Source organism: Anomaloglossus baeobatrachus, chromosome 1, assembly GCF_048569485.1.
Source record: "Anomaloglossus baeobatrachus isolate aAnoBae1 chromosome 1, aAnoBae1.hap1, whole genome shotgun sequence".
Classification (NCBI taxonomy): domain Eukaryota; kingdom Metazoa; phylum Chordata; class Amphibia; order Anura; family Aromobatidae; genus Anomaloglossus; species Anomaloglossus baeobatrachus.
In genome coordinates this window covers 35,028,449-35,316,806 of record NC_134353.1, presented here as the reverse complement: position 1 = coordinate 35,316,806, position 288,358 = coordinate 35,028,449, and the positions used below count along the sequence as shown (strand labels likewise).

The 288,358-nt window shown below is 48.8% G+C and overlaps 2 protein-coding genes across 8 annotated transcripts; one reads left to right on the top strand and one right to left on the bottom strand.

The window, feature by feature from the left end:
- The first annotated feature begins 100,177 nt into the window (after positions 1 to 100,177).
- On the top strand, positions 100,178 to 240,078 carry SLC4A11 (solute carrier family 4 member 11). Of its 7 annotated transcripts, none has more exons than XM_075346326.1 (21): positions 100,178 to 100,271; positions 153,282 to 153,350; positions 170,161 to 170,319; positions 180,429 to 180,475; positions 185,487 to 185,718; positions 191,566 to 191,647; positions 197,960 to 198,083; positions 198,179 to 198,382; positions 199,305 to 199,373; positions 203,868 to 203,952; positions 210,224 to 210,349; positions 212,805 to 212,918; positions 213,244 to 213,376; positions 215,001 to 215,074; positions 219,926 to 220,166; positions 220,396 to 220,502; positions 230,740 to 230,908; positions 234,723 to 234,896; positions 235,050 to 235,245; positions 235,623 to 235,792; positions 238,021 to 240,078. In XM_075346326.1, the coding sequence occupies exons 1-21, from the start codon at positions 100,232 to 100,234 to the stop codon at positions 238,082 to 238,084; spliced, it is 2,679 nt and encodes an 892-aa protein (XP_075202441.1). In that variant the 5' UTR covers positions 100,178 to 100,231; the 3' UTR covers positions 238,085 to 240,078. The 7 variants fall into 7 exon arrangements, with proteins under 7 accessions (XP_075202441.1, XP_075202460.1, XP_075202451.1 ...); XM_075346345.1 differs by having other exon boundaries at positions 170,158 to 170,319; positions 185,487 to 185,676; XM_075346336.1 differs by having other exon boundaries at positions 170,158 to 170,319; positions 199,305 to 199,343.
- Positions 240,079 to 263,680: 23,602 nt separating this feature from the next.
- LOC142274626 (uncharacterized) lies at positions 263,681 to 265,075 on the bottom strand. Its single transcript, XM_075332567.1, has 2 exons — positions 263,915 to 265,075; positions 263,681 to 263,814 (listed from the first exon to the last, which is right to left on the bottom strand). Exons 1-2 carry the CDS (start codon positions 264,746 to 264,748, stop codon positions 263,809 to 263,811), a joined length of 840 nt encoding a protein of 279 aa, XP_075188682.1. The 5' UTR covers positions 264,749 to 265,075; the 3' UTR covers positions 263,681 to 263,808.
- Positions 265,076 to 288,358: the final 23,283 nt, after the last annotated feature.

Here is a 288,358-nt window from a genome sequence, read left to right as displayed (position 1 = left end):
CAGATCAGCGTTCTGTGCGCAATATATGTCAGACCTGTGTTATTAATACACTGAGAATGTGATGAATGACTGGAGCCAGCAGAGTTACAAGTCATATGGCACTACCACAAGATCTGTACCGTCCAACTCTCCGGCTACCAGGAGATCTGCGCCGTCCAACTGTCCGACTACCAGGAGGTCTGCGCCCAACAACTGTCCGACTACCAGGAGATCTGCGCCATCCAATTCTCCGACTACCAGGAGATCTGCGCTGTCCAACTCTCCGACTACCAGGAGATCTGCGGCATCCATCTCTCCGACTACCAGGAGATTTGCGACGTCCAAGTCTCCGCCTACTATGAGATCTGTGAGGTCCAACTCTCCGACTGCCAGGAGATCTGTGCCGTCCAACTCTCCGACTACCAGGAGATTTGCGACGTCCATCTCTCCGACTATCAGGAGATCTGCGCCGTTCAAACTCTCCGACAACCAGGAGATCTGTGACGTCCAAGTCTCCGACTACCAGGAGATCTGCGCCGTCCAACTCTCCGACTATCAGGAAATCTGTGCCGTTCAACTCTCCGACTACCATGAAATCTACGCCGTCCAACTCTCCGACTACCAGGATATCTGTGCCGTCCAACTCTCCGACTACCAGGAGATCTGTGCCGTCCAAGTCTCTGACTACCTGGAGATCTGCGATGTCCAACTCTTCGACTACCAGGAGATCTGTGCCGTCCAAGTCTCCGACTACCAGGAGATCTGTGCCATCCAACTCTCCGATTACCATGAGATCTGTGCCGTCCAAGTCTCTGACTACCTGGAGATCTGCGATGTCCAACTCTTCGACTACCAGGAGATCTGTGCCGTCTAAGTCTCTGACTACCAGGAGATCTGTGCCATCCAACTCTCCGACTACCATGAGATCTGCGACGTCCAAGTCTTCGGCGGGCTTTGCACGCTGCGACATCGCAGGCCGATGCTGTGATGCCGAGCGCGATAGTCCGGCGGTATCCTTGTGATTACTGCCGTAGCGAACATTATCGCTACGGCAGCTTCACATGGACTCACCTGTCCTGCGACCGTCGCTCTGGCCGGCAACCCGCCTCTTTATTAAGGGGGCGGGTCGTATGGCGTCACTGCGATGTCACACGGCAGGCAGCCAATAGGAGCGGAGGGGCGGAGATGAGCGGGATGTAAACATCCCGCCCACCTCCTTCCTTCCGCATATCCTACGTAAGCCGCAGTGACGCCGGTAGGAGATGTTCCTCGCTCCTGCGGCTTCACACAAAGGGATGTGTGCTGCCGCAGGAACGAGGAACAACATCGGACCGTCGCGTCAGCGTAATCATGGATTACACCGACGCTGCACCGATGATACGATTACGACGCTTTTGCGCTCGTTAATCGTATCATCGAGCCTTTACACACTACGATGTCACATGCGATGCCGGAAGTACGTCATTTTCAATTTGACCCCACCGACATTGCACCTGCGATGTCGTAGTGTGCAAAGCCCGCCTTCGACTACCATGAGATCTAAGCCATCCAACTCTTCGACTACCAGGAGATCTGTGCCGTCCAACTCTCCGACTACCAGGAGATCTGTGCCGTCCAAGTCTCCGACTACCTGGAGATCTGCGATGTCCAACTCTTCGACTACCAGGAGATCTGTGCCGTCCAAGTCTCCTACTACCAGGAGATCTGCGCCATCCAACTCTCCGACTACCATGAGATCTGCGACGTCCAAGTCTTCGACTACCATGAGATCTGAGCCGTCCAACTCTTCGACTACCAGGAGATCTGCGACGTCCAACTCTCCGACTACCAGGAGATCTGCGCCGTCCAACTCTCCGACTACCAGGAGATCTGCGCCATCCAACTCTCCGACTACCAGGAGACCTGCGCCATTAAACTCTCCGACTGCCAGGAGATGTGCGCCATGCAACTGTCTGACTACCAGGAGATCTGCAATGTCCAACTCTCTGACTACCAGGAGATCTGCGCCTTCCAACTGTCCGACTACCAGGAGATCTGCACCGTCCAACCCTCCAACTACAAGGAGATCTGTGACGTCCAACTCTCCGACTACCAGGAGATCTGCATCATCCAACTCTCCGACAGCCAGGAGATCTGCGCCATCCAACTGTCTGACTACCAGGAGATCTGCGACGTCCAACTCTTCAACTACTAGAAGATTTGCACCATCTAACTCTTTGACTACCATGAGATCTGCACCGTCGAACTCTCCGACCACCAGGAGATCTGCGCCTTCCAACTGTCGGACTACCAGGAGATCTGCGCTGTCCAACTCTCCGACTACTAGGAGATCTTCGCCATCCAACTGTCTGACTACCAGGATATCTGCAATGTCCAAGTCTCCGACTATTAGGAGATCTGCGCTGTCCAACTGTCTGACTACCAGGAGATCTGCAACATCCAAGTCTCCGACAACCAGGAGATTTGCGCCGTTCAACTCTCTGACTACCAGGAGATCTTCGACGTCCAACTCTCCTACTACAAGGAGATCTGCGCCGTCCAACTCTCCTACTACAAGGAGATCTGCGCTGCCCAACTCTCCGACTACAAGGAGATCTGCGTCATTGAAATCTCCGAATACCAGGAGATCTGCGTCATCCAACTCTGTCTACAAGGAGATCTGCGCTGTCCAACTCTCCAACTTCCAGGAGATCTGCGCCGTCCAACTCTTCGACTAGCAGGAGATCTGTGCTGTCCAACTCTCCGATTACAAGGAGATCTGCGATGTCCAATTGTCCTACTGTCGCGGGCGGAGGAGGGGACGCTGCGCTCTCCCACTGCTCGGGTGCGGCTGCCGCTGCTCTGCGGCTGCTGCTGCTCGGTGGCTCGAGCGATGGGCCGGATCCCGGGGACTCGAGCGGTGCTCCTCGCCCGTGAGTGAAAAGGGGTGGTTTGGTGTTGGGGATATTGTCCGTGACGCCACCCACGGTTGTGGTGATTGTGTGGACACCACTGTCGGACTACCAGGAGATCTGCGCTGTCCAACTCTCCGACTACTAGGAGATCTTCGCCATCCAACTGTCTGACTACCAGGATATCTGCAATGTCCAAGTCTCCGACTATTAGGAGATCTGCGCTGTCCAACCGTCTGACTACCAGGAGATCTGCAACATCCAAGTCTCTGACAACCAGGAGATTTGCGCCGTTCAACTCTCTGACTACCAGGAGATCTTCGACGTCCAACTCTCCTACTACAAGGAGATCTGCGCCGTCCAACTCTCCTACTACAAGGAGATCTGCGCTGCCCAACTCTCCGACTACAAGGAGATATGCGTCATTGAAATCTCCGAATACCAGGAGATCTGCGTCATCCAACTCTGTCTACAAGGAGATCTGCGCTGTCCAACTCTCCAACCTCCAGGAGATCTGCGCCGTCCAACTCTTTGACTAGCAGGAGATCTGTGCTGTCCAACTCTCCGATTACAAGGAGATCTGCGATGTCCAATTGTCCTACTGTCGCGGGCGGAGGAGGGGACGCTGCGCTCTCCCACTGCTCGGGTCCGGCTGCCACTGCTCTGCGGCTGCTGCTGCTCGGTGGCTCGAGCGATGGGCCGGATCCCGGGGACTCGAGCGGTGCTCCTCGCCCGTGAGTGAAAAGGGGTGGTTTGGTGTTGGGGATATTGTCCGTGACGCCACCCACGGTTGTGGTGATTGTGTGGACACCACCGCTGCTCTGGACGGGGATCCCGGGAGCGGTGACAGGGAGAAGCTTTGTTGTTATTTCTCCCCTCCGTGGGTAGAGGGTTGGTTGTCCCGGGGCCCGGTGATGGGGTAGGAGTGGATGGCAGGCGGGTTGCGGGGCCTGGTGAGGTGCAGGGTCGCAGGGGCAGCGCTGTGCCACACGGCACGGAGGTACTCACTCAGCCCAATGATGATGACACAGTTCACGGTAAAACAAGCGGCTGGATGGACGGGTCCCTCGGACGGCTGCGGTGTTGTTGTTCCCTGCAGGTTAGTGATGACTGTCTCTCCCTGCACCTATGTTCTATGTTGATTCCGATGGGTTCCCACCGGTAACCCGTTCCCTGACCTGGATGTGAGCCGGAGGAGCCCCTTTTGCCTGCAGGCGCTGGCCCTGGGAAACGGTTGCCCTTGGCGTTGGCGGTGTCTCCACTTCACGGTTGGACGGTTGCCTTCTGTCGGGACTTGACTGTTTGGAAACCCGGAGGTCCCCTTTACTAACGGATTCGGCAACTTCACGGCGACTCCTAGCCTTGCCGGGGTCCGAAAAGCCCCTGCCAATGGTGCTGGCTTCTCCTTGTGTACCGGTCCGGTACCGCCGGGCCACCGCCCGTCCACGGTCCTTACGGCAAACTCTGATAGGCCACTCCTGCAGACGGTCACCACCGTCTGCCAACCTTGCTGCTCCGTCCAGGGCAACACACACAGACTCACTTCAGTCTGCTCTCTTGCCACTTCACTACTTCTCACTTTTCCTCCTTCCACTTTCACTGTCAAAACTGAACTCCTCTCTCCTTCACTTCCCTAGCTTAACTGAACTTCCTTTTCCTGCCTCCAGGACTGTGAACTGCTTGGTGGGTGGAGACCAACCGCCTGGCTCCACCACCTGGTGTGGACATCAGCCCCTGGGGAACGCAACAAGGGTTTTGTGTCTGACCTTGATGTGCCTGCAGGGAGTGTGGGGTGTGTAGGTGTTGTGCTCTCTGGCCCCTGGCTTGTCCAGGGCGACACACTACTACAAGGAGATCTGCGCCGTCCAGCTCTCTGACTACAAGGAGATCTGCGTCGTTGAACTCTCCGACTACCAGGAGATCTGCGCCGTCCAACTCTCTGCCTACAAGGTGATCTGCGCTGTCCAACTCTCCGACTACCAGGAGATCTGCGATGTCAAAATCTCCGAATTTTGGTGCCAAATGACCACTAGACTTTTTGTTGTGCAAAATTCGCCTCCACTCCATGATTGATTACCCAACTAAACTGATACATGCTTTTGTGTGGATCACGTAAGGCTTTATGGTCTGGTCCTTTGGGCTTTATGGTTCAAATGATGCTAGGACTTGGCAGGGTTGGATTAAAGGAGATGGAAGATTTTGAGGAAAAACAATGATGAGGTGGATTAATCTTTAGACTAAATTAGACAACGCAAAAAAAGAGCCCAATGCATGGGTGGATATTTCTACTTGGATAGGATTGTTGGGAAGCCACTAGAAGGCCCTCGGCTGCAACTGGGGTCTCACAGGTGAGCACAATACTCACTGGCTGGGTAAGGTTGATTAGATGGACCAGGGATGGCGAATGGTGAACAACCTCCAGGTCTTCAAGGTGATGGAGGTTCTTCAGATCCTCAAGGTGGTAGAGGGCTTGGGACACATGCCACTTGCCAAATCACACTGGTAAATGTGGATGTTTGCTGATATATTGGCCTTTAGGATTTCCTTCGGAGTTGGCAAATATGAGAATAGTGCTTCTCCTCCTCCAAAAGAGGGCACTCAAAATTCTCCAAGTCTGAGGCTATGTGCGCACGTTGCGTAAATACATGCAGTTACGCTGCGCTTTGTAGCGTAGCGTAACTGCATGCGTCCTGCGTCCCCTGCACAGTCTATGGAGATTGTGCAGGGGCCGTGCGCACGTGGCGTTTAAGAGCGCAGCGCTTCGGCTACTGCCGAAGCGCTGCGTAAAAAGAAGTGACATGTCACTTCTTTCCTGCGCTTTGCCGGCAGCTCCTGCTCTGTCTATGGCAGGAGCTGCAGGCAGAGCGCATGGAATCGGCTTTCACTACGGACATTTCTGCAGCGATTTAAAGCGCACATGTGCTCTTCAGATCGCTGCAGAAATTTCTGCAGTGACTGTACGCAACGTGCGCACATAGCCTAAGGGGTACTTTGCACACTACGACATCGCAGGTGCGATGTCGGTTGGGTCATGTCGAAAGTGACGTACTTCCTGCGTCGCTCTCGACATCGTAGTGTGTAAATCCTAGATGATACGATTAACGAGCGCAAAATCGTCGTAATCGTATGATCGGGGAAGCGTCGGCGAATTCCATAATTACGCTGACGCGACGGTCCGATGTTGTTCCTCGCTCCTGCGGCAGCACACATCGCTGTGTGTGAAGTTGCAGGAACGAGGAACATCTCCTTACCTGCGTCCCGGCTGCAATGCGGAATGAAGGAGGTGGGCGGGATGTTTACATCCCGCTCATCTCCGCCCCTCCGCTTCTATTGGCCGCCTGCTGTGTGACATCGCAGTGACGCCGCACGACCCGCCCACTTAATAAGGAGGCGGTTTGCCGGCCAGAGTGACGTCGCACGACAGGTGAGTGCATGTGAAGCAGCCGTATCGATAATATTCGCTATGGCAGCTATCACAATGATATCGCAGCTGCGACGTGGGCGGGGACTATCGCGCTCGGCATCGCAGCATCGGCTTGCGATGTCGTAGTGTGCAAAGACCCCCTAATAGTGCCAGCCAAACATGGGACGCCTCTCAGGTTCATATACACATATACACATGTGACGCCCTGGACTATTCAGGTTGTCACAGGGTACTGCACACTCTTTCTCTACAGTGCAGGATTCAACCCCCCATGGTTCTGGGCCTCCATCCTGCAGTACTGCCTCCATCAGCATTCACAAATCCTAGATACACTTTGCACCACACCTGTCAGGCTCACCAGTGGGCTTCTTAAGCAGGAATAGGGCCGCCCACCTAGGGGTCATGCAGGGAGGTGGGGTGGGAGGTGTCAAGTTCAATTCAGTGGTAGCCCTTGAGCTGTGAGGAGCTCTGAGGAAGCTGTGAGTTGCAGCTCCCAGTGGAGAAGCAGACTAGGTCGCAGACGGTGGTCTGGACTTAGAGGAGTCTGACCCCCGAGCGCATGGGATTGAGGCTAAGTGCCTGGGACCTGTCTTGGAGGACGGTCAGCAGCCTGAGCCTATCACCGGTCCGGGACCGAAGGCACGACAGGGTACACAGACCCTAGGTCAGGGAGAAGCTTCAGCAATTAATCTGCGGAGAACAGGGCCTTTATGGGCTATTCCCATGAAGCTCAGAGATCGGGAGCACTAGCGCAACGAGGGGGATAGGGCTTTCCCAAACAAGCAGCCCACTGAAATCCCAAGCGTGAGCCCCTGAGAGAAGGCTCCTTCACTTAGCCATAGTGGGGAGGGGGGCACGGAAAGCTCCAGCTGATCGGCCACAAAGGACACTCTAAATTTTGTGCAAGGAGGCAGGTCATGGACCACCAGGCAGTGCTGCAGGGGACGGGACCCGGACGAGCTCCCCTCAGGAGACAGCGGCATTCAGAGACTTGGTTTACCCTGTTGTCAGCGTCTGCTTTACTGCTGAGTGACCCCTGCAACCAGCGAGCCTGCGCTACCCCTGCATCCCATAACACCATCCAGAGTCCTGGGGCCTTCCCCTACCCGTGGAGGATAACATCATCTGGCTGCCCCACTCCATCACCCCAGGTACTCCCAACGGCAGCTGCGGTACTCCCAATTACCGCACACCACGGGTGGCATCACAAACTATTTCTCCCCTGTAAATAATCCCCTTCTTCATTTGAGTGTGGCCCCTAGCCCCCGGTTCCAGAGACCCCCGAGCCATGAGTAATCACTACCCCCGGATCCAAGCGGTTCAATCCGCTGCAGGGGCGGCACACACACATGAACTCTGGACAATGTACATTGCTGGGTGGTTGCTTCTTGAGTAATTTTAATCTAGGGTAGTCTTTGAGAGCCATGAAAATGGGTATCCTTCAGTTTGCCACTTTCTAATGCCAATGTACAGATGTAGCATGGGCCCTCAGAATAATTCATCCCCAAAGAACCATGCCAGAAAGAAGACTCCTGGAGGTACAAATGGAAGCTTATGTAGAGATGATATGTTGGATGTTCATGTTGGGTGAGGGGTAATCAGTAATGTCACCGGTCGAGGGAATGAACAAGGAGACAGAATAGACGGGCAGAGTAGCTAAGGTCTGATTGCAAGGTGCATGTGTCATGATGACTATGGGATAATAGGGAACTGGGGCTTCTATGCTATTCCTAATCTCAGGGATACTCCTGATGGTGGAGATGCCTGAGTCTCCTTCCTGGCCCTGCTCCTGACCAGTCCTGATCTGATTCACTCTCCCCCAGCGAGGGACGGGACAGGAGTGGGTTGAAATCCGCAGATAAAGATAGACAAGGGAAAACTAAAACCCTGTCATACAGCACACACACACACACACACGCGCACACACACACACACACACACACATATATACACACACACACACAAAAGTAAGAACAGGAGGAAAAAGAGCAGGAAGGAAGTACAAAACAACAAGGGTACACTCCACAACTGCACTAAGCATTAGGCACAACTTTCATCAGAGAGAGTCTGGGACTCTTCACCTCACAGACCAACATAGAATAAACTATAGCTTGTACAGGTAGAAGGATCCCACCAGCATAAATAGGAGGGGAGCAGATATGATAGGTCTCCTTACAAGATGTGATTAAAGGAGCAAGCAGACCAGCAGAATTAACTCTTGCTAGCCCGCCTATGAATCAGCACACAGCAGGTCGACGCCTGAGTCTGCGTATGTAGACTCCAGACACCAGAGAAACCATCGGGCGGAGTGTCAGAATCTGCAATCTGAACAGAGTCCAGTGCTGCCATGACAGTCAGGGAAGTTTATGGAAAACTCCGTGTGGCAGCACGTTTATTTCAGGACACAGAAAGGAGGGTGGTGCAACAGTCCGGTGGGCTATAAGGTGGTGCATCAGGAAGGATCAGATTCAGGAAATATTTCATAGTTGGAGACACAAGCCTCAGCTGCTATTGAGCCTGTTTACAAAATTAGCTGCTCCTAAAGGGGATTTAGGTGCCCATTGATGGACTTGACGAAGGAGGTGGATGAGGAGGTAAATGACAGGTGAGGGTGGTGATGGACCCCCATTGTGTGTAATCGGGGAGCTCAGTATCCAGGATCAGTGTAGGACATTACAGCCATAGTGGAATAACACAAAGAGCGGCGGAGGAGACGTCGTGTCCCTGCAGACACCACACAAAGCCCAGGAGTCGTTGGCATGAAATAAACAAGGTCACGATGAAAGGCCACCGAGCTGGAGATGACAGTATTGTGGCTAGGACGGCTGCGGAGATACCAGGGCAGGAATGTCGTCTAGACAATGCTCTATGGGGCTGATATTTACTACCGGATGGAAGAGGCAGAAGCTTCATGATTTACTGATACATGAGCTGATACAATATGTCGTCGTGGCCAGAATCCACAAACATTGTTATTCTAGGATGTATCCAGGCACCACCGGGGGCACTTCTAAAGCATCGCCCTTGGGTTATAGAACATTAACTGCTGCAGGCAGACACTGAACAAGTAGGGGGTCCTGAGAACTATCTGCAGAATTGTGGATGTCAGTCAATGCTGGTGTCCGTATATCAGGTGCACACTACACCATGGTCCTCATTCAGGACTCCATCGGGGGCTTCCATATGAAGACCCAAAAAATGGAAATCAAGGTGCCCCCGAAGGAGCAAACGGACTCTGAAATATGAATCTTTAGACGCTGTTGGATCTCCTTTTGTTTCCGGCTAAAAACATGAGCACTGACCCTGAGAAGGTCACATGGGGTCCTGCAGTGTAAGGGGATGTCCTGAACTCCCCGTTGTTTGGCTTCCGTCAGGTCCATCGTTTTTAGATCTCAACTGACACAGTGGATGTGTTATTTCACAGGATTCCGTTCACAGGAATCCTGTGGAAAAAACTGATCCGTCGCGTGCGTTACATTCTGCGTTGCTCCCGCCCAGCGGTCACTCAAAAAACAACTGACCGCGACGCAGCAGATGCAATGCAAGGTCATCAGTCGCAATCCGCCGCTAATACAAGTCTATGGAACACAACGGAATCCGCTAAACGGATTGCGTTGTTTACAATAGCCACGGATTGTGACTGATACATTTTAACGGAAATGTGAACCTAACCTTACATCCGTTGTGCGTACATTTTTTGATGGATCCGTTGTGATCCATTTGTGTTTGGGACAGCCCAATGGGTGTGCCAAACATGCTGGGCATGCTCAGTACAGCATGAAGGAATGCAGCACTGGATTCCGTCGTGTGACAGATTACATAGACATCCATTATAACAAATGACGGATGGTGACGGACACCTGCGGAGTCCGTTTTTTTTGTCACTCCAAAAAACATTACATTCATCGTTGCTCCCGCCTGACGGTCAGTCAGTAAACGACTAAGGCTAGGTTCATACTTCCGTTAAATTGTATCAGTCACAATCCGCTGCTCTGGTAAACAACGGAATCCGTTTAGCGGATTCTGTTGTTCCCATAGACTTGTATGAGCGGCGGATTGTGACTGATGATGCTGCGTTCATCCTCCGCCCGACTGATCAGTCGTGGAACGCAGCCTGTAACGTTTTTTGAGCAGCGCAATCCATAGGATTTTGCTGCGCATGCTCACTCTGGCTCCCTGCACACGTAACCAGGATACACATCGGGTTACTAAGCAATGCGCTTTGGTTAGTTACCCGATATTTACCCTGGTTACGTGTGCAGGGAGCCAGCGCTAAGCGGTGTAAGCTGGTAACCAAGGTAAATATTGGGTAACCAAGCAAAGTGCTTTGCTTACCCGATATTTAGCCTGGCTACTTGTGCAGGGAGGCCGACACTTCTCCGCTCGGCTCCACCCCCTCCCGGACTCCACATGTATATACACACACACCTACCTGTCCCCAGCCATGCAGACCGCGGCATTGACGTCCTCAGCGCCACGGCCCCGCTCAGCTCCACCCCCTCACGCTCCGCCCCCCCTCGCGCTCCGCCCCCCGCACACAACGGAGTCCGACAATAAGTTCTCTTCTTTGTCATCCGTTGTACAACGCATCAGTCACATGCGTCAAGCAACGCATGTGACTGATGCAAAACCACGGAAATGTGAACCTAGCCTAATCCGTCACACAGCGATGCAACGCAGGGCCATCAGTCACAATCCGTCACTAATAGAAGTCTATGGGGAAAAAATATCTTGCAGGATAGCGAATTCCTGAAGGCGACGGATTGCGACGGATATAAAACAACGGAAGTGTGAACATACCCTTAAGGGTACTTTACACGCTGCGACATCGCTAACGATTGCTAGCTATGTCGAGCACGATAGCACCTGCCCCCGTCGTTCGTGCGACATTTGGTGATCGCTGCCATAGTGAACATTATCGCTACGGCAGCGTCACACGCACTTACCTGTGCAGCGACGTCACTGTGACCGCCGAACAATCCCTCCTTCAAGGGTGAGGTGCGTTCAGCGTCATAGTGACGTCACTAAGCGGACGTCCAATAGAAGCGGAGCGGCGGAGATGAGTGAGACGTAACATCCCGCCCACCTCCTTCCTTCCTCATTGCCGGTGGACGCAGGTAAGGAGATGTTTGTCGTTCCTGCGGTGTCACACATAGCGATGTGTGCTGCCGCAGGAACGACGAACAACCAGCGGCAGGCACCACCAACGATATTAAGGAAAGGAGCGACGTGTCAACGATCAACGTTTTTGGACGATTTTGCGATCGTTGATCGTCGCTCCTTGGTGTCACACGCTGCGATGTCGCTACCGGCGCCGGATGTGCGTCACTAACGACGTGACCCCGACGATATATCGGTAGCGATGTCGCAGGGTGTATGTAAAGCACCCTTTAGACAGCAGGAGGGAAGTCGGATCAGACATGTTAGATCTCTACATGCCCCTTTGTTTTATCTTAGGCCAGATGTGTATGCACGCTCATCTATGGTGAGTGTGCATGAGCAAGGGCTCGGGAGGTGAAACATTATTTGTGAAAGTCCTGTGTATAGCAAAATGTGCAGTGGACCTCCTCAATATAGTTTAAAAAAGCCATTTCACTGTCTATCACCCCAACAAAGGCCAAAGGGACCCCCCCTATGGTGTTTGTCAGGTGAAGGTGGGGGAGCTTTATCTAACATTTCCTAGAATATACACATATACAGTACAGACCAAAAGTTTGCACACACCTCATTCAAAGAGTTCTCTTTATTTTCATGACTCTGAAAATTGTAGATTCACATTGAAGGCATCAAACCTATGATTTACCACATGTGGAATGAAATACTTAACAGAAAAGTGTGAAACATCTGAAAATATGTCTTACATTCTAGGTTCTTCACAGTAGCCGCCTTTTGCTTTGATTACTGCTTTGCACACTCTTGGCATTCTCTTGATGAGCTTCAAGAGGTAGTCACCGGAAATGGTTTTCCAACAGTCTTGAAGGAGTTCCCAGAGATGCTTAGCACTTGTTGGCCCTTTTGCCTTCACTCTGCGGTCCAGCTCACCCCAAACCATCTCGATTGGGTTCAGGTCTGGTGACTGTGGAGGCCAGGTCATCTGGCGTAGCACCCCATCACTCTCCTTCTTAGTCAAATAGCCCTTACACAGCCTGGAGGTGTGTTTGGGGTTATTGTCCTGTTGAAAAATAAATGATGGTCCAACTAAACGCACACCGGATGGAATAGCATGCCACTGCAAGATGCTGTGGTGGCCATGCTGGTTCAGTATGCCTTCAATTTTGAATAAATCCCCAACAGTATCAGCAGCAAAGCACCCCCACACCATCACCCCTCCTCCTCCATGCTTCACGGTGGGAACCAAGCATGTAGAGTCCATCTGTTCACCTTTTCTACAAAGACACGGTGGTTGGATCCAAAATCTCAAATTTGGACTCATCAGACCAAAGCACAGATTTCCACTGGTCTAATGTCCATTCCTTGTGTTCTTTAGCCCAAACAAGTCTCTTCTGCTTGTTGTCTGTCCTTAGCAGTGGTTTCTTAGCAGCTACTTTACCATGAAGGCTGCTGCACAAAGTCTCCTCTTAACAGTTGTTCTAGAGATGTGTCTGCTGCTAGAACTCTGTGTGGCATTGACCTGGTCTCTAATCTGAGCTGCTGTTAACCTGCGATTACTGAGGCTGGTAACTCGGATAAACTTATCCTCCGCAGCAGAGATGACTCTTGGTCTTACTTTCCTGGGGTGGTCCTCATGTGAGCCAGTTTCTTTGTAGCGTTTGATGGTTTTTGCCACTGTACTTGGGGACACTTTCAAAGTTTTCCCAATTTTTCGGACTGACTGACCTTCATTTCTTAAAGTAATGATGGCCACGCATTTTTCTTTACTTAGCTGCTTTTTTCTTGCTATAATACAAATTCTAACAGTCTATTCAGTAGGACTATCAGCTGTATCCACCAGACTTCTGCACAACACAACTGATGGTCCCAACCCCATTTATAAGGCAAGAAATCCCACTTATTACACCTGACAGGGCACACCTGTGAAGTGAAAACCATTTCCGGTGACTACCTCTTGAAGCTGATAAAGAGAATGCCAAGAGTGTGCAAAGCAGTAATCAAAGCAAAAGGTGGCTACTTTGTAGAACCTGGAATATAAGACAGATTTTCAGTTGTTTCACTCTTTTTTGTTAAGTATTTCATTCTACATGTGTGTTAACTCATAGTTTTGATGCCTTCAATGTGAATCTACAATTTTCAGTCATGAAAATAAAGAAAACTCTTTGAATGAGAAGGTGTGTCCAAACTTTTGTACTGTATATACATATACAAATGTAGGGTTCACAAGTGTCTCAGTGTGCCAGATCATAAAGAATCAATAGGAATAAAACACTCCTTTATCACCGTGCCAGGAGGAGCTAGAGGTGTGCACGGTGCCAGGAGGAGCTACAGGTGTGCACGGTGCCAGGAGGAGCGACAAGTATGCATGGTGCCAGGAGGAGCTACAGGTGCAGATGGTGCCAGGAGGAGCTACAGTTGTGCATGGTGCCAGGAGGAGCTACAGGTGGGCACGGTACCAGGAGGAGCTACAGGTGTGCATGGTGCCAGGAGGAGCGACAAGTATGCATGGTGCCAGGAGGAGCTACAGGTGCGGATGGTGCCAGGAGGAGCTACAGGTGGGCATGCTGCCAGGAGGAGCTACAGGTGTGCACGGTGCCAGGAGGAGCGACAAGTATGCATGGTGCCAGGAGGAGCTACAGGTGCGGACGGTGCCAGGTGGAGCTACAGGTTTGCACGGTGCCAGGAGGAGCTACAGGTGTGCATGGTGTCAGGAGGAGCTACAGGTGTGCATGGTGCCAGGAGGAGCTACAGGTGCGGACGGCGCCAGAAGGAGCTACAGGTGTGCACGGTGCCAGGAGGAGCTACAGGTGTGCACGGTGCCAGGAGGAGCTACAGGTGTGCACGGTGCCAGGAGGAGCTACAGGTGTGCATGGTGCCAGGAGAAGCTACAGGTGTGCACAGTGCCAGAAGGAGCTACAGGTGTGCACGGTGCCAGGAGGAGCTACAGGTGTGCATGGTGCCAGGAGGAGCTACATGTGTGCATGGTGCCAGGAGGAGCTACATGTGTGCATGGTGCCAGGAGGAGCTACAGGTGTGCATGGTACCAGGAGGAGATCCTAATAACTTACCTTAGTAGTGTGGATGGTGGCGTTATGAGTATACACAGTGCGAGCAGGGGTGGATATATAATTGATGTCACCTGTGGGGCGCACATGGGCTGGAGATTTCAGGGGACCCATTTCTACCTCCAAAGCAGGGGGGATTTTTGCAATTTTTTGAATTCTTGGGCTGTAAAGGGCCCATATATTCCTCTTCTGTCTGTGTCCGCCCGTGCCCGGCAGGTAATGGCTGCCATCAGTACAGCAGGGACGGCCGCCGTATAGGGCAGCTCCAGACAGAGGAGGCTGTAGGATGTTATGGGTTTGCACTGTGAGCAGTTTCCCCTCGGTTGTCTCCGCACTTGTACCCATTACCGTCCCCTATAGACCCCTCTGTTTTCAGTTTGTTCCCACCTCTCCTAATATCAGCGGATGTGTCTATCACCCAAGGCTGTCTGACAGCTCCAAGGTCTCATGGTTTGGGCTTCTCCTTACATGTCACCAGTCTGTCTGATATTGGGAATTGTTTGTCCTCCCGGCATCAGAGCTTTGGCTATTGTGCTCCTGGCCATGAGGACGGGCGGGGATGGAGAGGAATCATATTTTGTGTGTCCGCTGGTCCATGCTCAGCTTCTATGAATACACACTGCCTAAGGAGGGACTTTGTAACCACTTTACTTATTTTGTACTGATCTTATTCTCGTCACCTCCAGAGCTGCATTCTGTATTCTGCCCATCCAATAGGCAATGAATCGATCTGCGGGACCCCTGCTCCATTCAGTCTGGGCAGTTCAGACCCCACACCAAATTATCGATTTCTATTCCTTACGTGGCCTCATGGGACTTCTTGGAGGCTTCATCTGTAGGGGGCACTTATCATTCACAGGGCTTCCCCCGAGGAGCAGATATGTACATACATCTATATGGATTTAGCCAAAGATAAAATAAACAGGTTCCCCTGTATTTCACTTGTACTGATTCAGTGCAGCAAAAAGTAAGAAGAGAGACAGATGAAACATGGGGTCTGGAAACACCCTCGAAACTTGATTGAGTACCGAGCGTACCTAAGAACCCAGATGCTCGATTGAGTTCCGAGCGTACCCAGACACCCGTTTGCTCAATCATTTACCTTATGTTCCTTCCAAGGCACCTTCATGCTCGATTGAGAACTGAGCCTACCCAGGCACCCAGATGTTCAATCGAGTACCGAGCGTACCCGAGCGCCTGGATGCTCTATCAAGTACAGAGCGTACCTGAGCACCTGTATGCTCAATCGAGTACCAAGTGTATCCAAGTACCTGGATGCTTAATCAAGTACTGAGTGTACATGGGCACCCAGATGCTCAGTCAAGTACTGAGTGTACCTGAGCACCTAGATGTTCAATCGAGTACCGAGCGTACCCGAGCGCCTGGATGCTCAGTCAAGTACTGAGTGTACCTGAGCACCTAGATGCTCAATCGAGTACCAAGTGTATCCAAGCACCTGGATGCTTAATCAAGTACTGAGTGTACATGGGCACCCAGATGCTCAATCAAGTACCGAGTGTACCTGAGCCCCTAGATGCTCAATCGAGTACCGAATGTACCAGACCACTCGGACGCTCAATCGAGTACCGAATGTACCAGACCACTCGGATGCTTAATCGAGTACCGAATGTACCAGACCACTCGGATGCTTAATCGAGAACCGAATGTACCAGACCACTCGGATGCTTAATCGAGAACCGAATGTACCAGACCACCTGGGTGCTCGATTGAGTACCGAATGTACCAGACCACCTGGGTGCTCGATTGAGTACCGAGGATATCCGGGCACCTGGATGCTAAATCAAGTACCGAACGTTTCTGAGAACCCGGATACTCGATTGAGTATCAAATGTTTCCTGACATCCGAATGCTTGACTTGAGTACCGAGTGTACCCGAACACCTACTCTAGATGCTCAATCAAATAGCAAACATTCCTGAGCACCCACATACTCGATCGAGTACTTAGTGTACCCGAGCACCTGGATGCTTGACAGAGTACCTAGCGTACCTGGGCACCTAGATGCTCAATTGCGCACAGAGCATAATCAAGCATCCGGATGCTCTATCAAGTACCGAGCGTACCTGAGCACGCGGATGCTTCATCGAGTACAGAGCGTATCTGAGCACCCGGATGCTTCATCGAGTACCGAGCGCACCCGAGCACCCGGATGCTTGATCAAGTACAACATTTTTCCCAGGCACCCGGATGCTCGATCGAGTGCTGAGCAGTTGGTGAGCTCTCTAGCCCATCCCTACTTGTGACCACTGCTCTGGAGCTGGCGGGATCCCGGGGTCAGTTCCCTGCGCTCCTCTGGTGCTCCTCTGGTGCTCCTCTGGTGCTCCTCCGGTGCTCCTCTGGTGCTCCTCCGGTGCTCCTCTGGTGCTCCTCTGGTGCTCCTCTGGTGCTCCTCCGGTGCTCCTCTGGTGCTCCTCTGGTGCTCCTCCGGTGCTCCTCTGGTGCTCCTCCGGTGCTCCTCTGGTGCTCCTGTCGCGAGCGGGGAGGGCGCTGCGCTCACCACGCTCGGGTCCGACGCTGCTGCTCGGTGGCTCGAGCGGTGGGCCGGATCCGGGGACTCCAGCGGCGCCCCTCGCCCGTGAGTGAAAGGTGGGTTAGTGTGGTTTGGGGGATTTGGTCCGTGACGCCACCCACGGTTTGTGGTGAGGTTGGGGCACCACCGCTGCTGTTGACGGGGATCCCGGGAGCGATGGCAGGGAGCAGCTGGGATGTTTCTCTCCCCTCCGTGGGTAGGGGGGTTGGTGGTCCCGGGGCCTGGTGAGGTAGGGTTGGCAAGGTGCAGGGTCGCTTGGGCTGCGCAGCGCGGTGCCGGACGGCACGGTAGTACTCACTCAGCCACAAATGGATGCAAAGTCTCTGGTGAAACAAACGGCTGGATGGACGGGTCCCGCAGCCGGCTGCTGTGGTTTCTCCCGGACGATTGGTGGTGGCTGCCTTTCCCTGCACCTTTTGTGTATCTTCGATCCCGATGGCTTCCGACCGGTTACCCTCTCCCCAGCGTGCATATGGGCTGGAGGAGCCCTTTTGCCCGCAGGCTCTGGCCCTGGGAACTCTAGCTGTGGCGGTAGCTGTATTTCCCTTGTGCTGGTTGGACGGTTGCCTTCAATCGGGTCTTGGCTGTTTGGAAACCCCTGGGGTTCCGGTCACTAACGGATTTGACCTGTTTATCGGCGACTCCAAGCCTGGTCGGGGTCCGCAGGCCCTGCCGGTTTGTGCTGGCTTCACTTTGCTCCCTGGTTCGGTACCGGCGGGCCACCGCCCGTCCCCGGTCCTACGGTTCCGCGTTGATCTGCCTCTCCTGCAGACGGCCACCACCGTCTGCCAACCTTGCTCTCGGTGCCCGGGCCACGTACCCGGACACAGTCAGTTTGCTCCTCTACTGCCACTTCCCTAACTGAACTCGAGCTCTCCCCGAGCTTAACTAACTTCCTTTCCCGCCTCCAGGACTGTGAACTCCTCAGTGGGTGGGGCCAACCGCCTGGCTCCACCCCACCTGGTGTCGACATCAGCCCCTAGAGGGGGGCAACAAGGATTTGTGTCTGACTGATGTGCCTGTCTCGGGGTGGGGGTGTCGTGTTGTAGTCCCTAGTCCAGGGCGCCACACTCCTCCGGTGCTCCTCTGGAGCTCCTCTGCTGGCCGGCGGGGAGCGCGCACAGTTCAGCTCAGCAGCAGCTCAGCAACGTCAGGAAGGAATCTCAAGTTTTGTGTTTAAATAAGAAAAAGTAAATATAAATCTATTATAGTGGTGGAATATCCCTGTAATAAGGCACAGATGGTGCCATAAGTATGTGAACCCGCGGCCCTTACAGTAGACACAGAAATTGCTGCACGGCCGCTCTGCATATAAAGGATCATCATAATTTATGTTATTTATGGGATTCAGAACAATAGAGGCTGTGCACAGGGCGCGGGGCCGCACGGCCACAGATTACATCTCTCTGAGCTCTTCCTGTTTTTATATTTTTGGTATGCACGATCAGCAGCACTAATGTGAGAAGCCACCACACTGCCAAACTGCACATCACATACTGCAACACACAGAAACAAAGGTCCCACTGCTGTACAGCCAGCTCACAGCTATCATCCATCCATCCATTTATCCATCCATCCATCTATCTATCTATCCATCCACCATCTATCTATCCATCCATCATCCATCCATCTATCCATCCATCCATCCATCCATCTATCCATCTATCCATCCACCATCTATCCATCCATCCATCCATCCATCTATCCATCTATCCATCCACCATCTATCCATCCATCTATCCATCTATCCATCCACCATCTATCCATCCATCCATCCATACATCTATCCATCCATCCATCTATCCATCCATCTATCCATCCATCCATCTATCCATCCATCTATCCATCCACCATCTATCTATCCATCTATCCATCTATCCATCCACCATCTATCTATCTATTTATCCATCCATCCACCATCTATCTATCTATCTATCTATTCATCTATCTATCCATCCATCCATCCATCCATCCATCTATCCATCCATCCATCTATTCATCTATCCATCCATCCATCTATCCATCCATCCACCATTTATCCATCCATCCATCCACCATCCATCCATCTATCCATCTATCCATCCACCATCTATCCATCCATCCATCTATCCCTCTATCTATCCATCCATCCATCCATCTATTCATCCACCATCTATCCATCCACTATCTATCCATCCACCATCTATCCATCCATCCACCATCTATCCATCCATCATCTATCCATCCACCATCTATCTATCTATCCATCCGTCCACCATCTATCCATCCATTATCTATCTACCATCTATCCATCCATCCATCATCCCTCCATCGACCATCTATCCATCCATCCATCCACCATCTATCCATCCATCATCTATCCATACATCCGTCCACCATCTATCCATCTATTCATCCATCCACCATCTATCCATCCATTCGTCCACCATCTATCCATCCATCATCTATCTATCCACCATCTATCCATCCATCGATCCACCATTTATCCATCCATCCACCACCTATCCATCCATCCATCCACCATCTATCCATCCATCATCTATCCATCCACCATCTATCCATCCATCCATCCATCCACCATCTATCCATCCATCCATCCACCATCTATCCATCCATCATCTATCCATCCATCCATCCATCCACCATCTATCCATCCATCATCCATCCACCATCTATCCATCCATCATCCATCCACCATCTATCCATCCATCATCTATCCATCCATCCATCTATCCATCCATCATCCATCCATCCATCATCCCTCCATCGACCATCTATCCATCCATCCATCCACCATCTATCCATCCATCATCTATCCATACATCCATCCACCATCTATCCATCTATTCATCCATCCATCCACCATCTATCCATCCATTCGTCCACCATCTATCCATCCATCATCTATCTATCCACCATCTATCCATCCATCATCTATCCATCCATCCACTATTTATCCATCCATCCACCATCTATCCATCCATCCATCCATCCATCCATCCATCTATCCATCCATCCATCCACTATCTATCCATCCATCCATCCACCATCTATCCATCCACCATCTATCCATCCATCCACCATATATCCATCCACCATCTATCCATCCATCATCTATCCATCCATCATCCATCCATTCAACATCTATCTATCTACCATCTATCCATCCATCCATCCATCCATCATCTATCCATCCATCATCCATCCGTCCACCATCTATCCATTCAACATCTATCTATCCACCATCTATCCATCCATCTATCCATTCATCCATCCACCATTTATCCATCCATCTATCCATCCATCCGTCCACCATCTATCCATTCATCCGTCCACCACCTATCCATCCATCATCTATCCATCCATCATCTATCCATCCACCATTTATCCATCCATCCACCATCTATCCATCCATCCACCATCTATCCATCCATCATCTATCCATCCACCATTTATCCATCCATCCACCATCTATCCATCCATCCACCATCTATCCATCCATCATCTATCCATCCACCATTTATCCATCCATCCACCATCTATCCATCCATCCACCATCTATCCATCCATCCTATCTCCAAAGACATACTCATAGGGACTTTAGATTGTGAGCCCCAATGGGGACAGTGTTGCCAATGTGTGTAAAGCGCTGTGGAATTAATAGCGCTATATAAATGAATAAAATTATTATTATTATTAATTCATCCATCATCTATCTATCCACCATCTATCCATCCATCTATCCATCCATCCACCATCCATCCATCCATCCATCCATTCATCCATCCATCTATCCATCCACCATCTATTCATCTATCATCTATCCATCCACCATCTATCCATCCATCCGTCCACCATCTATCCATACATCATATATTTATCCACCATCTATTCATCTATCATCTATCCATCCATCATCTATCCATCCACCATTTATCCATCCATCCATCATCTATCCATCCACCATCTATCCATCCATCATCTATCTACCATCTATCCATCCATCCATCCACCATTTATCCATCCATCCACCATCTATCTATCCATCCATCCATCCATCCACCATCTATCCATCCATCCATCCATCCATCCATTCACCATCTCTCCATCCATCCATCCACCATCTATCCATCCACCATCTATCCATCCACCATCTATCCATCCATTCATCCATCCATCTATCCATCCACCATCTCTCCATCCATTCATCCATCCATCTATCCATCCACCATCTCTCCATCCATCCACCATCTATCCATCCATTCATCCATCCATCTATCCATCCACCATCTCTCCATCCATCCACCATCTATCCATCCACCATCTATCCATCCACCATCTATCCTTCCATTCATCCATCCATCCATCCATCCACCATCTATCCATCCACCATCTATCATCCACCATCTATCTATCCATCCATCTATCCATCTATTCATCTATCATCTATCCATCCACCATCTATCCATCCATCCGTCCACCATCTATCCATCCACCATCTATCCATCTATTCATCTATCATCTATCCATCCACCATCTATCCATCCATCCGTCCACCATCTATCCATCCATCATATATTTATCCACCATCTATCCATCGATCATCTATCCATCCACCATTTATCCATCCATCATCTATCTACTATCTATCCATCCATCCATCTATCCATCCATCCATCCACCATTTATCCATCCATCCGTCCACCATCTATCCATTCATCCATCCACCATCTATCCATCCACCATCTATCCATCCACCATCTATCCATCCACCATCTATCCATCCATCCATCCACCATCTATCCATCCATTCATCCATCCATCTATCCATCCACCATCTATCCATCCACCATCTATCCATCCACCATCTATCCATCCATTCATCCATCCATCCATCCACCATCTATTCATCTATCCATCCATCCGTCCACCATCTATCCATCCATCATATATTTATCCACCATCTATCCATCCATCCATCCATCCACCATTTATCCATCCGTCCACCATCCATCTATGCATCATATATCTATCCACCATCTATCCAACCATCATCTATCCATCCATCCATCCACCATTTATCCATCCATCCATCCACCATCTATCCATCCATCCATCCATCCATTCACCATCTATCCATCCATCCATCCATTCACCATCTCTCCATCCATCCATCCACCATCTATCCATCCATCCATCTATCCATCCACCATCTATCCATCCACCATCTATCCATCCATCCATCTACCATCTATCCATCCATCCATTCACCATCTCTCCATCCATCCATCCACCATCTATCCATCCACCATCAATCCACCATCTATCTATCTATCCATCCATCCATCCATCTATCCCTCCATCCATCCATCATCTATCCATCTATCCATCCATCATCCATCCATCTATCCATCCATCATCTATCCATCTATCCATCCATCCATCCATCCATCTATCCATCATCCATCCATCCTAGTATCCATCCATCCATCATCCATCCATCTATCCCTCCAACCATGCATCCATCCATCTATCCCTCCATCCATCTATCCATCCATCATCCATCCATCATCTATCCATCCAAGTATCCATCCATCCACCATCTATCCATCAATCTATCCATCTATCGGACAGTATTATAGTAGTAATATTCTTGTACATAGGGGGCAGTATTATAGTTGTTATATTCTTGTACATAGGGGCAGTATTATAGTAGTTATATTCTTGTACATAGGAGCAGTATTATAGTAGTTATATTCTTGTACATAGGGGGCAGTATTATAGTTGTTATATTCTTGTACATAGGGGCAGTATTATAGTAGTTATATTCTTGTACATAGGAGCAGTATTATAGTAGATATATTCTTGTACATAGGGGGCAGTATTATAGTTTTTATATTCCTGTACATAGGGGCAGTATTATAGTAGTTATATTCTTGTACATAGGGGCAGTATTATAGTAGTTATATTCCTGTACATAGGGGCAGTATTATAGTAGTTATATTCTTGTACATAGGGGCAGTATTATAGTAGTTATATTCTTGTACATAGGGGGCAGTATTATAGTAGTTATATTCTTGTACATAGGAGCAGTATTATAGTAGTTATATTCCTGTACATAGAGGCAGTATTATAGTTGTTATATTCCTGTACATAGGAGCAGTATTATAGTAGTTATATTCTTGTACATAGGGGGCAGTATTATAGTTGTTATATTCCTGTACATAGGGGCAGTATTATAGTAGTTATATTCTTGTACATAGGGGCAGTATTATAGCAGTTATATTCTTGTACATAGGAGCAGTATTATAGTAGTTATATTCTTGTACATAGGGGGGCAGTATTATAGTAGTTATATTCTTGTACATAGGAGCAGTATTATAGTAGTTATATTCTTGTACATAGGGGCAGTATTATAGAAGTTATATTCTTGTACATAGGGGCAGTATTATAGTAGTTATATTCTTGTACATAGGGGCAGTATTATAGTAGTTATGTTCTTGTACATAGGAGCAGTATTATAGTAGTTATATTCTTGTACATAGGAGCAGTATTATAGTAGTTATATTCTTGTACATAGAGGGCAGTATTATAGTAGTTATATTCTTGTACATGGGGACAGTATTATAGTAGTTATATTCTTGTACATAGGGGCAGTATTATAGTAGTTATATTCTTGTACATAGGGGCAGTATTATAGTAGTTATATTCTTGTACATAGGGGGCAGTATTATAGTAGTTATATTCTTGTACATAGGAGCAGTATTATAGTAGTTATATTCTTGTACATAGGAGCAGTATTATAGTAGTTATATTCTTGTACATAGGAGCAGTATTATAGTAGTTATATTCTTGTATATAGGGGGCAGTATTATAGTAGTTATATTCTTGTGCATAGGGGCAGTATTATAGTAGTTATATTCTTGTGCATAGGGGCAGTATTAAAGTAGTTATATTCTTGTACATAGGGGCAGTATTATAGTAGTCATGTTCTTGTACATAGGAGCAGTATTATAGCAGTTATAGTCTTGTACATAGGAGCAGTATTATAGTAGTCATGTTCTTGTACATAGGAGCAGTATTATAGCAGTTATATTCTTGTACATAGGAGCAGTATTATAGTAGTTATATTCTTGTACATAGGAGCAGTATTATAGTAGTTATATTCTTGTGCATAGGGGCAGTATTATAGTAGTTATATTCTTGTACATAGAGGGCAGTATTATAGTAGTTATTATTCTTGTACATAGGGGCAGTATTATAGTAGTTATATTCTTGTACATAGGGGTCAGTATTATAGTAGTTATATTCTTGTACATAGGGGGCAGTATTATAGTAATTGTATTCTTGTAAATAGGGGGCAGTATTATAGTAGTTATATTCTTGTATATAAGAGCAGTATTATAGTAGTTATATTCTTGTACAAATCTGGCAGTATTATGACAGCCATATTGTGTATATGGGCAATAAAATATATGTATGTCATAATTTAGTATTATAGTAATTACACTGATGTATTCATCTCTTTATTGTATACAGACACCTCTGCAGGTTGTTCTCCTCTCGTGGTGCGGCTCCTCTCGTGGGTCGGTATATTATGGCGGTCTTATCTCGGTCGCTCTCTCCTTTTTGTATAATGTGACTGGCTGTAATTTCATTTTACTTGTAGATGCAGAATGTGAATGCGGCACGGTCGGGTTGCACAATCACACTCTATTTACCAATCTCTCCGCTTCCCAGTTTCAAAAATAGATTTTTTGTTCTCTGAAAGCAGTAAGGAAAATGAAATGAAACTTCTGTCTTCGGCGCTTTTCTCACTGTACAATGTACCTTAAAGAGCGATCTACAGAAAGACGCGCTTCCTATGACCTGAGACGCTCGCCTTCATCCTTATCAGGTCCTCCAGTCAATGGAGAGTCTGCTGGAAATGACTATTTTAGGCAGTTCTCTGGTTTAGAAAATCCACTCTTCGGCCTTCAAATTGTGTAGTCATTCCATCGAGCAGATCCTTTCCAAGACCTTTGATCTGTTCTATAGTCCTGTCTATAATGACATATAGCCCCGTCAAGAGTCCAAAAAATTCATGACCCTTTCAAGAGTATCGAACCCTTTGCGCGGTTGCTCTCTCACCAGTCGGTGTCACGGGTGTATCACACTTGACAGACAGTCCTGTAGTTTCTGGCTGTAGAAGGTCGCAGCATTTGGCTACACATGCTCTTTGACTTTGCCTTTTTCCCTGCTGGGGGTTTATCCCTTTCCCTTTAGGACCCTGCGGATTTCCTCACCTTTTAATTGTTAAACATCACCACTCCCTTTGTGTCTTTAAATACTCTCATTTCCCCAAGGTCTTTGCTGGTGATAGGTTTAAAAAACCTTTAGGTCTTGACTGCAAGCAGTCGGCTTGTATTCATCTGGAGAAACTTTGTTGTTCTTGCAGTTTCTATCCCTGAGTCATCTGGATATTATTTGTATACTTTCTCCCTGTTTGTGCTCCCTGTGTGTTCTTCAGTACTTAGTGGGGTTGTCTAAGCACTCATCCCATCCATTCCCTAGCTAGGGCCCAGTTCAGGGTCAGCCAGGGTCAGGTATCTTGCTCGGCGCATAGGAGCAGAACCTATCTAGGGTGGTGAGGGACCCCAGGGACCAGCAGTAGGTTTGGTCAGGGGTCACCATCTCCGCCTTCCCTAGACACAGGGTTTCCCTTCCCTATCTCCATTCGCTTGATACTTTCCCCTACCTAGCGTGACAGTCGGTCCATGTGTAAGGTTTCCTCCTCAGCATCCAGCATTTCAGTCTTTACCTGGGCGCATCATCTTCTCTCCAAGCTATGGTTCCATGGAGGCTGGTTGAGTTCACGCTAGTTTTTTTTTTCTTACCCCTAGAATCCCAGTAATTACAGCATATTGTAAGTAAAGGAATCTTGTGACCCACGCTACTATCCAAAGACATTTCTGGTATCTTCTAGCCCCTTCTACCTCTCCGAATTCCGAATATTGGGGGTCCCATTCACACCGTTGTTTCAAAACAACCAAGTATTGACATTTATGGTATTTTCGAAGCCCTCTCCCTGTCAGAAGTTTGATGGTCTCATGAACATTACTGGGTCAAAACAACCAACCATAGACATTTATGGTATCCTCTAGCCCCCTCTATCTCTTAGGATATTAGGGTTCCCATTCCCACCGTTGCTTCAAAACATTCAAGTATAGACATATATGGTATTTTCTAGCCCCTCTCCCTGTCAGAAGTTTGGTGGTCATATATCTGCCAATGCTTTAAAACAACAGACCAAGGACATTCATGGTATCTTCCAGCCCCTCTACATCTCAGAATATTGGAGGTCCCAGGAACACCATTGCTCCAAAAAAACAACTATAGACATTTACGTTATCTTCTACGTACCTCTTCTTCTTATTAGAAGTTTGATGGACCCATGACCACCATTGCTTCATCATATCCAACCACAAACATTTATGGCATCCAATAGCCCATCTACCAATCAGAAATTTGGTGATCCTATGAACATCATTGGATCAAAACGACCGACCTAGCTTGACAGTTGGTCCATGTGTAAGGGTTCTTCCTCAGCATCCAGCTTTTCAGTCTTTACCCGAGCGCATCATCTTCTCCCTATGCTATGGTTCCATGGAGGCTGGTTGAGTATTTTCTTACCCCTAGGATCCCATCTATATTGGAAGTAAAGGGATCTTGTGGCTCACCCAAATGACCTAAGATATTTATGGTAGAAATTTGGTGGTTCCATGAACATCATTGGGTCAAAACAACCGACCATAGACATTTATGGTATCTTCTAGCCCCCTCTACCTATCAGAATTTTGGTTGTCCCATGACCGCCATTACTTTAAAACATCCGAACAAGGACATTTATGGTATTTACCAGCTCCTCTAGTTCTCAGAATATTGGAAGTCCCATGACCACCATTGATTCAAAACATCCAACTGTGGATATTTATGTTATCTTTTAGCTCTTCTTCTCCTTATTAGAAGTTCTATGGACCTATGACCACCATTGCTTCAGCATACCCAGCCACAAACATTTATGATATTCAATAGCCCATCTACCGATCAGAAATTTGGAGGTCCCATGAACATCATTGGGTCAAAACAACCGACCATAGACTTTTGTCTTATCTTCTAGCCTCCTCTACCCCTTATAACATTAGGAGTTCCTTTCCCACCATTGCTTCAAAACATTCCCAACATAGACATTTATGGTATTTTCTAGCTCCTCTCCCTGTCAGACGTTTGGTGGTCCCATGAACGCCATTGCTTTAAAACAACTGTCGCGGGCGGAGGGGAACGCGCTCGCCACGCTCGGGTCCGGGGCTTCTGCTGCTGCTGCTTGGTGGCTCGAGCGGTGAGCCGGACCCAGGGACTCGAGCAGCGCTCCTCGCCCATGAGTGAAAAAGATGGTATGTTTAGGGAGATTGTTCGCGATGCCACCCACGGGACGTGGTGATGATGGCACCACCGCTGCTGGTAACGGGGTTCCCGGGAGAGATGGTAGGGTGCAGTTGGGATTTTGTCCCCTCCGTGGGTAGGGGGGTTGGTGATCCTGGGGCCCGATGATGTAACAGGGAGGCTGGATGGCTGGGTTGCAGGGACTGCGCGGCGCGGTGCCGGACGGCACTGGTGTACTCACTCAGACAATCACTGACAGAGTCTCTGGTAAACCAAAACGGCCGGATGGACGGGTCCCGCAACCGGCTGCAGTGTTATTGTTGTGCTCTCCCCGGACGGCTGATGGTGACTGTCTTTCCGTGCACCTTTTAGAATGTTCTGACTCCTGTGGTTGCCCACCGGTAGTCCGCTCCCCGGCGTATAGATGCCGTAGGAGCCTGTTTTGCCCGCAGGCGCTGGCCCTTGGATCTCTAGCCTGTGGCGGTGGCTGTATATCCTCACGGTGTGGACTGTTGCCTTCTGTCAGGACTTGGTTGTTGGGGAACCCCTGGGGTTCTTGTCACACTCGGATTTGACTATTGACGGCGGCTCCAAGCCTGGTCGGGGTCCGATGGCCCTGCCTGTGTGCTTAGCTTCACTCTGCTCCCCGGTTCGGTACCGGCGGGCCAACGCCCGACCCCGTTCCTTACGGCTTCGCAGAGTTCCAGCAACTCCTGCAGACGGCCACCACAGTCTGCCAACCTTGCTGTCAGTGCCTGGGCTCCTACCCAGACACCTCAATTGTTTACTCCTCTCACTTCCACTTCCAAAACTGATCTTACACTTTTCCCGCCTCCAGGCCTGTGAACTCCTCGGTGGGTGGAGCCAATCGCCTGGCTCCGCATCACCTGGTGTGGACATCAGACCTTGGAGGGAGGAACAAGGGTTTTTGATTGACTGTTGTAACTGTCTAGGGTGGGGTGTGTGTATGTTGGTATGTATGTGACTACCTGGCTAGTCCAGGGCGTCACACAACCGAACAAGGACATTTATGGAATCTTTCAGCCCCTCTGCGTCTCAGAATATTGGAGGTCCCATGACCACCATTGCTCCAAAACAACCAACAGTAGACATTTGTTATCTTCTAGCACTTCTTCTCCTTATTAGAAGTTTGATGAACCCATGACCACCATTGCTTCAGCATACCCAGCCACAACCATTTATGGTATCCAAAAGGCCAATCCACATATCAGAAATTTGGTGGTTCCATGAACATCATTGGTTTGGAGTAACCGACTATAGACACTTATGGTATCTTCTGACTCCTCAATGAAACTGGACATTAAGGTTCCCATAACCCCTAAAATTGCTGATTGTTGACTGACTATTGTCTCATCATCCATTGTGTTAATCAAAAGGGGTGTAATAAATTGAGAGAGTCTGCGATTTCCATATTGCCCATAGCCTGTAGTATGGTGCAATGCTCACGCTCCATCTCCTCTCCTCCCTTTCCTCTAGTATCAGCCGTGTTGTCTCCTGGCACCTTCATGGTCTCCTCACATAATTTAAGAACCCTTTTAACTAAAATCCTATATCGTTTTACTTGTTTGCAACCCAATAGAATTCTACATCCGGAATTTTCTCTATAAAAGTTCTAATAAATATTTCCACAAATCCATTACAGATTGTGTGATGTTTTTCTTTATGTTCTGCTCCGCGCACCGGATGATGTTAATAGCATTTTATAATTATCTCTGCTCTCAGCCTACAAAAATATCTGATTAATTATAAACCTTTAGAAGTGTCCACAAAACATTTAGGAAAAAAATAAATAAAATTGCACAATGGTGCACGGTCAGGAGACCGGACAAGAGTTTCCATGGAAACAGCAGAATATTGCTTTTATTAGGTAGAATATACTGAGGAAGTCAGAATGTGCAAAAATCCTTCACATGTCAAGATGTTCTGCAAATGGCACCGAGACGTCTCATCTTTTTTGTATTTCTTGTGTGGCTGTGTGGGCAGCATCGTGGTTATTTTTTGCCTCGATGCTGAAATATAAAAAGTTCAAAGTGGTTCCATTATCAGGCGGTATGTGTGTGACCACGTGATCAATGTGTGCCACTGATCGACCTCTATTCACGCACGACAGGAGGGAAATTTGAGATGTGAGGTGTAAAGATTTTTCCCATATAGCCCACCCATTTATATAAAGTACATCCCCATCATATGGCCCACCCATTTATATAAAGTACATCCCCACCATATGGCCCACCCATTTATATAAAGTACATCTGTCGCGGGCGGGGAGGAGGGTGTCAGCACACCGCGCTCACCCCTTCTGCTCGGGTCCGGCTGCTCAGTGGTGGCTCGAGCCGTAGGCCGGATCCCGGGGGTTTTCTCGAGCGGCACTCCTCGCCCGTGAGGGAAAGGGGTTTGTTGGGTGCGGGGATTGTTATAGTTCGTGACGCCACCCACGGTTGTGGTGATTTCACCACCGCTGCTCAATGCGGGGGTCCCGGGGATGGTGATGCAGAGCAGCCAGGTGTTGTGTTGCCCCTCCGTGGGCAGGGGTTGGTGATCCCGGGGCCCGGTGATGGTTTGTGAGGTGCGGGGCCTGGTGGGCGCAGGGACGCGGGGGCAGCGCTGTGCCTTGCGGCATTGTGGTACTCACTCAGCCTGAGACACGGACACAGTTTGTACGGTAAACCAAACGGCTGGTAGGACGGTCCCACAGACGGCTGCACCTGCACTCCCGGTAGGTGACGGTGATGTCCCTCTTCCTTGCACCTATGGTTGACTTGTGGTAGCGGTGGATTCCCTCCGGTTACCCGCTCCCCGACTACAATCTGGGCCGGAGGAGCTCTACACTTTGCCCGCAGGCGCTGGCCCTGAGAAACTGGTGCCTTGGCGGTGGCGATGTCTCTCTGCTTCAGGTTGAGCTGTTGACTTCAATCGGGACTTGGTTGCTGGGGGATCTACGTCCCCTTCGCTGACGGATTCGGCAAATTTGGCGACTCCTAGCCTTGCCGGGGTCCGAGAGGCCCCTGCCCTGGTGCTGACTGTCTTTCGGAACACTGCTCCAGACCACCGGGCACACAGCCAACGGGGTCCTTCCAGGAACTTCCAAACGGTCCCACTCCAGACGGTCACCGCCGTCGCTGACCTTGCTGATCTGGCCCTACACAAAGCTGGACCTTCAGGCTTTCCTTCCTTCTCGTCACCTCACTTGCTTTCCTCCTTTTCCACTTTCACCACTTGTTGACTCTTGCCCTCCCCAGGCTACTCTCTCTCTTTACTCAAGCTCGTCCCTGAGCTGACTGCCTGGTACTTCCCGCCTCCAGAGCTGTGATCTCCTTGGTGGGCGGAGCCAACCGCCTGGCCCACCCCCTGGTGTGAATCATCAGCCTCTGGAGGAAGGCAACAAGGATTTGTAGTTTAGCTGTGATGTGCCTACCTGGAGTGTGGGGTGTGGTGGTGTTGTGACCTGTGACCCCTGGCTTGCCCAGGGCGTCACATTCCCCCTTAGCAAAATGCAGACCGTCCGCGGGCTGTCGTCCTACACCGGTTTTATTTTTCTGTAGAAAGGGGATAACAGGGTTAAACATAACATATGACATTTTTAATAAATCTTCCCAAGACGGGAGGCACATTTCTTAAACGTTGCAACGGTTTACGGTTACGGTTTCCGCTCTCTCCCACCCAAGTAACCAGGCCCTGATGCTGCCCCTAAAGCCCAGGCAGCACCCCTTGACCCACAGTCCAGCACAAGTTACCCGAGCGGGATCTGTCCTTCCCTCCAGAGGGTAGCCACCGGTTCCTTTGGTGGCTGGGCCCCAGCCTGCTCTGCTGAGGGCCCTCCCTCCAACCTGCCTCTCCGGAGGCGGCATTGCGGAAAAAGGTAACGGTAACCAACATATTTACAAGCCACTAACGTCTGTGGTTGCCCTGCAAGTTCACAGGCTTGTCCATGGATAGTTCCCATGCATTTTTAAACGGTCCCCACGGGGACAACGGTGCCGGCTCCGGCCGGTTCAATCACAACAGACAATCTGGTGAAAACTCGGTAATTATCATTTTTCATTTTTCAAACTTTCAACAAACAAACTTTTCCAACAACAAACAGGTGGTCCCCACGGGGACGGTGCAACGGGCCTCCGCTGCCCTACTCCGGTCCCTCTGCTGCTTCATCCGAGGGAGGGGGTGCAGGGCTCACCCTGCTTTTATAGCCGCGGCTACATGCGGCCAGCCGCCATCGCGTCCCCCTTAGCTCTTTCCGGCCCCTCCTCTCTCGGGGCGGGGTCTTGGCCTTCGCGCCTCTACTGCTCGAGAAGACACTCGAGCGGGAACTTTTCGCGCCAAAGATGGCGGCTTCTGCAATTTTTCTGCCGGATACCTCCGGCGGTAACAAGGCGCACCTCTACCAGACGGCAGAGCGGTAAGATCCTGTTCGTGACGCCAAGTTGTCGCGGGCGGGGAGGAGGGTGTCAGCACACCGCGCTCACCCCTTCTGCTCGGGTCCGGCTGCTCAGTGGTGGCTCGAGCCGTAGGCCGGATCCCGGGGGTTTTCTCGAGCGGCACTCCTCGCCCGTGAGTGAAAGGGGTTTGTTGGGTGCGGGAATTGTTATAGTTCGTGACGCCACCCACGGTTGTGGTGATTTCACCACCGCTGCTCAATGCGGGGGTCCCGGGGATGGTGATGCGGAGCAGCCAGGTGTTGTGTTGCCCCTCCGTGGGCAGGGGTTGGTGATCCCGGGGCCCGGTGATGGTTTGTGAGGTGCGGGGCCTGGTGGGCGCAGGGACGCGGGGGCAGCGCTGTGCCTTGCGGCACTGTGGTACTCACTCAGCCTGAGACACGGACACAGTTTGTACGGTAAACCAAATGGCTGGTAGGACGGTCCCACAGACGGCTGCACCTGCACTCCCGGTAGGTGACGGTGATGTCCCTCTTCCTTGCACCTATGGTTGACTTGTGGTAGCGGTGGATTCCCTCCGGTTACCCGCTCCCCGACTACAATCTGGGCCAGAGGAGCTCTACACTTTGCCCGCAGGCGCTGGCCCTGAGAAACTGGTGCCTTGGCGGTGGCGATGTCTCTCTGCTTCAGGTTGAGCTGTTGCCTTCAATCGGGACTTGGTTGCTGGGGGATCTACGTCCCCTTCGCTGACGGATTCGGCAAATTTGGCGACTCCTAGCCTTGCCGGGGTCCGAGAGGCCCCTGCCCTGGTGCTGACTGTCTTTCGGAACACTGCTCCAGACCACCGGGCACACAGCCAACGGGGTCCTTCCAGGAACTTCCAAACGGTCCCACTCCAGACGGTCACCGCCGTCGCTGACCTTGCTGATCTGGCCCTACACAAAGCTGGACCTTCAGGCTTTCCTTCCTTCTCGTCACCTCACTTGCTTTCCTCCTTTTCCACTTTCACTACTTGTTGACTCTTGCCCTCCCCGGGCTACTCTCTCTCTTTACTCAAGCTCGTCCCTGAGCTGACTGCCTGGTACTTCCCGCCTCCAGAGCTGTGATCTCCTTGGTGGGCGGAGCCAACCGCCTGGCCCACCCCCTGGTGTGAATCATCAGCCTCTGGAGGAAGGCAACAAGGATTTCTAATTTAGCTGTGATGTGCCTACCTGGAGTGTGGGGTGTGGTGGTGTTGTGACCTGTGACCCCTGGCTTGCCCAGGGCGTCACACATCCCCACCATATGGCCCACCCATTTATATAAAGTACATCCCCACCATATGGCCCACCCATTTATATAAAGTACATCCCCATCATATGGCCCACCCGTTTATATAAAGTACATCCCCATCATATGGCCCACCCATTTATATAAAGTACATCCCCACCATATGGATCACCCATTTATATAAAGTGCATCCCCACCATATGGCCCTCCCATTTATATAAAGTGCATCCCCACCATATGGCCCACCCATTTATATAAAGTACATCCCCACCATATAGCCCACCCATTTATATAAAGTGCATCCCCACCATATGACCCACCCATTTATATAAAGTGCATCCCCACCATATAGCCCACCTATTTATATAAAGTACATCCCCATCATATGGCCAACCCATTTATATAAAGTACATCCCCATCATATGGCCCACCCATTTATAGAAAGTACATCCCCAACATATGGCTCACCCATTTATAGAAAGTACATCCCCAACATATGGTTCACCAATTTATATAAAGTACATCCCCACCATATGGCCCACCCATTTATATAAAGTGCATCCCCACCATATGGCCCACCCGTTTATATAAAGTACATCCCCAACATATGGCCCTGCCATTTATATAAAGTACATCCCCACCATATGGCCCTCCCATTTATATAAAGTACATCCCCACCATATGGCCCTCCCATTTATATAAAGTGCATCCCCACCATATGGCCCTCCCATTTATATAAAGTACATCCCCAACATATGGCCCTCCCATTTATATAAAGTGCATCCCCACCATATGGCCCACCCGTTTATGTAAAGTACATCCCCACCATATGGCCCACCCGTTTATCTAAAGTACATCCCGACCATATGGCCCACCCATTTATATAAAGTACATCCCCACCATATGGCCCTCCCATTTAAATAAAGTGCATCCCCACCATATGGCCCACCCATTTATATAAAGTACATCCCCACCATATGGCCCTCCCATTTATATAAAGTACATCCCCACCATATGGCCCTCCCATTTAAATAAAGTGCATCCCTACCATATGGCCCACCCGTTTATATAAAGTACATCCCCACCATATGGCTCACCCACTTATATAAAGTGCATCCCCACCATAGGGTCCAGCCATTTATATAAAACACATCCACACCTTATGGCCCACCCGTTTATATAAAGTATATCTGTGATGCCCTGGACCCCAGGGGTCACAGGTAATAACATCTACCACATACACCCCCCCCCCACCCCCTGTGAGGTCACACACACGTCACCCGAAAGGGAGACCTGATGCCTCCCCCAGGGCGAGTAGAGCACACCAGGTGGGCGGAGTCAGGCGGAAAGACACGCCCACTGAGGAGACTACTGTCCTGGGGCAGGAAGTTCAAACAGAACAGTTTTGGAGTTGACAGTGAGTGGTAGTGGAGCAGCTGTCAGGAATCCGGGTAGGAGCCTGGGCCCCTTAGAGAACGTCAGGCAGGCAGACGGTGGTGGCCGTCTGCAGGAGTACCGGTACAGCAACCGGCGGAACTATACGGACCGGGCCTGGGTTGGAGCCCGCCGGTCCCGAACCGGGGAGTCAACCGTTTACCGAAGCACCAACAGGAGGGTACTCAGACCCCGTCCTAGCTTAGAAGCCACTGAGTATAGGGAAATTAACTGATTGCTGGCCGGACCTCACGGGTTCATCCACACCCAAAGTCCCGAAAGAAGGCAAAAGCCCACCGAGCCTGGGTGAGCGCCACCGCCAAGGGCCAAACACCCGACGGGCCAGCGCCTGCGGGCAACCGAGGGCTCCTCCGGCAGCTCAACGCCGGGGAGCGGGCTACCACTGCTTAGGCAGGGGGCCGAAACACAAACATCCAGAGGTGCACGGGAAAAGGGGCCACCATCAACCCCACAAGGGACATCAGCAGCCGGCCACGGGGACCGACCACTACCGAACTTTGGTTTACCAGTAACTCTGAGTGTGAATCAATCGTGAGTACACCAGTGCCATCCGGGCACGACGCTACACCGCGGCACGGCGCCCTGCACCCCGACGACAACATCATTCCCTTACAGTCCACCACCCCCACCGGGGCCCCGGGACACACCGCCCCTACCCACGGAGGGGCTAACATCTCAGCTGCGGCCGCAACACCGATCCCGGACGAGCCCGCCATCACTTCAGCCGCAGCGGTGGTGCATCCCCCGTCACCACGACCCGTGGGTGGCGTCACGACCCGTTACACAACTACAACCCCCCACCGCCTCCCCTTAACAAGAGCGACGTGGCCCCCGGTCCGGAGGCGCTCGTGCCACCGAGAACCCGAGCCCAGACCTCGAGCGGCTCGGCCCGAGCAAGCAGAGGAAGCGGCTGGGCCCCTCTCAGGGCGGTACATATCCCCACCATATAGCCCACCCGTTTATATAAAGTAGATCCCCACCATATGGCCCACCCATTTATATAAAGTGCATCCCCACCATATGGCTCACCCATTTATAGAAAGTGCATCCCCACCATATGGCTCACCCATTTATAGAAAGTGCATCCCCACCATAACCCACCCGTTTATATAAAGTACATCCCCACCATAGGGCCCACCCATTTATTTAAAGTACATCCCCACCCATTTATAGAAAGTACATCCCCACCTGTTTATATAAAGTAGATCCCCACATAATGGTCCACTCGATTATAGAAAGTACATCCCCACCATATGGCTCACCCATTTATATAAAGTACACACCCATCCATTTATATAAAGTACACACCCACCCATTTATAGAAAGTACATCCCCACCACATAGCCCATCCGTTTATATTAAGTGCATCCCCACCATATGGCCCACCCGTTTATATAAAGTACATACCTGTCCATTTATATAAAGTACATCCCCACCATATGGCTCACCCATTTATATAAAGTACATCCCCACCATACAGCTTTCCCGTTTATATAAAGTAGATCCCCACCATACAGCTTACCCGTTTATATAAAGTACATCCCTACCCTATGGCACACCCTTTCCTGCTGGATTCATCTCTTCCCCTTTTGGACCCAGCAGAAGCTTGCCTTCCACCCAGCTGCTGATCATCAGCATTCTTTTGGTGCTTAAATAACCCTGCTTCTTTGGACTAATGCTGGTGATATTCTTCAGTTCATTCAAGCTTTGGTTGCAAGCAGGTGGCCTTGTACTCTTCTGCAGTATTGTTGCTTAAAACTTTGCTGAACATCTACCTGTGTCATGTGTAGTTAAGTTGTTCATGCATTTCCCCCTTGTGTGTTCTCTCTTTGTCGTTCATAGTGTTTAGTGGGGTTGATGAAGAGCTCATCCCATCCAATCCCTATCTAGAGCCCAGCAGTAGGGATACCTAGGGTCAGGTACCTGGCTCGGTGCATAGGTGTGGAACCTATCTTGGGTGGTGAGGGACACCAGGGACCAGCGGTAGACCCAGGGTTTCCTTTTCCTTCCCTTTCATCGTTTGCTTAGAACTTCCGATACCTAGCGTGACAGCAGTTAGTGCACCTGGAACGAAAATTAGAGGGGTCTGGCCATTATATTCCCAGGAGTAGGACTGGAGTGACAACCCTTGAGAAAGCCTCTTTTTTGCGTTGCCCAACTGGATTGTTTTTGAAAAACGTGACGGTAAAAATTTAAAGGATCATTTAGCCTGATCATATCTTATTGTGTCATATTAAATCCCTGTCTACTTCCAATGATTAATAGAAGAGCGGATTCCCCGGAGTTAATTGTCTCTGGTATTAACCTTTTCTTCTCTTATGGTAATGAGTCAGTTTAAGACGTGACACGGAACATTAATCAGAGGATTTATGATACACGTGTAGTGGTGCGCTCTCCCCGAGGTAATCATTGCTTTACCGAGAAGTCAATAATTGGCCATGAGGTCATTAGATGAAGTCTGTTAATGTAGGGTCTGGCAAAGTAATTCTCATGACGGAAGAGTCTAGAACTAATGTCACTTGTGGGCAGTGATGGTGGAATAACTTGCGTTTACGGCAAAATATACCAACATAAGTTTCCAATTTTATGCACAGTTCTTGGGGCCTGAATGATCATTACTGCTTTTTTTTATTTATTTATTTATTTTTTTAAGCCACTTTTCTTTTTCTTGTGATATTCGTTAGCATTTTTTTTTACACCAAATTCTTCAAAATTCATGAATTTTACGCAAAGTCAAATTTTGTTGTTTTTTTTTCTTATATATTTTTGCAACTTTTTAACTCAAAAAGTCATGAAGGGGAGGGAGTGAGAGGTTGTGGTTGGAGTACATTTGTAAAAACACATTTGGAAACCTCACGAAAACACAGGCGGTCACATATAAAGTAACACACATTAAAAGAAGAATGAAAAACAGGCAAAAATCACCAAAAAATGGACCAAAAAACCCCAGGCAAAAATGCAATGATGACTCGTGCTCTGGGTATTAAATAAATACCACAATAATTATGACACAAACAAGGTCAACCTGGTCCACCAGAAAACCAATGGATCTATTGATGCGTCCAGGCCCTGACACAATAATGGGGCCCAATTGGAGATGATTTTGGAGCCAATCGCTTGATACTGAGGTCTTTTTACAGTTATACCTACTACAAATTTGTCACCTTTTTACTTTAGACATTAAATTAATGTCACTCAATTGATAAACGCCATGTTGTATAAGCCATTCCTTTTAAAATTTATGGATCTGTCAAATGTGTTTGCTGTATTGCAGCTGACAGGGGTTGGGTTGAGCGGGAAGTCCCCATACCAGGACTCTAGTCTCACTTTCACTATGTACAGCTGTCACCAGAGCATCGCGTGAGAACTATGTGACACTTCCACGACCAGCACTCTCCGCAAACAAGAATAAGTACACAAAGACCAGAATGGTAAATGTAACGACTTAAAGGGTCAACGACGTCTGAGCTGGAAAACATTATCATATACATTAGATTTATTTGAACAAGCGCTGGGTTGATTTTCCACAAAAAGCTATTTTGATTGCGTAATGTGAAGTTGCTCCGTCTGTTGTGGAAGAAACTACATCACACCTCTAACCAACCATCACTTCTCCATGATTGTTGCTTATATGTGTTATCCAGCTAAGGGATACTTTGCACACTACGACATCGCAGGTGCGATGTCGGTGGGGTCATGTCGAAAGTGACGCACTTCCTGCGTCGCTCTCGACATCGTAGTGTGTAAATCCTAGATGATACGATTAACGAGCGCAAAAGCGTCGTAATCGTATCATCGGTGCAGCGTCGGCGAATTCCATAATTACGCTGACGCGACGGTCCGATGTTGTGCCTCGCTCCTGCGGCAGCACACATCACTGTGTGTAAAGCCGCAGGAGCGAGGAACACCACCTTACCTGCGTCCCGGCTGCAATGCGGAATGAAGGAGGTGGGCGGGATGTTTACATCCCGCTCATCTCCGCCCCTCCGCTCCTATTGGCCGCCTGCCGTGTGACGTCACAGTGACGCCGCACGACCCGTCCCCTTAATAAGGAGGCGGTTCTCTGGCCACAGCGACGTCGCACGGCAGGTGAGTGCATGTGAAGCTGCCGTAGCGATAATATTCGCAATGATATTGCAGCTGCGACGGGGGCGGGGACTATCGCGCTCGGCATCGCAGCATCGGCTTGCGATGTCATAGTGTGCAAAGTACCCCATAGACTTCCCCATCTCTTCCACATGATTGTTGCTTAAATGGGTTATCCAGCTAAGACTTCCGATCCCTTCTCCATGAGTGTTACTTAAGTGGGTTGTTCAGCTAAGACTTTCCCATCTCTTCTCCATAATTGTTCCTTAAATGGGTTGTCCATCTATGTGTTCCCCATCCCATCTCTATGATTGTTGCTTAAATGGGTTGTCCAGCTAAGACTTTTGATCTATTCTCCATGAGTGTTGCTTAAGTGGGTTGTTCAGCTAATACTTCCTGATCTCTTCTCAATGATTGTTTCTTAAATGGGTTGTCCAGCTAAGACTTCTCCATCTATTCTCCATGATTGTTGCTTAAATGGGTTGTCCAGCTAAGACTTCTCCATCTATTCTCCATGATTGTTTCTTAAATGGGTTGTCCAGCTAAGACTTCTCCATCTATTCTCCATGATTGTTGCTTAAATGGGTTGTCCAGCTAAGACTTCTCCATCTATTCTCCATGATTGTTGCTTAAATGGGTTGTCCAGCTAAGACTTCTCCATCTATTCTCCATGATTGTTTCTTAAATGCGTTGTCCAGCTAAGACTTCTCCATCTATTCTCCATGATTGTTGCTTAAATGGGTTGTCCAGCTAAGACTTCTCCATCTATTCTCCATGATTGTTGCTTAAATGAGTTGTCCAGCTAAGACTTCTCCAACTGTTCTCCATGATTGTTGCTTAAATTGGTTGTCCAGCTAAGAAAAATATATTTAATGGCTTAAGTTAGTAAGTTATGCAACCTAAAATCATAGGTCCTGTCTGATAGGTGCCTCCCATTCTTCAGTTTTAAGCTCTGGTCCCAAGTCCTGCCAGGTTTTCTTCCAGCTTGTTTGCATCCTGAGTCGCCAAGTGACCGGAGCTTTGTGTGAAGGGGCCAGGCTGACTGCTTCTTTGTTTATACATTGGCCGTGACAGTGAATTAGGGTGACTTACCTTTTGAAAGAAGCAGTCACTCCGCCCTGTTCACACACACACACACACACACACACACACACACACACACACACACACACACACACAGCTCTGTTCATGTATCAACATTTGAAATGCCATCTTTTGTCTGACCATAGCCTTGACTAGGATTTGGCACCGGATGTACCATACTCCTGTTCACTAATCATGTAGGGTCTATGGAGGGTGGACCTCTGTAAAGGTTCTCACCACCAATTAAAATGCAATCAACCTCTGTCCAGTGGTCTAATATCAACATCTCTTAGATGTTTGGGTCCAAATCTTCCTAGTTTTGCTTGGATAATCCAAAGTCTTCATTCCGGTGACTTATACTATATTTTTAGTCTGGTGATGTTAAGGAACCTGCTCAGAAGTTCACACCACCCAGGAATGTAAAAGATTAAGTTACGCATAAAGGAATTAATCATAAGTGGTCAGACAGATGCGACCTACACCGATTGGCAGAAGAGGCTCTTGGGCTTGGTTGGATGCTCGAGCGCTGCTTCTTTCATTCCCTTTGGGGCTTTGAGAAAAAAAAGAAGCGCACCACTTGGCAGTCCAATGGGCAATGAATGTACACTGTCTCTTTTTATTCTAAAGAGGATAAAATATTTTCATTTTGCGGGTTCCAGAGGTCAGATAGATTGATAGGTGACAACCCTATAGTTAATTTTCTCACCGGTTCCTATATGAACCCAACCAGTTGCTTCTTTTCTCCTTCCACCAATGATCGTCTTGTGGCTATAGATCTATTCCTAACACAATCTTTACCCGTGGCAGTGATTTGAGTGCCAGGCCAGGAAAGTTCGTTCCCCAAAAGCAAATGTCGAATACGACTTTGGCATCAGTGTGCTAGCGTCAATCAGACCCTGGAAGCAATTAATTTTTATCTTTGTAATAGGACCCCTCTTGGCTTCAACAACCAACCAATTAGTGGAACCAGTACTAGAAGTTAAAGAGAAGTCATCTGCATGACCTACGAGTCCAAATATAAACTTGTCCCCGCGAGCCCCAGATCTAAATTCACCATTTCAACCACACATCTCTTTTTTTTCTTACTCGTTTTGTTTGGAAATGCCTTGAGTATTAGTTCAGGAAATCCATCTATTCCTTATCACACGGCATTTCCTCGCGACTGCATTGTCCTCTCCCTCCGTAACAATGGACTCAGTTGAAAAAGTATCTTTTAAAGTCCTTACATAATGCGGCCTTGTTTCCCAGCTTTTATAACCAGGATCTTTAAAGTGGTTTGTGTAAGAAGCTTCTCGACTTTCCCAGCGAGAGGTTTTGTAAGCAGTGTTTTGCTTGAATTATGCGTGAAGCGTTCAGCATCTTCTACGCTTCTCAACTTATCTTTTAATATTTTCTTTGAACTTATTCTCTATTTTTTTTTTCTTATTTTATCCTTGTTTTATTAGGCAGATCCAGCGGCATCGTTATGTCGTGTTTCTCGTGTATGCGCTCATAGATTTGGCAGGCACGGAGCATTTTACACTCTGCAGGTTAATCAATGACTAGAAATTGCCGTTCGCAGCTCGTTTTAAGAACATCAGAAAACTGCACTTTTTTTTTTTTCTTTTGGCTTCTACCGGTGATGGAACTTGCAGGTCTGAAGCCATTGTATGGTCTTCTATTGTTTTGTTTTTCTTTGTTATAAAAGCCTAATCGAAAAGGAAAACAATAAAAAAGATTACAAGAACATTTCTATTTTCTAATTATTCACAAATTCATATATTGTTTTTGTACTATGAGGGTTAAAGTTGCTGACCCCTGACCATCACACATGTATGGCCTTGCTTCACAAGCCCATCGTCCGGATGAGCTTATGGGCCACCTGGCATTAGTGCAGCAGGCAGGTGAGGCACACAGGAGACAGGTAGAAGAGGTACTGGAAGCCACAGGTACTCAGGAGATGTCCTGGAGACTACAGACAAGTAGCAGAGGTACTGGAAGCTGCAGGCACACAGGAAACATCCTGGAGATCGCAGACAGGTAGCAGAGTTCGAGAAGCAGGAAGGTGAGGCACACGGGAGACAGGTAGAAGAGGTATTAGAGACCACAGTCAGACAGGAGACTGGAAATAGGTACCAAAGCTACTGGAAGTCACAGGAAAACAGAAGATATCCTGGAGATCGCAGACAGGTAGCAGAGGTAATGGGAGACTCAACACACAGAAGATGTCCTGGAAATTGCAGACAGGTAGCAGAGGTATGGGAAGCTGTAGGCACATAGGAGATCTCCTGGAGACTACAGACAGGTAGCAGAGGTACTGAAAGCCGCAGGCACACAGGACACAATCTGGGGATCACAGACAGATAGCAGAGGTACAGGAAGCCGCAGGCACACAGGAAACGTCCTGGAGATTGCAGACAGGCATCAGAGGTATTGGAAGCAGCAGGCACACAGGACACATCCTTGAGATTGTAGACAGGTAGCAGAGGTAATGAAAGCCACAGGTAGACAGGAATCAGGATCAGTAGAAGTGTTAATACCAAGACACAGGTGTGTGTATTGGTGAGCCTTAAATAGGCCAGGGCGGACAATCACATGAGAACACATGGGGTCACCTGAAAATCCCAAAGTGGAGCACAACACAGTTCAAAAGACTAGGGTGAGGGAAACAAAGCCCCGATCTGGCACAGGTGTGTAACACAACTCCATAGCCATAGGAGTTATTAAGGGTTTGGGCCACTTTACTACCCCTATAACAGCTTCCATTTTTCTTGGAAGATGTCGCACATGATTTTGGAGATGCCTTTGGAAATCTGTGCCTATTCAATCAGAACAGTTTTTGTGAAGTTAGAAACTGATAGTTAAAATTAGAAAACCAGTTTAATTTCATAGGTATTAGATGGGGTTTAGGACCGAGCTCTGTGCTGTCACTAGGGTTTCTCCATACCATGCTCATCAATTCATTTTTTAGGCACAGTAGACAAGAAAAGCTAGACAAGAATGAGCCTTCCACAAACTGTTTTTTTTTTGTATTCTGTATTATCATTACCCTTCAGGAGCTAAAATGGCAAAAGACAACCTCATCCAATATCCTCGTCCACACATTTTCCAGTAAGGGCTATAGATAACCTTTTTTGGACATCCTCCAAATCTGAATTCATCTATCAGACTCCATATAGTGAGAGATGAATCTATAGAAAACATCTCCTCCATGTATCTGACACACATCAATCATTGTGTTTGTTGATGTACAGCTCAGCATTGTGCTTGGTGATGTACGGCTCGGCATTGTGCTTGGTGATGTACGGCTCGGCATTGTGCTTGGTGATGTACGGCTCGGCATTGTGCTGGGTGATCTACGGCTCAGCATTGTGCTTGGTGATGCATGGCTCGGCATTGTGCTTGGTGTTGTACGGCTCAACATTGTGCTTGGTGATGGACGTCTCGGCATTGTGCTTGGTGATGTACGACTCGGCATTGTGCTTGGTGATGTACGGTTCAGCACTGTGCTTGGTGATGTACTGCTCGGCATTGTGCTTGGTGAAGTACGGCTCGGCATTGTGCTTGGTGATGTAGGACTCGGCATTGTGCTTGGTGATGTGCGGCTCAGCATTGTGCTTGGTGATGTACGGCTCGGCATTTTGCATAGTGATGTATGGCTCGGCACTTTGCTTGGTGATGTGCGGCTCAGCATTGTGCTTGGTGATGTATGGCTCAGCATTGTGCTTGGTGATGTACAGCTCGGCATTGTGCTTGGTGATGTGCGGCTCAGCATTGTGCTTGGTGATGTACGACTTGGCATTTTGCTTGGTGATGTACGGCTCGGCATTGTGCTTGGTGATGTACGGCTCAGCATTGTGCTTGGTGATGTACGGCTCGGCATTGTGCTTGGTGATGTACGGCTCGGCATTGTGCTTGGTGATGTACGGCTTGGCATTTTGCTTGGTGATGTGCGGCTCGGCATTGTGCTTGGTGATGTACGGCTCAGCATTGTGCTTGGTGATGTACGGCTCAGCATTGTGCTTGGTGATGTACGGCTCAGCATTGTGCTTGGTGATGTACGGCTCAGCATTGTGCTTGGTGATGTACGGCTCAGCATTGTGCTTGGTGATGTATGGCTCAGCATTGTGCTTGGTGATGTACGGCTCAGCATTGTGCTTGGTGATGTACGGCTCAGCATTGTGCTTGGTGATGTGTGGCTCGGCATTGTGCTTGGTGATGTACGGCTCGGCATTGTGCTTGGTGATGTACGGCTCAGCATTGTGCTTGGTGATGTACGACTCGGCATTGTGCTTGGTGATGTACGGCTCGGTTTTGTGGTTGGTGATGTACGACTACTGCAGCTCGGTGGGCACAGTGCTTGTGCTGATGTTACAAGAGCAGGTCTGGACTCTGCTTTTATGGGGTCAGCAAAGCGGTGGTGATTTTTCTGTCCTCTGCTCCATAGCACTTGGTGACACAGGTAACTTTATGCGGTCTCCACCTTATTTCTACGGTTCCTAAAAGCTTCCACTTTCGAATAGATCTCGTAGACAGTGAAAATACTGAGTATACTTAAGCAATTTCATTGACTTTGGTTCATTGCCTTCTTTAATTGTCTGTACTACCTGACAGTGCACTAGAGAAGAAGCTAGGAAAGATGATTGCTTTTTCTGGACAGTTTTCATTCATACATTAAATATTCTTGAGAATACCTACAAGGATATTATTCATTGAGGCTGAAGACAAACATGGATGATGACAGGTACTCGATGGGTATATCATAGGCCATTGTGGCATTTGTTTTATTCCTAACCCTATGTGAGTAGTACTGAAGAAGGTGGTTTTAACTACCATTGTTTACAAGCAATCCCGGAAGAATTTTTTTGTTTTTGCGGCTCAGGTTCCCACAGTTTTTGACACCTTTAAATTATCTATTGGATAACACGGACGTATTTTGTAGAGAAGGTTTTTGGTGGATAAGTTTTATGGCTTATCCCCTGGATACATCATGAAAGCCTTTACAGTCTGACAATGGAAGCCTAACCACTGACAGAGCCAAGGAAGTGGAGAAGATACAGGAATGAATAAGTCCTAATAAAAGAACTTCATGCCCTTTTCATGGTCCAAAAATTCACAACATAATGGAATTTTTTTGTATTCAGCCATCTTTGACGCGTAGAATCTATTGCTTTACTGAAATCTCACTCAGGATCCCAGAAGAGAGCAAGAATCACCACCTTTGTAGCTGTAGCTGTGCCGAGGAAGCAGTCACTAATGGGTCCTGGTGTCTGAAGGGCCCAAATCCCTGTTTGCTGAATAAAAAAGATACCACTATACTAAGGTAGAGTTTGGGCCGCAAAAAGCAGAACCCTGCGCTGGATGATAGTTGCGGAAAGTCCAAAAAGCCGTCCACCATCATATTTGGTAGCCAATTACTCTGTTTATTGTCCTCCTTTAACCATTGCACTGCTGACTCTCAGAGGCTTCATGTGAGGTGATTTCAGCCCACAACCATACCTCCCAACTTTTACAGAAGGAAAAGAGGGACAAAGTTTGCGCTGCGGCAAATTTTTAGGCCACGCCCCCTAACCACACCCATTTCACAGTCACGCCCATATCCACTCCCCATCCACACCCATTCAGCATGGACACGCAGTCAGCCGGCGGGCCTCCAGCATGGACACGCAGGCAGCCGGCGGGCCTCCAGCACGGACACGCAGGCAGCCGGCGGGCCTCCAGCACGGACACGCAGGCAGCCGGCGGGCCTCCAGCACGGACACGCAGGCAGCCGGCAGGCCTCCAGCACGGAGACGCAGGCAGCCACAGTGAGGCGGCCAGTCGCCCACACAGTGAGGCGGCCGGTCGCCTTCACAGACAGGCGGCCGGCCGCCCGCCTTCACAGACAGGCGGCCGGCCGCCCGCCTTCACAGACAGGCGGCCGGCCGCCCGCACAGAGAGGCGGCCAGCCGCCCGCACAAAGAGGCGGCGGGCCACCCGCACAGAGAGGCGGCTGTCCACCGCAGAGACAGGCGGCCGTCCGCCCGCACAGAGAGGCGGCCGGCCGCCCGCATAATGAGGCGGCGGGCCGCCCGCACAGACAGGCGGCGGGGGGGGCGCCCGCACAGACAAGCGGCGGGGGGCGCCCGCACAGACAGGCGGCTGGGGGCGCCCGCACAGACAGGCGGCGGGAGGCGCCCGCACAGACAGGCGTCGGGGGGTGCCCGCACAGACAGGCGGCAGGGGGGCGCCCGCACAGACAGGCGGCAGGGGGGCGCCCGCACAGACAGGCGGCAGGGGGGGCGCCCGCATAGACAGGCGGCAGGGGGGCGCCCGCACAGACAGGCGGCAGGGGGGCGCCCGCACAGACAGACGGCAGGGGGGCGCCCGCACAGACAGGCGGCAGGGGGGCGCCCGCACAGACAAGCGGCAGGGGTGCGCCCGCACAGACAGGCGGCGGGAGGCGCCTGCACAGACAGGCGTCGGGGGGTGCCCGCACAGACAGGCGGCAGGGGGGCGCCCGCACAGACAGGCGGCAGTCCACCGCAGAGACAGGCGGCCGTCTGCCCGCACAGAGAGGCGGCCGGCCGCCCGCATAATGAGGCGGCGGGCCGCCCGCACAGACAGGCGGCGGGGGGGCGCCCGCACAGACAGGCGGCGGGGGGCGCCCGCACAGACAGGCGGCTGGGGGCGCCCGCACAGACAGGCGGCGGGAGGCGCCCGCACAGACAGGCGTCGGGGGGTGCCCGCACAGACAGGCGGCAGGGGGGCGCCCGCACAGACAGACGGCAGGGGGGCGCCCGCACAGACAGGCGGCAGGGGGGCGCCCGCACAGACAAGCGGCAGGGGTGCGCCCGCACAGACAGGCGGCAGGGGGGCGCCCGCACAGACAGGCGGCCGGCCGACCGCCCAGAGAGGCTCTGGCCGGGAGGGGAGGGGAGGGGAATCAGCGCTGGGGAGATTCTACATACCAGCAGCAGCAGCACAGAGCAGTTTCGGGCAGCGCGCTCCTCTCTGTGTTATGCCACGTCACGTGTTAGGATGGTAGGAGGGAAAAGCAGGGAGGCGGGGAGAGAGTGGGTGGGCGGAGCCCGGGAGACCCCCGTCCCGCCCGTGGCAACGGGACAAACAATGTAAAGCGTGATAGTCCCGCTGTATCCGGGACGGTTGGGAGGTATGCACACAACGCCATTTTGATCTGCTGAAGTGTGTCTTCTGTTATGGTTTTTTGCATCAGTTTCCTCTCACAATCCTCTCCTGGACGTCGGATGGCTGAACACACGGTGGCTGCTTTCTTGTTATCAGTCCTGTGTTTCACCGCTTCCGTGTCAAACCCTATAAACTACTTATTGCTAAGATGGGAAAGTGCGGACATTACCCAGCAGAACTGTCGCGCTTCTCTGTGAATGATCCTGCGTGTCCATCGGCCTCCACTATCACAATTCTCCATATTATTATTTATTTATAGAGCACCATTGATTCCATGGTTCTGTACAAGAGAGCGGGTTACATACAAAATACAGATATAAATTACAGTGAATAATCTAACAATGACAGACTGCTACAGAAGAGAGAGGACCCTTCCCATGAGGACTTACAGTCTACAGGATGCCATGTTGTACTCACGCACTACACTACTGCCCTCCTCAGAGAAATACCCGGCCGGCAGGAAGGAGACCATGAGCTCAATTCAATTCTTACACTGCTGAGGTAAAATGAAAGCTGAGCTCTGATTGGTTGTTGTGGTAAAAAGTCAAGTTCTGATTGGTTACTGCGGTTGCTATGCTTTGGGCAGATACAATTTGTTTCAGATTTACCACTGCAATGTCTCTGAATGTCACATGGAGATTTTCTCTAACTTCACCAACCATCATGGCGGCATCAGGTCCTGTTCAGATTGCTGATTGTGACACTCCGCCTGAAAGATGCTCTGGTATCTGGGAGCAAGGCAAGTAGACTCAAGCGTTGACCTGCTGTGTGCTGATTCATAGGCAAGCTAGCACACATTAATCTCTGCTACTCTGCTTGATTGCTCTCTTTGATCACCTGTTGTGAAGGATCCAATCACATCTGCTCTCCACCTATATATACTGGCTGGGTCCTTCCTCCTATGCCAGCTATAGCTTGACTTAGTTGGTCTGGTGTGGTGTCCCAGACTTTCTGGTGCTTGTAGTTCTTGTGGCTTTGTGCAGTTGTGGAGTTGACCCCAGTTGTCTTTTGTACTTTTGTTCCTGCTCTTGTTTTCCTCCTGAATCGCTTATTGCTCTATTGTGTGTGTGTGTGTGTGTGTGTGTGTTTGTGTGTGTGTGTGTTTGTGTGTGTGTGTGTGTGTTTGTGTGTGTGTGTCAGAGTTTTGGTTTTCCCTTGTCTGTCTTCATCTGTGTTTAACATTACATGCCTGCCCCATCCTACCGTGGTGGAAGGGTGAGGGGGGAAATCAGACTAAGTCTGGCCAGGATCAGGGCCGGAAATGGGACTCAGGCATCTTCACCATTAGGAGTATCCCTGATATTAGGAATAGCACAGAGCCCCCTAGCGTGAGAGATAGCATAGGGGCTCCTATCCCTTGTTATCCAACAAGTCACATCGTGACACTGAATTGTACTGTAATAACACGGCCAAATGGTTCACACATGTTACATATCATACTGAAGGGGTGTATGTGGGATGCCTTTTTGACACTGACAGCGGGGTAGGCGTTACTCCATCCTTGGACCCCTAACGTGGAAAGGGAAGGCCTGATGGAAATTTCAGGCTTGATCATCACTCTTCACATTATTAGAATCTCTCCTTGACTAAAGACTAGTGATGAGCGGGCACTACCATGCTCGGATGCTCGGTACTCGTAACTAGTGATGATCGAGCACTACGCTCCTCGAGTGCTGGGTACTCGTAACTTGTTGTGATGAGCGGGCACGACCATGTTCGGGTACTCGTTACTTGTAACTAGTAGTGATGAGCAAGTACTGCCATACTCGGGTACTCGTTACTTGTAACTAGTAGTGATGAGCAAGTACTGCCATACTCGGGTACTCGTTACTTGTAACTAGTGATGAGCTTGCACTACCATGCTTGCGTGCTCGGTACTTGTAACTAGTGATGAGCGGGCACTACCATGCTTGGGTGTTCTTCCGGAAAAATGCTTGCATTCCTATCGACTTCCATTATACTCGTTACTAGATTACAGCCTGCCCAATCGTCCGACCTGCTCGTTTTGACTACTAGTTACAAGTACCAAGAACCCACGCATGGTAGTGCTCGCTCATCACTACTAGTTACAAGTACAGAGCACCCGAGCATGGTAGTGCCCGCTCATCACTAGTTACAAGTACCAAGCACCTGAGCATGGTAATACTCGCTCATCACTAGTTACCAGTACTGAGCACCCGAGCATGGTTGTGCTCGCTCATCACTAGTTATGAGTACCAAGCACCGGAGCATGGTAGTGCTCGATCATCTCTAGTTACGAGTACCGAGCACCCGAGCATGGTAGTGACCGCTCATCACTAGTTACGAGTACTGAGCACCTGAGCATGGTAGTGCCCGCTCATCACTAGTTACGAGTACCGAGCACCTGAGCATGGTAGTGACCGCTCATCACTAGTTACGAGTACTGAGCACCTGAGCATGGTAGTGCTCGCTCATCACTAGTTACGAGTACTGAGCACCTGAGCATGGTAGTGCCCGCTCATCACTAGTTACGAGTACTGAGCACCTGAGCATGGAAGTGCCCGCTCATTACTACTTGTAACGAATACACAGCACCCGAGCATGGTAGTGCCCGCTCATCACTAGTTACGAGTACCGAGCACCCGGGCATGGTAGTGCCCACTCATCACTACCAAAGACCTTGCCTGACACGAAGAATCTCCTCAGTGCACAGTCTATTGCACAACGTAGTGACTGTGTACAGCGTTAACTATCGCATGACCCTGCATATTGGCCATATACAGTATAACAGCCTTGTTAGTCCGGTGACCTCACTGTCATGTGATCTCCATGGTCATATGATTGTGACACCAGGTTCCTGTGAATTGTTACAAGACACATTTTCTTTTTTTTTTTTTTTTTTTAGCAAAGTCAGAAAATTTGACTTGCAAAATGCAGCAATAAAATGAGAGAAAGAAAACATGACCTTTATAACACTATAAACTACTGTGGACTAATATAACACTTGTCGAAGTGCGTCTCTGAGGGACTTAACGCTGTGGGGCTGAATTAGGGGGCCTTTTGTGGGGTCTTAGATTATCATACAGTGATATGTAAACCACAGGGGGGCCATGTATCAATGCCAAGTGCAGCAAGGGGCTCAACCGCTGCATGACGAGACAAGGGAGGGGCGGTACTGTGCTGAGGTCCGGTCGATTTACATTTTTGCTTGGGATGGACACAAGCAGCTGAGGACCCTCCAATAGCTCAGCATAGAGACCCTCCATTATATGCAATTGTACTCATCCCCTGGCAGTGGGGCCTCCTATCTTCTAGGCCTGTGTGCCTACAGGGTAGATCTGTCCCTATACTTGTGAAAATTTTGGCTAATATCTTAGGAAACCAGTTAACCTAAGAATTTGGGCAAATCATCAATCAAGGTCAGAAAACTTGAGTCCTCTTTAGCCACCAGTGCGATGAATCTGAGCTGTTTCAATTTTTTCTTTTTGCCTAATTGTTTATTCTTGAGGCTAGAACTCCTCTGTCATTTGTCTACGACTTCCTAAAGTAATTTTGTAAATAAACCACCATGATGAAATTTTTGGTCTAAAGGATTCTTGGGGGGTGCCATTAAAATCAATAGTTTTTAATTTGTCAATAGTCTATGGTTAATTTTACTTAAAGATGCTTTTAAAGACCTGTCATTTGGCACAAATTTTTAAAATCTGATTTAAATGCCACTGTTCTCCTGAATCCGATGTTGTTTTTCTTTTTTTCCTGCGCCTCTCCTTTCCTGAGATATTCCCTTTTTAGCAAAGTGGGCGGGTCCTCAACTCTCCTTTGTGGGTGTGCTTTTTAGGACCACACCCCCTTAGCTAACAATATTAGATTTGCATACAGGGTAGAAGGGGCCATATCTTAGGAATAAAGAGGCACAGGAACAAAAGAAGAACAACGCCGGATTCAGGAGAACAGTGGCATTTACATCAGGTTAAAAAAATGACATATTTATAACAAGTGAAAGGTCCCCTTTAAGTGTATGTAACAGTGCCAGTAATGTGGCAACGGGCTCCTCTATCACACAAGATTATTATTATTACGAACAGACAATAGATTGCTCTTAAAATCCTATCTTTGTGGTTTATAAATGGCACAAAACACTTTACTAACAAGTCTATTGATCTTGAGATCAATGTTTGCTATTGATGTCACCGAGCGGGGATTGTCTTTGCTTTCTATGTCAACAGTGCTGGCGATAGAGCAGTCCGATCAATATACCCACAGATACTGCATTCGCGTCGCCCTGAAAGTTTTATCTCGTTAATTTCATCACATGTACGTGGCCGAAGTTATGTAGAAAAAATGTTCCCAGTATCCAGCTCCTTTTGACATTTACAGCTCTTCCAATGTCAGATGTCCATCATGTAATATCTATACACTGCTCTTTGCAGTCTCATTGGCCGAGATGCTGACTTTAAAATGCCTGGAGATCATGGTGAGACTTGTAGTTCCACAGCACGATGCCATCCGCAGGCCGCCCGTTCCATTATCCGCCAGCGGTTGACAGCTGATGTATAAATGTGATGGAATTGGAGCGTTTTCTCACTTTGCAGCCTCCTCTGCACTTTTCCCAGAGGGGAATCAGCCCCCACAAGACGCATAAATATTTAGACCTTTTCTTTCCTCTTCTATCGGATGAGCTGCGTCTTCAGGGATGAGGTGTAAATAACTCGCTACTAAAGTGGCAGGACTTGTTATATAGGAATGTGGAGCAGAATAGGAGAAAGCTTCTACTCCGAGGGTCAAAGCCAAATGCGTGTTTTATCTGTCCGCAGGCGAGATGTATGCTAGATGAAGCAGCGTCCAAAAAAAAATAGCGTACGTTTTTACGTGCAAGCTTTGAACCCGGAATAATACTATGTGCTGTGTCAAATGTGTGTGATATGTCCGTCATTTAATGGGCGGACAGAGGACCCCCATAAGAATAGCACATGGGCCCCTTGTTGTCCAGCTGCTAATTTGCTGTCAACAAGATGCACCTGGTCCTGCAGTTACTGTGGATGCGTGTGCGTTGCGGTGCTGTGTGCTGTGCTGCGCGTTACGATGACTTTGTACATTCCAGAAGATTCAATGTCATGTTCACAACAGCTGATTACATTCAGGACGCCTCATCCCGGGACAGCTGCACGCTGCTCCGGAGTGACACTCTGTGACTGACAGCCCAGGCTGCCCCGTCACTGTGCACACACGCCTGCAGGCGCTGCACAGGCTCGGGGTTTACCGGAATCCCATAATCTGCAGGGTAGAGAGGCTGGAGCATAAAATAAACCATGTATAGTATATGATATATGAGGGTCATACAAATGGGAAATGCCACAAAACACCGTCACCGAGACTTCCACAATAAACAGCCCGCCATACACTGGACACGGACCTATCCCCCCATACACCAATCATTGGGAAAGAGACCGGAGATCCCCTTACACATTACACAGTTGTCCGAAATCGGCAGGTTCATCTCTAAGGTGTGCTGCAGCTTAAAGAGACTCCATCAGCATAGGATGACTGTTCAAACCAAGCACAGGCGCTTGGTGCATCAGGGCGGGGCCAAACATTTTAGTGCAACTAACCACCTGCTTGTTTTTTTCCTCTATCTCCACCCTACTCTTCTTTGACAATAGAAAACAAGTAGGTGTAAGGGGCACTTAAAGGGACTCCATCAGCACAGGATAACTTTTCAAACCAAGCAAAGGTGCTTGGTTTATCAGGGCAGGGGCCAAACATTTAAGTGCACCTTCCCACCTGCTTGTTTTTTTTCCTCTATCTCCACCCTACTCTTCTTTGATTGACAATAGAAAAGAAGTGGGTGGTAAGGGACACTTAAAGGAACTCTATCAGCACAGGATGACTGTTCAAACCAAGCACAGGCGCTCGGTGCATCAGGGTGGGGCCAAACATTTAAGTGCACCATCCCACCTGTTTGTTTTCGCTCTTTATCCACCCCCTATGTTTTTACTAGATAGAGAAGGTTGGAAACAGATTGAAAATAAGTAGGTGGGAAGGTGCACTTAAAGGGACTCTGTCAGCACAGAATGACTATTCAGACCAAGCACAGGCGCTCAGTGCGTGCTGGCGGGGCCAAACATTTAAGTGCACCCAACTACCTGATTGTTATCCCTCTATGTCCACCCTTCTCTTCTTTGATTGACAATGGAAAACAAGCAGGTGGTAATGTGCACTTAAAGGGACTCTGTGGGCACAGAATTACTGTACAGTCCAAGTCAAGGTACTCGGTGCATCATTCCAGGGCCCCTCTTTTTCGATAGAGAAGATTGGAAACAGATGGAAAACAAGTAAGTGGCAATATGCACTTAAAGGGACTAGGTCAGCACAGAATGACTGTGCTCGGTGCATCAGGGCGGGGCCAAGCATTTAAGTGCACCTAACCACCTGCTTGTTTTCCCTCTATCTCCACCCTACTCTTCTTTGATTGACAATGGAAAACAAGCAGGTGGGAAGGTGCCCTTAAATATTTGACCCTGCCATGATGCATCGAGACCCTGAAGTTGGTTTGAACAGTCATTCTGTGCTAACAAAGGCCTTTTAAGACAACAGATGACATTGATGATTCTGGAACCTTCACAATACACAGTACAAAAAAAGGTTTATTGGCCGACAGACAACCAAAGACCCTCAGGATTGCTCATTTTGTTTAGTTTTGACAGTAAAACCTTTAAGACAGGCACATTTCCTCTTAAGAAGGAGACAAATTTTATTTAAGAGATGTACATTTACCATTAAGAAAGTTTGCCTTTTCCTTTAAAGGAAGAATGACTGTTCAAACCATGCACAGGTGCTCAGTGCATCATGACTGGGCTAAACATTTAAGTGCACCTTCCCATGTGCCTAAGTTCCCTTTATCTTCAGTCCTCCCTCCTCTTCTTTGATGTCCAGTTCTGTCTTCACTGAGCAAGAGAAGGTCAGAGATAGATAGAAAAGAAGCTGGTGGGAAGGTGCACTTAAATATTTTGCCCTGCCCTAATGCACCGAGCGCCTGTGCTTGGTTTGAACAGTCATTCTATACTGACAGAGTCCCTTTTAGTTCACCTTCCCACCTACTTTTTCCCACCTACTCTTTCAAACCAGAGCTGTCAATCAAAAAAGGGGGGTGGGAAACTAGCAGATGGGAAGGTGCACGTAAAGATTTTGCCCTGATGCACCGAGTGCCTGTGCTTGGTTTGAACAGTCATAATGTGCTGATAGACTGCCGTTAAGAGAATGCATTTCCCTTTAAGATAAAGTGGCTTTTTAATTAGGCAAGACTCAATTTTTTAATATAGTATGGATTTAATAATTAATAGCGCTATATAAATGAATAAACTTATTATTATTAATTAATTATTTACCTTTAAGAAAGTATTCATTTCTTATTAAGAGGGTGTACATTTTCCTTTAAGACAGTGCATTACCGTTTTCTTTAAAGAGAGTCTCCCAAGAAGGTGGACATCCCTTGAGAATACCATACTTTTCCGAATTCCGCCTCATGTTTCTTTTTGTTGCTCATTGATCAGAAGATACAAGAAGGAGAAGATAATACTGGGAGGAGGAATGCTCGGGCTGTCACCCAGGCTGTGCTGCTGATTCACAAAGTATCTTTTTCCCTCTGTGCTGCCTTCCTGTCATTGTCACATGGTGGTGGTAGGGGGGGGGGGAGTCTCATGTCACAGCCAAGACCAGAATTGTATACAAATCCCAGAAAAGGAGACGGAATGTCAGGCATGTAGTCATTGTGAGTGTGACACTACTGGGCAGAGGGCAGCACAGGAGGGGGAGGGGGCTGGGGCGGCACAGTAGGGGGTCCCATCCACATTACATCAATACGTCTGGATATTGCGCTTTTCTAGAAACCACAGCTTCAATACGGATCTCTGAAATGTCCTCAGGGTAGAAATATGCTGGAAGGATAATAATGGAACTAAACAATAACTCGGGGGAAAAAGCAAAAAGATGCCTAAATAGCAGTACCATCAGTGTATACTGTACATAATACTACCATACAGTGAGTAAACAACAGGGCTCCAAAATAATACTGTGCCAACGTGACACTAGCATATTAATAAGTAATACTACCATAAGAATGGCCAAATAACAGTACCACTGTGAAGATCTGAGGTTGTGGGGTGTATTAATCACCTAGGAAGGGTAACGAATCCGATGCAACAATGTTTATTTCTTCCGTACATAGTCTTACTACAACCCCATGTAGATGGCCACAATGTGATGCCCCCAGTTCACAAGATCCCTAATTGGGACCAGTAGTTCCACTGCCCCTGTACCAGGTCATACCCACTGTCTCCCAACTTTTGGTTGGCCCACAACTTCTGTATCTCCCACAGGTATGGTCTGCAGTCACAGCCTATGCTACTCCAGATGATGGATACCACAACCGTAGAGCGTATATCCAGCTCCAGCCAAGTACAACAGTCCTTAGGATGGTTCCTCAAATCCAGACGATGGAGATAAAAAATAGTCCTTCGGATAGTTCCTCAAATTCAGATGACGAATATCACAACCGTAGCACGTGTATCCAGCTCCAATCTCTATAATCCATTCATGAGAACCAGGGCCTGACCACAGCAATAGATTCTTGTCCCTCTACGCAACAGCACCAACTCCTCTGACTAAACATGTGGCTTATTGTTCTCCCTCTTCTGAGATCAGCCCCTTGGATGGGCAGAAGTCTACATGTAGCTCAAAGTATGCAGAAGGTTCCAGAAGCCTAGTAGTATGCATAAGGTTCCAGAAGCCCAGTAGTATGCAGAAGGTTCCAGGTGACATTACATATCTGGTATTAACCCCATATATTACCCCGTTTGCCACCGCACCAGGGCAATGGGATGAGTTGGGGCGAAGCACCAGGATTGGCACATCTAATGGATGCGCCACTTCTGGGGCGGCTGTGGCTTGCTATTTTTAGGCTGGGTAGTGTCCAATAACAGTGGACTTCCCTAGTCTGAGAATACCAGACCACAGCTGTCAGCTTTACCTTGGCTGGTGATCCAATTTGGGGGGACCCCGTGATTTTTGTTTTAAATTATTTATATAATATATATATTATTTATATAATTTAAAATAACAGCGTGTGGTGCCCTCTGTTTTGGATTACCAGCCAAGGTGAAGCTGCCAGCTGTGGTCTGCAGGCTGCAGCCGTCTGCTTCACCCTAGCTGCCTACAAAAGATGGGGGGACCCCACATCGTTTTTTTTTTAATTATTTATTTTTTTGGCTAAATACAAGGCTAAGCACCCTTTAGTGCCACATGAAAGTCACTAAAGGGTGCCAGCTTAGAATATGCAGGGGGGTGGGACATTATATAGGTCTTTCTCATCTATCTATCTATCCCTCTATCTATCCATCTATCTATCATCTATCTATCCCTCTATCTATCTATCTATCTCTCTATCCATCTATCTATCTATCTATCTATCTATCTATCTATCTATCTATCCATCTATCCATCTATCCATCTATCCATCTATCCATCCATCCATCCATCCATCCATCCATCTATCCATCTATCCATCTATCCATCTATCCATCTATCCCTCTATCCATCTATCCATCTATCCATCTATCCATCTATCCATCTATCCATCTATCCATCTATCTATCTATCTCTCTATCCCTCTATCTATCTATCTATCTATCTATCTATCTATCCCTCTATCTATCTATCCCTCTATCTATCTATCTATCTATCTATCTATCTATCTATCTATCTATCTATCTATCTATCTATCCCTCTACCTACCCCATTCATTCATCCCTCTATCTCTCTGTCTCTATATCTATCTATCCATCTCTATATCTACTCATCTATTTATCTTTCTTGCTGCTTCCGTTTTTTGCGGTCCGCAAAAAAATGGAAGGCACATGGATGACACACGGATGCATCCGTGAAAAAAACGGACCTTTTTTTGTGAACCGTAAAAACGGAACAGTCATGTTAATGTAGCCTACATGTGTTCCCTATGGGGGTAGGGGTTGGTACAGAGCGCTGTTTGTGTGTGTGGGGGGGAGGGTTGCAGAGCCCGATGTGTGTGTCGGGTGCAGAGCCTGATGTGGGGCTGTTATTTCCAATGCTGTAGTGATAACAGGTCAGGTGCTGGGGCAGAATACTGACAGGGAATGTGTGTGCAGGGGGCAGGTAGGGGGCGAGGCTAAACAGTGAGGGCGGGCAGGGGGCGAGCCTGGACACTAAGGGCGGGCAGGGGGCAAGCCTGGACACTGAGGGCGGGCAGGGGGTGAGCCTGGACACTGAGGGTGGGCAGGGGGCAAGCCTGGACACTGAGGGCGGGCAGGGGGCGAGGCTGGACACTGAGGCCGGGCGGTGCCAGCGGAGACTGGGAGGTTTAGCACAGGAAGTTATCATGTTTGCTGGAGCTGAATGTAAACAAAGACCTGCAGAGAATAAAGGGTGAATTCAAGAGGAACAAAAGTTAAAAAACAAAAAATAACAATGTAGGGGTGTTTTATATGACAATACAGCACAGATAAACTCAAAAATGTTTGGTAAGCTAATGTCGGACAACTCCTTTAAGTACCGTGACCATAATAGTGATCAGATAGCAATACCATCAGTCCATACTTATCTCTACCATGCAGGGCGCACATATAATCACAGTGCCATCAGCGTGCACACAGAGCTTTGATGTGGTGGGAGGGACACACTACTTGGTACAGATGACCCGATAATGAGAGCATCCTTTCCACCACATCAAAGCTCTATGCATCGCCGACAGAAGTATAGGGAAGATTCTTGCAGCGCTCACCTCCATCTTTCTACTCCTAATATGTCTTCACTGGAGTCATGCCCACCAGCACATTGTAAGAATGTCTCTTGGTATAATCTGTGTGCGGTCCACATGCCTTATGAAACAAGAGTGCATAAAGGACACTACTGGAACCTGTTGGTATATGCAACAGTTGAGGACTTCTTTATATGTGTGAAGGAGGACTTTATGCTGATCTAACAGTAGATGGCGATGTTATGTAGAGTTTCCTTACTGTATTGTAAAAAGTCTCTTGTTTTTTCTTCCTAGTTTTGCTTTCCCTTCCTGATGCAATGCTGTAAGACTGTGTATATCATTATCTCATGTTTTCCATGGAGTAAAGAGCTTGTTATCCCATGTAATCTGCTTTGTGAACTTTCTTCTATACCTGGGAAGCTAGAAGCTGTGCAACAGAACCTAAGAAATACTGACATAAAAGTGGCCAAGTATGCAGCGTTCACATAGGAAGGAAACCAAATTGTCCAGCTTCATCCAATATAAAAGTATACACAAAATAGTACAGTGCCGACATGATGCTATCAAACTTGTGACATTTTCCCCCTCACAGTGATATACAGTCATGGTTGAAAGTGTTGGCACCCTTGAAACTATTCCCGAATATGAAGTATTTCTCCCAGGAAATAATGGAAGTTATGCATGTTTTGGTATATACATTTATTTTCTTTGTGTGTATTGGAACAACACAAAAAAAACACGAAAAAAGGCCAAATTGGGCTGAATTGGACGGAGAGGACGGCCAAAGTAATGTTTTTTGTTTACATCGAAAAAATTGACAGCGACGGATCCGTCACCGTCCATCGTTTGGTGGAATGGAAGCCTATGGGCGCAGGATCCGTCGCCGTCCATCGTTTGGTGGAATGGAAGCCTATGGGCGCAGGATCCGTTGCCGTCCATCGTTTGGTGGAATGGAAGCCTATGGGCGCAGGATCCGTTGCCGTCCATCGTTTGGTGGAATGGAAGCCTATGGGCGCAGGATCCGTCGCCGTCCATCGTTTGGTGGAATGGAAGCCTATGGGCGCAGGATCCGTTGCCGTCCATCGTTTGGTGGAATGGAAGCCTATGGGCGCAGGATCCGTCGCCGTCCATCGTTTGGTGGAATGGAAGCCTATGGGCGCAGGATCCGTCGCCATCCATTGTTTGGTGGAATGGAAGCCTATGGGCGCAGGATCCGTCGTCATCCGTCAAATGATGGATTATGACGATGGATTCCGTTTTTTTTTAACTGAGCATGCTCCCATTTATTATTTAACCCCCAGCTAGTCGGATCCGTCAAAAAACGGATCCATCGCATCAGTTTAGCCACAATCTGCGACGGATGTCAAGAAAACGGATTGTGACTGATGGCAAAAAACTGATGTGTGAAAGGGGCCTAAGAATGGGCTCCAGAGTCTTTGAGACATTGACTAATTAGTGAACATAGAGAAAACGTAAAGGCCGCTTTACACACTGCGACATCGCTAGCGATCGCACCCGCCCCTGTCATTTGTGCATCACGGGCAAATCGCTGCCTGTGGCGCACAATATCACTAGAACGCGTCACACAGACTTACCTTCTTAGCGACATCGCTGTGGGCGGCGAACAAGCTCTTTTTTAAGGGGGCGGTTTGTGCTGCGTAACAGCAACATCAATCAGCGGGCCACCAATAGAAGCAGAGGGGCGGAGACCAGCCGCATGAAGGTCACTCCCACCTCGTTGCCGGAGGACGCAGGTAAGCTGTTGTTCGTCATTCCTGGGGTGTCACACGTAGCGATGTGTGCTGCCTCAGGAACGACCAACAACCTGCGTCCAGAATGAGCAACGATATTTGGGAAATCAACGACGTGTCAACAATCAACGATTTTTGCCATTTTTCGGATCATTAGCGGTCGCTCGTAGGTGTCACACGCAACGACGCTGCTAACGAGGCCGGATGTGCGTCACGAATTCTGTGACGCTAACGATATTTTGTTAGCGATGTTGCTGCGTGTAAAGCGGCCTTAACACTTGACATCTGAGGGTCAATAGCGGTAGAACAGGAGACCTGGGCAACATTTCAGGGTGCCTGCAGTGCGAAGGAGAAGGTGGAAGACTCAGAATATACATCTCATAACACTGTGCACAAACTCAGCTCCATCTGTGAGATTTCAGTTTTTCTTGTTTAAAAAAATGTGCAAAAATTTCTACATTTCAGGGGTTTTTATGGATGGGATGGATGGGGTGTGAATACTTTCCGTACCCACTGTAATATGCAGGATAAGGATATTTTTTTTTGGATATCACCCTGTAGAATGATAATACAGATATATGAACTGTGACCCCTTTTAGTTAACAGAAAAAAATGACAAATTTATTAAATATGCTTTATAAACACAACGCGTTGAGGTCGTCCTTTCTGCAGCAATAAGGAAAGTTTTTTGTTTTTTCCTTTTTTTACACTGGTGTGACTTTTGATTGTTTTGCTCATCCTTTTGAAGTTCCCTTTCATTCTTTTCCCGGGTTCTGTGGTGCGCACCAGTTAACCGGAGCGATTTTTTATGGACTTTTGCTTATTTGCGATTCTATTTGGCTATTTGCAGCGACTACACTCATTGTGGGGTTTGCTTTGGCTATTTTGGTTATTTAACCCCTCACAGTCAAATCTTCATTTTGTGGATAACCTTTGGTAGGTTCTAGTTAAGGGACTCCTTAGGGAATCCCAGAGAGAGTCATCGGTGAGCGGGGCGCCATTTGCGCTTTTTAGGGTGCCAACCTCCCCAGTGAGAAACTTTTTCAGTCCATGTTCGAGCCCGAAACTCAGACACCCGTTGTTCGGTACAAAACAAGGAAAATGGACACACTCTACGCTTTTCAAGCCTGAGGTTCGAAACGTGTAGACTGTGTCTATTTTCCTTGTTTCTTTTTCTATCATTTCAATCATGGAAGAACAGTGAAGTTTCATTGTAGCTTTTCTGTGGATGCCAGAAATCTTCTTTTTTGTTTCCTGGACAAAATATTACACCTTCAGATGGTTCTCTCTGCTCCATTCTCTCAGGGTTAGAGATAGCAGCAGGGCAGTGGATTGAGTTATACCCAGCATATCTCAGTATATCTTCGGTGGAGAGGGTAGAAAGCATCTGCAGCGTCAGGGACAGTAGAGTATACAGGTTATAGAATCCGTCTCTAGCACCTTCTGTCTGTAAGTATCAGATCAATTCTAATCAAATTAGATACACTCAGAAGAAAATATTACAAGAAAACTAAATATGAACTGTTAGGAATTGAGATTGATAATGAAAGGCATTGAGCAGCTTGCAGTGTAATGGAATATTAAAGATGAACCGCTGGCAATTAAGATTGATAATGAAAGGCATTGAGCAGCTTGCAGTGTAATGGAATATTAAAGATGAACCGCTGGCAATTAAGATTGATAATGAAAGGCATTGAGCAGCTTGCAGTGTAATGGAATATTAAAGATGAACCGCTGGCAATTTTAGAGTGATAATGAAAGGCATTGAGCAGCTTGCAGTGTAATGCAATTTTAAAAATGAACCGCTGGCAATTAAGATTGATAATGAAAGGCATTGAGCATCTTGCAGTGTAATGGAATATTAAAGATAAACCGCTGGCAATTGAGATTGATAATGAAAGGCATTGAGCAGCATGCAGTGTAATGGAATATTAAAGATGAACCGTTAGGACTTGAGATTGATAATGAAAGGCATTGAGCAGTTTGCAGTGTAATGCAATATTAAAAATGAACCGCTGGCAATTAAGATTGATAATGAAAGGCATTGAGCAGCTTGCAGTGTAATGGAATATATTAAAGATGAACCGCTGACAATTGAGATTAATAATGAAAGGCATTGAGCAGCTTGCAATGTAATGGAATATTAAAGATGAACCATTAGGAATTGAGATTGATAATGAAAGGCATTGAGCAGCTTGCAGTGTTATGGAATATTATAGATGAACCGCTGGCAATTGAGATTTATAATGAAAGGCATTGAGCAGCTTGCAGTGTAATGGAATATTAAAAAAGAACCGTTGGCAATTAAGATTGATAATGAAAGGCATTGAGCAGCTTGCAGTATAATGCAATATTAAAAATGAACCGCTGGCAATTAAGATTGATAATGACAGGCATTGGGCAGCTTCCAGTGTAATGGAATATTAAAAATGAACCGCTGGCAATTATGATTGATAATGAAAAGCATTGGGCAGCTTGCAGTGTAATGGAATATTAAAGATGAACTGTTAGGAATTGAGATTGATAATGAAAGGCATTGAGCAGCTTGCAGTGTAATGGAATATTATAGATGAACCGCTGGCAATTGAGATTGATAATGAAAGACATTGAGCAGCTTGCAATGTAATGTAAAATATGCAGGCAACATTATATCAGCCATTCTTCACCCACCAGCTCAGAGACAACTGAAACTTGAAGATAGAAGCTGTGGAGCCTGCTGAAAGATGCAAGATACAAGTCACATACTTCTGTTATTGGTCGTGTATACACAGGGCAGAAAAGACACCTGAAACCAAAGGTTGTCGTCATTATTTCATCTGAACTTTTTACCAACTTTTTCACTTTTCTTAGTTTTCTTTTGCCTCAGTGATGATTGTCAGAAACAGCTGGAGTTCCCTGAGTATTCGTAACCTGTTGGTAACTCTTGTCCTGGTTAATATTACTAAACATTGCTACATCGGTGTTTTAGGACTTTAGTAAAAGATGTCTCACACGTTGTAATGAGTGACCCTCGCTGAGCACCACCGGCTCGGCAGGGAGCTGGGTCACTGCAGGTGTAAATGAATAGCTCTCGTGGGATCTCCCCCTCAATAGTAATGAGGACAACTGCGGTGGGATAAAGTGGTAGAGTCACTCTGGAGGACGAGGACACGCGGCGCAGCCCCTCAAAAGTCACCCACTTCTATTATCAGCAGCTGATATCAACTTGGAGAGAATATATTTAAGAACAATATATAATGTTAAATCTTCTCTATATAAATATTCTGCTATAACCTGGGTATCTCCTGTATATAATTATATATGTACAGCCGGTATAACCTGGACATCTCCTGTATATAATTATATATGTACAGCTGGTATAACCTGGGCATCTCCTGTATATAATTATATATGTACAGCTGATATAACCTGGACATCTCCTGTATATAATTATGTATATACAGCTGGTATAACCTGGACTTCTCCTGTATATAATTATATATGTACAGCTGGTATAACCTGGGCATCTCCTGTATATAATTATATATGTACAGCCGGTATAACCTGGGCATCTCCTGTATATAATTATATATGTACAGCTGGTATAACCTGGGCATCTCCTGTATATAATTATATATGTACAGCTGGTATAACCTGGGCATCTCCTGTATATAATTATATATGTACAGCTGGTATAACCTGGGCACCTCCTGTATATAATTATATATGTACAGCCAGTATAACCTGGGAAACTCCTGTATATAATTATATATGTACAGCTGGTATAACCTGGGCATCTCTTGTATATAATTATATATGTACAGCCGGTATAACCTGGGCATCTCCTGTATATAATTATATATGTACAGCTGGTATAACCTGGGCATCTCCTGTATATAATTATATATGTACAGCTGGTATAACCTGGGTATCTCCTGTATATAATTATATATGTACAGCCGGTATAACCTGGACATCTCCTGTATATAATTATATATGTACAGCCGGTATAACCTGGGTATCTCCTGTATATAATTATATATGTACAGCCGGTATAACCTGGACATCTCCTGTATATAATTATATATGTACAGCCGGTATAACCCAGGCATCTCCTGTATATAATTATATATGTACAGCCGGTATAACCTGGACATCTCCTGTATATAATTATATATGTACAGCCGGTATAACCTGAACATCTCCTGTATATAATTATATATGTACAGCCGGTATAACCTGGGCATCTCCTGTATATAATTATATATGTACAGCTGGTATAACCTGGGCATCTCCTGTATATAATTATATATGTACAGCTGGTATAACCTGGGCATCTCCTGTATATAATTATATATGTACAGCTGGTATAACCTGGGCATCTGTCACGCTCCCCGGGTCCTTGGCTTCCCTCCCCGGGTCATCTGCTCCGCTCCCCAGGTCCTCAGCCCCGCTCCCCGGCTCACCTGCCACGCTCCCCGCTCTCCAGCCTCCGGTCCCCGTCCTTCCCAGGCCCCCTGGTCCCCGATCGCGGCGCCCGACGGCTTCCCAGGCCCTGGCCGGCTCCCCTGCGTCCTCTTCTCAGCCTCCTTCCCTGGCTTCTGGCACCCGGGCTGCGCGCATGCGCATTAGGGCGCGTGCGCGGTCACTGACCCTTTCTTAAAGGGCCAGCGTCCATTAACAGGTAATGAGGCTAATCAGGTACAGGGTATAAAGGGGTGTATTGTCCAAGGGGGCGGGGCCTGATCTTCGTGTTCCCTAAGCTAGGAGTCAGGTCTCCTGGTGTTTCAGTGCATGTACTCACCTATCTCTCTTTGTAGAGCCGTGCTTGCCTCGCCATCCAGTCTGCCGCATCCTGAACCCCGAACGCTGTCCTTCTGCCATCCTGACAGTCCGCACCATCTCGGATCCCTGCGGTGACCCGTCATCTTGCTCTCAAGGTTCCGGACCCCGCCTGACATCATCTCGGCTTCCGAACCTGAGCTGCGTCACCCGGACCACCACCCATAACTCCGTGGTCCCAGGGACTTCTCCGCTATTCCCATGTGCAAGGACTGTTCTGCTGTTTCTAGTGTTCCAGCTGCCGGACTCTTTCCTACCATCTAGGAGTTCGGTCCAGTGGATCCACCTCCTGGGCCTGCCCGTACACCTGGCCGTGACAGTAAGATCAGGCCATGGATCCCGCTGCAGCACTATTGGCCCTGCAAGAGGAACTCCAACGCCAGCGTGAAGTCCAGACCCGCATGCTGCAATTTATGACCTCCGTGGACACCCGCCTGTACACGTTACAAGCATCAATGACGCCTGCGGCAACCAGGTCCCCCACTAGGCAATCCACGGCTCCCGCACCAGTGGCAGCCGCGTCGGATGCCTCCCGACTCCGTTTGGCGTCACCACCTCGTTATGCTGGAGATCCCAAGACCTGCAGGGGCTTCATAAACCAATGTTCCCTTCATTTCACGCAGCTGCCACATCTGTTCGCCTCCGACCAAGCCAAGGTCGCCTTTATAATGTCTCACCTGGAGGGCGAGGCACTGGCGTGGATGAACCCCTTGTGGGAGAAGGAGGACCCCATGACCAAGGATCTTCAAGAGTTCCTGCAGGCCTTTCGCAGTACCTTTGACGAGCCGGGACGCGCCTCTGCGTCTGCTTCATCACTTCTCCGCCTACGTCAAGGAACACTGACGGTGGGCCAATACGCCATCCGTTTCCGCACTTTGGCTTCTGAACTCGGGTGGAATAATGAGGCCCTGACAGCCGCCTTCTGGGAAGGACTTTCGAGTCGCATCAAAGATGAGTTGGCGGGTCGTGACGTGCCCTCCACCCTAGATGCCCTGATTGCCCTAGCAACTCGTGTGGACATTCGTTTTCAGGAGCGCTCCAAAGAGCTGTCTCGGGAGAGATGTCCGGTACGACATTCCCCTCCTCCACAGAAGCCCTCCGTATCGCAGTCATCAACAGCTGGGATTCCCGTCCACGAGCCCTTGCAGATCGACCGAGTACGGCAATCTGAACAACGTCGAGCAGAGCGGCTCGCCAAGGGCCTCTGCTTTTACTGCGGAGAGGACACTCACCTCCTACGCTCCTGTCCGGAAAGGCCGGGAAACTCCAAAGCCTAGGGTTGGTAGGAGAGGCCACCCTAGGTGCTGGGACTCTCTCAGACCCGGTTATGTGGACTGTGCAAGTGTCAACGGGAGAGACGCGCTTCACGGCTGAGGCATACCTCGACTCTGGAGCAGCAGGCAATTTCATCCAGCAGGCCACGGTGGACAAGTACCAGCTGCCTGTTACTCTACTCGAGAAGCCCCTAGTGATTGACTCTGTGGATGGGAGACCCCTCTCTGATACCATCTCCTGGGTCACCAGACCGGTCGAACTGCGTATCGGTGCCCTGCACACCGAGAACATCACTCTCTACGTCCTTCCACACATGTCCCACCAGATCCTGCTGGGACTTCCCTGGTTGCGGACACACGAACCATCAGTCAGCTGGGGTACTGGCGAAATCACCCGATGGGGTTCTGCTTGTCATGAGAAGTGTCTGAAGTCCATACAACCTATCCGACGACCTCCGGTTCCAGAGAACCTACCGGAACTGCCCTCGGCCTATTGGTCCTTCGCAGACGTTTTTGACAAGAAGGAGTCTGAGGTACTTCCGCCACACCGTCCCTACGATTGTGCCATCGACCTGCTCCCAGGAACAACACCACCTCGAGGACGGATATATCCGTTGTCTCCGGCCGAAACCAGGGCCATGTCCACCTACATCACGGAAAGCCTGGCAAAGGGATTCATCCGGAGATCCTCCTCTCCTGCGGGAGCAGGCTTCTTCTTCGTGAAGAAGAAAGAGGGTGACCTACGCCCATGCATCGACTACCGGGGTCTAAATCAGATCACCGTCAAAAACAAGTACCCTCTGCCGCTCATCCCCGAATTGTTCGACCGGCTCAGAGGAGCCCGTGTGTTCACCAAGCTGGATCTTCGTGGTGCCTACAACCTAGTTCGTATCCGCTCTGGGGACGAATGGAAGACCGCGTTTAATACTCGCGATGGGCACTATGAATACTGCGTGATGCCCTTCGGCCTGTGTAACGCACCAGCAGTCTTCCAAGAATTGGTGAACGACATATTCCGGGACCTCCTCTACGTCTGTGTCGTAGTTTATCTGGATGACATCCTTATCTTCTCTCCGGACCTCCAGACCCATAGAGAGAACGTACAGCTGGTTCTGCAAAGACTGAGGGAGAATCGTCTTTACGCCAAATATGAGAAGTGCGTCTTTGAGCAGTCTTCTCTCCCTTTCCTGGGATACATCATCTCGGGCACTGGACTGCAGATGGATCCAAAGAAGGTCTCCTCCATACTCAACTGGCCTCCTCCTTCTGGACTGAAGGCAATCCAACGGTTCCTGGGATTCGCCAACTACTACCGCCAGTTTATCCCTCACTTCTCTGCCCTGACTGCTCCTCTCTCCGCTTTGACCAAAAAGGAGGCTAATCCAAAGGACTGGTCACCTGCGGCCGACGCCGCGTTTTGCTCCCTGAAGCGAGCATTTGCCTCCGCTCCTGTACTCCACCGTCCGGAGTTAAACCGCCAGTTCACCTTGGAAGTGGATGCCTCCTCCTCGGGGGCTGGAGCAGTGCTCATGCAGAAATCCTCCTCCGGCAAGATGGTGACTTGCGGTTTCTTCTCCAAGAGCTTCTCCGCGCCGGAACGTAATTACACCATCGGTGACCGAGAACTATTGGCGGTCAAACTGGCTCTGGAGGAGTGGCGTTACCTCCTGGAAGGAGCAGTGTACCCCGTGATTATCTACACGGACCACAAGAACCTGGAATACCTGCGGTCCGCTCAGCGACTGAACCCACGGCAAGCCAGGTGGTCCTTATTCTTTGCCAGGTTTGACTTCCAGCTCCATTTCAGACCCGCGGACAAGAATGTACGCGCTGATGCCTTGTCTAGGTCTTTCGTGCCCATGGAGCAGGAGGGAGAGACTACCCAACCTATCATCCCTCCTAGCAAGATTATTCCGGTGGCCCCTGTCACTCTGGCCCAGATACCGCCCGGGAAGACCTATGTCTCTGAGACTGACAGGCAAAAAGTGTTACACTGGGGTCATGCCTCCAAAACAGCCGGTCATGCAGGCCAGAAGAGAACATGGGGTGCGATTGTACGCCATTACTGGTGGCCATCCCTTCGCACGGACGTCGCTGCTTATGTCTCTGCCTGCTCCTCTTGTGCCAGGAACAAGACGCCCAAACACCTGCCCTATGGCCGTCTTCTGCCTCTGCCTATACCCTCAGTTCCGTGGCAACACATAGCGATGGATTTTATTACGGACTTGCCATTATCCTCCGGACACACAGTCATATGGGTCGTGGTGGACCGGTTCTCCAAAATGGCTCACTTCGTCCCTATGGCCGGACTGCCCTCTGCTCAGGAACTCGCGGAAGCCTATATACATCACATCTTCCGCTTGCATGGCTTTCCATCCCACATCGTGTCCGACAGAGGAACTCAGTTCACCTCCCGCTTCTGGAGGGCTCTCTGCAAGCATCTGGGAGTGACTCTGGACTTTTCTTCTGCTTACCATCCTCAGTCTAATGGCCAAGTGGAGAGGGTCAATCAAATCTTGACATCCTTCTTACGTCACTATGTCAACGCCCATCACGACGACTGGTCCACGCTTCTGCCTTGGGCTGAATTCTCACATAACCACCATATCAGTGAGTCGTCCTCCAAATCTCCCTTCCATGTCGTTTACGGACTTCAGCCCTCCGTTCCATTGCCTATATCCCCTTCTTCGGATGTCCCTGCGGCTGATACTGTAGCCCGTGACTTCGCTACCATTTGGGACTCTGTCAAGGCGTCCCTTGGACGCGCTTCCCAGCGGATGAAGAAACACGCTGACAAGAGGCGTCTGGACCCTCCGTGTTTCTCTCCTGGTGACCTGGTCTGGCTTGCTTCCCAGTACATCCGATTGAAGATACCTTCCTACAAGCTGGGTCCTCGCTACATCGGGCCGTTTAAGGTCCTCAGCAAGATCAATGAGGTCTCCTACAAGCTACAGCTCCCGGCCACGATGAGGATTCCCAACTCTTTCCACGTCTCCCTGCTCAAGCCGGTCGTCCTTGGTCCCTTCTCCGCTGCTGCCAGTCCGGCTCCTCCACCTATTGCCGATGACGACATCTATGCGGTAAGGGATATCGTGGCCATGAAGACCGTTCGAGGTCGTCAGTTCTTCCTGGTGGACTGGGAGGGGTATGGTCCTGAGGATAGGTCCTGGGAGCCCAGGGAGAACGTGGGCACTCCTCTGATCCGTGCCTTCATGTCCCGGTTGCGGGGAGGGGGGCGTGGGGGGGGGGGTACTGTCACGCTCCCCGGGTCCTTGGCTTCCCTCCCCGGGTCCTCTGCTCCGCTCCCCGGGTCCTCAGCCCCGCTCCCCGGCTCACCTGCCACGCTCCCCGCTCTCCAGCCTCCGGTCCCCGTCCTTCCCAGGCCCCCTGGTCCCCGATCGCGGCGCCCGACGGCTTCCCAGGCCCTGGCCGGCTCCCCTGCGTCCTCTTCTCAGCCTCCTTCCCTGGCTTCTGGCACCCGGGCTGCGCGCATGCGCATTAGGGCGCGCGCGCGGTCACTGACCCTTTCTTAAAGGGCCAGCGTCCATTAACAGGTAATGAGGCTAATCAGGTACAGGGTATAAAGGGGTGTATTGTCCAAGGGGGCGGGGCCTGATCTTCGTGTTCCCTAAGCTAGGAGTCAGGTCTCCTGGTGTTTCAGTGCATGTACTCACCTATCTCTCTTTGTAGAGCCGTGCTTGCCTCGCCATCCAGTCTGCCGCATCCTGAACCCCGAACGCTGTCCTTCTGCCATCCTGACAGTCCGCACCATCTCGGATCCCTGCGGTGACCCGTCATCTTGCTCTCAAGGTTCCGGACCCCGCCTGACATCATCTCGGCTTCCGAACCTGAGCTGCGTCACCCGGACCACCACCCATAACTCCGTGGTCCCAGGGACTTCTCCGCTATTCCCGTGTGCAAGGACTGTTCTGCTGTTTCTAGTGTTCCAGCTGCCGGACTCTTTCCTACCATCTAGGAGTTCGGTCCAGTGGATCCACCTCCTGGGCCTGCCCGTACACCTGGCCGTGACAGCATCTCCTGTATAGAATTCTATATGTACAGCTGGTATAACCTGGGCATCTCCTGTATATAATTATATATGTACAGCCGGTATAACCTGGGCATCTCCTGTATATAATTATATATGTACAGCCGGTATAACCCGGGCATCTCCTGTATATAATTATATATGTACAGCTGGTATAACCTGGGCATCTCCTGTATATAATTATATATGTACAGCTGGTATAACCTGGGTATCTCCTGTATATAATTATATATGTACAGCTGGTATAACCTGGGCATCTCCTGTATATAATTATATATGTACAGCTGGTATAACCTGGACATCTCCTGTATATAATTATATATGTACAGCTGGTATAACCTGGGCATCTCCTGTATATAATTATATATGTACAGCTGGTATAACCTGGGCATCTCCTGTATATAATTATATATGTACAGCTGGTATAACCTGGACATCTCCTGTATATAATTATATATGTACAGCTGGTATAACCCGGGCCTCTCCTGTATATAATTATATATGTACAGCTGGTATAACCTGGCATCTCTTGTATATAATTATATATGTACAGCTGGTATAACCTGGGCATCTCCTGTATATAATTATATATGTACAGCTGGTATAACCTGGGCATCTCCTGTATATAATTATATATGTACAGCCGGTATAACCTGGGCATCTCCTGTATATAATTATATATGTACAGCTGGTATAACCTGGCATCTCTTGTATATAATTATATATGTACAGCCGGTATAAGCCGGGCATCTTCTGTATATAATTATATATGTACAGCTGGTATAACCTGGACATCTCCTGTATATAATTATATATGTACAGCTGGTATAACCTGGGTATCTCCTGTATATAATTATATATGTACAGCTGGTATAACCTGGGCATCTCCTGTATATAATTATATATGTACAGCCGGTATAACCTGGGCATCTCCTGTATATAATTATATATGTACAGCTGGTATAACCTGGCATCTCTTGTATATAATTATATATGTACAGCCGGTATAACCCGGGCATCTCCTGTATATAATTATATATGTACAGCTGGTATAACCTGGGCATCTCCTGTATATAATTATATATGTACAGCTGGTATAACCTGGGTATCTCCTGTATATAATTATATATGTACAGCTGGTATAACCTGGGCATCTCCTGTATATAATTATATATGTACAGCTGGTATAACCTGGACATCTCCTGTATATAATTATATATGTACAGCTGGTATAACCTGGGCATCTCCTGTATATAATTATATATGTACAGCTGGTATAACCTGGGCATCTCCTGTATATAATTATATATGTACAGCTGGTATAACCTGGACATCTCCTGTATATAATTATATATGTACAGCTGGTATAACCCGGGCCTCTCCTGTATATAATTATATATGTACAGCTGGTATAACCTGGCATCTCTTGTATATAATTATATATGTACAGCTGGTATAACCTGGGCATCTCCTGTATATAATTATATATGTACAGCTGGTATAACCTGGGCATCTCCTGTATATAATTATATATGTACAGCCGGTATAACCTGGGCATCTCCTGTATATAATTATATATGTACAGCTGGTATAACCTGGCATCTCTTGTATATAATTATATATGTACAGCCGGTATAACCTGGACATCTCCTGTATATAATGATATATTTCTGTTTGATGAGGAGTTATTGAAGGGGGTGTGAATATTTTCCTTGACATTGGCCTTTGTCACCTGTCGCTTCCCCTGGATGTTCGGTGTTTTCAGTGCAGCTCGTTATGTGATCGATACAAACGAGTCCTCTCTGTGGGATTCTGTGGCTGAATGTGATTTCCTCCTGTTATCCTGATGTTCGCCCTTCAGCCCCCAGCGAGGAGCCGCTCCGGACATTAGTGATGTAATGTGGAGAGGGAATCTGCTGAGCTAGAAAAATCAATCACCCAAGAAATGAAGAATCCTCCGAAATTCTGTACTGATGACTCACCAGAGATAGCTGTAACCTTCCCCATAGCTGAGTCCTGTGCACACCGTGAAGGAGGCAATCTCCGTCTATACTGCAGAATAGTGAGTGCAGCTCTGGAGTATCATACAAGATGTAACCTAGGCTCTGTACAGGATCAGTAATGTAATATATGGACACAATGACTGCACCAACAGAATAGTGAGTGCAGCTCTGGAGTATAATACAGGAGGTAACTCAGGATCAGTAATGTAATGTATGTACACAGTGACTGCACCAGCAGAATAGTGAGTGCAGCTCTGGAGTATAATACAGGAGAGAGCTCAGGATCAGTAATGTAATGTATGTACACAGTGACTGCACCAGCAGAATAGTGAGTGGAGCTCTGGAGTATAATACAGCATGTGTGGCGCCCTGGACAAGCCAGGACATCACAGGTACTACAACAACACACCCCACACCCCGCTAGGCACACCGAAGTCAAACACAAATCCTTGTTGCCTCCCTCCAGGGGCTGATGTCCACACCAGGGGGTGGGCCAGGCGGTTGGCCCCACCCACTGAGGAGTTCACAGTCCTGGAGGCGGGAAAAGGAAGGCAGTTCAGTTTTGGAGAGGAGTTGAGGAGGAGCGAAGTGAAGTGGTAGCAGAGGAGACTGAAGGCGTCCGGGTGTGTGGCCCGGATGGAACAGCAAGGTTGGCAGACAGTGGTGACCGTCTGCAGGAGAGGCTGATTGGAGTGAACCGTAAGGACCGGGGACAGGCGGTGGCCCGACGGTACCGGATCGGGGAGCAAAGAGAAGCCAGCACCATTCGGCAGGGCTTACGGACCCCGACCAGGCTAGGAGTCGCCGTAAAACTGGTCAAATCCGTTAGCGAAGGGAACCTCCGGGGTTTCCCAGCAGTCAAGACCCGATTGAAGGCAACAGCTCACACCGTAAAGGGAAACACAGCCACCGCCAAGGCTACAGTTCCCAGGGCCAGAGCCTGCGGGCAAAAGGGGCTCCCTCAGCATCCATCCAAGCTGGGGAGCGGGTTACCGGTGGGAAGCCATTGGAACCGTAAACACAACACAGGTGCAGGGAAAGGCAGTCACCATCAACCTACCGGGAGAGCTACCGCAGCCGTCTGTGGGACCCGTCCATCCAGCCGTTTGTTTTACCGGAGACTTTGCATTCATCATTGGCTGAGTGAGTACCACCGTGCCGTGCGGCACAGCGCTGCCCCCGCGACCCTGCACCTCACCAGGCCCCGTAACCCGCCTGCCATCCATCCCTACCTCTCGCCGGGCCCTGGGACAACCAACCCCCTACCCACGGAGGGGAGAACCAACATCCAAGCTGCTCCCTGTCACCACTCCCGGGATCCCCGTCCAGAGCAGCGGTGGTGTCACGGACAATATCCCTAAACCCAAACCACCCCCTTTCACTCACGGGCGAGGAGCGCCGCTCGAGTCCCCGGCATCCGGCCCACCACTCGAGCCACCGACCGAGCGAGCAGCAGCAGCAGCCGGACCCGAGCAGTGGGTGAGCGCAGCGTCCCCTCCTCCGCCCGCGACAACTTGGCGTCACGAACAGGATCTTACCGCTTTGCTGTCTGGTAGAGGTGCGCCTTGTGACCGCCGGAGGTGTCCGGCCGAAAATTTGGAGAAGCCGCCATTTTGGGCGCGAAAAGGCCCCGCTCGAGCGTCTTCCCGAGTAGTGGAGGCGCGAAAGCTGAAACCCCGCCCCTGTAGAGGAGGAGCCGGAAAAAGACTAAGGGGGACGGATGGCGTCTGGCGGCATGTAGCCCGCGGCTATAAAAGCAGGGACGCCAGGACCCTGCGGCCATCTTGTGGTTCCTGGAAGAGGCCGCCGCAGCAATGTACCAGCCATCCCGCAGCACCGTAGCCCCCGCTCCTGGAACCGCGGCGTGGGTGGAGGTCCGGACCGCCCAGCTCCAACAGCGGCTGCAGAGCAGGATGCAACTCCTCTTGGAGGAGTGGGAGGCCGACATGGCGGAAGTGGTGGTGGCCATACGGAGACGCGAGGTGGAGAGAGTTTTGGAAGAGAGGGTAAGTGACCCACGCCCCTGTACCCCTAGTGGGTCGGTTATCGCAGCCGAGGGGCCCGGTCTACACTCGCTCGCCCTGCTACCTCCCCCGCTACCCGTGTTGGCTGCTGCTGCCCTGCCACTAGGCCCGCTACCACCACCACCGGTAGCGGTACCCCGCCCATCCGCCCAGGCGGACCGACCTGCAGCCGGGGCCCGTGACCGCTCGGAGCCGCTCCCGTGGAAGCTGCCGAAGTCCGAACCGGAGGCACCTGTGGAGACTTCCCCCGAACCGGTGCCGACAGATCGCTCTGTGCAGGAGGTCCAGCAGGAGATGATCCCTGTGCCCATTCCCCACGCCTCGGCTGAGACCGCGCCGGGTTGCCGCTGCAGGGCAGCACCCCAGGCCATGACACTGCGGGACCTTCCCCCCAGAATGCCAGTCCTGGGCAGCGTGAAGGAGGTCTCGCGGGGCCCGACCCGTGCACCGGGGCCCGCAGTAGCCCCTTACTGGGACAGAGGACAGACCCCGCTGGGCCAGGAGATTGCAGAGAGGGAGCGAAGGAAGGCGGAGCTGGTAGCCCGTACGATAAAAGAAAAGGAAAGTCTCCGTCAGGCCACCTTCCGGGTACGGGGCCCTTCTTTGAAGGACAAGTGAGGAGGTTTGACGTCCGTCGGGGGTACAGGTTCATATACGAACCGGGCCTGGAGGCCGAAATCTTTGTGGCCCGTCGGGACGTCAATGCCCACCTACCCGAGGACCATCCAGGCCGCAACCTGATGCCGGGGGACTTGGTCCAATACACCAGGCACTGCGGGGAGAGGGGTTGGTTTGCGCTGGATGCGAAGCTGAGGGGCAGTCAAGAGGCCCGAGTATCTGCCCAGCCCCCTCCCCTGGCCGACACCGTGGATCTGGAGTAAGTCAGCGGTCCACCATTGTTAGAAGTTGTCCCCGTTGGGACCACCAGTACAGTTTGAAAGTTTTCAAATGATAAGTGAATCAACCGAAGAAGTAACCTGATTGAGGTTTTGATAGAACCGGCTGTTGCCGGCAACTGTTGTCCCCGTAGGGACTGTCTTTGATCCTTGCGTAAGGAACTGCTTACGGACAAGCCCGAGAACTTGCAGGGCAACCACAAACTTAGTGGAATGTAAATAAAAATGTTGTTGGCTTGATTCCGTTACCGCCTCCGGAGAGGCTGATTTGGGAGGATGGGCCTGGAGAAAAGGGATGGCCCAGGTCCGCCACTACCGTAACCGGTGGCGATCCTCCAGGGGTTCAGGGGTTCCCCATGGACGTGGGTCCCCTGAAAGAGACAGAACCTGCTCAGGCAGCCTGGTGATGGACTGGGGCAAGGGGTGCTGCCCACTTCTTAGGGGCAGCATCAGGGCCAGGTTGTTTGGGTGGGAGAAGAGCGGAAGCCGTTACCGTTTGCAACGTTTAAGTACCGTACCTCCCGTTATGGGAAGATTGATGAAAATGCTTATGTTCCAATGTTTTATATGTTTTACATGTTTTACCCTTTTCTACAGAAACAAAAATAAAACCGGCGATGGACGGGCAGCCCGCTGACGGTCTGCATTTTACTAAGGGGGAATGTGGCGCCCTGGACAAGCCGGGACGTCACAGGTACTACAACAACACACCCCACACCCCGGCTAGGCACACCGAAGTCAAACACAAATCCTTGTTGCCTCCCTCCAGAGGCTGATGTCCACACCAGGGGGTGGGCCAGGTGGTTGGCCCCGCCCACCGAGGAGTTCACAGTCCTGGAGGCGGGAAAAGGAAGGCAGTTCAGTTTTGGAGAGGAGTTGAGGAGGAGTGAAGTGAAATGGTAGCAGAGGAGACTGAAGGCGTCCGGGTGTGTGGCCCGGACGGAACAGCAAGGTTGGCAGACGGTGGTGACCGTCTGCAGGAGAGGCTGATTGGAGTGAACAGTAAGGACCGGGGACGGGCGGTGCCCCACCGGCGGTACCGGATCGGGGAGCAAAGAGAAGCCAGCACCATTCAGCAGGGCTTACAGACCCCGACCAGGCTAGAAGTCGCCGTAAAACTGGTCAAATCCGTTAGCGAAGGGAACCTCCGGGGTTTCCCAGCGGTCAAGACCCGATTGAAGGCAACAGCTCACACTGTAAAGGGAAACACAGTCACCACCAAGGCTACAGTTCCCAGGGCCAGAGCCTGCGGGCAAAAGGGGCTTCCTCAGCATCCATCCAAGCTGGGGAGCGGGTTACCGGTGGGAAGCCATTGGAACCGTAAACACAACACAGGTGCAGGGAAAGGCAGTCACCATCAACCTACCAGGAGAGCTACCGCAGCCGTCTGTGGGACCCGTCCATCCAGCCGTTTGTTTTACCGGAGACTTTGCATTCATCATTGGCTGAGTGAGTACCACCGTGCCGTGCGGCAAAGCACTGCTCCCGCGACCCTGCACCTCACCAGGCCCCGTAACCTGCCTGCCATCCATCCCTACCCCTCACCGGGCCCCGGGACAACCAATCCCCTACCCACGGAGGGGAGAACCAACATCCAAGCTGCTCCCTGTCACCGCTCCCGGGATCCCCGTCCAGAGCAGCGGTGGTGTCACAAACTCACCACAACCGTGGGTGGCGTCACGGACAATATCCCTAAACCCAAACCACCCCCTTTCACTCACGGACGAGGAACGCCGCTCGAGTCCCCGGGATCCGGCCCACCGCTCGAGCCACCACCGAGCAGCAGCAGCCGGACCCGAGCAGTGGGTGAGCGCAGCGTCCCCTCCTCCGCCCGCGACACATGCAACTCAGGATCAGTACAGGATCAGTAATGTAATATATGTACACAGTGACTCTACCAGTAGAATAGTGAGTTCAGCTCTGGAGTATAATACAGGAGGTAACTCAGGATCAGTACAGGATCAGTAATGTAATGTATGTACACAGTGACTGCACCAGCAGAATAGTGAGTGCAGCTCTGGAGTATAATACACAATGTAACTCAGGATCAGTGCAGGATCAGTAATGTATGTACACAGTGACTGCACCAGCAGAATAGTGAGTGCAGCTCTGGAGCATAATATAGGAGGTAACTGAGGATCAGTAATGTAATGTATGTACACAGTGACTGCACCAGCAGAATAGTGAGTGCAGCTCTGGAGGATAATACAGGAGGTAACTCAGGATCAGTAATGTAATGTATGTACACAGTGACTGCACCAGCAGAATAGTGAGTGCAGCTCTGGAGTATAATCAATGTGACCTTACATTTTAGACATCGTTTTTCAATGATAATTAGTATAATATAGGCTAATTGTGAAAAATTGAAAAATTTCAGACAAAACCTCTTGATTTTCTTGTGAGTTTAGACCATTGAATGTCATTGTATAAACCCGACCTTTTAATACAAGGAATATTTTCCACTATACTATAATGGTGACTCGATGCGGCAGAATTCAGCTTTGTTGTTGGATACGGGGAGTTATTTGTGCCCTGTATCAGCAGTGATATATTATCGTCCTCTGATTGTCCCCGGGGGGTCCAGTAATCCCCATATTAATGTTGTGTATTGTACGACACCGTAGTCTCCCTGGGAGAATCAAACACCGGCCTCTGAGAAGGTGAAGAGACGGGGGGCAGTGCGGCCGTGCGCCGGGCACTCACACTATACACCGTCTGTAGTGTCGGAGATCATGTATTCATCTGGGTAATCCCGGATAATTCCTCTAATTGACCTGACTTACGTGTAACACGGCTGCGCTTATCTCTGGGATTACACCATTAAAGTCCACAAGGGATAAATAAACAGCAAATCCCTGTGTGGAAGCGATCCGAGGTCACGGGGGCTGTGGTGTTCACATCCGATGCTGGGGTCCACATCCTCTCCTCCGGTCCGTAACCCCACCAAGTATTGAAGGGAGCGACGCAGAAAATGAGAGTCAACACTTTTAGCTATTTGAAGCTCCATAATACCATCGACCATGATTGGGGATGGCTCTAAAGGTACCACATACTTTCTGATCAGTGCCCGGTGGAACACATTGTGGATCCTAAGAGCCTGAAATAACTAGACGAAATGCTACTGGGTTAATGACGGTGGTTATTTTATAGGGACCAATAAACATAGGCCCCAGCTTCCAGGAAGGAATCTTCAATTTTATGTTCCTGGTAGACAACCACACATAGTCATTCACACTCAGGTCCGGACTAGGCAAGCGTTTTTTGTCAGCCATATGTTTGTATGTGTCTCCCATGAGCTCCAAATTACTCTGAACCGTTTGCCATACTGAAGAGAGCGATGAGGCAAAATGCTCTTCCTCAGGGTCTCCTGAAGCATCACTACCACTAAAGGTACCAAAGTATACACCAAAGACTGGTGACTTGCCAGTAGACTCCTGGTGACGATTATTTAAAGCAAATTCGTCCAGTAGTAAATATGATGCCCAATCCTCCTGGTTCTCGCATACAAAACACCTGTCACGCTCGGTCTGCCCATACGACTGTGGATGGAAGGCAGAAGGCACCCCCAGTCGAGCACAAAGTGCTTTCCAAAATTTGGAGACAAACTGGGTTCCCCGATCTGAGACCACATCGGAAGGAGGCCCGTGAGGCTTCACGATCTCATTGATGAACACCTGAGCCAGAGTCTTGGCATTCGGAAATGCCGGCAACGCGATGAACTGCGTCATCTTACTGAACCTATCCACAACTTCCAAAACCACAGTGTTTCCCGAATATGAAGCTAGCTCAGTAATGAAATCCATGGTCTATTTGGGATAGCCAACGGCAGGAGAGATCCAGATGGACGGTTATGCGTTACGTTGGAACGTGTGCAAATATTGCAAGCGGGCACATAGTTAACCACATCTTGATGCAACCCTGGTCACCAAAAATGACGAGACAAGATGTCCTAGGTTGCTTTACTACCTGGATGACCCGCAAGTACAGAATTGTGATGTTCCCCAACTGGCAGAAACAACTTTCCTGAAGTGCAAGAGGCTGGGACGTCCCCTTGAGCCTCCAACACCTCCTCCTCCAGGTCTGGGCACAAGGCTGAGACGACCACCCCCTTCTGAAAAATGGGTACCGGATTCACATGATCCCTACCACCAGGGTAGCTCTGGGATAATGCATCTCTTTTGATGTTTTTAATCCCTGGACGGTAAGTGAAAGTAAAATTAAACCTGGTGAAAAACAAGGACTATCTAGCTTGCCTGGGATTGAGACATTTGGCAGACTCGAGATATGACAGGTTTTTATGGCCTGTGATAACTGTAATGGGATAAACTGCCCCTCATGCCAATGGCACCATTCCTCGAAACTCAATTGCCAAGAGCTCTCTGTTGCAAATATCATAGTTTCTCTTGGCTGAGGACAATTTCTTGGAAAAGAAAGCGCATGGATGCCATTTAGCAGGAGACAGACCTTGTGACAACACAGCCCCAACCCCCACCTCAGATGCAACAACCTCCACGATAAGAGGCTGCGAAACATCAGGCTGACTGAGTATAGGTACTATGGAAAAACATATTTTTAAAGAGGAAAAAGCCTGCTGGGCGGAGTCCGACCATTTTGAGAAATATGTCCCTTCTTTTGTCGTGTCAGTGAGAGGTTTTACAATTACCAAATAGTTATGAATACATTTCCGGTAACAATTGGTAACTCCTAGAAAGCGCTGTAACACTTTCAGGTTTTCTGGATGATCCCAGTCAAGTGCAGCACGGATCTTCTCAGGATCCATCTGAAAACTTGAAGACGACAATAGGTACCCAAAAAATTGTACCTCTTGGGCAGTGAAAACACAGTTCTCCAGTTTGGCATACAGTTTATTAGCTCTTAAAATCTGTTTTACATGTATCTGATGTGTTTCCATATCGGGTGAGTAGATGAAGATATCGTCCAAATAAACCACCACAAACCTGCCCACCAAATGATTAAAATGGCGGGGGCATTAGTGAGACCAAATAGCATGACCAGACTTTCGAAGTGACCCTCAGGTGTATTGAAAGCCGTTTTCCATTCATCCCTTCTCTGACTCTAACCAGATTGTAGGCCTCCATTAAGTCCAACTTGGAGAACCACTTAGCTCCCACAATCTGGTTGAATAAATCTGGAGTCAGAGGGAGAGGATAAGGGTCTCAGATGGTAATTTGATTCAATTCCCGAAAATCCAAACAAGAGCAGGGACCCCTGTCTTTCTTCTCAATGAAGAGGAACCCTGTCGTCACGGGTGAAGATGAGAATCTGATATATCCCTTCTCTAGACTCTCAGCAATATAATCTTTCATGGCCTGTCTCTCTGAGCTTGGACTTGAGAAGTTTTGCTCGAGGAAGCAGACTAATGGGACAGGCATATACACGATGGGGAGGCAAAACCAGACATCCCCTCTCCAAAAATATATCCTCAAACCCAGACAAAATAGTATGTAAGGACTCAGTAGAGACCGTACAGAGAGAAGTGTTCAAAGTAGTTTCCCCACTCCACAATTTCCCTGGATTGCCAATCCACTACAGGATTATGTTTCACCAACCAGGGTAGACCAAGTACAGTGGGAGTGGGAAGGCTCTCCAGGACATAGCAAGAAATTACTCCATAATGCAGGGGTCCTACCCTCAGGTTTATACTACCATGTACTATCTGTGTCAGGCATCCTTGAGCAAGCGGTGCTGAGTAAGTGGCATAGATGGAGATGGGGTTAGTTAACAGACTGCTGGTAAGCTCATGAGTTCTTACAAACAGAACATTCACCATGCTGACTCCTGCTCCACTGTCCACAAACACAGACATTTTCTTAGTTTTGCTCCCTAGCACCACCTCTGCTGTCAGGACAAAGCGAGAATTACATGTAGAGGACAAACACACACCCGGATTGTCCATCCGCACACCACCAAGGGTAAGCCAAGTTCCAGATGTTCCTTTCTGCTTTGAAACTGAGGGAAAGACTCCAACATGATGACCCTCTCTACCGCAAAAAAACAAACCCCCTTCTTTTTGTGAATTTTAGTGGGTATATGTGAAGTAGTGGCTCCTCCTAGCTGCATGAGCTCCTCTAAACCAATGAGTGATGGTTCACCCCCAGATTGTCCCCCGGCAATGGGGTACTGCCCCAAGAAAGGGTCTCCAGAAAGAATGGTCTAACCAATCTATCTCGGAGGCGTTTCTCGACATGTATAGCCAAGGGTATGGCAGCCTCCAAGGACTCAGGAGTTTCGTAAATCATCAAGGCATCTTTCAATTTCTCTGAAAGGTCCTGACCGAATTGACTTCTGAGAGCCGGGTCATTCCATTTAGTGTCAGTTGCTCATCTATGAAATTCTGAACAATATCTCTCCGCTGACAGTTCCCCCTGCTGGAGTTGATGCAGCCTGGACCCAGCCAATGAGACGCAGTCAGTATCATCCTAGATGAGACCCAAGGCCTCAAAAAATTAATCCCCCGATCAGAGACAACCGGAGCCATGTGGCAACGAGTAATCCCAGGATTGTGGATCCCCGAGCAACAGTGAGATGAGCAGCAAACATCCACAAGGCTCAGACACAAGGGCGTGTGTCATTGGCTGGCTAAGTCACATGTCCGTCTGCTTATAAAATGTGGACATGCAGTGTGTACTAGGTAAGGTCTCCGCAGTTTTCATCGCCTGCTCAAAATTACGCAATCACATTTGTAGATATTGTTAGTTAGTACTATCTGCTGTAAATCTGCTAGTGAATTAGGTAAAAAGGTCTTGGCAGTTTTCATTGTCTGCTCAAAATTACGCAATCACATTTGTAGGCATTGTTAGTTAGTACTGCCTGCTGTAAATCTGCTAGTGAATTAGGTAAAAAGGTCTTGGCAGTTTTCATTGTCTGCTCAAAATTACGCAATCACATTTGTAGGTATTGTTAGTTAGTACTGCCTGCTGTAAATTGGTTCGTAAATTAAGTAAAAAGGTCATGCCAGTTTTCAGTGTTTGCTCAAAATTATGCATTGAACCACAATTCTAGTTATTGTTACTTTTTAGTGCAATCACAATATTACCAACTCAGGCAGGAAATAAATAATTTATCTTTTGTGTCAGGTGTCTGACAGATGTGGGCGTAGGGTTGCGAAACATCTGTTTGAAAGGGGAAGGGTACATCATCCATGAGTGATAAATCATGACGAGGTTGTGGTGGAAGAGTGAATAGGCGGGGTGTTGGAGGTGTACGTGTAGGAAGTTCTGTTAGTCACAGCTCTAGTGAGCAAATATCGGATCCCAAGAGAAATGAGAACAACTTCCATTACTAGACAGCCTACTCCACTAGATTTCTTTGGCAGCCGCAAATCGCTTCAACTTCAAAATGAGGCTGATAAACAGCAAGTGCTGGAGTGGATGGCAAGTGCTGCATCAAGCGGCCTCTCCTGCTCACACATTCTATCCCATGGTCATCACAGGTCCGCTCCAAAGATTCTCACACTGAAGAGGAGGAAAGCATCTGCACCGATGCCCAAAATCTTTTTTGAGCTGGATCCTGGCCTTGACGAAGTAGGGTCCCAGCAGGATCCCGGCACTCATCAACTGATGTTAACCCCCAGGGGTAGAGGTGATGATGATGAGACTCAGATACCTGTTATGTGATGTCATAAGAGGTGGAGTGGGGACAACATAGAGCATGATGATGAAGTTGTAGATCCCACTTGGTGTGAATCCAGAGGCACGCAGCTGTGTAGCTCAGCAGATACGGAGGAGGAAGACAATGAGGTTACATTGGCGATTCCTGCACAAACACGTATTGATGCAACCACGAGAAGCTCTGCATACTCATCCACAACTCTGGCAGTTTGCAGGAAGGGGTGCCTAGCCTGGGCGTTTTTGAGACCTCAAAAGATGACCCAACTTTCATTATCTATTGGCGTTGTAAACAATGACTAAGTAGAGGCAAAAATTAAAATAATTTGACGACTACATGCATGAAGCGGAACATGTGCAACCAACATGCATTACCGTGGGAATCTTACTGTGCTAAAATACGGACTACAGGACCTACCCAACCACCGGCCAACAAATCAGCCATGTCTGCTGCTTATTACTCCTCCTGTGTCACAGTCAAAACTATTCTCACACAGGTCTCCGACCACAGAACCTCCACTTGTTTACCTGCTATAGTCGGGGTCAGTAAGAGCCTGTCAGCTGTTACAGAAGGGACCATGCCTGGTGTTTGGGACCCATGTGGGACACCGAGGCCACATCCTGTGTGTTGCATGGACCATACCTCCTTGCTGTGTAAACACACTATTGGCAAATGTTGTGGGCGGTGGGGGGATTGATGCCACTGTCCCGCTGTCTGCCTGAAAGGTTTTTAATCTCAAGACTCCAATATGTGCCTTCAAGCTGCATCTTGTCTGTAGTGCCAGGGTTCTGGGAGCAAGAAGCCTAAGCCTGGCACTCATGCATCTCTTGATTTTATAAAATGAAAATGTGAGGCCACATCCTATGTATAAGTAATTGGAATCAGGCGATGCTTAAATTAATATCCATTGGAGAACGCAGTCACACAGCTGCAGAGTTGTGGACCACTATCCAGTCCCATAGTTTCCTATTCTGCAAAGACACTATCGGGAAATGGGGGGGGGGGGATTGATGCCACTGTCCTGCTGCCTGAAAGGTTTTAATCTCAAGACTCCAAGATCGGTCTCCAAATTGTCTTTTGTCTGTATTTCCAGAGTTCTGGGAGCAAGAGGCCTACGCCTGTCTGTGATCATGCTGTCTCTGGTGAAGGAGAAAATGTTGACTCAGGCCTTGTTACAGGGCCGGTTCCACAGATCAATGATGCGGTGTTCCACTATTTGTAGTCTGTGCCAATTGTTGCCACTTTTCTTGGTTTCTGACCTTAATTTTTGGAAATGTGAAGACTGCAAGTAGGGTCTCAAAATTGTTTGCTGTCCATATTAGCAGGGTGTGGGAGCAAGAGGTTTAATCATGTCACTCATGCATCTCTTGATTTTAAAAATGAAAATGCCAGGCCACATCCTGTGTGTAAGTCAATGCAATCAGGCAGTGCTTAAATTAGTATGCCTCATCACATCCACAGGACTAATATCACAGTGCCTCATCACATCCACAGGACTAATGTCACAGTGCCTCATCACATCCACAGGACTAATGTCACAGTGCCTCATCACATCCACAGGACTAATATCACAGTGCCTCATCACATCCACAGGGCTCATATCACAGTGCACCATCACATCCACAGGACTAATATCACAGTGCCTCATCACATCCACAGGACTAATATCACAGTGCCTCATCACATCCACAGGACTAATGTCACAGTGCTTCATCACATCCACAGGACTAATATCACAGTGCCTCATCACATCCACAGGGCTCATATCACAGTGCACCATCACATCCACAGGACTAATATCACAGTGCCCCATCACATCCACAGGACTAATATCACAGTGCCCCCATCACATCCACAGGACTAATATCACAGTGCCTCATCACATCCACAGGACTAATATCACAGTGCCTCATCACATCCACAGGGCTAATATCACAGTGCCCCATCACATCCACAGGACTAATATCACAGTACCACATCACATCCACAGGGCTAATATCACAGTGCCTCATCACATCCACAGGACTAATGTCACAGTGCTTCATCACATCCACAGGACTAATATCACAGTGCCTCATCACATCCACAGGGCTCATATCACAGTGCACCATCACATCCACAGGACTAATATCACAGTGCCCCATCACATCCACAGGACTAATATCACAGTGCCCCATCACATACACAGGACTAATATCACAGTGCCCCCATCACATCCACAGGGATAATATCACAGTGCCTCATCACATCCACAGGGCTAATATCACAGTGCCCCATCACATCCACAGGACTAATATCACAGTGCCCCATCACATCCACAGGACTAATATCACAGTGCCTCATCACATCCACAGGACTAATATCACAGTGCCTCATCACATCCACAGGACTAATATCACAGTACCACATCACATCCACAGGGCTAATATCACAGTGCCCCATAACATCCACAGGGCTAATATCACAGTGCCCCCATCACATCAACAGGGCTAATATCACAGCGCCCCATCACAGCCACAGGACTAATATCACAGTGCCCCATCACATCCACAGGACTAATATCACAGTGCCCCCATCACATCCACAGTGCTAATATCACAGTGCCCCATCACATCCACAGGACTAATATCACAGTGCCCCCATCACATCCATAGGACTAATTTCACAGTTCCCGCATCACATTCACAGGGCTAATATCACAGTGCCCCATCACATCCACAGGGCTAATATCACAGTGCCCCATCACATCCACAGGGCTAATATCACAGTGCCCCATCACATCCACAGGACTAATATACAGTGCATCATCACATCCACAGAGCTAATATCACAGTGCCCCATCACATCCACAGGACTAATATCACAGTGCCCCATCACATCCACAGGACTAATATCACAGTGCACCATCACATCCACAGGACTAATATCACAGTGCCCCATCACATCCACAGGACTAATATCACAGTGCCCCATCACATCCACAGGACTAATATCACAGTGCCCCATCACATCCACAGTACTAATATCACAGTGCCCCCATCACATCCACAGGACTAATATCACAGTGCCCCATCACATCCACAGGACTAATATCACAGTGCCCCATCACATTCACAGGACTAATATCACAGTGCCCCATCACATTCACAGGACTAATATCACAGTGCCCCATCACATCCACAGGACTAATATCACAGTGCCCCATCACATCCACAGGACTAATATCACAGTGCCCCATCACATTCACAGGACTAATATCACAGTGCCCCATCACATCCACAGGACTAATATCACAGTGCCCCATCACATCCACAGGACTAATATCACAGTGCCCCCATCGCATCCACAGGACTAATATCACAGTGCCTCATCACATCCACAGGACTAATATCACAGTGCCCCATCACATCCACAGTACTAATATCACAGTGCCCCATCACATCCACAGGGCTAATATCACAGTGCCCCATCACATCCACAGGACTAATATCACAGTGCCCCATCACATTCACAGGACTAATATCACAGTGCCCCATCACATCCACAGGACTAATATCACAGTGCCCCATCACATCCACAGGACTAATATCACAGTGCCCCCATCGCATCCACAGGACTAATATCACAGTGCCTCATCACATCCACAGGACTAATATCACAGTGCCCCATCACATCCACAGGACTAATATCACAGTGCCCCATCACATCCACAGGACTAATATCACAGTGCCTCATCACATCCACAGGGCTAATATCACAGTGCCCCCATCACATCCACAGGACAAATATCACAGTGCCCCCATCACATCCACAGGGCTAATATCACAGTGCCCCCATCACATCCACAGGACAAATATCACAGTGCCCCCATCTCATCCACAGGACTAATATACAGTGCCTCCATCACATCCACAGGGCTAATATCACAGTGCCCCCATCACATCCACAGGACAAATATCACAGTGCCCCCATCTCATCCACAGGACTAATATCACAGTGCCCCCATCACATCCGCAGGACTAATATCACAGTGCCCCATCACATCCACAGGGCTAATATCACAGTGCCCCCATCACATCCACAGGACTAATATCACAGTGCCCCCATCACATCCACAGGGCTAATATCACAGTGCCCCATCACATCCACAGGGCTAATATCACAGTGCCCCATCACATCCACAGGGCTAATATCACAGTGCCCCCATCACATCCACAGGGCTAATATCACAGTGCCCCATCACATCCACAGGATTAATATCACAGTGCCCCATCACATCCACAGGGCTAATATCACAGTGCCCCATCACATCCACAGGACTAATATCACAGTACCCTCATCACATCCACAGGACTAATATCACAGTGCCCCATCACATCCACAGGGCTAATATCACAGTGCCCCATCACATCCACAGGGCTAATATCACAGTGCCCCATCACATCCACAGGACTAATATCACAGTGCCCCCATCACATCCACAGGACTAATATCACAGTGCCTCATCACATCCACAGGACTAATATCACAGTGCCTCATCACATCCACAGGACTAATATCACAGTACCACATCACATCCACAGGGCTAATATCACAGTGCCCCATCACATCCACAGGACTAATATCACAGTGCCCCCATAACATCCACAGGGCTAATATCACAGTGCCCCCATCACATCAACAGGGCTAATATCACAGCGCCCCATCACAGCCACAGGACTAATATCACAGTGCCCCATCACATCCACAGGACTAATATCACAGTGCCCCCATCACATCCACAGTGCTAATATCACAGTGCCCCATCACATCCACAGGACTAATATCACAGTGCCCCCATCACATCCATAGGACTAATTTCACAGTTCCCGCATCACATTCACAGGGCTAATATCACAGTGCCCCATCACATCCACAGGGCTAATATCACAGTGCCCCATCACATCCACAGGGCTAATATCACAGTGCCCCATCACATCCACAGGACTAATATCACAGTGCCCCATCACATCCACAGGACTAATATCACAGTGCCCCCATCACATCCACAGGACTAATATCACAGTGCCCTCATCACATCCACAGGACTAATATCACAGTGCCCCATCACATCCACAGGACTAATATCACAGTGCCCCATCACATCCACAGGGCTAATATCACAGTGCCCCATCACATCCACAGGGCTAATATCACAGTGCCCCATCACATCCACAGGACTAATATACAGTGCATCATCACATCCACAGAGCTAATATCACAGTGCCCCATCACATCCACAGGACTAATATCACAGTGCCCCATCACATCCACAGGACTAATATCACAGTGCCCCATCACATCCACAGGACTAATATCACAGTGCCCCATCACATCCACAGGACTAATACCACAGTGCCCCATCACATCCACAGGACTAATATCACAGTGCCCCATCACATTCACAGGACTAATATCACAGTGCCCCATCACATCCACAGGACTAATATCACAGTGCCCCATCACATCCACAGGACTAATATCACAGTGCCCCATCACATTCACAGGACTAATATCACAGTGCCCCATCACATCCACAGGACTAATATCACAGTGCCCCATCACATCCACAGGACTAATATCACAGTGCCCCCATCGCATCCACAGGACTAATATCACAGTGCCTCATCACATCCACAGGACTAATATCACAGTGCCCCATCACATCCACAGTACTAATATCACAGTGCCCCATCACATCCACAGGGCTAATATCACAGTGCCCCATCACATCCACAGGACTAATATCACAGTGCCCCATCACATTCACAGGACTAATATCACAGTGCCCCATCACATCCACAGGACTAATATCACAGTGCCCCATCACATCCACAGGACTAATATCACAGTGTCCCCATCACATCCACAGGACTAATATCACAGTGCCTCATCACATCCACAGGACTAATATCACAGTGCCCCATCACATCCACAGGACTAATATCACAGTGCCCCATCACATCCACAGGACTAATATCACAGTGCCTCATCACATCCACAGGGCTAATATCACAGTGCCCCCATCACATCCACAGGACAAATATCACAGTGCCCCCATCACATCCACAGGGCTAATATCACAGTGCCCCCATCACATCCACAGGACAAATATCACAGTGCCCCCATCTCATCCACAGGACTAATATCACAGTGCCTCCATCACATCCACAGGGCTAATATCACAGTGCCCCCATCACATCCACAGGACAAATATCACAGTGCCCCATCTCATCCACAGGACTAATATCACAGTGCCCCCATCACATCCGCAGGACTAATATCACAGTGCCCCATCACATCCACAGGGCTAATATCACAGTGCCCCCATCACATCCACAGGGCTAATATCACAGTGCCCCATCACATCCACAGGGCTAATATCACAGTGCCCCATCACATCCACAGGGCTAATATCACAGTGCCCCCATCACATCCACAGGGCTAATATCACAGTGCCCCATCACATCCACAGGATTAATATCACAGTGCCCCATCACATCCACAGGGCTAATATCACAGTGCCTCATCACATCCACAGGGCTAATATCACAGTGCCCCATCACATCCACAGGGCTAATATCACAGTGCCCCATCACATCCACAGAGCTAATATCACAGTGCCCCATCACATCCACAGGACTAATATCACAGTGCCCCATCACATCCACAGGACTAATATCACAGTGCCTCATCACATCCACAGGGCTAATATCACAGTGCCTCATCACATCCACAGGACTAATATCACAGTGCCTCATCACATCCACAAGACTAATATCACAGTGCCCCATCACATTCACAGGACTAATATCACAGTGCCCCCATCACATCCACAGGGCTAATATCACAGTGCCTCATCACATCCACAGGACTAATATCACAGTGCCCCATCACATCCACAAGACTAATATCACAGTGCCCCATCACATTCACAGGACTAATATCACAGTGCCCCCATCACATCCACAGGGCTAATATCACAGTGCCCCATCACATCCACAGGACTAATATCACAGTGCCCCCATCACATCCACAAGACTAATATTAAAGTGCCCCATCACATCCACAGGACTAATATCACAGTGCCCCATCACATCCACAGGGCTAATATCACAGTGCCCCATCACATCCACAGGACTAATATCACAGTACCACATCACATCCACAGGGCTAATATCACAGTGCCCCCATCACATCCACAGGACTAATATCACAGTACCACATCACATCCACAGGGCTAATATCACAGTGCCCCCATCACATCCACAGGACTAATATCACAGTGCCTCATCACATCCACAAGACTAATATCACAGTGCCCCATCACATCCACAGGGATAATATCACAGTGCCCCATCACATCCACAGGACTAATATCACAGTGCCTCATCACATCCACAGGGCTAATATCACAGTGCCCCATCACATCCACAGGACTAATATCACAGTACCCTCATCACATCCACAGGACTAATATCACAGTGCCTCATCACATCCACAGGGCTAATATCACAGTGCCCCATCACATCCACAAGACTAATATCACAGTGCCCCATCACATTCACAGGACTAATATCACAGTGCCCCATCACATCCACAGGACTAATATCACAGTGCCCCCATCACATCCACAAGACTAATATTAAAGTGCCCCATCACATCCACAGGACTAATATCACAGTGCACCATCACATCCACAGAGCTAATATCACAGTGCCCCATCACATCCACAGGACTAATATCACAGTGCCCCATCACATCCACAGGACTAATATCACAGTGCCCCATCACATCCACAGGACTAATATCACAGTGCCTCATCACATCCACAGGACTAATATCACAGTGCCCCATCACATCCACAGGGCTAATATCACAGTGCCCCATCACATCTACAGGACTAATATCATAGTGCCCCATCACATCCACAGGACTAATATCACAGTGCACCATCACATTCACAGGACTAATATCACAGTGCCCCATCACATCCACAGGACTAATATCACAGTGCCCCATCACATCCACAGGGCTAATATCACAGTGCCCCATCACATCCACAGGACTAATATCACAGTGCCCCATCACATCCACAGGATTAATATCACAGTGCCCCATCACATCCACAGGACTAATATCACAGTGCCCCATCACATCCACAGGGATAATATCACAGTGCCCCCATCACATCCACAGGTCTAATATCACAGTGCCCCATCACATCCACAGGACTAATATCAAAGTGCCCCATCACATCCACAGGACTAATATCACAGTGCACCATCACATTCACAGGACTAATATCACAGTGCCCCATCACATCCACAGGACTAATATCACAGTGCCCCATCACATCCACAGGACTAATATCACAGTGCCCCATCACATCCACAGGACTAATATCACAGTGCCCCCATCACATCCACAGGACTAATATCACAGTGCCCCCATCACATCCACAGGACTAATATCACAGTGCCCCATCACATCCACAGGACTAATATCACAGTGCCCCATCACATCCACAGGACTAATATCACAGTGCCCCATCACATCCACAGGACTAATATCACAGTGCCCCCATCACATCCACAGGACTAATATCACAGTGCCCCATCACATCCACAGGACTAATATCACAGTGCCCCATCACATCCACAGGACTAATATCACAGTGCCCCCATCACATCCACAGGACTAATATCACAGTGCACCATCACATCCACAGGACTAATATCACAGTGCACCATCACATCCACAGGACTAATATCACAGTGCCCCATCACATCCACAGGACTAATATCACAGTGCCCCATCACATCCACAGGACTAATATCACAGTGCCCCATCACATCCACAGGACTGATATCACAGTGCCCCATCACATCCACAGGACTAATATCACAGTGCCCCCATCACATTCACAGGACTAATATCACAGTGCCTCATCACATCCACAGGACTAATATCACAGTGCCCCATCACATCCACAGGACTAATATCACAGTGCACCATCACATTCACAGGACTAATATCACAGTGCCCCATCACATCCACAGGACTAATATCACAGTGCCCCATCACATCCACAGGGCTAATATCACAGTGCCCCATCACATCCACAGGACTAATATCACAGTGCACCATCACATCCACAGGACTAATATCACAGTGCCCCATCACATCCACAGGACTAATATCACAGTGCCCCATCACATCCACAGGACTAATATCACAGTGTCCCATCACATCCACAGGACTAATATCACAGTGCCCCATCACATCCACAGGACTAATATCACAGTGCACCATCACATTCACAGGACTAATATCACAGTGCCCCATCACATCCACAGGACTAATATCACAGTGCCCCATCACATCCACAGGACTAATATCACAGTGCCCCCATCACATCCACAAGACTAATATTAAAGTGCCCCATCACATCCACAGGACTAATATCACAGTGCCTCATCACATCCACAGGACTAATATCACAGTGCCCCATCACATCCACAGGACTAATATCACAGTGCCCCATCACATCCACAGGACTAATATCACAGTGCCCCATCACATCCACAGGACTAATATCACAGTGCCCCCATCACATCCACAGGACTAATATCACAGTGCCCCCATCACATCCACAGGACTAATATCACAGTGCCCCATCACATCCACAGGGCTAATATCACAGTGCCCCCATCACATCCACAGGGCTAATATCACAGTGCCCCATCACATCCACAGGACTAATATCACAGTGCCCCATCACATCCACAGGACTAATATCACAGTGCCCCATCACATCCACAGGACTAATATCACAGTGCCCCATCACATCCACAGGACTAATATCACAGTGCCCCATCACATCCACAGGACTAATATCACAGTGCCCCCATCACATCCACAGGACTAATATCACAGTGCCCCATCACATCCACAGGACTAATATCACAGTGCCCCATCACATCCACAGGACTAATATCACAGTGCCCCCATCACATCCACAGGACTAATATCACAGTGCACCATCACATCCACAGGACTAATATCACAGTGCACCATCACATTCACAGGACTAATATCACAGTGCCCCATCACATCCACAGGGCTAATATCACAGTGCCCCATCACATCCACAGGACTAATATCACAGTGCCTCATCACATCCACAGGACTAATATCACAGTGCCCCATCACATCCACAGGACTAATATCACAGTGCCCCATCACATCCACAGGACTAATATCACAGTGCCCCATCACATCCACAGGACTAATATCACAGTGCCCCATCACATCCACAGGACTAATATCACAGTGCCCCATCACATCCACAGGACTGATATCACAGTGCCCCATCACATCCACAGGACTAATATCACAGTGCCCCCATCACATTCACAGGACTAATATCACAGTGCCTCATCACATCCACAGGACTAATATCACAGTGCACCATCACATCCACAGGACTAATATCACAGTGCCCCATCACATTCACAGGACTAATATCACAGTGCCCCATCACATCCACAGGACTAATATCACAGTGCCCCATCACATCCACAGGGCTAATATCACAGTGCCCCATCACATCCACAGGACTAATATCACAGTGCCCCATCACATCCACAGGACTAATATCACAGTGCACCATCACATTCACAGGACTAATATCACAGTGCACCATCACATTCACAGGACTAATATCACAGTGCCCCATCACATCCACAGGACTAATATCACAGTGCACCATCACATTCACAGGACTAATATCACAGTGCCCCATCACATCCACAGGACTAATATCACAGTGCACCATCACATCCACAGGACTAATATCACAGTGCCCCATCACATCCACAGGACTAATATCACAGTGCACCATCACATCCACAGGACTAATATCACAGTGCCCCATCACATCCACAGGACTAATATCACAGTGCACCATCACATTCACAGGACTAATATCACAGTGCCCCATCACATCCACAGGACTAATATCACAGTGCCCCATCACATCCACAGGACTAATATCACAGTGCCCCCATCACATCCACAGGACTAATATCACAGTGCCCCCATCACATCCACAGGACTAATATCACAGTGCCCCCATCACATCCACAGGACTAATATCACAGTGCCCCCATCACATCCACAGGACTAATATCACAGTGCCCCATCACATCCACAGGACTAATATCACAGTGCCCCATCACATCCACAGGACTAATATCACAGTGCCCCATCACATCCACAGGACTAATATCACAGTGCCCCCATCACATCCACAGGACTAATATCACAGTGCACCATCACATTCACAGGACTAATATCACAGTGCCCCATCACATCCACAGGACTAATATCACAGTGCCCCATCACATCCACAGGACTAATATCACAGTGCCCTCATCACATCCACAGGGCTAATATCACAGTGCCCCCATCACATCCACAGGACTAATATCACAGTGCCCCATCACATCCACAGGACTAATATCACAGTGCCCCATCACATCCACAGGACTAATATCACAGTGCCCCATCACATCCACAGGACTAATATCACAGTGCCCCCATCACATCCACAGGACTAATATCACAGTGCACCATCACATTCACAGGACTAATATCACAGTGCCCCATCACATCCACAGGACTAATATCACAGTGCCCCATCACATCCACAGGACTAATATCACAGTGCCCCATCACATACACAGGACTAATATCACAGTGCCCCATCACATTCACAGGGCTAATATCACAGTGCACCATCACATCCACAGGACTAATATCACAGTGCCCCATCACATCCACAGGACTAATATCACAGTGCCTCATCACATCCACAGGACTAATATCACAGTGCCCCATCACATCCACAGGACTAATATCACAGTGCCTCATCACATCCACAGGACTAATATCACAGTGCCCCATCACATCCACAGGGATAATATCACAGTGCCCCATCACATCCACAGGACTAATATCACAGTGCCCCATCACATCCACAGGACTAATATCACAGTGCCCCATCACATCCACAGGACTAATATCACAGTGCACCATCACATCCACAGGACTAATATCACAGTGCCCCCATCACATCCTCAGGACTAATATCACAGTGCCCCCATCACATCCACAGGACTAATATCACAGTGCCCCCATCACATCCACAGGGCTAATATCACAGTGCCCCATCACATCCACAGGACTAATATCACAGTGCACCATCTCATCCACAGGACTAATATCACAGTGCCCCCATCACATCCACAGGACTAATATCACAGTGCACCATCACATTCACAGGACTAATATCAAAGTGCCCCCATCACATCCACAGGACTAATATCACAGTGCCCCATCACATCCACAGGACTAATATCACAGTGCCCCATCACATCCACAGGACTAATATCACAGTGCCCCATCACATCCACAGGACTAATATCACAGTGCCCCCATCACATCCACAGGACTAATATCACAGTGCCCCATCACATCCACAGGACTAATATCACAGTGCCCCATCACATCCACAGGACTAATATCACAGTGCCCCCATCACATCCACAGGACTAATATCACAGTGCCCCATCACATCCACAGGGCTAATATCACAGTGCCCCCATCACATTCACAGGACTAATATCACAGTGCCCCATCACATCCACAGGACTAATATCACAGTGCCCCATCACATCCACAGGACTAATATCACAGTGCCCCATCACATCCACAGGACTAATATCACAGTGCCCCATCACATCCACAGGGCTAATATCACAGTGCCCTCATCACATCCACAGGGCTAATATCACAGTGCCCCATCACATCCACAGGGCTAATATCACAGTGCACCATCACATCCACAGGACTAATATCACAGTGCCCCATCACATCCACAGGACTAATATCACAGTGCCCCCATCACATCCACAGGACTAATATCACAGTGCCCCCATCACATCCACAGGGCTAATATCACAGTGCCCCATCACATCCACAGGGCTAATATCACAGTGCCCTCATCACATTCACAGGACTAATATCACAGTGCACCATCACATTCACAGGACTAATATCACAGTGCCCCATCACATCCACAGGGCTAATATCACAGTGCCCCATCACATCCACAGGGCTAATATCACAGTGCCCCATCACATCCACAGGACTAATATCACAGTGCCCCATCACATCCACAGGGCTAATATCACAGTGCCCCATCACATCCACAGGGCTAATATCACAGTGCCCCATCACATCCACAGGGCTAATATCACAGTGCCCCATCACATCCACAGGGCTATCACAATGCCTCCATCACAGATCCCGTGCACAGTCAGTGTTGCGCAGCGTGTTCAGTCTTTGTTGAGACAACAGTGCGGGAAGTGCTGACAAAGTGCGACAATAATTGTGTGATAAGGCTGGAGGCAGATAACAGTTATCACTCACACACTATTATAGGAGCATTATTGGCTCATTATCTCCCGGGAGCTGAAATAACCGAGCTGTCAATCATCGGCAGGAGGCGCTGCAGCTCCGGGACCCGCGCGTGTGCGAGTGTCCGGGGAACCGCGAGACATTCAGGGGAGACGGACTCTGCGCGACCTATCCACTGTGGATATCGCTGTTATTATGGGGGGCACTGTGGATATCGCTGTTATTATGGGGGCACTGTGGATATCGCTGTTATTATGGGGGCACTGTGGATATCGCTGTTATTATGGGGGCACTGTGGATATCGCTGTTATTATGGGGGCACTGTGGATATCGCTGTTATTATGGGGGCACTGTGGATATCGCTGTTATTATGGGGGCACTGTGGATATCGCTGGTAATATGGGGGCACTGTGGATATCGCTGTTATTATGGGGGCACTGTGGATATCGCTGGTAATATGGGGGCACTGTGGATATCGCTGTTATTATGGGGGCACTGTGGATGTCACTGTTAGTATGGGGGCACTGTGGATATCGCTGTTATTATGGGGGCACTGTGGATGTCACTGTTATTATGGGGGCACTGTGGATATCGCTGTTATTATGGGGGCACTGTGAATATCGCTGGTAATATGGGGGCACTGTGAATGTCACTGTTATTATGGGGGCACTGTGGATATCGCTGTTATTATGGGGGCACTGTGGATATCGCTGTTATTATGGGGGCACTGTGGATATCGCTGTTATTATGGGGGCACTGTGGATATCGCTGTTATTATGGGGGCACTGTGGATATCGCTGCTATTATGGGGGCACTGTGGATATCGCTGTTATTATGGGGGCACTGTGGATATCGCTGTTATTATGGGGGCACTGTGGATATCGCTGCTATTATGGTGGCACTGTGGATGTCACTGTTATTATGGGGGCACTGTGGATATCGCTGTTATTATGGGGGCAGTGTGGATATCGCTGCTATTATGGGGGCACTGTGGATGTCACTGTTATTATGGGGGCACTGTGGATGTCACTGTTATTATGGGGCACTGTGGATGTCACTGTTATTATGGGGGCACTGTGGATATCACTGTTATTATGGGGGCACTGTGGATATCGCTGTTATTATGGGGGCACTGTGGATGTCGCTGTTATTATGGGGGCACTGTGGATATCGCTGTTATTATGGGGGCACTGTGGATATCGCTGTTATTATGGGGGCAGTGTGGATATCGCTGTTATTATGGGGGCACTGTGGATATAGCTGTTATTATGGGGGCAGTGTGGATATCGCTGCTATTATGGGGGCACTGTGGATATCGCTGTTATTATGGGGGCAGTGTGGATATCGCTGCTATTATGGGGGCACTGTGGATGTCACTGTTATTATGGGGACACTGTGGATGTCACTGTTATTATGGGGGCACTGTGGATATAGCTGTTATTATGGGGGCACTGTGGATATCGCTGTTATTATGTGGGCACTGTGGATATCGCTGTTATTATGGGGGCACTGTTGATGTCACTGTGATTATGGGGGCACTGTGGATATCGCTGTTATTATGGGGGCACTGTGGATATCGCTGTTATTATGGGGGCAGTGTGGATATCGCTGTTATTATGGGGGCACTGTGGATATAGCTGTTATTATGGGGGCACTGTGGATATCGCTGTTATTATGGGGGCACTGTGGATGTCGCTGTTATTATGGGGGCACTGTGGATATCGCTGTTATTATGGGGGCACTGTGGATATCGCTGTTATTATGGGGGCAGTGTGGATATCGCTGTTATTATGGGGGCACTGTGGATATAGCTGTTATTATGGGGGCAGTGTGGATATCGCTGCTATTATGGGGGCACTGTGGATATCGCTGTTATTATGGGGGCAGTGTGGATATCGCTGCTATTATGGGGGCACTGTGGATGTCACTGTTATTATGGGGGCACTGTGGATGTCACTGTTATTATGGGGGCACTGTGGATATCGCTGTTATTATGGGGGCACTGTGGATGTCACTGTTATTATGGGGGCACTGTGGATATCGCTGTTATTATGGGGGCACTGTGGATGTCACTGTGATTATGGGGGCACTGTGGATATAGCTGTTATTATGGGGGCAGTGTGGATATCGCTGTTATTATGGGGGCACTGTGGATATAGCTGTTATTATGGGGGCAGTGTGGATATCGCTGCTATTATGGGGGCACTGTGGATGTCACTGTTATTATGGGGGCACTGTGGATGTCACTGTTATTATGGGGGCACTGTGGATATCGCTGTTATTATGGGGGCACTGTGGATGTCACTGTTATTATGGGGGCACTGTGGATATCGCTGTTATTATGGGGGCACTGTGGATGTCACTGTGATTATGGGGGCACTGTGGATATCGCTGTTATTATGGGGGCACTGTGGATGTTGCTGTTATTATGAGGGCACTGTGGATATCGCTGTTATTATGGGGGCACTGTGGATGTCACTGTTATTATGGGGGCACTGTGGATATCGCTGTTATTATGGGGCACTGTGGATATCGCTGTTATTATGGGGGCACTGTGGATGTCGCTGTTATTATGGGGGCACTGTGGATATCGCTGTTATTATGGGGGCACTGTGGATATCGCTGTTATTATGGGGGCACTGTGGATGTCGCTGTTATTATGGGGGCACTGTGGATATCGCTGTTATTATGGGGGCACTGTGGGTGTCACTGTTATTATGGGGGCACTGTGGATATCGCTGTTATTATGGGGCACTGTGGATATCGCTGTTATTATGGGGGCACTGTGGATGTCGCTGTTATTATGGGGCACTGTGGATATCGCTGTTATTATGGGGCACTGTGGATATCGCTGTTATTATGGGGGCACTGTGGATGTCGCTGTTATTATGGGGGCACTGTGGATATCGCTGTTATTATGGGGGCACTGTGGGTGTCACTGTTATTATGGGGGCACTGTGGATATCGCTGTTATTATGGGGGCACTGTGGATATCGCTGTTATTATGGGGGCACTGTGGATATCGCTGTTATTATGGGGGCACTGTGGATATCGCTGTTATTATGGGGGCACTGTGGATATCGCTGTTATTATGGGGGCACTGTGGATATAGCTGTTATTATGGGGCACTGTGGATATCGCTGTTATTATGGGGGCACTGTGGATATCGCTGTTATTATGGGGGCACTGTGGATATAGCTGTTATTATGGGGGCACTGTGGATATCGCTGTGATTATGGGGGCACTGTGGATGTCGCTGTTATTATGGGGCACTGTGGATATAGCTGTTATTATGGGGGCACTGTGGATATCGCTGTTATAATGGGGTAGTGTGGATATCACTGTTATTATGGGGGCACTGTGGATATAGCTGTTATTATGGGGGCACTGTGGATGTCGCTGTTATTATGGGGGCACTGTGGATGTCGCTGTTATTATGGGGCACTGTGGATATAGCTGTTATTATGGGGGCACTGTGGATGTCGCTGTTATTATGGGGTAGTGTGGATATCACTGTTATTATGGGGGCACTGTGGATATAGCTGTTATTATGGGGCACTGTGGATGTCGCTGTTATTATGGGGCACTGTGGATATCGCTGTTATTATGGGGGCACTGTGGATGTCGCTGTGATTATGGGGGCACTGTGCATATCGCTGTTATTATGGGGGCACTGTGGATATCACTGTTATTATGGGGGCACTGTGGATATCGCTGTTATTATGGGGGCACTGTGGATATCACTGTTATTATGGGGGCACTGTGGATGTTGCTGTTATTATGGGGGCACTGTGGATATCGCTGTTATTATGGGGGCACTGTGGATGTCGCTGTTATTATGGGGCACTGTGGATATCACTGTTATTATGGGGGCACTGTGGATATAGCTGTTATTATGGGGGCACTGTGGATATCGCTGTTATTATGGGGGCACTGTGGATATCGCTGTTGTTATGGGGGCACTGTGGATGTCACTGTTATTATGGGGGCACTGTGGATATCGCTGTTATTATGGGGGCACTGTGGATATCGCTGTTATTATGGGGGCACTGTGGATATAGCTGTTATTATGGGGGCACTGTGGATATCGCTGTTATTATGGGGGCACTGTGGATGTCGCTGTTATTATGGGGGCACTGGATGTTGCTGTTATTATGGGGGCACTGTGGATATCACTGTTATTATGGGGGCACTGTGGATGTTGCTGTTATTATGGGGGCACTGGATGTCACTGTTGTTATGGGGCACTGTGGATATCACTGTTATTATGGGGGCACTGTGGATGTTGCTGTTATTATGGGGGCACTGGATGTCACTGTTGTTATGGGGGCACTGGATGTTGCTGTTATTATGGGGGCACTGTGGATATCTCGGGGTAGTGTGTAGTGTACAGGACAGCTGCAGAGCAGTGCAGGCATGCAGGGAGCAGCGCAGTTTCCTGGGCGGGTGTGGTGCGGGGCGGGCGGGTGTCTCGGGTGTCTTCCTCCTCCTCTCACTATACAGGGGTTGGGCTTCTGCTGATCCTCCTAAAAAAAAAAAAAAAAAAAAAAAAGGAAACTTATAGTGACAAGATGGAGCGGAGGAGGAGGACGAGGTGATACCGGACGGCGGCGGAGAATGGCAGCGGCCAGGAGAGTGTTCGTGCTGCAGCCATGCGGTGAGTGCGACCACTGACCGGAGCCGCGGCACAGCCCGGGGGGAGCGTGCGTATACCGAGAGTGTATACCGAGAGTGCACTGCGCGCGCATGTGTATACATATATACTATGCTACAGTATGTTTGTGTGTATGCTGAGTGTGTGTACATGCTGTGTATATGCTGAGTGATGTGTATATGTTCAGTATGTATGTATTATGTATATGCTGTGTATATGTTTTGTGTATATGCTCAGTGTGTGTATATGTTCAGTATGTATGTATTATGTATATGCTGTGTATATGTTGTGTGTATATGCTGAGTGATGTGTATACCGTGTGTATACTATGTGCAGCGTATGCTGAGTAATGTGTGTGTGTATATTGTGTCTGTATATACTGTGTGTAGTTACCTTACATATACTATGTGTGTGTATGCTGAGAGATGTGTGTTTACTGTGCATATACTGTCTGTGTGTTTGTATATACTGTGTATGCTGAGTGATGTGTGAATATACTGTGCATGTACTGTGTATGCTGAGTGATGTGTGTACCGTGCATATACTGTGCGTATACTATGTGTAGCGTATGCTGAGTGATGTGTGTGTGTGTGTATACTGTGTGTCTTTATGCTGAGTGATGTGTGAATATACCGTGCATGTACTGTGTATGCTGAGTGATGTGTGTGTGTGTGTGTGTGTATACTGTCTTTATGCTGAGTGATGTGTGAATATACCGTGCATGTACTGTGTATGCTGAGTGATGTGTGTGTGTGTGTGTGTGTGTATACTGTCTTTATGCTGAGTGATGTGTGAATATACCGTGCATGTACTGTGTATGCTGAGTGATGTGTGAATATACCGTGCATGTACTGTGTATGCTGAGTGATGTGTGTGTGTGTGTGTGTGTGTATACTGTCTTTATGCTGAGTGATGTGTGAATATACCGTGCATGTACTGTGTATGCTGAGTGATGTGTGAATATACCGTGCATGTACTGTGTATGCTGAGTGATGTGTGTGTGTGTGTGTGTGTGTATACTGTCTTTATGCTGAGTGATGTGTGAATATACCGTGCATGTACTGTGTATGCTGAGTGATGTGTGAATATACCGTGCATGTACTGTGTATGCTGAGTGATGTGTGTGTGTGTGTATACTGTGTGTCTTTATGCTGAGTGATGTGTGAATATACCGTGCATGTACTGTGTATGCTGAGTGATGTGTGTGTGTATATACTGTGTGTCTTTATGCTGAGTGATGTGTGAATATACCGTGCATGTACTGTGTATGCTGAGTGATGTGTGTGTGCATATACAGTACCTTGTGTGTGTATACTGTGCATATACAGTGTATGTGTATATAGAGACCGTAGATGTATATATGTATTTTATATACCTCCTCGCCCCACATTCTCCATGCTGTGTCCGCTCTCATCCTCCTGACTGATCACACACAGCACATTGTGTGATGTGTGGAGTGTGGGGATGGTCTTCTGTCCAGTGGATGTGTATAGACATGGATGTGGATGGTGTATACCAGTGACATGTGCTGATGCTGGGAGTTGTAGTCCGTTATCAGCTGTCGGGTTGCAGGCCGCCGTCCTCTTCTTGGTTTCTTACCTCTCCCCTTTTGTCTGTAGGATTGTGATGTGCAGCTTCATCAGCATCCGCTTCACAATAGATTGCAGACTATTGTTCTCTGGTATCAACCAGGAGGCTCAATGCAGTGGAATGATCAAACATACAGGTGTATGAGTATCTAAGATATACCCCGGGAACACTGAGGGATACCGTTAGGCTATGTGTCCACGGTAGAATGTACCTGCGGATTTTTCTGCCTGAAAATCCGCGACTTTTGCGGCAAATCCGCCCCCGCGGATTTGCCGCGGATTTACCGTGGATTTTGATGCGGATTTTTTTTTTTCCCATTCTATACCCAAATCCGCACCAAAATCCGCAACAAACAATTGACATTCTGCAGATTTTTCCGCATCAAAATCCGCGGCAAATCCGCAGCGGAAAAATCCGCAGCATGAACACAGCATTTCCAAAATGCCATTGAAATGGCTTGGAAGTGCCGCTGCTGCAGATTTTCGGTAAATCCGCGGCAAATCCGCGGTAAAATCCGCGGTAAATCCGCAGCGTGGGCACATAGCCTAAGGGTTGTCATAGTACTGAAACCCTTAATATGAGAGGGTCCTGTGCTGCACCCCATTGTGGGGATGTAAGTGTGCGCAGCTGATGGGGGCAGTGGTCCGCTATAGAGGTGCGGGCGCAGCCTGGAAGGGTCAGAGGTCAATTGAGATCTATTATTTATTATTATTATTATTATTATTATTATTATTATTATTATTATTATTATTATTATTATTATTATTATTATTATTATTATTTTTTTTTTTTTTATTTATTATTTTATTTATTTATTATTTCTATACGTTCATACGAAGATTTATTTTTTAATTTTTTTTTTTCATACTGGAAATTACCCAATAAAGTTTCCAAAAAGTTGTAAAACATTTTAGACAAATATTAGCAAGTCTGAATTGTCAGAACAAAAAAAAATAATTTTTTTTTATATAATATATAATTTTAATTTATTATCTGTGGGTTTTTTTTGGGGGGGCGGGGGAGGAGGAGGAGGGGGGGGAATGTAAACACTTCTGATGTTCTCTTCCTCCGGGGCGAAGTTTTTGTTATTTTAGGTCTAATGTTACTGCTTCTATCTAGTCAGTTATAGCAGAACCAGTCCGATCTGCCCCTGCCATCACAACGCGGGCCCGGGGGCAAGACAGGGTGAAAAAACACTCCAAAAAAAACTCCATTGTACTAGACAGACAAGAAAATCCAGTAACTTCTTGTAGTCGTCCATCAGTGCGAGGTCCTCATCCTCCTGCGAGGTTGTGCTGGGACCCGGCCTCCAAAATGACCAAAACTGGTAAGTGCCCCCCCCCCAGCAACGGAGTGCCCAAAAATCAAATTTTTTTTTTCTTCACTAATGGACTCCAATCAAAGGAATCTTTTCCTTGCACCTATTGCTTTTTGCAACTTTATAGGGGAAAAAAAAGATGATTTTTTTTTTTTTTCCATTTTTATAGGACTAATATTTTTTTTTTTATTAACATGTAATAAAAATTCTTTTTTTTTTTTTTTTTTTTTTGCAAATTTTAGGGATTTTATTTGAAATCTGTTTTTCAAATTGCATTAAAGTTCATAAATTTAATATATTTATTTAAATGTAATTTTGGAAAAAAAATTGATATGTCATTTTTATTTTTTTTTTTCCCCCATTTTTTTTTTGAGGTTGGGGGATTTTTTTTTCTTCCGTTTACTTTTTGATTCTAATTTAAGTAGACTGAACACTTTCCATCTGAAGCGTTTTGCAAGTGTTTATTTTTTTTTTAAAGAAAAATTTACTGTTTAATTTTTTTTGGGGTAATATTTTATAGGACTCTGGTTGCTGGAGCTGAGGCAGGTGGGACTCATGTAGGTCTTTTTGTACACTGTGTTGTGATGTCACAGTTTGTGCTTTTATATGGGACTGTAAGATGGGGAACACTCTGCTATTTAAAAGCGGGGCACATTGGGCCCCCGCCGCGTCTAAAACGGGGCACATTGGGCTCCTGCCCCGTCTAAAACAGGGCACATTGGGCTCCCGCCGCGTCTAAAACGGGGCACATTGGGCTCCCGCCGCGTCTAAAACGGGGCACATTGGGCTCCCGCCGCGTCTAAAACGGGGCACATTGGGCTCCCGCCGCGTCTAAAACGGGGCACATTGGGCTCCCGCCGCGTCTAAAACGGGGCACATTGGGCTCCCGCCGCGTCTAAAACGGGGCACATTGGGCTCCCGCCGCGTCTAAAACGGGGCACATTGGGCCCCCGCCGCGTCTAAAACGGGGCACATTGGGCCCCCGCCGCGTCTAAAACGGGGCACATTGGGCCCCCGCCGCGTCTAAAACGGGGCACATTGGGCCCCCGCCGCGTCTAAAACGGGGCACATTGGGCCCCCGCCGCGTCTAAAACGGGGCACATTGGGCCCCCGCCACGTCTAAAACGGGGCACATTGGGCTCCTGCCCCGTCTAAAACGGGGCACATTGGGCTCCTGCCGCGTCTAAAACGGGGCATATTGGGCTCCCGCCGCGTCTAAAACGGGGCACATTGGGCTCCCGCCGCGTCTAAAACGGGGCACATTGGGCTCCCGCCGCGTCTAAAACGGGGCACATTGGGCTCCCGCCGCGTCTAAAACGGGGCACATTGGGCTCCCGCCGCGTCTAAAACGGGGCACATTGGGCCCCCGCCGCGTCTAAAACGGGGCACATTGGGCCCCCGCCGCGTCTAAAACGGGGCACATTGGGCCCCCCGCCGCGTCTAAAACGGGGCACATTGGGCCCCCGCCGCGTCTAAAACGGGGCACATTGGGCCCCCGCCGCGTCTAAAACGGGGCACATTGGGCCCCCGCCGCGTCTAAAACGGGGCACATTGGGCCCCCGCCGCGTCTAAAACGGGGCACATTGGGCCCCCGCCGCGTCTAAAACGGGGCACATTGGGCCCCCGCCGCGTCTAAAACGGGGCACATTGGGCCCCCGCCGCGTCTAAAACGGGGCACATTGGGCCCCCGCCGCGTCTAAAACGGGGCACATTGGGCCCCCGCCGCGTCTAAAACTGGGCACATTGGGCCCCCGCCGCCTCAAAAACTGGGCATTAATATTTTGTAGAATCTGCTTTGCAATACGTCTGCTCCCTGTGAGTTTTGGCTGAGGGGCGTTTGAGGGGTGTAGAGGGTTACTCGGAGCTGCACTGTCCGGGTTGTGGTTTCTGGATGTGAAATGCGTCGGCGCTGTCAGCGGCTTTTGTAAATCTGCGCTCTTCGCTCTGTAATACCTTTTCTGCCCTTCGGGGGCGCTGCAGCTGCAGATCGCTCAGTGATCAGCTATTTTTAGGATATGACTGTGACCCTTCTTTAAGGATTTTGCCCTTTGAATATAGATGTTCGCACTGGAGCCATTTTGGCCAGTGATGAGCCCCCGTCCTGTCAGTGACACGTCTGCATTTTAAGGGGCCAGAGTTGTTCCTTTTGGTACGCGGAGCTCAGGCGATCGTCTGCAGCCCCCCCCCCCCCCGTCTCCCACGCTACCGTTGTTGCTAGGTAACGTCACATACAGGCTACTCCATATTTTTAGGATTTATTAGCAGCAAATGGGATTGTTGTTTTCATTTTTTCAGAAGGCCTCAGAGTGATGAAAGCCGGATTGTGATTGGTTGCTATGGGAAACTGCTCCTCCATCTCGGTAATCCCTATATAATGCCTCCTGTGGAGGGGCCGGTTATAGCCGCGGGCCCGGAGGCCGGTCTGCGTGACATTGGGCACTTACCAGTATCGTATGTTCTGGACTGAGGATCATGTAAGAGTCCATAGATGAGAGCCCGCTGTGGTCACCGAGCCGCCATCTTCTGATGGTTCTAAGATTATGTGCCGGTCTATCGGAATTTGTGGATTATCAGATTCAGGATTGCGCTGAGATATTCTGAGATCAACAAAAACCATCTCCAGTCTCCATCACGAGTATGTACGGACACCTGGAGAGGTCACACTCCGCCCGGGAGGGGGCAACTCTGCGGTCACACATGGTCTGGCAGCCCGGCGTGTCTACAGGTATTTAAGTGCACCCCCTTCCCCCTCAGCTTCTGGTCTTACAGGTCACGGTGTGTGCAGACGTCCTCTCCTGGTCCTGCAGGTCACGGTGTGTGCAGGTGTCCTCTCCTGGTCCTGCAGGTCACGGTGTGTGCAGGTGTCCTCTCCTGGTCCTGCAGGTCATGGTGTGTGCAGGCGTCCTCTCCTGGTCCTGCAGGTCAGGGTGGTTGCAGGTGTCCTCTCCTGGTCCTGCAGGTCACGGTGTGTGCAGGTGTCCTCTCCTGGTCCTGCAGGTCAGGGTGGTTGCAGGTGTCCTCTCCTGGTCCTGCAGGTCAGGGTGGTTGCAGGCGTCCTCTCCTGGTCCTGCAGGTCACGATGTGTGCAGGCGTCCTCTCCTGGTCCTGCAGGTCACGGTGTGTGCAGGCGTCCTCTCCTGGTCCTGCAGGTCACGGTGTGTGCAGGCGTCCTCTCCTGGTCCCGCAGGTCACGGTGTGTGCAGGCGTCCTCTCCTGGTCCCGCAGGTCACGGTGTGTGCAGGTGTCCTCTCCTGGTCCTGCAGGTCACGGTAAGTGCAGGTGTCCTCTCCTGGTCCTGCAGGTCACGGTGTGTGCAGGCGTCCTCTCCTGGTCCTGCAGGTCACGGTGTGTGCAGGCGTCCTCTCCTGGTCCTGCAGGTCACGGTGTGTGCAGGTGTCCTCTCCTGGTCCTGCAGGTCACGGTGTGTGCAGGCGTCCTCTCCTGGTCCTGCAGGTCAGGGTGGCTGCAGGAGTCCTCTCCTGGTCCTGCAGGTCACGGTGGCTGCAGGAGTCCTCTCCTGGTCCTGCAGGTCACGGTGTGTGCAGGCGTCCTCTCCTGGTCCCGCAGGTCACGGTGTGTGCAGGCGTCCTCTCCTGGTCCTGCAGGTCAGGGTGGCTGCAGGAGTCCTCTCCTGGTCCTGCAGGTCACGGTGTGTGCAGGCGTCCTCTCCTGGTCCCGCAGGTCACGGTGTGTGCAGGCGTCCTCTCCTGGTCCCGCAGGTCACGGTGTGTGCAGGCGTCCTCTCCTGGTCCCGCAGGTCACGGTGTGTGCAGGCGTCCTCTCCTGGTCCCGCAGGTAAGGGTGGTTGCAGGCGTCCTCTCCTGGTCCCGCAGGTCACGGTGTGTGCAGGCGTCCTCTCCTGGTCCCGCAGGTCAGGGTGGCTGCAGGCGTCCTCTCCTGGTCCTGCAGGTCACGGTGTGTGCAGGCGTCCTCTCCTGGTCCCGCAGGTCACGGTGTGTGCAGGTGTCCTCTCCTGGTCCCGCAGGTCACGGTGTGTGCAGGCGTCCTCTCCTGGTCCCGCAGGTCACGGTGTGTGCAGGCGTCCTCTCCTGGTCCCGCAGGTAAGGGTGGTTGCAGGCGTCCTCTCCTGGTCCCGCAGGTCAGGGTGGTTGCAGGTGTCCTCTCCTGGTCCTGCAGGTCACGGTGTGTGCAGGCGTCCTCTCCTGGTCCCGCAGGTCACGGTGTGTGCAGGCGTCCTCTCCTGGTCCTGCAGGTCACGGTGTGTGCAGGCGTCCTCTCCTGGTCCTGCAGGTCACGGTGTGTGCAGGCGTCCTCTCCTGGTCCTGCAGGTCACGGTGTGTGCAGGCGTCCTCTCCTGGTCCTGCAGGTCACGGTGTGTGCAGGCGTCCTCTCCTGGTCCCGCAGGTCAGGGTGGTTGCAGGCGTCCTCTCCTGGTCCTGCAGGTGTCCCCTCTGCCCCCCCCCCCCAGTGGTGCCACACACACCCTGCACCTCTTCTCTGACAGTGGCATAGTGGCCATGTCACCATGCAGCAGGCGGAGGAGGCGGTGACTTCATACAAGGATGCCACTGATGGTGATGGACGGACCAGATTTTCTGGCTGGACCACACCGACCATGGACGCCACCACAGGCAAGAGATTCCGCACATTGCCATCATGGCCCTCTTGGGGACGCTGCCCTGATGCGTGCAGCCTGTGTATATACAGTGGCTTGAAAAACTATTCATACTATGTGAACTTTTGCACATTTTTTTTCACATTTACATCCACAAACGTAAATGTATATTATTGGGATTTCATCAGGTATTCCAGCACTATGTAGTCAATACTTCGTAGGACCACCTTTCTCAGTCTTTTGGGGTCCGTCCTTCTTCTCTCGCTCAGTGAGATTAGTTGGAGACGTCTGTGATCAGTGATTTTCCCTACTTGTCACAGATTCTCGCTGGATTTCAGTCTGGACTGTGATTCAGCCATTCACACACACGAATATGCTTTGATCCAAACCCTCCAGGATGTTTAGGGTCGTTGTTCTGCTGGAAGCTGAACCTATGCCACAGTCTCAAGTCGTTTGCAGCCTTCTAACCTCCAGGACTTTCCTGTATTTAGCTCCATCCATCATCTCCCCATCACCTCTGACCAGCTCCCCTGCCCCTGCTGAAGAAAAGCCTCCCCACAGCAGGACGCTGCCTCCACAATGCATGACTGTGGGGATGGTGTTTTCAGGGTGACATGCAGTGTTTGTTTTCCACCACACATACCATTTTGCTTTTATCCCTAAAATGTCTTCTTTGGTCTCCTCTGAGCAGAGCACCTTCTTCCACTGCTCACTGTCCCCTCCATCACTTTTTTGCAAACTGCAGACAGTTATGGCTACTTTAAAACTGTCTTTCTTCTTGCCAGTCTTCCATAAAGCCCAGATTTATGGAGTATATGACTAATAGTCATCCTGTGAACAGATTCCATCCTGAGCTGTGATCTCTGTTCCACCCCAAGTAACCTTGGGTCATCTTGGCTACTTCCCTCATTAGCGCTCTCCTTCTTGGGATGTCAGTATCGGTGGACGGCCATGTCTTGGTCTCGGTAGGTTTCCACTTGTGCCGTTCTCCTTTCCATGTTTGGATGATGGATTGTACAGTGCTCTGTGAGATATCCGGAGCTTGGGCTAGTTTTTTCTGACCTAACCCTGCTTTACTCATCTCTACAACTTTGTCCCCGACCTGTCCGGTGTGTTCCTCGGTTCCTGTTAGAACATTGGGGATCAAACACAAACCTCTGTAGAACAGCTGCAGAGATATAGTGAGAATTAACCACACACAGGTGACTCAATTTACTAATGGATGCACTTGGTCACTCAGGATATTATTTAGTGGGACGAATGCAAAAGCTTTTTATTTTTTAAATATTTAGAAAGCCATGTATCATTTCCTTTACACTTCACATACTTGATGCTTAGTGTTTTTACATCACGTAATACCTAGTGATGAGTGGGCACTACCATGCTCAGGGGCTCAGTACTGGTAACTAGTGATGAGTGGGCACTACCATGCTCAGGGGCTCAGTACTGGTAACTAGTGATGAGTGGGCACTACCATGCTCAGGGGCTCAGTACTGGTAACTAGTGATGAGTGGGCACTACCATGCTCAGGGGCTCAGTACTGGTAACTAGTGATGAGCGAGCACTACCATGCTCAATAGCACCTGAGCATGGTAGTGCTCGCTCATCACTAGTTACGAGTACCGAGCACCCGAGCATGGTAGTGCCCGCTCATCACTAGTTACGAGTACTGAGCACCTGAGCATGGTAGTGCCCGTTCATCACTAGTTACCAGTACTGAGCACCTGAGCATGGTAGTGCCCGTTCATCACTAGTTACGAGTACTGAGCACCCGAGCATGGTAGTGCCCGCTCATCACTAGTTACCAGTACTGAGCACCTGAGCATGGTAGTGCCCGCTCATCACTAGTTACCAGTACTGAGCACCCGAGCATGGTAGTGCCCGCTCATCACTAGTTACGAGTACTGAGCACCCGAGCATGGTAGTGCCCGCTCATCACTAGTTACCAGTACTGAGCACCTGAGCATGGTAGTGCTCGCTCATCACTAGTTACGAGTACTGAGCACCCGAGCATGGTAGTGCCCGCTCATCACTAGTTACGAGTACTGAGCACCCGAGCATGGTAGTGCCCGCTCATCACTAGTTACGAGTACTGAGCACCCGAGCATGGTAGTGCCCGCTCATCACTAGTTACCAGTACTGAGCACCTGAGCATGGTAGTGCTCGCTCATCACTAGTTACCAGTACTGAGCACCCGAGCATGGTAGTGCCCGCTCATCACTAGTTACCAGTACTGAGCACCCGAGCATGGTAGTGCCCGCTCATCACTAGTTACCAGTACTGAGCACCTGAGCATGGTAGTGCCCGCTCATCACTAGTTACCAGTACTGAGCACCTGAGCATGGTAGTGCCCGCTCATCACTAGTTACCAGTACTGAGCACCTGAGCATGGTAGTGCTCACTCATGACTAATAAAATGCATTTATGAATACTTTTTGCAGGCTTTGTGTGTGTATGTATATATGTATGTATAATATATACCACCCTCTCTCCAGGATGACAGGTTGGCTGCTCGCTCTGTTCTGTTCCCCGGCTGCCGCAGCTCCCAGGGGTCTGACTCTCCAGCGACTGCATTCGCTTTACTGTGTCTGGTCCTCACCTGGTCGTCACGGTAACCATCCCTCGTATCTCTGAGCCGGGCTGTCCTCGTGTGTCGGGGATGGGGGTGCCTGGCTTGTTCCCTCCAGCTGTCCCTGGTAGATGTATACACAGCGCTCCAGCCATCGTTGTGCTATGAGCTGTCTTATTCTTTTGTTTTTATACTACTTGTCACATTTCCTCCTGTGTTTGTTTCAACTTTTATTATTATACTTTGAATGCTTTTTTAATATAACCTACAATATATGATATATAACCTATATAATATAGCTAAGAGCCGAGTGATCGGGTCACGGCGGTGCCGATAAGGTGACGCAGGGAGATTGCCCCGGAGCGGTAGAGGAAAATCTTATTTCCAAAGCATAAAGTCTCTAAAAATGCACCTAAAGGTTCAGAAGCGTGTGGTGGCCGACATGGCGGGCTACTCCCCGGCACGGGGCATCCTGGAGTCTCCTCGGACCCCGGAGAAGACGTGAAATTCACAGCAAGGTGACTGCGTGCTTCTCCCACAGAGCCCCCATTCATCCTGCCGCCTGAATTAAGAAAGGGGTCTCAGTTCCCGGCTGGCCATTCGCGTATAAGCCGCACGCTCCCGGGACGCTGAGTTTACTCCCGTGTTATGCACATTTACTTTTGTCCTTGAATCCACAGGTTCTGTTTTTTTGGAAAGCTGGGGGACAATCGTTGGGGTGCGAGCGAGCGAATCTGGCTGGCCCAGAGTCCAGAAGAGCAAATCTGTGTTGTTGCTTTTGTACTTTGAAATTAGGTGACATGGATGAGTTATCTTAAAGATGGATCATTTATATCTCATCAGTGGTGTCCGAAACAAATTGTACAGTCCATAAGATGTAACTGGTGAAGTAAGGGTACCTTCACACTTAGCGATGCAGCAGCGATCCGACCAGCGATCTGACCTGGTCAGGATCGCTGCTGCATCGCTACATGGTCGCTGGTGAGCTGTCAAACAGGCAGATCTCACCAGCGACCAGTGAACAGCCCCCAGCCAGCAGCGACGTGCAAGCGACGCTGCGCTTGCACGGAGCTGCCGTCTGGAAGCTGCGGAGACTGGTAACTAAGGTAAACATCGGGTATGGTTACCCGATGTTTACATTAGTTACCAGCGCACAGCTGTGTGTGCAGGGAGCAGGGAGCCGCGCACACTGAGCGCTGGCTCCTTGCTCTCCTACCATAGCTACAGTACACATCGGGTTAATTAACCCGATATGTAATGCAGCTACATGTTCAGAGAGCAGGGAGCCGCGCACACTGCTTAGCGCTGGCTCCTTGCTCTCCTAGCTGCTGTACACATCGGGTTAATTAACCCGATGTGTACAGCAGCTACATGTGCAGAGAGCCGGAGCCGGCAGCACAGGCAGCGTGAGAGCTGCAGAGGCTCGTAACTAAGGTAAATATCGGGTAACCACCTTGGTTACCCGATGTTTATCTTGGATACAGCTTACCTCAGCTGTCAGATGCCGGCTCCTGCTCGCTTCATTTGTCGCTCTCTCGCTGTCACACACAGCGATCTGTGTGTCACAGCGGGAGAGCGGCTTTGAAGAAAACGAACCAGGGCTGTGTGTAACGAGCAGCGATCTCGCAGCAGGGGCCAGATCGCTGCTCATTGTCACACACAGCGAGATCGCTAATGAGGTCACTGCTGCGTCACAAAAAGCGTGACTCAGCAGCGATCTCGGCAGCGAGCTCGCTGTGTGTGAAGCACCCCTAAGAGAGTAAAGACCCATTGAAGTGAGACCTCCTGGTGTGGACAGGTAATAACAGCATTGTATGTTCATTGAAGTGAGACCTCCTGGTGTGGACAGGTAATAACAGCATTGTATGTTCATTGAAGGTGAGACGACCTGGTGTGGACAGGTAATAGCATAGTATCTTCATTGAAGTGAGACCTCCTGGTGTGGACAGGTAATAACAGCATTGTATGTTCATTGAAGTGAGACCTCCTGGTGTGGACAGGTAATAACAGCATAGTATCTTCATTGAAGGTGAGACGACCTGGTGTGGACAGGTAATAACAGCATAGTATCTTCATTGAAGGTGAGACGACCTGGTGTGGACAGGTAATAACAGCATAGTATCTTCATTGAAGGTGAGACGACCTGGTGTGGACAGGTAATAACAGCATAGTATCTTCATTGAAGGTGAGACGACCTGGTGTGGACAGGTTATAACCGCATAGGAATGCTTGGCAAAGACAGCCAGATTGAGATTCGTTTACGCAGAGGAGGAGAACTGCCTTTCCAGGCATAAGCTTCCTCTCATTAAAGCATCTTTGGTGGACAAGGTCTCTGGTATGGAAATATAAATGTTTGGATTTGCATCAATTTGATTTTTATGGGAGATATATTTTTGGTGTCGTAGTGAGGGGACAAACAGAACACATTCACTCACGTCACCATAAGGCCGGCCGATCCCTTCCAACTTAATATCAGATACATACCATGTTTCATCTCCATAGAAAGATAAAATCATGATTAGAAACACCTGGGACCTCCAGGGACAAAGATATCATCCTGTTGGAGTTGGACTCCTAAAAATTTATCAAAGGGAGGTATATAAGCATAATTTTGATCTAATAAACTGTAATTGGGTTTGGTCCTTAGAAGATACGGCTTTTTGTGGGTTCTGTCTGTTTTTACTAAGGGTACCTCCCTCCTCTAAGCATTGAAGCCATTGTTGGTTTAGTGATTTCTTTTGTTTACCCATCCCTTTTTTTTTAATGTAATTGTTTACACTGTATTGTGTTGTATCCTCTTTATGTATATTTTTATAAACATTGACTAGTTTTGGATTAAATATATCAAATTTACCAGCTTTGTTCCTTTTGCTCTATAAAACGCATCCCCGAAGCCATACCTGTAAAGTGTATTCAGACGGTGATTGTAGTAGTTAAAAAAACAATTCCACAGCATAGATTATATATATTTATACAGTACGCTGCCTTTGGATTCCCCAATAATCAGCCTAGTGATGGAAACAGCCATGGCCTCGCCTATTAATTGTCCTGACGGTAGGGGGCAGCAGAGGGCTGTTCATGACAGGTGGGGTCTGACATGCGGCATTGCACTTTTACATCTGGTCCTGTGCAGCATTGTCTGTAAACCTTCTCTGATGTTATGTCTACATGTCCCCCCCCCTCCACCTGACACGTGGAAGGACAGTACAAGGATCGGACATATCGGATTTCAGCATGTGTGACCCTTATCTGCTTTTCTGCAGAGCCCGATGTAGGTGACTGGAGCAGGGAAGCAGCATCGTTTGCATTATTTTGTACAAGCGATGAAGGTGACGATTACGCCCCCCCCCCAACATATGAAGGGTTCCTGTGTACAATTCTAGCAAAAACTTGGCGAAACAATACTGCGTATTCCAGGTGATCCGGTGAAGTCGGCTGCTTTGTTCTGGAGCTCGCCACTGCCCTGAGCCGCGCGCTTTGCCTGTCTCTGATCATTTGATAGCCTATGGCATCAGCTGGTCGCGTGGCAATATAAAACCTGCGCTCTTTGTTCTGCAGAAGTTCTTTCCCCCAGAGATAATAAACCAAAAAGGGAAACATCTGTTGTGTGAGGAATGGTGAGTCTGCGAAACCTGACGAGTCAAATTCCTCTTTATAGAGGGCGATCTGTCATGTCTGAGATCCCAGCACCGAGAATCTGTCACGGTCACCTGCCTGGCCGGAGGCGGTGGGCGATCCTGCCTGGCCGGAGGCGGTGGGCGATCCTGCCTGGCCGGAGGCGGTGGGCGATCCTGCCTGGCCGGAGGCGGTGGGCGATCCTGCCTGGCCGGAGGCGGTGGGCGATCCTGCCTGGCCGGAGGCGGTGGGCGATCCTGCCTGGCTGGAGGCGGTGGGCGATCCTGCCTGGCTGGAGGCGGTGGGCGATCCTGCCTGGCTGGAGGCGGTGGGCGATCCTGCCTGGCTGGAGGCGGTGGGCGGTCCTGCCTGGCAGGAGGCGGTGGGCGGTCCTGCCTGACGCACTCGCCACATTTGTATCTTCGTTGCCTCATTTTTAACTTTTTTTTCTTTCCTTTTTCTGCCTCGCTTACGCCTTTTTGTAACCTCCCTCTTGTTTTGCTCTCCAAATGTGTAATATCACACTTGATGCCAAATGTGTAGCCTCCTGCCTGCTCGCTTGCCACATTTGTAAATTCCTGCCTGACTTTGTCTCAATATCTGTATCCTCCCACTACTTCAACAATTGCTTCATTTGTAACTTCCCATCTAAAGCGCCATGTTTGTATACTCCTGTCTGGCTCGCCTCATTAATAGCCTCACTCAAAGCTTGCTAGCCACATTACTAACCTCCCTCCAATCTCGCTTGCTTCATTAGTAGCCTCCCACCTAACTCGTGTGCCACATTAATACCCTTTTATCCTGCCCAGCTTGCTTGCCACATTGGTAATATCCTTCCTGCCTGGCTCGCTTGCTTGCTGCATTAGTACTTCCTGGCTCGCTTGCTTGCCACATAAGCAAGCCAGGAAGAAGAGAGCTTACTAATGTGGCAAGCAAGCCAGCCAGGAAGAGAGCTTACTAGCTTGTCACATTAGTAAACTCTCCTCTTCCTGGCTCGCTTACCTGCCACATTAGTAAGATCTTTCTCCTGGCTCACTTGCTTGCCACATTAGTAAGCTCTCTTCTTCCTGGCTCCCTTGCTTGCCACAATAGTAAGCTCTCTTTCTCCTGGCTCGCTTGCTTGCTGCATTAGTAACTTCTCTCTTGCCTGCCTGGCTCGCTTGCTTGCCACAATAGTAATGCCTCGCTTAACACAATTATTTACCTCATGTCTCACGGTACTCGTTTGCCACAATTCGTAACATCTCACTTGCCGCAGTAGTAACTTTGTCTCGCTTGCATCCCACATTAGCAAGCGCTCTCTTGCCTTGCTCGCTTGCTTGCCACATTAGTAACCTCCCTCTGGCCTTGTTCGCTTGCTTGCCACATTAGTAACCTCCCTCTTGCCTTGCTCGCTTGCTTGCCACATTAGTAAGCTCTCTTGCCTCGCTCGCTTGCTTGACACATTAGTAACCTCCCTCTTGCCTTGCTCGCTTGCTTGCCACATTAGTAAGCTCCCTCTTGCCTTGCTTGCCACATTAGTAACCTCCCTCTTGCCTCGCTCGCTTGCCACATTAGTAAGCTCCCTCTTGCTTTGTTCGCTTGCTTGCCACATTAGTAACCTCCCTCTGGCCTTGCTTGCCACATTAGTAAGCTCCCTCTTGCCTCGCTCGCTTATTTGCCCCATATTAAACCAATGTCTAACCATTAATAATTATGACCCTTCTAGTCGATGGTCTTCTCTTGGCCGTGTCTCGCCCCTCACCACACGGCGTCGTGTCTTCACTGCGCAGATTGCAACCTCCTTTGTATAAATCGTGGTACAGTGAGTAAATATGGTGTAGTGCGGAGATGTGCGCTGCATCCTCCTGTATATTGCATGATGATCTGGCATCTCGGGAGACGGCTCCGGACCGTTCCTGCATTATTTAGCGTTATCAATATTCACATGGAGACGGCGCTCGCTTTTTCCATATTTCATCTCACTTTGGTATCGGATCAGAAAACGATTCAGCACTCTGCAGCCGCGGTCCTCTGCTTCATCAGTGGAGAGTCCGGCGGCTGCATCCCACCGGACGGTGGCGGGATATGCAACTATCGGCCATCTGTGGATATCTCACGTATGTCTAAGGAGGGAATACCCCTACAGTGATGAAAATGGGGGGTCTTCGGGATTCATCCTACTTTTTTTTGGTTTTGTTTTGTTCAATCTTCACCCCCTCCCCCCCCCCCCCCCCCCTCTTGTTTTGGCATATGGCTAGGAGGATGCACCGTCACTTTTTGCTCTCTTTTTGCACGCTCTGATGAAGAGCAAATCTGCACACCCAGGATATACACAATCACTTCCTTTATCTCTGGCTCCGGCCCATGTACATGAGCAAACACAGAGTGTGCATATTAACCCCTTCATATTGAGTATTCCGTGGCTTGTGGACTAATGCAGCATATCCCATATCGGGTTTTGGATAATATGTATGTATGTATGTATGTATGTATGTATGTATGTATGTATGTATGTATGTATGTATGTATGTATGTATGTATGTATATATATATATATATATATATATATATATATATATATATATATATATATATATATATATATATATATATATATATATATATATATATATATATTATTAATATAATATAAGTGTGTGTATGTACATCTCCTTCTGGAAAGTTGGCAATTAATTATGGTTCATTCCTACTCCAGCTGTTTGTGCTGCAGAGCTGCTCTTCCTACTAAACCATCCCATCAATGGACATTTTGGAGACAGTAGGACGATGTTTAGTCATCCACACAGTCACCTACAGAGGTGGTTCAATTCCCAGTTCCCTGTGGACGTTGTAACCCCCCTCCCCAAAAAACCCCAAAACAGATCACCTATAATCTGGTGTGAAACAGCGGGCAGGAAAACTTCTGTAAGTATGAGACAGAAGCAGCGCTCTGCATAGTTCATAAAGGTCCACCTGTGGTTACATACAGCGGTCTCCTGTAGTAAGAGCAGCTCTGCAGCACAAACTGCTTAATGGAGATCCACCGTGATGTGCAAATCAGATTGCTTCTGATGTCCATTACCTTCTTTATTAGGGTCAAGCTGAAGTATTTGGGTTTGGTTATTGTAGTAGGACATATATCCGGTAGTGCAATGATACTGGAGGATATACCACTTCTCTGGTAGTTACTGATGATTTGGTACAGGAAGTCCTTGTGTCTTTATATATAGATCCTCGAGATGTTGTGGTGTAAAGCAAAGGTACAAAAGGCCCGATCGCTCCCCACAGTAGCAGCAACACTCCCCAACTCCAGTAGCCTCTGCACCAGCTATTCTGGCTGTGAGCGTTATGTGCTTCCAGCAGCCTCTGCACCAGCTATTCTGACCACGAGCATTATGTGCTTCCAGCAGCCTCTGCACCAGCTATTCTGGCTGTGAGTGTTATGTGCTTCCAGCAGCCCTAGCACCAGCTATTCTGGCTGTGAGCATTATGTGCTTCCAGCAGCCCTGGCACCAGCTATTCTGGCTGTGAGTATTATGTGCTTCCAGCAGCCTCTGCACCAGCTATTCTGGCTGTGAGTGTTATGTGCTTCCAGCAGCCTCTGCACCAGCTATTCTGGCTGTGAGTGTTATGTGCTTCCAGCAGCCTCTGCACCAGCTATTCTGGCTGTCAGTGTTATGTGCTTCCAGCAACCCTAGCACCAGCTATTCTGGCTGTGAGCATTATGTGCTTCCAGCAGCCTCTGCACCAGCTATTCTGGCTGTGAGTGTTATGTGCTTCCAGCAGCCCTAGCACCAGCTATTCTGGCTGTGAGCATTATGTGCTTCCAGCAGCCCTGGCACCAGCTATTCTGGCTGTGAGTATTATGTGCTTCCAGCAGCCTCTGCACCAGCTATTCTGGATGTGAGTGTTATGTGCTTCCAGCAGCCTCTGCACCAGCTATTCTGGCTGTGAGTGTTATGTGCTTCCAGCAGCCTCTGCACCAGCTATTCTGGCTGTCAGTGTTATGTGCTTCCAGCAACCCTAGCACCAGCTATTCTGGCTGTGAGCATTATGTGCTTCCAGCAGCCTCTGCACCAGCTATTCTGGCTGTGAGTGTTATGTGCTTCCAGCAGCCTCTGCACCAGCTATTCTGACCACGAGCATTATGTGCTTCCAGCAGCCTCTGCACCAGCTATTCTAGCTGTGAGCATTATGTGCTTCCAGCAGCCTCTGCACCAGCTATTCTAGCTGTGAGCATTATGTGCTTCCAGCAGCCTCTGCACCAGCTATTCTAGCTGTGAGCATTATGTGCTTCCAGCAGCCTCTGCACCAGCTATTCTGGATGTGAGTGTTATGTGCTTCCAGCAGCCTCTGCACCAGCTATTCTGGGTGTGAGCATTATGTGCTTCCAGCAGCCTCTGCACCAGCTATTCTGGCTGTGAGCATTATGTGCTTCCAGCAGCATCTGCACCAGCTATTCTAGCTGTGAGCATTATGTGCTTCCAGCAGCCTCTGCACCAGCTATTCTGGATGTGAGCATTATGTGCTTCCAGCAGCCTCTGCACCAGCTATTCTGGCTGTGAGCATTATGTGCTTCCAGCAGCATCTGCACCAGCTATTCTGGATGTGAGTGTTATGTGCTTCCAGTTCCAGCAGCCTCTGCACCAGCTATTCTGGCTGTGAGCATTATGTGCTTCCAGCAGCCTCTGCACCAGCTATTCTGGCTGTGAGCATTATGTGCTTCCAGCAGCCTCTGCACCAGCTATTCTAGCTGTGAGCATTATGTGCTTCCAGCAGCCTCTGCACCAGCTATTCTGGCTGTGAGTGTTATGTGCTTCCAGCAGCCTCTGCACCAGCTATTCTGGCTGTGAGCGTTATGTGCTTCCAGCAGCCTCTGCACCAGCTATTCTGGCTGTGAGCGTTATGTGCTTCCAGCAGCCTCTGCACCAGCTATTCTAGGTGTGAGCATTATGTGCTTCCAGCAGCCTCTGCACCAGCTATTCCGCCCCTGATTTTCGCCCTTCCTGCCGCTGTACCCGGCGGTGGGTTAATGGCACCGCGCCCCCACCTCGATCGTAGGACCTGTCAGTTACTGGAAGTGGCTAACACATTGATCTGATTACAGGAGACATCTGTACAATGTATATACAGCAGTACCCCCGATCAGAGCCGTACATCGCACTACCCCCTGCGGTGCCTTTGGGGGGGGGGGAGATGAGTGACCCCCATAAAATCAGAGGGTTACCCAGCTTTCCCAGACTCCTGAGCGGCTAGACATTTGTCTGTCTTATGGCAGCTATGGGGGAAGAAGTGGCAGTCACACTGACTGGGCGCAGATATTGCCACCCAGCTTTCCCAGGATCAGCTAAGGAGCGGCTGGTCATTATTTATCCGCACGTTCCCACCCAAAATGATGCAAAAAGCCTCCAGAAATAGATGCGGAACGGAAACCTCTTTTGCATGAAATCAGAGGGAAGGTTCTTGTTTTGCATCGAGCGCCGTCTACATGCAAAACCTCAGTAATCGAGCCCTGCGCCCACGAGATCCCGGGGATTTAAAGGGAACCCAGCCTTAAAGGGCCAGCGTGTAATAGAGCAGCCAGGAATCTCAGAAATGGGGAGACTGGGAATACAGGCGGCTTTCTCCAGGCTGTCTGTGTTTTTTTTTTTGTAGCTGAGCTCCATTAAAGTGAATGTGGCAGAGTTGTAATACCACATACAGCCTGTAGATTGGGGAGGCGCTGTTTTTTGGAGAAATCAAAAGACCGCAACGTTTTTTCTCTAGGTATTAAGTTGCAATGTGTCCGGTCAGGGGGGAGTTTTGCAGATTTGCACTTATATCATTGTTGATGGCACCAGATCTCGTCCACGTTTGTATTTTCCAAATAGGGGGGAAAAACAAGAATTTATTTTATTTATTTTTATTTTTTGTTTGTTTTTTGCGCCTCGTTGTTCCCCTGATTTGGGCTACTCCGTTGCAACGTGGAATCTAATTAGTCAGTGCTGCAACTGTCACATTGCATCCAAATCTCTTAAATTTTGTGTGACTGGTTGCATTTTGCACAACTTTGCTCCCGTGAACATCAATGGAAGCCGTGCACAATTGCGACTCCAATGATGCCATATCCGTAGCCCAATTTGCCCTGTATCATGTGGACTTCACTATGTCGTAGCTATGCCTAAGTATCTGTCCGGGAGGGGTGGTCCCGAGGGGATCCAAGTGATCACAGGTTGCATTTTGCACGAAATTGCTCCCGTGGACATCAATACAAGCCGTGCACGATTGCGACTCCAATGATGCGATATCCGCAGCCCAATTTGCCCCGTATCATGGTGACTTCACTGTGTCCCAGGATCTGTCCAGGGGGGTGGTCTCGATGGAGTGATCACAGGTTGCATTTTGCACGACTTTGCTCCCGTGGACATCAATGGAAGCCGTGCACAATGATGCGCCATCCACAGCCCAATTTTCCTCGTATCATGGTGACTTCACTATGTCGTAGCTAAGTCTCAGGATCTGTCTGCTGGGGGTGGTCCCGGGGGGTCCTAGTGATCAGACGGGTTGCATTTTGCACGCCATTGCTCTCGTGGACATCAATACAAACCGTGCATGATTGCGATACCAATGAAGTGATGTCCGCAGCCCAATTTGCCCCGTATTATGGGGACTTCACTGTGTCCCAGAATCTGTCCGGGGGTGGTCTCGGAGGGGGGGGGGGTGTCCTAGTGATCAGACGGGTTACATTTTGCACGACTTTGCACCGTGGACATCAATACAAGCCGTGCACGATTGCGACTCCAATGATGTGCCATCCGCAGCCCAATTTGCCCCGTATCATGGTGACTTCACTATGTCGTAGCTATGTCTCAGGATCTGTCCGCTGGGGGTGGTCCCGGGGGGGTCCCAGTGATCAGGCAGGTTGCATTTGAACCCTTTCCGACCGTTTCTGGCCCCCCCTGAGATGCGTCACCAGATGTGCCTGGCGGTCTCCTATCTCTCCCCTCCACTCAGCCGCGCTCAGCAGTCATGGCAGTGGGGATGTCATGGACGGTGGCCGTCGGCACAGATAACCCAGCCTTCTCACACGTCGTTCTCTGAATGCAGAGACCCCCAGGTCTTCTCTATCCATTTCTATACCAGGTCTGTCTCTGGAGCCCCCGGATCGGCTCACCTCTCCGGGAAGGATGTAGATACGCTGAGGCTCGGCGTGCGGTTGCCGTCTCCATCCAGCAGCGGTTGCCCCTCCCTGCAGTCTGCGAGCCCCCGGCATCCTCGTACCTTGCATATGGGGTCTGTGCACTTGCTCTGCCATCTGCTCGGGATCCGTGGGCACACACGACTTGGCTTCCCGCACGCTGTGTCACTTCCATTACTCAGCTGATCCTCCTCTATTGATCAGATGCTGGAATGTGGCTCGGGCTGAATTCTTGGCTCCGAGTCCCTTTATTCTTTCGCATCGACCTCTCCTGGCTTCATCCTTTTTTTTTTTTTTTTTTTTTTTTTCCTCCGGTCACTGGTCAGGACTGGTAGCAGGGATGGATCATCCTAGTAAACTATGATAACTCCACCTTGTTTCCCTGCACGCCAATAGCGTCCTATTCGGAGATGCTCTGCCTTCGATAACATCCCCCCCCTTCTACCCCAGCACCTCCTGTGGCCCCTTAAATCCTAGTCTTGTTTTTCCTTCCACCAAGTTTGTAGGAGCCAGGATTACTTTTTAGTCTTTTTCTATTTTTTTTCATATTCTTACCTCTGTCATCCAAGGTGAGTTGCGCCTCTTGTTAGATCTACTGTTTGCATTGCACTTTTTTGGATGGGTCAGGGGGATATTTGCACCTTGCTCGGAGACCTTTTTGCATGGGGCTGATTCATTGTGTAAAATGTTCTTGTGTTTGTTATGGGGGAGGTCAGTTCCAGCTGTGCTGTTCCAGTAAATGACTCCTCGACTTCTGGGCAGTGCACAATGAACAGGTTGTGGATTTTCTTCTGTGGTTACTGCTATATAAACCTTCTAGATACCAATATCCATTTGTTTCCCTAACCCGTTAGGATCCCCTTATCATGTAAGACCAATGTCATGTACGTCTTTACCCTCACATTTTGTCATGTTATCCTTTTGCTGAGTTAATATGAAATCTATAGCTATTTTTGAAAATAGGGGCCAGTAATGGGGTCCAGTTTTTCCCCTAGAATGTATTATAGCTCTGTTATTGATTTGTTCCCCTAACACCTTATGATCCACTTAGGGTAAAGACGTACATGACATTGGTCTTATACGATCACATTTTGTCATGTTATCCTTTTGCTTAGTTAATATGAAATCTTTAGCTATTTTTGAAAATAGGGTACAGTAATGGGGTCCAGTTTGTCCCTTAGAACGTATTGTAGATCTGTTTATTGATTTGTTCCCCTAATGCCTTATGATCCCCTTATCATGTAAGACCATTGTCTTTTACATATTTACTCACATTTTTTCATGTTATCCTTTTGGTGAGCTAATATGAAATCTATAGCTATTTTTGAAAATGAGGGGCCAGTAATGGGGTCCAGTTTGTCCCCTAGAATGTATTATAGCTCTGTTATTGATTTGTTCCCCTAACGCCTTATGATCCACTTGGGGTAAAGACGTACATGACATTGGTCTTATACGATAAGTGGATCATAAGGGGAAGTTAGGGGAACAAATCAATAACAGATCTATAATACATTCTAGGGGACAAACTGGACCCCATTACTGGCCCCTATTTTCAAAAATAGCTATAGATTTCATATTAACTCAGCAAAAGGATAACATGACAATGTGAGGGTAAAGACGTACATGACATTGGTCTAATACGATCACGTTTTGTCATCTTATCCTTTTGCTGAGTTAATATGAAATCTATAGCTATTTTTGAAAATGGGGGGGGCAGTAATGGGGTCCAGTTTGTCCCCTAGAATGTATTAGCGCTCTGTTATTGATTTGTTCCCCTAACGCCTTATGATCCCCTTATCATGTAAGACCAATGTCTTTTACATATTTACTCACATTTTTTCATGTTATCCTTTTGGTGAGTTAGTATCTTTTTGAAAATGGGGTACAGTAATGGGGTCCAGTTTGTCCCTTTAGAACGTATTATAGATCTGTTATTGATTTGTTTCTCTAACGCCTTATGATCCCCTTATCATAAAAGATCAATGTCTTATACATCTTTATCCTCCATATTTTGTCAAGTTATCCTTTTGGTGAGTTAATATGAAATGTATAGCTTTTTTGGAAATTGGGGTACAGTAATGAGGTCCAGTTTATCCCATAGAACGCATGATGGATTGTTAAGTCATTAAAGGGTTAATAGTACATTACTCGCTTCGGCTCCCATTGCAATTCAGAAATCAATGTTTATTGATGATTCAGCCAAAATTTTCACTTAAACAATTTAGTACCACGGACTGTTTGTCGGATCCCATCGTTGTCCTTTTGCAAATTTTTTTTTTTTATCAGACCAATGTTATGTATGTTTTTACCCTCACATTTTGTCATGTTATCCTTTTGGTGAGTTAATATGAAATTTATAGCCATTTTTGAAATTAGAGGACAGTAATGGGGTCCAGTTTGTCCCATAGAATGCATGATAGATCTGTTATTTGTGTCCCTAACATCTTGTCATATAAGACCAATGTCTTATACATCATTACTCTCCATATTTTGTCATGTTATCCTTTTTGGTGACTTAATATGAAATGTATATCTATTTTGGAAATTAGGGGACAGTAATGGGGTCCAGTTTATCCCATAGAATGCATGATAGATCTGTTATTGAGTCATTAAAGGGTTAATGGTATATTGCGCACTTCTGGCTCTCATTGCAATTCAGAAATCAATGTTTATTGATGATTCTTCCAGAGTTTTCACATAACAAACCATTTAGTACCATGAACTGTTTGTCGGATCCCATCGTTGTCCTTTTGCAATATTTTTTTTTTTTTTTTATTGGCATAATAATGTTACATTAGTTTAATGCTACACACTTCAGCTTGTACGGTAGCTGACAGATGAGGAGATAAGGATTAAGTGTACCGGGGATGATCCCGGAAGGCAGTGGTTTGCACAGTGTCACAGATGTCCTGTTCACACACGGGCGATATATATTATGAGGGGTTTCCAGAGATTGTTGGCCGGCTGTGGGTTGTAGCAGCATCCTGCAGGATGACTGGGACCCGCTCGCGGTTTCCCACTGTCTTTTAACACTTGATTGAGACCTCGTCTTTGGGAAACAGACTGGATTTAGCGGTTCTATTTCCAGGTCATTTGTGCATATTTATTTATGTAAGGTCACATACTTTTTCAATGAATCGGTTATAATCTTCTCCTCGGAGGATCTGTTTAGAACAGATTAGTATAATTTCTGACGCCGTCTCGCCTTGTAGGATCGTCTTCTTTCATCCTTCAGCGTGATTATTAATCTTTGCATTATGATGAAGTCTGAAAATCAGAACCAGAGAGGAGAACAGCAGCAGCAGAGCGTTTTATACGTCCCGTATTATATCTACTCAGAACGTGCATTGAGTCTATAAGGTGTGCGGTGGCACAACCCCTATCACCAATTGTTAGAATCTCCAAGAATGGGTCTTCAGAGTCCTCTATGTATTGAGCTATGGTTGGGCATGGAAATGAGGACTCCAGAGCATTGTCCCTGGGAAAGTCAGGAGGGCTTTCTGTGGTTGGACCACCAGTGATGCCATCGATTCCATGCAGAGCATTGTCCCTGGGAAAGTCAGGAGGGCTTTCTGTGGTTGGACCACCAGTGATGCCATCGATTCCATGCAGAGCATTGTCCCTGGGAAAGTCAGGAGGGCTTTCTGTGGTTGGACCACCAGTGATGCCATCGCTTCCATGCAGAGCATTGTCCCTGGGAAAGTCAGGAGGGCATTCTGTGGTTGGACCACCAGTGATGACATCGCTTCCATGGATTAGTAATATTCCTCCAAATTGGCTGGGTTAAATGGAGATCCTAAACCTTAGCCCTCATGTATATGGGCACCATTGAGTGAAGCCTCAGCAGGGGTGACCCCACAGGACCTAGCACTCGCTCGCTGCCTGTGTAACTGGTGGTGGAACTTGGCAGCAAGCGATGACTTCCCTCGTAGAAGTGTTAGCCGTCTTACATGTGTCCGTTTCTCCAGAGGACGAGATGTTCTTTCTAGTCGATCCCCTTTCTTGATAATAGATGAACATCCTAACCTGACGTGTTGGCGTCCCCTCCGATCTCTACCCGTAACTTTGCCCTCTCAGTTCCTTCTGGATCGAATGTCCTCCCATGAAAACCACTTCGTGGAGAATTTGTCCGCCCTCTCCTCTTGGGTCTGTGCCTGAAACGTTCCTCAACTTCGGTTCTTCACAACCTTAGTAGCCGTTGTTCGTTTTGATGTGCCCCATTGCCTTATTGCTGGACCGTCTATTATTCTCCTCAGATCGAGCCACCTTCTCTATAAATATCTGCTCGAATTCCCCAACGAGTCCCTAATCTACCCATCTACTATTGTGGTTCTTGGCAGACATTGATCTGGATGTCTGGTTCCTCTAGAATAACATTCAGCATTCTTCACAGATCTGCAGCTCTTCATAGTTTACCAAGTTTGACCTCCTTACCTAAGGCATCCTTATCTGACTCCAATACTCCTCTCATGCTTCACCTGTACTCTAGGATGTTCTTCCTGACTGGACCCAGTTGTATATGCAGAAAATTTGTTGTAAATATTGAGCCTCTTTCAATATTTGGGAATGGTTGTATGGAGCTCAGATATGCCACGCGGGAGCCTCGTATGTCACTGTTGTGCTGACTAGTATAAAATTGGTTTGCAATAAAGAGGGCATCCTTCTAGTCAGTGCTCGTATGAAGCTATAATGGGGCTGAACCAATCCCCCAATACATAAGCATGTTTGCTTTGGTTGAGCGTGCATGTCTTGTCAGTGCCAAAAGGGGAGTAACATCTGCCTACAGGAACCTCTCAAGGTTGCTTTTTTTCCTTGAAAACCAGGATTGGGCATGTTTAAAGTCAAGATGCCCAATCGTTCCCCCAACATCTACTGAGAGATTCACACCTTCCATGATTGGTAGATTCTGCCCAAATCGGTTTTCCACCTCTTCTGTGTCCATCTTTGGCTGAACATACAAATTCTATACCTTGATCGATAACCCTGCTTTTCCTCTTCAGTGCCGAATAGGTCCCCCTTCATTTTACTATCTGGGATGGCTCAGGACTGAGATGAGCGGGCACTACCATGCTCGGGTGCTCAGTACTGGTAACTAGTGATGAGCGGGCACTACCATGCTCAGGTGCTCAGCACTTGTAACTAGTGATGAGCGGGCACTACCATGCTCGGGTGCTCAGTACTGGTAACTAGTGATGAGCGGGCACTACCATACTAAGGTGCTCAGGACTGAGATGAGCGGGCACTACCATGCTCAGGTGCTCTGTACTCTTAACTAGTGATGAGTGGGCACTACCATGCTCAGGTGCTCAGTACTCGTAACTAGTGATGAGCGGGCACTACCATACTAAGGTGCTCAGGACTGAGATGAGCGGGCACTACCATGCTTGGGTGCTCAGTACTCGTAACTAGTGATGAGCGGGCACTACCATGCTTGGGTGCTCAGTACTGGTAACTATAGATGAGCGGGCACTACCATGCTTGGGTGCTCAGTAGTCCTTGTAACTAGTGATGAGAGGGCACTACCATGCTTAGTTGCACAGGACTGAGATGAGCGGGCACTACCATGCTCGGGTGCTCAGTACTAGTAACTAGTGATGAGCGGGCACTACCATGCTCAGGTGCTCTGTACTCGTAACTAGTGATGAGTGGGCACTACCATGCTCAGGTGCTCAGTACTAGTAACTAGTGATGAGCGGGCACTACCATGCTCAGGTGCTCAGTACTTGTAACTAGTGATGAGCGGGCACTACCATGCTCAGGTGCTCAGTCCTTGTAACTAGTGGTGATCGGGCACTACCGTGCTCAGGTGCTTGGTACTCGTAATGAGCAGTCGGATGGATGCAACTAGAGTCCCCCAGTATAATGGAAGTCAAAGGGGATCTTAAGCATTTTTCCAGGAACTTTTACTGAAAATTGCTTGAGTTTGCCATGGACTTCCATTACACACGCGTTGCGCCCATCTGAGCACCATTTGCTCATTACAAGTACCAAGCATGGTAGTGCTCGCTGAAGACTAGTTACTACCATGCTCAGGTTCTCTGTACTAGTAAAGTAATGAGCGGGCACTACCATGCTCGGGTACTCGGTCATGAGCGGGCACTAGTCAGAGCACCTGAGCGTAGTAGTGCCTGCTTATCACTACTTATGAGTACCGAGCATGGTAGTGCCCGCTCATCACTAATCGATACCGTTGTATCCCATGAGTGACTGCTGCTAGGACCTCCCAAGGCGAAAGGTATAAGTAACCTTTAGAGTCAGGATTTCAAGGACTGACGTGTAATTACAGTGAATTGCACAGTGCTGCAATACCACACACAGCCTGTGCAGAGAGATGGCGCTGTTGGAAGAAAACAGACTTTTTGTTTTATATCCCTATTTAACCCCTTTAATTGCAAACTGCAGAGGATAATAATCACTTGCTATAATTTGCATAGCCTATGTGATATCCTGGGACTCCCGGGTACAGCAGAAGCGGAGAGTGAAGCCCCCAGCGTCTGCCCGACCTCCATTATCAATTTATATTGTAATCTGGAGATCCTGCATGATTAATCGGAGCGTATCCGCTGACGCGCTGATCCGATCTGTGCGGAGTGTTCCTCGCCGGCGTCTATCATCTGGAGTGATGAGCACTTCACTTCCTGACGTTCTGCTAAACCTGCAGAATAGACCTCGCTGTGAAGAGCCGGGAACGGAGATGGGAATTTATGAACTCCTTTTATTATCTGAGCTTCTCCCGTCCCCGGGGCACGCGGCGGCAGAACGCCGGGGATTTTAGGTAACAGTTTTTAGCTCCTCACTCGTTTATTAAAGGGTTTGTCTGAGCGCTAAAAGGTAAAATTATATAAGGTGACAAATCTGTTTCTTGCTCTCAAGCACATCCTTTTCCCTGTCTTGTCTCTTGCCTCCTCTTTCCTGCCTCGCTGTCGCTCTCCTCCCGTGGCTCGCTCTTTCCCATCACTCTTTTGCTGTCTCTTTCCTCATGTCGCTCATTCTCATGTCAGTCTTCGCTTTCTCACTTTCCCGCTTTCTCTGGTCTTGCCTGCAGTCTTTCTCTAGTCTGCTCGCTCTACTCGGACCCTCTAACTCTTTCTGGTCTCACTGTCTTACTCACTTTCTTCGCCCTCGCCTTTGACTCTGTTCAGCCTTTTCGGCGCCCTCGCCTTTTCTCTGTTGTAGGCCTCGCCTTTTCTCTGTTGTAGGCCTCGCCTTTTCTCTCTGGTAGGCCTCGCCTTTTCTCTCTGGTAGGCCTCGCCTTTTCTCTCTCTGGTAGGCCTCGCCTTTTCTCTCTCTGGTAGGCCTCGCCTTTTCTCTCTCTGGTAGGCCTCGCCTTTTCTCTCTCTGGTAGGCCTCGCCTTTTCTCTCTCTGGTAGGCCTCGCCTTTTCTCTCTCTGGTAGGCCTCGCCTTTTCTCTCTCTGGTAGGCCTCGCCTTTTCTCTCTCTGGTAGGCCTCGCCTTCTCTGTCTCTGGTAGGCCTCGCCTTCTCTGTCTCTGGTAGGCCTCGCCTTCTCTGTCTCTGGTAGGCCTCGCCTTCTCTGTCTCTGGTAGGCCTCGCCTTCTCTGTCTCTGGTAGGCCTCGCCTTCTCTGTCTCTGGTAGGCCTCGCCTTCTCTGTCTCTGGTAGGCCTCGCCTTTTCTGTCTCTGGTAGGCCTCGCCTTTTCTGTCTCTGGTAGGCCTCGCCTTTTCTCTCTCTCTGGTAGGCCTCGCCTTTTCTCTCTCTGGTAGGCCTCGCCTTTTCTCTCTCTGGTAGGCCTCGCCTTTTCTCTCTCTGGTAGGCCTCGCCTTTTCTCTCTCTGGTAGGCCTCGCCTTTTCTCTCTCTGGTAGGCCTCGCCTTTTCTCTCTCTGGTAGGCCTCGCCTTTTCTCTCTCTGGTAGGCCTCGCCTTTTCTCTCTGGTAGGCCTCGCCTTTTCTCTCTGGTAGGCCTCGCCTTTTCTCTCTGGTAAGCCTCGCCTTTTCTCTCTGGTAAGCCTCGCCTTTTCTCTCTGGTAGGCCTCGCCTTTTTTCTCTCTGGTAGGCCTCGCCTTTTTTCTCTCTGGTAGGCCTCGCCTTTTTTCTCTCTGGTAGGCCTCGCCTTTTCTCTCTGGTAGGCCTCGCCTTTTCTCTCTGGTAGGCCTCACCTTTTCTCTCTGGTAGGCCTCACCTTTTCTCTCTCTGGTAGGCCTCACCTTTTTTCTCTCTCTGGTAGGCCTCACCTTTTCTCTCTCTGGTAGGCCTCGCCTTTTCTCTCTCTGGTAGGCCTCGCCTTTTTGGTCTCTGGTAGGCCTCGCCTTTTCTCTCTCTGGTAGGCCTCGCCTTTTCTGTCTCTGGTAGGCCTTGCCTTTTTTCTCTCTGGTAGGCCTCGCCTTTTTTCTCTCTGGTAGGCCTCGCCTTTTTTCTCTCTGGTAGGCCTCGCCTTTTCTCTCTGGTAGGCCTCGCCTTTTCTCTCTGGTAGGCCTCGCCTTTTCTCTCTGGTAGGCCTCACCTTTTCTCTCTGGTAGGCCTCACCTTTTCTCTCTCTGGTAGGCCTCACCTTTTCTCTCTCTGGTAGGCCTCACCTTTTCTCTCTCTGGTAGGCCTCGCCTTTTCTCTCTCTGGTAGGCCTCGCCTTTTTGGTCTCTGGTAGGCCTCGCCTTTTCTCTCTCTGGTAGGCCTCGCCTTTTCTGTCTCTGGTAGGCCTTGCCTTTTTTCTCTCTGGTAGGCCTCGCCTTTTCTCTCTCTGGTAGGCCTCGCCTTAATAATAATAATAATAATAATAATAATAATTGTATTCATTTATATAGCGCTATTAATTTCACAGCGCTTTACATACATTGGCAACACTGTCCCCATTGGGGCTCACAATCTAGAGTCCCTATCTGTATGTCTTTGAAGTGTGGGAGGAAACCGGAGTACCCGGAGGAAACCCACGCAAACACGGGGAGAACATACAAACTCCTTGCAGATATTGTCCTTGGTGGGACTTGAACCAAGGACCCCAGCGCTGCAAGACTGCAGTGCTAACCACTGAGCCACCGTGCCGCCCTCGCCTTTTCTCTCTGGTAGGCCTCACCTTTTCTCTCTGGTAGGCCTCACCTTTTCTCTCTGGTAGGCCTCACCTTTTCTCTCTTGTAGGCCTCGCCTTCTCTCTGTCTCTGGTAGGCCTCGCCTTCTCTCTGTCTCTGGTAGGCCTCGCCTTCTCTCTGTCTCTGGTAGGCCTCGCCTTCTCTCTGTCTCTGGTAGGCCTCGCCTTCTCTCTGTCTCTGGTAGGCCTCGCCTTCTCTCTGTCTCTGGTAGGCCTCGCCTTCTCTCTGTCTCTGGTAGGCCTCGCCTTCTCTGTCTCTGGTAGGCCTCGCCTTCTCTCTGTCTCTGGTAGGCCTCGCCTTCTCTCTGTCTCTGGTAGGCCTCGCCTTCTCTCTGTCTCTGGTAGGCCTCGCCTTCTCTCTGTCTCTGGTAGGCCTCGCCTTCTCTCTGTCTCTGGTAGGCCTCGCCTTCTCTCTGTCTCTGGTAGGCCTCGCCTTCTCTCTGTCTCTGGTAGGCCTCGCCTTCTCTCTGTCTCTGGTAGGCCTCGCCTTCTCTCTGTCTCTGGTAGGCCTCGCCTTCTCTCTGTCTCTGGTAGGCTTCGCCTTCTCTCTGTCTCTGGTAGGCTTCGCCTTCTCTCTGTCTCTGGTAGGCCTCGCCTTCTCTCTGTCTCTGGTAGGCCACGCCTTCTCTCTGTCTCTGGTAGGCCACGCCTTCTCTCTGTCTCTGGTAGGCCTCGCCTTCTCTCTGTCTCTGGTAGGCCTCGCCTTCTCTCTGTCTCTGGTAGGCCTCGCCTTCTCTGTCGCCCCTCGGCCCTCGCCTTCTCTGTCGCCCCTCGGCCCTCGCCTTCTCTGTCGCCCCTCGGCCCTCGCCTTCTCTGTCGCCCCTCGGCCCTCGCCTTCTCTGTCGCCCCTCGGCCCTCGCCTTCTCTGTCGCCCCTCGGCCCTCGCCTTCTCTGTCGCCCCTCGGCCCTCGCCTTCTCTGTCGCCCCTCGGCCCTCGCCTTCTCTGTCGCCCCTCGGCCCTCGCCTTCTCTGTCGCCCCTCGGCCCTCGCCTTCTCTGTCGCCCCTCGGCCCTCGCCTTCTCTGTCGCCCCTCGGCCCTCGCCTTCTCTGTCGCCCCTCGGCCCTCGCCTTCTCTGTCGCCCCTCGGCCCTCGCCTTCTCTGTCGCCCCTCGGCCCTCGCCTTCTCTGTCGCCCCTCGGCCCTCGCCTTCTCTGTCGCCCCTCGGCCCTCGCCTTCTCTGTCGCCCCTCGGCCCTCGCCTTCTCTGTCGCCCCTCGGCCCTCGCCTTCTCTGTCGCCCCTCGGCCCTCGCCTTCTCTGTCGCCCCTCGGCCCTCGCCTTCTCTGTCGCCCCTCGGCCCTCGCCTTCTCTGTCGCCCCTCGGCCCTCGCCTTCTCTGTCGCCCCTCGGCCCTCGCCTTCTCTGTCGCCCCTCGGCCCTCGCCTTCTCTGTCGCCCCTCGGCCCTCGCCTTCTATGTCTTTGTTTTTCTCGTGCACCCTCTCTCCGCCTCCCTTACTCTTTTGCTGGCCATTAGTCATTTACTGAATATATATTTTCATCTGGTGATTAGAGAGCTGCCATGTCCCACGTCCACCTTTTGACAGTTTGTGCCATCGTACATGATAATCCGCACTCTTCAGACCTCATGGTGTCTGTTTGTAAATACACTGGGGATTAAGGAGCATCGCTCTCCTCTGCGTTCACTGCTCATTCTCCACACTGGTCTCCTGGCCTTTAGTAACCAATTCCTTTACCAAGTGTCCTTCTAGACCGGACCTGATGGAGGGTGACGCGGTGCATACAAGTGCTCGGTGCATACCAGTGCCCGGTGCATACAAGTGCTCGGTGCATACCAGTACTTGGGGTCGGTGCCAAGCGGTTTGTTTTCTGCAGAATTATGATTTATTGTTTCTTTAATTGAGAAGACAAGTGATTTGCTTCTTCACAGGAGATTACACCCTTATTACAGCCCATAATTTTGTCTTTTATTACCATGCGTGGAACATAGGGGTTTGAAAGGGACGCATGTGTTAAGTATGGGAGGATCGTTCATAGTGCCTCTTCTATGACCTAATATTTTATCATTTCGTTATACCAATTTATAGCAATACTAATCGTTCATAGAGCGCGTCACGTCTGATATCAACACCGTGTACTGTAATTATTACTAGGCTACATCCAGAAATCTTCTAAATATTTTTTGGGAAGCGCAGGCACAAATGTACAAGAATATAACTACTTTAATACTGCCCCCTATGTACAAGAATATAACTACTATAATACTGCCCCCTATGTACAAGAATATAACTACTATAATTCTGCCCCCTATATACAAGAATATAACTACTATAATACTGCCCGTATGTACAAGAATATAACTACTATAATACTGCCCCTATGTACAAGAATATAACTACTATAATACTGCCCCCTATGTACAGAATATAACTACTATAATACTGCCCCTATGTACAAGAATATAACTACTATAATACTGTCCCTATGTACAAGAATATAACTACTATAATACTGCTCCTATGTACAAGAATATAACTACTATAATACTGCCCCTATATACAAGAATATTACTACTATAATACTGCCCGTATGTACAAGAATATAACTACTATAATACTGCCCCCTATATACAAGAATATTACTACTATAATACTGCTCCTTATGTACAAGAATATAACTACTATAATACTGCCCCCTATGTACAAGAATAGAACTGCTATAATACTGCCCCTATGTACAAGAATATAACTACTATAATACTGCCCCTATATACAGGAATATAACTACTATAATACTGCCCCTATATGATGGTGGAATATGGGGGGATGTGTATGTCCAGATGCTGGGAGTGTTGCCTTGAGTGCCTTGAGTGTATATTGTATTATCTGTAAGTAATCACACCCTGTAGTTTGTCCCTAGGTCTGGGGGAAGGAGGGCCTGGAATCCACCTAACCTCTTTGCTTACCTAGAGGGATGAGTCAATTTGTTTGAGAACTTCAAGAGTATAGCAGGAAGATCGAATCTCTGAGGGAAAAGCAGCGGCTCCCCAGAGAGACCTGGACACATCGCTTACTGGACTATATTCATTTTTCTGGACTATTTTTTTTTTTTTTTTTTTTTTTTTTTTTTTTTTTTTTTTTTTTTTTTTTACCCTCTGTTTTGTGGATTATATTATGGACTGTTTGATTTGCTTGGAATAAATGCTCTTTGGATTGTACCGCCATCTCTCGCTCTGTTGATTGTGTGATATGGGAGAAGGACCCTGTCACAACTGGTGGCAGTGGTGGGATCAACAGAGCACAGCCTAATGGAGATCCACCAACAGAGTGAGTACAGAAACTGGACTGCATGCAGTCTACATGAGAGCCAGAGATCTGGGCCTGATCCACCATGGACTGAGTAAAGAGGCCTTAATTGATCTACTGGTGGGTGCGAGCCAGTCCACCTCCTCCCAGATGTCTGACGGACAAGCGTTGGAGACGAGGATCCCTGCCCCAAAGAGCCAGTGGTTGGTGTTGTTCGAAGAGATGACGATTCTGGGCCCAGGTGTATCTCAGCAGTATAATGAGGAGGCTGCTCACTGAGCACAGAGGAGACAAGAAGCAATGGAGTCTGACAGAGCGAGTAATGTGAGTTTGAGTGTAAACCCAGTGATCTCGGAGCCTGTACAGATCACCCGGGCGGACTTCAAGCCATTTGATGAGGCTTCTGGAGATGTGGAAGGGTTCTTCAAGGACTTTGAGCAGCGATGGAGGTGCCCCACTCTGGCTGGGTGCGTTTGTTAGGGGGACTCCTGAACGGAAGCCTGGCAGAGGCTTATCGCACCATTGACTCCCAGCAGAACCAGGATTACAACATTGTGAAGCGGACTATGCTGTATTACCATGCCATCACCCCAGATTCACATAGGGCACAGTTCCGAGACCTCCCATGCACCACGGGGGGATTGTTTAGGATGTATGCCCATAAGATGTCCCAGGCATGTCGGAGATGGCTGGAAGCGGAAGACGCCTTCACTGTGGAAGACGTTATACAGGTATTTCTTATAGAACAAGTTCTTTACAAGTGTCCCTCAGAAATACGGGAATGGGTCAGAGGGCGTACGCCGTGCACCTTGGATGGAGCTGCAGCCCTGGCTCATGAGGCCCTTACTATCCGACCACAATGGAGGGGGCTTCTGGACAATAAGCCACAGCCTACTCCTCGGCCCTCTCCAGTTATATCTGCCCCTCCACCCAGCCGCAGACTGATGGTAACCACGGCTCACAATCCTGGCCCCCAACAGTTCCGACCACGCCCTGGTTGAATCACAGAGGAGATGTTATGGGTGTGGACAACCCGGGCACCTGCAATCCAGTTGTCCTGCAAGGACTCGGAGGGAGCCCCACGCACCTCCATCTCGTCTGGTGCATTTTGTGTATTCTATCCCGCCTGAGGAAGAGGTACAACCAACTGCAATGGAGTGTTCCGCTGACCCCTGCACCATAGTTGGTTTATGGGCTCCGGCCTTTGTCACCAGGTTCCCCTATTGCCTTCTCCAGAATGCACATTAGAAGGAGTCCGACGCAGGGGAGATGTTATTGATGTGGGCAGCCTGGGCATTTGCAAAACACTTGCCCTGCTGGTCGATTGAGGAATGACCTTGCACCAAATCGACCTGTTCATTCTCTACAGCCAAACACAAGGGGGATAGAGTTCTCACCCCTTCAAGTTGACTTGCCTAATGACTCAGACACTCATTGTCGGCCACTAGGGAGTTCCTCTCACCATCAAAGTAAGCACTTACAGGAGGTTGTGCTGGATGGACAGAGAGTCATTGGATTTTGTGACTCTGGGGCACTTCTCACAATAGCTGATCCCCGAGTGGTTCGGTGAGAGGCGATACATCATGGACCAGGGATTGTTATTGAATTGCCTGTAAGACAAAGGAGGAATATCCCAAAGGCGACTGTAGATGTGGACTTTGGATTTGAGGTCAAGCAATGTGTGGTTGGAGTGATGAGCGGCCTGCCTTCAGATATTCTCCTTGGAAATTATGTGGGAAATCTACAATGCCGATTTGTGGGTGCAGGAAACAGTTTGAGTGAAGGAGGACACAAAGGGAAGCTTGTCCTTCCAACCCTACAGCTTCTCCATCCAATACAAGCGTGGAAGCCAACATCAGAACGCTGATGGACTGTCCCGGAAAGAAGAACCATAGACTATCTACAGCTGAGCAATAAGGACTCAGGTGAGGTGGCCAGAGGTCTGTGTACACCTCATGGATACTCTCTCATTCAGTACGAGGGAGAGGTTGTGATGGTGGAATATGAGGGATGTGTATGTCCAGATGCTGGGAGTGTTGCCTTCAGTGTACATTGTATTGTCTGTAAGTAATCAACCCCTGTAGTTTGTCCCTAGGTTTGGTGGAAGGGGGCCTGGAGTCCACCTAACCTCTGCTTACCTGGAGGGATGAGTCAGTCTGTTTTGAGAACTTCAAGAGTGAAGCAGGAAAATTGAACGTCTGAGGGAAAAGCTGCGGCTCCCTAGAGAGACCTGGACACTTACTGGACTATATTTTTTTTTTTCTGGACTATATATTTTTTTCTTTTTTTTTTTTTTTTTTACCCTCTGTATAGTGGATTATGCTATGGACCGTTTGATTTGCTTGGAATAAATGTTCTTTGGATTGTTCCATCATCTCTCGCTCTGTTGATTGTCTGATAGGGTGTGACGGGTTCCTTTCCCCATATGTACAAGATTATAGCTACTATAATACTGCCCCTATATACAAGAATATAACTACTATAATACTGCCCCCTATGTACAAGAATATAACTACTATAATACTGCCCCCTATGTACAAGAATATAACTACTATAATACTGCCCCCTATGTACAAAAATATAACTACTATAATACTGCTCCTATGTACAAGAATATAACTACTATAATACTGCCCCCTATGTACAAGAATATAACTACTATAATACTGCCCCTATGTACAAGAATATAACTACTATAATACTGCCCCTATGTACAAGAATATAACTACTATAATACTGCCCCTATGTACAAGAATATAACTACTATAATACTGCCCCCTATGTACAAGAATATAACTACTATAATACTGCCCCCTATGTACAAGAATATAACTACTATAATACTGCCCCCTATGTACAAGAATATAACTACTATAATACTGCTCCTATGTACAAGAATATAACTACTATAATACTGCCCCCTATGTACAAGAATATAACTACTATAATACTGCTCCTATGTACAAGAATATAACTACTATAATACTGCCCCCTATGCACAAGAATATAACTACTATAATACTGCTCCTATGTACAAGAATATAACTACTATAATACTGCCCCCTATGTACAAGAATATAACTACTATAATACTGCCCCCTATGTACAAGAATATAACTACTATAATACTGCCCCCTATGTACAAGAATATAACTACTATAATACTGCCCCTATGTACAGGAATATAACTACTATAATACTGCCCCTATGTACAAGAATATAACTACTATAATGCTGCCCCTATGTACGTGGCTATATGCTATAGCACTTGTGTTTCCGCTCGCTCTGCTGGCCGCACGTTGCTGCTCGGTCTCCTGTGTGGAGCAGTAAGAGGCTCAGACCCTTCCTTATTTGCTGCTCTTTGTAATTACAATCAAGCGCAGTGGAAAATTAATCTCGCGTCTTAATGATTTTTAAATAGCTTTCTTCCAAGTGCAGATTATATAATTTAGTCTACTGAATGCGGTAACGTACAGTCGCTAGGTTTGGATAATCCGCAGCAAAATCGAATGTTATTATGTCTGTAGCGTCACCAAAAATTTGGCATCTTGACCATTTTCCGATCTTTTTCATTGCTGTGATGTTTTGTCCTTTAAATGGTGGCTTACGGATTATCGGTGGCTTTTGACAGGTCTCTGTAAACGTCCGGATGAGCCGTGTTACCCAAGTGTGAGTTTTCGGTCAACCTCAGGACTCCTCCAGAAACCCAAAGTGGTGCCGGACTCCTCCAATCTCATCAAATCCACATGATGTGTTACTAACAATACCCAAATTGTCCCCACCACCTCACCGAGGAGCTGCTCCGACCACAGATCATACCATGGACTTCCTCGAATCCTCCTCCCCGTACAATGGACTTTTTCATTCTATTCCACTGGTGTTTTCCAACAGACTCTGGAATTTTTGTGTATTTTTTTTTTTTTTTCTGGTGATTTTTAGATAACCCATTCTGTGGAGGGAAATTGTGTTCCCGTCTCTCATTTAGGAACTTTATTTTGGCAGAAGGGTTAACAAATAAAAAAAATTGACGCTGTAGCCTGTTTGATGTTGGTGGAGCTACGGGGAACTTGTCACCAAGGTTCATTGAAGTTTGCTAATCCGAGCGTGAGCTCCAGTACAGGATATTTATGAGATTCCTTCATTAGGAGGCAGTCTACTTCATTTCATTTTATTTATTTTTTTTTTTTTTAAATTTTGCTCAAATAAGTTTGTGTAAGGCTAAGTTCACACTTCAGTTGTTTTGCATCAGTCACAATCCGTAGCCTTGAGGAATTACGGAATCCTGCAAAATATTTTGCAGTAATCCAGTATTTCCCCATAGACTTCTTTTAGTGACGGATTGCGACTGATGACCCTGCGTTGCATCCGCTGCGTCGCGGTCCGTTTTTGACTGACCGCCGAGCGGGGAGCAACGCAGAATGTAACGTTTTTCGGGCCGTCAAAATTAACGCGCCGCGCAGGAATCCGTCGCCATCCGCCACACTTGCAATGTATGTCTATGGTGCTGGATTCCGTCGTAATCCGTCTTACGACGGAATCCAGCGCTGGATTCCGCCATGCTCTACTGAGCATGCCCAGCATGTTTGGCACGCCCACTGGGCTGTCCCAAACACAAACGGATCATGACTGATCCGTCAAAAAAACTGATGCACAGTGGATGTAACGGACGCAACTGATCAGTTTTTTCACAGGATTCCTGTGAAAGGAATCCTGTGAAAAACACATCAGTTGCATCAGTTGACATCTAGAAAAACAACTGATCCGTTGCTGACGGACCTGACGGATTGAAAACAACTGAAGTGTGAACTTAGCCTAATATCCGGAAATCTCAATAAATAAATAATAAATAAAATCGAGCAAAACGATTCACAGGAACCTGGCCTAATGGTAAAGTCTGTAGCCGCTGGAGCCTTTAGAACCTCTTCCTATCTGCTTGCATCCAAGCCACCTCCACTATCGACGTAGCCGCCGGGCCAGAGCCTTTAGAACCTCTTCCTACCTGACGGTATATGAGACACCTCCACTACCGACGTAGCCGCCAGGCCAAACTTGGTAGTGCGTAACCGCTGGGCTAGAACCTTTAGAACCTCTTCCTACCTGCCAGCATCTGAGGCACCTCCACTATCAACGTAACCGCTGGGCCGGAGCCTTTAGAACCTCTTCCTACCTGCTGGCATATGAGGCACCTCCACTATCGAGGTAGCCACAGGGCCGGGCACCTCCATTATTGAAGTGTTGGCTCGGCCAGGCTCCTTCAACTCTAAGGACTTACCAACTATTTTAGCACTAAAGGTCACCTATCGGCCCTGTGCCTACAGTAAGGCCTTATTTTTGGCTTGGAGCTTGGCTTCCTAAAGATGCATTTGGAGCTTTCCCTGAGTGATTTCCAAAAATAAGATGTAAGCAAAGTCCCGGCCAACGAACATGGCCACTGTAGATTTGGGTATTTTTGATGGCCATAACTATTGTTATCATGGTGGGAAGACTATCAAGTGCATGCTGCTAATTATAGGGCCATTATCCTTGAGTAAGAGTTCCCCCAGGGCAAGTGTCTCTGGATGCACGGAGTCACGGACTACAGGCAACCATCTCCCTGGAGTTTTAAGGACTCTGGAGCTTGATTTCTTTCTGACTTATAAATAGACTTGTATCATAAAACGTGCAACTAATTAAAGCTGCAGGACGGCTGACGAAATTCAGGAGGCGATACGAAATAATAGCCCTCGAGACGATCAGCTGGATATTTCCATAAGCTGTCATTACGGATAATAGAGTCATCTCTGCGTGCTGTAAATCATCACGTGGCCTCTTGTCGAAATCCATGAACTGAAAGTTAAGAGTGTTGTCAGCCGAAAAACCAAAACTTCCAAGTTAATCGACGGTTGTGTAATCTGACAGGAGTGCCTCGGGGTGAGATAAGGAGGGATCCTTCTCAATGCCAGTCTAGATCGAGTCCTTACTGTTGAATTCTGCACTTCCATGGCTGTCATTATTTGTCTTTTTATTGGCGAGAACCCAACAAGAGCGAACCCAACAAGAGCACGGTGTGGCAAAGTCTCTAGTGGCTATTGAATGGCATTGATCACATACGTTTTCCTCAAAGCTATCAATAGGACAGTCACAAAAAAAAACTTCTAGATGCTCTATCAGTCAAGGAGAAGGACTTTGAGGACTAATTTGTTGGGATTTTTCACCCTAAAATCATTTTTATGAAGCTGCAGGGTATCTGTAATAGTCGGAATATTTTATGTGGAGTAGATTTTTCCACATTTTGTCCTCATTTGACCCCAACCTCTTTAGTGTCTAGAAAATAAGTCCAACAACATCACTTCCATTGTCTAATGACCCTCAAATGATTTTGCTAATGTTTGAAGGATCAACTCTAATTCTGGTCACCATAAAATTATAATTTTCATTCTTTGAAACTGAAGCTCTCCAACTTCTGGTGTCCTATTTTGACCCCAACCTCTATACCTATGGTATGGCCAAGTGTTACAGTGTAGGTGCCAATGAATCTCAAATTATTTATTAAGTCTTCGAAAGATCACAGTGGTCTCCTGTCACAAACCACCGGGGGGGTCACTCAGAAATCCCCCGCGCTGGCTACCAGTACGTCACAATCGGGGGGTAACAAGTGGGGGTCACCCCTCCTTTATACCTCCCGACCGACAGACAGAGCACGTGACGCGCTCTCTAGCGCCCCTCTTATAGTCAGGCCAATTATGGAATTGCCCGACAATAAGCAAGGAGGCCGCTATACTACTTATGCCGATTATTGAAGGGCCCCCGGTGAGAGTAAGGTATATATTCCCCCGACCTCCGCGGGCGGAATATATAAAATCTCCCCGAATCTCACTGGCCTCCCCACAATAATCCTTGGCACAATTCGCTGCCACCAACCGATTTACGGTAACTATTAGCCGAACACACAGACGTGGGATTCAAGATCGAGATAACAGAACAGCCCAAGATTAATTATATAATTTAATCAGCCTAAAGCACACTAGAAACTACAATATATACAATAGGGAATCTACAGAATATACATATGTCAGAGTACAGTTACAATCAAAGCATGGGTTACAAACAGGCATACACAGTTCCAGCAGTTACCTTGTTGCGTCTGGCCACAGGGGGGCGCTGTAGGCCAGGTTTCTAGGATCCTTCCCACAGATGTTTCCTACACGTGCCCCCAGCGAAAAGAACCTTGGAAAATGGCCGAAGTAGGGTTATCAACCTGGACAAATCCAGGTCCCCTCCTACCTTAGTGACCTCAGAGGGAGCACTGCTCCACCCCTGGCTTGAGTTATGGACAATCCACAACATGGAATATGGGCCATAACTTTGCCTGGGAGCGTCGTAGGCGGACGCCAATGCTCTCATTGTGACAGTTATGAATTTAGCTACAGAACGAGGGGACTCATGACCTGTCTGCCAGTTCCCCATTGGCTGATATCACGCCTGGGGCATTTCCCAATGTCCTGCTCCCATAAAAAGGGTGTGCCGGCATCGTCCGCATGCGGAGACACCATTTTTATGGTTGCCATATTTATCGGAAATATGGCTTGCGAGATATGAACCATTTTTTACTGGAGTCGTTCTGTCTGGCTATTTCCATAGCCTTGCTAACTAGCTAGCAGCTCCTACTACAGGGTGACGGCAGGGAGTCATCCTGTGTCCATTGTTCCCACACCACCTCATCTCCATATCACAGGACATGGCCATGGAGGTGTAAGTGGAACACTGAGAACAAGAAGGGAGGGGGCACTGCCAGGGAGTGATGAGGGATTATGACTGGAGTCATAATTCATCTTCATATCCCGGGATTTGCCTCACACCTCCCCCCTTTTGAGGGCGCTAGGGGGCAGCACACTCCGGTGTTCCCCCGTGCGCCCGTCCGCGACCTCTCCTTGTCGGGACAGCCCGTCTGCGTTACCGTGGTCACGGCCCCTTTTGTGGCGAATGGTGAAGTTGTATTGCTGGAGCGCAAGGCTCCATCGCAACAATCGCCCATTCGTCCCATAGACGGTGTGCAACCAGCTGAGGGGATTGTGGTCCGTCTCCACGATGAAGTGGCGCCCGTATAGATAGGGTTGCAGACGCTGCAGGGCCCACACTATGGCCAGGCACTCCTTCTCCATCGTGGAATAGGCAACTTCCCTTGGTAACAGCTTCCTGCTCAGGTACAAGACTGGGTGCTCTTGGCTCGCAGAGTCCACCTGGCTGAGCACCGCACCGAGGCCGAAGTCACTGGCGTCGGTCTGTACTACAAACGGCCGCGTGAAGTCGGCTGCCTGTAGCACGGGCGGGCTGGACAGGGCGTCCTTTAGGGCCTGGAAGGCTGTCTCGCAGTCCATTGTCCAATCGACTGCAGAGGGCAGCTTCTTCTTGGTGAGGTCCGTCAAGGGCTTTGCCAGGCTACTATAGCGTGGAACAAACCTCCTATAGTACCCGGCGGTCCCCAAGAAGGACATCACCTGCTTCTTGGTCCTGGGGGTGGGCCAGGATGCGATGGCTTCCACTTTCTCAGGCTCGGGCTTCAGTGTTCTCCCACCTACCCGGTGACCGAGGTACTGGACCTCGCTCATGGCCAGCTGACACTTTCCCGGCTTGATGGTCAAGTACTGAGCCCCGGCCAACTGATCGAGCAGGTCATCGATGCGTGGCATTGGGTACGCATCGGCGACCGTGACCGCATTGAGCCCCCTGTAGTCCACGCAGAACCGAGTGGTTCGGTCCTTCTTAGGGACGAGGACTACAGGCGAGGCCCAAGCGCTGTTGGATGCCTGGATCACCCCCAGCTTCAGCATCTCGTCAATCTCCTGGCGCATGTGTTGCTGCACCTCCAGGGAGACCCGATATGCTGAACGCCGGATCGGGGGATGATCCCCAGTGTCCACGTGATGGACAGCCAAGTTAGTCCTTCCGGGCTGGTTGGTAAACAACCCCCGGAAGGGGTGTAGGGTGGCCCACAGCTGGGACCGTTGGTCCTCCAAGAGCTGGTGGCCAACCTCCACATCCTCAATGGATCCGCCTGCCCTAACCTGGGCTAGCATATCCAAGAGGGTTTCCGCTTCTCCCTCCTCGGGCAGGTTGCACACGGGGAGCGCATATGCCTCCCGCTCATGATGTGCCTTCATCATGTTCACATGGAAGGGCTTCCGCCTTCCACGGGCAGGGTCCAGGGTGACCAGGTACGTCACAGGGTTGAGCTGCTGGTACACGAGGTATGGGCCTTCCCAGGCTGCCTGAAGCTTGTCCTGTGGTACGGGGACCAGTACCCACACCTCTTGACCCACTTGGTAGGTCCTCTCACAAGCGTTCTGGTCGTACCAACGCTTCTGATCGGCCTGGGCTTGAGCCATATTGTCGTGTACCAGTTGCGTCAAGGCCTGCATTTTGTCCCGGAAGCGCATGACATACTCGATAACCGACACTCCAGGGGTGGCCAAATCCCCTTCCCAAGCCTCTTTCACCAGAGCCAGGGGGCCCCGCACACGTCGCCCGTACAGGAGCTCAAACGGTGAGAATCCTGTTGAGGCCTGTGGAACCTCCCGGTAAGCAAATAACAGGTGTGGGAGATACCGCTCCCAGTCACGCCCATGGGAGTCGACCAACATCTTAAGCATCTGCTTTAAGGTGCCATTGAACCGCTCGCACAGGCCATTAGTCTGTGGATGGTACGGGCTGGCCACCAGATGTCGCACCTGGACTTGCTTACAGAGGGCCTCCATCAGCTGGGACATGAATTGGGTCCCCCGGTCAGTGAGCATTTCCTGGGGAAAGCCCACTCGGGAGAAAATCTCCAGCAATGCGGTGGCCACCTTGTCAGCCCGAATGGACGACAAGGCCACTGCTTCTGGGTACCGGGTGGCATAGTCCACTACCGTCAGTATGAAGCGTTTCCCGGAGCTGCTGGGGATGGCCAGCGGGCCGACCAGATCCACAGCCACCCTCCTGAAAGGCTCATCGATGATTGGCAGAGATACCAGTGGGGCTTTGGGGCGTGGCCCCGCCTTCCCCACTCTCTGACAGGTTTCACACGAACGGCAGTAGGCAGCCACATCGGCCCCCATCTTTGGCCAGTAGAAATGCTGGTTTAACCTGGCCTTGGTCTTAGCGATCCCTAGGTGTCCGGCCATCGGAATCTCATGTGCGATCTGCAACAACTCCGTCCGGAACGGATAGGGTACCACCAACTGTCGGTCCCTGGGCCACGCCTCCGGTGAACCCTGCTGGACCGTGGCCCGGTACAGCCGTCCTTGGTCCCAGACCACTCGCTCCGGGTCCGAGTCCGAGGGAGGCTGTGCCGCCTGCTCCTTAAGAGCTTTCAGGCTGTCGTCAGCTTCTAACGCTGCCTGAAACCCCTGACTAGATGTGGCCAGAATCGACGAGACTGTCACATCTTCAGTCAGTACCCCGGGACCTGTGTCCTGGCCTCCACCTGACTCGGCTGCCACTTGGTCAGAAGGGGAAGAGCTATCGGACCTCCGGGAGGCCCCTTGGCTTCCAGCACTCCCACTGCGGGTGACAGCGGCCACAGCCGCTGCGACCGTGGGTCGTGCCTGCTCCTCCTCCGTTCCTGACCAAGTCGCCGGTTCAGGCAGACCTACCTGGCTTCCTGACACCCCGGTTGTGGGGGAACCATGCACCGAGATCTTACCTGGGAGCACTTCCGCTCCTGGACCGGCCCCAATCTCACCTGCCTGTTCCCCTCCTGCAGCAACAGAACCCCGCTGTGAAATCTCTGGGGACCCCACATTTGCTGTGGTAGCCCCCACCCCACACACTGGTCCTCCCCCTGCAGCACCCTGCTCTCTGCTTATCCCTGCAGAGGGCAACAGATCCCAGCTCACAGGCTGATTACTTGTAGAGGCATTGTCACACCTTTCTCTGACCCCCTCCCCTGTCACAGCTGCAGCTGTGTGTGTGTCTATGGTGTCTATGCAAGCAGAAATATCAGAGTTCACTCCCTCCTCCCTTACATCATTCATAGATAACACATTAACATTGTCCGGAGGCATGTCAGTACTGGCTGAAGGTTCAGCCCTTGGTTGGGGCCCAAACTGGGAGGTTATCTGCCCCAAATCTGTCCCAAGTAGCACGTTTGCGGGGATCCGATCAGTTACCCCCACCTCCCTCACCCCTCGCCCTGCGCCCCAGTCCACATAAATGTCAGCAACAGGCAGCGCCGGGTCAATGCCTCCAATCCCGGAGACAGCGAGGGTTTTTCCAGGGATCAAGTCTTGGGGGGACACCATCTCAGGCCGCACCAGAGTCACCTCCGAGGCGCTGTCTCGCAGTCCTATGGTCACAGACCGGCCGACGGTGACAGGTTGGAAGCTGTCCAGGGACCTACCACCACCCCCACCCACACAATACACCTTGGGCGGCCCTTGGGACGGGGACGGAGCCGGGGCCTTGGGACGCTGAGGGCACATGGCCTTGAAGTGTCCAGGTAGGTTGCACTGGTGGCACCGTCTTGGTTCTGCCACGGGCCTGGAGAGGGGAGTTGAGGGGGACACCCCCTGCAGTCTAGGGGCAGGTGGGGCAGTCGCAGAATTCATCTTACCCCCTCTCCAGGTGCTGCTGGTGGCTGCTCTCCTGGCTTCCGGAGCCCGATTGTTGGTGTAGTCATCGGCCAGGGCAGCTGTAGCCGTGGACCCCTTTGGCTTCTGGTCTCGGATGAACTGGCGGAGATCCTCAGGGCAGTTCCACAAGAGTTGCTCCGTGATGACCAAGTCCAGGATCTCTGGTCCGGTGGAAAGCTGCAGGCCTTGGGTCCAGTGGTCGGCAGCTCGGGCAAGTGCCCGCCGGTGGTTAGCCCAGGAGTCCTTTGGTCCCTTCTGCAGGGTCCGGAACTTCTTGCGGTAGGACTCCGGAGTGAGGTTGTACTGTTGGATCAGGGCCCGCTTGATGGTGTCGTAGCCCTGATCTGCCTCAGCAGGCAAGTCCCCAAGGATATCCAGGGCCTTACCCCTTAAACGGGGGGTCAGGTATTTGGCCCACTGGTCCTTGTCTAGATGGTGCTGCAGGCAAGTCCGTTCAAAAGCAGTCAAGAAAGAGTCCAAGTCTCCATCCTTCTCCAGCACTGGGAAGTCCTCAACACGGACCTTTGGAAGTTTGGTGTCTCGAAGGTCACATGTGGCTGATGAGGGCCGGAGCTGAGCTAGCTGCAGCTGGTAGTCACGGTCTGCCTGTCGCTCTCGCTCTTCACGCGCTGCCTGCCGCTCTCGCTCCGCAGCCTCACGCTCTGCGTGCCGCTCCGCAGCCTCAGCGTCACGCGCTGCCTGCCGCTCTGCCCTGCGCTCTGCCAGGAGTTCCTTGTAGCCCTTCTGGTCTCCAGCCTGGAGAAGGGCCATAGCCATTTGAAGAAGGCTATCCGAGCCTCCCAGGCTCGGTGGAATGGCACGTGGTGATCTGCGGCACGCTGCAGAGCTAGGCGATTCACTGTCCCTTTCAGAGCGGAGGGCTGGCATCTGGCTCGTTGAGGAACCTTGGGTGAGCTCCTCCTCATCTTGTCCAGCGGTGCCAGGTTGCGCAATGTCCTCGGCAGAACGGTTTTCTGGCGTCGAGCTCCTGGAGGACTCGTGGGCAACCTCCTCATTGCTGTCCACAGCACCGTCCTCCCTCTCTTCGGCTCCTGCCTTAGCATTGGCCAGTTGCATAGCTCTGCTCCTGGTGCCATCAGCCATTCTTGCAGACTTTTGGTCACTGACACAGAACTGACACCTGATGCCTCCACACACCTTACAGTATCTGCACTCTGACACTCTAGTGTTGAGCTAGTCTGAAGACCCCAGCAGCCACAGCTGCTGCAGGCAGTCTTTAGTGTCTGGGAGTATGGGTCTCACACTCACACACACTATTATCTCGATCCCACCGCTATGCCACCAATATGTCACAAACCACCGGGGGGGTCACTCAGAAATCCCCCGCGCTGGCTACCAGTACGTCACAATCGGGGGGTAACAAGTGGGGGTCACCCCTCCTTTATACCTCCCGACCGACAGACAGAGCACGTGACGCGCTCTCTAGCGCCCCTCTTATAGTCAGGCCAATTATGGAATTGCCCGACAATAAGCAAGGAGGCCGCTATACTACTTATGCCGATTATTGAAGGGCCCCCGGTGAGAGTAAGGTATATATTCCCCCGACCTCCGCGGGCGGAATATATAAAATCTCCCCGAATCTCACTGGCCTCCCCACAATAATCCTTGGCACAATTCGCTGCCACCAACCGATTTACGGTAACTATTAGTCGAACACACAGACGTGGGATTCAAGATCGAGATAACAGAACAGCCCAAGATTAATTATATAATTTAATCAGCCTAAAGCACACTAGAAACTACAATATATACAATAGGGAATCTACAGAATATACATATGTCAGAGTACAGTTACAATCAAAGCATGGGTTACAAACAGGCATACACAGTTCCAGCAGTTACCTTGTTGCGTCTGGCCACAGGGGGGCGCTGTAGGCCAGGTTTCTAGGATCCTTCCCACAGATGTTTCCTACACGTGCCCCCAGCGAAAAGAACACTGGAAAATGGCCGAAGTAGGGTTATCAACCTGGACAAATCCAGGTCCCCTCCTACCTTAGTGACCTCAGAGGGAGCACTGCTCCACCCCTGGCTTGAGTTATGGACAATCCACAACATGGAATATGGGCCATAACTTTGCCTGGGAGCGTCGTAGGCGGACGCCAATGCTCTCATTGTGACAGTTATGAATTTAGCTACAGAACGAGGGGACTCATGACCTGTCTGCCAGTTCCCCATTGGCTGATATCACGCCTGGGGCATTTCCCAATGTCCTGCTCCCATAAAAAGGGTGTGCCGGCATCGTCCGCATGCGGAGACACCATTTTTATGGTTGCCATATTTATCGGAAATATGGCTTGCGAGATATGAACCATTTTTTACTGGAGTCGTTCTGTCTGGCTATTTCCATAGCCTTGCTAACTAGCTAGCAGCTCCTACTACAGGGTGACGGCAGGGAGTCATCCTGTGTCCATTGTTCCCACACCACCTCATCTCCATATCACAGGACATGGCCATGGAGGTGTAAGTGGAACACTGAGAACAAGAAGGGAGGGGGCACTGCCAGGGAGTGATGAGGGATTATGACTGGAGTCATAATTCATCTTCATATCCCGGGATTTTCCTTTGTCCTCATTTGACCCCAACCTCTTTAGTGTCTAGAAAATAAGTCCAACAACATCACTTCCATTGTCTAATGACCCTCAAATGATTTTGCTAATGTTTGAAGGATCAACTCTAATTCTGGTCACCATAAAATTATAATTTTCATTCTTTGAAACTGAAGCTCTCCAACTTCTGGTGTCCTATTTTGACCCCAACCTCTATACCTATGGTATGGCCAAGTGTTACAGTGTAGGTGCCAATGAATCTCAAATTATTTATTAAGTCTTCGAAAGATCACAGTGGTCTCCATATATCTGGGCACCACAAGTCTATCAGTGATGTTTGCCCTTCGAAACTAGACTTCTGTAAGTTTTCACCTAACTGGTGTCCTCTTCAGAACTCAACCGTGACTCTTAATACCACTTGACCAGCTCATATGTGAGTATCCATGACTCTCTGTGAGCTTGGTGATTTTAGAACGATCAGACGGTCATGAATACTTACATATGACCTGGTCAAGTGGTATGAAGACTCACGGTTAGGGTCTGAAGAGGACACCAGTTAGGTCAAAACTTACAAAAGTCTAGTTTCCAAGGGCAAACATCACTGATGGGCTTATGGTGCCCAGATATGTGGAGGTCACTGTCTGATATTTCGAAGAGCAGCTAAATGATTTGAGTCATTGGAACCTACAGAGTAACACTTTGCCATCTTATATGTATAGAGATTGAGGTCAAAATAGGACACTAGAAGTTGGAGATCTTTTGGTTTCAAAGGGCAAAAATTATAATTTTATGGCGACCAGAAATAGAGGTCACAGTCTGATCCTTCAAATATTAGCCAAACCACTTGAGGGTCATCACAACGGTAGTGATGCTGTTGGACTAATTTTCTAGACGAAAATCAAGATCATGGAAAGTCATGCATGCTTGGATACTTATATGATCTGGTGAAGTGGTACGAAGAGTTACGGTTGGGGTCTGAAGAGTACACCAGTTAGGTCAAAACTTATAGAAGTCTAGTTTCGAAGGGCAAACATCATTGATTGGCTTATGGTGCCCAGATATATGGAGGTCACTGTCTGATCCTTCTAAAATCAGCAGGCTCACAATGACCTCCATATTCTTGGCCTACATGGTAGATCTTTTACTTTTAGGTTGAATGTTATATCCTAGAAGTGGTGCTGAAGATTTTAGGTCATACTTTTTAGAGATCTGAAAAGTCCACTTTCCAATATTTTAGCTTAGTCCATATTGGGTGGTCCGCTGCTTACGTTTTAACGGGCTGGGAGCAGCCTCCTGTTCGGGAGGACTTGGCATGCCAATGCTTTAACTTGGACAGTTGTGTAATACTTCCTTTGTCCTGCGGGGATGCTATAGGGAAGCCCAATTGGTGGTGGTCAAGATGTGGATCTTTTTTTTTTTTTTTTCTTTTCTTTTTTTTTTTTCATAATCTCTCTAAACTAAAGAACATTTTTTAGGGCAATGCTCTAGATCGTAGTTTGTCAACTCTACCCTTTGGTATCTCAGCAAATTACTCACAGTACAGATCAAAAGTTTGGACACACCTTCTCATTTAAAGAGTTTTCTTTATTTTCATGACTCTAAAAATTGTAGATTCACATTGAAGGCATCAAAACTATGAATTAACACATGTGGAATGAAATACTTAACAAAAAAAGTGTGAAACTGAAATAATGTCTTATATTCTAGGTTCTCAGAGTAGCCACCTTTTGCTTTGATTACTGCTTTGCACACTCTTGGCATTCTCTTGATGAGCTTCAAGAGTTAGTCACCGGAAATGGTTTTCCAACAGTCTTGAAGTTGTTCCCAGAGATGCTTAGCACTTGTTGTCCGTTTTTGCCTTCACTCTGCGGTCCAGCTCACCCCAAACCATCTCGATTGGGTTCAGGTCTGGTGACTGTGGAGGCCAGGTCATCTGGCGTAGCACCCCATCACTCTCCTTCTTAGTCAAATAGCCCTTACACAGCCTGGAGGTGTGTTTGGGGTCATTGTCCTGTTGAAAAATAAATTATGGTCCAACTAAACGCAAACCGGATGGAATAGCACGCCGCTGCAAGATGCTGTGGTAGGCATGCTGATTCTGTATGCCTTCAATTTTCAATAAATCCCCAACAGTGTCACCAGCAAAGCCCCCCACACCATCACACCTCCTCCACCATGCTTCACGGTGGGAACCAGCCATGTAGAGTCCATCCGTTCACCTTTTCTACAAAGACACGGTGGTTGTATCCAAAGATCTCAAATTTGGACTCATCAGACCAAAGCACAGATTTGCACTGGTCTAATGTCCATTCCTTGTGTTCTTTAGCCCAAACAAGTCTCTTCTGCTTGTTGCCTGTCCTTAGCAGTGGTTTCCTAGCAGCTATTTTACCATGAAGGTTGCTGCACAAAGTCTCCTCTTAACAGTTGTTCTAGAGATCAGAAGGTGTGTCCAAACCTTTGGTCTGTACTGTATGTTACGGCTTCCTTTACATGGTTTGTTAGATGATGGTATGCCCGCCCGTACCCGTGACTCTGGCGGCCCCGGGATGCATCTTGGAGCACACGAGCGAGTCTTCACCGACTTAGTCTCCCTCATTAAATGCCTGCGGGACTTCATGTGTTTCCATCTTGGAGGCATCCAGGGAATGTGTGTTTTTGTTTTGTTTTTGAGGGGCACCGCCTCTGATCAGTAATCCTGGACTCAATGTCTGCTGGTGGCTTTATTACAAGCCTCGGAGCATGCGAATTTAATAAATCCGTCCCTGTACAAGGTTCGCTCTCGCAGGAATGCAGCGGCTTCTACAAATTATTTGCTGTTTCCTCCTGTTCTTTTTATTTACGTCTCATCTCCTGTCCGGAGATTTTTATTATTATTAATTTTATTTTATTTATTATTTATTTATTTCATCTTCTGGTCAGGAGAGATCTCCCATTTTTTTTATTTTTTTTTATTTTTTTTTTTTACACTGGAGGAAAACGTACTTTTTTTTTTTTTTTTTTTTTTTTTCCATACCACCATGCTTGAGTTGTCCAGTTTTAGTATTTCCAACTATTTTTGGTTGGGTCTTTTGAGCAACATCCGATATAATTCCCACTTTGATTATTCACTCGCTGACGTAAAAAAAAATAAAAATTGAAAAGGATATATATATATTTTTTTTTTTTATTCTGTCTGATTTGTAGATTTAGGAAATTGGCTTCTCATCAAAACGGCCATTAGCTAAGAATTGTATCTTCCTCGGGTTTCTGTGATTTATCTGTAATTGTCCTCAGGCGTTTGCTTATGATTGGACGTTTTCCAGTCATTAGATTTCTCCGTCTTCATAACAATATGTTCTGTGTGTGAGGTCAGTCTTTTACGTAAAGTTGGCATTTTGTGGCATCAAGAGTATAGCTGATGGCATAGCTGGAAATGGTTGTGTTGGTGATGTCATAGCGTCCTTCTAAATAGCTCAGCGTAGGTGATGTCATAGATTTCTTCTAGATAGTTCACTGTAAGTGATGTCATAGCGTCCTTCTAAATAGATCACCGGAGGTGATGTCATGGCTTCCTTCTAAATAGTTCACCGGAGGTGATGCCATGGCTTCCTTCTAAATAGTTCACCGGAGGTGATGTCACAGCTTCCTTCTAAATAGTTCCCAGGAGGTGATGTCATAGCTTCCTTCTAAATAGTTCACCATAGGTGATGTCATAGCTTCCTTCTAAATAGTTCACCATAGGTGATGTCATAGCTTCCGTCACCATAGGTGATGTCATGGCTTTCTTCTAAATAGTTCACTGGAGGTGATGTCATGGCTTCCTCTAAATAGTTCACAGGAGGTGATGTCATGGCTTCCTTCTAAATAGTTCACCGGAGGTGATGTCATGGCTTCCTTCTAAATAGTTCATCGGAGGTGATGTCATGGCTTCCTTCTAAATAGTTCACCGTAGGTGATGTCATGGCTTCCTTCTAAATAGTTCACCGTAGGTGATGTCATGGCTTCCGTCACCATAGGTGATGTCATGGCTTTCTTCTAAATAGTTCACTGGAGGTGATGTCATGGCTTCCTCTAAATAGTTCACAGGAGGTGATGTCATGGCTTCCTTCTAAATAGTTCACCGGAGGTGATGTCATGGCTTCCTTCTAAATAGTTCACCGTAGGTGATGTCATGGCTTTCTTCTAAATAGCTCACCGGAGGTGATGTCATGGCTTTCTTCTAAATAGTTCACCATAGGTGATGTCATAACTTCCTTCTAAATAGCTCAGCATAGGTGATGTCATAGCTTCTTTATGACTATATTAGTCTCTGATGACCAATCTATTCCTTAGCTATGGCATTTGCATTCAAGGTTTCTTAATTATGGACAGTGAAAGTGATGTCATTGCTTCCTAGTGATCAGCCTCTGATGTCATAGCTAGCAAGATATGAATCAATGTCAGTGATGTCATAGCTGCTTAATGAGCGAGGAAAAGTGTTCAATAGTGTCCGGTGTGTGCGTGCAATGTGGTTTTTTTGTTTTGTTTTTTTTCTCTTTTTTTCTATCTCTAAACTGATAAATGAGCCCAGATGACCTCTGACCATATAGTAGGAAGCGATGATGTCGGCTCTGCTCATCTATCCTTTTACTAGGTGATGACAATAACCGGTGACATTGTTCTGCTCTATATATAGATGAGCACAAATTAATTCCTCACTTCCAGTAAATGGATAATGAGCACCGGTTATGTCATCTTACTACCTACTACATGAATGAGGACCGAGATCACACCTGCTGCTAAATGGCTGGAGGAACACGGATGACCTCAGCAGTTACTAGTAACTGATAGCTTAGTATAGGTGATGGCATTACTCACCACTAAATGGGTATGTATACATGTATGAACACAGGTGACATTCGAGCTTCCTCCTAAAAACACAGATGAGCACCGGTGATGTCATCACTTCTTACTACATGGCTAAGGAGCACCGGTGATGTCATCACTTCTTACTAAACAGATGAGCACTGGTGATGTCATCACCTCTTGCTAAACAGGTGAGCACTGGTGATGTCATCACTTCTTACTAAATGGATGAGCACTGGTGATGTCATCATTTCTTACTAAACAGATGAGCACTGGTGATGTCATCATTTCTTACTAAACAGATGAGCACTGGTGATGTCATCATTTCTTACTAAACAGATGAGCACTGGTGATGTCATCACTTCTTACTAAACAGATGAGCACTGGTGATGTCATCACTTCTTACTAAGCAGATGAGCACTGGTGATGTCATCACTTCTTACTAAACAGATGAGCACTGGTGATGTCATCACTTCTTACTAAGCAGATGAGCACTGGTGATGTCATCACTTCTTACTAAATGGATGAGCATCGGTGATGTCCTAGGTATCGGGTTAGACTAGGAGTGGCGGCTCAGAAAAGTCTCTGGACTAGAATACTTGTTACATGGGTCTTTTGTACAACACCCAGCGCACCCCCTGAGGAAGCTGGGTGAAACGCATGAGATACACACTTCCAGACACTCTTCTACTAATATTTATTTTATATGGACTAATACGGTAGTGACGGTCTATCCAGTGACAGAGACCACTGGTTTTGCCAAACTTCTGACCTTGATTTGTGTATTCATGGGTGTGGAGAGCACCCACCAACAACCAGTATGAAGGGTCTAGTGCCTCCATATTGCCGATCCATGGTGAGGTCTCTAAACCAATGCTTAATTCTGCTTTTCCTTCCCTCCGCAGAGAGCCCCCCGGCAGCGATGTCCAGGAATGGATTCTTCTTTGAACAAGGCGCCGAATCTTCAGTCTATGGTGAGAACCCTTTCAATATATCTTTTTTATGCTGCTCCTCCAGAGCTGCGCTCTGAATTCTGCTGCTCATATATATCGGTTCTGTACACTTTCACTCTTTAGTATGTGGCACAGTGGTTTTGTGTCCCCCGCCTCTCCCCTCCGGTGTGGGGAGCCGGGGATGTCTGCTCGGATGAATAGAGACGTCACAGGCTCTTTGAAGTCGGCGGTGGCGGTGTTTTTCCCATTGCGCTAATTGTAAATAAATGCATCGACTTTCCCCGGATCCATCAAAAGAGCGGAGATGAAAGCCGGCGACCGCCCATCTTATGAGGCGCATTAAACACTGACAAATTAAATTTGTGCCGCCGCATTACGTGTGTCTGTTGTGAGTGATGTCCCCGCAACAGCTGAGGAGTCCGGAGCCTCACACCCAGGATCAAAACAGAGCGTCACCGGCCTCCAATATAGAAACCTACTAAGGCCGGGCTGATCACCACCGAGCCGGGCCTGGACGCGGGACAAAGACCCCCCCCCCCCCCCATTACACAGACGGGACGTAACTTAGCTGTTCCCATCTTTCATCCCACAACTTTAGATTCTTAAAGGGATTGTCCAGGTCGGCGATGTAAAACCAGTACTGAGCCCTAGAGTTGTCTGTCCTGTAGCTCAGCTCCCATTGAAGTGAATGGGACCTGGTACCGGCCCCTACACCATGCATGGAGCCGTGATACATCCATGGCTAATTGAGTTGCCGTATCTTGGATTAACCTGTTCAGAACTGGACAGGGGGCCAATGTCTCAACCAGCGACTATTCCCTTTCCCCCATACACGTGCACGCTTGTCCTGACCGGGCGCGCTTGTGTTAAGTGGTGCCTCTGCCAGATGCCCCTGCCGGCCACTCAAAAAGGGAATTAAGCACCGGCCCTTCTCCCCGCCACAGTCTGGAGACCTCCGGGGCTCGTCATGCCGAAATCAGCGAATTCATGCCGATCTGCTCATATGTCCACCATTAGTATCATCTCCTCCTCTATTGTGTCAAAGGAACCGAAAACAAGTCTGTGCAGTATGGAGAGGCAGTGTGCTGTACAGCAGGCACATCGGCTACTCACTGCTTTACTACATATATTGCATTCATCAGCAGTCTATTCAATCAAGTGCATTGAAATTGCGAAAAAAAGTGCAATTTCACAATAATTTTTTTTTTTTTTTTTTATTTACCATGGTCACTGTATGGTAAAATTCACCTGGCAGTATAATTCTCCCGCTCAGGACAGTTACGTTGATACCAAAAGCGTATAGGGTTTGTTTTTTGTAATTATTATTTTATAATTATTATTTCATTATAATTATTATTTAATAATAATAATTATTTTTATTATTAGTTTTATTATTTTTTATTATTGTTATTTTTATAATTATTATTATTTTATTTTTTTTGTAACATTTTGGAAAAATTTGTAAAAAAAATAAAAATAAAATAAATTTAAAAAAAAATTAAAGAATAATTAAATAAAAAAAACCAAATTTAAATAAAATAAAAAATAAAATAAAAAAAATAAATATATTCTGTGTTGCGATTTTCCAAGACCCTTCACGCATTCATTTTTTGGGATACGGGGCTGTGTGACGACTTATTTTTTGCGGCCTCGGCTAATGTGTTTACTTTCTCCCTTTTTGGGTGTTTACGATGTTCTGATCGACTTCTATTTCATTTTATTGCAATGACGCATCAGCCCCCCCACCCAACCCAAATAAATGTAATTCTGGCGTCTCAATTTTTTTTTTTTTTTTCTTCTGCCGTTTTACAGATCAAATTCATTCATTATATCTTTGGATACATCCGATGTTTAACTATACCATATGTTTTTTTGTTTTTTTTTTGGTTTTTTTTCCCTTTGTTTTATTTTTAGAAAGGCAAAAGGGGTGTGTGATTGGAACGTGTTTTATTTTGATTGTTTTTTTTTTATTTTCTTTTTTTTTTTTTTTTAGCTGTATTTAATCTTCCCATTAGGGGACTTGAAACTGATTTATCTGATTGCTTATTCTATACATAGTAGTCCATGAGCACTACTGTGTATACAAAAAAATCTCTATCTCCTATGAGCTAAATCTATCAACTAAACGTTGGTGCTCACAGGAGAATCGTGCTTTAGCAGACCTTAAGCTGTTAGGACAACCCATCAGTGCCCCACTATCATGTCACAGGTGCTCCGATGGGCACATGAAATGACTCCCCCACTTGCTGGTGCGTGTTAAAAGCCCCATCAAAGACAGGGACTTGACATATGATGTAACAATATGTCATGTTGATAAGGGGTTAAGCAAAATATGACTTAAAGTGTATCCGTTGTTTTAAATTTTTAGTTTATAAATGAATAGTATACATAAAAATAAGAAACTTTGTAATATATCTGATCAGAGAAATCCGCTTCTTTCTCCTCCTGGGCTCTACTTTCACTTTCAAGTCATGGGTAAAGTCTGTAGTCAGTGATGACAGATTGTTACATTTCTGAGAGAGGTTCTGTCATCGCCTTCATAGAAGGGGAGGAGCCAGGGCAGAGCTCCTCTCTACTTTTCCCCTCCCCTTTCCATGAGAGATGACAGTTGATACTTATAAGATTCTTTCTCAGTAATGTAACAATCAGTCTTCGCTGAATACAGAGTTTACCTGTGAATTGAAAGTGAAAGCTCCGTCCAGAAGGAGAAAGAAACAGATTTGTCTGATAATGTGTATTACAAAGTTATTTATTTTCAGATGTACTATTGATTTATGGAATAAAAAATAAAATGAAAATTCAACTTTAAATCTATCATCTGAGATGTGTCACGAGATCACCGTTTTTTTTTTTTTTTTTAAAAAAGTAAAATAAAAAGTTCTGATACTCTGCTGGGAGAGCTTTATGGCTTATGTGATGTGAGCGGTACCAGCCTGTTTAGGGTTTCGCCACTTTGCTCAAATTTGCATCTTCAGAATTTGGGGTCTTGGCGATGGTGTCTAAGTAACGGGACTCGACAGTTTCTTTAAAGCAGGTTTCTGCAGTGTAATCTGAAGACAGCATGCTGCAAGAGTTGAAACAGAAAATTCAGCCCTGTCTCTTATCGCAGTCTTTTTTTTTTTTTTTTTTTTGTTTACCTAAAATGTTAGCTTAAGCGTCATATCTTTATCATTAGTGGGTCTCAGCAGTGTGAGTTGTAGTCAGACTCCATCGCCTTCTGTCTGTAAAGCCTGGTGTGGGTGAGGGCAGCTCTCCCAGCACTGCTACATGCAAAATCTCAACTCTTGCTGTGTCAAAACAGCTGCAGCCACTAATATAAGTGATACATCATTGGATTCAGGATCTCTTTGCCTACATCATTATGCTTTCAGATGAGGTAGCAAAAACCTGCTGACAGATTCCCTTTAATACAGTAGTTTAGCCTGCTTGTATGTTCCTCCGTCTTTGCTTTCTCCAGCGTCTCGCCGCTCTGGAGGCCTCAGCAAAGCTTTTTAAGGTGACGATCTTGAGTTTTAAGATCATTAAATGGAGCAAAGGGCATTGGCGTAATTGATTGCGGTGTAAGCTTCGGGATGCACAGGGTGTGGCCGTCTTGGCTCACGTCTTGCTCCTTCGTACCTGCACAGTACAGGTAGGGCCGCTCTTCATCACCTCCCAAGTCTATTATTAGCGTAATGTATGCAAAGTCGTCTTTGAAGCGTCCCAGACTCGTGTTCTTTTCTCCAATGTCTCTGCTGCTGCTTAAAGGGCTAGTAACGGGAATGAAGGATGAGAATTTTTTCATTTTTTTGCAACCCTTAAAAGTGAGACACCAGCTATACTTCATTTTTATTTTCAGGATGGGGGACTGTGTTCCTCCTTTAATAAATATAGTATCTCCTATAGGCACTGATTGTTATTTTTGGTGTCCCAAGGTGACCTCAGACTCTGGTTCTGCTGCTCTCCTTTATGATTTGTTGGCACCAGTGACCAAAGGCGCCATTGACGTGTGACCCGGGAGGCGCCATTGACGTGTGACCCGGGAGGCGCCATTGACGTGTGACCCGGGAGGCGCCATTGACGTGTGACCCGGGAGGCGCCATTGACGTGTGACCCGGGAGGCGCCATTGACGTGTGACCCGGGAGGCGCCATTGACGTGTGACCCGGGAGGCGCCATTGACGTGTGACCCGGGAGGCGCCATTGACGTGTGACCCGGGAGGCGCCATTGACGTGTGACCCGAGGGCGTCATGGGGGTGGGGAGAGGATTGACCTCGTCGTTATCGGCACACAGCTCTCCTCCTGCTCCTGGTGCTCCTCATGGCACCTGCCCATCTTAGTATAGCTGGGCACTTAGATCGATCCCTGTCCATGCTCTGTAGGTGCCTTGTTTATCGTGAGGGGACCTCTGAAGGCTCTCATATTTAATAACAAGTGGCGAAAATGTCCACCATAAAGGGGGCAACTCTGTCCTTCATTTTGACACATGGAAATGTCCTCCAAGTTGGCCATCCGTTGACTGAACCATCGTAATCTTTGGTGCAGCACCTACATTGTATTCCCCTCTTCAGTCCCAGGTCGAGGGCCCCCATACATAATAGAGGGACTGTTTGGCCAGCAGATAGACCTCTCTTTACTGAGATCCCTGCGGCTTCAGTCTCCTTGGCTTATCTTTCGTAGAGCAAAAGGATCGGCAGTACCAAAAAGTTTGCAGATATCTTCTCCTTTCCCAAGCAGATTGACTCGAAACACTAGGGATGGTTTCATTAGCCGATCAATGTTTTTAGACAGTTGGAAGATATGGGTGTTGTGTTCGCGGGGCGGGCGCTGTATTAGTGGGTCCATTGGACCGAAGATTCACTTACCTGGGGGAGCAACCTGGACCGGCCGCCGAGTCTTCACTACTGCCCCTGAGGTGTCAGCAGGTACACACGCTGGTAAGCAGAGGGCAGCCCCAGGGGATCTGTGGTACCCGACAACTGGTGCTACGGACACAGTACAGTTTTAGGTAGCTGAGAAGTGGATCCGGCCGGGATGGATGGATAGATACAGCAGCAGCAACCGGTGTGGATACTTGCGGTGGCGGGTATCGTGGTAGCCGGCATGGATGGTAACGGCAGCAGATCAGCAAGCACTGAAATATAGATAAATGACAGCAGCACCACAAAGGGATCTGAGAACTAGCCACGTAACTAACTTGTTGCCAAGGCAGCTCCCTAAAGGGGAAGGTGCCATAAATACCTGCAACCTCTCAGCTGACCTGAGGCACTTGAGGGTCAGGATACGCTGTCCCTTTAAGAAAAGGGGTGTGGCTCCGTGCACACCTTTCAGGAAGAACCAGGTATACACGTGTTCTAAAAGATGGCGGCATGGACTGGGAACAGGGCAGCCACCGCAGGATATTAGGATAGTAGGGAAGGCAGGACAGCATGGGGACACCGGTATGGATGTTAAAATGGGATTACCCCCCAAAAAACCCCATGGAAGGCCCATGTTGCGTTAATGCAACCCCATTGCTATAAGTTACCGCTACAAGCCATTAAGCCACCATTGATCCACTGCATCCTTCCACATGTTCTGAATGGGGAGAGGGGTGAACCTCTGCCGGACATCTTTTGGGCAGCAGCTTCCCTCCCGATAGCAGAAGGATCGGTGATTGAAGTCCAGCATTATTTGGTGGAGCCAGCAAGCCTCTATACTTATAGAATGGATGACCAGTTCTCCAGAAATCTCTGGCACTGTCCTCATTGAGCGTGCAGGTTCAGAGGATGCAGCGAAACCAAAGCTAATGGTTTCCTCCTCAACCATTAGTGACCACATCCACTGACAGCAGAGGTGCAACTTTAAGTTAAACACTTTTGGAAATGAAGGGTAAAGGATATCTGATGGACTTGGTTCCATTTCAGTTCTCAGCTATGTCCCCAATCCTCCTTACATGTCCTGTGGCTGCAGCAGGAGCCTCCCCCCCCCACTGCCCTTTTTTGCATAAGTTAAAAGGTCTATAGGCCCCTCCTCAGCTTTGAGGCATGAAGCTGGACCAGATCGGTAGTTTAGCACTCATGTTCTTCTCTTGGCCGGGCTCCTGTTTTTCAGCGTTCTCTCCGGGGCTCGTGGTGCTGCGGGTGAATCATGAGGTGGGTGATGGGTGACATTCTGTACAGCAGGATGCTCGGGACGCCTAATTCTTCCTCCCTAATCAGTGTCTCCTCTTTTTTTTGCTGGAAACGTGCCATCTCCATCATTTTCTGAATCTCTCGCAGTGTTCTGCCAGACGAGGAGGAGAGTCAGCACTTCTGCATCTCGGATCCCTGACCCGTCGGGCCTCACAGAAGTATCACTCTGCCATCTTATTAGGTGCAACTCAAATTGCGCTGAAGCGGCAGCTCGTGGTCCTCGGCATCGCGTGTCAGGAGCCGCCGTGCCTGCCAGGCCCTGCATTAGCATTAGCTGTTATTTTTGGTGGCTTTTCGCAGAAGGGACAGGACATGTCACGACCGATGCGATCATTCCTCTGGATTGGACGTGCTGGATTAGAAGACTTTCCGGACCATTGGATTAGTGCCATCGGAGGACAGCCACCTGGATTCCATGTTTCTGGTCTACAGCTTATTGAATCTGTTTGTTACTTATATATATGTCCCATCCCTAAATCTCCAGGGGGTAATTCGTGTCTGGTGACATTTCTTCTTCCGAACCATGTCTGCATCTTTTCGGGGAACGGCGGGAGTGATGGTGGTTGGCTCTTGTTCGCGATGGTCAGTGGTGTGTTGAGGTTGGCTCTCCTTCGCGATGGTCAGTGGTGTGTTGAGATTGGCTCTCCTTCACGATGGTCAGTGGTGTGTTGAGGTTGGCTCTCCTTCGCGATGGTCAGTGGTGTGTTGAGGTTGGCTCTCCTTCACGATGGTCAGTGGTGTGTTGAGGTTGGCTCTTGTTCGTGTTGGTCAGTGGTGTGTTGAGGTTGGTTCTTGTTCGCGATGGTCAGTGGTGTGTTGAGGTTGGTTCTTGTTCGCGATGGTCAGTGGTGTGTTGAGGTTGGCTCTTGTTCGTGTTGGTCAGTGGTGTGTTGAGGTTGGCTCTCCTTTGCGATGGTCAGTGGTGTGTTGAGGTTGGTTCTTGTTCGCGATGGTCAGTGGTGTGTTGAGGTTGGCTCTCCTTCACGATGGTCAGTGGTGTGTTGAGGTTGGCTCATGTTCGTGTTGGTCAGTGGTGTGTTGAGGTTGGCTCTTGTTCGCGATGGTCAGTGGTGTGTTGAGGTGGCCATACTTATTAGATAAATGAAGGATGAACCCTTAGAGTATGTCAGGATCGATTTGACCACCTAATGTGTACGGCGGTGTCCATAGCCCTCTACTGATGAACATCTGGACAAAAAAGGATGGGGAAGATTTCAACATGTGCCATCCTTTCTATTCTATCTGGAGATAAGCCTCCACTAGAGCTACCTCTTAATCAAAGCGTGCATGTGTATGGAGGGTCCACATAAGACTACCATACTCATTAGACTAACATCAGCTAAACCTGCCAATATCAAGAGGCTCAGTTGACCGTTTCCTTGTTTTTGTGTACCTCTTGCCCGACTCTGTCATGGAAGATCAAGTTTGGTAGTGCTCGCTTATCACTAGTTACCAGTACTGAGCACCTGAGCATGGTAGTGCTCGCTCATCACTAGTTACCAGTACTGAGCACCCGAGCATGGTAGTGCTCGCTCCTCACTAGTTACCAGTACTGAGCACCTGAGCATGGTAGTGCTCGCTTATCACTAGTTACCAGTACTGAGCACCTGAGCATGGTAGTGCTCGCTCATCACTAGTTACCAGTACTGAGCACCCGAGCATGGTAGTGCTCGCTCATCACTAGTTACCAGTACTGAGCCCCCGAGCATGGTAGTGCTCGCTCCTCACTAGTTACCAGTACTGAGCACCTGAGCATGGTAGTGCTCGCTCATCACTAGTTACCAGTACTGAGCACCCGAGCATGGTAGTGCTCACTCATCACTAGTTACCAGTACTGAGCACCCGAGCATGGTAGTGCTCGCTTATCACTAGTTACCAGTACTGAGCACCCGAGCATGGTAGTGCTCGCTCATCACTAGTTACCAGTACTGAGCACCCGAGCATGGTAGTGCTCGCTCATCACTAGTTACCAGTACTGAGCACCCGAGCATGGTAGTGCTCGCTCATCACTAGTTACCAGTACTGAGCACCCGAGCATGGTAGTGCTCGCTTATCACTAGTTACCAGTACTGAGCACCCGAGCATGGTAGTGCTCGCTCATCACTAGTTACCAGTACTGAGCACCCGAGCATGGTAGTGCTCGCTCATCACTAGTTACCAGTACTGAGCACCCGAGCATGGTAGTGCCCGCTCATCACTAGTTACCAGTACTGAACACCCGAGCATGGTAGTGCTCGCTCATCACTAGTTACGAGTACAGAGCACCTGAGCATGGTAGTGCCCGCTCATCACTAGTTACCAGTACTGAGCACCCGAGCATGGTAGTGCCCGCTCATCACTAGTTACCAGTACCGAGCATGGTAGTGCCCACTCATCACTAGTTACCAGTACCGAGCACCCGAGCATGGTAGTGCCCACTCATCACTAGTTACCAGTACCGAGCACCCGAGCATGGTAGTGCCCGCTCATCACTAGTTACGAGTACAGAGCACCCGAGCATGGTAGTGCTCACTCACTAGTTACCAGTACTGAGCACCCGAGCATGGTAGTGCTCACTCATCACTAGTTACCAGTACTGAGCACCCGAGCATGGTAGTGTCCGCTCATCACTAGTTACCAGTACTGAGCACCCGAGCATGGTAGTGCCCGCTCATCACTTCTGCCGACCCAACAATTGGATGAACTAAGCTTTCAACCCCCTGTGAGCGGCCATAAAGTCTTGTCCTTGTGTGTGATGTTGGTTTTGCAGGCGAGGTGAAGCACCATCATAAGACTTTAACCAAACAGACGGCCGAAAAAACAACCTGATCTGTGATGTGTTGCTTTCCGTACGGTCCTGACAAGCTGCGCGGTCCCGGAGGCGTGCTATCAGCCGTACAGCTGTTTGTGCTGATTCTTTTCTCATTCCATAAATTCCTCAATAGCTTTTTTTTTTTTTTTTTTTCGTGTTCTTCCTAATTCCGCGTCCTGAGCGTTGAGGAGCAATGCCTCCTACAGGTGACTGCTCCGCAACCCCAACCCCACCGCCACCCCACCGCCTGCCACGCCTAGAGAACGCGCCCAAATCCTCCTGCTATTCTTAGTTCTGTCTCCAAAACACTCAAGACTTCTTCATTACTCCGTGGGGACGAAATCTCCAGCACAAGAAATGTTTAGGAAAAAACCAAAGAACCAAACACAAGCCGTGTGCACAATGCCAGGCGGCTGCACAGGTGGGGTAAAGCCACAAGCTGTGTGCACAATGCCAGGCAACTGCACAGGTGGGGTAAAGCCACAAGCTGTGTGCACAATGCCAGGCGGCTGCACAGGTGGGGTAAAGCCACAAGACGTGTGCACAATGCCAGGCGGCTGCACAGGTGGGGTAAAGCCACAAGACGTGTGCACAATGCCAGGCGGCTGCACAGGTGGGGTAAAGCCACAAGACGTGTGCACAATGCCAGGCGGCTGCACAAGTGGGGTAAAGCCACAAGACGTGTGCACAATGCCAGGCGGCTGCACAGGTGGGGTAAAGCCACAAGACGTGTGCACAATGCCAGGCGGCTGCACAGGTGGGGTAAAGCCACAAGCTGTGTGCACAATGCCAGGTTGCTGCACAGGTGGGGTAAAGCCACAAGCCGTGTGCACAATGCCAGGCGGCTGCACAGGTGGGGTAAAGCCACAAGACGTGTGCACAATGCCAGGCGGCTGCACAAGTGGGGTAAAGCCACAAGCCGTGTGCACAATGCCAGGCGGCTGCACAAGTGGGGTAAAGCCACAAGCCGTGTGCACAATGCCAGGCGGCTGCACAAGTGGGGTAAAGCCACAAGCCGTGTGCACAATGCCAGGCGGCTGCACAAGGGAGGTAAAGCCACAAGCCGTGTGCACAATGCCAGGCACCTGCACAAGGGAGGTAAAGCCACAAGACGTGTGCACAATGCCAGGCACCTGCACAAGGGAGGTAAAGCCACAAGACGTGTGCACAATGCCAGGCGGCTGCACAAGTGGGGTAAAGCCACAAGACGTGTGCACAATGCCAGGCGGCTGCACAAGTGGGGTAAAGCCACAAGACGTGTGCACAATGCCAGGCGGCTGCACAAGGGAGGTAAAGCCACAAGACGTGTGCACAATGCCAGGCGGCTGCACAAGTGGGGTAAAGCCACAAGACGTGTGCACAATGCCAGGCGGCTGCACAAGGGAGGTAAAGCCACAAGCCGTGTGCACAATGCCAGGCGGCTGCACAAGGGAGGTAAAGCCACAAGACGTGTGCACAATGCCAGGCGGCTGCACAAGTGGGGTAAAGCCACAAGACGTGTGCACAATGCCAGGCGGCTGCACAAGGGAGGTAAAGCCACAAGACGTGTGCACAATGCCAGGCGGCTGCACAAGTGGGGTAAAGCCACAAGACGTGTGCACAATGCCAGGCGGCTGCACAAGGGAGGTAAAGCCACAAGACGTGTGTACAATGCCAGGCGGCTGCACAAGTGGGGTAAAGCCACAAGATGTGTGCACAATGCCAGGCGGCTGCACAAGGGAGGTAAAGCCACAAGACGTGTGTACAATGCCAGGCGGCTGCACAAGGGAGGTAAAGCCACAAGCCGTTGACCCGAAGGATGAAGGAGGCCTTTGTAGCTATGAAAGACGAGTTTGGCAGTGCCCTAGTACTGCACCTCCTCCAGGGGACAACCTGGTCCACTCCTTTTTGAGGCCTGGCACTTTTAGGCATGTTGGCTTTTTTGAGACCCGCTAACTTACCAAATTTTTACTGGTACAAAAGTCAACTTAAGGGTCTTGGTCGAGGCCTCAATCGGATCACACCTCAGTCTGGAAGTTCAGAAATTCCTCCATATAACACCTTTAGATTATGGCAGGTAGCCCCCTTTTGGTCCCGGGGGACAGCATCTGTCCCATAGCACAGCCAGCCCCCTCCCCTGTCATGGCCGATGCATGGAAAGAAAAGGGTTCTAGCGGAACAGGGGTCACTAGTATTTATACAGAAAAAGCTCAGATGGGTAAGACACTACTATTACATTTCAGTGATCCAAACTCATGGTACAATTTAATATTTACCTGCGGGAGGACTCATTGGGAACAATCATTATTGATGCCAGAGGGGGAAGTAGACTAACAACATGGTTAGAATTACTACAAGGGTTGAAGACTGAGTGATGCTATATTTACATGTACCCTAGTGAGTGTCTACCAGAGGCTGTGGCAAAACTCACTGGGAACAATCATTATTGCTTCCAGAGGGGGAAGTAGGCTACCTACCATGTTTAGAATTACTATAAGGGTTGAAGACTGAGTTATGCTATATTTACATGTACCCTAGTGAGTGTCTACCTACGCTGTGGGAGAACTCACTGGGAACAATCGGTATTGCTGCCAGAGGGGGAAGGAGACTACCTACCATGTTTAAAACCACTAAAAGGGTTGAAGACTGAATGATGCTATGTTTACATATTTACATGTGCCCTAGTGAGTGTCTACCAGAGGCTGCGGGAGGACTCATTGGGAACAATCATTATTGATGCCAGAGGGGGAAGTAGACTACCTACCATGGTTAGAATTATCACAAGGGTTGAAGACTGAGTGATGCTATATTTACATGTACCCTAGTGAGTGTCTACCTGAGGCTGTGGGAGAACTCGCTGGGAACAATAGTTATTGCTGCCAGAGGGGGAAGTAGACTACCATGTTTAAAACTACTACCGTAAAAGGGCTGAAGACTGAGTGATGCTGTATTTACATGTGCCCTAGTGAGAAGGAGACTAACTGGATCTTACAGTAAATATATTTATGTTTACAGCTGCTGGAGGCAGGGAGGAGACTGATTAATTGCAAACTTACTAGGGGCTATATTTAGAACTAGTGGCAGGAGATTTAACCTTACTCTTTAAGGAACCCTATTTCCAGCTGTTTAATGGGGTGGAGAGAGGGACTTGGATATATTTGCAGCTGCCAGAAGGGGAAGGAGATTAACTAGAAACTGTATTTGTGCCACCCGAGCGAGGAGGAGACTGATGGTTCACCATATTTAAAACAACTAAATGGATAGAGATTATTCACAGCTACCAGGGAGCCTAAACTAGGATCTTTTGGAAGTCATGTTTACAATAGCCAGGGGAAGGTGTCGGGGTGGTCTGACAACTTTTAATATACACTATATTTACAGCTCGGGAGGGAGACTTATTGACACAGGAACTTTGTTTACAGTCGACAGAGGGGGGAAGAAACTAAATCTGTATTATATTTACAGCTGCCAGAGGGGGGAAGGAGACTGACTAGGATCTTTTTGGAGTTTTATGTACTGTAGCTGGAGGGGGTGAGGGGTCTGACAACTTTATAAGAGAGACTATATTTACAGCTAGCGAGGGAGACTTCCTGGGACATGAACCATGTTTAAAGCTGACAGATGGGGAAGAAACTGATTCAGGATTATATGTACAGCTGCCAGAGGGGTAAGGAGACTGACTAGGATCTTTTGGAAGTTATATTTACAGTAGCCAGGTGGGAAGGAGTTGGGGGTCTGACAACTTAATATAGTCTATATTTACAGCTTGGAGGAAACCATGGGATGGAAGCCATGTTTATTGCTCACAGAGAAGGGGAATTAATTAGGGAATATATTTAGAGCTGCCAGAGGAGGGAGAAGACTGACTGGGGAGAATTAATTAGGGAATATATTTAGAGCTGTCAGAGGGGGAAGAAGACTGACTGGGTAGAATTAATTAGGGAATATATTTAGAGCTGCCAGAGGAGGAAGGAGACTGACTGGGTAGAATTAATTAGGGAATATATTTAGAGCTGCCAGAGGGGGAAGGAGACTGACTGGGTCACTTTTAAGAAAAAAAAAAATAAATTGTAAAAATATATATGAATAGAAAATCTTCTTTACAAGTTAAATAATTTATAGTGGCGTCTGATGGGAGGAGGTTCACTGTTTTCTGGGCTGTTATGTACAGGCCCATATGCAGCACTCATCCATTCAGTGGTAGGCTGGAAATATGATGGTAGGGAGCTGTGGCCACACTCGAGGGGGTTAAAGACGCTCCTACGCCCCTTTGGACGGTGGCCATGTCCACATTTGATTTATGAAGTGAAGAAACAATGGACTTAAGTGCGGTTGTGTCTGAGTGGAGCGTTGCGTCACCTCTGTAGTGTTCTGTCTGCGGAGCCTGCTGGTATACGGCTAGCACCCCGTGCACACTCCTGTATACTCACACGGACACACTCCAATACCCCTTGGGGCATTTCACAATGGCCGCTGTGTTGTGCCAGATACAAAATAGCAGTTTTGTTTCACACTTGTGTGTGTTTTGGCCAATAATACCGGAGAACGTTGCGATTACCCGCTCCATTAAACCCAGTTTCCTGCTATAAATTAACTCTTCTCATCCCGGATTCTTTACATCCATCATATAGAAATATTCAGGGAATTATACTTGTATTGTATAGAAAATATGTAAGAGACAACATAAGAGCATCGCAATGTAACAAAGTGGTTCATACAGTAGAGTATAATAAAAGGTAACCTGTAGCATATTGTAACTGAAAAATATATAGTATGGTACGATATCCTACAATGTAAGAGGTATGGTATATTCAGGTGTATATACTGTGATATATGCACATAATGGAACTAGCATAGCCTCTAATTAAAAACATAATACAAGGAAAAAAGAATGTAATGGACAGAGAAATTATCAGTCAGCCAGCCCCCTTCTCTATAGGGACTAGTGCATGGACAGAGGTGAGCAGCCGGCCAGCCCCCTTCTCTATAGGGACTAGTGCATGGACAGAGGTGAGCAGCCGGCCAGCCTCCTTCTCTATGACGGCCAGTGCATGGACAGAGGTGAGGAGCCGGCCAGCCCCCTTCTCTATAGGGACTAGTGCATGGACAGAGGTGAGCAGCCGGCCAGCCCCCTTCTCTATAGGGACTAGTGCATGGACAGAGGTGAGCAGCCGGCCAGCCTCCTTCTCTATGACGGCCAGTGCATGGACAGAGGTGAGGAGCCGGCCAGCCCCCTTCTCTATAGGGACTAGTGCATGGACAGAGGTGAGGAGCCGGCCAGCCCCCTTCTCTATAGGGACTAGTGCATGGACAGAGGTGAGCAGCTGGCCAGCCCCCTTCTCTATAGGGACTAGTGCATGGACAGAGGTGAGGAGCCGGCCAGCCCCCTTCTCTATAGGGACTAGTGCATGGACAGAGGTGAGCAGCCGGCCAGCCCCCTTCTCTATAGGGACTAGTGCATGGACAGAGGTGAGCAGCCGGCCAGCCCCCTTCTCTATGATGTCCAGTGCATGGACAGAGGTGAGCAGCCGGCCAGCCTCCTTCTCTATGACGCCAGTGCATGGACAGAGGTGAGCAGCCGGCCAGCCCCCTTCTATGATGTCCAGTGCATGGACAGAGGTGAGCAGCCGGCCAGCCCCCTTCTATGATGTCCAGTGCATGGAGAGAGGTGAGCAGCCGGCCAGCCCCCTTCTATGATGTCCAGTGCATGGACAGAGGTGAGCAGCCGGCCAGCCCCCTTCTATGACTGCCAGTGCATGGACAGAGGTGAGCAGCCGGCCAGCCCCCTTCTATGATGTCCAGTGCATGGACAGAGGTGATCAGCCGGCCAGCCCCCTTCTATGATGTCCAGTGCATGGACAGAGGTGAGCAGCCGGCCAGTTCCCTTCTATGACTGCCAGTGCATGGACAGAGGTGAGCAGCCGGCCAGCCCCCTTCTCTATAGGGACAGTGCATGGACAGAGGTGAGCAGCCGGCCAGCCCCCTTCTCTATAGGGACAGTGCATGGACAGAGGTGAGCAGCCGGCCAGCCCCCTTCTCTATGACTACCAGTGTATGGACAGAGGTGAGCAGCCGGCCAGCCCCCTTCTCTATGACTACCAGTGCATGGACAGAGGTGAGCAGCCGGCCAGCCCCCTTCTCTATGACTGCCAGTGCATGGACAGAGGTGAGCAGCCGGCCAGCCCCCTTCTCTATGACTGCCAGTGCATGGACGGAGGTGAGCAGCCGGCCAGCCCCCTTCTCTATGACTGCCAGTGCATGGACAGAGGTGAGCAGCCGGCCAGCCCCCTTCTATGATGTCCAGTGCATGGAGAGAGGTGAGCAGCCGGCCAGCCCCCTTCTATGATGTCCAGTGCATGGACAGAGGTGAGCAGCCGGCCAGCCCCCTTCTATGACTGCCAGTGCATGGACAGAGGTGAGCAGCCGGCCAGCCCCCTTCTATGATGTCCAGTGCATGGACAGAGGTGATCAGCCGGCCAGCCCCCTTCTATGATGTCCAGTGCATGGACAGAGGTGAGCAGCCGGCCAGTTCCCTTCTATGACTGCCAGTGCATGGACAGAGGTGAGCAGCCGGCCAGCCCCCTTCTCTATAGGGACAGTGCATGGACAGAGGTGAGCAGCCGGCCAGCCCCCTTCTCTATAGGGACAGTGCATGGACAGAGGTGAGCAGCCGGCCAGCCCCCTTCTCTATAGGGACAGTGCATGGACAGAGGTGAGCAGCCGGCCAGCCCCCTTCTCTATGACTACCAGTGTATGGACAGAGGTGAGCAGCCGGCCAGCCCCCTTCTATGACTGCCAGTGCATGGACAGAGGTGAGCAGCTGGCCAGTTCCCTTCTATGACTGCCAGTGCATGGACAGAGGTGAGCAGCCGGCCAGCCCCCTTCGCTATAGGGACAGTGCATGGACAGAGGTGAGCAGCCGGCCAGCCCCCTTCTCTATGACGGCCAGTGCATGGACAGAGGTGAGCAGCCGGCCAGCCCCCTTCGCTATAGGGACAGTGCATGGACAGAGGTGAGCAGCCGGCCAGCCCCCTTCGCTATAGGGACAGTGCATGGACAGAGGTGAGCAGCCGGCCAGCCCCCTTCGCTATAGGGACAGTGCATGGACAGAGGTGAGCAGCCGGCCAGTCCCCTTCTCTGACGGCCAGTGCATGGACAGAGGTGAGCAGCCGGCCAGCCCCCTTCTCTATGACGGCCAGTGAATGGACAGAGGTGAGCAGCCGGCCAGCCCCCTTCTCTATGACGGCCAGTGCATGGACAGAGGTGAGCAGCCGGCCAGCCCCCTTCTCTATGACGGCCAGTGAATGGACAGAGGTGAGCAGCCGGCCAGCCCCCTTCTATGACTGCCAGTGCATGGACAGAGGTGAGCAGCCGGCCAGCCCCCTGCTCTATGACGGCCAGTGCATGGACAGAGGTGAGCAGCCGGCCAGCCCCCTGCTCTATGATGGCCAGTGAATGGACAGAGGTGAGCAGCCGGCCAGCCCCCTTCTCTATGACGGCCAGTGCATGGACAGAGGTGAGCAGCCGGCCAGCCCCCTTCTCTATGACGGCCAGTGCATGGACAGAGGTGAGCAGCCGGCCAGCCCCCTTCTCTATGACGGCCAGTGCATGGACAGAGGTGAGCAGCCGGCCAGCCCCCTTCTCTATGACGGCCAGTGCATGGACAGAGGTGAGCAGCTGGCCAGCCCCCTTCTCTATGACGGCCAGTGCATGGACAGAGGTGAGCAGCCGGCCAGCCCCCTTCTCTATGACGGCCAGTGCATGGACAGAGGTGAGCAGCCGGCCAGCCCCCTGCTCTATGACGGCCAGTCACAGAGGTGAGCAGGCCTCCGTCACTGATGACAAGAGACCCTCGTTTTCCGGCTGCTTCTCCAGGATTCCCCTCACGTCTGTTTTGTGTCTTCAGCAGGTTACCATAAGTGCGAAACAGATGACAACTGCGAAAACAAAGAGGAGGAAGGCGGCGGAGGAGAGGAGCTGTTCGACACGGTCCATTCCTCCATTGTGTCTGGAGAGAGTATCCGCTTTTTTGTGAATGTCAATCTAGAAGGACAACAGAATGCCACAGGTGGGTGCGGGTCGTGGCTGCTATTGGGGGGTTGCTTCGAGTGTAATCCCTACATTTATAATATATTATAAATTATTATATTGATTTATTATATTATTTTTTTTTTTAAATTGATACTGGTTTGGCTCTTAGATCAGCTGGTTTTGTGGCGTATCATGCACTCCTGTCTCTGTGTAACCAGTGTTCAGAGGCATCAGCCACATGTAGAGCTTTACACAGCCGCACTGAGCAGCGTAGCTGTGAATCCAGCTCTGGGGAGAGATGCATATGTTCTGAAAAGCTGCAGCATGGAAAACATTATACTACATGTCACAATCCTCCAGAGGTGCTGCCTGTAGCTGCAGCTTCTCCCCCAGAGGATCAATCTTCTACATTGTCTCCTGAAGTTCTCCAACAGACTGACCAATCTGCTGGCCCCCTCCCCCAGACTTAGGAACAAAAGCCCGGAAGGGGGTGATTAACCTGCAAACAGGACAATGTACACAGAATGGACAAAGCACCAAAATACGAACCCACACACAACCCCCCCCCCCCCCATATTCCACTGTACTGAACAGTATAGCTGTGAATTCTGCTCTGGAGTGAAAGATATGTAACATTAGACAACAGCATGTAGCAGCGTAGCTATGAAGTCTGCTCTGGAGTGAGATAGCTATGTTAGATATGCTACATTAGGCAACAGTACTGAGCAGTGTAGCTGTGAATACAGCTCTGGAGTCAGATAGATGTTGCACTGCTCAGTAGTGTTGTCTAATGTAACATATCTCACTCCAGAGCTGTATTAATAGCTGCACTGCTCACTGCAGTTGTCTAATGTAGCTATGAATTCAGCTCTGGAGTGAGATAAATATTACATTAGACTACAGTACTGAGCAGTGTAGCTGTGAATTCAGCTCTGAAGTGAGATAGATGTTACATTAGACTACAGTACTGAGCAGTGTAGCTGTGAATTCAGCTCTGAAGTGAGATAGATGTTACATTAGACTACACTACTGAGCAGTGTAGCTGTGAATTCAGCTCTGAAGTGAGATAGATGTTACATTAGACTACACTACTGAGCAGTGTAGCTGTGAATTCAGCTCTGAAGTGAGATAAATATTACATTAGACTACAGTACTGAGCAGTGTAGCTGTGAATTCAGCTCTGAAGTGAGATAGATGTTACATTAGACTACACTACTGAGCAGTGTAGCTGTGAATTCAGCTCTGAAGTGAGATAAATATTACATTAGACTACAGTACTGAGCAGTGTAGCTGTGAATTCAGCTCTGAAGTGAGATAGATGTTACATTAGACTACACTACTGAGCAGTGTAGCTGTGAATTCAGCTCTGAAGTGAGATAGATGTTACATTAGACTACAGTACTGAGCAGTGTAGCTGTGAATTCAGCTCTGAAGTGAGATAGATGTTACATTAGACAACACTACTGAGCAGTGCAGCTGTGAATACGCGGCTGAGGTGAAATAAAACATACTCTGAGGACATTATAAAGCAGTACTTGGTAGTGTAGCTGTGAATCCAGCTCTTCTGGTGGTGGGCCGGCTCCTAAGACCTCCACCAACTGCTCAAATACTCTTGAGGGGTGACAGTCCCTGCCTGCGAGCCGCTCAGCCCGGAGTATGGATCCGATAGGCAACAATGAAAAGAAAAAGAAAAAAACTTAAGGTTTTATTACTGGTAAAATTAATGATGAGCTGAGGGTAATAGAAGTGGCCCCTAAGTGGAGAAAGTAGCAGATCCTCTGGTATGACCATTGCTTTGGATGCTGTATGGAGATCCGTGTGTTGCGGTGCTACGTCAGCAATATGCAGCTGATGCCGCAGGGTTATATTGTTACACAACTAGAAGCCCGTCCCTGTATTCAGGCGGTAATTATCCCACACGGACCCGCCGTTTAAAGAGGAGAGAACCCGGCATTACATGCACTTTATTACTGGGAGGGGGATTCTCCATAACATTGGGGGGAGCTGCTGCTGCTGCATGGCAGGGGGGGTCCAAAGTGAAATGACCCAAAAGCTAATACCAGTCCTGGTGGTTTATGCCTTCGTGTATTAGATGTCACATCTCTGGGCAGGAACGAGTAGGGCCCGGTCCCTGCACAATATCCACAGGACGTACCGTACGTACCCGTATGTACCGGCTATAGAACAGTGCGGGAATAACGGGGCCGGCAGGATCCGAGCTACAAAGGAAGGCACAGATCGTGTCCTGTGTACAGAGAAGAAACAGCCCGCAGTACCTCACTAATAATTCACACCCCGAAAGTACAGACCATTCCTGCACAAAGATAGCACCCGAAATAATACAGAACTCATTACTGATCCATTACATCCTGTATTATACTCCAGAGCTGCACTCACTATTCTGCTGGTGCAGTCACTGTGTACATACATTACTGATCCTGAGTTACCTCCTGTATTATACTCCAGAGCTGCACTCACTATTCTGCTGGTGCAGTCACTGTGTACATACATTACATTACTGATCCTGAGTTACCTCCTGTATTATACTCCAGAGCTGCACTCACTATTCTTCTGGTGCAGTCACTGTGTACATACATTACATTACTGATCCTGAGTTACCTCCTGTATTATACTCCAGAGCTGCACTCACTATTCTGCTGGTGCAGTCACTGTGTACATACATTACATTACTGATCCTGAGTTACCTCCTGTATTCTACTCCAGAGCTGCGCTCACTATTCTGCTGGTGTAGTCACTGTGTACATACATTACATTACTGATCCTGAGTTACATCCTGTATTATACTCCAGAGCTGCACTCACTATTCTGCTGGTGCAGTCACTGTGTACATACATTACATTCCTGATGCTTAGTTACCTCCTGTATAATACTCCAGAGCTGCACTCACTATTCTGCTGGTGCAGTCACTGTGTACATACATTACATTACTGATCCTGAGTTACCTCCTGTATTATACTCCAGAGCTGCACTCACTATTCTGCTGGTGCAGTCACTGTGTACATACATTACATTACTGATCCTGAGTTATATCCTGTATTATACTCCAGAGCTGCACTCACTATTCTGCTGGTGCAGTCACTGTGTACATACATTACATTACTGATCCTGAGTTACCTCCTGTATTATACTCCAGAGCTGCACTCACTATTCTGCTGGTGCAGTCACTGTGTACATATATTACATTACTGATCCTGAGTTACCTCCTGTATTATACTCCAGAGCTGCACTCACTATTCTGCTGGTGCAGTCACTGTGTACATACATTACTGATCCTGAGTTACCTCCTGTATTATACTCCAGAGCTGCACTCACTATTCTGCTGGTGCAGTCACTGTGTACATACATTACATTACTGATCCTGAGTTACCTCCTGTATTATACTCCAGAGCTGCACTCACTATTCTGCTGGTGCAGTCACTGTGTACCTACACTACATTACTGATCCTGAGTTACCTCCTGTATTATACTCCAGAGCTGCACTCACTATTCTGCTGGTGCAGTCACTGTGTACATACATTACATTACTGATCCTGAGTTATATCCTGTATTATACTCCAGAGCTGCACTCACTATTCTGCTGGTGCAGTCACTGTGTACATACATTACATTACTGATCCTGAGTTACCTCCTGTATTATACGCCAGAGCTGCGCTCACTATTCTGCTGGTGCAGTCACTGTGTACATACATTACATTACTGATCCTGAGTTACATCCTGTATTATACTCCAGAGCTGCACTCCCTATTCTTACATTAATGATCCTGTGCTATCCTCCGGAGCTGCACTCACGGTTCTGCTCTTGGTCACAGTGTACATATCTGTGTTTTGGAGGGGCAGCGCTGCACTCTCGCTCTGCTCGACGGTGCCTTCTTTCAGACGCATGTTGCTGGCATTTTCCGGTGTTTACTCCTGGCACTTACCCCTGGCATAAATAATGCAGCGTCTTCTGTGGCGCGGCGGCGGTGCCAGATGGAAGGCGCACGCTGGCACAGGCTGAGCGCCTCCTCTAATATCAGAAATAAGAGGCGGCCCACTAATCAGCTCGGGGGGCGCGGGCGGGGGGTGCGGGCGGGGGGCGCTCCATGGCACAGAGCGGCTCATTAATTTTCTATGTGAGCGTCTGACTGTGTGCGGACAGACGCTCCTCTGCTGATGCCAAAACGCTTCTTAAAGGGGCAGTGATCCCAGAGCTCATCCATCTGATAACCTGCCCACTAGAGGGCGCTCTTTTACAACTAACCCTTTCACTGCCCTCCGAGACCACCAGGGATTTTACAGCTAACCCTTTCACTGCACTCATAGACCACCAGGGATTTTACAGCTAACCCTTTCACTGCACTCATAGACCACCAGGGATTTTACAGCTAACCCTTTCACTGCCCCCCTAGACCACCATGGATTTTACAGCGAACCCTTTCACTGCCTCCCTAGACCACCAGGGATTTTACAGCTAACCCTTTCACTGCCCTCATAGACCACCAGGGATTTTACAGCTAACCCTTTCACTGCCCCCCTAGACCACCATGGATTTTACAGCTAACCCTTTCACTGCCCTCCTAGACCACCAGGGATTTTACAGCTAACCCTTTCACTGCCCTACTAGACCACCAGGGATTTTACAGCTAACCCTTTCACTGCCCTCCGAGACCACCAGGGATTTTACAGCTAACCCTTTCACTGCACTCATAGACCACCAGGGATTTTACAGCTAACCCTTTCACTGCCCCCCTAGACCACCATGGATTTTACAGCTAACCCTTTCACTGCCTCCCTAGACCACCAGGGATTTTACAGCTAACCCTTTCACTGCCCTCATAGACCACCAGGGATTTTACAGCTAACCCTTTCACTGCCCCCCTAGACCACCATGGATTTTACAGCTAACCCTTTCACTGCCCTCATAGACCACCAGGGATTTTACAGCTAACCCTTTCACTGCCCTCCTAGACCACCAGGGATTTTACAGCTAACCCTTTCACTGCCCTCCCAGACCACCAGGGATTTTACAGCTAACCCTTTCACTGCCCCCCTAGACCACCATGGATTTTACAGCTAACCCTTTCACTGCCTCCCTAGACCACCAGGGATTTTACAGCTAACCCTTTCACTGCCCTCATAGACCACCAGGGATTTTACAGCTAACCCTTTCACTGCCCCCCTAGACCACCATGGATTTTACAGCTAACCCTTTCACTGCCCTCCTAGACCACCAGGGATTTTACAGCTAACCCTTTCACTGCCCTCCTAGACCACCAGGGATTTTACAGCTAACCCTTTCACTGCCCTCCTAGACCACCATGGATTTTACTGCTAACCCTTTCACTGCCCCCCTAGACCACCATGGATTTTACAGCTAACCCGTTCACTGCCCCCCTAGATCACCAGGGATTTTACAGCTAACCCTTTCATTGCCCTACTAGACCACTAGGGATTTTACAGCTAACCCTTTCATTGCCCTACTAGACCACCATGGATTTTACAGCTAACCCTTTCATTGCCCTACTAGACCACCATGGATTTTACAGCTAACCCTTTCACTGCTTTCCTAGACCACCAGGGATTTTACAGCTAACCCTTTCACTGCCCTCATAGACCACCAGGGATTTTACAGCTAACCCTTTCACTGCCCCCCTAGACCACCAGGGATTTTGCAGCTAACCCTTTCACTGCCCTCCTAGACCACCAGGGATTTTACAGCTAACCCTTTCACTGCCCTCCGAGACCACCAAGGATTTTACAGCTAACCCTTTCACTGCCCTCCGAGACCACCAGGGATTTTACAGCTAACCCTTTCACTGCCCTCCTAGACCACCAGGGATTTTACAGCTAACCCTTTCACTGCTCTCATAGACCACCAGGGATTTTACAGCTAACCCTTTCACTGCTCTCATAGACCACCAGGGATTTACAGCTAACCCTTTCACTGCCTCCCTAGACCACCAGGGATTTTACAGCTAACCCTTTCACTGCCCTCATAGACCACCAGGGATTTTACAGCTAACCCTTTCACTGCCCTCCTAGACCACCAGGGATTTTACAGCTAACCCTTTCACTGCCCTACTAGACCACCAGCGATTTTACAGCTAACCCTTTCACTGCCCCCCTAATCCACCAGGGATTTTACAGCTAACCATTTCACTGCCCTCCGAGACCACCAGGGATTTTACAGCTAACCCTTTCACTGCCCTCCTAGACCACCAGGGATTTTACAGCTAACCCTTTCACTGCCCTCCTGGACCACCAGGGATTTTACAGCTAACCCTTTCACTGCCCTACTAGACCACCAGGGATTTTACAGCTAACCCTTTCACTGCCCTCCTAGACCACCAGGGATTTTACAGCTAACCCTTTCACTGCCTTCCTAGACCACCAGGGATTTTACAGCTAACCCTTTCACTGCCTTCCTAGACTACCAGGGATTTTACAGCTAACCCTTTCACTGCCTCCATAGACCACCAGGGATTTTACAGCTAACCCTTTCACTGCCCTCCGAGACCACCAGGGATTTACAGCTAACCCTTTCACTGCCTTCCGAGACCACCAGGGATTTTACAACTAACCCTTTCACTGCCCTCCTAGACCACCAGGGATTTTACAGCTAACCCTTTCACTGTACCCCTAGACCACCAGGGAATTTACAGCTAACCCTTTCACTGCCCTCCTAGACCACCATGGATTTTACAGCTAACCCTTTCACTGCCCTCCAATTCCACCAGGGATTTTACAGCTAACCCTTTCACTGCCTCCCTGGACCACCAGGGATTTTACAGCTAACCCTTTCATTGCCCTACTAGACCACCAAGGATTTTACAGCTAACCCTTTACCTGCCCTCTTAGACCACCAGGGATTTTACAGCTAACCCTTTCACTGCTCTCATTGACCACCAGGGATTTACAGCTAACCCTTTCACTGCCCTCCAATTCCACCAAGGATTTTACAGCTAACCCTTTCACTGCCCTCCTAGACCACCAGGGATTTAACAGCTAACCCTTTCACTGCCCTCCTAGACCACCAGGGATTTAACAGCTAACCCTTTCACTGCCCTCCTAGACCACCAGGGATTTACAGCTAACCCTTTCATTGCCCCCCTAGACCACCAGGGAATTTACAGCTAACCCTTTCACTGCCCTCATAGACCACCAGGGATTTTACAGCTAACCCTTTCACTGCCCTACTAGACCACCAGGTATTTTACAGCTAACCCTTTCATTGCCCTTCTAGACCACCATGGATATTATTGAAGCCCTTGACTGCTTTATATCCCCAGGGAATTTACATTGCCCTGGACCACCAGTGCTCCATATATATACATATCTGGGATAGAGAGCGCGGTCACACGGCAGAGCATGTATGTTCCATGGAGAGCGGTGAGCAGGGGGGGTCTGGAGCGGAGCACACAATGGTCCCGCTTCCTCACATTAATACACACAATGGCGGCACGGCCTCCCCTCCCGCCACTGCTGCTCAGTATGGCTTCCTGTCCTGGTGGCGGCACGCTGGCTGCACTATGGCCGTTCTATTAATGCCGCTGTGCACTACAAGGCCTGAAATAGAGGTGAAAGAGGAGACGACCTGGGTGAGCTGTGCCGCCAGATCCTTCTCTAAATCACATCCATGCAGCTCATTTCTAGCTTATTTATCCCCATATGGCGTGTGAATTTGGCCCCTGTATGGCGGCATTATTTTAAACCCTGTATTGCGGTCATTTTTTCGGGCCCTGCATGGTGCTATTAATAATTAAAGGCGATCCTGCTCGGTATATTATACTGTGCACTATATGGCAGCATTATTTTCCAGTGTGTGGCACTGTTGGGTAGACCTTGCTTGGTACGGCATAATTATTTGTGCACCATATGGGGGGCTTCCATGGAGTGTGGCGTAAGGTAATGGCGGTCCTGGGTCTGGCAGCACACGTGTACCCTGCGTGCTGTATGACTGGGCAGCACATAGGGGGCTGATGGTCAAATCTCCTGGTTATTGGTCACGGTGCCGGAGGGTCCGCCATATGTCAGCGATCCCACCTGTGCGAGGAGCCTGCGCAGCGACTATCGTACCACGGATCTCAGCCCCGCGGCCACAGACTTCAGACGTGTGACCAACACAAGCCACATGGGAGAAGGCGCTGGGGTCACCCTGACATCACCACAGTTCTCCTCCAGAGGGCGCTCACTTCTCTGGTTTGTCACCTGCGCAAAAAGGTGAATTTCTATCAGTGTCCAACGATTTACTGTCCAAAACGCCTCAGATTTCACTTCCATCGTACGAGTCCATCCTATTGTGCTATACACACAGTACATGAGATATTACATACCCCAGAGCTGCACTCACTATTCTGCTGGTGCAGTCACTGTGTACATACATTACTGATCCTGAGTTACCTCCTGTATCATACTCCAGAGCTGCACTCACTATTCTGCTGGTGCAGTCACTGTATACATAAATTACATTACTGATCCTGAGTTACCTCCTGTATTATACTCCAGAGCTGCACTCACTATTCTGCTGGTGCAGTCACTGTGTACATACATTACATTACTGATCCTGAGTTACCTCCTGTATTATACTCCAGAGCTGCACTCACTATTCTGCTGGTGCAGTCACTGTGTACATACATTACATTACTGATCCTGAGTTATCTCCTGTATTATACTCCAGAGCTGCACTCACTATTCTGTTGGTGCAGTCACTGTGTACATACATTACATTACTGATCCTGAGTTACCTCCTGTATTATACTCCAGAGCTGCACTCACTATTCTGCTGGTGCAGTCACTGTATACATACATTACATTACTGATCCTGAGTTACCTCCTGTATTATACTCCAGAGCTGCACTCACTATTCTTCTGGTGCAGTCACTGTGTACATACATTACATTACTGATCCTGAGTTATATCCTGTATTATACTCCAGAGCTGCACTCACTATTCTGCTGGTGCAGTCACTGTGTACATACATTACATTACTGATCCTGAGTTACCGCCTGTATTATACTCCAGAGCTGCACTCATTATTCTGCTGGTGCAGTCACTGTGTACATACATTACTGATCCTGAGTTCTCTCCTGTATTATACTCCAGAGCTGCACTCACTATTCTGCTGGTGCAGTCACTGTGTACATACATTACATCACTGATCCTGAGTTACCTCCTGTATTATACTCCAGAGCTGCACTCACTATTCTGCTGGTGCAGTCACTGTGTACATACATTACTGATCCTGAGTTCTCTCCTGTATTATACTCCAGAGCTGCACTCACTATTCTGCTGGTGCAGTCACTGTGTACATACATTACATCACTGATCCTGAGTTACCTCCTGTATTATACTCCAGAGCTGCACTCACTATTCTGCTGGTGCAGTCACTGTGTACATACATTACTGATCCTGAGTTCTCTCCTGTATTATACTCCAGAGCTGCACTCACTATTCTGCTGGTGCAGTCACTGTGTACATACATTACATTACTGATCCTGAGTCACCTCCTGTATTGTACTCCAGAGCTGCACTCACTATTCTGCTGGTGCAGTCACTGTGTATATACATTACATTAGAGATCTTCAGTTACTGCCTGTATTCTACTGAGTGATTTCCCCGTGCAGACCCCCTGCACAGTGTGATGTCCCCCGCACAGACCCACTTGCACAGTGTGTTCCCCCTCCGCTCTGCGCTGTGTGCTGAGCACAGCAGATGAGGTAGTGATGTCGGTGATGGAGGAGGGAGCTGACGGCTCTCTGCCTACGGCTCCCTGTTCCATCCTTGTCTTCACTGGTCTCTGCCTTCTGAGGTGCCGGGCAGGGGGCGGCCGCTGTATTCAGCTCCTCGGGTCGTCCGCTCCGCCTGCCGCACTTTGTCCAGGTCTTCCCTAGATACTTATTGGTTGTATTATTCTCCTGAGCTGCATTCATAATTCTGCAGCTTTCAGACCTCCCGGCATTGCTTGCTTGTTGAATATCTTCCTTACATTGTTTGCATTCTGGTCAGTGTTGTTGTTCCCAACATCATCCAGATGAAGGTTTGAGCAGAGAAGTTCCCTCACGCCCGGCGTCTCCTCTCCTGACGCTTCATGCTCTGATATTTGATGGTGGAATAATGTATTCATTTTACCTTTTTATTTTTCTCTAGAACAAGACGAGAACCACGGCTGTGTCCTGCTGCACACCTCAAGAAAAGTAAGTGAACCCTTCAATCACTCTCTTTTAGGACCACAATGACTGATAATACCTCTATATACCGGAGCTAACACCGGATCCACCATTCACAATACGTGATGTCACAGCTCACCTTCTCCTCCTGTACAATGACTGATTACACCTCTATATACAGTAGATAACACAGGATGCACCATTCACAATCTGAGATATCACAGCTCACCTCATCCTCCTGTACAGAGACTGATTACACCTCTATATACTATAGATAACACAGGATCCACCATTCACTATAGTTGATATCACAGCTCACCTCCTCCTGTGCAGTGACTGATTTACACCTCTATATACTGTAGATAACACATGATCCACCATTCACAATAGGTGATGTCACAGTTCACCTTCTCCTCCTGTACAATGACTGATTACACCTCTATATACTATAGATAACACAGGATGCACCATTCACAATAGGTGATGTCACAGCTCACCTCCTCCTGTGCAGTGACTGATTACACCTCTATATACTATAGATAACACAGGATGCACCATTCACAATAGGTGATGTCACAGCTCCCCTCCTCCTGTACAATCACTGATAACACAGGGTCCACCATTCACAATCTGAGATATCACAGCTCACCTCATCCTCCTCTACAATGACTGATGTACAGTAGATGACACAGGATGCACCATTCAGAATAGGTGATGTCACAGCTCCCCTCCTCCTGTACAATGGCTGATAACACAGGGTCCACCATTCACAATCTGAGATATCACAGCTCACCTCATCCTCCTCTACAATGACTAATGTACAGTAGTAGATAACACAGGATGCACCATTCCCAATAGGTGATATCACAGCTCACCACCTCCTGTGCAGTGACTGATTACACCTCTATATACTATAGATAACACAGGATGCACCATTCAGAATAGGTGATGTCACAGCTCCCCTCCTCCTGTACAATGACTGATAACACAGGGTCCACCATTCACATTCTGAGATATCACAGCTCACCTCATCCTCCTCTACAATGACTAATGTACAGTAGATAACACAGGATGCACCATTCACAATAGGTGATGTCACAGCTCACCTGCTTTAAACCCTTTAAGCACTGATTATAATGAGGGGATCAGGGCCCTGTGCTCGGCCTAGTCATTGTTTACGACGTGCAGTGCCTACCATTAGTGGTGGCCGTACTTGGTACTGCACCTTAGTTCCCTTTCCTAGCCATAGCGCCCCACATATTATAAGCCAGGAGCGGGCTGGTGCCCCGGCCAATATGCTGTGTGTCCGTGTATATAGCACTGGAGAGGTGGAGAGTCCACGTACAGCCCAGCAGGACACGTTCCCGGCTCGGCGGGGACATAATGAAGCAGAGGCGGTGTTGTTGACTTGTTACGGTCGCCCCGCCACTCGCTGTCTAGAATTAGCTTTTATGAGTGCAGTTGTTTCGCTCGCTCTCGTCCCCGGCAGACGTGACCTCCAGAATGTGGAATTTATCTTAATTAAACCCATCTCCTTCTAGTGAGCCCACTGAGGCAGCGCAGCCCCGCGCCCGCACTCCATCCCTCCTAGAAGCCGTGTCTCCTTTATTACATGATCTGGCGGTTTGGAAACTTGCGGCACTCTTATTTACAGAAGGAACAATGGCGGGCGCCATCAGTCAGCATGCTCCTACACCGATGATCAAGAAGAGGAGCCGAGCATCGATACAGTCACTGAGCGCCCATCACCCCGACATCAATGTGTACAAGCTGACCGGATGCTTGGCACGCAGCGATGGAAATTGCTCATGACTTCTCAGATTCAGGATGCAGGCTTAGAAATAACACCTCACCTATGCAATGTAGTTATGGCAAGAGTCTTTTTTTTGATTTTGAAAGTCAAATTTAGCCACCGCCCCTCCCCGCCCCCCCCCCCCTCCCAAAAACAAAAAAAAAATAATAAAAAATTAATAACCCCTAACAAATTTTTAAAGCATTTTCAACAGACTCACTATTATCAGAGGCAGGATTACTGACTGATAGCGACTCTATCCATACATATTTGGTAACGGAGTATCCAGGATATACAGGTGGTGATATCACAGCTCACCTCCTCCTCTACAATAACTGATAACACAGGATCCACCATTCATGATGGGTGATGTCACAGCTCACCTCCTCCTCTACAATGACTGATAACACCGCTATATACAGTAGATAACACCGGATCCACCAATCAAAGTTCTCTTCCTTCTCTTGTACAGTGACTGATAACACCTCTATACTAGAGTTATTCGATAATTAAACAAATTCACCATTTACAGTAGGTGATATCACAGCTCATCTCCTCCTCCTCCTGTACAATGACTGATAATACCTCTATATACAGTAGAAAACAGGATCCACCTTTCACAATAGGTGATGTCACATCTCACCTCCTCCTCTTCCTCCACAATGACTGATAACCTCTTTATACAGTAGATAACATAGGATCCACCTTTGATGTCACATCTCACCTGCTTCTCCTCCTCCTGTATAATGATTAATACAGGATCCACCATTCACAATAGCCGATGTCACAGCTCACCTCCTCCTCCTGTACAATGACTGATAACCTCTATATACAGTAGATAATATAGGATCTACCATTCACGATAGATGTCACAGCTCACCTCCTCCTGTACAATGACTGATAACCTCTATTTACAGTAGATAATATAGGATCACCATTCACAATAGATGTCACAGCTCACCTCCTCCTGTACAATGACTGATAACCTCTATATACAGTAGATAATATAGGATCCACCTTTCACAATGTGATGTCACATCTCACCTGCTTCTCTTCCTCTTGTATAATGATTAATAACACAGGATCCACCATTCACAGTAGGTGATGTCACAGCTCACCTTCTCCTGTACTATGACTGATAACCTCTATATACAGTAGATAATATAGGATCCACCTTTCACAATGTGATGTCACATCTCACCTGCTTCTCTTCCTCTTGTATAATGATTAATAACACAGGATCCACCATTCACAGTAGGTGATGTCACAGCTCACCTTCTCCTGTACAATGACTGATGACCTCTATTTACAGTAGATAATATAGGATCCACCTTTCACAATGTGATGTCACATCGCACCTGCTTCTCTTCCTCTTGTATAATGATTAATAACACAGGATCCACCATTCACAATAGATGTCACAGCTCGCCTCCTCCTGTACAATGATTTTTTTTCTTTACTTTTTTATTTTTTGCATTGAAGCATCTAATGAGTGGGTGCAGAGTCTGCGCACTATGGCTATGCACATGTGTTGTTTCCTGAAACCTCAGGAAGTTTGAGATTTGTACTTTATATTTTTAGTACAGATTGCAGTATTAAAAGGGGGAAATAAATGGATGGAAAAAAAAATAATATATAATCCAGCACGTAGCTGTGATGCCCCAGTTGGTGTTTCGGCTTTTGCCCAGACGTCCAGTTTAACCAACCTTTAATCCAATGTGTGCAAGCAGCCTATGGTCTATGCCTGACCTCATGCCTCCGGGTAGTGATGATGAGGGTGGGGGGAAGAGGACTCTACATGTAGGGGCTCTGGGCACTCTGCTCCGCCACGTTCCTCGCCGTCTCTGCGCCCCTCGCCGTCTCTGCGCCCCTCGCCGTCTCTGCGCCCCTCGCCGTCTCTGCGCCCCTCGCCGTCTCTGCGCCCCTCGCCGTCTCTGCGCCCCTCGCCGTCTCTGCGCCCCTCGCCGTCTCTGCGCCCCTCGCCGTCTCTGCGCCCCTCGCCGTCTCTGCGCCCCTCGCCGTCTCTGCGCCCCTCGCCGCCCCTCGCCCCTCGCCGCCTCTGCGCCCCTCGCCGCCTCTGCGCCCCTCGCCGCCTCTGCGCCCCTCGCCGCCTCTGCGCCCCTCGCCGCCTCTGCGCCCCTCGCCGCCTCTGCGCCCCTCGCCGCCTCTGCGCCCCTCGCCGCCTCTGCCCTTCTGCTCTTCTTCAGGTGATGATCTGCGTCCCTCGCCGTCTCTGCGTCCCTCGCCGTCTCTGCGTCCCTCGCCGTCTCTGCGTCCCTCGCCGTCTCTGCGTCCCTCGCCGTCTCTGCGTCCCTCGCCGTCTCTGCGTCCCTCGCCGTCTCTGCGTCCCTCGCCGTCTCTGCGTCCCTCGCCGTCTCCGCGTCCCTCGCCGTCTCCGCGTCCCTCGCCGTCTCCGCGTCCCTCGCCGTCTCCGCGACCCTCGCCGTCTCTGCGCCCCTCGCCGCCCCTCGCCGCCTCTGCGCCCCTCGCCGCCTCTGCGCCCCTCGCCGCCTCTGCGCCCCTCGCCGCCTCTGCGCCCCTCGCCGCCTCTGCGCCCCTCGCCGCCTCTGCGCCCCTCGCCGCCTCTGCGCCCCTCGCCGCCTCTGCGCCCCTCGCCGCCTCTGCGCCCCTCGCCGCCTCTGCGCCCCTCGCCGCCTCTGCCCTTCTGCTCTTCTTCAGGTGATGATCTGTGTCCCTCGCCGTCTCTGCGTCCCTCGCCGTCTCTGCGTCCCTCGCCGTCTCTGCGTCCCTCGCCGTCTCTGCGTCCCTCGCCGTCTCTGCGTCCCTCGCCGTCTCTGCGTCCCTCGCCGTCTCTGCGTCCCTCGCCGTCTCTGCGTCCCTCGCCGTCTCTGCGTCCCTCGCCGTCTCCGCGTCCCTCGCCGTCTCCGCGCCCCTCGCCGTCTCCGCGCCCCTCGCCGTCTCCGCGCCCCTCGCCGTCTCCGCGCCCCTCGCCGTCTCCGCGCCCCTCGCCGTCTCCGCGCCCCTCGCCGTCTCCGCGCCCCTCGCCGTCTCCGCGCCCCTCGCCGTCTCCGCGCCCCTCGCCGTCTCCGCGCCCCTCGCCGTCTCCGCGCCCCTCGCCGTCTCCGCGCCCCTCGCCGTCTCTGCGTCCCTCGCCGTCTCTGCGTCCCTCGCCGTCTCTGCGTCCCTCGCCGTCTCTGCGTCCCTCGCCGTCTCTGCGTCCCTCGCCGTCTCTGCCCTTCTGCTCTTCTTCAGGTGATGATCTGTTCCCGGTTTTTCTTTTTCCAGTACCTAAAGTTAAAGAACTTTGAAGAGGAGGTGAGGGCTCACCGAGACCTGGACGGTTTCCTTGCCAAAGCCAGCATCATCCTGGACGAGGCGGCCACCTCCCTGGACGACGTCCTGCGGGAGATGCTCAAGCACTATGTGGAAGAGCCGGAGAACATCGACCCAAGCTGCAACTTTGACAAAATAATGGGTACTTTATTCACAGACGCTGGCTCTCCGAGGGAAGGGAATGGTACGGAAGGGTCTTGTTATGCGGGAATAGTGTCTTACTGTGTTACCCCCCCCTCTTAGTATTGAGTTGTGATAGAGGGGAATAAAACCTCATGCCAAATTGGTTTGTCCCGGCTCGCCTGTCCTAAACCCATGTTTTCATGTTTTCACCCAGCTTAAATTACCTCCAACGCATTAAATAAATCTGTGGGTAACCTACCATTTTTTGGGGGGACTGATTGGCCATCTCATCTTTTATGGAGGCCCTGGCACTCGTCCCCCACAGATGTCAGAGAGAACTACATTATCCCATCCGTTCAATGCCCTGGAAGAAAAGTCACCATTGGAGGCATCTATCAGCCTTTGCTCTCCTCATTGAGTACATGTACACGTGCACATGCCCCCACGGCGCCGGCTCGGGGCAGCGAGAGGGCCCCCCCCCACGGCGCCGGCTCGGGGCAGCGAGAGGGCCCCCCCCCACGGCGCCGGCTCGGGGCAGCGAGAGGGCCCCCCCCCACGGCGCCGGCTCGGGGCAGCGAGAGGGCCCCCCCCCACGGCGCCGGCTCGGGGCAGCGAGAGGGCCCCCCCCCACGGCGCCGGCTCGGGGCAGCGAGAGGGCCCCCCCCATGGCGCCGGCTCGGGGCAGTGAGAGGGCCCCCCCCCCACGGCGCAGGCTCGGAGCACTGAGAAGGGCCCCCCCACGGCACAGGCTCGGGGCAGTGAGCGGGCCCCACGATGCGCCTATTGAGGGATGTGAACCCTGTATGGCAGCGCGGTCCCCATCGGCCTCTATTACTGGCTCCGTGGCGGTTTGCCTCTGGCGATCTACCTTGGCAGATGACCGTACAATATGTCACACACATCTGTAACCAGCATGGTGGGTAATGGGAAGTTGCCCTTTGGTGCCGCGCTGTCTGGCGGGGGATGTCTCTGTACCCCGGACATCTCTCCCGGCACATTGCACAATATGGCTGTACAATGGCCAGATCGCACAATCTGCTTCTCATGCACTTTTTTTTTTATTCCCTCTGGATTACAACACACTTGGAGGAGAGCGAGGAGCGGTGATAAACTGCCGCTGCCCGTGTCTTCTCCTCGTATTGGCACCGGAGGCACGCTCGCTGCGGATGACGGGCCATAGGAGCAAATGCCAATTAGCCTCTTGTTTTCCTCCTTCGTGAATATTTGTGAGGTGACTCATTGGCCCCAGAGACCGGGATCTAATTCCTTCCATCTCCGGCTGAGGTGAAGCAGCTGCTGCAGTTTGTCTGACTAGGCACTAACCTTATTGACATAGGAAATGGAGCACGTGCCTGCGCGGTATAGACGCCGGAGAGTGCGAGCATGTGCCTGCTGTGCAGCGCAGAGGGAATCCCGGCACCGAGGCCTCACCGCTCAGCTGCACCTTCCTGCTCTTTATTTACTCTTCAGTTCTCACTTTGTATCTTTCTATCTCTTTCATCTTCTTCTTTTCTTTTTTTTTTTTTTTGTGCGCCCCTCTTTGTGCACATTGCACGAGGGGCGCCCTGACCTTTTTGGCTCTGCGCACACCTGACTTTTGCACTGTGTGTTTTCTGGACAGAATATCTGAGCTTTTTTTTTTTGTAACAAATCTCTGCATCGTAGACTGACAAACGGGCGTGAAATCTGCGGCAATGCACGGGGCGCTCTGTGCGGGGGAAGCCATCTATAAACTAGCTAGTATAAAAGCAAAAAATGACGGCAACATGCCCCAAAAGACGTCCAAGCATCTTTGAAGTCATTCCATTGTAAAAAATACCAGCGTCTTCCATCTATAAGACCACTTGAGAGAATGGACCGGTCACCATATTTTCCGGATTGTAAGACACACTGATGGAGTTGAGTCTTACAATGTGCGTATAGCGTACCGGGGCGGCGTTGGTGGAGCGGGGTCATAGGAGGCAGGGTCGGCAATACTGAGGGTGTCATTAAAGTGTCGCGGCGGTGGCCGGCACCGGATCTGACTGCAGGCTTTATTGAATCGACTATGGTTGAGCTGATGACCTTCAAGAAATTGGCTGCGGAGGCGGCACGTTTGCAGATTGACACCATGGACTTCAGGAAAATGGCCGCAGAGACCTTTCTGCTCACGCACCGCCTCTGCGGCCATTTTCTTGAAGTCCATGCGGGCGATTCAATGGAGTCCGCAGTCAGATCAGGAGCCATCCGCCGCAGCGACATCCCGTCCCGTGACCCTCTTGAGTCCTCCACTGCAGTGACACCTCCACAGCACACCAGCAGATCAATGGCGCTCACCATTGAAACACCTCCATAGCCCGCCCTCAGATCAATGGTGCCCGTCGCCATGACACCCCCAATCCTATAGTATCGCCGACCCTCCTGAACCGTAACACCCCCTCCACTGAGCCCGCAGCATCACTGACCCTGCCTCCTGTGACCTTCCTGAGCCGTTCTGCTGCCGCCCCCCCCCCCACCCCCCACCCCCTGGTGAGCATTAGGATTAAGACACTCTAGGAATATTAGGCTACATGCGCACGCTGCTTTTTTTTGCTGCAGTTTTGTCAGCTGAACTTTCTGACATCTGACTTCCCAGCAAAGTCTATGAGAAGTCAGATTTGTCATGCGCACATTGCAGTTTATTTGTCAGCGTTTTTTTTGTCAAAAGTTTGTGACAAAAAAAATGCAGCATGTTCATTCTTCCTGCGTTTTTGTCAACATTTGTCACCCATTGAAATCAATGAGGGCATCAAAAACGCAGGAAAAATGCATGCTAATCAAAAGTGGTGCATTTTACCTGCCTTTTACCTGCATTTTTGGTACCAAAAACGCAGGTGATTTGTCAGGAAGTGAGGTCAGGCAAGTGGTCCCGTCCCGTCCTCCATGTGTTCCCCGAAGTACCGCTGTCCCCAGGGGAGATGATGTGAAGGACGGGACTATCAGCAGCGGCAGCGAGAGGGAAAAATCAATGTTTTCAGCTGCCAATGTCCATCCCCCTCTCGCTGCCGCCGCTGATAGTCCCGTCCTCCACGTGTTCCCCGAAGTACCGCTCTCCCCAGCATGCACGCACAGGGGAGATGATGGACCCCTCTCACTGCCACCGCCGCCGCTGATAGTCCCGTCCTCCACGCTCCTGTGAGCTCCACGCAGTAGCGCGATCAGCTGAGCTGTCACTGAGGTTACTTGCGGCCACCGCTGGATCCAGTGACAGCGGGTAACCTCGGTGACAGCTCAGCTGATCGCGCGGCTGTCTTCAGTTGCTGTGTGAAGCTGACCGGAGCGGCTGTGTCTTCAGTAGCTCCGGTCACCTCCATGCAGCAGCGCTGGATGCGACGCTGGAGCATGCTGGATTACGCCGGACATGGAGGGCTTTGTCGGGGTTAATAAATTGGTAATGAGGGAATGTGTTTGTGTTTTTTATTTCTAATAAAGGATTTTTCGGGTGTGTGTGTTTATTTACTGTAATTTACAGATTAATCATGGAGGGTGTCTCATAGACGCCTGACATGATTAATCTAGGATTTATTGGCAGCTACGGGCTGCTATTAACTCCTTATTACCCCGATTTGCCAACGCACCAGGGCAAATCGGGAAGAGCCGGGTACAGCCCCAGAACTGTCGCATATAATGGATGTGGCAATTCTGGGCGGCTGCTGACTGATATTGTTAGGCTGGGGGGCTCCCCATCCTGAGAATACCAGCCTTCAGCCGTATGGCTTTATCTGGCTGGCATTAAAATTGGGGGGGACCGCACGCCAGTTTTTTTTTAATTATTTATTTATTTATTTATTTATTTCTAATTTTTTTTTTTTCTCAATTCAACAAGCTTTATGGGCTTGTTTGAACTGAAAAATACATGAAACAATTGTTGACAAAACTGCAGCCAAAAACGCACCAAAAAAGCAGCAAAAATGCACCAAAAAAACACCTACATTTTTTGTGACATTTCCAGGCTCTCTCTGACAAGGTGCAGTTTTGGCTGCAGTTTGTGAACACGAAAAAGAAGCAGCGTGCGCATGTAGCCTTACATGGACCCTCATTTTAACATTAAAGATGATTTTTTTTCCCATTTTCCTCCTCTAAATTTGGGGTGCGTCTTATAATCTGGGGCATCTTATAAACCGAAAAATACGGTACTTATTTTGACAGCTTGGTATTGGAGCTTTTGCTGGGATGAGTCACTGTCACTCAAGTTCAGGCAGGATTTTTTTTTTTAACTTGGTCACTCCCCCAGCATTGTAATTGATCACACCACAGGTCCTTCAACATCACTTCTCTGCTGAGCTCCGCCCATAATGGTCACATGATCATGACATCAGTACAGGTCCTGTAGAAGCACTTCTCTTTTGCTGTTTACCACAGGTCCTTCACTATCACTTCTCTGCTGAGCTTTGCCCATAATGGTCACATGATCGTGACATCACTGCCTCGTTTTTTAATTGATTTTGCCCATTTTTTTCATATGCGTTTTTTCCTGTGTTTTTGTGTTTTTGTTTTTTTTTTTGTCATGGCGGTTGCGGGGGTTCAGGCTCTGTACCCCATTGATCACCGCTGGATCTCCAGCTGATCTTACACCCCTGACCTGGCTCTCAGCCCGGAACTGTGCCTGCGCCGCTCTTGGCGGTTTAACCCCCTTGACTGCTGCGACCAATGTGACCGCAGCATTCAGGAGGCAGGGAGAGGAATCTCTTACTTCCACGGTGACCCAATCCCTGCCATGGTAACCCTGGATAATCACCATGAGGACCCCGGGTTACTGCACTACGGAGAGCCTCACAGACCATGTTGTATACATGGTGTGTGAGGCACAGTGCTGCGCTATAATCCACTGTAGTGATAAAGCATTGCAGGGGATTGAAGCAGAAACAATTGACATGCCAGGCAAAAAGAAGCGGCGTATGCACAATTCTCATAGACTTTGCTGGGATACTTTTTCCTTGCTTTTATTGATTAAAATAACCAAGGAAAAACGCATGAAAAAACGCACAAAAATTGCCACATGTGCACATGGCCGTAAACCATGGTTGGTTTGAGAAAGTGGCAGCGAGATATTCAGGTAGCAGGGCTGAGCTGGTATGGACTGAGACATAGGAAATCCTGTTGTGCCCGCATCCTCCACCAAATTAAAAGCACGTGTAGGTGGCAAACCTTCAGTCAAGTGCTATGGAGGCTGTATGAGGAAGCACAATAGATGGCACGGTCACCTTCCAGCGCTTGGGTCCTTGGATTAAGTTCCTCCAAGACCATGATCTGGAAGGAGTTTGCACGTTGTCCCCGTGTTAGCATGGGTTTCCTCCCACACAGACCTTCTACCAGGGTACTTGGCTTGTGAGCCCCATGGGGACAGTGCTGATTTTCTGCCTCTCCTCCCTCACCGTCCATCTTAACCTCCATTCCTTCCCTCTTCACCTCTTGCCTTTTTCTCTTTGGCTCCTTCTTGTGCCCAGTTGTGAGATGATTACACGCTTTCTTCCTGGCGCGGCCTCCTGTCATTATCATCTCGTAAATATAGACTTCAAGAATTAAAAATATCGCCCCCGTCCTCCGAAACGGTTTCCAGTCGCTTTACTATGAGCGTTCCAGGCACCTCCAACTGCACAAATCTCTTGTTTTGGGAATTTTCCAGCCTCGAAGTTTTGGCAGATTTTTTTTTTTTTTTTTTTTTTGTGGCCTGCGCAAGCGGTGGAAATAGTTACATAAATCCCATCCAAAAAAACCCAAACCCTTACATAATAAAGTTGTGTCCTCCGCACAATGCAGCTTTCATGGCTCCCGCCCGCATATAGTAATGGGACGGCCTGCACCGTGGGGTCCTCGGATGGGGAAAATGTGGAAGAGTGTTTTTTTTTTTTTTTTTTTATTTTAATATTTTTTTTGTTTGTTTTTACAGTACATCTGCTTTCTGACACGATTCAAGGAGTGTCGGCCACGACCATGGGCATTCAGTATCAGCAATCCTGGCTGTGCATAATGTAAGTAATGACCATGGACTCCGCTCTGCGCTGTTGGATATTTTCCGTAGCTTTATGGATGCAACTTTTTTTTTTTTTTTTGCTGCAACATTTGTCGTGTTTAAGGGGGACAGAATGCTGAGTTGCATCCAAAGAACACTATACCTACTGTGAAGCATGGGGGTGGCAACATTATGCTTTTGGGTGATTTTCTCTGCAAAGAGACTAGGATGACTGATCCGTGTACATGAAAGAATGATTGTGGCGATGTATTGTAAGGCTACTTTCACACATCCGGTTTGAGCACTGCGGCTCAATCCGGCTGTGAAAACTATGCAACGGATGCGGTGAAAACACCGCATCCTTTGCATCAGTTTTTACATGCGGCCGGTCCGGTTTTTTCCGGTTGCGGCATGCTACTGAGCATGCGCAGTGGAAAATACCGCATGCGGCGACCGGATGCGGTTTTTTCCGCATCGCGCCGCATCCGGCCTCCATAGGGATGCATTGAAAAATGCGCCGCAGCGGCCGGATGCGGCGCGATGCGGTGTTTTTTGCCGGAGCAAAAAACGTTGCAGGGTACGTTCGATCCGGCCGCCGCATCGGCTAAATCTGCCGCATGCGGCAAAAACCGGACCGAACGCAAGCCCCTACGGCACAATGCGGCACTAATGTAAGTCAATGCAAAAAAAACCGCAATCGGCGTTACAAAAGCCGGTTGCGGTTTTTCTGCAGAACGCCGTATTGTGCCGCAGAGCAAAAGTCCGGATGTGTGAAAGTACCCTCAGATTTTGAGTGCAAACCTCCTTCCATCAGCAAGGGCATTAAAGATGAAACGTGGCTGGGTCTTTCAGCATGATAATGATCCCTAGCACACCACCAGGGTAACAACAGAGGGGCTTCATAAGAAGCATATTAAGGTCCTGGAGTGGCCTAGCCAGTCTCCAGACCTCAACCCCATAGAAAACCTTTGGAGGCAGTTGAAAGTCTGTGTTGCCCAGCGATAGGCCCAAAACATCACTGCTCTAGAGGAGATCTGCATGGAGGAATGGGCCAACATACCACCAACAGTGTGTGCCAACCTTGTGAAGACAGAAAACGTTTCTCCTCTGTCATTACCAACAAAGGATAAAGAACAAAATGTTGAGATGAACTTTTGTTATTGACCAAATACTTACCACCATAACTTAAAAAAAAAAACATCCCAAAAACAAAAAAAAAACTTGCCAAATCAGAAGCGGTGATTTTCTGGATTTGTTTTCTCATGTTGTCTCTTATAGTTGTGGTCACCTGTGATGTCAATTATAGGCAAATCTCATCTTTATAAGTGGGAGAACTTGCACCATTGGGGGCTGAATAAATACTTTTTTCCCACTGTATACTCTGTGGCATATTTTAGGTAATATAGAACAAAGTGTTGGCACCCTTGAAATTGTTCCAGAAAATGAAGTATTTCTCCCAGACATTATTGTAATTACTTACATTTTGCTATAACCAGGTTTCTTTCCTTTTTTGTGTATCGGAACAACACCAAAAAAAAGGAGAGAAAAAGGCAAATTGGACTGAATTTCACACGCAATCCCAAAAATAAATTGGCCTGACAAAATTGTTGCCACTTTTTCCAAAATTGTGGGTGAACGGCTTTGTTTCAAGCATGTGACGCTCGTTCAAATTCATATGTGGCAAGTAACAGCTGTGGGCAATATGGAAATCACACCTGAAAACAGATAAAAAGGGGAGAAGTTGGCTCAGTCTTTGAATTGTGTGTCTGTGTGTGCCGCACGAAGGATGGAGAATAGAAAGAGGAGAAGAGAACTGTCTGGGGACTTGAGAACCAAAATTGTTGGAAAATATCAACAATCTCAAGGTTACAAGTCCATCTCCAGAGATCTTGATGTTCCCTTATCACAGTGCGAAACAGACTACTCACAAATAGTGTGGGATATTTGGCTTTCGAATAAAATGTAAGGAAAATGGTGATTTCCTCATCTCAATTAATTGAAAGAAAAGCCAACACCAGTGGTTTCGATCAGGAGCGTAGGTGACACCTTTGCCTGGTGTGTTTTGATTTTGTGGTCAGGTATGTAAATGACACCTTTGCCTGATGGTGTGGTCAGGTACGTAGGTGACACCTGTGCCTGGTGGTGCGGTCAGGTGCGTAAATGACTGCTTGGCTGGTGGTGCGGTCAGGTGCGTAGGTGACACCTGTGCCTGGTGGTGTGGTCAGGTATGTAGATGATGCCTGTGCCTGGTGGTGTTGTCAGGTACGTAGATGATGCCTGTGCCTGGTGGTGCGGTCAGGTGCGTAGGTGACACTTGTGGCTGGTGGTGTGGTCAGGTACGTAGATGACACTTGTGCCTTGTGGTGTGGTTAGGTATGTAGATGATGCCTGTACCTGGTGGTGTTGTCAGCTACGTAGATGATGCCTGCGCCTGGTGGTGTCAGGTTCGTAGATGACACTTGTGGTGAGGTCAGGTATGTAGATGACACCTGTGCCTGGTGGTGTTGTCAGGTACATAGATGACACCTGTGCCTGGTGGTGTTGTCAGGTACATAGATGACACCTGTGCCTGGTGGTGAGGTCAGGTATGTAGATGACACCTGTGCCTGGTGGTGAGGTCAGGTATGTAGATGACACTTGTGCCTGGTGGTGAGGTCAGGTATGTAGATGACACTTGTGCCTGGTGGTGAGGTCAGGTATGTAGATGACGCTTGTGCCTGGTGGTATGGTCAGGTATGTAGATGACACTTGTGCCTGGTGGTATGGTCAGGTACGTAGATGACGCTTGTGCCTGGTGGTATGGTCAGGTATGTAGATGACGCTTGTGCCTGGTGGTATGGTCAGGTGCGTAGGTGACACCTGTGCCTGATGGTGCGGTCAGGTATGTAGATGACGCTTGTGCCTGGTGGTATGGTCAGGTACGTAAATGACACTTGTGCCTGGTGGTATGGTCAGGTACGTAGATGACGCCTGTGCCTGGTTGTGCGCTCAGGTACATTGCAGGTCCTCTAGTACACAGACCCCGGTGATGTAAATGGTTTCGAATGGTCTGACATGACACTTGGGCGGCTCTCGCCTCCCTTATATGTGCCTGTAGTTGTGTGGCATTCATCATCCTGCTCCGAAGGGCATTGCTCACAATGGAGTGGTCATCAGTGTGGCATGTGGCCAAAGGACGTTCACTTCTCTGCCTTTCTCTTCCAGTCTCTCTGTGTCTCTGTACAACCTGCTGGAGACACTCTGTGACATTCTAAGTTCAGTGGCCTCTTCCGTCTGAGAACGTCCTGCTGGAAGCTTCACAATAGCGTGGTACTGCTGATCAATTGTTAGGTGTCGTCTTGGTCTCACGATGAGGAGGACTGTTTAAAACCAATTCTAATTAAGCCCGAAATGTATTAGGCGATTCATGGATCAAACACCTGATGTGAATTTTTCCTTTAAGCTCCTTGTTAGAGAACCGCAAGTTGTGCAAAAAGTCCTGAAGCATTGAACAGTTGGACATGACCTTCAAAGGATTAGAGAAGGTCACATTAAGGTCAGAGAGCATTTTAGGATCATCCCAAAATTTCAGCCAAATATCGCTACATTTTTGTGAGTAGTGTAAGCAAGAAGTTTACAACCCATGGCGCTGTAGCTGATCTCCCTGGACGTGGAGAGCAGAAACAAATTGATGAAAGGTTGCAACGCAGGATGGTCCGGATGGTGGATAAGCCCCAGTCAAAGTCCAGAGTAATTCAAGCCGTACTGCAGGCTCAGGGGGCATCAGTGTCATCACAAACTATCCGGCCACATCTGAATGACATGAAACGCTATGGTGGAGACCCAGGAGGACCACACTGCTGACAGAGGCAGAAAAAAATCCAAAATGAACGGGTGTAACCAAAATCCTTCTGGAAAAGTGTCTTCTCGACAGATGAGACCAAGATGGAGCTTTTTGGTAAAGCACATCATTCTATTGTTTACTATAAACCGAATGAGGCCTACACAGAAAAGAACACAGTTCCTTCAGTCAGGCATGGTGGAGGTCAGAGATGTTTTGGAGTGTCTTCACTGTGTGCAAGACATCATCAAATTGGAAGATTACCAAAGGATTTTGGGAGGTGATGTGGTGCCCAGTGTGTCCTATGAGTCTTCCAGCACGACAATGACCCCCAAACACTTCAAGAAGCCCCAGAAATGGATGGAAACAAAGCTCTGGAGTGCTCATTTTGGGGATTTTGTGTAAAATTCCTCCTAATTTGCCTTTTCTGCAGTTTTTTTTTCTTTGTGTGTTGTTCCACTACACATACACGCAATAAACGTGTATTTACAATACATTTCTGGGAGAAATACTTAATTTTCTGGAACAATTTCAAGGGTGCCAACACTTTTGCAATTACTGTACGTAGGATAGGATCCTTCAGACGCAGGTCGCTTTCTGAATGTGAGCGATCTGCATGAGACAAGGACTATACCTACCAGGGTCCATCACAAACCCGCTCACTGCCGACGAGCCCCATGTGGATCTGCTTACGAGTTTAATTGTTGACGTCTGCGTGGAACAATGCATTCATTCAGTCAGTCGTGCCTCGCACTTTCATCTGACGTACACCCAAACCGTGCACACACATGTACATATACACTATGCAAATTTCAATGTTGAGCGTTGGATGGAGCGGAGGTCAGGACTCTGTGCGGCCGGTCATGTTCTTCCACCGGTCTCCCCCTCCATGTCTATTTCCCATAACGGTGCCCAGTGCACAAGCTCCATACAGACAATTGACTTCTCCCATTTGTTTCCACAAAGTGGTAAGCTGCAATTGTTCACAATGTCTTAAGATTTCCCATCACTGGAAATAAGAGGCTGAGGACAACCCCTGATAATAGACCAGATCAGTCTCCTCCTCCACCAAACTACAGTGGGCACCATGCAGTCAGGGGGTAATGTCCTCCATCACCAAACCCAGACTCATCCATCAGACACAGAGCAGTGTGATCCGGCACTCCATCCAATGCTCGGCATTGTGCTTGGTGATGTACGGCTCAGCATTGTGCTTGGTGATGTGCGGCTTAGCATTGTGCTTGGTGATGTACGGCTCGGCATTGTGCTTGGTGATGTACGGCTCGGCATTGCGCTTGGTGATGTATGGCTCGGCATTGCGCTTGGTGATGTATGGCTCGGCATTGTGCTTGGTGATGTACGGCTCAGCATTGTGCTTGGTGATGTACGGCTCGACATTGTGCTTGGTGATGTACGGCTCGACATTGTGCTTGGTGGTGTACGGCTTGGCATTGTGCTTGGTGGTGTACGGCTCGGCATTGTGCTTGGTGGTGTACGGCTCGGCATTGTTCTTGGTGGTGTACGGCTCGACATTGTGCTTGGTGATGTACGGCTCGACATTGTGCTTGGTGGTGTACGGCTCAGCATTGTGCTTGATGTACAGCTCGGCATTGTGCTTGGTGATGTACGGCTCGGCATTGTGCTTGGTGGTGTACGGCTCGGCATTGTGCTTGGTGGTGTACGGCTCGGCATTGTGCTTGGTGATGTACGGCTCGCTCGGCATTGTGCTTGGTGATGTACGGCTCGGCATTGTGCTTGGTGATGTACGGCTCGGCATTGTGCTTGGTGATGTACGGCTCGGCATTGTGCTTGGTGGTGTACGGCTCGGCATTGTGCTCGGTGGTGTACGGCTCGGCATTGTGCTTGGTGATGTACGGCTCGGCATTGTGCTTGGTGGTGTACGGCTCGGCATTGTGCTTGGTGATGTACGGCTCGGCATTGTGCTTGGTGATGTACGGCTCAGCATTGTGCTTGGTGATGTGCGGCTCGGCATTGTGCTTGGTGATGTACGGCTCGGCATTGTGCTTGGTGATGTACGGCTCGGCATTGTGCTTGGTGATGTACGGCTCGGCATTGTGCTTGGTGATGTACGGCTTGGCATTGTGCTTGGTGATGTACGGCTTGGCATTGTGCTTGGTGATGTACGGCTCGGCATTGTGCTTGGTGATGTACGGCTCGGCATTGTGCTTGGTGGTGTACGGCTCGGCATTGTGCTTGGTGGTGTACGGCTCGGTATTGTGCTTGGTGGTGTATGGCTCGGCATTGTGCTTGGTGATGTACGGCTCGGCATTGTGCTTGGTGATGTACGGCTCGGCATTGTGCTTGGTGATGTACGGCTCGGCATTGTGCTTGGTGATGTACGGCTCGGCATTGTGCTTGGTGGTGTACGGCTCGGCATTGTGCTCGGTGGTGTACGGCTCAGTGGGGACTTTTCTGCTCCTTTGCACTTTATTATGTGTATAAGTTTTATGTCCTATTAGGCACAGCGTGATTTCTTGTGCCGTCATACAGTTGCAGTATAAAGTCCCTTCAAAAGCGACACGTTTGCATCAGCCGACTAGAGAAGCCGCAGAACTGGGGGGAGAACTCCTGTGAAGTCAGGTTCGTCATCCTCGTCGTGGCTCCACCAAAAATGGTGAGTCCAAGTGCCGGAATAAAGGGGTGGTACTGTGTAAGGGCAGGAAGTACAAGATGACGTCATTTCTTATCCTTTTCTCTCGTCCTTCTTAGAAAAGTACCAAAACCGCCACAGAAGTCGGCCGGACGTTTGCCACCATGTTCTCCGACATCGAGTTCCGACAGAAACTACTAGAGGTTAAAACGGTAGAGGAGTTTAAGGACGCGTTGGTGCATCAGCGGCACCTCCTGACCGCTGCCAACAAACACTCCTCAGGGAAGGATGGCCACAAAACCAGCAGCCACAAACCTCTAAAGGTGAGTGTCCCACATCAAATCCTTAATCTTCATTGTGCTGCCAAATGGCCAGTCACCAGTGACCTAAGTCCATCCCCCGTCCATCCAAAACCGTGCCCCTGCAGCCAGTCCGACGCGCGATGGCTGCCTTGCCCGGAGGTCAGAGTCCATTAAGTTGTGTAAACTGAATCGGAGGTTTATAGTGGCAGCTGTGAGTAGTCCAGCCCTGGCGGCTGTGAGTAGTCCAGCCCTGGCGGCTGTGAGTAGTCCAGCCCTGGCGGCTGTGAGTAGTCCAGCCCTGGCGGCTGTGAGTAGTCCAGCCCTGGCGGCTGTGAGTAGTCCAGCCCTGGCGGCTGTGAGTAGTCCAGCCCTGGCGGCTGTGAGTAGTCCAGCCCTGGCGGCTGTGAGTAGTCCAGCCCTGGCGACTGTGAGTAGTCCAGCCCTGGCGGCTGTGAGTAGTCCAGCCCTGGCGGCTGTGAGTAGTCCAGCCCTGGCGGCTGTGAGTAGTCCAGCCCTGGCGGCTGTGAGTAGTCCAGCCCTGGCGACTGTGAGTAGTCCAGCCCTGGCGGCTGTGAGTAGTCCAGCCCTGGCGGCTGTGAGTAGTCCAGCCCTGGCGGCTGTGAGTAGTCCAGCCCTGGCGGCTGTGAGTAGTCCAGCCCTGGCGGCTGTGAGTAGTCCAGCCCTGGCGGCTGTGAGTAGTCCAGCCCTGGCGGCTGTGAGTAGTCCAGCCCTGGCGGCTGTGAGTAGTCCAGCCCTGGCGGCTGTGAGTAGTCCAGCCCTGGCGGCTGTGAGTAGTCCAGCCCTGGCGGCTGTGAGTAGTCCAGCCCTGGCGGCTGTGAGTAGTCCAGCCCTGGCGGCTGTGAGGAACCCAGGGCTGTAGATTTGAGTTATTGCTGGTTCATCTGTATTTTTATTTCTGTCCTTTTTACCTCTTCTCCTAAAGGATTTGCTACTGGTTCCACGAGCCGGGCCTTCCAGGCAGGTCTGCCACAACTCCTTCTTCTGTCTTCTGGTCTGTGTCTCAGAGCCACGAGCCAGCCTGTCATTGCCAGTCGCCGGGGCCTGCCTGACCGCTTACTGCAGAGGGGGCAAATGGTGTGTGCTCTACAGGCATAGCAGATAAGACAGGGTTCATCAATATAAACCCAGCTGTGTACAAGAAAGCAAGATTATATCTGCTATAATACTGCCTCCTATGTACAAGAATATAACTACTATAATACTGCCCCTATGTACAAGAATATAACTACTATAATACTGCCTCCTATGTACAAGAATATAACTACTATAATACTGCCCCTATGTACAAGAATATAACTACTATAATACTGCCCCTATGTACAAGAATATAACTACTATAATACTGCCTCCTATGTACAAGAATATAACTACTATAATACTGCCCCTATGTACAAGAATATAACTACTATAATACTGCCTCCTATGTACAAGAATATAAATACTATAATACAGCCCCTATGTACAAGAATATAACTACTATAATACTGCTCCCTATGTACAAGAATATAAATACTATAATACAGCCCCTATGTACAAGAATATAACTACTATAATACTGCCCCCTATGTACAAGAATATAACTACTATAATACTGCCCCTATGTACAAGAATATAACTACTATAATACTGCCTCCTATGTACAAGAATATAACTACTATATTACTGCCCCTATGTACAAGAATATAACTACTATAATACTGCCCCTATGTACAAGAATATAACTACTATAATACTGCCCCTATGTACAAGAATATAACTACTATAATACTGCCTCCTATGTACAAGAATATAACTACTATAATACTGCTCCTATGTACAAGAATATAACTACTATAATACTGCCCCTATGTACAAGAATATAACTACTATAATACTGCCTCCTATGTACAAGAATATAACTACTATAATACTGCCCCTATGTACAAGAATATAACTACTATAATACTGCCCCCTATGTACAAGAATATAACTACTATAATACTGCCCCTATGTACAAGAATATAACTACTATAATACTGCCTCCTATGTACAAGAATATAACTACTATATTACTGCCCCTATGTACAAGAATATAACTACTATAATACTGCTCCCTATGTACAAGAATATAAATACTATAATACAGCCCCTATGTACAAGAATATAACTACTATAATACTGCCCCTATGTACAAGAATATAACTACTATAATACTGCCCCTATGTACAAGAATATAACTACTATAATACTGCCCCTATGTACAAGAATATAACTACTATAATACTGCCCCCTATGTACAAGAATATAACTACTATAATACTGTCTCCTATATACAAGGATATAACTACTATAATACTGCCCCCTATGTATAAGAATATAACTACTATAATACTGCCCCTATGTACAAGAATATAACTACTATAATACTGCCCCTATGTACAAGAATATAACTACTATAATACTGCCCCTATGTACAAGAATATAACTACTATAATACTGCTCCTATGTACAAAAATATAACTACTATAATACTGCTCCTATGTACAAGAATATAACTACTATAATACTGCCCCTATGTACAAGAATATAACTACTATAATACTGCTCCTATGTACAAGAATATAACTACTATAATACTGCCCCTATGTACAAGAATATTACTACTATAATACTGCTCCTATGTACAAGAATATAACTACTATAATACTGCTCCTATGTACAAGAATATAACTACTATAATACTGCTCCTATGTACAAGAATATAACTATTATAATACTGCCCCTATGTACAAGAATATAACTATTATAATACTGCCCCTATGTACAAGAATATAACTACTATAATACTGCCCCTATGTACAAGTATATAACTACTATAATACTGCCCCCTATGTACAAGAATATAAGTGCTATACTGCTCCCTTGATAGCTGAGACTCTGGCCTTTGTCAGGAGCTGCTCTTTCTCCCTCTTTGCTATAAGCACCAGGCGGCCCCCGGCACTGGCTGTGGACAGGCTATAAACGCTGCACATTGGTATATTTCATGCTTTGGCCTGTTGCGTTTCATTCCATCTAATATATACATATATATCTCCTAGCCGTACGCTGCTTTCTGACGTTCCACCCCGCTCCTTCCCCTGCTCTGTGATACCTTCATCCATGCGGCTGCCAGCAATGCCCAGTCTGATGCGGTTTGTCCGCCCCTCCCTTTGATGACATGCGGGCAGCCATGATCATCCGCCTTTCTTATAGTGGGACTGATGGTTTGTGGATCATTTCTCCGTTTTGTGTGATGCACGTGATCCTGCACTTTGATGTTCGCTGCTTGAATCGCAGATTAGTTGTATTCATTACCATGTGTAATATGGGAAGTTTCTATTCACTGACAACAACCAGTGTTCTGAACAATAAATTCCACGTCTTTTTGGATAGAACCTGTGACACCTTTTACTTTTCTTCAGCCCTAATGGGGTTGTCGATCTTGGACCGTCAGTTTTCTCCCCTTTCTGAAAGTGGGCAGCGTTAGTGCGTCATTTTCTTTATGAAGGTGGGCAGCATTAGTGCGTCATTTTCTTTATGAAGGTGGGCAGCATTAGTGCGTCATTTTCTTTATGAAGGTGGGCAGCATTAGTGCATCATTTTCTCTATGAAGGTGGGCAGCATTAGTGTGTCATTTTCATTGTGAAGGTGGGCAGCATTAGTGTGTCATTTTCACTATGAAGGTGGGCAGCATTAGTGCATCATTTTCACTATGAAGGTGGGCAGCAGTAGTGCGTTATATTCATTATGAAGGTGGGCAGCATTAGTGTGTCATTTTCACTATGAAGGTGGGCAGCATTAGTGTGTCATTTTCACTATGAAGGTGGGCAGCATTAGTGCATCATTTTCACTATGAAGGTGGGCAGCATTAGTGTGTCATTTTCACTATGAAGGTGGGCAGCATTAGTGCATCATTTTCTCTATGAAGGTGGACAGCATTAGTGCATCATTTTCTCTATGAAGGTGGGCAGCATTAGTGTGTTATTTTCACTATGAAGGTGGGCAGCATTAGTGCATCATTTCCTCTATGAAGGTGGGCAGCAGTAGTGCATCACTTTCTCTATGAAGGTGGGCAGCAGTAGTGCGTTATATTCATTATGAAGGTGGGCAGCATTAGTGTGTCATTTTCACTATGAAGGTGGGCAGCATTAGTGCGTCATTTTCTCTATGAAGGTGGGCAGCATTAGTGCATCATTTTCACTATGAAGGTGGGCAGCATTAGTGTGTCATTTTCACTATGAAGGTGGGCAGCATTAGTGCATCATTTTCACTATGAAGGTGGGCAGCATTAGTGCGTCATTTTCACTATGAAGGTGGGCAGCATTAGTGCGTCATTTTCACTATGAAGGTAGACTGCATTAGTGCATCATTTTCACTATGAAGGTGGGCAGCATTAGTGCATCATTTTCACTATGAAGGTAGACTGCATTAGTGCATCATTTTCACTATGAAGGTGGGCAGCATTAGTGCGTCATTTTCACTATGAAGGTGGACAGCATTAGTGCGTCATTTTCCCCCCTCTATGAAGGTAGGCCACATTGATCATTATTTCCCCCCCCCTCTATGAAGGTAGACAGCATTAGTGCGTCATTTCCCCCCCTCTATGAAGGTAGACTGCATTAGTGTGTCATTTTCTCTCCTCTATGAAGGTGGGCAGCATTAGTGCGTCATTTTCACTATGAAGGTAGACTGCATTAGTGCGTCATTTTCACTATGAAGGTGGGCAGCATTAGTGCGTCATTTTCACTATGAAGGTAGACAGCATTAGTGCGTCATTTTCACTATGAAGGTGGGCAGCATTAGTGCGTCATTTTCACTATGAAGGTGGGCAGCATTAGTGCGTCATTTTCACTATGAAGGTGGGCAGCATTAGTGCGTCATTTTCACTATGAAGGTAGACTGCATTAGTGCATCATTTTCACTATGAAGGTGGGCAGCATTAGTGCGTCATTTTCACTATGAAGGTGGGCAGCATTAGTGCGTCATTTTCACTATGAAGGTAGACTGCATTAGTGCATCATTTTCACTATGAAGGTGGGCAGCAGTAGTGCATCATTTTCACTATGAAGGTAGACTGCATTAGTGCATCATTTTCACTATGAAGGTAGACTGCATTAGTGCATCATTTTCACTATGAAGGTGGGCAGCATTAGTGCGTCATTTTGAGATCTCGGCTTGTTACAGTTGTCGCCCCAACACTTCTTGCTGGGTTTTCCTCAGTGTTTGCAGTTTGTGATATCCTCAGATCTACAAGTATTTTCATTTTTTTTCTCATCAGTTCTCTGTGTGATCCCGTAAGTATTGGGGTCTGCAGAGACCTCCGTAGCCCCTGACTGGCCATGATTGGTGTTGTGTAGCGTCCAGGACATCCCGCCTCCGCTGTGGTGACGTCTCGTGTGATGTGCGATCTCAGGGCTTGTGGGGTCTTCACGGCCGGACCCTCATACTGTTCCCTTCTTCTCTGCAGTTAAAGGAATTCTTCAATGTGGGAAAGGGAATTTTCGATGATATCGCGCGCCGGCTGCCCGTCTACCATCTGGATTTCACAGACGGTAAGATTCACTCATTTACCCTCCCAGAACCTTGCACCGAGGAGGTCGTACCCCGGGAGAGCAGAGAAGAGGCGCTGACCGTGAGTGCTGCGGTCTGGAAATGTCTTGTACAACCCGGGAGTAGACTAGTATGGCCACCATGGGTGTAGACTAGTATGGCCACCATGGAGGTAGACTGGCCACCCGCTAGACGCATATGGGAGCCACAACACCTTTTGGGAAACGTTACCCATCTCCAAGATCCTATGCCAATGTGTAGGAATATTAGAAATGTAGTATAGTCTCCTGATTAGGTATGACTTTTACCTAATGTGCAGGGCATTGCAGCTTGGGTATCCATGGTTACGCCCACTCATATGGTGACAGTTAGTTGCTCGTGGTCATACCTCATGTGCAGGGCATTGCAGCTTAGGTATCCATGGTTATGACCAAGAGCAACGAACTGTCACCATATGAGTGGGTGTAACCATGGATACCCAAGCTGCAATGCCCTGCACATGAGGTAAAAGTCATACCTAATCAGGAGACTATACTACATTTCTAATTGGAGGTATTTGCTAATATTGGTATTACACCTACTACATATTGGGATAGGATCTTGATGGGATTACCCCTGTAAGCCTTTTGATTATGCTCCTGTTAAGCTGCATAAAATAAAGGTTACTGTACAGCCATATAGTAAATTGGCTATAAAGCTAGCGCACATATAACGAATCACTCATCAAATTGAAATGAAGTAGTGCTGTTTACATCCCTGGTGGACTAGAGCAGTTTAAGGATGCACTTCTAGAACTATATGCCTGGTAGTTTTTGGCAGGGAAGAGGTTAATTAAAAAAAATTCCTGGAGGTTTATGGCAGTGAGAGCACTTTGATGGTCTAGGACAGTGACGGGTTTAGGTTAAGGATTCCTGGTGGTCTAGGGAAGAGATTAAGTTAATATCAATATTCTTGGTCTTCTAATACAGGGAATGAGGTAATTCCTGTATCCCTGGTGGTCTAGTACAGTGAGGGGGTTTATTCTAGTACTCCTAGTGGTCTAGTACAGTGAGGGGATTTATTCTAGTATCCCTGGTGGTCTAGTACAGAGAGGGGGTTTATTCTAGTATCCCTGGTGGTCTAGTACAGTGAGGGGGTTTATTCTAATATCCCTGGTGGTCTAGTACAGTGAGGGGGTTTATTCTAGTATCCCTGGTGGTCTAGTACAGAGAGGGGTTTATTCTAGTATCCCTGGTGGTCTAGTACAGAGAGGGGGGTTATTCTAGTATCCCTGGTGGTCTACTACAGAGGGGGGTTTATTCTAGTATCCCTGGTGGTCTAGTACAGAGAGGGGGTTTATTCTAGTATCCCTGGTGGTCTAGTACAGAGAGGGGGGTTATTCTAGTATCCCTGGTGGTCTAGTACAGAGAGGGGGTTTATTCTAGTATCCCTGGTGGTCTAGTACAGAGGGGGGTTATTCTAGTATCCCTAGTGGTCTAGTACAGAGAGGGGGTTTATTCTAGTATCCCTGGTGGTCTAGTACAGAGGGGGGTTTATTCTAGTATCCCTGGTGGTCTAGTACAGAGGGGGGGTTTATTCTAGTATCCCTGGTGGTCTAGTACAGAGAGGGGGGTTATTCTAGTATCCCTGGTGGTCTAGTACAGAGGGGGTTTATTCTAGTACTCCTGGTGGTCTAGTACAGAGAGGGGGTTTATTCTAGTATTCCTGGTGGTCTAGTACAGAGAGGGGTTTATTCTAGTATCCCTGGTGGTCTAGTACAGAGAGGGGTTTATTCTAGTATCCCTGGTGGTCTAGTACAGAGAGGGGGTTTATTCTAGTATTCCTGGTGGTCTAGTACAGAGAGGGGGTTATTCTAGTACTCCTGGTGGTCTAGTACAGAGAGGGGGGTTTATTCTAGTACCCCTGGTGGTCTAGTACAGAGAGGGGGGTTATTCTAGTATCCCTGGTGGTCTAGTACAGAGGGGGGTTATTCTAGTATCCCTGGTGGTCTAGTACAGAGAGGGGGGTTATTCTAGTATCCCTGGTGGTCTAGTACAGAGAGGGGGTTTATTCTAGTATCCCTGGTGGTCTAGTACAGAGAGGGGGTTTATTCTAGTATCCCTGGTGGTCTAGTACAGAGAGGGTTTATTCTAGAATTCCTGGTGGTCTAGTACAGAGAGGGGGTTTATTCTAGTATCCCTGGTGGTCTAGTACAGAGAGGGTTTATTCTAGTACTCCTAGTGGTCTAGTACAGAGAGGGGTTTATTCTAGTACTCCTAGTGGTCTAGTACAGAGAGGGGTTTATTCTAGTATCCCTGGTGGTCTAGTACAGAGGGGGTTTATTCTAGTACTCCTGGTGGTCTAGTACAGAGAGGGGGTTTATTCTAGTACTCCTGGTGGTCTAGTACAGATGGGGTTTATTCTAGTACTCCTGGTGGTCTAGTACAGAGAGGGGATTTATTCTAGTACTCCTGGTGGTCTAGTACAGAGAGGGGGGTTATTCTAGTATCCCTGGTGGTCTAGTACAGAGAGGGGGTTTATTCTAGTATCCCTGGTGGTCTAGTACAGAGGGGGTTTATTCTAGTACTCCTGGTAGTCTAGTACAGAGAGGGGGTTTATTCTAGTACTCCTGGTGGTCTAGTACAGAGAGGGGGGTTATTCTAGTATCCCTGGTGGTCTAGTACAGAGAGGGGTTTATTCTAGTATCCCTGGTGGTCTAGTACAGAGAGGGGGTTATTCTAGTACTCCTGGTGGTCTAGTACAGAGGGGGGTTTATTCTAGTATCCCTGGTGGTCTAGTACAGTGGGGGTTTATTCTAATATCCCTGGTGGTCTAGTACAGAGGGGGGGTTATTCTAGTATCCCTGGTGGTCTAGTACAGAGAGGTGGGTTATTCTAGTATTCCTGGTGGTCTAGTACAGAGAGGGGTTTATTCTAGTATTCCTGGTGGTCTAGTACAGAGGGGTTTTATATTAGTTACTCCTGGTGGTCTAGTACAGAGGGGGGTTTATTCTAGTATCCCTGGTGGTCTAGTACAGTGGGGGTTTATTCTAATATCCCTGGTGGTCTAGTACAGAGGGGGGTTTATTCTAGTACTCCTGGTGGTCTAGTACAGAGGGGGGTTTATTCTAGTATCCCTGGTGGTCTAGTACAGAGAGGGGGGTTATTCTAGTATCCCTGGTGGTCTAGTACAGAGGGGGGTTATTCTAGTATCCCTGGTGGTCTAGTACAGAGGGGGGTTATTCTAGTATCCCTGGTGGTCTAGTACAGAGGGGGGTTTATTCTAGTACTCCTGGTGGTCTAGTACAGAGGGGGGTTTATTCTAGTACTCCTGGTGGTCTAGTACAGAGGGGGGTTTATTCTAGTATCCCTGGTGGTCTAGTACAGAGGGGGGTTTATTCTAGTACTCCTGGTGGTCTAGTACAGAGGGGGGTTTATTCTAGTATCCCTGGTGGTCTAGTACAGAGGGGGGTTTATTCTAGTATTCCTGGTGGTCTAGTACAGAGGGGGGTTTATTCTAGTATCCCTGGTGGTCTAGTACAGAGGGGGGTTTATTCTAGTATCCCTGGTGGTCTAGTACAGAGGGGGGTTTATTCTAGTATCCCTGGTGGTCTAGAGTATTGTCTATTGTAAGGATCTCTGCTGGTTTAGAGCAATGAAGGGGTTAATGTAAGGTTGATGCAGCTTTTGAACCCCTCTGCCTGTTCTCGGAGGACACCGCTCAGTGGGTCTCCGTCCGTGATCTTGCCGCTCTTCACTCGGCGGTGATATTACACATGCAGACAGTGATTACATATGAAATCTTCGGCTTTCCCCGGCAGTAATATATGACCCAGTTACGGCTATAAGCCGGCGCGGCTCCTGGATACGGCTTGTGCGGTATGAAATGGGTCAATAAGGCGTCACAGCGGTAATGACTCTCCTCACCTGCCTAATGGCGTCCTCTATCCCCCGACTCTTCAGACGCTCCATACGCACTTATAGAACAATATTGTAATAATGCTCCCGCCAAGAAAGCCGCCGCGTCCTCCGAGGGTCGTTATGTAACTGATCCAACCAAACCCCTCTGTGCTGCGAGGACGCGGAGCCCCACGTCCGGGCATTCATCTCCTGGGAGGGACTGGTACCAATTAAAGGCGTCATCATGTGGGGGCCATTCTATTATAGCTACACTTAAGAGTTTTTATTTTCATTTGTTCTCGCTGCCTTTGTTATCTCAAGTCAAGACGTTCTCTCATCTCTATCTACATCCTTCTCCTCTCTCCTTTTTTCCTTTTCATTTTTTTTTCTCTTTTTTCAATCTTGCTCTCCCTGTTTTTTTTTTTTTTTCTCCTCGCTTCCCCCTCTTTCTCGCTCCTCCCTCTTTCTCCCCCCCTCTTTCTTTTTTTCTCCCCTCTTTCTTTCTTTGTCGCTCCCCCTCCTCTTTCTCTTTGTCGCTCCCCCTCCTCTTTCTTTCTTTTTGTCGCTCCCCTCTCCTCTTTCTTTCTTTGTCGCTCCCCCTCCTCTTTCTTTCTTTGTCGCTCCCCCTCCTCTTTCTTTCTTTGTCGCTCCCCCCTCCTCTTTCTTTCTTTGTCGCTCGCCCCTCCTCTTTCTTTTTGTCGCACCCCCTCCTCTTTCTTTCTTTTTGTCGCACCCCCTCCTCTTTCTTTCTTTTTGTCGCACCCCCTCCTCTTTCTTTCTTTTTGTCGCTCCCCTCTCTTTCTTTCTTTTTGTCGCTCCCCCCTCCTCTTTCTTTCTTTTTGTCGCTCCCCCCTCCTCTTTCTTTCTTTGTCGCTCCCCCCTCCTCTTTCTTTCTTTGTCGCTCCCCCCTCCTTTCTTTTTGTCGCTCCCCTCTCCTCTTTCTTTTTGTCGCTCCCCCCTCCTTTCTTTCTTTGTCGCTCCCCCCTCCTCTTTCTTTCTTTGTCGCTCCCCCCTTCTTTCTTTGTCGCTCCCCCCTCCTTTCTTTTTGTCGCTCCCCTCTCCTCTTTCTTTCTTTTTGTCGCTCCCCCCTCCTCTTTCTTTCTTTGTCGCTCCCCCCTCCTCTTTCTTTCTTTGTCGCTCCCCCCTCCTCTTTCTTTCTTTGTCGCTCCCCCTCCTCTTTCTTTCTTTGTCGCTCCCCCCTCCTTTCTTTCTTTGTCGCTCCCCCTCCTCTTTCTTTCTTTGTCGCTCCCCCCTCCTTTCTTTCTTTGTCGCTCCCCCCTCCTTTCTTTCTTTGTCGCTCCCCCCTCCTTTCTTTCTTTGTCGCCCCCTTCCTTTCTTTCTTTGTCGCCCCCTTCCTTTCTTTCTTTGTCGCCCCCTTCCTTTCTTTCTTTGTCGCCCCCTTCCTTTCTTTCTTTGTCGCCCCCTTCCTTTCTTTCTTTGTCGCCCCCTTCCTTTCTTTCTTTGTCGCCCCCTTCCTTTCTTTCTTTGTCGCCCCCTTCCTTTCTTTCTTTGTCGCTCCCCCCTCCTCTTTCTTTCTTTGTCGCTCCCCCCTCCTCTTTCTTTCTTTGTCGCTCCCCCCTCCTCTTTCTTTCTTTGTCGCTCCCCCCTCCTCTTTCTTTCTTTGTCGCTCCCCCCTCCTCTTTCTTTCTTTGTCGCCCCCTTCCTTTCTTTCTTTGTCGCCCCCTTCCTTTCTTTCTTTGTCGCCCCCTTCCTTTCTTTCTTTGTCGCCCCCTTCCTTTCTTTCTTTGTCGCCCCCTTCCTTTCTTTCTTTGTCGCCCCCTTCCTTTCTTTCTTTGTCGCCCCCTTCCTTTCTTTCTTTGTCGCCCCCTTCCTTTCTTTCTTTGTCGCCCCCTTCCTTTCTTTCTTTGTCGCCCCCTTCCTTTCTTTCTTTGTCGCCCCCTTCCTTTCTTTCTTTGTCGCCCCCTTCCTTTCTTTCTTTGTCGCCCCCTTCCTTTCTTTCTTTGTCGCCCCCTTCCTTTCTTTCTTGTCGCCCCCTTCCTTTCTTTCTTTGTCGCCCCCTTCCTTTCTTTGTCGCCCCCTTCCTTTCTTTCTTTGTCGCCCCCTTCCTTTCTTTCTTTGTCGCCCCCTTTCTTTCTTTGTCGCCCCCTTCCTTTCTTTCTTTGTCGCCCCCTTCCTTTCTTTCTTTGTCGCCCCCTTCCTTTCTTTCTTTGTCGCCCCCTTTCTTTCTTTGTCGCCCCCTTCCTTTCTTTCTTTGTCGCCCCCTTCCTTTCTTTCTTTGTTGCTCCACCCTCCTCTTTCTTTCTCACTTACCCCCCTCCCACCCTCTCATACTACTACTCCCCCAGTATTATACCATTATTCCCCTTGTTACCCCTGCCCCTGAGCGCGGTCCCAGGCGTAACTCCAGCCTTTGTTGCTCTGCTTTCCTCCTCAGGCATTACTGGAAATAACAAGTCCATCGGAAAGTACCTCACAACCACGATTTTCTTGTACTTTGCTTGCCTCCTGCCCTCTATCGCCTTTGGCTCTTTGAATGATGAAAACACTCGCGGGGTGATTGGTAAGATTTTCTTTGAAGATCATTTGTTTTGCATCTATCAACTTGGAAGAGATTAAACAGGTGGGTAGCATCGGTGCTACTTACGTCTGTACTGCTGGCATGTGTGGGCGTGTAGACATTGCCTCCGGTGTGCTGACTGTGTACACATGTAGAGACTTTGCTTGCCTGGATATCGAATGTGGTGATGGGGATCTTCCATTGACTTGGTGATATGGACCGTGGTGTGCCCATCACAGACCGTTATATTACTTATTGCCCCTGATACAATGTGAGACAGGGTGTCCCTGAATTCCTGCGCGCTCCAGATCACAGCCATGTCTGCTCTGCCACAATTTTCAGGGTCACGTTTCGCCCCTGCTGCTGCTTCCTCAAGAGCTCTAGTTCCTCCATCATCCAGAAACAAGGTTTTCGTCTCTTCCTCACTGACTGAGAGAGAATTGCATCTAATGTTCAGTTACTATACTTTGCTGTAGTGGTGGTATTCAAGGATCAGCGCCCCTAGTGGTGGAGGTCAGTAGTAGTCATATAGTATACAAGGATCAGCGCCCCTAGTGGTGGAGGTCAGTAGTAGTCATGTACTGGTATACAAGGATCAGCGCCCCTAGTGGTGGTGGTCAGTAGTAGTCATATACTAGTATACATGGATCAGCGCCCCTAGTGGTGGAGGTCAGTAGTAGTCATATACTAGTATACATGGATCAGCGCCCCTAGTGGTGGAGGTCAGTAGTAGTCATATACTAGCATACAAGGATCAGCGCCCCTAGTGGTGGTCAGTAGCAGTCATATACTAGTATACAAGGATCAGCACCCCTAGTGGTGGAGGTCAGTAGTAGTCATATACAAGGATCAGCACCCCTAGTGGTGGAGGTCAGTAGTAGTCATGTACTGGTATTCAAGGATCAGCGCCCCTAGTGGTGGAGGTCAGTAGTAGTCATATACTAGTATACAAGGATCAGCGCCCCTAGTGGTGGAGGTCAGTAGCAGTCATATACTAGTATACATGGATCAGTGCCCCTAGTGGTGGAGGTCAGTAGTAGTCATGTACTGGTATTCAAGGATCAGCGCCCCTAGTGGTGGAGGTCAGTAGTAGTCATATACTAGTATACAAGGATCAGCGCCCCAAGTGGTGGAGGTCAGTAGCAGTCATATACTAGTATACAAGGATCAGTGCCCCTAGTGGTGGAGGTCAGTATTGCCAAGTGCTAGTGCATTTTGGGAGATGCCCGTGTTAGGCAGGGTGTTGAGTTGAGTTGAATTTCCGCCTGTTTCTAAAATCAAGCATCAGGATTGGATAGACAGGAAATCACGGGAGACTGAGGAATATCATACAGTAAAATTACTCCATTTTTTAATATTGTTATTAGTATAATTGTTGATAAGTGACATTTTTCGTAAATTGAAGCTGTCATTGGTTTGGGGTCCCTAATATTGCTGCCTTCATGAGCTCATCCACACAGCTTCTATTCTGTACTTTTGTCCTTCTGTACTGCCTGTTTTCTCTGCGTTACTGAAACACTACATGCTGTCTCCCCCCTCCGCGTGACTGGTCGGGCCGTCTCCCCCCTCCGCGTGACTGGTCGGGCCGTCTTCCCCCCTTTTCGTGACTGGTCGGGCCGTCTTCCCCCCTCCTCGTGACTGGTCGGGCCGTCTTCCCCCCTCCTCGTGACTGGTCGGGCCGTCTTCCCCCCCTCCGCGTGACTGGTCGGGCCGTCTCCCCCCTCCGCGTGACTGGTCGGGCCGTCTCCCCCCTCCGCGTGACTGGTCGGGCCGTCTCCCCCCTCCGCGTGACTGGTCGGGCCGTCTCCCCCCTCCGCGTGACTGGTCGGGCCGTCTCCCCCCTCCGCGTGACTGGTCGGGCCGTCTCCCCCCTCCGCGTGACTGGTCGGGCCGTCTTCCCCCCTCCGCGTGACTGGTCGGGCCGTCTTCCCCCCTCCGCGTGACTGGTCGGGCCATCTTCCCCCCTCCGCGTGACTGGTCGGGCCGTCTCCCCCCTCCTCGTGACTGGTCGGGCCGTCTTTGAGCTCATGTTTCAGCACCGCTTATATCCTGTATATTTTTTTATTATATACCCATCTTGTTCTATACAGCCTGTTTTCTCTCCTCTCCTTGAGACTGTACATGCTTTCTCCCCTCCGTTGTGGGAATGTCTGCAGTACTCCTCCCCTCTCCCGCTTGTGTCTTTTGACCCTGAGTGTAAGGAGGGGCTAGAGCAGGGACAGCCCTGTCAGACCCGGAGCTCTGATGGGTTAGTAGCCTTTCTGCAGAGCGCTGAGCTAGGTAACGGTCTCTGCAGCAGCCAAATGCTAAACATTCTATAGGAAGTTGTTTATCTTTGCATATTTTTGTGTACACATTGTTCCTTGATGTTTGGAAATGTTGATTTTTTTTTTTTTTTTTTTTTTTTTTTTTTGAGCTTGAAAAGTTTACTCAACACCATGTCCACCTCTCGTTCCAGACGTGCAGAAGACGATGATTGGTCAGGGCATTGGGGGGGTGGTATACTCCTTCCTCGCCGGGCAACCTCTGGTGGTCTTATTGACGACGGCACCCTTGGCTTTATATATCAATGGTAGGTATGAGCGCACGGCCGCGGGCGTCGTAGACTTCAGCCTTGGATGATGCTTTCCTGTTCAGCAGGGTCTATAATGTAATATCAAGTGCAAATATACTCACACCCCCCTGACACTGCCTGCGAAACCCCCAACTAATTGTATGCATGTCCTAATCGATGTAGAGGGAAGGGATCTGCGAGTGACGGCCGGCCCCACACAGCCACTGCCCGCATTCTCCACCAAATTAATATCAAGGGAAGCGGAGCGCGTCGTAGGTGAAGCAGGCCCCCTGTATCATGTATCGGGGAGCGGTGTATAACCCCCAGTCTCCTCTTCCTGCAGTTATCAGAGGGATCTGCGATGACTACAAGCTGGACTTTAAAGCCTTCTATGCCTGGACGGGGCTGTGGAACAGCTTCTTCCTCATCCTCTACTCGCTGTTCAATTGTAGCCTGCTCATGAAGCTCTTCAAGAGGTGACCGCGCGTATACCACTACTGCTACTACACCACTACTGCTACTACACCGCATGGCACAGCCATTAGTCATCACTCTGTACAACCCCGGGCACATACATCTGTCTACTGTGTTACCAGCACAATTATTTATTCTATAGGACCTGTTTCATGGACTATAATGTGGAGGTCCATACATTGAGAGCGGGGGTCCGAGGCTTATTCACCTGTATGACTCTGACTGTGGTAACAGGCACAGCTAGAAATGTTCAGTATAGTAGAATGAGTGCAGCTCTGGAGTATAATGCAGGATGTAACTCCGCATCAGTACAGGAAAAGTAATGTAATGCATGTACACAGTGACTGCACCAGCAGAATAGTGAGTGCAGCTCTGGAGTATAATACAGGAGGTAACTCAGGATCAGTAATGTAATGTATGTACACAGTGACTGCACCAGCAGAATAGTGAGTGCAGCTCTGGAGTATAATACAGGATGTAACTCAGGATCAGTACAGGATCAGTAATGTAATGTATGTACACAGTGACTGCACCAGCAGAATAGTGAGTGCAGCTCTGGAGTATAATACAGGAGGTAACTCAGGATCAGTAATGTATGTACATAGTGACTGCACCAGCAGAATAGTGAGTGCAGCTCTGGAGTATAATACAGGATGTAACTCAGGATCAGTAATGTAATGTAAGTACACAGTGACTGCACCAGCAGAATAGTGAGTGCAGCTCTGGAGTATAATACAGGAGGTAACTCAGGATCAGTAATGTAATGTATGTACACAGTGACTGCTCCAGCAGAATAGTGAGTGCAGCTCTGGAGTATAATACAGGAGGTAACTCAGGATCAGTAATGTATGTGCACAGTGACTGCACCAGCAGAATAGTGAGTGCAGCTCTGGAGTATAATACAGGAGGTAACTCAGGATCAGTAATGTAATGTAAGTACACAGTGACTGCTCCAGCAGAATAGTGAGTGCAGCTCTAGAGGATAATACAGGATGTAACTTAGGATCAGTAATGTAATGTATGTACACAGTGACTGCACCAGCAGAATAGTGAGTGCAGCTCTGGAGTATAATACAGGAGGTAACTCAGGATCAGTAATGTAATGTATGTACACAGTGACTGCACCAGCAGAATAATGAGTGCAGCTCTGGAGTATAATACAGGAGGTAACTCAGGATCAGTAATGTAATGTATGTACACAGTGACTGCACCAGCAGAATAGTGAGCGCAGCTCTGGAGTATAATACAGGAGGTAACTCAGGATCAGTAATGTAATGTATGTACACAGTGACTGCACCAGCAGAATAATGAGTGCAGCTCTGGAGTATAATACAGGAGGTAACTCAGGATCAGTAATGTAATGTATGTACACAGTGACTGCACCAGCAGAATAGTGAGCGCAGCTCTGGAGTATAATACAGGAGGTAACTCAGGATCAGTAATGTAATGTATGTACACAGTGACTGCACCAGCAGAATAATGAGTGCAGCTCTGGAGTAGAATACAGGAGGTAACTCAGGATCAGTAATGTAATGTAAGTACACAGTGACTGCACCAGCAGAATAGTGAGTGCAGCTCTGGAGTATAATACAGGCGTTAATGCTGGGTTTGTTCTCCCTTTCTCAGGTCCACAGAGGAGATAATCGCCCTTTTTATATCTATAACATTTGTGCTGGACGCTCTGAAAGGGATCATCAAAAGTAAGTTCTGCTCTGTACCCGGCCCTCGTTGTGGGGTGACGGCCGCGGGGGACAATGTGGGGACAATGCGGTGACGTTCCGGCTATTATCGGCTCGGCGCTGCATACCTCTTGATCTCGGTGTCGGTTACGTGCTGTCGGAGGGCGCTGGCTCCTCGGTGAATAACCGCGGCTTTTTCTGACTTTTACGAGGAGTCATATGATGGGCGGGATGCTCCTCTCCATTAACACCCGTCAGCTGCTGGGACCGCCAGCCGAGAAATGTGTGCACCCCCCCATGTGAGCCGCTGCCTGTCATAAGGTCTTATTCCCAATAATTATATCGTGGGATCTAAGCTGTTGCTCCCTTTTATCAGCCTTTGGTAAATATCTGCATACATCAGGGATCTTCACAGCGGTTGTGAAACTACAAGTCCCACAGCCTGCTTTACCGCCATTGGTTGCTGATCTGTGGCATATATATAGTAATGTGATATTCTATTACTCTCTGTTATCAGCCATATATAAATATTGTGTCCTTTTGTATGGTTATTGGATGCACAGTACATGGCGGCCTTCCCCTGGAGTAACCCCCGGGGTCAGATATTTCCGCATTAGTTAGCACTTCTCTGCCCCCTTGTGCCGCTAGTTAGGGGAGAGCTGCAGGAAGCCGCGGACATCTGGCTGCTCCCAGTAACACCTGTCCTGCGCCATCCCCCCCGTCCGGTCCTGCTCTCACCAGTCTCCATCACATAAAGGAAAAAACACAAGGAAACGCGTCGCCCCCCCCCCCCGGCCCATTGTCTACTACAGATGTGGACAACCGTAAGCCCTCACCACGTTCACCTGTGTCACGGGTATCCTCTACTCGCGCACCTTTGACCCACCATCAAACGCGTTTCAGTCTCTGCTTGTCACCTCCATGTGTCATCGCTTTTCATTCTCTCCTCAGAGAGTAGCCGTCACCTCAATGTCATCATCGTGGCCTCCATCAAATGTTGTGCGCTCATCACATAAAGGGGGGAAAAAGAAGGAAATGCGTTACTCCAAGCCTGCTGCCAACAGTAGATCCCGGCATAGTTCATCTCTGTTCTGGGTCTACCAAACCATTGTCAGTGCATTTTAGTCCCTGATTTTCATTGGGATCAACGCGTTTCAGTCCCTTTAATAATTATCTTAAGATTCCAACGCATTTCAGTCTCTCTAATTGTCATTTTAATTCACCAACGCATTTCACTCCTTAGTTAACAACTTTGTTGTAAATTAATTTCAGTCCCCCCTTAAGAGTGCTCAAACTATCAAAACATTTCAGTTCCTCCTTTCAAAATTGATCATCATCTTGCACTAAACGCATTTTAGCCAGCCCTAATCTTCACTATGTTCTACTCACAATTTCAACGCATTTCAGTCCTTCATGGAGTCTTAAATTCAGTGCATTTTAATCCCCTTTCCGGTAGAGTGCTCAACTAAAATTAGCAACACATTTCAATCATTTCTTTCAATACTTCTCATCTCAATTTATCCACGCATTTCAGTCCCTTTTACTAGTGGTCCGCTCAGATGATCAACACAGTTCACTGCCTCCAATAGTGGTCAACTCAAACTGTCATTCTATTATAAACATGTTTACCTCCCTCCGTTCCAAAAAATGCCATCGCGTTTCAGTCTCCTATGTCGATAGTGATAATCTCAAAAATATGAATGCGTTTCAGTTCCTCTTTCCAGAAGAGCGCTCATCTCTCAAATTGGCAAACATCAGTTCCTCCTTCCACTAATGAGCATCTTAAAGCCTTATACTAAACGCACTTCAGGTCGTCTGCATTCTTATATGTTCTTCTCAACTTCTTTTTTAGAACTTCACGTTCACAGAATCTTAGTCTCTCTCTAGTAGAGTGCTCCTATTAAATTATCAACGCATTTCAGTCCCTTCACTAGTGGTCACTTTATCCACGCATTTCAGTCCCTTCACTAGTGGTCACTTTATCCACGCATTTCAGTCCCTTCAACTAGTGGTCACTTTATCCACGCATTTCAGTCCCTTCAACTAGTGGTCACTTTATCCACGCATTTCAGTCCCTTCAACTAGTGGTCACTTTATCCACGCATTTCAGTCCCTTCAACTAGTGGTCACTTTATCCACGCATTTCAGTCCCTTCAACTAGTGGTCACTTTATCCACGCATTTCAGTCCCTTCAACTAGTGGTCACTTTTTCCACGCATTTCAGTCCCTTCAACTAGTGGTCACTTTATCCACGCATTTCAGTCCCTTCAACTAGTGGTCACTTTATCCACGCATTTCAGTCCCTTCAACTAGTGGTCACTTTATCCACGCATTTCAGTCCCTTCAACTTGTGGTCACTTTATCCACGCATTTCAGTCCCTTCAACTTGTGGTCACTTTATCCACGCATTTCAGTCCCTTCAACTTGTGGTCACTTTATCCACGCATTTCAGTCCCTTCAACTAGTGGTCACTTTATCCACGCATTTCAGTCCCTTCAACTAGTGGTCACTTTATCCACGCATTTCAGTCCCTTCAACTAGTGGTCACTTTATCCACGCATTTCAGTCCCTTCAACTAGTGGTCACTTTATCCACGCATTTCAGTCCCTTCAACTAGTGGTCACTTTATCCACGCATTTCAGTCCCTTCAACTAGTGGTCACTTTATCCACGCATTTCAGTCCCTTCAACTAGTGGTCACTTTATCCACGCATTTCAGTCCCTTCAACAAGTGGTCACTTTATCCACGCATTTCAGTCCCTTCTACAAGTGGTCACTTTATCCACGCATTTCAGTCCCTTCTACAAGTGGTCACTTTATCCACGCATTTCAGTCCCTTCTACAAGTGGTCACTTTATCCACGCATTTCAGTCCCTTCTACAAGTGGTCACTTTATCCACGCATTTCAGTCCCTTCTACAAGTGGTCACTTTATCCACGCATTTCAGTCCCTTCTACAAGTGGTCACTTTATCCACGCATTTCAGTCCCTTCTACAAGTGGTCACTTTATCCACGCATTTCAGTCCCTTCTACAAGTGGTCACTTTATCCACGCATTTCAGTCCCTTCTACAAGTGGTCACTTTATCCACGCATTTCAGTCCCTTCTACAAGTGGTCACTTTATCCACGCATTTCAGTCCCTTCTACAAGTGGTCACTTTATCCACGCATTTCAGTCCCTTCTACAAGTGGTCACTTTATCCACGCATTTCAGTCCCTTCTACAAGTGGTCACTTTATCCACGCATTTCAGTCCCTTCTACAAGTGGTCACTTTATCCACGCATTTCAGTCCCTTCTACAAGTGGTCACTTTATCCACGCATTTCAGTCCCTTCTACAAGTGGTCACTTTATCCACGCATTTCAGTCCCTTCTACAAGTGGTCACTTTATCCACGCATTTCAGTCCCTTCTACAAGTGGTCACTTTATCCACGCATTTCAGTCCCTTCTACAAGTGGTCACTTTATCCACGCATTTCAGTCCCTTCTACAAGTGGTCACTTTATCCACGCATTTCAGTCCCTTCTACAAGTGGTCACTTTATCCACGCATTTCAGTCCCTTCTACAAGTAGTCATCTCAGATTGTCCCCCTATTATAAATGTATTTAACTCCATCCCCCACCATTTCAATAATCGCATTGTATTTCGGTCCCCAATTTTAAGTGACAATCTCAAAAATGCGTTTCAGTTCCTCTTTTCCATAAGAAGGCTCATCTCTCAAATTGTCAAATATTTCCGTTCCTCCTTCCACTAATGATCTCCTTAAAGCTTTACACTAAACACACTTCAGCTCATTCTGCCTTCCTATATGTTCTTCTCATTTCTTTCAGTCCTTCGCATTTCGGTCCTCTTTCCATAAGAGTGCCCATCTTAAATTATCAATGCGTTTCAGTGCTTTCAATAATGCTCATTTCAGTCCCTCCAGTAGAGTGGTCAACGCAAATTGTCATCTTATAAACGCGTTTCCATCCCCCCCACCCACATTCCAATATTCATTTCATTTCTGACCCCTATTTAAATGATTATATATATGTATGTGTAATGCATTTCAGTCCTTTCTTCCAACACTAGTAATCTCAATATTATCAATGCTGTCCAGTCACATCAACGCATTTCAGCTTCACCATCAGTAGTGATCACCTCAAATTACCAGTGAATTTTCCCAGTGTTGGGACCGATGCATTTCAGCTCCATTATCAGTAGTGGTCACCTCAAATTTTCATTGTTGGTGCCGACGCATTTCAGCTTTGCAATCAAAAGTGGTCAGCTCAAGTTACCAGTGCTTTTTCCGTGTTCAACCAACGCATTTCAGCTTCATTATCAGCATTGATCAGCTCAAATTACCAGTGAATGTCGGTGTTGGTACCAACACATTTCAGTTTTACCATCAGTAGTGGTCACCTCAAATAATAGTGCATTTTCCCAGTTTTGGTACCGACTCATTTCAGCTCCATTATCAGTATGGATAATTTTCAGTGTTGGTGCTGACGCATTTCAGCTTTGCAATCAAGTGGTCAGCTCAAATTAGCAGTGCTTTTTCAGTGTTAAACCAACGCATTTCAGCTTCATTCAGTATTGGTCAGCTCAAGTTGCCAGTGCATGTTCAGTGTTGGTACCAACGCATTTCAGCTCCATTATTAGTACTGGTCACCTCAAATTACCAGGGGATTTTTTACTGTTGGTACCAACGCATTTCAGCTCTGTAGCTCAAATTACCCGTGCATTTTATTTTCAGTGATGGTACCCCTGGGTTATTAGTCACTGGGTCACAAGGCTTCATAGAAATGCATAGTCACTGTTCTCTCTGCCCGCGTTTTCCATTTGTTCTATGGGAGCCTGACCGATCCTCATGTGACTATATTCTTCTCTTACAGTTTTCAATAAGTATTACCAGGACCCCCTGCTACACTATAACGAGGAGTCTTACAGCGCCTTCCCCAATGCCACCTGGTCTCCTGACCTCTTATTCAACATCACCCTGAACGGCTCGGACCCGCACGGCCCCGGCGCGGGCCACCCGGACAGTCAGCACGGGAAGGAGTCGGCCGTCCTCAGCCTCATGCTCATGTTCGGCACCTTGTGGCTCGGACACACCTTGTACCAGTTCAAGAAGAGGTAATGACAAGTCCTTCAGGAGATCTTGGAGGGGTCCACTTTGTATTTTAATGTATCTAGTAGAAGAAATCTAGGAAAAAACCTGCAATACCGCACCCAACCTGTGGACACGAGGGGCGCTGTTTTCAGAAATAACCACAACTGGAAAAGTTATTCTGCAAATGAAAAGTTTTATTATGCAAATGTGGATGTGCGAGATGAAATACATTAATATGTCCCTGTGTTTCAGCCCCTACCTGCACGCCCGAGTCCGGGAAATGCTGTCCGACTGCGCGCTGCCGATATCTGTCCTGACCTTCTCCGCCGTGGGCTCGTACTTCTTCCAGGATATACTCAGTAAGTCGGCCCGTCAATCCGCACTCGTGTTGACATAACAGTAGCCGGCCATAAAGGTTAGCGGCTGAGCCCCGACCTCCCCGGGACGCCGGATTAATGTCCTAATTAAAGGGGATTAAATATCTTTCTACGCCAGATTTCATCTTCAAATCAACCGGTCCCCCGTGGATCCCGAACGTTCTGTGCACTCTGTACATTCAGGAAGGTAGCGTGTATTACAGATTGTTATAGCGGGTATATTCCTGTACATAGGGGCAGTATTATAGCAGTTATATTCTTGTACATAGGGGACAGTATTATAGTAGTTATATTCTTGTATATAGGAGCAGTATTATAGTAGTTATATTCTTGTACATAGGGGCAGTATTATAGTCGTTGTCTTCTTGTACATAGGGGCAGTATTATAGTAGTTATATTCTTGTACATAGGAGCAGTATTATAGTAGTTATATTCTTGTACATAGGGGCAGTATTATAGTAGTTATATTCTTTGTACATAGGAGCAGTATTATAGTAGTTATATTCCTTGTACATAGGGGCAGTATTATAGTAGTTATATTCTTGTACATAGGGGCAGTATTATAATAGTTATATTCTTGTACATAGGGGCAGTATTACAGTAGTTATATTCTTGTACATAGGGGGCAGTATTATAGTAGTTATATTCTTGTACATAGGGGCAGTATTACAGTAGTTATATTCTTGTACATAGGAGCAGTATTACAGTAGTTATATTCTTGTACATGGGGGCAGTATTATAGTAGTTATATTCTTGTACATCGGAGCAGTATTATAGTAGTTATATTCTTGTACATAGGGGGCAGTATTATAGTAGATATATTCTTGTACATAGGAGCAGTATTATAGTAGTTATATTCTTGTACATGGGGGCAGTATTATAGTAGTTATATTCTTGTACATAGGAGCAGTATTATAGTAGTTATATTCTTGTACATAGGAGCAGTATTATAGTAGTTATATTCTTGTACATAGGGGGCAGTATTATAGTAGATATATTCTTGTACATAGGGGCAGTATTATAGTAGTTATATTCTTGTACATGGGGGCAGTATTATAGTAGTTATATTCTTGTACATAGGGGCAGTATTATAATAGTTATATTCTTGTATATAGGGACAGTATTATAGTAGCTATATTCTTGTACATAGGAGCAGTATTATAGTAGTTATATTCCTTGTATATAGGAGCAGTATTAGTAGTTATATTCTTGTACATAGGAGCAGTATTATAGTAGATATATTCTTGTACATAGGAGCAGTATTATAGTAGTTATATTCTTGTACATAGGGGCAGTATTATAGTAGTTATATTCCTGTACATAGGAGCAGTATAGTAGTTATATTCTTGTACATAGGAGCAGTATTATAGTAGTTATATTCTTGTACATAGGGGGCAGTATTATAGTAGTTATATTCTTGTACATAGGGGCAGTATTATAGTAGTTATATTCTTGTACATAGGGGCAGTATTATAGTAGATGTATTCTTGTACATAGGAGCAGTATTATAGTAGTTATATTCTTGTACATAGGAGCAGTATTATAGTAGTTATATTCTTGTACATAGGGGGCAGTATTATAGTAGTTATATTCTTGTACATAGGGGCAGTATTATAGTAGTTATATTCTTGTACATAGGGGCAGTATTATAGTAGTTATATTCTTGTAGATAGGGGCAGTATTATAGTAGTTATATTCTTGTACATAGGGGGCAGTATTATAGTAGATATATTCTTGTACATAGGAGCAGTATTATAGTAGTTATATTCTTGTACATAGGGCCAGTATTATAGTAGTTATATTCTTGTAGATAGGGGAAGTATTATAGTAGTTATATTCTTGTACATAGGCAGTATTATAGTAGTTATATTCTTGTAGATAGGGGAAGTATTATAGTAGTTATATTCTTGTACATAGGGGCAGTATTACAGTAGTTATATTCTTGGTTATTGGGGCAGTATTATGCTTTGTGCTGTGGTGACGGGGGGCTATGTTTTTACCTATCGGGTCAGTATTTCTGTGACGTTTGTGGCCGGTGTGAATACTTATCACTCGCCACTGTCGGACGCACATCCGTAGAACCTGAGCTTCTGCCATTATTTTTCATACTTTTATGTGAATCCTCTTGGCGAAAGCGATTTTTCTCAGATTTGACCCCCAAAAGTTTTTAATTGTTAACACAAAATAACAGGATGAGGATCAGTGTCTCTTGTCTCCAGATGTTTGGGTCGCCCTGCGCGGCTTTTTACGTCCCACATTCGGGCTCTTCCTCGCCGCCTCCACATAATGGGGTGATGGGAACAGATTCAGATCAATTTGGCAAAAACGAGAGACCTTTCCACCCCAGGAAGACCCGGCTGGAGGAGCCAAGAATCCGCCGTCCTCCGGTGACGTTAGCAATTTTATGGAAATTAATAGGTCATCGCCGTGTTATTCACGAACACCCAATATCAGACGGGGAGAGGTTTTTCCATTCTTTACCTGTTGTGAAGTATTGTTAAGTCAAAATCACAGGAGACAAAAACTTGTGATAGAAACTTATTGTTTACTGGTCTCTAGTCCTTTACATGCAGCCTGCAGGGTAAAGCATCACAGATTGGGTCTGATGACCGGGTTATGGGCACTGAAAGGTGCAATTACTATTTATTTTTTTTTTTCCTTTTTTTTTTTTTTCTCACCGGGTTTTGGAGATTGATAGAAAACCTCTTACTGAGTGTCACTACTTTGAGCTTTTCTAAACCAATAGCCATTTCTTTGTCGCTCCTTATTGGGAGACCCAGACAATTGGGTGTATAGCTATGCCTCCGGAGGCCACACAAAGTATTACACTAAAAGTGTAAAGCCCCTCCCCTTCAGCCTATACACCCCCCGTGCTGCTACGGGCTCATCAGTTTTTATGCTTTGTGCGAAGGAGGTCAGACATGCACGCACAGCTCCACAGATTGGTCAGCAGCAGCTGCTGACTATGTCGGATGGAAGAAAAGAGGGCCCATAACAGGGCCCCCAGCATGCTCCCTTCTCACCCCACTCTTGTCGGCGGTGTTGTTAAGGTTGAGGTATCCATTGCGGGTACGGAGGCTGGAGCCCACATGCTGTTTTCCTTCCCCATCCCTCAATTAGGGCTCTGGGTGAAGTGGGATCCTTTCGGTCTCCAGGCACAGGAGACCGTGCTTCATCCACAGCTCCTGAGGACCATGCTGGATAGGAGTCGAGTATCGTTCAGGGACATGGCCCTGCTACTTTGAGGTACTCTGTGTCCCCGTGGGGACCGCGCACAGCAACACTCCAGCATTGCTGGGTGTGCTAGTGCACCGGGGACAGCAGCACTGACTGCGTTTGTGCCATTAGACACTTCAGCGTCGCTGAGTGTGTTCGTGTAGGGGGACTGCCGCGCTGACCGCCGCTGCCATGGTTATCACTGCGGCGCGGCTGGGACTGTTAGTGCGCCGGGGACTTCCGCGCCGACCGCGCTTATACGGCGGCCGCGCTTATAACTCGAGTCCCCGGCTTTTGCGGCCTAGTCTCGTTTTCTTCCCGCCCCCCAGCCCTGCCAGTCAGGGGAAGGGCGGGACGCTGTACAGGACGGCAGCACTGAGGGCTGGAGCATGCTTTGCATACTCCACCCCCCTCACTGTGCACAGTGGGGCACCAGATTCCCGCACTTTTCTGGGTCACGCCCACGGCCCCCTCCTCTCCTCAGGACGCCGGCAGCCATTCCTCTCAGCTCTGCTAACGCTGGAGAGGAGAGACAAGCTCAGGGAGACCCAGGCAGGATTTCTGGTGCCCACACAACCGCTTTGCGAAGGCGGTAAGCAGCACCTGTGGTGCTGGCCCCACTAGTGCAGAAGTGTACTTATAGATTACATGATTATAGACTATACTTTACACTGTATGGTGCACTGTTGATTTTTGTCTATATACCCTCCTGTATTGCTCAGAGGAGACAACAGCATGTCGTCCACAAATAGCAAGGGTGCCAAAGCACAGACTTACTATGCTGCCTGTGCAGCATGTACGGCTATACTGCCGGCAGGTTCCACTGACCCTCATTGTGTGCAATGCTCGGCCCCTGTGGCACTTTCTCAGCCGGAGCCTCTGCTAAGGGTGGCCCAGGGAGAACCACCTGTTAACACTGTCCAGGTGACAGGGACGGAGTTTGCAGTTTTTACTGAAAGACTTTCTGAGACTATGGCTAAGATATTAGAAGCCTTGCAGTCCAGGCCGGCATCTCAAGCCAGGGGCACTGTGGAATCATTGCCCCCTGGTCCCCCTCAGTTGGAACAGCAATGTCCTCCCGGGGTGTCTCATGGATCCCAGGGTGAGGTCTCTGACACGGACCGCAGCCCCAGACCGATTAAGCGAGCTCGCTATGATATCCCCTCGACATCATCACAATGTTCAGGGTCTCAGCGAGAGGACTCTCTGTATGATGAAGCGGAGGTAGCTGATCAGGATTCTGATCCTGAAGCCGCTCTCAACCTTGATACTCCTGATGGGGACGCCATAGTGAATGATCTTATTGCGTCCATCAATGAAATGTTGGATATTTCTCCCTCAGCTCCTCCAGTGGAGGAGTCAGCTTCTCAGCAGGAGAAATTCCGTTTCAGGTTTCCCAAGCGTACAAAGAGTATGTTTCTGGACCACTCTGACTTCAGAGAGGCAGTCCAGAAACACCGAGCTTGTCCAGATAAGCGTTTTTCCAAGCGCCTTTAGGATACACGTTACCCTTTCCCCCCTGACGTGGTCAAGGGCTGGACTCAGTGTCCCAAGGTGGATCCTCCAATCTCCAGACTTGCGGCTAGATCCATAGTTGCAGTGGAAGATGGAGCTTCACTCAAGGATGCCACTGACAGACAGATGGAGCTCTGGTTGAAATCCATCTATGAAGCTATCGGCGCGTCTTTTGCTCCAGCATTCGCAGCCGTATGGGCACTCCAAGCTATCTCAGCTGGTCAGGCGCAAATTGACGCACTCACACGTACGTCTGCGCCGCAGGTGGCGTCCATAACCTCTCAAACGTCGGCATTTGCGTCCTACGCTATTAATGCTGTCCTGGACTCTGCGAGCCGTACGGCGGTTGCAGCCGACAATTCCGTGGCAATACGCAGGGCCTTGTGGCTGCGGGAATGGAAGGCAGATTTGGCTTCCAAAAAGTGCTTAACTGGATTGCCATTTTCTGGCGACCGTTTGTTTGGTGAGAGATTGGATGAAATCATCAAACAATCCAAGGGAAAGGAAACATCCTTACCCCAGGCCAAACCAAAAACACCCCAACAGAGGAGGGGACAGTCGAGGTTTCGGTCCTTTCGGGGTGCGGGCAGGTCCCAATTCTCCTCGTCCAAAAGGCCTCAGAAGGATCAGAGGAACTCCGACGGGCGGTCTAAATCACGCCCTAAAAAGACCGCCGGAGGTGCCGCTACTAAGGCGGCTTCCTCATGACTTACGGCCTCCTCACACCGCATCCTCGGTCGGTGGCAGGCTCTCCCGCTTTTGCGACACCTGGCTGCCACAAGTAAAAGACCGTTGGGTGAGAGACATTTTGTCTCACGGTTACAGGATAGAGTTCAGCTCTCGTCCTCCGACTCGATTCTTCAGAACATCTCCGCCTCCCGAGCGAGCCGAGGCTCTTCTGCAGGCGGTGGGCATTCTGAAGGCAGAAGGAGTGGTGATCCCGGTTCCTCTTCAGCAACAGGGTCACGGTTTCTACTCCAACCTGTTTGTGGTTCCAAAGAAGGACGGGTCCTTCCGTCCTGTTTTGGACCTAAAACTGCTCAACAAACACGTAAGGACCAGGCGGTACCGGATGGAATCCCTCCGCTCCGTCATCGCCTCAATGTCCCAAGGAGATTTCCTAGCATCGATCGATATCAAGGATGCTTATCTCCACGTACCAATTGCTCCAGAGCATCAGCGCTTCTTGCGCTTCGCCATAGGAGACGAACACCTTCAGTTCGCGGCACTGCCGTTCGGCCTGGCGACAGCCCCAAGGGTTTTCACCAAGGTCATGGCTACAGTAGTTGCGGTCCTCCACTCTCAGGGTCACTCAGTGATACCTTACTTAGACGATCTGCTGGTCAAGGCACCCTCTCAAGAGGCATGCCAACACAGCCTCAACGTTACTCTGGAGTTTCTCCAGAGTTTCGGGTGGATCATCAATTTTCCAAAGTCAAATCTGACACCGGTCCAATCGCTGACCTATCTTGGCATGGAGTTTCATACTCTTCCAGCGATAGTGAAGCTTCCGCTGGACAAACAGCGTTCACTACAGACAGGGGTGCAATCTCTCCTTCAAGGTCGGTCACACCCCTTGAGGCACCTCATGCACTTCCTGGGGAAGATGGTGGCAGCAATGGAAGCAGTCCCTTTCGCGCAGTTTCACCTGCGTCCACTTCAATGGGACATCCTACGCAAGTGGGACAGGAAGCCGACGTCCCTAGACAGGAACGTCTCCCTCTCTCAGGCAACCAAAGCTTCCCTTCGGTGGTGGCTTCTTCCCACCTCATTATCGAAGGGGAAATCCTTCCTACCCCCATCCTGGGCGGTGGTCACGACGGACGCGAGTCTGTCAGGGTGGGGAGCAGTTTTTCGCCACCACAGGGCTCAGGGTACGTGGACTCAGCAAGAGTCCTCACTTCAGATCAATGTTCTGGAGATCAGGGCAGTGTATCTTGCCCTAAAAGCGTTCCAGCAGTGGCTGGAAGGCAAGCAGATCCGAATTCAGTCGGACAACTCCACAGCGGTGGCTTACATCAACCACCAAGGTGGAACACGCAGTCGGCAAGCCTTCCAGGAAGTCCGGCGGATTCTGCTGTGGGTGGAAGCCACAGCATCCACCATATCCGCAGTTCACATCCCGGGCGTAGAAAACTGGGAAGCAGACTTTCTCAGTCGCCAGGGCATGGACGCAGGGGAATGGTCCCTTCACCCGGACGTGTTTCAGGAGATCTGTTGCCGCTGGGGGATGCCGGACGTCGACCTAATGGCGTCACGGCACAACAACAAGGTCCCAACATTCATGGCTCGATCTCAAGATCACAGAGCTCTGGCGGCAGACGCCTTAGTTCAGGATTGGTCGCAGTTTCGGCTTCCTTATGTGTTTCCTCCTCTGGCACTGTTGCCCAGAGTGTTACGCAAGATCAGGGCCGACTGCCGCCGCGTCATCCTCGTCGCTCCAGACTGGCCGAGGAGGTCGTGGTACCCGGATCTGTGGCATCTCACGGTCGGCCAACCGTGGGCACTGCCAGACCGACCAGATTTGCTGTCTCAAGGGCCGTTTTTCCATCTGAATTCTGCGGCCCTCAACCTGACTGTGTGGCCATTGAGTCCTGGATCCTAGCGTCTTCAGGATTATCTCAAGAGGTCATTGCCACTATGAGACAGGCTAGGAAACCAACGTCCGCCAAGACCTACCACAGGACGTGGAAAATATTCCTGTCGTGGTGCTCTGCTCAGGGGTTTTCTCCCTGGCCATTTGCCTTGCCCACTTTTCATCTCAATCAGGACAACTCCTTACCCTCGTTTTGTCCTCATCCAGTTCACCAATGTGAAAAGGATTTGCACTTGTTAGATCTGGTGAGAGCACTCAGACTCTACATTTCTCGTACGGCGCCCCTGCGCCGCTCGGATGCACTCTTTGTCCTTGTCGCTGGCCAGCGTAAAGGGACACAAGCTTCCAAGTCAACCCTGGCTCGGTGGATCAAGGAACCAATTCTCGAAGCTTACCGTTCCTCGGGGCTTCCGGTTCCCTCAGGACTGAAGGCCCATTCTACCAGGGCCGTGGGAGCGTCCTGGGCCTTGCGACACCAGGCTACGGCTCAGCAGGTGTGTCAGGCAGCTACCTGGTCGAGCCTGCACACTTTCACGAAACACTATCAGGTGCATACCTATGCTTCGGCAGATGCCAGCCTAGGTAGGCGAGTCCTTCAGGCGGCAGTTGCCCACCTGTAGGACGGAGCCGTTACGGCTCTATTATGAGGTATTATTTACCCACCCAGGGACTGCTTTTGGACGTCCCAATTGTCTGGGTCTCCCAATAAGGAGCGACAAAGAAGGGAATTTTGTTTACTTACCGTAAATTCCTTTTCTTCTAGCTCCAATTGGGAGACCCAGCACCCGCCCCTGTTTTTGTATACACATGTTGTTCATGTTAAATGGTTTCAGTTCTCCGATATTCCTTCGGATTGAATTTACTTTAAACCAGTTTATAATGTTTTCCTCCTTCGGGCTTTTGCACCAAAACTGATGAGCCCGTGGCAGCACGGGGGGTGTATAGGCTGAAGGGGAGGGGCTTTACACTTTTAGTGTAATACTTTGTGTGGCCTCCGGAGGCATAGCTATACACCCAATTGTCTGGGTCTCCCAATTGGAGCTAGAAGAAAAGGAATTTACGGTAAGTAAACAAAATTCCCTTCTTTTCACCAGTACCTTTTTAAAAAAAAAAGTTAGAAAAACAATATTCAAATTATGTCCCAAGTGTCCACCGGCCGCTACCCGAATGTCCAAGTGTCCTGGTCCATTCATTTGTGTAGGCAACGCTTCCTTCAACCTTATGTCCAAGGGCAGGCTGCTGACTCATGGTTTGGGTGGGAAAGGGGAGGGAAAGGGGAGGCTGCCTCATGCTTGGGGAGGGAAAGGGGAGGCTGCTGGCTCATGCTTGGGGAGGGAATGGGGAGAGAAAGGGGAGGCTGCCTCATGCTCGGGGAGGGAAAGGGGAGGCTGCCTCATGCTTGGGGAGGGAAAGGGGAGGCTGCTGGCTCATGCTTGGGGAGGGAATGGGGAGGGAAAGGGGAGGCTGCTGGCTCATGCTTGGGGAGGGAATGGGGAGGGAAAGGGGAGGCTGCTGGCTCATGCTTGGGGAGGGAAAGGGGAGGCTGCTGGCTCATGCTTGGGGAGGTAAAGGGGAGGCTGCTGGCTCATGCTTGGGGAGGGAAAGGGGAGGCTGCCGGCGCATTCTTGGGGGTGGGGGAGAGGCTGCCGGCGCATGCTTGGGAGTGAAAGGGGAGGCTGCCGGCTCATGGTTGGGGTGGGAAAGGGGAGGCTGCCTCATGCTTGGAGAGGATAAGGGGAGGCTGCCGTCGCATGCTTGGGGAGGAAAAGGGGAGGCTGCCGGCTCATGCTTTGGGGGGGAGGGAGGGGGGGGGGAGGGGAGACTGAATGCTTGGGGGGGGGGGGGGAGACTGCTGGCTCATGCTTTGGGGGAAAAGGGGAGGCTGGCAGCGCATGCTTGGGGGGGGGGGAGAGGTTGCAGGTGCATGCTTTGGGGGGGGGGGGGGGAGAAGAGGGAGGGAGAGGCTGCGAGCGCATGCTTGGGGGGAAGGGGAGGGAGGGAGAAGCTGCCAGCACATGCTTAGAGGGGGGGAGAGGCTGCCAGCGCATGCTTGGGGGGAAGGGGAGGGAGAAGCTGCCAGCACATGCATAGAGGGGGGGGGAGAGGCTGCCCGGCGCATGCTTGGGAGGGAAAGGGGGGGCTGCCGGCTCATGGTTGGGGTGGGAAAGGGGAGGTTGCCTCATGCTTGGGGAGGCTGTCGGCTCATGCTGTGGGGGAAAAGGGGAGGCTGCCAGCGCATGCTTGGGAGGGGGAGGGGGGGAGGGAGGGAGAGGCTGCAATCGCATGCTTGGGGGAAGGGGGGGGGAGGCTGTCGGTGCATTCTTGGGGCAGAAAGAGAGGCTTCCGACCTGTGCTTGGGTGGGGGGGGCACAGGGGGAAGGTAGGCTGCCTACGCATGTTTGGGGGGGGGGGGAGAGGTAGGCTTCCGGCCCTTGCTTGGGTGGGGGGGAGGCACGCGGGGGAAGGTAGGCTGCCTATGCATGTTTGGGGGGGGGAGGGGAGTTAGGCTTCCGGCCCATGCTTGGGGGGTGGGGTGGAAGGGGAGGCTGCCGACACGTGCTTGGGGGGTGGGAGAGGGGAAGCTGCCAGCGCATGCTCAGAGGAAGAGGTCGGCGCACTCAGAGGAGAGGCCGGTGCAGCATGTTTTCATATTTCTGTATGGCGCTTTTTTCTCACAGTGCAGCGTCCGGACCCCTCGGATGTACCGGCTTTCAGCTTAGAACGGTCTTTTTGTAGCGTCTTGGGAATAGTTTCTAGCGGTAGAGCCTGGTGGCCTTCTCCGTAATCCTCAGGACCCGTGTATCCGGTTGATGCTCGCCGGGTGTATCTGAAGCTTCAGTCATGGATTCTCGCTCAGCATTTATTTTTTATTTTTTTTTCTTCTTTCCATAGTCGCCAAGTTTAGTTACATTGAAGCAGAGAGTCTGTTTGTGATGGCGCCGCTCGGCTCCATGTCTTTGGGGGCCATCGCCAGCTCCATGGGCTTGGGCTTCCTGCTGTCCATGTTGTTCTTCATAGAGCAGAACATTGTGGCGTCTCTCACCAACGCTCCTGAGAATCGGTAAGTCCCTGCTCAGCGTGCGCAGCGTACCACCCCTCACATACGGTATATGCACAGTCCAGTAGAAACATACCTCCAGACCACCAGGGAAAATGTTTTTATCTAGAAACCTATGAATGATCACAAATCTACTCACTTTCATTCCTTTCTGACTTCTGTTGTTTTCCATAAGCCACAAAAACAAACATTTTTGCCCCTGGCTGGAGACTGGTATGCCTTGACTTGTTGGGCCTTATGATGCACATTTATCCTGCACTTCTCTAAATGCTTCTTCCCATCTTCATTATTCCCAGACCTTGTAAAATCAAACACTTTAGCAATTTACTGCTTATTAAAATTTGCAGCCGTTCTTGAGATATTTAACATTTTCTCTTTTTTGTTTACAGTTTGTTGCCTTGGAAACCAACCACCGCCGTAGTCGTGCTTGTATGCACTACACTGAAGCTTCTCATTGTTGTGGGATGTAACGCTTTCCACTGTCCGGCTTCGATGCAGTGCTTACAAGCTCTATGGTAAAGAGCTTGTAAGAGCTGCGCAGTGGTCGGTCTCCACTGTAACGAGCTGTAAACAAAAAAATGTTCAATATCTGAAGAATGGATGAACATTTTAATAAAGTCCAAATTGAAAAACTGCTCGTTTTTAGGAGAGCCATCCACAAAAATGATCCATTTATCACGATGGAGCAACTAAAATCCTAAAGCGTCTGCTCTTTACTTTTATGGACAGATTTTGATGCTGTTTTGCAGTAAGATAAATCATCCCCCACCCCCCCATCATGATGTGCAGGGATCATTATCTCCTCATAATTATATTAAGTCTGGCTGTGAACAGATGAGTCAAGTTACAGATCCTTATCCTAGTCTGACATGAACCAGATGGAGCTAGGATGTTTTTTTTCTCTTTTTTAATTAATTAAATTTCACTAGTTTGGCTTTGGACGTGTCTGTTGCTGTGTGCACCGTCACCGCAGGAGCTCCGTCCATGCTCCGTCCATGCTCCGTCCAGCTGCTTGTCATCTTCTCTTTTTGTTAGCTGTGTGCAATAGCTCTGGCTCTATTATTTTTTTTTTTTTTTTAAAAGGGGTTCCCCACCCCAACCCTGCTCCCCCCCCCCCCCCCCCTCAAAAAATGATACATTACATTAACATGGCGAAATATGGAGCTATACAGCGACTTACTTCCGCAGCATCAGGAAATTCTCCCGGCATGGACTTTGACCTAACACTACAAATGCCGAGTAGATAGACCCTAATCTGACCTGTACGAACAAGCCATAGATCTACAGATGGCCTGGGAGGAAGAAAAAAAAAAAAAGAGGGAATAAAAAAAGTTTATTAATATACACTATATAACAACATGCAACCAAATAACACATAAATGCATAAAAGAGATGTAAAAACAAAGAGCTAAAAAAAGACGTAAAAAAAGCATATAAATGTAAAAACAATTAAAGCATAAGAAACACATAAATGCATAAAAGAAATGTAAACATAAAAGACCTAAAAAATAACACGAAAAAATGCATGTGAAACACATGAAAAAGGCATAAGAGATGTAAAAACAAGACTTAAAAAAAGGCCTAAAAGAAATGTAAACATTTTGGACCTATAAAAAATAAATAAAATGCAAAAGAAACACATAAAAAAAGCATATAAGAAATGTAAAAACAAAAGACATAAACATAAAAAAATGCATAAAAGAAATGTAAAAATAAATAACAAAATGCAAAAGAAACGCAAAAAAGAAAGCTAAAAACAAAAGACATAAACATAAAAAAGTGCAAATATTGGACCTATAAAAAATAATGCATAAGAAACACATAAAAAATGCATAAAAGAAATGTAAAAACAAAGGACCTAAAAATAAATAACATAAGAAATAAAATAAAAATATTGGACTTGTAAAAAAAATATCAAAAAAATGCATAAGAAACACATGAAAGATACATAAAAGAAATGTAAAAAGAGGACCTAAAAATGTTAAAATGCATAAAAGAAATGTAAATGAGGACCTAAAAAAATGGGGGAAAAAAGCATAAAAGAAATGTAAAAATCCAGGACCTAACTAAAATAAAAAAATACATAAAAGAAATGTAAAAATATTGGATCTATAAAAAAAAATGCAGAAGAAACACACAAAAATACATAAAATAAATGTAAAAACAAAGGACCTAAAAAAACAAAAAAAATGCATAAAAGAAATGTAAAAAGAGGACCTAAAAATAATGTAAAACAAATGCATAAAATAAATGTAAATGAGGACTTAAAAAATAATGAAAAAAAAAAGAATAAAAGAAATGTAAAAACCCAGGACCTAAAAAATAACATAAAAAAAGCATAAAAAAAATGTAAAAATATTGGACCTAAAAAAAATTGTATAAAAGAAATGTAAACACAAAGGACCTATAAAAAAAATAACAAAAAATGCATAAGAAACACATAAATGCATTAAAGAAATGTAGAGAGGACCTAAAAAATGCGTTAAAGGAGGACAAAAAAATTAACAAAGAAAAGTAAAGAGGACCTAAAAATAATAAAAAATAATTGTAAAAGAGGATCTAAAAAAATTATGAAAAAAGCATAAAAGAAATGTAAAAACAAAGGAGCTAAAAAAATAAAATAAAAAAATGCATAAAAGAAATGTAGAAACAGGGAACCTAAAAATAACACACAAAAAGGATAAAAATGTAAAAACAAAGGACCTAAAAAATGACATAAATGTAAAAATATATGACCTAAAGAATAACACCTAAAAAATTGCATAAAAGAAACATAAAAATAAATGACCTAAAAATTAACACCCAAAATAGTATAAAAGAAATGTAAAAATTGAGGACCTAAAAATTGTCACGTAAAAAAATACATAAGAGAAATGTAAAAACAATGGATCTAAAAAATAACACACAAAAAATGTAAAAACAGAGGACCTATAAAAAAAATATTATAAAAATGCATAAAAGAAACGTACAGAGGACCTAAAAAAAACCCATAAAAAAAGCATAAAAAAAAAAACTTAAAAGCACAGAGGACCTAACAAACTCACAGGGCATTAAAAGAACAAAATAAATGAAAAACAGATTACAAAAAAAGTACAAAAAAAACAAGAAATAAACACAAAGGCATTAAAACAAATAACAAAGGATGTAAAAACCACGTAAAAAAAAATTAGAAATCACTAGGGCCAAAAAAAAATAGGACATTAAAAAAAAACACTGAAAGAAAGGACAAGTTAAAAAAGTGAATAAACCCATGAAAGAAAAGCACAAAAGAAAACTGAAGAAAAAATAAAGCACACAGGAAATAAAAAACAAAACACCACAAAGTAAAAAAGCAACACTCAAAGGAAAGCTCACACAGAACCCCCAGAAGATAACTCTTAGAACTCCGCGGTCAGGACCCCCTGTTGTCACATGTGATGACACGCCACAAAGATGGAATTGTAGAAGTGTGTGTGGCGGTATTACATTTATACTCACATAACGCTATCAGACTGTCACAAGGTGTACAGTCCAGTCTGTGTTGCAAATGAATAGGACAAAGAAGCGATGAGTGCCCCCAACAGTGGCTGTACAGATGCGGGCTCTGGGGTGTGTCTGGCGGCGCGGGCTCTGGGGTGTGTCTGGCGGCGCGGGCTCTGGGGTGTGTCTGGCGGCGCGGGCTCTGGGGTGCGTCTGGCGGCGCGGGCTCTGGGGTGCGTCTGGCGGCGCGGGCTCTGGGGTGCGTCTGGCGGCGCGGGCTCTGGGGTGCGTCTGGCGGCGCGGGCTCTGGGGCGCGTCTGGCGGCACGGGCTGATTGTGCGGCTCTTTTGGTCCTCAGCCTGGTGAAGGGTACTGCGTATCACTGGGACCTCCTCCTCGTGGCCCTTATTAACATCGGACTCTCCATGTACGGACTGCCCTGGATCCACGCCGCCTTCCCGCACTCCCCGCTGCACGTCCGAGCGCTGGCCTTCGTGGAGGAGAGGGTGGAGCACGGCCACATCTACGAGACGTAAGTGCCGCAGTCTACCGAGCAATTACATAGCCGATACTTCCCGGATGTTTGTCCACAGGGGGCGCTGACTCATTGCCGCACGTAGTCCGGCCGTGGTTTTTGCATTTTTCGGCCTCAGATGTGACCGGTTTGCCCCCTGTGTTTCCTCAGGATCGTCAGTGTGAAGGAGACGCGCCTGACCTCGCTGGTGGCTAACATTCTGGTGGGCCTCTCGCTGTTCCTCCTGCCTCTGCCGCTCCAGTGGATCCCCAAACCCGTGCTGTACGGCCTCTTCCTGTACATCGCCCTGACCTCCATCGATGGCAGCCAGCTCTTTGAGCGGGTGGCTCTGCTGTTGAAAGAGCAGGTAGGTGGATGGCGGCGGCTGGAGGGTGCGCAGGATGTGCCGCAGGTAGAGCAGCAATTAGTGTTTCCCCAGGATGTGCACTCATTGTGTGGATCGGTGACCTGCGGACCACATCAAAGACCCCATTGTGTGATGGCCGGACCCTTTATCTATATCACAGCGCCGCGCGCTTCCTGAATGGGTCATGGGGTCAGAACTCTCCTTATGCCAAACAATGGATCCAAAGCCGAAAACCACAAGAAACGCAGAGAATGTGATATATGATGTGACGGCCGCCTGCGTCTGTATACGAGTGCAGATACAGGATGTATAGATACATGCAGTATATTCATAGAGAAGGCGCCATCTGACTGTATATTCTGCCTTCCCTCCCGCAGACGGCGTACCCCCCAACCCATTACATCAGGAGGGTCCCCCAGAGGAAGATCCACTACTTCACGGGGCTTCAGGTCCTGCAGCTCATCATCCTGTGCGGATTCGGCATGTCCCCGCTCCCCTACATGAAGATGATCTTCCCTCTCATTATGATTGGAATGATCCCGATCAGGTGAGTCCAGATCTGAGCATAAGAGCTGACACTCTACTGGGGAGATTACCCTGCGCATAAGAGCTGACACTCTACCGGGGAGAGGACCCTGCGCATAAGAGCTGACACTATACAGGAGAGAGGACCCCGCACATAAGAGCTGACACTCTACTGGGGAGAGGACCCTGCGCATAAGAGCTGACACTCTACTGGGGAGAGGACCCTGCGCATAAGAGCTGACACTCTACCGGGGAGAGGACCCTGCACATAAGAGCTGACACTCTACAGGAGAGAGGACCCCGCACATAAGAGCTGACATTATACAGGAGAGATAGGACCCTGCACATAAGAGCTTACACTATACAGGAGAGATAGGACCCTGCACATAAGAGCTGACACTCTACCGGGGAGAGGACCCTGCACATAAGAGCTGACACTCTACAGGAGAGAGGACCCTGCACATAAGAGCTGACACTCTACAGGAGAGAGGACCCTGCACATAAGAGCTGACACTCTACAGGAGAGAGAACCCTGCACATAAGAGCTGACACTATACAGGAGAGAGGACCCCGCACATAAGAGCTGACACTCTACAGGAGAGATAGGACCCTGCACATAAGAGCTTACACTATACAGGAGAGATAGGACCCTGCACATAAGAGCTGACACTCTACCGGGGAGAGGACCCTGCACATAAGAGCTGACACTCTACAGGAGAGAGGACCCTGCACATAAGAGCTGACACTCTACAGGAGAGAGGACCCTGCACATAAGAGCTGACACTCTACAGGAGAGAGAACCCTGCACATAAGAGCTGACACTATACAGGAGAGAGGACCCCGCACATAAGAGCTTACACTATACAGGAGAGATAGGACCCTGCACATAAGAGCTGACACTCTACCGGGGAGAGGACCCTGCACATAAGAGCTGACACTCTACAGGAGAGAGGACCCTGCACATAAGAGCTGACACTCTACAGGAGAGAGGACCCTGCACATAAGAGCTGACACTCTACAGGAGAGAGAACCCTGCACATAAGAGCTGACACTCTACAGGAGAGAGGACCCTGCATATAAGAGCTGACACTCTACAGGAGAGAGGACCCCGCACATAAGAGCTGACACTCTACAGGAGAGAGGACCCTGCACATAAGAGCTGACACTCTACAGGAGAGAGGAGCCTGCACATAAGAGCTGACACTCTACAGGAGAGAGGACCCCGCACATAAGAGCTGACACTCTACAGGAGAGAGAACCCTGCACATAAGAGCTGACACTCTACAGGAGAGAGGACCCCGCACATAAGAGCTGACACTCTACAGGAGAGATAGGACCCTGCACATAAGAGCTGACACTCTACAGGAGAGAGGACCCTGCACATAAGAGCTGACACTCTACAGGAGAGAGGAGCCTGCACATAAGAGCTGACACTCTACAGGAGAGAGGACCCCGCACATAAGAGCTGACACTCTACAGGAGAGAGAACCCTGCACATAAGAGCTGACACTCTACAGGAGAGAGGACCCCGCACATAAGAGCTGACACTCTACAGGAGAGATAGGACCCTGCACATAAGAGCTGACACTCTACAGGAGAGAGAGGAGCCTGCACATAAGAGCTGACACTATACAGGAGAGAGAGAACCCTGCACATAAGAGCTGATACTCTACAGGAGAGAGAGGACCCTGCACATAAGAGCTGACACTATACAGGAGAGAGAACCCTGCACATAAGAGCTGACACTCTACAGGAGAGAGAGGAGCCTGCACATAAGAGCTGCCACTCTACAGGAGAGAGGACCCCGCACATAAGAGCTGACACTCTACAGGAGAGAGAGAACCCTGCACATAAGAGCTGCCACTCTACAGGAGAGAGAGGACCCTGCACATAAGAGCTGCCACTCTACAGGAGAGAGAGGGCCCTGCACATAAGAGCTGACACTATACAGGAGAGAGAGGACCCTACACATAAGAGCTGACACTATACAGGAGAGAGAGGAGCCTGCACATAAGAGCTGACTCTCTACCGGGGAGAGGACCCTGCGCATAAGAGCTGACACTACATAGGGGAGAGGACCCTGCACATAAGAGCTGACACTCTACAGGAGAGAGAAGACCCTGCACATAAGAGCTGACACTATACAGGAGAGAGAGGACCCTGCACATAAGACACTACAGTCCATTCTTAGGACCACTGGTAGAAGCAGTCCCGTCTCCCCCCGCTAAGACTCTTCCCTTTCTTCTGTAGATACAACCTACTACCCAAGATCATTGAATCCAAATACCTGGACGCCATGGACGCTGAACATTAGGAGGAGCCTCATCACGACGTGTTCACGCTCTTCTTCATCGACGGAGGAATTGTAGGGGTTAATATTTTTCAGGGGTGTTTGGACTTTTATTTTCATCGTTGCAACTTTTTTTGGATTTGTACAATGACGATCGACCAAAGTGGAGCCGCCGGAGACACCGAGACCGAGGACTGTAAACTGGATCCCCCCAGAGACGGCCGCGCCCGCTCTCATCTCTCCCCTCTGGTTTTGCGTTGATCGTTTTGGGGTGTTTTTGTTTTTTTTTAAGGATTTTCTGTATCTAATGAACCAAATGTGTATTTTTTTGAAGACTTTCTCCAGGATTGTGAACGGGCCAAAATGAGAAAAAAAAAAAAAAAAAAAAGAAAATTTAACATAACTATATATATTATATATTTTTCTCTTGCAATACTTTTTAAAGTGAGTTTTTTGGCTCGGCACCAGCAGCGGATTGGGGACGTGACTCCGGGAATGAGAGGTCTGGGTCGCCTCCTATATATATATATATTTTTTTTTTTTTTTTTTTTTTTTTTTAGGTTGAGAATTAAAGGACTCTATAACTTTCGTGGCAGTGGCAATGTCTACAGAGCAACCAAAAGTATTCTTTTTTGTTTGTTTCTTCTTTTGTAGCGATCTCTAGACCCTCCCCAGAATGTAAGCTAATTTGTACACCTTATGTTCTTTCTATATATATTTTTTCTTTTTTTTTTTTTTGTTTTATGTATTTGAAGCAAAGACCTTTGTGAGCTGTCAAATTTGCACATTGGCGACTTGGCATTCTGCACAAATTCACTCAGATCCCGTTTTTTTTTTTTTTGTTTTTTTTTTTTCCTCGCCTTTTTTTTGGGCTTGTATTATACCTCCATGCATCCGTGCTCGGCAGCACATTGACGATGCATGTTTTATGTATAATGTTTATACATCACTAGTGGAAGGTGTCGCACTAGAGGTTGTTTTTTTGGGTCTTTTTCTATATGACCTGCTTCTGGTGATGACGAGCGTTTCCACTCTCCGGTGTTGGAGTCATGGAGGAGCGCGCTCTTGGCCAGTTGTGTTTGTTCTTCCCACAGGACCATCCATCTTTTTATTTTTTCTATCATCTCATCTGAGGTCTGAATCCAAAGATAAAAATCAAACTTGTCCTTGTATCTTCTCTTCCATCCTGAAGACCAAGTCGTGTATCTTGACGACCATTGGACCCGCTTACCGATGCCGGTTCTGCTCGGACCTTAGACCATTGCATCTCACCAAAGATCCATCGTTTGGCACCTTGTTTCACTGGGATACTGAACGTTATTTCCTGCAAAGTGCAGGGTCTTCATTGCCTTTAGCAACCCCCTTCCTTGTTCCCCTGGAGCAGAATTGGGGCCCAGATTCTGCCGTATCTGATGTGAATTTTGCTTGATGACCGGATGGCTGACATTGAAATTCGGGTTACGTTTTACCAGAAAGGTTTATTTTTGTACAGACGTATTTGTCGGATTGAGGTCTATGCTCTTTATACGTTGGCATTTTGTTCTTGCAGTGATTGAGTGGTTTTTTTTTTGTTTTTTTTTTTCCTCTTGACTTTGTATAAATCCCCCCCCACCCGGTTACTCAAGACAGCAATTCATGTTTTTTTGGGGCGATGAAACAATCCTCCCCTCTGACTTTGAGCATGCTGTCGATTTTATATGGATACTAAGTATCGCGTGACCGCACAGAATCTGGCGGTGGAAGCTGTATTAAATATAAGACGTCGTCGATATACCGGGGCTTTTGTTTTCGCAGATGTTGGATCCATCTACGAGACTGCCCCCAAGATGTGCGAGTCTGACCAGTACCGTGCACGCTCAACGTCAGGGGGGGACCTTTATAGATTATATATGCTACATAAGTGCTGCTTTCAGTCTACCGTTTGCTACAATCGGGTCAATTTTGTAAATATTTTGAGATGTTTGGAATCAAAGAACAGAGCACCGAAGAAAAATTCTATTAATAAAGGATGGTTTGAAGATGAGCGTCCTGGTGTGACGGATTATTGGTGCGGGACATTGCTGGGTGGATGGGTTTGGTGTTATGGTCTTTTGAAATATTATTTATTATTATAGCACAATTTATTCTATGGCTCCTTATACGTGAAAAGGGTATACATAAAGAACAAGTACAATAATCATGACCAATACAAAACAGACTGGTACAGTAGGAGAGAGGACCCTGCCCGCGACGGCTCACAGTCTACAGGAGGGGAGAGAGCCCTGCCCACGAGGGCTCACAGTCTACAGGAGGGGAGAGAGCCCTGCCCACGAGGGCTCACAGTCTACAGGAGGGGAGAGGGCCCTGCCCGCGATGGTTCACCGTCTACAGGAGGAGAGAGGACCCTGCCCGCGAGGGCTTACAGTCTACAGGGGATGGGTTAGGGGACAGTAGGTAAGGGTAGAGCTGATTGCGCAATTATGTACTGGTCCGATGGTTATTGTAGCTTGTAGGCTTGTCGGAAGACGTGGGTCATCAGGTACTTTTGAAGGTTTCCACGATAGGTGAAAGTCTGATCTGTTGTGGTAGAGAGATCCAGAGTATGGGGGAGGCACAGGAGAAATCTTATATGCGATTGTGGGAAGAGGCAATATGAGAATAAGATCTTGTGAGGATCGGAAGTTACGTGCAGGTAAGTACTGGGAGACTAGGTCACAGATGTATAGAGAAGACAGGTTGTGGATGGCTTTGTATGCCATGGTTAGTGTTTTGAATTGAAGTCTTTAGGCAATGGGAAGCCCGTGAAGGGATTGGCAAAGTGGCCAGGTCGGAGAATAGCGAGAGGAGAGGTGGATTAGTCGGGCAGTATAGTTTAGAATAGATTTTAGGGGTGCAAGAGTGTTGGAAGGGAGGCCAGAGAGTAGAAGGTTGCAGTAGTCGAGGCGGGTGATGAGGGCATGCACTAGTGTGTTTGCTGATTCTTCGTTAAGAAACGTACGGATTCAGGAGATATTTTTGATTTTTGAGTTGAAGTCGGCAGGTGAAGAGGGATTTGATATGTAGAGTTACCCTGAGGCAATGAGCTTGCAAGACTGGGGAGATTGAGCAGCCATTGACGTTGATGGATAGGCTTGTTGGAGTGGTTGAGAGAGGAGAAGGAAAGATAAGGAATTCTGTTTTGTCCATGTTCAGTTTTAGAAATCGAGCAGAGAAGGATGAAATAGACAGACATTGGGGGATTCTGTTTAGTATGGAGGTGATGTCAGGTCCAGAGAGGTAGATCTACATATCATCAGCGTCGAGGAGCTATTAAAGGCCATGGGACTTTGAGCTGTTCCAGGCTGAAGGTGTAGATGGAGAACAGCAGTGGTCCAAGAACTGAACTTCGAGGGCTACTGACAGATAGATAGGGGGCAGGCTGAGGAGGTAGTGTGAGAGTGGGAGACGCTGAAAGTCCGGTCCATTAGGTATGAAGAGATCCAAGATGAGGCCAAGTCTGTGATGCCAAGGGATGAGAGCATCTGTAATAGGAGGTAATGGTCGACTGTGTTGAAGGCGGGAGGTGCACCGAATAGTGTCGCTTGGCTTTGGCGATCAGTAGGTCATTGGTGACTTTAGTTAGGGTAGTTTCAGTGGAGTGATGCAATCAGAAGCCAGATTGTAACCTGTGGAAGAGGGAGCTGGAGGAGGAGAGATGTGAGGACAGTTTAAGATGGACATGCTGCTCCAGTGGTTTTGAGGTGTAGGGGAGAAGTGATATGGGGTGATAGCTAGACACCGAGGAAGGGGCAAAGGAGGGCTTTTTGAAGATCAGTGTGATGGAGACATGTTTAAAGCATGAAGGGAATACACTGGTAGTGATAGGTTTAACCCCTTAACGACCCATGACGTACTGAATACGTCATGGATCGTGTGCCGGTAAGCCCCGCCCCCTGCCGCCGGTCGGCGGCAGCGAGACGCGCACATATCAGCTGTTATCAACAGCTGATATGTGTGCCTGCTAGCCGCGGGTGGAATCGCTTCCACCCGCGGCCATTAACCCCTTACATTTCGCTGCCAAAGTCTTGGCAGCGATATGTATATGGGCGCCGCCATGACAGTGACTTACCCCGCCCCCGCCGGAAGTCACGTGACATGATCACGTGACTTTCGGCGGTTGCCATGGTAGCACAGGGTCATGTGATGACGCCTGTGGCTAACATGAGTCACTTCCTCTCAATGCCGGAATACAGCCGGCATTGAAAGTGAAGCAGCAAATCTGCAGTTCTCAGCTCTGTAGCTGAGATCTGCAGATAGTGCAGAGCGATCGGATTGCTGATCGCAATAGCCCCCTAGGGGGACTAGTAAAATAAAAAAAAAGTAAAAAAAAAAGTTTTAAAAAATTAAAAAAAATAAAAAAACCTAAAAGTTCAAATCACCCCCCTTTCACTCCATTGAAAATTAAAGGGTTAAAAAAATAAAAAATACACACATATTTGGTATCGCCACGTTCAGAAATGCCCGATCTATCAAAATATAAAATCAATGAATCTGATCAGTAAACGGCGTAGCGGCAAAAAAATTCCAAACGCCAAAATTACGTTTTTTGGTCGCCGCAAATTTTGCGCAAAATGCAATAACAGGCGATCAAAACGTAGCATCTGTGCAAAAATGGTACCGTTAAGAACGTCAGGTCGAGACGCAAAAAATAAGCCATCACAGCCTCAGATCCTGAAAAATGAGAACGCTACGGGTTTTGGAAAATGGCGCAAAACGTGCGCCACGTTTTTCGGACAAGCTTGTGAATTTTTTTTAACCCCTTAGATACAAGTAAACCTATACATGTTTGGTGTCTATAAACTCGCACCGACCTGAGGCATCATACCCACACATCAGTTTTACCATATAGTGAACACGGTGAATAAAATATCCCAAAAACTATTGTACAATCCCACTTTTTTTGCAATTTTTCCACACTTGGAATTTTTTTGCTGTTCTCCAGTACACTATATGGTAAACCTTATGGTTTCATTTAAAAGTACAACTCGTCCTGCAAAAAACAAGCCCTCATATGGCAAGATTGATGGAAAAATAAAAAAGTTACGCCTCTCGGAAGAAGGGGAGCAAAAAACAAAAACGCAAAAACGGAAAGTGCCTGGGGGCTGAAGGGGTTAAAAGATGTGTTAGGGTTGGGAGGAAGACTGTAGTGAGATTGGGGTAGAGGTGGTATGGGATCAGATCGAGTGCATAGGTGGTGAGGTGTGATCTTGAGAGTAGAGTGGAAAGATGATCTTCTGTCATGATGGTGAAGCTGGATTTGGAGGAAGAGGGCTGACTAGTTATGAAGAGGGCCTGTGATGATTGTGGGCCAAAACTTGCTCTGATGTTGACCATAGTTTTCTTGAAAAAAGAAGCAAAATCTTCAGCTGAGATGAGAGGAGAGGGAGGTGGCGCTGGGGGACGGAGGAGTGGGTTGAAGGTGTTGAATAGCTGTTTAGGTTTCTGAGACAGGGCGGATATGAGAGATGAGAAGTAAGTTTGTTTTGCAGCAGTGAGTGTGGACTTGAAATTTTTAATAGACTGTTTATATGTGATGAAGTACTCGGTGGAATGGGACCTCTTCAATCTCCGCTCAGCAATCCTGGAAGCCCGTCTCAGTTCTTTGTTCTGGCTCATGTACCAAGGTTGCCTGTTGATCTTGTGAGTTTTGGTATGCATGAGGACAGCTGATTTGAAGAGCTGCTGAGATTGTGGTGTTTATATAAAGTGGCAGCAGCATCGTAAGGAAGCAATGTCTGCGAGAGGGAGAAGGGGCTGAGAAAGTGAGTGTAAATCAAGGTTTTGGGATTTCTGCGTTGCTCTGAAAGTTTGGGGGGGGGGGGTTACTTGGAGAAGAGAATGTGAGTAGGTTGTGGTCCGAAGGGGGAGAGACTAGTTAGAGAGATTTAGGGAACAGAGGCAAGTGAAGATGAGGTCAAGCGTGTGGCCATCTTTGTGAGCAGCTGCAGAAGACCATTGGGTGAGGCCGAAGGAGGAAGTGAGTGTTAGATGTTTAGTGGCATCTGAGTGGGAAGTGTCAATGGGGATGTTAGTCACCCATGATGATGGTGGGGATGTCGGTGGAAAGGAAATGAAGTGTACCTCAAAAGAGGGGAGAGTGATGGAGGGTGGCAGTGAAATTTGGGTAAAGGAGCAGTTATAGAACAGAAGAAAACCAACTCCTCCAGAAGATGCTGTGTTAGAGGCGTCGAGCCAGGATGATGCCGAGGAAGGAAGGTTTGTTAGTGGTGAAGAGGTCATGGGTGTATTCGTATTGTTGCAGACAGAGCGTTCCATAGAGCTCCTGTTAGAGGGACCGGGGGAGCAGGGGCTGGGTGAATGAGTATAAGGTTAGGAAGTTTGTGGATGGGGGTTAGAAATGACTGGGGATGTGGTGAAGAGGGCCAGGATTAGGAGAGATCTCCAGCAATGAGAAGTAGAGGAAGTGTTAGGTGGGAGCAGGAGAGGCCATGAGGTGCCCGTGTGCATCTGGAGACCATTTTGAGGTAGAGGTGAGATGGGTGGGGGGGATGGAGGGAGAGATGAACAGTTCATTGTTTGTGATAGGTGATGTGGTGAGGAGGGCCAGGATTAGGAGAGATCTCCAGCAATGAGAAGTAGAGGAAGTGTTAGTGGGAGCAGGAGAGGCCATGAGGTGTCCATGTGCATGTGGAGACCGATCTGAGGTAGAGGTGAGATGGGTGGGGAGGATGGAGGGAGAGATGAATAGTTCATGACAGAGTTTAAAAATCGGGGGTAAGTAAAAAATAAGTATTCTAGGGGTGAAAATGAAGAGAAACATAAAGAGTTACCTTCAGGTCCAATTCTGGCCTCATTCATTGCAGTACACTTGTCTGATGCACACTTTGAAATATAGCCTTTGTTTTGTCTTTCTCATCTATCATTTTTTTTAGAAACAAAAAAGGCCCGATTGTGGATATATAAAGAATATAAAGAATTATATATATTTATATTATTATAAAGAATTCTCGCCTTAGCCCTCCTTTTCTCGACAGCTTAAATTAAAAGCTCAGGGATGTCTGTTTACGATATCATGACCCCTTATATGCTCCCAAATCTGTTGTCTTTAGAGTAGCAGGAATGTACCACAAGAAGGAAAAATGAGCAATGAGAACATTAACAATTTTCCCTGAATAATTTGAGGGATGTTCCTTGGGGGCGGGGCTTATATCTTTCTGCAAATGCTGAGAAATATGTCGCTCTATATCTTGCAATAGTAAAATGAGAGGATTTCATTAATCACAGATCCTTGATAACGACTCCAGGTCTGTCTTAAGGGATCCGTTCCGTTTTCTTAACCTGCTGCAGTAAACCCTGAATGATCAGTCTTACAGGATTATGCCTATCGTTATAGGAGGGACGATGGCAAACTTGTGCAAACAAGAACTTGTGCAATTTACTGCTTTATTAAAATTCTCATCCATTGTGTTTACAGCTTGTTGCCTAGGGGACCGACCACCACAGCTGCCTCGCTTCTAAAGGGGATATGTCATCTACTGACCAGTGGAGCGGTCTGATACATGCTGGACCGATGGGTGCCGCTGGTCTAGCGTGTGGTGCCTTCGCAGTCCTCCTCCTTTCTTTGTGTGGATGACACGTCTCTACGTCATGCACACAGTCTCCTCCATTGAGCAAGGATAAAGAAGGTGCCGGACCCGAGAGCAGCGACACCCATCGGACCGCAACGTATTGGACCGCCCCGCAGGCGACAGGTTCCCTTTAAGCACTGGCCAAAATTAGGAGATAGCCGCATGCTCTCCAGCTTCAAAGCAGTTCTCACATGCTCGGTGGTAGAGAGCTTGTAAGCACTTTGCATCCAGAGTACAGCCCTATTTATAGGTGGATAATTATTTACTATGCCGCCATTTATTCCATGGCACTTTACATGTGAAAATGTATATACGTGATAAAGTACAATAATTATAAACAATACTAGGCACAGATAGGTAGAAGAGGAAAGGACCCTGCCCCCGATGGCTCACAGTGTACAGAGGGAGAGAGGACCCTGCCCGTGAGGTATCACAGTCTACAGAGAGAGAGAGGACCCTGTCCCCGAGGGCTCACAGTCTACAGAGGGAGAGAGAGGACCCTGTCCCCGAGGGCTCACAGTCTACAGAGGGAGAGAGAGGACCCTGTCCCCGAGGGCTCACAGTCTACAGAGGGAGAGAGGACCCTGCCCGTGAGGTATCACAGTCTACAGAGGGAGAGAGGACCCTGCCCCGAGGGCTCACAGTCTACAGAGGATCCTGCCCCCGAGGGCTCAGAGTTTACAGAGGGAGAGAGGACCCTGCCCCTGAGGGATCAGTCTACAGAAGGATAATGGACCCTGCCCCTGAGGGCTCACAGTCTAAAGAGAGAGAATGGACCCTGCCCCCGAGGGCGCGCAGTCTACAGAGTGAGAATGGACCCTGCCCCCGAGGGCTCACAGTCTACAGAGAGAGAGGACCCTACCCCCGAGGGCTCAGTCTACAGAGGGAGAGAGGACCCTACCCCCGAGGGCTCACAGTCTACAGAGGGAGAGAGGACCCTGCCCCCTAGGGCTCACAGTCTACAGAGGGAGAGAGGACCCTACCCCCGAGGGCTCACAGTCTACAGAGAGAGAATGGACCCTGCCCCCGAGGGCTCACAGTCTACAGAGGGAGAGAGGACCCTACCCCCGAGGGCTCACAGTCTACAGAGGGAGAGAGGACCCTGCCCCCTAGGGCTCGCAGTCTACAGAGGGAGAATGGACCCTGCCCCAAGGGCTCACAGTCTACAGAGGGAGAGAGGACCCTACCTCCGAGGGCTCACAGTTTACAGAGGGAGAGAGGACCCTGCCCCTGAGGGATCAGTCTACAGAGGGATAATGGACCCTGCCCCCTAGTGCTCGCAGTCTACAGAGGGAGAATGGACCCTGCCCCGAGGGCTCACAGTCTACAGAGGAAGAGAGGACCCTGCCCCCGAGGGCTCACAGTCTACAGAGGGAGAGAGGACTCTGCCCCGTAGGGCTCACAGTCTACAGAGGGAGAGAGGACCCTGCCTCCGAGGGCTCACAGTCTACAGAGGGAGAGAGGACCCTGCCCCCTAGGGCTCGCAGTCTACAGAGGGAGAATGGACCCTGCCCCGAGGGCTCACAGTCTACAGAGGGAGAGAGGGTCCTGCCCCCGAGGGCTCACAGTTTACAGAGGGAGAGAGGACCCTGCCCCTGAGGGATCAGTCTACAGAGGGATAATGGACCCTGCCCCGAGGGCTCGCAGTCTACAGAGGGAGAGGACCCTGCCCCGAGGGCTCACAGTCTACAGGGGGGAGAGGACCCTGCCCCCGAGGTCTCACAGTCTACAGAGGGACAGTGGACCCTGCCTGCGAGGGCTCGCAGTCTACAGAGGGACAGTGGACCCTGCCCAAAAGGGCTCACAGTCTACAGAGGGACAGTGGACCGTGCCCGCGAGGGCTCGCAGTCTACAGTATGTGTAGTGTCCGACTGCCTCAGTGGTTTTGTAAATCCTGCCCATAATTGGTTGCTCTAGGGTGTTCTAAGTATAAGCAGGGGTGGGGATAGGGGCGGAGTTTAAACATTCTCGGCAGCTATAATGTTCCCATTTAGAGACGGTGATTACACAGATTCTCGTCCCAAGCACCAGCAAAGTTGAGGATAATGTAACACAGCGTCGCTCCCATCGTCATTTGTTTGGGCAGCGTCAGGTGTTCTCTGGAATGAGGGGAGTAACTGATATGTAGAGGGAGACCCCAGATCCTGGATATGTGGAGCTTGTAGGTTATGTTTCTTTGTGCAGATCCTGGAGCAGAGTGTGAAAACCAGGGTAATGTGTTAGTCTACCGCCATCTGGTGTCCACAAGAGGTATTGACGCTGGAAAACCAGCACTGCTGTCTACATTCACAGATTATGGGAAGTAAGCAAAGCCCTTCAGTGAGAACAAGAAGACGGAGGCCGCTGCACCGCTCTCATGAATCCACAACATAACGAGCTAATGCTCTAATTCCAGACTAAAGCAGGTTTGGGTTTTTTTGTTTTTTTTTAAAAATATACCCGTTCTATCTGCACAACCTTTTTGACCAACGGATCGCAACTTAGTTCGTACTGACGGATGATTACTGGACATGTGAACAGAGTCTAATCGCACAATTAGTGACAACGGTAGCGCGGCTCCATCCCCGGCCCTTCCGCAGTGAATGAGATCGGAGCAGGTCCCAGGAACATTTATTGTTCATTGAGTTAATGGGAGCGCCCCCTGGTGGTAAGTAATGGAGGTCTGGTGGTAGAGGTAAAACTGTAAAAGTGTAAAAATGAGTTAAAAAAAAAACAACAAAAATCCAGATAAATGATGACAAACCTGCTTCTAAACCATGATAATATATGTCTATTAGGCAGCATACGGAAAGTCAAGTTTTCCCCCTCATTTCTATGGGACCTTTAATGCACCACTCTGGTGTTTGTTTGGTTTATTTTTTTTAATTTATTTAATTTTTTTGATTTCCGCCCTGGAATGGTGATATGTAAAGTCTATGAAAGTTTAGTCTGAGAGACCTCGTTCTGGTCCCCCGTTCTGCCCAAATCTTGACCCTCTTCTGGCCCTTGCTCTTTCCCTCGTTTTGCCCTTGTCTTGGCCTTGTTCTGGTCCTCGTTCTACCCTCATCTTGGCCTCTTTGTGCCCTCTCTCTGCCCTCATTCTAAGCCTTGTTCTGCCCTCGTCTTGGCCGATTTGTGCCCTCTCTCTGCCCTCATTCTAAGCCTCGTTCTGCCCTCGTCTTGGCCTTGTTCTGGTCCTCGTTCTACCCTCATCTTGGCCCCTTTGTGCCCTCTTTGTGGCCTTCATTCTGCCCTGGTCTTGGCCCCTTTGAGCCCTTGTTGTGGCCATCATTTTGCATTCGTCTTTGCCCTTTTCTGCTCTTGTTCTTGCCCACTCTCTACCCTCTTTCTACCATCATCTTGGCATCTTTCTGGCTCTCATTCTGCCCTCGGCCCCTTTGTGCGCTTGTTCTGCCCTCATCTCGGCTTCTTTGTGCCCCGCTCTGCCCTCGTTCTGGCCCCCCGATCTGCCCTCATCTTGACCCCATTCAAGTCCTTTCTCTTTCCCTTGTTTTAACCCTCGTCTTGGCCTAGTTCTTGCCCTCTTTCTACCCTTATCTTGACCCCTTTCTGCCCTCGTTCTGGCCCTCTTTCTGCCCTCATCTGTCACTTCTACCTTCATTCTGGCTCCTATTTGGTCCTCGTTCTGGCTCTCGTTCTGCCCTCGTCTTGGCCTCTTTGTGCCCTCTCTCTGCTCTCATTCTAAGCCTCGTTCTGCCCTCGTCTTGGCCCTTTTGTGCCCTCTCTCTGCCCTCATTCTAAGCCTCATTCTGCCCTCATTCTAAACCTCGTTCTGCCCTCGTCTTGGCCCCTATGTGCCCTCTCTCTACCTTCATTCTAAGCCTTGTTCTTCCCTCGTCTTGGCCGATTTGTGCCAACTCTCTGCCCTCATTCTAAGCCTCGTTCTGCCCTCGTCTTGGCCCCTTTGTGCCCTCTCTCTGCCCTCATTCTAAACCTCGTTCTGCCCTCGTCTTGACCCCTTTGTGCCCTCTCTCTGCCCTCATTCTAAACCTCGTTCTGCCCTCGTCTTGGCCCCTTTGTGCCCTCTCTCTGCCCTCATTCTAAGCCTCATTCTGCCCTTGTCTTGGCCTCTTTGTGCCCTCTCTCTGCCCTCATTCAAACCTCATTCTCCCTCGTCTTGGCCCCTTTGTGCCCTCTCTCTGCCCTCATTCTAAGCCTCATTCTGCCCTCGTCTTGGCCACTTTGTTCCCTCTGCCCTCATTCTAAACCTCGTTCTGCACTCGTCTTGGCCCCTATGTGCCCTCTCTCTACCTTCATTCTAAACCTCGTTCTGCCCTCGTCTTGACCCCTTTGTGCCCTCTCTCTGCCCTCATTCTAAACCTCGTTCTGCCCTCGTCTTGACCCCTTTGTGCCCTCTCTCTGCCCTCATTCTAAACCTCGTTCTGCCCTCGTCTTGGCCCCTTTGTGCCCTTTCTCTGCCCTCATTTTAAACCTCATTCTGCCCTCGTCTTGGCCCCTTTGTGCCCTCTCTCTGCCCTCATTCTAAACCTCGTTCTGCCCTCGTCTTGGTCCCTTTGTGCCCTCTCTCTGCCCTCATTCTAACCCTTGTTCTGCCCTCGTCTTGGCCTCTTTGTGCCCTCTCTTTGCCCTCATTCTAAGCCTCGTCTTGGCCCCTTTATGCCCTCTCTTTGCCTTCATTCTAAGCCTTGTTCTGCCCTCATCTTGGCCTTTGTGCCCTTTCTCTGCCTTCATTCTAAGCCTCGTTCTGCCCTCGTCTTGGCCCCTTTGTGCCCTCTTTGCCTTCATTCTAAGCCTCGTTTTGCCCTCGTCTTGGCCTCTTTGTGCCCTCTCTCTGCCCTCATTCTAAGCCTTGTTCTGCCCTCGTCTTGGCCCCTTTGCGCCCTCTCCCTGCCCTCATTCTAAGCCTCGTTCTGCCCTCGTCTTGGCCCCTTTGTGCCCTCTCTCTGCCCTCATTCAAACCTCATTCTGCCCTCGTCTTGGCCTCTTTGTGCCCTCTCTCTGCTCTTATTCTAAGCCTCGTTCTGCCCTCGTCTTAGCCTCTTTGTGCCCTCTCTCTGCCCTCATTCTAAGCCTTGTTCTGCCCTCGTCTTGGCCTCTTTGTGCCCTCTCTCTGCCCTCATTCTAAGCCTCGTTCTGCCCTCGTCTTGGCTTCTTTGTGCCCTCTCTCTGCCCTCATTCTAAGCCTCGTTCTGCCCTCGTCTTGGCCTCTTTGTGCCCTCTCTCTGCCCACATTCTAAGCCTCGTTCTGCCCTCGTCTTGGCATCTTTGTGCCCTCTCTCTGCCCTCATTCTAAGCCTTGTTCTGCCCTCGTCTTAGCCCCTTTGTGCCCTCTCTGCCCTCATTCCAAGCCTCAATCTGCCCTTGTCTTGGCCCCTTTGTGCCCTCTCTCTGCCCTCATTCTAAGCCTTATTCTGCCCTCATCTTGGCCCCTTTGTGCCCTCTCTCTGCCCTCATTCTAAGCCTCGTTCTGCCCTCGTCTTGGCCTCTTTGTGCCCTCTCTCTGCCCTCATTCTAAGCCTTGTTCTGCCCTCGTCTTGGCCTCTTTGTGCCCTCTCTCTGCCCTCATTCTAAGCCTCGTCTTGGCCCCTTTGTGCCCTCTCTCTGCCCTCATTCTAAGCCTCGTTCTGCCCTCGTCTTGGCCTCTTTGTGCCCTCTCTCTGCCCTCATTCTAAGCCTTGTTCTGCCCTCGTCTTGGCCCCTTTGTGCCCTCTCTCTGCCCTTATTCTAAGCCTTGTTCTGCCCTCGTCTTGGCCCCTTTGTACCCTCTCTCTGACTTCATTCTAAGCCTCGTTCTGCCCTCGTCTTGGCCCTTTCTGCCCCGCTCTACCCACGTCTTGGCCCTTTCTGCCCTCATTCCGGCCCCATTCGTTTCTCATTCTAGCCTCGTCTTGACCCCTTCTGGCCCTTACAGACTTGCATTGGTAGCTTCTGACATAACCTCTGACTTCTTGCCAGTCAGAAGTAATGGTTGCAAGATGGCGCTTCTGACAAGATTTTTTCCATTTCTTACTAGAAGTAGAAAGAAGCAAGGATGTTTGTGTGGTGTGAATATATGAAGTGGGCAGAAGCTTTGTGCTACAGCAATCTGCTTCCCATCCTCAGACAAGCAGCACAGGCTCGTATATAGATATACAGATCGCTCATGAGACCCCGCAGCAGCCGTCATATTCGCTTTGTCATACTCTGTAATATTTACAGGATAATACTCGGAAATTAGGGAAGGATTTCTTGTTTTATGGGGCGTAATGTTCTCATCACCATCCAGATTCATAAATGTTTTAATTATCTGATGAATAATTAACCATCGCTGTCACACGCGGCCCCGGCCTCAGACTTCAGGATCATCGCTCTAGTGCGTGGCCGGAAAGCAGCGGCGGTGCGAGGCCGTGTCCTGACGGTGCTCCCGGAGGAGCCACCTCACCCTAAGTCACAAGAATCTGAAAAGATTATGTAAATTATGAAAGGGAAGATGGAGGCGAAGAGTAAGCTTTACGGAAATGTAAAACACCCCCCCCCCTCTGTAAACCATGATAATGTGCCCTGTACATCACTGCCATACCCTGGTGGAGGGACCAGAAAGAAGAGTCTCCTATGTACAAGAATATAACTACTATAATACTGTCCCCTATGTACAAGAATATAACTACTATAATACTGCCCCTATGTACAAGAGTATAACTACTATAATACTGCCCCCAATGTACAAGAATATAACTACTATAATACTGCCCCTATGTACAAGAGTATGACTACTATAATACTGCCCCAAATGTACAAGAATATAACTACTATAATACTGCCCCTATGTACAAGAGTATAACTACTATAATACTGCCCCAATGTACAAGAATATAACTACTATAATACTGCCCCCAATGTACAAGAATATAACTACTATAATACTGCCCCTATGTACAAGAGTATAACTACTATAATACTGCCTCTATGTACAAGAATATAACTACTATAATACTGCCCCTATGTACAAGAGTATAACTACTATAATACTGTCCCCTATGTACAAGAATATAACTACTATAATACTGCCCCTATGTACAGGAATATAACTACTATAATGCTGCCCCTATGTACAAGAATATAACTACTATAATACTGCCCCTATGTACAGGAATATAACTACCATAATACTGCCCCTATGTACAAGAATATAACTACTATAATACTGTCCCCTATGTACAAGAATATAACTACTATAATACTGCCCCTATGTACAGGAATATAACTACTATAATACTGCCCCTATGTACAGGAATAGAACTACTATAATACTGCCCCTATGTACAAGAATATATCTACTATAATACTGCTCCTATGTACAAGAATATAGCTACTATAATACTGCCCCTATATACAAGAATATAACTACTATAATACTGCCCCCTATGTACAAGAATATAACTACTATAATACTGCCCCTATGTACAAGAATAGAACTACTATAATACTGCCCCTAAGTAAAAGAATATAACTACTATAATACTGCTCCTATGTACAAGAATATAACTACTATAATACTGCTCCCTATATACAAGAATATAACTACTATAATACTGCCCCCTATGTACAAGAATATAACTACTATAATACTGCCCCCAATATACAAGAATATAACTACTATAATACTGCCCCTATGTACAACAGTAAAACTACTATAATACTGCCCCAATGTACAAGAATATAACTACTATAATACTGCCCCCTATGTACAAGAATATAACTACTATAATACTGCCCCTATGTACAAGAATATAACTACTATAATACTGCCCCTATGTGCAACAGTAAAACTACTATAATACTGCCCCCAATGTACAAGAATATAACTACTATAATACTGCCCCTATGTACAAGAGTATAACTACTATAATACTGCCCCAATGTACAAGAATATAACTACTATAATACTGCCCCTATGTACAAGAGTATAACTACTATAATACTGCCCCCAATGTACAAGAATATAACTACTATAATACTGCCCTCTATCTACAAGAATATAACTTCTATAATATTGTTCCTATGTCCAAGAATATAACTACTATAATACTGCCCCTATGTACAAGAATATAACTACTATAATACTGCCCCCTATGTACAAGAATATAACTTCTATAATACTGTCCCTATGTACAATATAACTACTATAATACTGCTCCTATGTACAAGAATATAACTACTATAATACTGCCCCCTATGTACAAGAATATAACTACTATAATACTGCCCCCTATGTACAAGAATATAACTACTATAATACTGCTCTCTATACAGACACATCTGCATGTTTTTCCCTCCACTCTCTATAAAGACACATTGGCAGTTTTTTCCCTCCGCTCTTTATAAAGACACATCTGCATGTTTTTCCCTCCACTCTCTATAAAGACACATTGGCAGTTTTTTTCCCTCCGCTCTCAATAAAGACACATTGGAAAGTTTTTCCCTCCACTCTCTATACGGACACATCTGCAGGTTTTTCCCTCTGCTCGCTATAAAGACACATCTGAAGCTTTTTCCCTCCACGCTCTATAAAGACAGATCTGCAGGTTTTTCCCCTTCATTCTCTGTAAAGACACATCTGCAGGTTTTCCCTCTGCTCTCTATACAGACACTTCTGCAGGATTTTCCCTCTGCTCTCTATACAGACACATTTGCAGGTTTTTTCTCACTATCTGACATGAAATGAGAATAAAACTTTCACATTTTAGTTCAATTAAGAACCAAAATTATGTAGATTTGCCAAATGCCAGATTAAAAATGCCAGGTTTTTTGATCCGCGCTCTATATAGACACATCTGCAGGTTTTTCCCTTCAATCTCTATAAAAACACATCTGCAGGTTTTTTCCTACACACTCTATACAGACACATGTGCAGGTTTTTCTCTCCGCTCTCTATAAAGACACATCTGCAGGTTTTTCCCTCCTCTCTATACAGACACATCTGCAGGTTTTTCCCTCCTCTCTATACAGACACATCTGCAGGTTTTTCCCTCCTCTCTATACAGACACATCTGCAGATTTTCCCTCCTCTCTATACAGACACATCTGCAGGTTTTTCCCCTCCTCTCTATACAGACACATCTGCAGGTTTTTCCCTCCTCTCTATACAGACACATCTGAAGGTTTTTCCCTCCACTCTCTATACAGACACATCTGCAGGTTTTTCCCTCCTCTCTATACAAACACATCTGCAGGTTTTTCTCACTATCTGACATGAAATCAGAATAAACCTTTCTTGTTTTTGGTCAATTAGGAACCAAAATTACTTCTATTTGCCAAATGCCAGAATAATTAGAGAAAATGTTTTCAGGCATTTTTATTACTTTCTGCAAAGTCAACACTTTCCATACACTAAGAGTACTGTGCCTTTAAATAATATGGGACCGCCGATATGATGATGTCATGTTTTTAGAAGCTTCTACAACATCTGAGTTAATTAGAGATACACCTGTGCACCAGAGAATGGTAGTGCTCATTAGTAGCCAGGGTTTCTTGTGGGTCCTGTAGTAAACCTACAAAATGACTCCTTTCTATCATAGCTGCGATGCTCTGCGTGTCCTGACTCCTTTCTATCATATCTGGGATGCTCTGCAAGTCCTGACTCCTTTCTATCATAGCTGCGATGCTCTGCATGTCCTGACTCCTTTCTATCATAGCTGCGATGCTCTGCGTGTCCTGACTCCTTTCTATCATAGCTGCGATGCTCTGCGTGTCCTGACTCCTTTCTATCATAGCTGCGATGCTCTGCGTGTCCTGACTCCTTTCTATCATAGCTGCGATGCTCTGCGTGTCCTGACTCCTTTATATCATAGCTGTGATGCTCTGCGTGTCCTGACTCCTTTCTATCATAGCTGCGATGCTCTGCGTGTCCTAACTCCTTTCTATCACAGCTGAGATGCTCTGCGTGTCCTGACTCATTTCTATCATAGCTGTGATGTTCTGCGGGTCCTGACTCCTTTCTAACATAGCTGTGATGCTCTGCGTGTCCTGACCCCTTTCTATCATAGCTGCGATGCTCTGCGGGTACTAACTCCTTTCTATCATAGCTGCGATGCTCTGCGGATCCTGACTCCTTTCTATCATAGCTGCGATGCTCTGCGTGTCCTGACTCCTTTCTATCATAGCTGCGATGCTCTGCGTGTCCTGACTCCTTTCTATCATAGCTGCGATGCTCTGCGTGTCCTGGCTCCTTTCTATCATAGCTGCGATGCTCTGCGTGTCCTGACTCCTTTCTATCATAGCTGCGATGCTCTGCGGGTCCTGACTCCTTTCTATCATAGCTGCGATGCTCTGCGTGTCCTGGCTCCTTTCTATCATAGCTGCGATGCTCTGCGTGTCCTGACTCCTTTCTATCATAGCTGTGATGCTCTGCGGGTCCTGACTCCTTTCTATCATAGCTGCGATGCTCTGCGTGTCAGGACTCCTTTCTATCATAGCTGCGATGCTCTGCGTGTCCTGACTCCTTTCTATCATAGCTGTGATGCTCTGCGTGTCCTGACTCCTTTCTATCATAGCTGCGATGCTCTGCGGGTCCTGACTCCTTTCTATCATAGCTGCGATGCTCTGCGGGTCCTGACTCCTTTCTATCATAGCTTCGATGCTCTGCGGGTCCTGACTCCTTTTTATCATAGCTGCGATGCTCTGCGTGTCCTGACTCCTTTCTATCATAGCTGCGATGCTCTGCGGGTCCTGACTCCTTTCTATCATAGCTGTGATGCTCTACGTGTCCTGACTCCTTTCTATTATAGCTGCGATGCTCTGCGTGTCCTGGCTCCTTTCTATCATAGCTGCGATGCTCTGCGTGTCCTGACTCATTTCTATCATAGCTGCGATGCTCTGAGTGTCCTGACTCATTTCTATCATAGCTGCGATGCGCTGCATGTCCTGACTCCTTTCTATTATAGCTGCGATGCTCTGCGTGTCCTGACTCCTTTCTATCATGGCTGCGATGCTCTGCGGGTCCTGACTCCTTTCTATCATAGCTGCGATGCTCTGCGGGTCCTGACTCCTTTCTATCATAGCTGCGATGCTCTGCGTGTCCTGACTCCTTTCTATCATAGCTGCGATGCTCTGCGTGTCCTGACTCCTTTCTGTCATAGCTGCGATGCTCTGCGTGTCCTGACTCCTTTCTATCATGGCTGTGATGCTCTGCGGGTCCTGAATCCGTTCTATCATAGCTGCAATGCTCTGCGTGTCCTGACTCTTTTCTATCATAGCTGCGATGCTCTGCGGGTTCTGACTCCTTTCTATCATAGCTGCGATGCTCTGCGTGTCCTGACTCCTTCCTAGCATAGCTGCGATGCTCTGCGGGTCCTGACTCCTTTCTATCATAGCTGCGATGCTCTGCGGGTCCTGACTCCTTTCTATCATAGCTGCGATGCTCTGCGTGTCCTGACTCCTTTCTATCATAGCTACGATGCTCTGCGGGTCCTGACTCCTTTCTATCATAGCTGCGATGCTCTGCGTGTCCTGACTCCTTTCTATCATAGCTGCGATGCTCTGCGTGTCCTGACTCCTTTCTATCATAGCTGTGATGCTCTGTGTGTCCTGACTCCTTTCTATCATAGCTGCGATGCTCTGCGTGTCCTGACTCCTTTCTATCATAGCTGTGATGCTCTGTGTGTCCTGACTCCTTTCTATCATAGCTGCGATGCTCTGCGTGTCCTGACTCCTTTCTATCATAGCTGCGATGCTCTGCGTGTCCTGACTCCTTTCTATCATAGCTGCGATGCTCTGCGTGTCCTGACTCCTTTCTATCATAACTGTGATGCTCTGCGGATCCTGACTCCTTTCTATCATAGCTGCGATGCTCTGCGTGTCCTGACTCCTTTCTATCATAGCTGTGATGCTCTGCGGGTCCTGACTCCTTTCTATCATAGCTTTGATGCTCTGCGTGTCCTGACTCCTTTCTATCATAGCTGCGATGCTCTGCGGGTCCTGACTTCTTTCTATGATAACTGCGATGCTCTGCGTGTCCAGACTCCTTTCTATCATAGCTGCGATGCTCTGCGTGTCCTGACTCCTTTCTATCATAGCTGCGATGCTCTGCGTGTCCTGACTCCTTTCTATCATAGCTGTGATGCTCTGCGTGTCCTGACTCCTTTCTATCATAGCTGGGATGCTCTGCGTGTCCTGACTCATTTCTATCATAGCTGCGATGCTCTGCGTGTCCTCACTCCTTTCTATAACAGCTGAGATGCTCTGCGTGTCCTGACTCCTTTCTATCATAGCTGCGATGCTCTGCGGGTCCTGACTCCTTTCTATCATAGCTGCGATGCTCTGCGTGTCCTGACTCCTTTCTATAACCGCTGAGATGCTCTGCGTGTCCTGACTCCTTTCTATCATAGCTGCGATGCTCTGCGGGTCCTGACTCCTTTCTATCATAGCTGCGATGCTCTGCGGGTCCTGACTCCTTTCTATCATAGCTGTGATGCTCTGTGTTTCCTGACTCCTCTCTATCATAGCTGCGATGCTCTGCGTGTCCTGACTCCTTTTTATCATAGCTGTGATGCTCTGCGGGTCCTGACTCCTTTCTATCATAGCTGCGATGCTCTGCGTGTCCTGACTCCTTTCTATCATAGCTGCGATGCTCTGCGTGTCCTGACTCCTTTCTATCATTGCTCTGATGCTCTGCGGGTCCTGACTCCTTTCTATCATAGCTTCGATGCTCTGCGGGTCCTGACTCCTTTCTATCATAGCTGCGATGCTCTGCGGGTCCTGACTCCTTTCTATCATAGCTGTGATGCTCTGCGTGTCCTGGCTCCTTTCTATTATAGCTGTGATGCTCTGCGTGTCCTGACTCCTTTCTATCATAGCTGCGATGCTCTGCGTGTCCTGACCCCTTTCTATGATAGCTGCGATGCTCTGCGGGTCCTGACTCCTTTCTATCATAGCTGCGATGCTCTGCGTGTCCTGGCTCCTTTCTATCATAGCTGCGATGCTCTGCGTGTCCTGACTCATTTCTATCATAGCTGCGATGCGCTGCGTGTCCTGACTCCTTTCTATTATAGCTGCGATGCTCTGCGTGTCCTGACTCCTTTCTATCATAGCTGCGATGCTCTGCGTGTCCTGACCCCTTTCTATGATAGCTGCGATGCTCTGCGGGTCCTGACTCCTTTCTATCATAGCTGCGATGCTCTGCGATGCTCTGCGGGTCCTGACTCCTTTCTATCATAGCTGTGATGTTCTGCGTGTCCTGACTCCTTTCTATCAACACTGCGATGCTCTGCGTGTCCTGACTCCTTTCTATCATAGCTGTGATGCTCTGCGTGTCCTGACTTTTTTCTATCATAGCTGCGATACTCTGCGTGTCCTGACTCCTTTCTATCATAGCTGCGATGCTCTGCGGGTCCTGACTCCTTTCTATCATAGGTGCGATGCTCTGCGGGTCCTGACTCCGTTCTATCATAGCTTCGATGCTCTGCGGTTCCTGACTCCTTTCTATCATAGCTGCGATGCTCTGCGGGTCCTGACTCCTTTCTATCATAGCTGTGATGCTCTGCGTGTCCTGGCTCCTTTCTATTATAGCTGTGATGCTCTGCGTGTCCTGGCTCCTTTCTATCATAGCTGCGATGCTCTGCGTGTCCTGACTCCTTTCTATCATAGCTGTGATGCTCTGCGTGTCCTGACTCCTTTCTATCATAGCTGCGATGCTCTGCGGGTCCTGACTCCTTTCTATCATAGCTGCGATGCTCTGCGTGTCCTGACTCCTTTCTATCATAGCTGCGATGCTCTGCGTGTCCTGACTCCTTTCTATCATAGCTGTGATGCTCTGCGTGTCCTGACCCCTTTCTATCATAGCTGCGATGCTCTGCGTGTCCTGACTCCTTTCTATCACAGCTGAGATGCTCTGCGTGTCCTGACTCCTTTCTATCGTAGCTGCGATGCTCTGCGGGTCCTGACTCCTTTCTATCATAGCTGCGATGCTCTGCGGGTCCTGACTCATTTCTATCATAGCTGCGATGCTCTGCGTGTCCTGACTCCTTTCTATCATAGCTGCGATGCTCTGCGTGTCCTGACTCCTTTCTATCATAGCTGTGATGCTCTGCAGGTCCTGACTCCTTTCTATCATAGCTGCGATGCTCTGCGGGTCCTGACTCCTTTCTATCATAGCTGCGATGCTCTGCAGGTCCTGACTCCTTTCTATCATAGCTGCGATGCTCTGTGGGTCCTGACTCCTTTCTATCATAGCTGCGATGCTCTGCGAGTCCTGACTCCTTTCTATCATAGCTGCGATGCTCTGCGTTTCCTGGCTCCTTTCTATCATAGCTGCGATGCTCTGCGTGTCCTGACTCCTTTCTATCATAGCTGTGATGCTCTGCGTGTCCTGACCCCTTTCTATCATAGCTGCGATGCTCTGCGTGTCCTGACTCCTTTCTATCACAGCTGAGATGCTCTGCGTGTCCTGACTCCTTTCTATCGTAGCTGCGATGCTCTGCGGGTCCTGACTCCTTTCTATCATAGCTGCGATGCTCTGCGGGTCCTGACTCATTTCTATCATAGCTGCGATGCTCTGCGTGTCCTGACTCCTTTCTATCATAGCTGCGATGCTCTGCGTGTCCTGACTCCTTTCTATCATAGCTGTGATGCTCTGCAGGTCCTGACTCCTTTCTATCATAGCTGCGATGCTCTGCGGGTCCTGACTCCTTTCTATCATAGCTGCGATGCTCTGCAGGTCCTGACTCCTTTCTATCATAGCTGCGATGCTCTGTGGGTCCTGACTCCTTTCTATCATAGCTGCGATGCTCTGCGAGTCCTGACTCCTTTCTATCATAGCTGCGATGCTCTGCGTTTCCTGGCTCCTTTCTATTATAGCTGTGATGCTCTGCGTGTCCTGGCTCCTTGCTATTATAGCTGCGATGCTCTGCGTGTCCTGACTCATTTCTATCATAGCTGCGATGCTCTGCGATGCTCTGCGTTTCCTGACCCCTTTCTATCATACAATCAAAAACAGGAGGACAAAAGTGGCTAGTATGCAAAAGTATAACAAATATTTATTTAGTAGTAGACACATCAAATAAAAAGAATATCATGGAGAAGAGAAAAAAGACATGACATGAAGAAATTGGCACAACAGATGGTAAACAGTTAATACAAAGGTCTGCACCGGAGGCTAAAATGATGCGATACTGTGCAGTTACAATGAAAGTACAAAATCAATCACAGAAACATACCCAGTGCAGCCGGATTAACAAATAATAAAGTGCCAGTAGTGCAAACGACAGAGGTCTGGATACCCCCCTAGGAAGGGTAACGCGCGTTTCGCGTGGACAGAGTGACACGCTTCATCAGACCGTGAGGGATATGATTAGCTCCGTTACCAGGAAGTACTAAATGGGCCAGCTGACTCATCACATGGTTACTGAAGCCCAATGAATGGTGGGGAAATCGGCGCATGCGCGGTCGGCGCGGGCGCCCGGGGATGCGCACACAGCGTCAGACAGAGCGTGCACGAGAGGGGGCGTGGTCCCCAGTCCTGCACGCCGCTACCATGGAGACGCCGTCGGGCAATCCGGGACACCAGGCGCGGACCACGCATGCGCACAATACACCATCCGCGTCGAGAAGATAGCAGCTGTAAGTAAAAACCCACAGTAATTAAACACAGAATAGTGCCCGCACGGTGCCGGTAAATCACATGAAAGCGTATAACAATTTAATCCGCAACCAATGAGAATGGAATACAATAATTAGTAAAAGATTGAATATCCATGGCAAGCACTCGTGCGGAGACAAAAAGGCTCTGAAATAAATTCTTCAAACCGACGGTGGTGGTTAAATGCTGGTCACACAGAACGGAGAAGGAAACTGTGAAAAAAATGAAAAATAGGAAAAAATTAAAAACAATATAAAAACAAATAAAATTCTGGAACAGATGCCGGAGAATATCAGACAGGCAGATGTTCCAGAAAAGGAAGGGGGGTGAGGGAAAGAGGATCTACAGGAAGGGGGCAAAGCTAAGGGACTCATTCAGGCCAGCTGGGGTCAAAGAACCCAAGATGGTAATCCACTTAGTTTCCCTTTGGGCAAGGATTTTCCTGATATTACCGCCCCTACTACCGACATGGATTACATCTATACCCTTAATCCTAAGGGACTTACTATTACAATCGTGATGACTACGAAAGTGTCGGGGCAGGGTTTTAAGGGTGGAGATATCCACCACCGTCTTGGCCGCACCAATGTCCCTCACGTGTTCACGGACCCTAACTCGGAGTTCCCGTGAAGTCAGACCTATGTAGACCTTCGGGCAGCCACAAGTGGCATAATAAACCACATTCGAGGTTGCACAGGAAACATAACACCTGATATCGAAAGTGCGGCTGCCGTCTACGGTTGTGAAGGTCTTGCTGCGGGGGACATTGGTGCAGGCAAGACAGTGGCCACATGGAAAACAGCCATGTAGAGGGGCAATCTGGCCAAAGGGGTAGGACACCGCTGGAACGTAATGACTGCGCACAAGGTAGTCTTTAAGGTTCCTAGAGCGTCGTGCCGTCATAAGTGGGTGATCGGATAGATGGGGACTCAAACTCGGGTCGCTCTTAAGAATTGGCCAGTATTTATTCAAAATATCGCGCATCGTTTGCCACTCATGATTAAAAGTTGAAATGAAGCGAACCTCTCCGAAACCCCTATCCCCTCGAACAGAAGGCTGTAGGAGCTCCCGCCTCTGAGTATTCCGAGCCCGATTGTAGCCCTTTTTGATGGAGCGTTGACTGTAGCCCCTAGCAACCAATCTAGAACTAAGATCTTCCGCCTGTGCCTTGAAATTATCAGAGGTGGAACAGATCCGCTTCATTCTGAGAAACTGACCAACCGGGATAGCTTGAATAGTACTGGAGGTGTGAGAGGATGAAGCATGTAAAAGGGAGTTGACCGATGTCGGCTTCCTGAAGACGTCAGTCTGTAGCTGCCGACATGGGTCAACTCCAATGGAAATGTCTAAAAAATCAATCTGCTGTAAATCATATTTGAATGTGAGTTTTAAATTAATGGAATTATGATTCAATGTGTCCATAAATAAGGTAAGCTGCTCCGCTGTACCCTGCCAAAGGATAAATACATCGTCGATGTATCTAATCCAGCACTGCGCATGGGCAGCCGCCTGGACGCCCTCGTCGCCAAAGATGCCCCTCTCCCAATAGCCGAGGAACAAGTTGGCGTACGAAGGCGCACAGGCCGCGCCCATCGCAGTGCCGCGTGTCTGTAAATAAAAACGATCTTTAAAAATGAAAAAATTGTGTGTAAGAATGAAGCGGAGCAGCTCAAGTATAAGTTCACAGAAATGGCCATCCCGGTTGGTGTTGCCCAGAAAGAAGCGGACCGCCTCTAAACCATCCTCATGATTGATGCTAGTATACAGGGCCTCAATGTCTGCTGTCACCAAAAGGGTATCGGTATCCACAAAAATCCCGTCGACCCTGTTCAGGACGTCCGTCGTGTCTTTGGCGTAAGATGGTAAGGTCTCAACGAGTGGCTTAAGATAGTAATCTATGAATCGGCACACTGGATCACAGAGACCATCAATGCCAGACACGATCGGACGCCCCGGTGGGTTTTCGGGATTTTTGTGGATTTTGGGCAGAAGATAAAATGTCGGAATCTTTGGAGAGGTTACAAATAAGCCATCAAAGACTTTTTTAGTGATGATGCCATCCTCGAAAGCTCCCCACAGTATCCGGTGGAGTGAATCGGAGTAATGAACCAGAGGGCTCGACTCCAATCTCAAATAGGTTTGTCTATCACGTAACTGGCGGTATACCTCTTTCTCGTACAGACCGTTAGGCCAAACCACAATGTTTCCTCCCTTGTCCGCCGGTTTTATCTGTACATCATCGAGATTTTGCAAATCCCGGAGTGCCCTCCTCTGTGCATGGTTGAGATTATCAAATCTACGTCTTGTAGAAAGAAGTTTAAATTCATCAGAAACAAGTCTAGTGAAAATCTCTACAGAGGAACAGAGGGACAAGGGAGGAAAACGTGTGGAACGTGGTAGGATGGAAGATGGAAAAACACCCTGTTGGTCTACCTGTTGTTCAGTCAAGAGGTCTTCCAACACCTGGAGAGCTTCTTGTTCGGCCCGGTCAGTAGAGTTAAAGGACAAAGGGTTTTTTGAGTGCAACTTTTTCAACAGGACCTTGCGAGAGAAAATATGGAGGTCCTTTAAGGCTGTAAAGAAATCGAATGAGTTAGTGGGAGAAAAACTGAGACCTTTAGATAATAGTTCGACCTGAATTTGGGAAAGTGAATGTGAAGACAGGTTAATTACCTGTAGAGCATTTTTATGTTGTTGTCTAGTCATGGGGGGATCCGTTGGAGGTCTAGGCGTATCCGCCTGTTTCTTCTTATATCTCCTTTGGGGTATAGGCATCCTATTCCCGGATGTGGAGGGATCATATGCCTCTGTGGAGGATTCCTCACCTGAGGTAAACGACCGTATTGAAGTAGATCTAGAGCGTGATCGGTTCTGATTAAATCGTCTAAACGGTCTAGAACGGTCGGTTGACATCCTCCATTTATAGACCCTGTTGGATTGCAGGTCAAGTTCATCCCGATGGAATTTCTTAATTTTACTGTCCTTGACCTCTTTCTCCCACCTAGACATATCACTCTCAATATCCATCTCAAAAGTTTTAAAGGCCTCCGTACTGAGTCCCGCAACGATCCTGTTTTGTAAATCAACTGTCTCAGTCTCAATAGCCCGGAGTTGTGAGCTGTTAAGATCACATAACAATTGAATAAAACCCTTTGAACAGTTGTTGGCGAAATCTTCCCATTTGTCTTTGAAGGTATTATCATCTATGTCAAATGATGGGAACACCTGGACCCTGAGTCCTCGTGGTATAAGTCCTTGTTGTAGATACCGTTCCAAAAAGGCGCGGTTCCACCATATTTTGGTGCGTTTGTGAATGAGCCCCTTATATTTAGCCACTTCTTCCCGCAGGCTCACCTCACCGGACCTGGCATCTGCACCACCGTCATGTCTGAAAAAATCATTGAGCTGAGACCGCCACGTCTCTTCTCGCACATGGAAATCCATAGCCAAAAATGGAGACACTGTGCAAAACACAGAAAGCAAAGTTAGAATACCATAAAAATCCATTAGGCAATATACATGTTCACAATGAAAAAGGAACCACGGAAAAAAGCAAGAGGGTTTAAACCGTGGACATGATGCACACCACAGGCAGCAATCAAAAACAGGAGGACAAAAGTGGCTAGTATGCAAAAGTATAACAAATATTTATTTAGTAGTAGACACATCAAATAAAAAGAATATCATGGAGAAGAGAAAAAAGACATGACATGAAGAAATTGGCACAACAGATGGTAAACAGTTAATACAAAGGTCTGCACCGGAGGCTAAAATGATGCGATACTGTGCAGTTACAATGAAAGTACAAAATCAATCACAGAAACATACCCAGTGCAGCCGGATTAACAAATAATAAAGTGCCAGTAGTGCAAACGACAGAGGTCTGGATACCCCCCTAGGAAGGGTAACGCGCGTTTCGCGTGGACAGAGTGACACGCTTCATCAGACCGTGAGGGATATGATTAGCTCCGTTACCAGGAAGTACTAAATGGGCCAGCTGACTCATCACATGGTTACTGAAGCCCAATGAATGGTGGGGAAATCGGCGCATGCGCGGTCGGCGCGGGCGCCCGGGGATGCGCACACAGCGTCAGACAGAGCGTGCACGAGAGGGGGCGTGGTCCCCAGTCCTGCACGCCGCTACCATGGAGACGCCGTCGGGCAATCCGGGACACCAGGCGCGGACCACGCATGCGCACAATACACCATCCGCGTCGAGAAGATAGCAGCTGTAAGTAAAAACCCACAGTAATTAAACACAGAATAGTGCCCGCACGGTGCCGGTAAATCACATGAAAGCGATGTTCCTTTTCTGGAACATCTGCCTGTCTGATATTCTCCGGCATCTGTTCCAGAATTTTATTTGTTTTTATATTGTTTTTAATTTTTTCCTATTTTTCATTTTTTTCACAGTTTTCTTCTCCGTTCTGTGTGACCAGCATTTAACCACCACCGTCGGTTTGAAGAATTTATTTCAGAGCCTTTTTGTCTCCGCACGAGTGCTTGCCATGGATATTCAATCTTTTACTAATTATTGTATTCCATTCTCATTGGTTGCGGATTAAATTGTTATACGCTTTCATGTGATTTACCGGCACCGTGCGGGCACTATTCTGTGTTTAATTACTGTGGGTTTTTACTTACAGCTGCTATCTTCTCGACGCGGATGGTGTATTGTGCGCATGCGTGGTCCGCGCCTGGTGTCCCGGATTGCCCGACGGCGTCTCCATGGTAGCGGCGTGCAGGACTGGGGACCACGCCCCCTCTCGTGCACGCTCTGTCTGACGCTGTGTGCGCATCCCCGGGCGCCCGCGCCGACCGCGCATGCGCCGATTTCCCCACCATTCATTGGGCTTCAGTAACCATGTGATGAGTCAGCTGGCCCATTTAGTACTTCCTGGTAACGGAGCTAATCATATCCCTCACGGTCTGATGAAGCGTGTCACTCTGTCCACGCGAAACGCGCGTTACCCTTCCTAGGGGGGTATCCAGACCTCTGTCGTTTGCACTACTGGCACTTTATTATTTGTTAATCCGGCTGCACTGGGTATGTTTCTGTGATTGATTTTGTACTTTCATTGTAACTGCACAGTATCGCATCATTTTAGCCTCCGGTGCAGACCTTTGTATTAACTGTTTACCATCTGTTGTGCCAATTTCTTCATGTCATGTCTTTTTTCTCTTCTCCATGATATTCTTTTTATTTGATGTGTCTACTACTAAATAAATATTTGTTATACTTTTGCATACTAGCCACTTTTGTCCTCCTGTTTTTGATTGCTGCCTGTGGTGTGCATCATGTCCACGGTTTAAACCCTCTTGCTTTTTTCCGTGGTTCCTTTTTCATTGTGAACATGTATATTGCCTAATGGATTTTTATGGTATTCTAACATTCCCCCTTTCTATCATAGCTGCGATGCTCTGCGTGTCCTGACTCCTGTCTATGATAACTGCGATGCTCTGCGTGTCCTGACTCCTTTCTATCATAGCTGCGATGCTCTGCGGGTCCTGACTCCTTTCTATCATAGCTGCGATGCTCTGCGTGTCCTGACTCCATTCTATCATAGCTGCGATGCTCTGCGTGTCCTGACTCCATTCTATCATAGCTGTGATGCTTTGCGTGTCCTGACCCCTTTCTATCATAGCTGCGATGCTCTGCGTGTCCTGACTCCTTTCTATCACAGCTGAGATGCTCTGCGTGTCCTGACTCCATTCTATCATAGCTGCGATGCTCTGCGGGTCCTGACTCCTTTCTATCATAGCTGCGATGCTCTGCGGGTCCTGACTCCTTTCTATCATAGCTGCGATGCTCTGCGTGTCCTGGCTCCTTTCTATCATAGCTGCGATGCTCTGCGTGTCCTGACTCCTTTCTGTCATAGCTGTGATGCTCTGCGGGTCTTGAATCCGTTCTATCATAGCTGCAATGCTCTGCGTGTCCTGACTCCTTCCTAGCATAGCTGCGATGCTCTGCGTGTACTGACTCCTTTCTATCATAGCTGCGATGCTCTGCGGGTCCTGACTCCTTTCTATCATAGCTACTATGCTCTGCGGGTCCTGACTCCTTTCTATCATAGCTGCGATGCTCTGCGTGTCCTGACTCCTTTCTATCATAGCTGCGATGCTCTGCGTGTCCTGACTCCTTTCTATCATAGCTGTGATGCTCTGTGTGTCCTGACTCCTTTCTATCATAGCTGCGATGCTCTGCATGTCCTGACTCCTTTCTATCATAGCTGTGATGCTCTGCGTGTCCTGACTCCTTTCTAGTATAGCTGCGATGCTCTGCGTGTCCTGACTCCTTTCTATCATAACTGTGATGCTCTGCGGGTCCTGACTCCTTTCTATCATAGCTGCGATGCTCTGCGTGTCCTGACTCCTTTCTATTATAGCTGTGATGCTCTGCGGGTCCTGACTCCTTTCTATCATAGCTTTGATGCTCTGCGTGTCCTGACTCCTTTCTATCATAGCTGCGATGCTCTGCGGGTCCTGACTCCTTTCTATCATAGCTGCGATGCTCTGCGTGTCCTGGCTCCTTTCTATCATAGCTGCGATGCTCTGCGTGTCCTGACTCCTTTCTGTCATAGCTGTGATGCTCTGCGGGTCCTGAATCCGTTCTATCATAGCTGCAATGCTCTGCGGGTTCTGACTCCTTTCTATCATAGCTGCGATGCTCTGCGTGTCCTGACTCCTTCCTAGCATAGCTGTGATGCTCTGCGTGTACTGACTCCTTTCTATCATAGCTGCGATGCTCTGCGGGTCCTGACTCCTTTCTATCATAGCTACTATGCTCTGCGGGTCCTGACTCCTTTCTATCATAGCTGCGATGCTCTGCGTGTCCTGACTCCTTTCTATCATAGCTGCGATGCTCTGCGTGTCCTGACTCCTTTCTATCATAGCTGTGATGCTCTGTGTGTCCTGACTCCTTTCTATCATAGCTGCGATGCTCTGCGTGTCCTGACTCCTTTCTATCGTAGCTGCGATGCTCTGCGTGTCCGGACTCCTTTCTATCATAGCTGCGATGCTCTGCATGTCCTGACTCCTTTCTATCATAGCTGCGATGCTCTGCATGTCCTGACTCCTTTCTATCATAGCTGTGATGCTCTGCGTGTCCTGACTCCTTTCTAGTATAGCTGCGATGCTCTGCGTGTCCTGACTCCTTCCTATCATAGCTGCGATGCTCTGCGTGTCCTGACTCCTTTCTATCATAACTGTGATGCTCTGCGGGTCCTGACTCCTTTCTATCATAGCTGCGATGCTCTGCGTGTCCTGACTCCTTTCTATTATAGCTGTGATGCTCTGCGGGTCCTGACTCCTTTCTATCATAGCTTTGATGCTCTGCGTGTCCTGACTCCTTTCTATCATAGCTGCGATGCTCTGCGGGTCCTGACTTCTTTCTATCATAGCTGCGATGCTCTGCGTTTCCTGACCCCTTTCTATCATAGCTGCGATGCTCTGCGTGTCCTGACTCCTTTCTATGATAACTGCGATGCTCTGCGTGTCCTGACTCCTTTCTATCATAGCTGCGATGCTCTGCGGGTCCGGACTCCTTTCTATCATAGCTGCGATACTCTGCGTGTCCTGACTCCTTTCTATCATAGCTGCGATGCTCTGCGTGTCCTGACTCCTTTCTATCATAGCTGTGATGCTCTGCGTGTCCTGACTCCTTTCTATCATAGCTGCGATACTCTGCGTGTCCTGACCCCTTTCTATCATAGCTGCGATGCTCTGCGTGTCCTGACTCCTTTCTATCACAGCTGAGATGCTCTGCGTGTCCTGACTCCTTTCTATCATAGCTGCGATGCTCTGCGTGTCCTGACTCCTTTCTATCATAGCTGCGATGCTCTGCGTGTCCTGACTCCTTTCTATCATAACTTTGATGCTCTGCGGGTCCTGACTCCTTTCTATCATAGCTGCGATGCTCTGCGTGTCCTGACTCCTTTCTATTATAGCTGTGATGCTCTGCGGGTCCTGACTCCTTTCTATCATAGCTTTGATGCTCTGCGTGTCCTGACTCCTTTCTATCATAGCTGCGATGCTCTGCGGGTCCTGACTTCTTTCTATCATAGCTGCGATGCTCTGCGTTTCCTGACCCCTTTCTATCATAGCTGCGATGCTCTGCGGGTCCGGACTCCTTTCTATCATAGCTGCGATACTCTGCGTGTCCTGACTCCTTTCTATCATAGCTGCGATGCTCTGCGTGTCCTGACTCCTTTCTATCATAGCTGTGATGCTCTGCGTGTCCTGACCCCTTTCTATCATAGCTGCGATGCTCTGCGTGTCCTGACTCCTTTCTATCACAGCTGAGATGCTCTGCGTGTCCTGACTCCTTTCTATCATAGCTGCGATGCTCTGCGGGTCCTGACTCCTTTCTATCATAGCTGCGATGCTCTGCGGGTCCTGACTCCTTTCTATCATAGCTGTGATGCTCTGTGTTTCCTGACTCCTTTCTATCATAGCTGCGATGCTCTGCGTGTTCTGACTCCTTTTTATCATAGCTGTGATGCTCTGCGGGTCCTGACTCCTTTCTATCATAGCTGCGATGCTCTGCGTGTCCTGACTCCTTTCTATCATAGCTGCGAAGCTCTGCGTGTTATGACTCCTTTCTATCATTGCTGTGATGCTCTGCGGGTCCTGACTCCTTTCTATCATAGCTTCGATGCTCTGCGGGTCCTGACTCCTTTCTATCATAGCTGCGATGCTCTGCGGATCCTGACTCCTTTCTATCATAGCTGTGATGCTCTGCGTGTCCTGGCTTCTTTCTATTATAGCTGTGATGCTCTGCGTGTCCTGGCTCCTTTCTATCATAGCTGCGATGCTCTGCGTGTCCTGGCTCCTTTCTATCATAGCTGCGATGCTCTGCGTGTCCTGACTCCTTTCTATCATAGCTGCGATGCTCTGCGGGTCCTGACTCCTTTCTATCATAGCTGCGATGCTCTGCGTGTCCTGGCTCCTTTCTATCATAGCTGCGATGCTCTGCGTGTCCTGACTCCTTTCTATCATAGCTGTGATGCTCTGCGGGTCCTGACTCCTGTCTATCATAGCTGCGATGCTCTGCGTGTCAGGACTCCTTTCTATCATAGCTGCGATGCTCTGCGTGTCCTGACTCCTTTCTATCATAGCTGTGATGCTCTGCGTGTCCTGACTCCTTTCTATCATAGCTGCGATGCTCTGCGGGTCCTGACTCCTTTCTATCATAGCTGCGATGCTCTGCGGGTCCTGACTCCTTTCTATCATAGCTTCGATGCTCTGCGGGTCCTGACTCCTTTTTATCATAGCTGCGATGCTCTGCGTGTCCTGACTCCTTTCTATCATAGCTGCGATGCTCTGCGGGTCCTGACTCCTTTCTATCATAGCTGTGATGCTCTACGTGTCCTGACTCCTTTCTATTATAGCTGCGATGCTCTGGTGTCCTGGCTCCTTTCTATCATAGCTGCAATGCTCTGCGTGTCCTGACTCATTTCTATCATAGCTGCGATGCTCTGAGTGTCCTGACTCATTTCTATCATAGCTGCGATGCGCTGCATGTCCTGACTCCTTTCTATTATAGCTGCGATGCTCTGCGTGTCCTGACTCCTTTCTATCATGGCTGCGATGCTCTGCGGGTCCTGACTCCTTTCTATCATAGCTGCGATGCTCTGCGGGTCCTGACTCCTTTCTATCATAGCTGCGATGCTCTGCGTGTCCTGACTCCTTTCTATCATAGCTGCGATGCTCTGCGTGTCCTGACTCCTTTCTGTCATAGCTGCGATGCTCTGCGTGTCCTGACTCCTTTCTATCATGGCTGTGATGCTCTGCGGGTCCTGAATCCGTTCTATCATAGCTGCAATGCTCTGCGTGTCCTGACTCCTTTCTATCATAGCTGCGATGCTCTGCGGGTTCTGACTCCTTTCTATCATAGCTGCGATGCTCTGCGTGTCCTGACTCCTTCCTAGCATAGCTGCGATGCTCTGCGGGTCCTGACTCCTTTCTATCATAGCTGCGATGCTCTGCGGGTCCTGACTCCTTTCTATCATAGCTGCGATGCTCTGCGTGTCCTGACTCCTTTCTATCATAGCTACGATGCTCTGCGGGTCCTGACTCCTTTCTATCATAGCTGCGATGCTCTGCGTGTCCTGACTCCTTTCTATCATAGCTGCGATGCTCTGCGTGTCCTGACTCCTTTCTATCATAGCTGTGATGCTCTGTGTGTCCTGACTCCTTTCTATCATAGCTGCGATGCTCTGCGTGTCCTGACTCCTTTCTATCATAGCTGTGATGCTCTGTGTGTCCTGACTCCTTTCTATCATAGCTGCGATGCTCTGCGTGTCCTGACTCCTTTCTATCATAGCTGCGATGCTCTGCGTGTCCTGACTCCTTTCTATCATAGCTGCGATGCTCTGTGTGTCCTGACTCCTTTCTATCATAACTGTGATGCTCTGCGGATCCTGACTCCTTTCTATCATAGCTGCGATGCTCTGCGTGTCCTGACTCCTTTCTATCATAGCTGTGATGCTCTGCGGGTCCTGACTCCTTTCTATCATAGCTTTGATGCTCTGCGTGTCCTGACTCCTTTCTATCATAGCTGCGATGCTCTGCGGGTCCTGACTTCTTTCTATGATAACTGCGATGCTCTGCGTGTCCAGACTCCTTTCTATCATAGCTGCGATGCTCTGCGTGTCCTGACTCCTTTCTATCATAGCTGCGATGCTCTGCGTGTCCTGACTCCTTTCTATCATAGCTGTGATGCTCTGCGTGTCCTGACCCCTTTCTATCATAGCTGCGATGCTCTGCGTGTCCTCACTCCTTTCTATAACAGCTGAGATGCTCTGCGTGTCCTGACTCCTTTCTATCATAGCTGCGATGCTCTGCGGGTCCTGACTCCTTTCTATCATAGCTGCGATGCTCTGCGTGTCCTGACTCCTTTCTATAACCGCTGAGATGCTCTGCGTGTCCTGACTCCTTTCTATCATAGCTGCGATGCTCTGCGGGTCCTGACTCCTTTCTATCATAGCTGCGATGCTCTGCGGGTCCTGACTCCTTTCTATCATAGCTGTGATGCTCTGTGTTTCCTGACTCCTTTCTATCATAGCTGCGATGCTCTGCGTGTCCTGACTCCTTTTTATCATAGCTGTGATGCTCTGCGGGTCCTGACTCCTTTCTATCATAGCTGCGATGCTCTGCGTGTCCTGACTCCTTTCTATCATAGCTGCGATGCTCTGCGTGTCCTGACTCCTTTCTATCATTGCTCTGATGCTCTGCGGGTCCTGACTCCTTTCTATCATAGCTTCGATGCTCTGCGGGTCCTGACTCCTTTCTATCATAGCTGCGATGCTCTGCGGGTCCTGACTCCTTTCTATCATAGCTGTGATGCTCTGCGTGTCCTGGCTCCTTTCTATTATAGCTGTGATGCTCTGCGTGTCCTGACTCCTTTCTATCATAGCTGCGATGCTCTGCGTGTCCTGACCCCTTTCTATGATAGCTGCGATGCTCTGCGGGTCCTGACTCCTTTCTATCATAGCTGCGATGCTCTGCGTGTCCTGGCTCCTTTCTATCATAGCTGCGATGCTCTGCGTTGTCCTGACTCATTTCTATCATAGCTGCGATGCGCTGCGTGTCCTGACTCCTTTCTATTATAGCTGCGATGCTCTGCGTGTCCTGACTCCTTTCTATCATAGCTGCGATGCTCTGCGTGTCCTGACCCCTTTCTATGATAGCTGCGATGCTCTGCGGGTCCTGACTCCTTTCTATCATAGCTGCGATGCTCTGCGATGCTCTGCGGGTCCTGACTCCTTTCTATCAACACTGCGATGCTCTGCGTGTCCTGACTCCTTTCTATCATAGCTGTGATGCTCTGCGTGTCCTGACTTTTTTCTATCATAGCTGCGATACTCTGCGTGTCCTGACTCCTTTCTATCATAGCTGCGATGCTCTGCGGGTCCTGACTCCTTTCTATCATAGGTGCGATGCTCTGCGGGTCCTGACTCGTTCTATCATAGCTTCGATGCTCTGCGGTTCCTGACTCCTTTCTATCATAGCTGCGATACTCTGCGGGTCCTGACTCCTTTCTATCATAGCTGTGATGCTCTGCGTGTCCTGGCTCCTTTCTATTATAGCTGTGATGCTCTGCGTGTCCTGGCTCCTTTCTATCATAGCTGCGATGCTCTGCGTGTCCTGACTCCTTTCTATCATAGCTGTGATGCTCTGCGTGTCCTGACTCCTTTCTATCATAGCTGCGATGCTCTGCGGGTCCTGACTCCTTTCTATCATAGCTGCGATGCTCTGCGTGTCCTGACTCCTTTCTATCATAGCTGCGATGCTCTGCGTGTCCTGACTCCTTTCTATCATAGCTGTGATGCTCTGCGTGTCCTGACCCCTTTCTATCATAGCTGCGATGCTCTGCGTGTCCTGACTCCTTTGCTATCACAGCTGAGATGCTCTGCGTGTCCTGACTCCTTTCTATCGTAGCTGCGATGCTCTGCGGGTCCTGACTCCTTTCTATCATAGCTGCGATGCTCTGCGGGTCCTGACTCCTTTCTATCATAGCTGCGATGCTCTGCGTGTCCTGACTCCTTTCTATCATAGCTGCGATGCTCTGCGTGTCCTGACTCCTTTCTATCATAGCTGTGATGCTCTGCGGGTCCTGACTCCTTTCTATCATAGCTGCGATGCTCTGCGGGTCCTGACTCCTTTCTATCATAGCTGCGATGCTCTGCAGGTCCTGACTCCTTTCTATCATAGCTGCGATGCTCTGCGAGTCCTGACTCCTTTCTATCATAGCTGCGATGCTCTGCGTGTCCTGGCTCCTTTCTATTATAGCTGTGATGCTCTGCGTGTCCTGACTCCTTTCTATCATAGCTGTGATGCTCTGCGGGTCCTGACTCCTTTCTATCATAGCTTTGCTGCTCTGCGTTGTCCTGACTGCTTTCTATCATAGCTGCGATGCTCTGCGAGTCTGACTCCTTTCTATCATAGCTGTGATGCTCTGCGGGTCCTGACTCCTTTCTATCATAGCTTTGATGCTCTGCGTGTCCTGACTCCTTTCTATCATAGCTGCGATGCTCTGCGTGTCCTGACTCCTTTCTATCATAGCTGTGATGCTCTGCGGGTCCTGACTCCTTTCTATCATAGCTGCGATGCTCTGCAGGTCCTGACTCCTTTCTATCATAGCTGTGATGCTCTGCGGGTCCTGACTCCTTTCTATCATAGCTGTGATGCTCTGCGGGTCCTGACTCCTTTCTATCATAGCTGCGATGCTCTGCGTGTCCTGACTCCTTTCTATCATAGCTGTGATGCTCTGCGGGTCCTGACTCCTTTCTATCATAGCTTTGATGCTCTGCGTGTCCTGACTCCTTTCTATCATAGCTGCGATGCTCTGCGAGTCCTGACTCTTTTCTATCATAGCTGCGATGCTCTGTGGGTCCTGACTCCTTTCTATCATAGCTGCGATGCTCTGCGAGTCCTGACTCCTTTCTATCATAGCTGCGATGCTCTGCGTGTCCTGGCTCCTTTCTATTATAGCTGTGATGCTCTGCGTGTCCTGGCTCCTTGCTATCATAGCTGCGATGCTCTGCGTGTCCTGACTCATTTCTATCATAGCTGCGATGCTCTGCGATGCTCTGCGTTTCCTGACCCCTTTCTATCATAGCTGCGATGCTCTGCGTATCCTGACTCCTGTCTATGATAACTGCGATGCTCTGCGTGTCCTGACTCCTTTCTATCATAGCTGCGATGCTCTGCGTCTCCAGACTCCTTTCTATCATAGCTGCGATGCTCTGCGTGTCCTGACTCCATTCTATCATAGCTGCGATGCTCTGCGTGTCCTGACTCCATTCTATCATAGCTGTGATGCTTTGCGTGTCCTGACCCCTTTCTATCATAGCTGCGATGCTCTGCGTGTCCTGACTCCTTTCTATCACAGCTGAGATGCTCTGCGTGTCCTGACTCCATTCTATCATAGCTGCGATGCTCTGCGGGTCCTGACTCCTTTCTATCATAGCTGCGATGCTCTGCGGGTCCTGACTCCTTTCTATCATAGCTGCGATGCTCTGCGTGTCCTGGCTCCTTTCTATCATAGCTGCGATGCTCTGCGTGTCCTGACTCCTTTCTGTCATAGCTGTGATGCTCTGCGGGTCTTGAATCCGTTCTATCATAGCTGCAATGCTCTGCGGGTTCTGACTCCTTTCTATCATAGCTGCGATGCTCTGCGTGTCCTGACTCCTTCCTAGCATAGCTGCGATGCTCTGCGTGTACTGACTCCTTTCTATCATAGCTGCGATGCTCTGCGGGTCCTGACTCCTTTCTATCATAGCTACTATGCTCTGCGGGTCCTGACTCCTTTCTATCATAGCTGCGATGCTCTGCGTGTCCTGACTCCTTTCTATCATAGCTGCGATGCTCTGCGTGTCCTGACTCCTTTCTATCATAGCTGTGATGCTCTGTGTGTCCTGACTCCTTTCTATCATAGCTGCGATGCTCTGCATGTCCTGACTCCTTTCTATCATAGCTGTGATGCTCTGCGTGTCCTGACTCCTTTCTAGTATAGCTGCGATGCTCTGCGTGTCCTGACTCTTTTCTATCATAACTGTGATGCTCTGCGGGTCCTGACTCCTTTCTATCATAGCTGCGATGCTCTGCGTCTCCTGACTCCTTTCTATTATAGCTGTGATGCTCTGCGGGTCCTGACTCCTTTCTATCATAGCTTTGATGCTCTGCGTGTCCTGACTCCTTTCTATCATAGCTGCGATGCTCTGCGGGTCCTGACTTCTTTCTATCATAGCTGCGATGCTCTGCGTTTCCTGACCCCTTTCTATCATAGCTGCGATGCTCTGCGTGTCCTGACTCCTTTCTATGATAACTGCGATGCTCTGCGTGTCCTGACTCCTTTCTATCATAGCTGCGATGCTCTGCGGGTCCGGACTCCTTTCTATCATAGCTGCGATGCTCTGCGTGTCCTGGCTCCTTTCTATTATAGCTGTGATGCTCTGCGTGTCCTGACTCCTTTCTATCATAGCTTTGCTGCTCTGCGTGTCCTGACTCCTTTTCTATCATAGCTGCGATGCTCTGCGTCTCCTGACTCCTTTCTATCATAGCTGCGATGCTCTGCGGGTCCTGACTCCTTTCTATCATAGCTGTGATGCTCTGCATGTCCTGACTCCTTTCTATCATAGCTGCGATGCTCTGCCTGTCCTGACTCCTTTCTATCATAGCTGTGATGCTCTGCATGTCCTGACTCCTTTCTATCATAGCTGCGATGCTCTGCGAGTCCTGACTCCTTTCTATCATAGCTGTGATGCTCTGCGGGTCCTGACTCCTTTCTATCATAGCTTTGATGCTCTGCGTGTCCTGACTCCTTTCTATCATAGCTGCGATGCTCTGCGTGTCCTGACTCCTTTCTATCATAGCTGTGATGCTCTGCGGGTCCTGACTCCTTTCTATCATAGCTTTGATGCTCTGCGTGTCCTGACTCCTTTCTATCATAGCTGCGATGCTCTGCGAGTCCTGACTCCTTTCTATCATAGCTGCGATGCTCTGTGGGTCCTGACTCCTTTCTATCATAGCTGCGATGCTCTGCGAGTCCTGACTCCTTTCTATCATAGCTGCGATGCTCTGCGTGTCCTGGCTCCTTTCTATTATAGCTGTGATGCTCTGCGTGTCCTGGCTCCTTGCTATCATAGCTGCGATGCTCTGCGTGTCCTGACTCATTTCTATCATAGCTGCGATGCTCTGCGATGCTCTGCGTTTCCTGACTCCATTCTATCATAGCTGTGATGCTTTGCGTGTCCTGACCCCTTTCTATCATAGCTGCGATGCTCTGCGTGTCCTGACTCCTTTCTATCACAGCTGAGATGCTCTGCGTGTCCTGACTCCATTCTATCATAGCTGCGATGCTCTGCGGGTCCTGACTCCTTTCTATCATAGCTGCGATGCTCTGCGGGTCCTGACTCCTTTCTATCATAGCTGCGATGCTCTGCGTGTCCTGGCTCCTTTCTATCATAGCTGCGATGCTCTGCGTGTCCTGACTCCTTTCTGTCATAGCTGTGATGCTCTGCGGGTCTTGAATCCGTTCTATCATAGCTGCAATGCTCTGCGGGTTCTGACTCCTTTCTATCATAGCTGCGATGCTCTGCGTGTCCTGACTCCTTCCTAGCATAGCTGCGATGCTCTGCGTGTACTGACTCCTTTCTATCATAGCTGCGATGCTCTGCGGGTCCTGACTCCTTTCTATCATAGCTACTATGCTCTGCGGGTCCTGACTCCTTTCTATCATAGCTGCGATGCTCTGCGTGTCCTGACTCCTTTCTATCATAGCTGCGATGCTCTGCGTGTCCTGACTCCTTTCTATCATAGCTGTGATGCTCTGTGTGTCCTGACTCCTTTCTATCATAGCTGCGATGCTCTGCATGTCCTGACTCCTTTCTATCATAGCTGTGATGCTCTGCGTGTCCTGACTCCTTTCTAGTATAGCTGCGATGCTCTGCGTGTCCTGACTCCTTTCTATCATAACTGTGATGCTCTGCGGGTCCTGACTCCTTTCTATCATAGCTGCGATGCTCTGCGTGTCCTGACTCCTTTCTATTATAGCTGTGATGCTCTGCGGGTCCTGACTCCTTTCTATCATAGCTTTGATGCTCTGCGTGTCCTGACTCCTTTCTATCATAGCTGCGATGCTCTGCGGGTCCTGACTTCTTTCTATCATAGCTGCGATGCTCTGCGTTTCCTGACCCCTTTCTATCATAGCTGCGATGCTCTGCGTGTCCTGACTCCTTTCTATGATAACTGCGATGCTCTGCGTGTCCTGACTCCTTTCTATCATAGCTGCGATGCTCTGCGGGTCCGGACTCCTTTCTATCATAGCTGCGATACTCTGCGTGTCCTGACTCCTTTCTATCATAGCTGCGATGCTCTGCGTGTCCTGACTCCTTTCTATCATAGCTGTGATGCTCTGCGTGTCCTGACCCCTTTCTATCATAGCTGCGATGCTCTGCGTGTCCTGACTCCTTTCTATCACAGCTGAGATGCTCTGCGTGTCCTGACTCCTTTCTATCATAGCTGCGATGCTCTGCGGGTCCTGACTCCTTTCTATCATAGCTGCGATGCTCTGCGGGTCCTGACTCCTTTCTATCATAGCTGCGATGCTCTGCGGGTCCTGACTCCTTTCTATCATAGCTGTGATGCTCTGTGTTTCCTGACTCCTTTCTATCATAGCTGCGATGCTCTGCGTGTTCTGACTCCTTTTTATCATAGCTGTGATGCTCTGCGGGTCCTGACTCCTTTCTATCATAGCTGCGATGCTCTGCGTGTCCTGACTCCTTTCTATCATAGCTGCGAAGCTCTGCGTGTTATGACTCCTTTCTATCATTGCTGTGATGCTCTGCGTGTCCTGACTCCTTTCTATCATAGCTGCGATGCTCTGCGTGTCCTGACTCCTTTCTATTATAGCTGTGATGCTCTGCGTGTCCTGACTCCTTTCTATCATAGCTGCGATGCTCTGCGTGTCCTGACTCATTTCTATCATAGCTGCGATGCTCTGCAAGTCCTGACTCCTTTCTATCATAGCTGCGATGCTCTGCGTGTCCTGACTCCTTTCTATCATAGCTGCGATGCTCTGCGGGTCCTGACTCCTTTCTATCATAGCTTCGATGCTCTGCGGGTCCTGACTCCTTTCTATCATAGCTGCGATGCTCTGCGGATCCTGACTCCTTTCTATCATAGCTGTGATGCTCTGCGTGTCCTGGCTTCTTTCTATTATAGCTGTGATGCTCTGCGTGTCCTGGCTCCTTTCTATCATAGCTGCGATGCTCTGCGTGTCCTGACTCATTTCTATCATAGCTGCGATGCTCTGCGGGTCCTGACTCCTTTCTATCATAGCTGCGATGCTCTGCGGGTCCTGACTCCTTTCTATCATAGCTGCGATGCTCTGCGTGTCCTGGCTCCTTTCTATCATAGCTGCGATGCTCTGCGTGTCCTGACTCCATTCTATCATAGCTGCGATGCTCTGCGTGTCCTGACTCCATTCTATCATAGCTGTGATGCTTTGCGTGTCCTGACCCCTTTCTATCATAGCTGCGATGCTCTGCGTGTCCTGACTCCTTTCTATCACAGCTGAGATGCTCTGCGTGTCCTGACTCCATTCTATCATAGCTGCGATGCTCTGCGGGTCCTGACTCCTTTCTATCATAGCTGCGATGCTCTGCGGGTCCTGACTCCTTTCTATCATAGCTGCGATGCTCTGCGTGTCCTGGCTCCTTTCTATCATAGCTGCGATGCTCTGCGTGTCCTGACTCCTTTCTGTCATAGCTGTGATGCTCTGCGGGTCCTGAATCCGTTCTATCATAGCTGCAATGCTCTGCGGGTTCTGACTCCTTTCTATCATAGCTGCGATGCTCTGCGTGTCCTGACTCCTTCCTAGCATAGCTGCGATGCTCTGCGTGTACTGACTCCTTTCTATCATAGCTGCGATGCTCTGCGGGTCCTGACTCCTTTCTATCATAGCTACTATGCTCTGCGGGTCCTGACTCCTTTCTATCATAGCTGCGATGCTCTGCGTGTCCTGACTCCTTTCTATCATAGCTGCGATGCTCTGCGTGTCCTGACTCCTTTCTATCATAGCTGTGATGCTCTGTGTGTCCTGACTCCTTTCTATCATAGCTGCGATGCTCTGCATGTCCTGACTCCTTTCTATCATAGCTGTGATGCTCTGCGTGTCCTGACTCCTTTCTAGTATAGCTGCGATGCTCTGCGTGTCCTGACTCCTTTCTATCATAACTGTGATGCTCTGCGGGTCCTGACTCCTTTCTATCATAGCTGCGATGCTCTGCGTGTCCTGACTCCTTTCTATTATAGCTGTGATGCTCTGCGGGTCCTGACTCCTTTCTATCATAGCTTTGATGCTCTGCGTGTCCTGACTCCTTTCTATCATAGCTGCGATGCTCTGCGGGTCCTGACTTCTTTCTATCATAGCTGTGATGCTCTGCGTGTCCTGATTCCTTTCTATCATAGCTGTGATGCTCTGCGGGTCCTGACTCCTTTCTATCATAGCTCCGATGCTCTGCGGGTCCTGACTCCTTTCTATCATAGCTGCGATGTTCTGCGTGTCCTGACTCCTTTCTATCATAGCTGCGATGCTCTGCGTGTCCTGACTCCTTTCTATGATAACTGCGATGCTCTGCGTGTCCTGACTCCTTTCTATCATAGCTGCGATGCTCTGCGGGTCCGGACTCCTTTCTATCATAGCTGCGATACTCTGCGTGTCCTGACTCCTTTCTATCATAGCTGCGATGCTCTGCGTGTCCTGACTCCTTTCTATCATAGCTGTGATGCTCTGCGTGTCCTGACCCCTTTCTATCATAGCTGCGATGCTCTGCGTGTCCTGACTCCTTTCTATCACAGCTGAGATGCTCTGCGTGTCCTGACTCCTTTCTATCATAGCTGCGATGCTCTGCGGGTCCTGACTCCTTTCTATCATAGCTGCGATGCTCTGCGGGTCCTGACTCCTTTCTATCATAGCTGTGATGCTCTGTGTTTCCTGACTCCTTTCTATCATAGCTGCGATGCTCTGCGTGTTCTGACTCCTTTTTATCATAGCTGTGATGCTCTGCGGGTCCTGACTCCTTTCTATCATAGCTGCGATGCTCTGCGTGTTATGACTCCTTTCTATCATTGCTGTGATGCTCTGCGGGTCCTGACTCCTTTCTATCATAGCTTCGATGCTCTGCGGGTCCTGACTCCTTTCTATCATAGCTGCGATGCTCTGCGGATCCTGACTCCTTTCTATCATAGCTGTGATGCTCTGCGTGTCCTGGCTTCTTTCTATTATAGCTGTGATGCTCTGCGTGTCCTGGCTCCTTTCTATCATAGCTGCGATGCGCTGCGTATCCTGACTCCTTTCTATCATAGCTGCGATGCTCTGCGGGTCCTGACTCCTTTCTGTCATAGCTGCGATGCTCTGCGGGTCCTGACTCCTTTCTATCATAGCTTCGATGCTCTGCGGGTCCTGACTCCTTTCTATCATAGTTGCGATGCTCTGCGGGTCCTGACTCCTTTCTATCATAGCTTCGATGCTCTGCGGGTCCTGACTCCTTTCTATCATAGCTGCGATGCTCTGCGGGTCCTGACTCCTTTCTATCATAGCTGTGATGCTCTGCGTGTCCTGGCTCCTTTCTATCATAGTTGCGATGCTCTGCGGGTCCTGACTCCTTTCTATCATAGCTGTGATGCTCTGCGGGTCCTGACTCCTTTCTATCATAGCTGTGATGCTCTGCGTGTCCTGACTCATTTCTATCATAGCTGCGATGCGCTGCATGTCCTGACTCCTTTCTATTATAGCTGCGATGCTCTGCGTGTCCTGACTCCTTTCTATCATAGCTGCGATGCTCTGCGTGTCCTGACCCCTTTCTATCATAGCTGTGATGCTCTGTGTGTCCTGACTCCTTTCTATCATAGCTGCGATGCTCTGCGGGTCCTGACTCCTTTCTATCATAGCTGCGATGCTCTGCGTGTCCTGACTCCTTTCTATCATAGCTGCGATGCTCTGCGATGCTCTGCGGGTCCTGACTCCTTTCTATCATAGCTGTGATGTTCTGCGTGTCCTGACTCCTTTCTATCATAGCTGCGATGCTCTGCGTGTCCTGACTCCTTTCTATCATAGCTGTGATGCTCTGCGGGTCCTGACTCCTTTCTATCATAGCTGCGATGGTCTGCGTGTCCTGACTCCTTTCTATCATAGCTGCGATGCTCTGCTGGTCCTGACTCCTTTCTATCATAGCTGCGATGCTCTGCGTGTCCTGACTCCTTTCTATCATAGCTGCGATGCTCTGCGGGTCCTGACTCCTTTCTATCATAGCTGCGATGCTCTGCGTGTCCTGACTCCTTTCTATCATAGCTGCGATGCTCTGCGATGCTCTGCGGGTCCTGACTCCTTTCTATCATAGCTGTGATGTTCTGCGTGTCCTGACTCCTTTCTATCATAGCTGCGATGCTCTGCGTGTCCTGACTCCTTTCTATCATAGCTGTGATGCTCTGCGGGTCCTGACTCCTTTCTATCATAGCTGCGATGGTCTGCGTGTCCTGACTCCTTTCTATCATAGCTGCGATGCTCTGCTGGTCCTGACTCCTTTCTATCATAGCTGCGATGCTCTGCGTGTCCTGACTCCTTTCTATCATAGCTGCGATGCTCTGCGGGTCCTGACTCCTTTCTATCATAGCTGCGATGCTCTGCGGGTCCTGACTCCTTTCTGTCATAGCTACGATGCTCTGCGGGTCCTGACTCCTTTCTATCATAGCTGCGATGCTCTGCGTGTCCTGACTCCTTTCTATCATAGCTGCGATGCTCTGCGTGTCCTGACTCCTTTCAATCATAGCTGTGATGCTCTGCGTCTCCTGACTCCTTTCTATCATAGCTGCGATGCTCTGCGTGTCCTGACTCCTTTCTATCATAGCTGCGATGCTCTGCGATGCTCTGCGGGTCCTGACTCCTTTCTATCATAGCTGTGATGTTCTGCGTGTCCTGACTCCTTTCTATCATAGCTGCGATGCTCTGCGTGTCCTGACTCCTTTCTATCATAGCTGTGATGCTCTGCGGGTCCTGACTCCTTTCTATCATAGCTGCGATGCTCTGCGTGTCCTGACTCCTTTCTATCATAGCTGCGATGCTCTGCGTGTCCTGACTCCTTTCAATCATAGCTGTGATGCTCTGCGGGTCCTGACTCCTTTCTATCATAGCTACGATGCTCTGCGGGTCCTGACTCCTTTCTATCATAGCTGCGATGGTCTGCGTGTCCTGACTCCTTTCTATCATAGCTGTGATGCTCTGCGTGTCCTGACTCCTTTCTATCATAGCTGTGATGCTCTGCATGTCCTGATTCCTTTCTATCATAGCTGTGATGCTCTGCGTGTCCAGACTCCTTTCTATCATAGCTGCGATGCTCTGCGTGTCCTGACTCCTTTCTATCATAGCTGTGATGCTCTGCGGGTCCTGACTCCTTTCTATCATAGCTGTGATGCTCTGCGTGTCCTGACTCCTTTCTATCATAGCTGCGATGCTCTGCGGGTCCTGACTCCTTTCTATCATAGCTGCGATGCTCTGCGTGTCCTGACTCCTTTCTATCATAGCTGCGATGCTCTGCGTGTCCTGACTCCTTTCTATCATAGCTGCGATGCTCTGCGTGTCCTGACTCCTTTCTATCATAGCTGCGATGCTCTGCGGGTCCTGACTCCTTTCTATCATAGCTGCGATGCTCTGCGTGTCCTGACTCCTTTCTATCATATCTGGGATGCTCTGCAAGTCCTGACTCCTTTCTATCATAGCTGCGATGCTCTGCGTGTCCTGACTCCTTTCTATCATAGCTGCGATGCTCTGCGTGTCCTGACTCCTTTATATCATAGCTGTGATGCTCTGCGTGTCCTGACTCCTTTCTATCATAGCTGCGATGCTCTGCGTGTCCTAACTCCTTTCTATCACAGCTGAGATGCTCTGCGTGTCCTGACTCATTTCTATCATAGCTGCGATGCTCTGCGTGTCCTGGCTCCTTTCTATTATAGCTGTGATGCTCTGCGTGTCCTGACTCCTTTCTATCATAGCTGTGATGTTCTGCGGGTCCTGACTCCTTTCTAACATAGCTGCGATGCTCTGCGTGTCCTGACCCCTTTCTATCATAGCTGAGATGCTCTGCGTGTCCTGACTCCTTTCTATTATAGCTGTGATGCTCTGCGTGTCCTGACCCCTTTCTATCATAGCTGAGATGCTCTGCGTGTCCTGACTCCTTTCTATCATAGCTGCGATGCTCTGCGGGTCCTAACTCCTTTCTATCATAGCTGCGATGCTCTGCGGATCCTGACTCCTTTCTATTATAGCTGCGATGCTCTGCGTGTCCTGACTCCTTTCTATCATAGCTGCGATGCTCTGCGTGTCCTGACCCCTTTCTATCATAGCTGTGATACTCTGTGTGTCCTGACTCCTTTCTATCATAGCTGCAATGCTCTGCGTGTCCTGACTCCTTTCTATCATAGCTGTGATGCTCTGTGTGTCCTGACTCCTTTCTATCATAGCTGCGATGCTCTGCGGGTCCTGACTCCTTTCTATCATAGCTGCGATGCTCTGCGTGTCCTGACTCCTTTCTATCATAGCTGCAATGCTCTGCGTGTCCTGACTCCTTTCTATCATAGCTGTGATGCTCTGCGTGTCCTGACTCCTTTCTATCATAGCTGTGATGCTCTGTGTGTCCTGACTCCTTTCTATCATAGCTGCGATGCTCTGCGGGTCCTGACTCCTTTCTATCATAGCTGCGATGCTCTGCGTGTCCTGACTCCTTTCTATCATAGCTGCGATGCTCTGCGGGTCCTGACTCCTTTCTATCATAGCTGTGATGTTCTGCGTGTCCTGACTCCTTTCTATCATAGCTGCGATGCTCTGCGTGTCCTGACTGCTTTCTATCATAGCTGTGATGCTCTGCGTGTCCTGACTCCTTTCTATCATAGCTGCGATGGTCTGCGTGTCCTGACTCCTTTCTATCATAGCTGCGATGCTCTGCGGGTCCTGACTCCTTTCTATCATAGCTGCGATGCTCTGCGTGTCCTGACTCATTTCTATCATAGCTGCGATGCTCTGCGGGTCCTGACTCCTTTCTATCATAGCTGCGATGCTCTGCGGGTCCTGACTCCTTTCTATCATAGCTACGATGCTCTGCGGGTCCTGACTCCTTTCTATCATAGCTGCGATGCTCTGCGTGTCCTGACTCCTTTCTATCATAGCTGCGATGCTCTGCGTGTCCTGACTCCTTTCAATCATAGCTGTGATGCTCTGCGTGTCCTGACTCCTTTCTATCATAGCTGCGATGCTCTGCATGTCCTGACTCCTTTCTATCATAGCTGTGATGCTCTGCGTGTCCAGACTCCTTTCTATCATAGCTGCGATGCTCTGCGTGTCCTGACTCCTTTCTATCATAGCTGTGATGCTCTGCGGGTCCTGACTCCTTTCTATCATAGCTGTGATGCTCTGCGTGTCCTGACTCCTTTCTATCATAGCTGCGATGCTCTGCGGGTCCTGACTCCTTTCTATCATAGCTGCGATGCTCTGCGTGTCCTGACTCCTTTCTATCATAGCTGCGATGCTCTGCGTGTCCTGACTCCTTTCTATCATAGCTGCGATGCTCTGCGTGTCCTGACTCCTTTCTATCATAGCTGCGATGCTCTGCGGGTCCTGACTCCTTTCTATCATAGCTGCGATGCTCTGCGTGTCCTGACTCCTTTCTATTATAGCTGTGATGCTCTGCGGGTCCTGACTCCTTTCTATCATAGCTTTGATGCTCTGCGTGTCCTGACTCCTTTCTATCATAGCTGCGATGCTCTGCGGGTCCTGACTTCTTTCTATCATAGCTGCGATGCTCTGCGTTTCCTGACCCCTTTCTATCATAGCTGCGATGCTCTGCGTGTCCTGACTCCTTTCTATGATAACTGCGATGCTCTGCGTGTCCTGACTCCTTTCTATCATAGCTGCGATGCTCTGCGGGTCCGGACTCCTTTCTATCATAGCTGCGATGCTCTGCGTGTCCTGACTCCTTTCTATCATAGCTGCGATGCTCTGCGTGTCCTGACTCCTTTCTATCATAGCTGTGATGCTCTGCGTGTCCTGACCCCTTTCTATCATAGCTGCGATGCTCTGCGTGTCCTGACTCCTTTCTATCACAGCTGAGATGCTCTGCGTGTCCTGACTCCTTTCTATCATAGCTGCGATGCTCTGCGGGTCCTGACTCCTTTCTATCATAGCTGCGATGCTCTGCGGGTCCTGACTCCTTTCTATCATAGCTGCGATGCTCTGCGTGTCCTGACTCCTTTCTATCATAGCTGCGATGCTCTGCGGGTCCTGACTCCTTTCTATCATAGCTGTGATGCTCTGTGTTTCCTGACTCCTTTCTATCATAGCTGCGATGCTCTGCGTGTTCTGACTCCTTTTTATCATAGCTGTGATGCTCTGCGGGTCCTGACTCCTTTCTATCATAGCTGCGATGCTCTGCGTGTCCTGACTCCTTTCTATCATAGCTTCGATGCTCTGCGGGTCCTGACTCCTTTCTATCATAGCTGCGATGCTCTGCGGATCCTGACTCCTTTCTATCATAGCTGTGATGCTCTGCGTGTCCTGGCTCCTTTCTATTATAGCTGTGATGCTCTGCGTGTCCTGGCTCCTTTCTATCATAGCTGCGATGCTCTGCGTGTCCTGACTCATTTCTATCATAGCTGCGATGCGCTGCGTATCCTGACTCCTTTCTATCATAGCTGCGATGCTCTGCGGGTCCTGACTCCTTTCTATCATAGCTGCGATGCTCTGCGGGTCCTGACTCCTTTCTATCATAGCTTCGATGCTCTGCGGGTCCTGACTCCTTTCTATCATAGTTGCGATGCTCTGCGGGTCCTGACTCCTTTCTATCATAGCTTCGATGCTCTGCGGGTCCTGACTCCTTTCTATCATAGCTGCGATGCTCTGCGGGTCCTGACTCCTTTCTATCATAGCTGTGATGCTCTGCGTGTCCTGGCTCCTTTCTATCATAGTTGCGATGCTCTGCGGGTCCTGACTCCTTTCTATCATAGCTGTGATGCTCTGCGGGTCCTGACTCCTTTCTATCATAGCTGTGATGCTCTGCGTGTCCTGACTCCTTTCTATCATAGCTGTGATGCTCTGCGTGTCCTGACTCATTTCTATCATAGCTGCGATGCTCTGCGTGTCCTGACCCCTTTCTATTATAGCTGCGATGCTCTGCGTGTCCTGACTCCTTTCTATCATAGCTGCGATGCTCTGCGTGTCCTGACCCCTTTCTATCATAGCTGTGATGCTCTGTGTGTCCTGACTCTTTTCTATCATAGCTGCGATGCTCTGCGGGTCCTGACTCCTTTCTATCATAGCTGCGATGCTCTGCGTGTCCTGACTCCTTTCTATCATAGCTGCGATGCTCTGCGTGTCCTGACTCCTTTCTATCATAGCTGCGATGCTCTGCGTGTCCTGACTCCTTTCTATCATAGCTGTGATGCTCTGCGGGTCCTGACTCCTTTCTATCATAGCTGCGATGGTCTGCGTGTCCTGACTCCTTTCTATCATAGCTGCGATGCTCTGCGGGTCCTGACTCCTTTCTATCATAGCTGCGATGCTCTGCGTGTCCTGACTCCTTTCTATCATAGCTGCGATGCTCTGCGGGTCCTGACTCCTTTCTATCATAGCTGCGATGCTCTGCGGGTCCTGACTCCTTTCTATCATAGCTACGATGCTCTGCGGGTCCTGACTCCTTTCTATCATAGCTGCGATGCTCTGCGTGTCCTGACTCCTTTCTATCATAGCTGCGATGCTCTGCGTGTCCTGACTCCTTTCAATCATAGCTGTGATGCTCTGCGTGTCCTGACTCCTTTCTATCATAGCTGCGATGCTCTGCATGTCCTGACTCCTTTCTCTCATAGCTGTGATGCTCTGCGTGTCCAGACTCCTTTCTATCATAGCTGCGATGCTCTGCGTGTCCTGACTCCTTTCTATCATAGCTGTGATGCTCTGCGGGTCCTGACTCCTTTCTATCATAGCTGCGATGCTCTGCGTGTCCTGACTCCTTTCTATCATAGCTGCGATGCTCTGCGTGTCCTGACTCCTTTCTATCATAGCTCCGATGCTCTGCGGGTCCTGACTCCTTTCTATCATAGCTGCGATGCTCTGCGTGTCCTGACTCCTTTCTATCATATCTGGGATGCTCTGCAAGTCCTGACTCCTTTCTATCATAGCTGCGATGCTCTGCGTGTCCTGACTCCTTTCTATCATAGCTGCGATGCTCTGCGTGTCCTGACTCCTTTATATCATAGCTGTGATGCTCTGCGTGTCCTGACTCCTTTCTATCATAGCTGCGATGCTCTGCGTGTCCTGACTCCTTTCTATCACAGCTGAGATGCTCTGCGTGTCCTGACTCATTTCTATCATAGCTGTGATGCTCTGCGTGTCCTGACTCCTTTCTATCATAGCTGCGATGCTCTGCGTGTCCTGACTCCTTTCTATCACAGCTGAGATGCTCTGCGTGTCCTGACTCCTTTCTATCATAGCTGTGATGCTCTGCGTGTCCTGGCTCCTTTCTATTATAGCTGTGATGCTCTGCGTGTCCTGGCTCCTTTCTATCATAG

Coding starts and splice junctions, on each gene's coding strand:
- LOC142274626 (XM_075332567.1), bottom strand. CDS start 264,748: ATGGATTTTTATGGTATTCTAACTTTGCTTTCTGTGTTTTGCACAGTG.
- SLC4A11 (XM_075346317.1), top strand. CDS start 100,232: ATGGCAGCGGCCAGGAGAGTGTTCGTGCTGCAGCCATGCG. Junction 220,167..220,395: donor TTGTACCAGTTCAAGAAGAG/GTAATGACAAGT, acceptor CCTGTGTTTCAG/CCCCTACCTGCACGCCCGAG. Junction 235,246..235,622: donor CTCTGCTGTTGAAAGAGCAG/GTAGGTGGATGG, acceptor TCCCTCCCGCAG/ACGGCGTACCCCCCAACCCA.